The sequence below is a fragment of the Staurois parvus genome, unplaced genomic scaffold, assembly GCF_062004578.1.
Source record: "Staurois parvus isolate SC_StPar_1 unplaced genomic scaffold, SC_StPar_1.0 ptg000886l, whole genome shotgun sequence".
NCBI classification, from domain to species: domain Eukaryota; kingdom Metazoa; phylum Chordata; class Amphibia; order Anura; family Ranidae; genus Staurois; species Staurois parvus.
Genome location: NW_028318682.1, coordinates 2,790,262 through 3,078,619, shown reverse-complemented (window position 1 = coordinate 3,078,619; position 288,358 = coordinate 2,790,262). Strand labels below are relative to the sequence as shown.

General features: G+C 42.4%; 3 protein-coding genes and 1 long non-coding RNA gene across 4 annotated transcripts; 1 reads left to right on the top strand and 3 right to left on the bottom strand.

Annotated features, from left to right (window-relative positions):
* Positions 1–74,190: 74,190 nt before the first annotated feature.
* Positions 74,191–134,157, top strand: LOC149442432 (WD repeat and coiled-coil-containing protein-like). Its single transcript, XM_089656096.1, has 5 exons — positions 74,191–74,316; positions 80,763–80,823; positions 84,805–86,719; positions 114,684–114,798; positions 121,210–134,157. The coding sequence occupies exons 3-5, from the start codon at positions 84,824–84,826 to the stop codon at positions 121,368–121,370; spliced, it is 2,172 nt and encodes a 723-aa protein (XP_089512222.1). The 5' UTR covers positions 74,191–74,316; positions 80,763–80,823; positions 84,805–84,823; the 3' UTR covers positions 121,371–134,157.
* LOC149442433 (uncharacterized) lies at positions 87,603–91,227 on the bottom strand. Its single transcript, XR_016307193.1, has 2 exons — positions 91,081–91,227; positions 87,603–87,884 (listed from the first exon to the last, which is right to left on the bottom strand). It is a non-coding gene; the product is annotated as an uncharacterized LOC149442433 (long non-coding RNA).
* Positions 134,158–137,690: 3,533 nt separating the features above from the next.
* On the bottom strand, positions 137,691–211,681 carry MFSD2B (MFSD2 lysolipid transporter B, sphingolipid). The gene is made up of 14 exons (XM_089656095.1): positions 211,576–211,681; positions 201,654–201,776; positions 195,128–195,252; positions 187,829–187,952; positions 183,343–183,421; positions 182,143–182,330; positions 170,985–171,075; positions 170,756–170,877; positions 168,770–168,856; positions 163,434–163,514; positions 152,804–152,913; positions 148,312–148,455; positions 143,424–143,600; positions 137,691–140,229 (listed from the first exon to the last, which is right to left on the bottom strand). The coding sequence occupies exons 1-14, from the start codon at positions 211,657–211,659 to the stop codon at positions 140,193–140,195; spliced, it is 1,572 nt and encodes a 523-aa protein (XP_089512221.1). The 5' UTR covers positions 211,660–211,681; the 3' UTR covers positions 137,691–140,192.
* Positions 211,682–227,261: 15,580 nt separating this feature from the next.
* UBXN2A (UBX domain protein 2A) lies at positions 227,262–268,037 on the bottom strand. Its single transcript, XM_089656094.1, has 7 exons — positions 267,943–268,037; positions 249,438–249,498; positions 247,477–247,585; positions 242,977–243,086; positions 240,574–240,711; positions 235,318–235,476; positions 227,262–230,153 (listed from the first exon to the last, which is right to left on the bottom strand). The coding sequence occupies exons 2-7, from the start codon at positions 249,479–249,481 to the stop codon at positions 229,964–229,966; spliced, it is 750 nt and encodes a 249-aa protein (XP_089512220.1). The 5' UTR covers positions 249,482–249,498; positions 267,943–268,037; the 3' UTR covers positions 227,262–229,963.
* Positions 268,038–288,358: the final 20,321 nt, after the last annotated feature.

The following is a 288,358-nucleotide window of genomic DNA, read 5'->3' as shown; positions in this document are numbered from 1 at the left end:
GGGGTATGAATACTTTTTTCAAGGCACTGTATAGTGCTGTGAGGGGTTGGAATCATTTTTTGGGGGGGGGGAGTTCTGTCTGTGTCCTTGTTAGAGAGATTCATTCTCTCTAATTGTCCTGCTCACCAATGTCATTAGGAATAAAAGTAAGGGTAAATCCAAAATATTTGTCACCAGAACAGGAAGACAGGGGAAATCTTCCAATGAGGCCACTTGTTCCCATGACAATTATCTAAAGAAGGTCAAGCAGTTGAGTTTACTTCCTGTTGAGCCTACAGGGTAGGAGGTGAAGGGAAACCTCCCCAAGACAGATGTAAAAACAACAAACTGACAGTAGTTTTAACCCTCTGTGACAGACTGCCTGTCACATCAATTGGGTGATTCCATAAGGGAACTGCTTCCTCGCAGCTGGGACTCAGGACCAAAGTAATATAGCTGGGCATTGCACCCACGACTAGGCGACACTAGCTTACGTGCAAAACTGGAACTCTTTATTGAACAGAAATACAGGTTTTTATACACTTCAGGAATAGTTACATAGTTAGTCTGGCTGAAAAAAAGACAAAAGTCCATCCAGTTCAACCATAAAAATAGAAATAGGGTCAGTCCCCATATGAACAATAACAACAAATATTATACATTGGGATAAACATCCCACACTTTATTATGTAAGAGCTTGATCACATTATCCTAAACAATGCAAACGGTAAACAGTACAGTCAACAGCTAACAGTGATCTAATTTATAGTAAGCTAATCGACAGCCAGGCACCCAGACAAGCCAGGGAGTCCACCCCAAACAGCCCGCCACCTCCAATCCTGAATACTGAATACACCAAGTCCATTACACTTGCTGTCTTTCAGGTGTTTGCTTTCACTTGTATAATCTGTCCATCATAAACCAAAAATCATACAATATTCCAACAGTTTGAAAAAGTGAAATTAATTTCTTTTCATAGATTTCTTGAGGGAGATTGTTGATAAATACTTCTGCCCCAAGTGAGGGAGCTTCTCCAACAAAGTCTGCAGGAGGGCCCCACATTTCCTCTGACCATTAACCTGGTTAAGATTATTATTACACCTTCCCATCCCTCAAAAAGGGAAGCTGTATAGTCTTTACTCAGAGAATTAATCCAAGCCTCGCTCTCAGCGTTCATCACATTGTTGTCCATCATTAGAGAATGATCTGCTCTCTCCATGGGCCACAATCATTGGGTTGAAGACTAGCCCCTAGTCCCCTCCAAAGCCCGTTTTGGTTCGGTCTGCCACACCCTCCCCTACTTTATCCAAAATGAAAAAATAAATTTGGCCTTTAGATATACTTTAATATGTTAATGAAATTCTAAATGCCATTTAACATTTTGTATCTGCATTACTCATAAAAATGATGGCTGCCATGAAGATCTTTGATCAGTCATTTCCTGGTATGACAGCCCTCTGTACCTGGCTTCCAGTTGGGCTACTGTCAGAGCTTGGATTAACAAACACCTCTTGTTTCAGGGGCAGTACACGATAGATCTGGAGATATGTAGAGGCACCGCTGGGTGCCTGCGTTTCATTTGCAATACCAGTTTACGCAGCAGAGGATAATGTGTGTGTTTGGACTCATGCATACTAGGCAACAAAATTGCCTCTTTTAAGGACATTTGACATTTTTCTTTCTGTCTCTAAATGCCCCTCTATGTCTGTCTCTTTGTCTTTGCACACATAGGCGTTTACAGGCGTTGAGGCAAGACAAAAAACCCAGTTCCAGTTCTTTCAGGAGAGAAGCGTTTTGCCGCAAAAAAAAAATGCTCAATGTAATGCATGTAAAATTTCTAGGCGCATTTAGTGGTTGAGTGTTCATTCATTCCAACCACCAGAATAAATAAAAATTCTAGCCAGTGGAACAAATGAAGACCCAGATGCTTGACGTGCCTAAATGCATTTGTAAAATGTGGCTTTAGAATCGTTTTTAACTCCGCTTTTTTTCTCCCCCCGGATGCCTTTGCTCCAAAAACTTCCTGTGGACATGGTAGTTTCTTTTTTTTCCTCTAACTTCAGGATTTTATCTAGAACTTTGTTATAAGGCAATTCATTTCCGGTTTCACAGATGCACAGCTGTTAAAGTGTTATTTTTATTTTAGGGAACAGTTCTGTCTGAATTTATTAATTGCTAACAATCTTTGAAGCAGCTTTTAGAAAAGTAATAAACTGCAAAGTAATAATGCGCACTAAGCAAGTAGTTATTCTCTCCCTCCCTTTCCTCTCTATTTCCTATTAATATTTCTTAATTGCGCCAACATTTTCATTTGTTCATCCTCATCTCAGCTGCTTTCATAGGCACTCTGTGCACTTGCTCTGTCCTTGCACTCTGTGCACTCGCTCTGTCCTTGCACTCGGTGCACTCGCTCTGTCCTTGCACTCGGTGCACTCGCTCTGTCCTTGCACCCGGTGCACTCGCTCTGTCCTTGCACTCGGTGCACTCGCTCTGTCCTTGCACTCGGTGCACTCGCTCTGTCCTTGCACTCGGTGCACTCACTCTGTCCTTGCACTCTGTGCACTCGCTCTGTCCTTGCACTCTGTGCACTCGCTCTGTCCTTGCACTCTGTGCACTCGCTCTGTCCTTGCACTCGGTGCACTCGCTCTGTCCTTGCACTCTGTGCACTCGCTCTGTCCTTGCACTCTGTGCACTCGCTCTGTCCTTGCACCCTGTGCACTCGCTCTGTCCTTGAACCCTGTGCACTCGCTCTGTCCTTGCACCCTGTGCACTCGCTCTGTCCTTGCACCCTGTGCACTCGCTCTGTCCTTGCACTCTGTGCACTCGCTCTGTCCTTGCACCCTGTGCACTCGCTCTGTCCTTGCACCCTGTGCACTCGCTCTGTCCTTGCACTCTGTGCACTCGCTCTGTCCTTGCACCCTGTGCACTCGCTCTGTCCTTGCACCCTGTGCACTCGCTCTGTCCTTGCACCCTGTGCACTCGCTCTCCTTGCACTCTGTGCACTCGCTCTGTCCTTGCACTCTGTGCACTCGCTCTGTCCTTGCACCCTGTGCACTCGCTCTGTCCTTGCACCCTGTGCACTCGCTCTGTCCTTGCACTCTGTGCACTCGCTCTGTCCTTGCACCCTGTGCACTCGCTCTGTCCTTGCACCCTGTGCACTCGCTCTGTCCTTGCACCCTGTGCACTCGCTCTCCTTGCACTCTGTGCACTCGCTCTGTCCTTGCACTCTGTGCACTTTTCCACCTTTCATGTCTCAGGCTCAAGAGTTTAATATGTACAAAAAGAAGGCCCTATTCTGTCCCTTCTCATCCGGAACCTCCTTGCGAGGTCTGTGACACAGATCATCTATTTTTCAAGTCCCTTGTCAAGATGGCCACCTAAGATCTTGAAGGATTTCAGCGTCCAATCGGACAACTGTCGGTAGTCCATAAAATGACAATTCCCTTATCAAATGCCTTTCCAGCTATAGCAGTAGCACAGCACTGCCTACAGGTTGGAAGATTGCCTGCACCTGCCTACACATTTACTCGGTGCACTGTCACTCAGCCCTTGCATTTTGTACACTCTTACTTAGTCAATGCATTCTGTGCAGGTCTGTCTTTAATATTGATTGAACCCTAAATAAATATTTTCTTGCCCCCCTCCCCCCCTTTCCCTCAATGCAATTTCACTCTTCACCACACAGAAAGACTTATCTAAAAAAAATAATAATGTAAACATAAAGACCTGGTACACACTCACTGATAGGTTGCTAGATGTTACAGCACATCATTCCCACTCACTGATTGGTTAGTAGAGGGTACTGAACATCATTACTGCTAACTGATTGGTTGCTAGAGGTTACAACACATCATTTCCTCCCTGTCTGCACATCATACTACAGGAGAGGGTAAGAGACTGCAAACATACTACATGAGCTGGTCAGAGACTGCAGAAATACTACAGGAGATGGTCAGAAGCTGCAGACATACTACATGAGCTGGTCAGAGACTGCAGACATACTACAGGAGATGGTCAGAGACTGCAGACGTACTACAGGAGATGGTCAGAGACTGCAGACATACTACAGGAGATGGTCAGAGACTGCAGACATACTACAGGAGATGGTCGGAGACTGCAGACATACTACAGGAGAGGGTCAGAGACTGTAGACATACTACAGGAGATGGTCAGAGACTGTAGACATACTACAGGAGAGGGTCAGAGACTGCAAACATACTACATGAGCTGGTCAGAGACTGCAGACATACTACAGGAGATGGTCAGAGACTGCAGACGTACTACAGGAAATGGTAAGAGAATGCAGAAATACTACAGGAGCTGATCAGAGACTGCAAACATACTTCAGGAGATGGTCAGAGACTGCAGATGTACTACAGGAACTAGACAGAGACTGCAGAAATACTACAGGAGCTGATCAGAGACTGCAAACATTCTTCAGGAGATGGTCAGAGACTGCAGACGCAGTACAGGAGCTGGTCAGAGAGTGCAGACATGATACAGGGGAGGGTCAGAGATCACAAGCATACCACAAGAGAATGGACATGTCAGAGACTGCATCTCCCGTTGTTCTGCCCCATGTACTATCAGATCTCCTGTCCCTGTACTTTGTCTGCTGAACACTCCTAATGGTCCTTCCTGATCATCACAACAGGTGCTCTAAGTATCCCCACACCACACATATCATTTACTTACTACTCTGTGTGACAACGACAATGACGACAGGTCCCAGACTCCCAGCATGAACTGTACAGAGAAGGAGGGAGGGGTTGCCCCCTACCCTGCCCTCACAGCTCTGGTTCTAGCGGGATGCAGAGGTCACATTACAGCAGGTCAGGCAATAGTTGGTTGGGACTCAGGAGAGGGGACAGAGCACCAAGCTGGGAAATTAACGATGAGGTGAGAGAGAGCCAGACATGCATCCTAGACCTGCCCTGCCACCAAAGCCAATGGCAGACAACTTTTTACAGGCAGCGTGGCCTCAAGGGGCAGCTGCTTTGGGCCCCACAACAATGACTGGCCCTGGGCAGCTGCCCCTTTTGCCCCACATTAAAGATGGCCCTGATTCTGTGCATTTTCAGTCTTTGCACTGCTTGAACTCCCACTCAGTCTTTGCACTCTCATCCAGTCCTTGCATTCTGCACACTCTCAGTCCTTGCAGTGATTGCACTCTCATTCAGTTCTTGCATTCTGCACACTCTCAGTCCTTGCAGTGGTTGCACTCTCACTCAGTCCTTGCCTTCTGTGCACTCTAACTGCTTGCACTCTGCGCACTCTCACTCAGTGCTTGAATTTGGTCAGTCCATGCATTCTGTGCATCCTCACTCAGTCCTTGCACTTCTTGAACTCTGACTCAGTCATTGCACTCCATGCACTTTCACTCACTCCTTGCATTCTGTGCACTCTCAGTCCTTGCAATGCTTGCACTCTCACTCGGTCCTTGCACTCCATGTACTCTCACTTAGTCCTTGCTTTCTGTGCACTCTCAATCTTTGCATTCCATGCACTCTCATTCAGTCTTTGCATTCCATGTATTCTCTCTCAGTTTTTGCACTCTGTGCACTCTTACTCAGTCCTTGCAGTTCATGTAGTTTCATTTAGTCCTTGCACTCCATGCACTTTTACTCAATCCTTTCATTCTGTGCACTCTCACTGCTTGCAACGCTTACACTCTCACTCGGTCCTTGCACTCCACGTACTCTCACTTAGTCCTTGCATTCTCAGCACTTGCACTCCACGCACTCTCACTCACTCCTTGCACTCCACGTACTCTCACTTAGTCCTTGCATTCTGTGCATTCTCAGCACTTGCACTCCATGCACTCTCACTCAATCCTTGCACTCCATGCACTCTCACTCACTCCTTGTACTCCATGCACTCTTACTCAATCCTTGCATTCTGTGCACTCTTAGAGCTAGTTCACACTAGATGCAATTCAGTGCGCTTTTTTCTACATCAAAAATGCATGCCCAGTGTATTCCATGTATTCCAATTAGAGATGAGCGAATCGAACCAGGCGAAGTGGAATTCGATACGAATTTCAGGAAAAATTCGATTCGCGTCGAATCCGAATATTTGCCTACTTCGGGTGCGCGAATCGGATTTTTCCCGATCAGCCGGCAAAAGTGTCCCTGCAGAGAGCTCCGCTATTTCTGACAGTTCTCTGACAGTTCCTTCACATGTACAGCGGTTGAAACATTGTATCTATTTATTTCCATTTAGGATACAGATGTTTTTATTCGGAAACAGATGTTTCAACCGCTGTACATGTGAAGGAGCTGTCAGAGAACTGTCAGAAATAGAGGAACTCTGCAGATACACTTTTTGCCGGTTTGGAATTATTCTTATTTTCATCCTACTTCTTCTTCTTCTTCTTCTTCCTCTTCATCCTCATCCTCTTCTTCTTCTTCTGAGGATGAGGATGAAGAAGAAGAAGAAGAAGAAGTAGGATGAAAATAAGAATAATTCCAAGCCGGCAAAAAGTGTATCTGCAGAGCTCCTCTATTCTGCAGATACACTTAGAGGAGCTCTGCAGATACAATTTTTGCCGGCTTGGAATTAATCTTATTTTCATCCTACTTCTTCTTCTTCTTCTTCTTCTTCCTCATCCTCAGAAGAAGAAGAAGAGGATGAGGATGAGGATGAAGAAGAAGAAGAAGAAGTAGGATGAAAATAAGAATAATTCCAAGCCGGCAAAAAGTGTATCTGCAGAGCTCCTCTATTCTGCAGATACACTTAGAGGAGCTCTGCAGATACACTTTTTGCCGGCTTGGAATTATTCTTATTTTCATCCTACTTCTTCTTCTTCTTCTTCTTCTTCATCCTCATCCTCATCCTCAGAAGAAGAAGAAGAGGATGAGGATGAAGAAGAAGAAGAAGAAGAAGAAGTAGGATGAAAATAAGAATAATTCCAAGCCGGCAAAAAGTGTATCTGCAGAGCTCCTCTAAGTGTATCTGCAGAATAGAGGAGCTCTGCAGATACACTTTTTGCCGGCTTGGAATTCTTCTTATTTTCATCCTACTTCTTCTTCTTCTTCCTCTTCATCCTCATCCTCATCCTCTTCTTCTTCTTCTGAGGATGAGGATGAAGAAGAAGAAGAAGAAGTAGGATGAAAATAAGAATAATTCCAAGCCGGCAAAAAGTGTATCTGCAGAGCTCCTCTATTCTGCAGATACACTTAGAGGAGCTCTGCAGATACACTTTTTGCCGGCTTGGAATTATTCTTATTTTCATCCTACTTCTTCTTCTTCTTCTTCTTCATCCTCATCCTCAGAAGAAGAAGAAGAGGATGAGGATGAGGATGAAGAAGAAGAAGAAGAAGAAGAAGAAGAAGAAGTAGGATGAAAATAAGAATAATTCCAAGCCGGCAAAAAGTGTATCTGCAGAGCTCCTCTAAGTGTATCTGCAGAATAGAGGAGCTCTGCAGATACACTTTTTGCCGGCTTGGAATTCTTCTTATTTTCATCCTACTTCTTCTTCTTCTTCTTCTACCTCTTCATCCTCATCCTCTTCTTCTTCTTCTGAGGATGAGGATGAAGAAGAAGAAGAAGTAGGATGAAAATAAGAATAATTCCAAGCCGGCAAAAAGTGTATCTGCAGAGCTCCTCTATTCTGCAGATACACTTAGAGGAGCTCTGCAGATACACTTTTTGCCGGCTTGGAATTATTCTTATTTTCATCCTACTTCTTCTTCTTCTTCATCCTCATCCTCATCCTCAGAAGAAGAAGAAGAGGATGAGGATGAGTATGAAGAAGAATAATTCCAAGCCGGCAAAAAGTGTATCTGCAGAGCTCCGCTAAGTGTATCTGCAGAGCTCCGCTATTTCTGACAGTTCTGTGACATTCACTCCATACAGCGGTTGAAACATTGTATCTATTTGTTTCCATTTATGGAAACAAATAGATACAATGTTTCAACCGCTGTATGGAGTGAATGTTGTTGAAACCGCTGTATGGAGTGAATGTCACAGAACTGTCAGAAATAGGCTATTTCTGACAGTTCTGTGACATTCCCTCCATACAGCGGTTGAAACATTGTATCTATTTGTTTCCATAAATGGTTCCATTTATGGAAACAAATAGATACAATGTTTCAACCGCTGTATGGAGGGAATGTCACAGAACTGTCAGAAATAGCGGAGCTCTGCAGATACACTTAGCGGAGCTCTGCAGATACACTTTTTGCCGGCTTGGAATTATTCTTATTTTCATCCTACTTCTTCTTCTTCTTCTTCTTCATCCTCATCCTCAGAAGAGGAAGAAGAAGAAGAAGTAGGATGAAAATAAGAATAATTTCAAGCCGGCAAAAAGTGTATCTGCAGAGCTCCTCTATTCTGCAGATACACTTAGAGGAGCTCTGCAGATACACTTTTTGCCGGCTTGGAATTAATCTTATTTTCATCCTACTTCTTCTTCTTCTTCCTCTTCATCCTCATCCTCTTCTTCTTCTTCTGAGGATGAGGATGAAGAAGAAGAAGAAGTAGGATGAAAATAAGAATAATTCCAAGCCGGCAAAAAGTGTTTGGAACCATTTATGGAAACAAATAGATACAATGTTTCAACCGCTGTATGGAGGGAATGTCACAGAACTGTCAGAAATAGCGGAGCTCTGCAGATACACTTAGCGGAGCTCTGCAGATACACTTTTTGCCGGCTTGGAATTCTTCTTATTTTCATCCTACTTCTTCTTCTTCTTCTTCTTCTTCTTCATCCTCATCCTCATCCTCAGAAGAAGAAGAGGATGAGGATGATGAAGAGGAAGAAGAAGTAGGATGAAAATAAGAAGAATTCCAAGCCGGCAAAAAGTGTATCTGCAGAGCTCCGCTAAGTGTATCTGCAGAGCTCCGCTAAGAAATAGCGGAGCTCTGCAGATACACTTTTTGCCGGCTTGGAATTCTCCTTCTTCTCATCTTTCTTCTTCTTCTCATCCTTCTTCTTCTTCTCATCCTTCTTCTTCTTCTCATCCTTCTCCTTCTTCTCATCCTTCTCCTTCTTCTCATCCTTCTTCTTCTTCTCATCCTTCTCCTTCTTCTCATCCTTCTTCTTCTCATCCTTCTCCTTCTTCTCATCCTTCTTCTCATCCTTCTCCTTCTCATCCTTCTTCTCATCCTTCTCCTTCTTCTCATCCTTCTCCTTCTTCTCATCCTTCTCCTTCTCCTTCTTCTCATCCTTCTCCTTCTGCTTCTTCTCATCCTTCTCCTTCTCCTTCTTCTCATCCTTCTCCTTCTTCTCATCCTTCTCCTTCTTCTCATCCTTCTCCTTCTTCTCATCCTTCTTCTCATCCTTCTCCTTCTTCTCATCCTTCTTCTCATCCTTCTCCTTCTTCTCATCCTTCTTCTCATCCTTCTCCTTCTTCTCATCCTTCTTCTCATCCTTCTCCTTCTTCTCATCCTTCTTCTCATCCTTCTTCTCATCCTTCTCCTTCTTCTCATCCTTCTCCTTCTCCTTCTTCTCATCCTTCTCCTTCTTCTCATCCTTCTCCTTCTCCTTCTTCTCATCCTTCTCCTTCTTCTCATCCTTCTCCTTCTCCTTCTTCTCATCCTTCTCCTTCTTCTCATCCTTCTCCTTCTTCTCATCCTTCTTCTCATCCTTCTCCTTCTTCTCATCCTTCTTCTCATCCTTCTCCTTCTTCTCATCCTTCTTCTCATCCTTCTCCTTCTTCTCATCCTTCTCCTTCTTCTCATCCTTCTCCTTCTCCTTCTTCTCATCCTTCTCCTTCTTCTCATCCTTCTCCTTCTCCTTCTTCTCATCCTTCTCCTTCTCCTTCTTCTCATCCTTCTCCTTCTTCTCATCCTTCTCCATCTTCTCATCCTTCTCCTTCTCCTTCTCCTTCTTCTCATCCTTCTCCTTCTCCTTCTTCTCATCCTTCTCCTTCTCCTTCTTCTCATCCTTCTCCTTCTTCTCATCCTTCTCCTTCTTCTCATCCTTCTCCTTCTCCTTCTTCTCATCCTTCTCCTTCTCCTTCTCATCCTTCTCCTTCTCCTTCTCCTTCCTCATCTCCAAGGGCATTTAAATTAAAGGTACAGTGTTCTGCACTAATTTAAAGGCTCTCTGAAGCCTAGAAACCCTTTTTATAAGTTAACTTCGTAGCGAATAAATTCGCATCGAATCGAATTTCTTCCTGAAATTCGGCGAATCGGCCGAATCGAATTTTTGAATAATTCGCTCATCTCTAATTCCAATGGCCCTAGTTCAGGGGTGGGCAACTGTGGCCCTCCAGTTGTAGAACTACAAATCCCACGAGGCATTGCAAAACTGACGACAGTTACAAGCATGACTCCCAAATGCAGAGGCATGATGGGACTTGTAGTTCACCAACAGCTGGAGGGCCACAGTTGCCCACCCCTGCCCTAGTTCATTCCAGTGCAGTCAGTTCCAGTCAGTTTCTGGTGCAGAAAAAAAAAAAGTTGAACATGCTGCATAGTTTCTGCACAGAACTTTACTGGAACATGGCAAACTGCATCAAAACTGCACCGGAACTGCGTGTAGTGTGAACTGTAAGCAAAAACATATCCGGAATGCATCCAGAGTGCAATTTTGTAGTGTGAACTTAGCCTTTGCACTCCATGTACTCTCACTCAGTCCTTGCACTCTTAGTATTTGCATTCCATGCACTCTCACTCAGTCCTTGCACTCTTAGTATTTGCATTCCATGCACTCTCACTCAGTCCTTGCACTCTTAGTATTTGCATTCCATGCACACTCACTCCATCCTTGCATTCCATGTACTCTCACTCAGTCCTTGCATTCCATGCACTCTCACTCAGTCCTTGCATTCTGTGCACTCTTAGTCTTTGCACTCCATGCACTCTCACTCAGTCATTGCATTCCATGCACACTCACTCCATCCTTGCATTCCATGCACACTCACTCCATCCTTGCATTCCATGCACACTCAATCCATCCTTGCACTCCATGCACACTCACTCCATCCTTGCATTCCATGCACACTAACTCCATCCTTGCATTCCATGCACACTCACTCCATCCTTGCACTCCATGCACACTCACTCCATCCTTGCACTCCATGCACACTCACTCCATCCTTGCACTCCATGCACACTCACTCCATCCTTGCATTCCATGCCCACTCACTCCATCCTTGCATTCCATGCACACTCACTCCATCCTTGCACTCCATGCACACACACTCCATGCACACTCACTCCATCCTTGCACTCCATCCTTGCACTCCATGCACACTCACTCCATCCTTGCATTCCATGTACACTCACTCCATCCTTGCATTCCATGTACACTCACTCCATCCTTGCATTCCATGTACTGTCACTCCATCCTTGCATTCCATGTACTCTCACTCCATCCTTGCATTCCATGTACTGTCACTCCATCCTTGCATTCCATGTACTCTCACTCCATCCTTGCATTCCATGCCCACTCAGTCCATCCTTGCATTCCATGCCCACTCAGTCCATCCTTGCATTCCATGCACACTCACTCCATCCTTGCACTCCATGCACACACACTCCATGCACACTCACTCCATCCTTGCACTCCATGCACACTCACTCCATCCTTTCACTCCATGCACACTCACTCCATCCTTGCATTCCATGTACACTCACTCCATCCTTGCATTCCATGTACACTCACTCCATCCTTGCATTCCATGTACACTCACTCCATCCTTGCATTCCATGTACTGTCACTCCATCCTTGCATTCCATGTACTCTCACTCCATCCTTGCACTCTCACTCCATACTTGCATTCTGTGCACTCTCACTCAGTCCTTGCATCCTTTCCTTCCCCTCTGCTGTCTGCTACCTCTTCGGAACAGACCTGGATTGAACTGCATATAAAACCTACCAATTTTCTTCTCTTAGGTGTTCCTTTTTGGTCTGTTAAATATAAAACTGAATATATCTTGTTATATCTGTTAGATTAGATGATAAAATACCCATTAGTTCTGCCAGAGATCCAGTAAGCTTACATCTCAAGCAGTATCATCAGCCCTGCCAAGTATTCTGTATGGACTACAGAACAACTCCCACTTTTGGGGAAGAAGAGAAGGGAAGGTGTTCTGTCTTCTGTAAGGCCAGCAAAAATGTTCCAGCTGCAGCAGTCTAGCTGATTTCTGCGGCTGGATGTACAGGTGGATGCATACAGTTGCGATCACTGATCCTGTACAAAGCAATGACAGGCTGAAGATGCCCCCAACTGTCCACAGGCATTTGAATGTAGTCACACAGTCAGCGATTTCCTGAGGTTGGGTACAGATGATCACTTCTGGATGCACGCCGTATGATGCAGGAGTGTCAGCATGGTGATCAGAGTAAGGTGTGGTGGCCAAGAGCCGGAACAGAGGAGAGGGTAGTAGGACACTGTATGTATTTTGCGCATATAAAATGCTGAAAATATAACCAAGAAAATGCTAGAGGTTTTCAGTTGAATAACAATTTGCCCCTCTGCAGAAACGTATGCAGCACGACAAGGTTCTGTTTTTATGTTAGCCTAACAATGCTTTGACAACAGTTTGTCAGTATATGAACAAAGAGAAAAAAATGGTATTACTAGGACTAAATTGTTCCTGAGGGATTTACATCTCCTGAATTAAGGAAAATCGTCTCAAGCCTAAGAAAAATGTTTTTTTCATCTAGTTAATGGGCTCATATGCCTCTAATAAAGCCATGCAACTACCTGACTACTGTAAGAATATGCTGACCCCAGCCTATGAATTATAGATTATATGAAATCACTTTCCTCAATGATTCTACTGCAGACTGGAAATCTGCAACAAGCTAGAGCAGAAATAGTGAAGTACAGAATAAAATGATTTACTCCTTTGTGCTAAACTTTTAAAGCTCCATGCACACTAGTATTTTGTATTAGCTCAAAAAACACTAGAAAAAACACTGGATGAAAAATGCTGATAATAGCATTTTTGTGCTGCCTTGTAGTAGCGTTTTAGAAGCGTTTAGGAGCATTAGCATTTTATTAGCATTTTTACAGTACAAGAAGAAGCTCAAAAAAGCTGTTAGGAGCTTTTAGTAGTGTTTAGAAGCATTTAGGAGCATTCAGCATTTTTTTCTGGCGGAAAAACACTTCCAAAAACTCTACAAAAACACTGAAGCTTGAAAAATACTTCTCACATACAATAGTGTGCATAGACACATAGGATAACACTATTTGCTTCTAGGAGCAGAAAAAAATGCTTCTAGGAGCAGAAACAAATACTCATAACAGCTTCTAGGAGCTTAAAAAATGCTAATGAGTAAGGAGCCTAAAGGTACAATTCAGTGAAGCATGAAAACACTGCACTCAGACTGAGCCAGGGGACAGCCTACGTAACAAGAAGCCCTCTTAATCATTTGTCTTGGACAGTGGAGAAATTATAAATTGTTTATTTTTATTTACCTAACTGAGAGTCACAGGAGTAGCCAACACGTTTTGGGGACTCACCAGCCCTCCTTCATCAGGGCTTGTAATGATTAAGAAGAATCAAATAACAGGTGTAGAAAGAGCTGGTACGCTTGAAGGAGCCTTCCTATATTTTAGCCCATGAAATGTGATGGCTACTCCTGTGACTCTCACTTTGGCAAATAAAAATCGACTGGAGCTATTATACTTACCTGGTGCTCTCACCTCTTGATTTTCTTTTTCAGATAAAAATAGGGAAAGATTAGAACGCATTATTAATTTAATGAAAATATGTGTATTTAGAACACCATTAAATAAATAATTGAATACCTGTGCCAATCTTTAAAATATATTAATGTGCAATATGTGCTCAATTAAATGAATATAAATATATTCCAAATTTATAAGATATAATCATGTCTAAATAAACAATTAAAAATCAATGCAATAAATATTAAATTCACAATATAGTGTCCAAATCTATAAATCAAACAATTCCAAATGTAGTCCACTCCGTGATTGTAATCAGGATATATCTAGCTAATTTATGCGCTCACCTCAATTTTAGCCAAACCGTTAAGTAAGGCTAAAATAACTGTTATGTCCTTATGTGGACAAGATGGTAATTTTTCTGCTTGAATCCTATTCCAAGTTATTCCAAGGCAAACTGTAATATTGCACTTTTCCCACTGGGGGTCTCTTGGACTTGCTGATCCCTGGTGGTGTTATGGATGGATGGGGTTTTCTCCCTCTGTCCTCTAGGGGTCTGTGCACTTCCTCCACCTCTCCTCTTTATTCCTCCATATTTTGGGTTATCATGTAAGAGAATAAAAATATAGTGCCTTATTCTTTTTTCCAAAATAGCTTTATTACTAATCCAAATGTACACTCACATATTTACAATTCAATATTTGCTTTGTAAAATACATTTTGCCTCAGTGTGTGCTCTTGCACACTATCTGTACTCGCCGTGTGTGTAGTCTGAATGGCGTCGTGACGTCAGAGCCCCTCCCCTACGCGTTACACCACCGGGTCAAAATATATGTTAACATGACTTTTGTATATGTTAAAAAAAAATCTGAATATATTTATAAAAAAGTCATTTTAACATGTATTTTTACATGTATTTGTAAATACATTTAAAAAATGTAGATATGTATTTTTAAAGACACACAGTATATTTGAAATGTAATTCTAAAAATATTTTTCATATACTTTGTAATAAAGTATTGGTTAAAGTCAGATCCCTTTTTACAGCGCTCACCCCTGAAGGGGCTGCTGAGAATATACCCAGGTCTCCCAATGAAGTACTGAGGCTGCCAGTCACACAAGCATAGTCCAATGCACATCGACAGCTTGGTGTTCATGCCAATGCACTGTGAGCTGTAGATATGGTAGTTATTAGCAGGGGTTCTCTGAGACTGGAAAGTTATTTCTAGGGTTCCCCTGTGTTAAGTTGAGAAAGGCTGTTCCAGGCCTTCCACTCTCGACTGTATCTAAGACTACAAAAATCCTTACTACTGTACATATTCCAAATACTGTGAATTAGCACTTTATTGGTAGGGGAAAAAAAACATTTAGGGCCGGTTCACACCAGAATCACACAGGAACGCTGTCTGCATTCCTATGTGATTCCTGCGCATTCCTCTGTAGTGCACTACTTTTGAACACACGGTGCACCAAATCACATGGTACTGCAGTAGCCTGAAATCTGGTGCCCGCAAATGAGTTTTCAATCTGCGTTTGGGGTGCTGTTAACAATGTATTGGCACCTGCAGCAGATTTCAAAGGCAGTGCAGCACATAGAATGCACCTTTCCCACACCATGTTCTGGTGAGAACCAGCCCTTAAGGATTCTTTTTCCACCTGTAGTCCATGTTTACTTTGCTTATTTTTTAGGTTTTAGTTTGTGTCTCTTCAGTGGATTACATATACAAGTTAAACTCTAAGTCTCATCGCTGATGTTTTTTCTACATCTTTCAGATGCTGCATATGGACAGTTTATGGTGGGGAATCCACAGTCATGCTATAGATCTAGGTAGAGAAAAAATATGTATACGAGCGCGCCTAATTGCAGCAGCTATACATCAGGTTACCATACACCTTAAAAATACCATAAATCAAAAATGTAGCGCTACAGACCCAAGATATTCCAATGAAGACAGATAGGTGATTCATGCGAATAAATGTCTAAACAAACATAACAGTTCATAAAAAGGGTGACTTTTAGTGATTTCTTCTCTGTCCTGCACTTCTGGTGCTCAGGCGTTGTGCAAAATAGTGCTGATAGAATGCACACTCACCAGAACGCCCAGGAAAATGAGCGTTTAGTAATATATATTCCCCTCAGAGACATCAGCCGGTCAGGATAAGATAATATGCTAGCCTCCCTCAAGAGCTCCTGGAAGTTACTGTGTGATCCCTCGGTAGGTGGCCTGTGGACTTCTCCTTAAGGACCACATACGTTCCGTCCAGTGGTAAAGATGGCCGCCGGAGCTCCACGATGCTCCGGCGGCGTGACGTCACGGCGTTCCTGGCTCCTCCTACGCGTTTCGTGCACACGCACGTCGTCTGGGGGGATTTGTCCACAGGCCACCTACCGAGGGATCACACAGTAACTTCCAGGAGCTCTTGAGGGAGGCTAGCATATTATCTTATCCTGACCGGCTGATGTCTCTGAGGGGAATATATATTACTAAACGCTCATTTTCCTGGGCGTTCTGGTGAGTGTGCATTCTATCAGCACTATTTTGCACAACGCCTGAGCACCAGAAGTGCAGGACAGAGAAGAAATCACTAAAAGTCACCCTTTTTATGAACTGTTATGTTTGTTTAGACATTTATTCGCATGAATCACCTATCTGTCTTCATTGGAATATCTTGGGTCTGTAGCGCTACATTTTTGATTTATGCTATAGATCTAGCTTTACTGCAACAGTAATTTCACATTCAATGAATCGTATGCCAAGGAGTGTAATTTTCAAAGGACAAAATTGACATTTTGCAGGATTGCAGGAAAATAGATTCTAAAAGCTGCTCTGGGCTATTTGTCATCTATTTTCCTCATCTGATGAAGCCCTGATGAAGCCACGTGATCTATGGCGTAACGCATAGGGGTGGGGCTACGACATCACTCGGAAGGAGAGAGAGCAAAACGGCAGACGGCAAGTACATGCCTCGGCAGCTGGCACAGGCTTCCATGACACTGAGCGTTTTTTATACATTTTAAATGTGAGTGTGATATACTTGGATTGTGGGAATAAAATATATGTTTTAAGGATAAAGCACTATGTCTCCACTTTTTCTTTGTATGCTGAGGAACGAACAAAGAGGAGTAGCAGGTGATTTATAACAGCTGAAGGAGGGATCAATCCCTGCAGGGATAAGCAGCTCATAAAGGATAACTGCATTAATCCATAAGGAAGGACCCTACATCCATCCCATATAGAAATAATTCTGGCAGGTTCCAAGGTTGGTGAACCACAAGTGTGTATAGCCTAATTGTAGGCATTAAAGGAGGTGAGCATACATCTTTATCAGTTAGAGGATTCACGGAAAGTCACACATTGATGATTAATGACCACCTTATCACTAATATTGGACTATTTATTGATTGATGGGACTATTATTTCAAATTTCAAATTGTTTTTGTCACAATAATAATTTTGATTATATAACACTGTCACTTTTTATAATTGATTTTTTAGTTTAAATATATGGTGTGTGATATCACAGTAAGGATATTGTATATATATAAATTTGTTATTGTGGTAATAAGGAGCGCTACATTTATAGGTATATTAAAAGATTTCTACTCTATTATTGTTCTGTGTCAACCCAAAATTTTAGGATTTTCTTTTACTTTCATTTTCAATAATGGTAAACAGGACAAATAGTGAGCATTTCTGGCTGTGATCATCTTGAGTAAGGGCGGATGATTCATGTAGCATTTCTTCCTGAAATCCATCTGCCCTTAGCTTGGGCATGAAGGCAGGAGGACGTGCTTAGCTGAGAAAGCCCCTCCTCCCCTTCTGAAGACTCCTGGGATGTATGACATCTTTTGCCTAGGCCTGGAAACCAGGAAGTAACTGAAGAATAGTAAGAAAAAGCAGTTTAAAACAAGTAAATATGATATGCTTTTTTATTTATTTACTAATGCTAGCAGCATAAGGATTCAAAATAGTCAATGTTGATTGAGAGAGTGAAGGTCCACGTTTAAGGCTTTCACCTTGATCTTGCGGGGCACCAAAAATAAAATAGGAACAGTGCATATTGGTTTTAACAAGATAGTTAATTTGCCCATTAAATAAATATAACAGGTCTGCAGCTCAGTGTCAATTACTATAATGTTTTCTTGTTAAGTCACCTGAGGTACCCATTAACCCCCCACCCCCACCCCAACTCAATGTCCCCCACCATACTCTCACCTGACTTTCACAGCCATTTATTCTACTGCTGATATTTTGCGAGATAGAACACAAATTCAGAATCTGCATCACTCTGTTGTTTCCCCACCGTAAAGAGAAGCAGGAGATTGGCTGCAATAGCTATCACCCCACTTCTAGAGGACAATATGGGGGGAGGGTAAAAACAAACCCCCACTAATTTTTTTGCTGTCTGTATACCATTGAGGACACACCCCTTCACTTCTTAGACACAAGAAGATGTAAGAGGAAATATCCCAAAATGAAGAAATTCCCCTATTAAATGTCCCCATCAGTAGATTTAGTCTTATCTTGTGCTTGTGCTCTGGAGACAACTCTAAAAGTTTGGATTTCCCTTCACTTTCAATGGCAATCTACAAAAAGAGGGGTGAATCTACCAAATGGGGACTCAGCAATAAAAACTAACCTTCCCCCACTCTATCTAAAACTAAAAAGGAATATACTTTACTTAGACATACTTTGTAGTGCCTAAATATATGAGCTTTACACCCTTAATAAACCATATTGGTGATTTGGAAACATCAGGTACTTACAAGATAACTTACAAACAGAACAGAAGCAGTATTTCCAGCAGATTTTGCTGTCCATGGTCCTGAAGAACATCTTTTTTGTCTGTTCCCCTAAAAGAATTGTACTAAAAACATGAACATGTAAAGAACTTCAGCAATCAATGGAAACAGCAATGAGCTTGTAAATGTACTGGTCTGATGCTGTACATGTTGAAATCACTATCTTCATTTGTAGTGGACCTTACAGTATCAACAGGTTTCATGTATTTGTCAGTACAGTTGGTTGTCCAATGAAATAAGACTGAACTCCAGACAGATAAAACAAAAATATCTTTAAAGCATATCTCCTGCTTTGATTCTCACTCTCCCCCTCCCTAGTGTTCTGACTAGTCTAGTAACATCACAGGTTTGTCTTCTTTTCCTCCAGTAATGGTCCTTTCTTCTGCACTGAACAGCACTCATTTTATTTATTACAGGTACTTATAAAGTGCTGGCAATTTGTATATTGTGTGTTTTGTGAGCAAAAACTTTTGGTATTTTTCTATAAGGGTCAGAAATGGTCAGAAATGGTTGGAGGTTTTATGCAGTTGCGGTAAAGGTCCATACTGGGAAAATTCACTTTCTCTTCTTGTCCTAATTATCATTGTTTCCAGTACAGAAAGTGATGGGAAATGCAAAATCAAGCAGTTATTACTGAGATCTTCAATGGGGGATGCCTGTTCCAGTGACAGCTGTCTAGGAGGGGATGTCCACCCACTTTGTCTCTAGGACAGCAAATGAAGGAAATCTCCCTAACATGACACAGTAAGCAATAAAGAATGAGAAACAGAGGTTCTAACCTTTTACTACTTTATTTACTACTTTATTCTTTATAGTATTTTAATAGGCCAGACTAAATCAGAAAGGTGTGACTGTAACCTTAGAGGTATAGTGAGGTGCCTGATAAGATAAACAATGTGGTTTGTTTAGTCAACCTTTTTTTTACCATGAAGGAACTCTTGAAATAATTTGTGCCCTAGGTATATTCACAGATTATGGTATGATAGCATGTAGCTATATTCCATTAACCCCTTGGCGCCGGCACCTCCCGGCCCTTTAAGGGTTTCAGAAGCCGGGAGGTGGGGTTTTAGGGTTATGTGACCTCTGTGATTCACTCTCACAGTGGTCACATGTTAGGGAAAGGTCCCGATCGAAAGAGATCGGGACCTTTCCGTGAGTACCGGACATGGGTGCTGGGAGCGTGCAGGTCGCACGCTCTCAGCACGTTTTTTTTAATTGCACACAAATGTGCGGCCGCTCAGTGTCTAGGCCCAGACGCCAGGAGACCGCACATTTGTGTGCGGTCAGCATGAAGAGGTTAAAGAATAAGGAATGTGACATAATTTGACACCTAGAAGCCAATAATGTTTTTGACCCATTACATTGTGGAAAAGTGCCCCAATACATTTTTAGTCAGTGAAAATGTGCACTCCTATATTGGTGGTCAGTGAAGCAGGGTCCCCACACATTGGAGGTCAATGGGAAAAGGCTCTGTTACATTAGACATTGAGAGAAAGACATTCTTATATTGGTAGTCAGTGGAAGAAGGTGCCCTCATACATTCGTAGTCAAAGGCAGAAGGTGCCTTCATACATTGGTAGCCAGTGGGAAAAGAACCCCCATACATTGGTGGCCAGTGGGAGAATGGCCCCCATACATTGGCAGCCAGTGGGAAAAGGACCCCATGTATTGATAGCCAGTGGGAAAATGACCCCCATACATTGGTAGTCAGTGGGAGAAGGACCTACTCACATTGGTGGTCATTGGGATGAATGCCCCACTTACAGACATTAAAAAGATCAATAGTCAGTGGTGTCAGTATTTATTTACATGAGAGCAAAGACTTCGCTGGCTTCACTGGTTCTAACAAGTGATATCATTGTCAGAACTGCATAGGTACCATCAGGCACAAAAACAATCTACTACTGCTCACGGATCAAGGAGCCCCTAGAGGCACCCAAGGTTTTCACTGAACCCTGGTTGACAAAGGCTGATATAGATCAAGTAACCACACAGACAAATTAGACTTTTATTGCACCCTTCTAGTATAGGATGCAAGGCAAATTTAGTTTTTGGTTTGCTCTGTAATCAGAGGGGCAGTGTTCATTTGCCCTGGTCTGATCAGGGTTTCACAGGATAGGAGTTTGATTGTTTCCCCTTGCCTCTGAAAAAAGCTTCCAGAGCTTAAGGTGGAAAGTTCAAATGACTGACCTAAATATTTACTATGTATAATCCCTGCGGAAGTGTACCCAGAAGGTGGTCTGGGAGGTGGTAAATGGCCTGAACCCTTAAGGAGATTGTCTTTTCCCCCCATCAGGGATGGATCTGTGAGCTTCAGTGGGCTTCTTGCCCCTAAGGCACCTTTGGACTGGATGCTGGATTTCTATTTCATGGGATCTAGCCTGTGGATGTATCTACTTTAGGATTTGTGACTAGAGACTTTGACTGTCCTGTAAACTACATCTTGGTCCTCATCCATGAGCCAATAGATTGTCCTGCCAACTATCTCATGATCCTCAGCTGTGAGACTTTACTCTGCAAACTTCCTCATGGTCCCCAGATGTGAGCCAATAGACTGTCCTGTAAACTACCTCATGGTCCCCAGACATTAGCCAATAGACTGTCCTATAAAATCTCATGGTCCCCAGTTGTAAGACTTCAACTATTCTACAAACTACCTCATGGTTCCCAGTCCAGTCATGAGCCAATAGACTGTTCTGTATGGTCCCCAGCTGTGAAAGATAGACTGTGCTACTTTATCTGATAGAAGAGTGTTATCTTTTAACTGTGCTTAAATGTTTTGGAGTATCCCATACCCCACTATTTCTTTTAAAGTTCTTCAAGCAATAACCCTAAAAAGGACATCCCGTAGACTGTTCAATGAGCTTGTGTGAGCAGACTGTTACTGTGTGTCTGGCTGCTTGTGCTCTAATTTGTGAAAGAACCTGTTACTCTACAGTGACCCCTGCAAAGGCAGCACTACAGTAACATGAGTAACAAAAAGGTTGTAGGCTCAGCCTATTCCACCCAATATGATGGCAAACTGAAGGAGATACCCTTTCTCAGTGTGATTATTCCTATTATATAATAGTAACTAGTTATGTGTACAAAAACCTAGATTGATGGATTGCCTGTGGCATAATCCTGGTATGATGAATTACAACATAAATAAAAAGTAATATGCATGATTTTCTTACTTTTTTATTAGTCAGCTATCAATAACATGCCGCAAATTGATGTCAAAATGTCAGCATTGATAAAATGATGATTATCCTTCTTACATTTCTTCTCTATAAAGATAGATGAAAATGTGTCCATCATACATGGGCTGAAATACAGCATTAGTATTTATGAAGACATGAATGACCCGCCTGACATTCAACTCTTATGGGACAGAGACAAATGTCCGGGTGGTTTGTGCGTGACAAATCTAGAATGATTTGCATGTATGGCATCTATCATGTGTCAGGAAGAAGGATAGAAGGATAGTCACTGATAATCCTATCAGCCTGGTCCCCCTACTCACTGTATGTGGAGATATTTGGTAGCCAGACAGACCGATATGAATTTATGAAACAAATGAGACTGTACACACAGCTTACAACAATAAGGTTGATTTATTAAAACTGGAGAGCGCAGCTGCGCATGGTAGCCAATCAGCTTCTAACTTCAGCTTGCTCAATTACGCTTTGCCAATAAAACCTGGAAGCTGATTGGTTTCTGTGCACAGTTGCACCAGATTTTGCACTATACTTTTAATAAATCAACCCCACTGTGTCACCTGGAACTCCTATACCCATATCAAATGGTTATTAACCCCTTGGCACCGGCGTCTCCCGGCCCTTTAAGGATTTCAGAAGCTGGGAGGTGGGGCGGGGTTTAGGGTCATGTGACCACCGTGACACACCATAACGGCGGTCACATGATCAGGAAAGGTCCCAATCAAAAGAGATCGGGACCTTTTCGTGAGTACCGGACATGTGTGCTGGGAGCGCGCGGGGCGCGTGCTCTCTGCCCATATTTGGCGCGTGCTCTCAGCACTTTTTTTTTAATAGAACGCAAATGTGCGGCCACTCAGCGTCTAGGCCCAGATGCCGGGAGGCCACAGATTTGCGTTTGGCCGGCACCAAGAGGTTAATAAAAGTACCTGTGCTCAGATATTTGTAAACATGTGATACAGAGAATCCTGTGGCATCAGTGCCAGGACAAGGTCATCCGGTGCCAAGGGCAAAGATGGCAAACTTGTCCTTCCCCCACTTCCCTGAATGTTTTGTAAAGTGCGTTGAAATAGTAGCAATAGTTGTGGTTCAGCAAACTGGAGAGTTTAAAATCAGTGCACAAAATATGTGCTAACAGTGTCAAAGGAAAAAATATTCCTGCATCAGTGCTGTCACCAGTAGGAAAAATGTCCCTGTGTCACAGGAAGGAAGAGATGCTGTGAAAAATGCCTCTGCATCAGTGGTGTCACTGGAAGGAAAAATGTCCTTGTATCAGTGGTGTCATTGGAAGGAAAAAATGTCCTTGCACCACTGGTATCACTGGAAGGAAAAACATTTATTGTATCAGTGGTGTCATTGGAAGGAAAAAATGTCTCTGTTGTAGTGCTGTCACTGAGAGGAAAAAAAGTCCCTGCATCTATTGGGTCATTGAAAGGTAAAATGTCTCTGCATCAGTGGTGAAAAATGTTGCTGTGTTGGCGGTGTCACTGGAAGTAAAAAATGTTCCTGCATTCGTGGTGTCATTAGAATGAAAAAATGTCCTAACACCAGTGGTATCACTGGAAGGAGTAAATGTCCCTGTGTCTCACTAGAAGGAAAAGTGTCCTTGCATTGGTGGCTTCACTGAAAATGTACCAGTTTCGGTGGTGTTACTTTAAGGAGGACCACTTTGTTATATGTCAGTGGGATGAAGAAGGATCCTTTTCTCAGTAGATGCCCCGTGGCTAAGCACAGATGCGCTCCCTCAGTGCACATTCCAAGCAACAACCCCTTCCAAAGGAATGGATATGCTATGCTCTAGGACATAACGTCTTAGCACACACACGGCTGACTTCCTAGCACAGAAGAGGGGTGGTAGCACTCTTTAGGATCTCTCCCTGCCTGTACTCACACAATGCCTCTGGATAAATGGTGACCTCCTACCACAATCTTGCAGGCAGCTCCTTTCAGCAGTACCAGACTGGATGCTCAGATGACAGTCTCTCAGCCAGCCTTCAGCCGCAAACAGTGGCTCCAGGCCCTCCAGCCTCCCAGTCGGGGCCTCAACTCAACACACACACGACAGAGTGTCAAGGAGAGGCAAACAAGCCCCCTAGGTGATGATCTCTCCCCCTGGAAGAAGACAAGGCTGCTCTCTGCTCCAGGGTATTTATACATTCTTCCAGAATTGTCTGGGCCAGACCTCCCAGGGATTGGCTGGGGCCACATAAATATTAAGCTGTTGATTTATATACTCCTGCCTCTATTACCCAGAGCTCCTCCAAGTGCACATGGAAAAGCAAAAAATCATGCAGCCTCTGAGACACAGACCAGGCCAAAATAATCAAACCCAGAACCACTGGTTACAGTGGACTAAAACTAAATTCACGTACATTAAGGCTTAGCTATAAATCCCAAAGAGAATTCCAGCCTCACTAGGTATAGAGAACCAAACTAAATTTGCCAAACAGAATAAATTAACCCCATCAACTACAATGGTCCCAAACTAAAATACCCTCAGCATCTGACTACATCTCCAACACACATGTAACCAGGTGCTTGGCTGGAAATGGAGAGTGAGCTGCTCTCTGTAGCCACTGCCCTTTAGTTCTGAACTGCTTAACAGTCATATCAGCAAGTGGAGGGAGCTGCTGAGCAGGAGGAGTTTAATAGACTGAGTCAGGCAGCACTACACTGTGGGAACTGTAGTCCGGAGGAGAGAGACTCTGCTGTAATCAGGAGCTTTTGAACTGCATTTTCCAGAAGGGGATTGCCAGGAGGAAGGCAAAGAGCTGCATTTTCTTTGGCTGCAAAGGACACAGCTTTGTCTTGCCACGAGGGAGACCGGAGGGTGTACATTGCTGTCCAGGGTACACCATCACTGCTGCATATTGGCAGGCAGAGTGCTCAGTTCAGGAGTGCCAACAACCTGGGTGGGAGTCACCTGGGTGCAGAGCAGAGAGTGAACTACTTGTTGTGTGTGACCAAATAGTGGGCTGCAAAATTGCTGAGACTTGTGAGCTGCTGCTGTGGGGATTTACTATCTACTGCCTGATAGACTGTGCCCTTTAGGAACTGACCATACAGATATCTAGTAGTCTTATTGCTGCCTGCAGGCTTGGCTGGGAATATTCTCATGTGTCCCAATGGTACAACTGGGCCCCAACGCTAACCGCCTGAAGAGATAGGACTAAAGACTGTACTTTTTACAGCTGCTACACAGAGATTTTCACCTATTGCTTATGCTAAGAGGTACCTCTCATGGGATATTGCACCATATCCTAGCCATTCTTCTAGAGCACAGGTGTCAAACTGGCGGCCCTCCAGCTGTTGAGGAACTACAAGTCACATGAGGCATTGCAAGGCTGACTGTTATAAGAATGACTCCCACAGGCAGAAACATGATGGGACTTGTAGTTCTGCAACAGCTGGAGGGTCACCATTTTGATACCCCTGTTCTAGAGTGTACTCTAGACTAGTTCTAGTATTATTATTCACATTGCAGTTAACCTTCCTAGCGGTCTGATTATGTCCATATTTCTGGCTGAAAGTGGTACATTTGTTTGCATGGAAATATGGTTTTTTATTGTGGGCCTGTACTTTTTAGGAATAACTCACTCAAATCTGTTCGAACAAAAGTCTAGTAAACATCCCGGGTATGATAAAACATGAAACACAAAATCATAAATTATAATTTAATAAATAATCATAAAAAATAATAATATAATAATAATAAATTTAATTCAATAATATAATCAAACCAAAAACATTGAAATTTGAAATAGAGCGCCAAGCTCGCACATCGCTGAGCTCAGTCACAGAATCGTTTTCAGTGTCTGATGACGAATTTCCCCACGAATCATTATCACTCAATTCTGCAAGTGGTTCTGATTTACTATCGCTGTTCTCTAGCTGATCTAAAACCGATTTTGACCTAAAGGGACGCTTTTTGGACGCCATGGACATTTCTCAGTTTCCAGGCAGAAAGAACAGTAAAAATGCAGGCAGGGCACAGGACAAAGCAGTAGGGACAAAATGTATGTAAATGTTTTGATACAGTAATGTTTTACTATGTGATATTCGTTTATTAGAAAATGTCAGTTTTTAAAATGTTCAAATTTGCTGCCGGTTCCAGCCCTTGTAGTCCCGTACGTCCCGACGTCACAGGGACCAGAACACGGGAGCCGGATGCCGGCATCGGCCGGAGGAGATGGCCGGGGATGCTGCAGGGGACACATCGCGGGAGCGCAGGACAAGGTAAGTGCTGCAGGGAATCCCTGAGCAACGCAGCTAGGTAAGCCCGAGTGTAGCTCGGGGTTACTGCTTTTGGTACTGAAACTTTACCCCGAGCTACACTCGGGAATACCGCCAGGGGGGTTAATGTCCATATGCACTGTTTATTGCTGACTTTGCTGATCCATGAGTTAATCCCAGTCAACTGCTACAGAACTCTGTTCTAACTTACCTTGGCATAGTGGTTATACTGTCCGGCGAACCTATTTTCTATGTGTTCATTTATGAGCAAAACACCATTTATTCTAATCCATGCATTTCTACAATCAAATACATAGGGGTTGGTTTACTAAAACTGGAGAGTGCAAAATCTAGTGCAGCTCTGCACAGAAACCAAACAGCTTGCTGTTTTTTTTTCAAAGCTTAATTGTACAAGCTGAAGTAACACCCTGGTCACTTCAAGCCCGACTTTGAAATCGTGCGACTTACAGTGAAGTCGCACAATGTCAAAGTCAGGGGACATGCCGATTTCAGGTGCGATTTGTAAGACATCTGACACAGATGTCTATGCATATATATTGAATAACTCAAGCACTAACTATAGTGAAATAAAAACAAAAAATTACAATAAATTGCTGTAGCCGCTAGTGCACACAACCCATGTCTCAGTGGGGCAAATTATACAATCATAAAGTGAAGTGAAAAAATTCTGCGCTACATAAACCATTATATAAGCAAAAAACAAAGTGAAAAAAATAAATAATTATTATAAGAAAAAAATAGTAGTAGAAAAAATATTATTATTGAAATAAAAATATAGATATATGAAGATATATTGAAAATATACATATATAAAAAAACCACACCAAAAAATAAAATAAAAGATAAAAATTAAGAATATTTTAAATATGAATCAAATAAAAGTCAATCAAAAATCAAGTTCAATCAATAAAGTGTTCATTCAGTGAACCCTCCTTTGGATAACGAAAAATATCTGCATCTGTCATCAATTCCCGTGCAAAGACATCCTTCACATATATCTGCTCACCTCACACAGTGTGACCTCACATTATACAATGTTACGGTCTAACTGCACTTTTGGTCCCATATGGACTCAGAAGATCAGCTTGCTGAATGAAGACTCCAAGAGTAAGCTCCCTCCTGATGAGCGTCTTTGTATCAGCCGTATTCCTCAATAAAAAGAACTTGACATAGTGCTTTATCCTTTTAAACTTTTATTCATCAATTAAAACATATGAAATACACTCACGTTCCGGAGGTGTATTTTGCACCAGGTATGATGAAGATCCAGTGATGTATTCATTAAACACTAGATGGCAGTATCATCTAAGCAGCAGAGTCCTGTACAAGCCCCAAACAGACACCATACGTAATATATTGCAAGACAAAGCACGGGCCCACTCAATGAATGCTATTGCCTGTTGTAATGCTGTTTCAAGAGCCGTTTGTAGAGTACTACAGGCCGCTATCCCGATGGCAACGTTGTGACGTCATCCTCATACTCCTCCCCGATGCGTTTCGTCACTAGTCACGTGACTTTATCAAGGGGATGCCAAGTCGCACCCGATGTGACCGGGGTGTTAGAGGCTGATCAGCTACCATGCACAGCTGCACCAGATTCTGCACTCTCTAGTTTTAGTACATCAAACCCATTACATTCATTTACCAATAAATGCTCTGGTGTCTGATTCCTGGCACTAACTCACAGCCAAGTTAAAAGGTATCTGTGCTTGTGTTCCTATAAGTACTTGCAGTGACTTTCATTCAATCAGGTGTATCAGTGGGGCTGAGGTTGTTCTTGGAGTCGAATGAACAAAGTGCCCAAAAGTTTGCACCAAGCCTCCCAGCGCATCAATACCCTTCTGTTGAGATACATACATGCTGTCTATATGCTCTTGCACATTTAGGCTCCAATGCACGCTGGGCGTTTTGATAACGCTGGTAACGTTAGCTGTGTAAAGTCACGTTAAAAACGTGAGTTTTTCAGTGTTTTTTTGTGGGTTTTTTACCCCCCCCCCCCCAAAAAAAAATATTTTTTTGTCAAAAAAAAGTCCAAAAATGAAGGTTTATGGAGTTTTACCGCGTTTTGCCGTGTTTTTCCAGCTAAAAAACTCCTTTAGCAACCCAATAGTCCTCGGTTTGTTTTCCAGCCAAAAAACGCTGATTACAGTCTATGTGTGCATGGATTACAGTCTATGTGTGCATGGGGGTTTACTAACTGTAGAAAAAAACATCAAAAACCAAAAACAGCCGCTATAAAAACGTCCAGTGTGCATGAGGACTTATGCTGGCCATACATGGGTCAAAATTCGACCGATTTTTCATCCAAAAATGGGACCTAAGAATAATCGGCTGATTTTCGGTCTGTCAGTAGGTCAATGGCACCGGCTGATTTTTGTGGTTCCTCCCCTTTTCGATGATCGGGCATGTTGGAAAATTTGTGAAAAACGACTGATTTTCAACTCAATAATGGACAAATCATACAATCATTTTTCCGAAAAGAATATGCGCATGAGCAGTGACCTGGAAGGAACAGAAGTTTCACCTGTTATATGGGGTGAACTTTATGACTTGGTCGGCTGATTTGCAAAATCATTGATGGCACCATCGGATTACCGAGCGAATGACGTTTTAGATTTTCGGATGAAAAGTCGTTCGGAATTTGACCCATGTATGGCCTGTATTACTGTCCATGTCTCAGCTGCAGTCAATCTCATTGTGGTTCAGCTCTCTCTCTCTTCAGCTCAGTTGTACTGAAAGAAAAGAAAGGCATTTACAAAGACCATCACACTCAGTCCAATGTTCATTTTAAATCTGCGTTGTGGCTATAGTCAATACAGTTGGGTTTTTAAAAATCATCCCCAGGGTGGACAATCCGCGAATAGATTGTTTTGGCTATGAGTGATGGGAAGTCGTGTATTCTTCGAAAAACACCTGATGTTTCAGCAGCCCCGGCAGAGGAAACAAATGAGAATTACATGAATGGCTGATATGTTTTCTCATATCTAGAAATTACTTGCCATTTATTATTTCATTAAATCCACTCATAAGCAGCTTTGAGTCATCTTAATCTGTCATCTCCCACTTCTGCAGCCTGGGTTTCATAATTCAATCTTTGATTTGTGTCATTAACAAATTAGATCAGCTTTGCAGGCATTCCTTTTATTACAAGTGTTATTAGCGGTGGTAATATGTCTGCTTTCTGCAGCGCTAATGTTTAACCTCTGCTTGTTGAAGGGCACAGCTTTATTAATCACTGTTGCAAGGATTTCCAGGAAAATGCTGTAGGGACTGGCTATAGAAATTGTTGTTGTTATTGTTATTACGCATTTATATAGCACCAGCATATTTCCCAGGCCCTAAAGACCAATGCTGTGCAACAAAAGTATGCAGTATACAGATAATATTTTCTAGAAAATACTGTAACTGAGCTAAGGTCAGAAAGTCGGCTCAGTTTACATCTGGGAAACTTTTTATTAAATGAAGAACTACCCTCGTAGGAGCAGCCAGAAGGATGCCCATGGATCGTTTCCCAGTAGTTGCCCTGCAGCCAGGTATGCAGTCACAGTTACTCTTTGGCTCAATGAACAGTCCAGGGTTATTCTCTTTTTTATGATTTTATTTTTGGGTAATTTGGACAGGGTTAGGGAATTGAGTGGAGTACTCCAAAGCTATGTACAAATAGGACACTTTCTCTTCGGTAGAACTATGGGCCAAGTCCTTGCACAAGTAAAGGACTAAATGTTGTAGCATCAACTTGAGGAGATACATTTTCCTCTCTGGACGGTCCAAGCAAAGTCCTTTCACTAAGAATTAAATAGATGGAGCTCTTCAGAACTCTGGACATTTTGTCCCCTTTAGCCCCTTGCCTACCAAGCACTTATACCCCCTTCCTGCAGAAGCCAATTTTCAGCTTTCAGCGCTGTCGCACTTTGAATGACAATTGTGCGGTCATGCAACACTGTACCCATATGGAATTTTTATCATTTTATTCACACAAATAGAGCTTTCTTTTAGTGGTATTTAATCACTACTGGGTGTTTTATTTTTTTCGCTATAAACACAAAAAAAGCAGAAAATTAAAAAAAAAAAGTTTTTCTTTGTTTCTATTATAAAATTTTGTGAACAGGTAATTTTTCTCCTTCACTGATGTGCATTGATGAGGCTGCATGGATAGGCGGAACTGATGGGCACTGATAGGCAGCACTGATAGGCGGCACTGATGAGCTGGCACTGATGATGCTTCACTGATATGCAACAATGGTGGCACTGATGGGCACGGGTAGGCGGCACTGATGGGCAGCACTGATGAGTGGCACTGACTAGCGGCACTACTGGGCACTGACTGGCGGCACTGCTGGGCACTGATGGGTGGCACTGCTGGGCAGCACTGATGGGTGGCTCTGATTGGGGGAACTGCTGGGCACTGGGGGGTGGCACTGCTGGGCACAGGTGGGTGACACTGCTAGGCACTGATGGGCACAGATGGGTGGCACTGCTGGGCACAGGTGGGTGGCACTGCTAGGCACTGATGGGCACAGATGGGTGGCACTGCTGTGCACAGGTGGGTGGCACTGCTTGGCACTTGCAGGTGGCACTGCTGGGCACAGGGGAGTGGCATTAGTGGGTGGCACTGCTGGGCACTAATCATCAAGGCACTGATGATCACTGCCAATCTGTTTTCTGACAACTGCCGGTTCTTAGCAGTACTTTCCTCACGTTGCAATAGCGTGCGGAAAGTGCAGCCGACAACTGGCAACTGCATTTACCCTGTGATCTGCTGTGTCATTGGACAGATGATCACGTGGTAAAACGCCGCTGTGATTGGCCTTATACCACATCACGTGATCAGCTGTGTCCGTAGGACACAGCAATCATGCAGATTGCCGGGTGCACGCCACTGGGGGCCCGCGGGAGGGCGTGCTCTGGGAGGACATCATATGACGCCCTCTCAGAACTGGACAACCGCACTGTAGCCGTCATTCAGCTATAGCATGGTTGTCAAGTGGTTAAAGACAACTGACTGTAACACCAATGGGGTGGTAACATTATGCCGTCTCTATGATCTCTCACAACAGTCTGTACTCACAATATCTTTAGACGATTGGCTGCCTCCTTCCAATGCCTTCCAGACACTTTCTTCCTGTGATACCAGACTAGATCCACTGAAAGGCCCCTCAGTCAGCTTCAACAACTTCCAGCAAAACCCGGCCTTCCATCTCACCCAGCTGGGATCAGCAATCACATGGCAGGTGGACTAGGAGGCAATCAGCCCCCCTAGGCTGTGATCCCCTCTGCAGAGACAAGACAATTCTGTTGCAGGTCTCAAACAATTATACACTTCCCTAGCAAATATCTGTGCACTCTTCCCACAGGAGTTGGCTGAGACAGTATAAATATTCATACTGCTCATTTGCCTTACTCCATACATATGTTCCAGAACCACCCAGAGAGTTCTAGAATGCAGGAGTTGTAATCAAACCCGCAGCCTGTGAAACAGAGAACAGACCTAAACAATCACAGACAGCCACACTGTTCTGCCTCTCCAATCTAAGCATTGATAGTGTGATCTCTGTAACTTACAGTTGTGATGAGATAGCGATAACTTCATCCTCAGTTGGATACCACAGTCAGTGACTCAATCAATAAGACATCTTGTAGATCTTGTGAAGTTTATTCCATAAACTGAGAGAATCTTACAACAATGAACATTCGATAGGTCAAAAGATCATAATGTTTCCTGCTCCATGACATGAGGCTAGAGCTGCAATGCATTTCTTGGAAAGGGGGAGGGCAATCTATATAGCATTAACTAAACCAAAGGAAAGGGAGGAGCAGAAACAAAATATAGAAACACTTAAAGGCATATGACAGTCAATATGACAGTCATGTGAAACATGACACACACTGATCACAGTGAGCCACAACTAAATTTGCCTAACAACAAAATTCAGCTCCACTGGATATCTACCTACCTATGCTATCTAGGAGGGTGCTACATAACAAAAATACAAGAAAAGAAAACAACTCCCAATTGTCCCTCATTTGGAGAGACTGTCCCCCTTTTGGAACCAAATCGTTCTGTCCCTCTTTCTTCCTCATTTGTACCTCCTTTTTGGTGTTATCTATAAAATCAGTAACTATTTAATTCTGAAAACTGTTAAACTGCACTAAACTTTTTAATAGAACGTCTACATTATTTTATTTAGTTCTTGGAAAAACCACTATAAAGCAAAAAATAGTGTAGAAAAAAAAGAACTTGAGGGTTTACCAGTAATTTTATGCATATTAAAGTATGTATAGTGCAAACATTTTTTTTAGTTTTGCCATGAGCAGGGAAGGATTAGAACCCCTGTTAAGCTTTTATTGTTGCCTGTATCCGTATTGGGGATATTGACCTTCTCTATTAGTCCTGGTGACCATTGTCCTTTAGGCAGAAAGTGATGGAAATGTAGGGCTGTTACCAGAACAAGAGATGAAGACAAATCTTACAATGGGAACTATGTTATGATAATGGTAAGTCTTCTAGTGTCCAATCTTGCAGCAAAAGTAAAGGTGGCTGTAGATGGATCAAAATTCCTGGGGAGCCAGCTCAATGTCAATCTGGCCGTCCCTGCTTGACAGACGTTAATCGTTAAATCGATTTCTGTCGAACGGACAAGTTGGAAAATGTTTGTTGATCAGTGCAGAAAAAAAAGACCTTGAAACCTAGTGTGCACCGAAAGTGGTTGTAAAGGCTGAAGGGTTTTTACCTTCATGCATTCTATGCATGAAGGTATAAAAACCTTCTGTGTATTCCTCCCCCCAAATCTCCCTCTAATACTCACTCTTGATCCAGCAAATCTCTCCTCATTGGCTGAGACACAGCAGGGGGAGCCATTGGCTCCCACCGCTGTCAATCACAGCCAGTGAGCCAATGAAGAAAGAGTGGGGGCAAAGCCGAGCCACAGCTCTATGTGTCTTATGGGTGCATAGAGCAGGGCTCTAAGGTGCTCACACACTAGTGTCCCCATAGCAAGCGGCTTGCTCTTGGGGGCACTGGTCAAGGGGGAGGAGCCAGGAGCTCCAGTGGGGGATCCATGAAGAAGAGGATCAGGGCTGCTCTGTGCAAAACCTTTAATCTCACTTTTACTTTATCTTTGAGCTGACAATACAATACAATTTCAACCAGCGTTGACAGCTCTGCCTGCTGGATTACAGATCTCTACATCTCCCCCACCCCCTGTACCTCTCTATATGCATTCACTGATTTGCATCCAGTGCTACTGCCTTGGCTCCCATGGGCATGCCCACACCCTGGGTAGGGAACAGGCTCTTGGGAGATGTTGTTTTGGGGGTATGCCAACAGTAATAGCTCCCGGTCGTGGGGCGGTTGGTGATGGGAATGCAACTCCTAAACACAAAAAAGGCAATGCAGCTAGCCACTCACAGGGGCCAAAACAGCAGAGCAAGTAGCAGACTCCTGCCCCTGCCATTTGCATTGTGACTAATCACTAATGCGAATGTAGCCTTAGAACAGGGTTTGGATGCTACTACTTTAGAAAAGGTTTTGGAAACTAGTTATCATACCCTGTTATAAAGTGCAGTTCCCTTTGAAAACCTCTAAACTAGTGCCTCCAAAGCCAATTATAAAGCATTACTTGCAAAGCCAGGTATTAAGCAAACTTCCTTTATAACTGGCTCTGTGAGTAATGCTTAGTAACTGGCTCTGTGAGTAATGTTTAGTAACTGGCTTTGTGAGTAATGCTTAGTAACTGGCTCTGTGAGTAATGTTTAGTAACTGGCTTTGTGAGTAATGCTTAGTAACTGGTTCTGTGAGTAATGCTTAGTAACTGGTTCTGTGAGTAATGCTTAGTAATTGGCTCTGAGTAATGCTTAGTAACTGGCTCTGTGAGTAATGCTTAGTAACTGGCTCTGTGAATAATGCTTAGTAATTGGCTCTGTGAGTAATGCTTAGTAATTGGCTCTGTGAGTAATGCTTAGTAACTGGCTCTGTGAGTAATGCTTAGTAACTGGCTCTGTGAGTAATGCTTAGTAATTGGCTCTGAGTAATGCTTAGTAAAGTAATGCTTAGTAACTGGCTTTGTGAGTAATGCTTAGTAACAGGGGCGGACTGACCATTTGGAAACCTGGCCACTGCCCGAGGGCCCGAGGTCAGTAGGGGGCCCCATGAGATGCCCCTGGTACCTTTTTCATAGGCTTTTTTGAGTTTGGGCCAGGACACAGGGGCCCCATGATCCCCCTATTGCCTGGGGGCCCCATGAGTTGTCAGTCTGCCCCTGCTTAGTAACTAGCTCTGTGAGTAATGTTTAGCAACTGGCTCTGTGAGTAATGCTTAGTAACTGGCTCTGTGAGTAATGCTTAGTAACTGGCTCTGTGAGTAATGCTTAGTAACTGGCTCTGTGAGTAATGCTTAGTAATTGGCTCTGTGAGTAATGCTTAGTAACTGGCTTTGTGAGTAATGCTTAGTAACTGGCTCTGTGAGTAATGCTTAGTAATTGGATCTGTGAGTAATGCTTAGTAATTGGCTTTGTGAGTAATGCTTAGTAATTGGCTCTGTGAGTAATGCTTAGTAAATGGCTCTGTGAGTAATGCTTAGTAATTGGCTCTGTGAGTAATGCTAAATAACTGGCTCTGTGAGTAATGCTTAGTAACTGGCTCTGTGAGTAATGCTTAGTAATTGGCTCTGTGAGTAATGCTTAGTAATTGGATCTGTGAGTAATGCTTAGTAATTGGCTCTGTGAGTAATGCTTAGTAATTGGATCTGTGAGTAATGCTTAGTAATTGGATCTGTGAGTAATGCTTAGTAATTGGATCTGTTAGTAATGCTTAGTAACTGGCTCTGTGAGTAATGCTTAGTAATTGGCTCTGAGTAATGCTTAGTAAAGTAATGCTTAGTAACTGGCTTTGTGAGTAATGCTTAGTAACAGGGGCGGACTGACCATTTGGAAACTTGGGCACTGCCCGAGGGCCCGAGGTCAGTAGGGGGCCCCATGAGATGCCCCTGGTACCTTTTTCATAGGCTTTTTTGAGTTTGGGCAAGGACACAGGGGCCCCATGATCCCCTATTGCCCGGGGGCCCCATGAGTTGTCAGTCTGCCCCTGCTTAGTAACTAGCTCTGTGAGTAATGTTTAGTAACTGGCTTTGTGAGTAATGCTTAGTAACTGGCTCTGTGAGTAATGCTTAGTAATTGGCTCTGTGAGTAATGCTTAGTAATTGGCTCTGTGAGTAATGCTTAGTAATTGGATCTGTGAGTAATGCTTAGTAACTGGCTCTGTGAGTAATGCTTAGTAATTGGCTCTGTGAGTAATGCTTAGTTATTGGATCTGTGAGTAATGCTTAGTAATTGGATCTGTGAGTAATGCTTAGTAACTGGCTCTGTGAGTAATGCTTAGTAATTGGATCTGTGAGTAATGCTTAGTAACTGGCTCTGTGAGTAATGCTTAGTAATTGGCTCTGTGAGTAATGCTTAGTTATTGGATCTGTGAGTAATGCTTAGTAATTGGATCTGTGAGTAATGCTTAGTAATTGGCTCCTCGAGTAATGCTTAGTAATTGGATCTGTGAGTAATGCTTAGTAACTGGCTCTGTGAGTAATGCTTAGTAACTGGCTCTGTGAGTAATGCTTAGTAATTGGATCTGTGAGTAATGCTTAGTAATTGGATCTGTGAGTAATGCTTAGTAATTGGCTCTGTGAGTAATGCTTAGTAATTGGCTCTGTGAGTAATGCTTAGTAACTGGCTCTGTGAGTAATGCTTAGTAATTGGCTCTGTGAGTAATGCTTAGTAATTGGATCTGTGAGTAATGCTTAGTAATTGGATCTGTGAGTAATGCTTAGTAACTGGCTCTGTGAGTAATGCTTAGTAATTGGATCTGTGAGTAATGCTTAGTAACTGGATCTGTGAGTAATGCTTAGTAATTGGATCTGTGAGTAATGCTTAGTAATTGGATCTGTGAGTAATGCTTAGTAATTGGATCTGTGAGTAATGCTTAGTAACTGGCTCTGTGAGTAATGCTTAGTAACTGGCTCTGTGAGTAATGCTTAGTAATTGGCTCTGTGAGTAATGCTTAGTAACTGGCTTTGTGAGTAATGCTTAGTAACTGGCTCTGTGAGTAATGCTTAGTAATTGGATCTGTGAGTAATGCTTAGTAATTGGATCTGTGAGTAATGCTTAGTAATTGGCTCTGTGAGTAATGCTTAGTAATTGGCTCTGTGAGTAATGCTTAGTAATTGGCTCTGTGAGTAATGCTAAATAACTGGCTCTGTGAGTAATGCTTAGTAACTGGCTCTGTGAGTAATGCTTAGTAATTGGCTCTGTGAGTAATGCTTAGTAATTGGATCTGTGAGTAATGCTTAGTAATTGGCTCTGTGAGTAATGCTTAGTAATTGGCTCTGTGAGTAATGCTTAGTAACTGGATCTGTGAGTAATGCTTAGTAATTGGCTCTGTTAGTAATGCTTAGTAACTGGCTCTGTGAGTAATGCTTAGTAATTGGCTCTGAGTAATGCTTAGTAAAGTAATGCTTAGTAACTGGCTTTGTGAGTAATGCTTAGTAACAGGGGCGGACTGACCATTTGGAAACTTGGGCACTGCCCGAGGGCCCGAGGTCAGTAGGGGGCCCCATGAGATGCCCCTGGTACCTTTTTCATAGGCTTTTTTGAGTTTGGGCAAGGACACAGGGGCCCCATGATCCCCTATTGCCCGGGGGCCCCATGAGTTGTCAGTCTGCCCCTGCTTAGTAACTAGCTCTGTGAGTAATGTTTAGTAACTGGCTTTGTGAGTAATGCTTAGTAACTGGCTCTGTGAGTAATGCTTAGTAATTGGCTCTGTGAGTAATGCTTAGTAATTGGCTCTGTGAGTAATGCTTAGTAACTGGCTCTGTGAGTAATGCTTAGTAATTGGATCTGTGAGTAATGCTTAGTAACTGGCTCTGTGAGTAATGCTTAGTAATTGGCTCTGTGAGTAATGCTTAGTTATTGGATCTGTGAGTAATGCTTAGTAATTGGATCTGTGAGTAATGCTTAGTAATTGGCTCCTTGAGTAATGCTTAGTAATTGGATCTGTGAGTAATGCTTAGTAACTGGCTCTGTGAGTAATGCTTAGTAACTGGCTCTGTGAGTAATGCTTAGTAATTGGATCTGTGAGTAATGCTTAGTAATTGGATCTGTGAGTAATGCTTAGTAATTGGCTCTGTGAGTAATGCTTAGTAATTGGCTCTGTGAGTAATGCTTAGTAACTGGCTCTGTGAGTAATGCTTAGTAATTGGATCTGTGAGTAATGCTTAGTAACTGGCTCTGTGAGTAATGCTTAGTAACTGGATCTGTGAGTAATGCTTAGTAACTGGATCTGTGAGTAATGCTTAGTAATTGGATCTGTGAGTAATGCTTAGTAATTGGATCTGTGAATAATGCTTAGTAATTGGATCTGTGAGTAATGCTTAGTAATTGGCTCTGTGAGTAATGCTTAGTAATTGGATCTGTGAGTAATGCTTAGTAATTGGATCTGTGAGTAATGCTTAGTAACTGGATCTGTGAGTAATGCTTAGTAACAGGGGCGGACTGACCATTTGGAAACTTGGGCACTGCCCGAGGGCCCGAGGTCAGTAGGGGGCCCCATGAGATGCCCCTGGTACCTTTTTCATAGGCTTTTTTGAGTTTGGGCAAGGACACAGGGGCCCCATGATCCCCTATTGCCCGGGGGCCCCATGAGTTGTCAGTCTGCCCCTGCTTAGTAACTAGCTCTGTGAGTAATGTTTAGTAACTGGCTTTGTGAGTAATGCTTAGTAACTGGCTCTGTGAGTAATGCTTAGTAATTGGCTCTGTGAGTAATGCTTAGTAACTGGCTCTGTGAGTAATGCTTAGTAACTGGCTCTGTGAGTAATGCTTAGTAATTGGATCTGTGAGTAATGCTTAGTAACTGGCTCTGTGAGTAATTCTTAGTAATTGGCTCTGTGAGTAATGCTTAGTAATTGGCTCTGTGAGTAATGCTTAGTAATTGGCTCTGTGAGTAATGCTTAGTAATTGGATCTGTGAGTAATGCTTAGTAATTGGATCTGTGAGTAATGCTTAGCAACTGGCTCTGTGAGTAATGCTTAGTAATTGGCTCTGTGAGTAATGCTTAGTAACTGGCTCTGTGAGTAATGCTTAGTAACTGGCTCTGTGAGTAATGCTTAGTAATTGGATCTGTGAGTAATGCTTAGTAACTGGCTCTGTGAGTAATGCTTAGTAATTGGCTCTGTGAGTAATGCTTAGTAATTGGCTCTGTGAGTAATGCTAAATAACTGGCTCTGTGAGTAATGCTTAGTAACTGGCTCTGTGAGTAATGCTTAGTAATTGGCTCTGTGAGTAATGCTTAGTAATTGGATCTGTGAGTAATGCTTAGTAATTGGCTCTGTGAGTAATGCTTAGTAATTGGCTCTGTGAGTAATGCTTAGTAACTGGATCTGTGAGTAATGCTTAGTAATTGGCTCTGTTAGTAATGCTTAGTAACTGGCTCTGTGAGTAATGCTTAGTAATTAGCTCTGAGTAATGCTTAGTAAAGTAATGCTTAGTAACTGGCTTTGTGAGTAATGCTTAGTAACAGGGGCGGACTGACCATTTGGAAACTTGGGCACTGCCCGAGGGCCCGAGGTCAGTAGGGGACCCCATGAGATGCCCCTGGTACCTTTTTCATAGGCTTTTTTGAGTTTGGGCAAGGACACAGGGGCCCCATGATCCCCTATTGCCCGGGGGCCCCATGAGTTGTCAGTCTGCCCCTGCTTAGTAACTAGCTCTGTGAGTAATGTTTAGTAACTGGCTTTGTGAGTAATGCTTAGTAACTGGCTCTGTGAGTAATGCTTAGTAATTGGCTCTGTGAGTAATGCTTAGTAATTGGCTCTGTGAGTAATGCTTAGTAACTGGCTCTGTGAGTAATGCTTAGTAATTGGATCTGTGAGTAATGCTTAGTAACTGGCTCTGTGAGTAATGCTTAGTAATTGGCTCTGTGAGTAATGCTTAGTTATTGGATCTGTGAGTAATGCTTAGTAATTGGATCTGTGAGTAATGCTTAGTAATTGGCTCCTTGAGTAATGCTTAGTAATTGGATCTGTGAGTAATGCTTAGTAACTGGCTCTGTGAGTAATGCTTAGTAACTGGCTCTGTGAGTAATGCTTAGTAATTGGATCTGTGAGTAATGCTTAGTAATTGGATCTGTGAGTAATGCTTAGTAATTGGCTCTGTGAGTAATGCTTAGTAATTGGCTCTGTGAGTAATGCTTAGTAACTGGCTCTGTGAGTAATGCTTAGTAACTGGCTCTGTGAGTAATGCTTAGTAATTGGATCTGTGAGTAATGCTTAGTAACTGGCTCTGTGAGTAATGCTTAGTAACTGGATCTGTGAGTAATGCTTAGTAATTGGATCTGTGAGTAATGCTTAGTAATTGGATCTGTGAATAATGCTTAGTAATTGGATCTGTGAGTAATGCTTAGTAACTGGCTCTGTGAGTAATGCTTAGTAATTGGATCTGTGAGTAATGCTTAGTAATTGGATCTGTGAGTAATGCTTAGTAACTGGATCTGTGAGTAATGCTTAGTAACAGGGGCGGACTGACCATTTGGAAACTTGGGCACTGCCCGAGGGCCCGAGGTCAGTAGGGGGCCCCATGAGATGCCCCTGGTACCTTTTTCATAGGCTTTTTTGAGTTTGGGCAAGGACACAGGGGCCCCATGATCCCCTATTGCCCGGGGGCCCCATGAGTTGTCAGTCTGCCCCTGCTTAGTAACTAGCTCTGTGAGTAATGTTTAGTAACTGGCTTTGTGAGTAATGCTTAGTAACTGGCTCTGTGAGTAATGCTTAGTAATTGGCTCTGTGAGTAATGCTTAGTAACTGGCTCTGTGAGTAATGCTTAGTAACTGGCTCTGTGAGTAATGCTTAGCAACTGGCTCTGTGAGTAATGCTTAGTAATTGGCTCTGAGTAATGCTTAGTAAAGTAATGCTTAGTAACTGGCTTTGTGAGTAATGTTTAGTAACAGGGGCGGACTGACCATTTGGAAACTTGGGCACTGCCCGAGGGCCCGATGTCAGTATGGGGCCCCATGAGATGTCCCTGGTACCTTTTTCATAGGCTTTTTTGAGTTTGGGCCAGGACACAGGGGCCCCATGATCCCCCTATTGCTCGGGGGCCCCATGAGTTGTCAGTCTGCCCCTGCTTAGTAATTAGCTCTGTGAGTAATGTTTAGTAACTGGCTTTGTGAGTAATGCTTAGTAATTGGCTCTGTGAGTAATGCTTAGTAACTGGCTCTGTGAGTAATGCTTAGTAACTGGCTCTGTGAGTAATGCTTAGTAATTGGATCTGTGAGTAATGCTTAGTAACTGGCTCTGTGAGTAATGCTTAGTAATTGGCTCTGTGAGTAATGCTTAGTAATTGGCTCTGTGAGTAATGCTTAGTAATTGGATCTGTGAGTAATGCTTAGTAATTGGCTCTGTGAGTAATGCTTAGTAATTGGATCTGTGAGTAATGCTTAGTAATTGGATCTGTGAGTAATGCTTAGTAATTGGCTCCTTGAGTAATGCTTAGTAATTGGATCTGTGAGTAATGCTTAGTAACTGGCTCTGTGAGTAATGCTTAGTAACTGGCTCTGTGAGTAATGCTTAGTAATTGGCTCTGTGAATAATGCTTAGTAATTGGCTCTGTGAGTAATGCTTAGTAACTGGCTCTGTGAGTAATGCTTAGTAATTGGCTCTGTGAGTAATGCTTAGTAATTGGATCTGTGAGTAATGCTTAGTAACTGGCTCTGTGAGTAATGCTTAGTAACTGGATCTGTGAGTAATGCTTAGTAATTGGATCTGTGAGTAATGCTTAGTAATTGGATCTGTGAGTAATGCTTAGTAACTGGCTCTGTGAGTAATGCTTAGTAATTGGATCTGTGAGTAATGCTTAGTAATTGGATCTGTGAGTAATGCTTAGTAATTGGATCTGTGAGTAATGCTTAGTAATTGGATCTGTGAGTAATGCTTAGTAATTGGATCTGTGAGTAATGCTTAGTAACTGGATCTGTGAGTAATGCTTAGTAACTGGCTCTGTGAGTAATGCTTAGTAATTGGCTCTGTGAGTAATGCTTAGTAACTGGCTCTGTGACTAATGCTTAGTAACTGGCTCTGTGAGCAATGCTTAGTAACTGGCTCTGTGAGTAATGCTTAGTAACTGGCTCTGTGAGTAATGCTTAGTAATTGGATCTGTGAGTAATGCTTAGTAATTGGCTCTGTGAGTAATGCTTAGTAATTGGCTCTGTGAGTAATGCTTAGTAATTGGCTCTGTGAGTAATGCTAAATAACTGGCTTTGTGACTACTGAAAAGCCAGTTATTTAGCATTACTCACAAAGCCAGTTATTTATCAAAACTCCTTTATGTCTTGCTTTGTGCGTATTGCTTTATAACTGGCTTTGAAGTACCCACAAAGCCAGTTACTAAGCATTACTCTCGGAGCCGGTTATTAAGCAAAACTCCTTTATGACTGGCTCTGTGAGAAATGTTTTATAATTCTGTACTGCAAAGCCAGTTGTAAAGCATCACTTACAGAGAAGTATTGCTTTATAACTGGCCTTTTGAGTATTGCTTTTAGAAGTGCTTATAAAGCCTGTTAAATACTTATCTATAGTCAACTTTCCTGGGTAGAACAGTCCCCCCTTCAGCTTGAGCCAGGCACACAGCAGGAGCACGCTGAATAGAAAAGCCTGGCCATGCACCTGCTAATTAGAAGACCGCAGTTACAGGAGGAGGAAAAAAGTGCATAATTACCACTAAAAAAAGGAGTATGTGGCCCTGGAGAATCAGATCTGACTCTTTCACCGGTGGGAAAAGAAGTGGACAAGATGAGAGGTGGGAATACACCAGTCGTAATGCCTTCCCTATATGCGGCCACATCACCTTGCCGGTTTTCATGTGCAGGAAGGCCTCGGCCTCAGCTTCTCCATCAATCCTCCACTCCTAGTGTCCTGGTTGGCAGGCAACCAGTGGTGGTTGTGGGGCGCATGCGCAAACTAGGACTATCGATTGTCATGGAGCAGGTTGGTGTGCGGGGGAATGGAGAGACTCTTCCCGCTCCTGTTGGCAGCGCATGCCTGGATGGCACATCCACCCGCGGCTGGCCCTGCATGTCACAGCTAGCTCTTGTTAAGACATGCGGCCCAGCTACCCTGGCCAACCGGGCAAATGTCCGGTGTACCCTATGTGGCCGGTCCAGGCCTGTATATATATATATATATATATATATATATATATATATATACATACATATATACATACACACACTTATCCCAGCATTTAACAAATGCCTGGAAAGCTCCCACAGAAAGATTTGCCTCCTGTGCAATTTCACAACAGGTTATGCACTGATTATCCAGGATCAGACAAGCCATGTGCTGAATGTTCACAGGAATGACTGCTGTGGGCTGGAAACCACCATGACCAGGATCATCACTGACAGACGTACGGCCATCTTTGAAACGTTTACACCGAAGGGTCAGCAACCAGTAGATTGTTATCTACCAGTAGATCTTGTACAGGTGACTAATAGATCACGATCTGGGCTTGCTGACCCTCCATCCAACAGCATAAAACAGAGTGCAATGCAGAGAGACCACTTGTGAAGTTGGAGCTGTAGGAAGCGAGAGCCGCATATGTTAATGTCTCCTCTGTAGTGCTGCTCCTACTCCCTGTCATGGTTGGTGGGTGTAGCACCTTCCAAGCATGAGCCATTCAAGTGAATGGGGCAGCTCTGCAAGTGCTCTGCAACCTTGTGCAGTACAGCAAACAAGGGGTTAAACAGGCAATGGTGTGTTGTTTTCTCATCACCTGCCCCTCTCACCCCTTCAGTTTCAGGGACCCTGCAGAGTGTCCCCATTTACTTGAATGGGTCTTGATTGACAAGCGGTAGCACCCACTAAAAGTAACAGGGGGTGTAATTTCTGCTGCGGCATGTGTACACCTTTGGCTGCTGCCTCAGCAGCTAAGGGGGTAGGGACTGGGGGTGGTAAAACCATGACTCAACCACAAGGTTTTACTACTCCCACCCCCAAATTTACATGTGAATGAGCCCCAAGAGTGCCGCTGCTGGATGCAACCAAGGACTGATTCACAAGTGCAGCAGGCTCTGCTGCTCTTCTGCAAAGTGATCTGAGTGTTTGACAGGCGGTGAGGAGGCGATATGTGGGTGCTTCCTTTACTACCTAATTTAAACCCATGATTGCCATGCAATGCATGTGATTGTGACACGACAGTATAGCAATTAGAGGTTTAAATCAGGTGTCAGGAGGTGACCCTGGCCGACACTGTTCCTGGTGATCTTTGACCTCCTCCATGTTGTTCAGGTAGATCCCCACCTGTTTAAGGTTGCCTACCCCTGGTTTACACCATTCAAATGTCTTACGGAGGCTAAGAGTCTCATCACTGTACTGTGCTTGAAGTCTTCTTTAGACAACCGTGGGTTTTGCACCTTACTTCACAAGAAACTTCATCACCACATGCTGTTCCATGCAGGCGATAACCCTGTTGTCTGCCATCTACATTAAGCGACGTGTTTGGCACTTATCAGTAATAGGACACATTTGCCACTTACTACTGCGTGTAGTACCGCCACACTAACATCCTTTTTATATCTGTAAAATGAAAAGTCTCAGTTTGACTTGAACGCCCCTCGTATAAAAAAAATTGAGCGACCAAGACCACGCATGCTCAGAAATGAAAGAATGCATCACAGTACAATATATTACATCACTTCCGAAGTTGTATTCTGTCTTACAAGTATTTTGTGAACTTTAGTAAACGGCCTGGAGTTTGCATGTTCTCCCTGTGCCTGCGTGGGTTTCCTCTGGGTACTCCGGTTTCCTCCGACACTCCAAAGACATTCTGGTAGGTTAATTGGATCCTGTCTAAATTGGCCCTAGAATGTGTATGAATGTGTGAGCTCCTTGAGGGTTGGGGACTGATGTAAATGTGCAATATATGTAAAGCGCTGCATAAGTTGATGGCACTGTATGTGTACCTGTAATAAATAACCTTCATTTTCGATATGAGACTAGCATGCAAAAAAAAAAAAAAGACGATCATTCGTCCGATATTCTCATTGTGTGTACCAGGCTTTGAGCTCAGCTATGTTTAATAAGTAGGGGTACAGGGAAGCATCTGTATTCCCAAATTAACTCCCTATTATCCCTGCCATAAACTGACAATATATGCATGACCTTTTTTTCTGGGAATCAGTTTATAAATTGGTCCAGCCAGGTCCCCCTGCCAAACACCATCACCAGGTCTTAGACCTTACTTTTCTTTCTCTATTGAGTTTAGGCATCACATCCTGGTCCAAGACACCCATCAGCCTGCTGATTGGACATTGAAAGAGAAGCTGTACACTGGTAGTATCACCTCTATTCTATCCCAACCTGCATGCCCCAACAACACTGTGTAAAGTAAACCTTGAACTACGAATAGTTTTGAGGTTTCTTTTCCCTACCTCTCCCATTCTAAGCTGCTGTTCAAGTACTAAAAAATTATATTTAGTACATTAGGTATTAATAAAAAACATTTTTTAAATAGCATTTGTTTAGCTTTAAGTGCATCTGACATTTAGGTGTTATTTAAACACAGTTTCTTCCAATGTAGAATATACGATACATTTAGGGAAAAATATGAATACCTTCTACTGCAATGCCAAATTTCCAATGAGTCACCTCCTAAAATACTCAGAGGAACAGCTGTGAAGCTCACGATGTTTTGATGCTTCTCTTTTTTTCCCTCAAGTTCTGTATGACTTTCTATCGTTTTCATACGGATCAGGGGTGTATTTACCACAAGGCAAACAAGGCATTTGCCTAGGGCAGCATTTTCAGGAGGGGGGAGGGAAGCACTGCCCCTTGGAAGAAGGGACACACACGGCATGGGGACCTGGTGGGTTCCGAGAGATGCTGTCGGTTTCATGACGGTGTATGCACAGCTTGATTCTCATTCTAGGGGATGTTCAGAGCTGTGAAGGTGAGTGTCTTTCTCTCTCTCACTATGGGGGATGGTGGCTGGTGTATGGGGGGCAGTGGAAAGCTTGGGTGGGGCAGGGGTGTTCTTGGTCAATGTCAGGCTCTTTCTGTGGGAAGGGTGGGGGGTGCCAATTTTTGCGTTGCCTAGGGCAGCACAAAACCTAAATACACCACTGATATGGATCACTACATCCTAAGAGGACCACCTGTGCAGCAGGGAAAAGCGGACCAGCTAGAAGGCCTGGTAGAAGCCACCAACCCACCAGCCACACAGGAGAAGTGAGTAGGCCTGCACCCCCTGGGCCAGATAGGGGAAGGGGAACTCTGGTGGGAAATCATATTAGCCACCTTCCGGGACAGTCTTATTTCTTAAAGTGATAGGCACTGGATCCCCTGCTGAGGGATTCCTCCAGACAGCTGGGTAAAGAAGAGGATTTATCTGGGATCTGTGGTGGTACTACAAGAGATGCTGGCTTGCTCTCCAAAGAGAATGGTTTGCTGTAGAGACTTGTAAATACTTCCAGGATGTTGTCCTTGGTTTTTTGGTTCCATTGGGCATCCCATTTACCCCTTACCCCATCCAAGTTGAAATTCCCCTAATAAAAATAAAAAACCCAAGGACTGGTTACTGACTCCCGGATGCAAGTCTGTGAAAAATGTTTGTTGCCTGGCTGTGCAGGACTATAGGGGGGACCCAAATACTCAGCAACTCCTGAGGGGTAGTGCTACACATACAGTTACAGTGTTGCAACGACCCCAATGAGTAGCCACTGGGTAAGGATAGACACAGGGGCTACTTCCTTCTGCTAACAGCAGAACGATCACATCATTCTCCAAGCATGTTCCTCTTAAGCAAGCCTTGGAAGACTCTGCCCAGACATAGCCACTTGACTGGAACCCAAGGACATCTTCTTGCTTTATTGTTTTTTTTATCATGGGTTTGCTAATTGTGGTGACATATCAGCAACTGATTTGTGATTTTACTAGTAGGTTCACGTTAAAGTTCAGCCTTAGTACTGTTTATTTCACAGGAGCTCAGTTTAACTTTATATTGTTGCTTTGACAATGAAAGGAGCTCTATGGAAAAAAAAAAGTTGTCACTGCAGAATATGACATTTGATGAAGCACCATCTGTAAGTTGGTTTTAGCCAAGTACACCCACAAAAGATGTACCAGGACATGTAACACATGCGTGCCCAGATAGTATCATGTAAGGAGCCACATTTCATAAGCTGCAAAAAAACCTAAAAGCATTGTTGGCAAAAACGAAAAGACAATTTACCATCAAAGGGAAAAAGTAATTTTGCAGCCTGTGTCTGAACATTTTTATGTAGATACCTCAGTCGGTATAGTGGTGAAACAACTCTGCTCCTTCCCCTCCCTCCCCCCCAAAAAATCTTAGGCAATCTGCAAATATTTAACCACTTTGCGTCTGAGGCAATTTCTCTCACACTTTAAAATCAGCCTTTTTTTTCTAGAAATTGTTTTTCTACTTAGAAACCCCAAACATCATGTTAAAGCAAAGGCCCTGGACAATAAAATGGTGACAGTTGCAATTTTTATGGCACACAATATTAAAACAGCTAATTTTCAATCTCATACCCACATGGAAGAAAAATATTTTTTAAATATATTTTAACCACTTGAGCTCCAGAGGATTTACCCCCCTTAATGACAAGGGATCTTTTTGCTACTCGGCGCTGCACTAATTCAACTGATAATTGCGCGGTCATGCAATGCTGCACTCAAACGAAATTTACGTCCTTTTTTTTCCACACAAATAGAGCTTTCTTTTGGTGTAATTTGATCACCTGTGCGCTTTTTATTTTTCACGCTATAAACAAAAAAAGGCCCAAAATTTTGAAGAAAAACAATATTTTTTACTTTCAGCTATAAAAAATATATAGTAAACTCAAAGTTGGTTATACATTTAGGCCAAAATGTATTCTGCTCCATGTTTTTGGTAAAAAAAATCCCAATAAGTGTATATTGATTGCTTTGTGTGGAAGTTATAGCGTCTACAAACTATGGTATAGATACTGCAATTTACGCCATTTTTCTGCTATACAGCGCTGCGCTAGTTTAACGGACAATTGTGCGGTCATGCAATACGGTACATAAATGAAATTTACATCCTTTTTTTCCCCACAAATTGAGCTTTCTTTTGGTGGTATTTGATTGCCTGTGCGGTTTTTATTTTTTGCGCTATAAAAAAAAAGGCTGACAATTTTGAGGCAAAAAAAACAATATTTTGGACTTTTTGCTATAAAACATTTCCAGTAAAAAAAAATGCAAAAATCAAATTTAGTCATAAATTTCTGCCAAAATGCATTCTGCGACATGTCTTTGCTAACAAAAAAAACCCAATACGTGTAAATTAATTGGTTTACGTGAAAGTTATAGCGTTTACAAATGGCGGGAAAGATACTGGGATTTTTAGGGGTTTTTTTTATACTAATAATGGCGAATTATGGCGGCGATCAGGGACTTAGGGCAGCGACCAGCGACTTATGGCGGGACTGCGGCGGACATTCTAACATTGGGGGGTACTGACTTGGGGTCACTGACATCCCCAAAAACACTAATACAGTGATCAGTGAAAAAAAAAAAACACTGACACTGTACTAATGGCAATGGGGAGGAAGGGGTTAACTTTATTTTGCAGGGAAGGGTTATAGGAGTGAGGGGAGTGTTTTACTAGGGGGCAGGGGTGTGTACTGGGCGGGACAAGGCTGATCGAGAAAGAAAAACTGTTCTTTCTCGATCAGCTTATCCTCGAGCTGACAGGGAAGTGACAGACAGCACAGCTACTGCAGCTGTGCTCTCTGTCACTGTTTGCCGCCGATCGCCGGGAGATAGCCGCTAAGGACCGGCTGTGACCCGGCGACTCACATCTGCGGCGGTGATCTGCGGGACAGATAGGACGACGGCGCGCCACGTTTTAAAAGTGGTTTTGCCTGCCAGTGCCGCCCTGCCGCCGTATATCTACAGTGGCTGGGCGGCAAGTGGTTAAATATATTTTAAAATTATTCTTTCCAAATATATTGACATATACAGTATTTGAAATTCTACAATTTTGGCCGTATTCAATATATTTCAATATAAATATATATATATATATATATATATACATACATACATACATACATACACTCATACTGCATGTGGAAATGCATTTTTATATATTACAAAATATATGAAAAATATTTTTTAAAATATATATTTTTTAAATACATTCTTCAGATTTTTTTTAACATATAAACATTTTAGCATATATTTTTACATATATTTGTAAATGCATTCCAAAAATGTAGATTAAATGTGTTTTTAGAGACATACAGTATATTTGAAAAATTATTTTTCATATATTTTGTAATAAAAACGCATTTCAACACACAGTGTGTATATATATATATATATAAAAATATATATATTTTTTTAATTTATTGAAATATATTGAATACGGCCAAAATTGTAGTATTTCAAATATATATCAATATATTTGGGAAGAATATTTTTTAAATGTATTAAAAATATATTTTTCTTCCATGTGGGTAATTTCAGAAGAAATTATACTAAAATTAATTTAGTACACACAAACACAATATAATATCCAATTTTTAGGTAAAATATATAGGATGTGGTTGCGTCAATTAAACAGATACCAAACTGTCAAGACTCAAAATTGCATGCACCTGTAAAATGGTGAAAACTATTGTACAGTTGATGGAGAAATTGTATATTTTATATTTCCTTATTATTGTTGGCTCACAATATCTAATAAGGAGACAAGGATGGTCACTTTAGATGAGTGTTTCTCAACCTTTTTTCAGTGAAGGCACCCTTTAAAATTATGGACAGTTCCAGGGCACCCAGTAAACTTTTGGACAGTCCCGAGGCACGCTTTAAAATTTTGGACAGTCCCGAGACACCCCATTCTAAAATGTGAAAAACTATTCCAATAGTTTTATATAACGCAGTAACATCCACACGTGTAGAACACCCAGCATTGAAGGTGATTTATTCTTGGTACTGGTACTGACTAGTATTCCAGTGTTTCCCTTCTCCCTCAGTTTTTCTCAATCACTGAGCTAATGTGACCCCAGCACTGACGGAGAGGGGCAGGGGAGGGCCAAACTAGGTTGCTGTGCAGGCAGCTGACATCCTCCTTATCAACTGATGATGTCATTGGTTGTCAGGATGCCGGCGACTAGAAGGTCATAATGGTGCACAATGAAAACCTTTGGTTTTGTGTAACTAAAAGTCAGGCTTGTTCCACCTACTGGCTTGTATACACGTTTTGGGCCATTTTTAGACATTTTGCCAAGGCACCCCTGAAGAAACCTCAAGGCACCCCAGAGTCCCTGGGCACCCTGGTTGAGAAAGGCTGCTTTAGATGACTCACACCAAAGGAATGTTACTGCAAAGTGACCAAGTCCTTAAAAGGTCACATTACTTGCAGTGGGGGGGGGGGGGGGGGGGCTGGACATTCCCTACACACAAGTCCAGTATATAACACACAGCTAGACTGGAAATATTTGTCTCAACCCAGAGCTTGCGTTAAGCATGCGTCTGTTCTGATCATCGGTCACGCCATATAATGGAGGGGCTGTGGCTGAAACAGCATCTTTAGTTAAGTATTCGTGTTATATTTTCTTTTTCTTTATCTGTATCTGTCATTACTTGTAATAAATGTTATACTTTTAAGTATTTGTGTGATCTCTCTTTGCACATATCAAATACAACCACAAAACCCTAACAAAACAACAGTATCTAAAATCTTTTATAGGTGATGCTTTAAAAGCTTTTACAGGTTATCAGTTTAGAGTTAACTGTGAATTATGGCCCTGTAATTATTGCTCTCATTCACTTTTTTTGATTTAACTTCATTGCTATTATAAGGGGGCTAACAAGCCCCCTATGTGATTGCATGGGTAGGTGGCAGGCAGGGGCGGACTAACCATTTGGAAACTCGGGCACTGCCCGAGGGCCTGGGGTCAGTAGGGGGCCCCATGAGATGCCCCTGGTACCTTTTTCATAGGCTTTTTTGAGTTTGGGCAAGGACACAGGGACCCCATGATCCCCTATTGCCCAGGGGCCCCATGAGTTGTCAGTCCGCCCCTGGTGGCAGGTACTCTTTATGGAGACATCAAGGATCTATTAGACCCCCAATGTCTCCCCTGCCTTCCATGGCAGCTGATCAAGCACAGATTGTGCTTGATTAGCTGCTTCCCCTGCTAAAATAGCCATGGAATGACAGCTCTGAAACTGGAAGTGACAAAATGCTTGCCCCTTCTAGGCTCATTAGTCACAGAGGAGATTGGGAAACAGATGTTCCTCGATCTCCTCCTTCTCTTTCTGCCTAGCCAGTTTACCACTGTCCCAGGCTCCATAGATGAGCCATGAGCCTGTTTTAACCACTTCAGCTCATTGTTCACCTTTTTGTAAACGTTTTTTGAAATGTCACTAAATGAAATTTTTTTGCAACATTGCACATTGTGGTGCAATCAGTCCTACTTTTTTTCAGTGCATACCAAGGCAGCATCCCTTTACCAGGGGTTCTAACTATTCCCTATTCTGTCTAAAACCAAACATAACATTTGGGCATTATATTAGGTTACATGATTATGTTGTGAAGCTGTTAATTATTCGTGTTTTTTCCAGCTTATTTTATGCTATTTAGTATTCCCAGATGGGCACATCCGTACAGTGTAACATTTCAAGGTTCTACTTCTAGAAAGGCAACATTTTAATGCTCCAATTAACACATCAAAGAGCAAATTAAGCTCACCGGGGTGCCTTGTACAGAAGGCAGAACTGGAACGAATAATTTCGTAGAAAGGCACAGCTTGTAAGAACATGGAACTGCTGTCCCCTTTATTCTACGAGAAAAATTATCACCTTTTTGCAAATGTTGATAATTAAATGCAGTACAATACGAGCAGAGTTACCATGACAGTGTTCTATGAAAAATCAGCCTGGAAAAAAATACACTTTTATAAAAGCATTAAAATTAAATTACAGTGTTACAATTTCCATCTGCATAACCCTCTTTTCACTTTATTATTCTCTTGGTCACTATCATATCATATCATATTCTGCTTCCATGATCTGGAGCTTCTATTATAGCGGGAAATCATATTTCCCAGGGGCCCTTTTTTAAAGAATACCTGTCATTTTAACCACTTCAATACCGGGTACTTTTACCCCCTTCCTGCCCAGGCCAATTTTCATGTTTCAGCACTCTCACACTTTGAATGACAATTGTGCAGTCATACAACACTGTACCCAAATTAAAATTTATTGTTTTGTTCAGCAACTAGAGCTTTCTTTTGCTGGTATTTAATCACCACTGGGGTTTTTATTTTTTGCTAAATTAATAAAAAAAGACTGAAAATTTTGAAAAAAAAACCCACGTTTTTCTTTGTTTCTGTTATAAAAGTTTGCAAATAAATAATTGTTATTCATTAATTTAGGCCAAAACTTATTCTGCTACATTTCTTTGGTGAAAATAACCCAAATCAGTATTTATTATTTATTCTGTAGGAAAGTTATATAGTTCACAAACTATGGGATATATCTGAAAATTGATCAATCCTGAAGTACTGACAGCCAATCTAATTTCTTGAGGCCCAAAAATGTCAGAACAGTACAGATATCCTCCAAATGACCTGTTTTTGCGCATGGCGAGTTTTTTGAAGTTGTAATTTTTCAGAAATTCTGACACGTTTCATGCAAAGCACTTAGTTATAGGGTGCAGGTAAGTGCTAAGTGACTAAGTGCTTTGCACAAAACGCGTCAGAGTAAGGGGCCACAGCATCCTGACGTCCTGCCGCCGTTGGTGGCCATCTTTACACACATGGTCAGTTTTTGGTTTATTCTTTCCTTGTATGTTTTCAATATAAATATATATATATATATATATATATATATATATATATACATACATACATACATACATACATACACTCATACTGCATGTGGAAATGCATTTTTATATATTACAAAATATATGAAAAATATTTTTTAAAATATATATTTTTTAAATACATTCTTCAGATTTTTTTTAACATATAAACATTTTAGCATATATTTTTACATATATTTGTAAATGCATTCCAAAAATGTAGATTAAATGTGTTTTTAGAGACATACAGTATATTTGAAAATTTATTTTTCATATATTTTGTAATAAAAACGCATTTCAACACACAGTGTGTATATATATATATATATAAAAATATATATATTTTTTTAATTTATTGAAATATATTGAATACGGCCAAAATTGTAGTATTTCAAATATATATCAATATATTTGGGAAGAATATTTTTTAAATATATTAAAAATATATTTTTCTTCCATGTGGGTAATTTCAGAAGAAATTATACTAAAATTAATTTAGTACACACAAACACAATATAATATCCAATTTTTAGGTAAAATATATAGAATGTGGTTGCGTCAATTAAACAGATACCAAACTGTCAAGACTCAAAATTGCATGCACCTGTAAAATGGTGAAAACTATTGTACAGTTGATGGAGAAATTGTATATTTTATATTTCCTTATTATTGTTGGCTCACAATATCTAATAAGGAGACAAGGATGGTCACTTTAGATGAGTGTTTCTCAACCTTTTTTCAGTGAAGGCACCCTTTAAAATTATGGACAGTTCCAGGGCACCCAGTAAACTTTTGGACAGTCCCGAGGCACGCTTTAAAATTTTGGACAGTCCCGAGACACCCCATTCTAAAATGTGAAAAACTATTCCAATAGTTTTATATAACGCAGTAACATCCACACGTGTAGAACACCCAGCATTGAAGGTGATTTATTCTTGGTACTGGTACTGACTAGTATTCCAGTGTTTCCCTTCTCCCTCAGTTTTTCTCAATCACTGAGCTAATGTGACCCCAGCACTGACGGAGAGGGGCAGGGGAGGGCCAAACTAGGTTGCTGTGCAGGCAGCTGACATCCTCCTTATCAACTGATGATGTCATTGGTTGTCAGGATGCCGGCGACTAGAAGGTCATAATGGTGCACAATGAAAACCTTTGGTTTTGTGTAACTAAAAGTCAGGCTTGTTCCACCTACTGGCTTGTATACACGTTTTGGGCCATTTTTAGACATTTTGCCAAGGCACCCCTGAAGAAACCTCAAGGCACCCCAGAGTCCCTGGGCACCCTGGTTGAGAAAGGCTGCTTTAGATGACTCACACCAAAGGAATGTTACTGCAAAGTGACCAAGTCCTTAAAAGGTCACATTACTTGCAGTGGGGGGGGGGGGGGGCTGGACATTCCCTACACACAAGTCCAGTATATAACACACAGCTAGACTGGAAATATTTGTCTCAACCCAGAGCTTGCGTTAAGCATGCGTCTGTTCTGATCATCGGTCACGCCATATAATGGAGGGGCTGTGGCTGAAACAGCATCTTTAGTTAAGTATTCGTTTATATTTTCTTTTTCTTTATCTGTATCTGTCATTACTTGTAATAAATGTTATACTTTTAAGTATTTGTGTGATCTCTCTTTGCACATATCAAATACAACCACAAAACCCTAACAAAACAACAGTATCTAAAATCTTTTATAGGTGATGCTTTAAAAGCTTTTACAGGTTATCAGTTTAGAGTTAACTGTGAATTATGGCCCTGTAATTATTGCTCTCATTCACTTTTTTTGATTTAACTTCATTGCTATTATAAGGGGGCTAACAAGCCCCCTATGTGATTGCATGGGTAGGTGGCAGGCAGGGGCGGACTAACCATTTGGAAACTCGGGCACTGCCCGAGGGCCTGGGGTCAGTAGGGGGCCCCATGAGATGCCCCTGGTACCTTTTTCATAGGCTTTTTTGAGTTTGGGCAAGGACACAGGGACCCCATGATCCCCTATTGCCCAGGGGCCCCATGAGTTGTCAGTCCGCCCCTGGTGGCAGGTACTCTTTATGGAGACATCAAGGATCTATTAGACCCCCAATGTCTCCCCTGCCTTCCATGGCAGCTGATCAAGCACAGATTGTGCTTGATTAGCTGCTTCCCCTGCTAAAATAGCCATGGAATGACAGCTCTGAAACTGGAAGTGACAAAATGCTTGCCCCTTCTAGGCTCATTAGTCACAGAGGAGATTGGGAAACAGATGTTCCTCGATCTCCTCCTTCTCTTTCTGCCTAGCCAGTTTACCACTGTCCCAGGCTCCATAGATGAGCCATGAGCCTGTTTTAACCACTTCAGCTCATTGTTCACCTTTTTGTAAACGTTTTTTGAAATGTCACTAAATGAAATTTTTTTGCAACATTGCACATTGTGGTGCAATCAGTCCTACTTTTTTTCAGTGCATACCAAGGCAGCATCCCTTTACCAGGGGTTCTAACTATTCCCTATTCTGTCTAAAACCAAACATAACATTTGGGCATTATATTAGGTTACATGATTATGTTGTGAAGCTGTTAATTATTCGTGTTTTTTCCAGCTTATTTTATGCTATTTAGTATTCCCAGATGGGCACATCCGTACAGTGTAACATTTCAAGGTTCTACTTCTAGAAAGGCAACATTTTAATGCTCCAATTAACACATCAAAGAGCAAATTAAGCTCACCGGGGTGCCTTGTACAGAAGGCAGAACTGGAACGAATAATTTCGTAGAAAGGCACAGCTTGTAAGAACATGGAACTGCTGTCCCCTTTATTCTACGAGAAAAATTATCACCTTTTTGCAAATGTTGATAATTAAATGCAGTACAATACGAGCAGAGTTACCATGACAGTGTTCTATGAAAAATCAGCCTGGAAAAAAATACACTTTTATAAAAGCATTAAAATTAAATTACAGTGTTACAATTTCCATCTGCATAACCCTCTTTTCACTTTATTATTCTCTTGGTCACTATCATATCATATCATATTCTGCTTCCATGATCTGGAGCTTCTATTATAGCGGGAAATCATATTTCCCAGGGGCCCTTTTTTAAAGAATACCTGTCATTTTAACCACTTCAATACCGGGTACTTTTACCCCCTTCCTGCCCAGGCCAATTTTCATGTTTCAGCACTCTCACACTTTGAATGACAATTGTGCAGTCATACAACACTGTACCCAAATTAAAATTTATTGTTTTGTTCAGCAACTAGAGCTTTCTTTTGCTGGTATTTAATCACCACTGGGGTTTTTATTTTTTGCTAAATTAATAAAAAAAGACTGAAAATTTTGAAAAAAAACCCCACGTTTTTCTTTGTTTCTGTTATAAAAGTTTGCAAATAAATAATTGTTATTCATTAATTTAGGCCAAAACTTATTCTGCTACATTTCTTTGGTGAAAATAACCCAAATCAGTATTTATTATTTATTCTGTAGGAAAGTTATATAGTTCACAAACTATGGGATATATCTGAAAATTGATCAATCCTGAAGTACTGACAGCCAATCTAATTTCTTGAGGCCCAAAAATGTCAGAACAGTACAGATATCCTCCAAATGACCTGTTTTTGCGCATGGCGAGTTTTTTGAAGTTGTAATTTTTCAGAAATTCCTGACACGTTTCATGCAAAGCACTTAGTTATAGGGTGCAGGTAAGTGCTAAGTGACTAAGTGCTTTGCACAAAACGCGTCAGAGTAAGGGGCCACAGCATCCTGACGTCCTGCCGCCGTTGGTGGCCATCTTTACACACATGGTCAGTTTTTGGTTTATTCTTTCCTTGTATGTTTTGCACCTTTGTAGGAATAAATTACCCTTTTGAATGCAGTATCACGCTATGTGGCATTATTCTTTGGCTTTCTGCGAGTCTCACCATTCGCAGAAGCCAGTTTAGAAGTGTCCTGAGACCGTGATACCATTGGAGGGGCCCTTAAAGGCACAGGCGCGGGAACCTGACCATACCTGGAAGTGATTGTCCTAACTGACCTGATGAGACGATTATGATCTCAAATGCGTTTTGATAGCGCACTTCTGGTGAGTGCGCAATTCACTTATCTCTTGTTCTTTCATAACACCATTGATTATAAGGAACTGCATTCCTCGAATTAAGATCCATTAGGACTTGCTAGTCTACATTTTGAATTTATTCTTATTGACTTATCCTTTACCACTTACCTGTGGTAACATACTATTGTTTGCACCCAACTTTGTGCTTATATTATAATATTGTTTGACTCATCAGCTTATACACATTTATATTACAGCGCCGCACTGTTTTCTGTATATTATCTAGGGCAGTGGTTCTCAACCTGTGGGTCGTGACCCCTTTGGGGGTCGAACTACCCTTTCACAGGGGTCGCCTAGGACCATCAGGAAAACACATATTTCCGATGTGTAAAGAGCAGCTACTGTCTAGAAAGCAGCTACTGTGTTGAAAGCAGCTACTGTGTAGAAAGCAGCTACTGTGTTGAAAGCAGCAGTATTGGAGGTAAAAAGACACTTCATGAATATATAATTACTGGGTAAATAATTTTATGGTTGGGGGTCACCAGAACATGAGGAACTGTATTAAAGGGTCGCGGCATTAGGAAGGTTGAGAACCACTGATCTAGGGGTATATAAGATGCCAGAGGAACTGTAGAATTTGAGGACAACTCCTTAGCAACTAAGTATAAAGTTTTGGTTTAGCAACAGTCTGTTCTTTTAGAGCACCAAAAGCTCTTAGGTGTACCTCCTCAGACCCCGGATGATTCCTCCTCTTCATCCAGCTGTCTAAGGGTATCCTTGAGCAAGGGGGACCAAGAGCTGTTAATTTAGAACAGTCCCGGATGAGAAGCTAGTTGGGTCTTGCAGCTGACTGCCCTCTCTCCTTATCAGGCCCAGGGGGTGTAAGAGTACTCACACTGTCCTCTCCTGCTGGCTTGGTGGGTTAGTGGCTGCCTTCAGGCCTTACGCTGGGCTGGCTCCTTCCCTGCTACACAGGCTGTCCTCCTTGGGAGAGGCAGTGTAGATCCTCTTTTTCAGTGACCTGCCTGTAGGTAGGCTTCCCTCCCTAGGGCCCCCTCTCAGGCTTCACACTCCAGCCTTCCTCAATCCATCTTCCACCTGACACTGCACACCTCCCCCCAGGCTCTGTCACATTTGAGGGTTGCTCCGGTCACCGTGCCTAGCCTCCTGCCAGGGGGTTGGCCAGAGTCCCTCAAACATGCAGATCTGGGCCTCTTCCCCTCTTCCACCCGTCTTCCAGAAAGCTCTTAGATTTCTGGAAAGGTGGGAGGGCTCCAGAAGTCCTGACCTGTAAGAGCCTCATAGCCCATCCTGATATAACCTCACCACCTTACTCCCCAGGTTGACTCTTCCCCAGGCTGCTACTCAACCTCTAAGTAACAAAAAATTACCTAACTAACATGGAGGGCATTATAAAGATGCAGAGCACTGATTAAAGCTTGTAGGAGGAGTTTTCTTTCTGCTCCAGGAAGATGCAGAACCCCTGACCTCTGTCTGGACATTACTTATTTGCCCTGTGCTGATCACATGCACGCTCCCAAAAAAAAACAAAAAAACCTCTATAGCAATACACACCAAATTGAGCATTTGCATGTGACTATGGGTTCAGTCTGTATTATCAGGTGGACATCTGAAAAAGAGGAGAATCAGAGAAGTCAGGATCAAATGGCCTTTTTACACAATGCAGAGGATTAACCCCTTAGGTTCCACAGTGAGTATAACAAGCATGCTTTACTGTGTATACAGACTGATTTTACTGTTGTGGGTTTAGTAACACTAACATTCATAAAATTTACAACAGGGCATGGATTCGCATATATGAAAGCTCATAGCTCCAGTTTTTCCTTTAACCCAGATTTCATAAATCACAGTCTTCTGAGCACAATATACAACAACCAGAGAGAATGCCGTCTTCTCAATTAACAAGTTTGACATTGATATATTAACAGTAATGGCAGTAGCATTAATTCAAACTAATTACCATTAAATCCTATGGATGGCCTGTGTTTTCTAGGGAATGTTCAACGTGTTTAGAATTGTCTTTTAATTCAGCTTGATATAGCAATGATTCGGAAGGCTTATACTGCCCTCTATCATCACAGTCACTTTTATATTGTAGAAATTCCCTAAACCAGGGGTAGGCAACCTTAAAAAGGTGGAGATGTACCTGAACAATATGGGAGAGGTCAAAGATCACCGGGAACAGTGTCAGCCAGGGTCATCTCCTGACAACTGATTTAACCACTTGCCTACCAGGCACTTATACCCCCTTCCTTACCAGGCCAAATTTTCAGCTTTCAGCGCTGTCGCACTTTGAATAACAATTACGCGGTCATGCAACATTGTAACCATATTACATTTTTATAATTTTTTTCACACAAATAGAGCTTTCTTTTGGTGGTATTTACTCACCGCTGGTCATTTTATTTTTTGAGCTATAAACAAAAAAAAGCAAAACATTTGAAAAAAAAGTTTTTCTTTGTTTCTATTATAAAATTTTGCAAACAGGTAATTTTTCTCCTTCACTGATGTGTGTTGATGAGGCTGCACTGATAGGCAGCGATCACGAGTGCCCTGATGATAGGTGCCAATCCCTCCTCTGACAACTGCCGTTTCTCGGCTGTACTTTCCTCACGCTGTGACAGCGTGAGGAAAGTGCAGCCGAGAAACGGCAATTGCATTTGCCGGTGAGCAGTGTGTCATTGGACACGGCTGATCACGTCGTAAAAGGCAGCTGTGATTGGCCTTTTACCACATCATGTGATCAGCTGTGTCACATGCCTGATGAAGGGGTCCTGCGAGACTCCGAAACGTTGCCTTGCTGTAACTATGTGATGGTTTATTAAAACCTTTGAACCCATATTGGTGATCCTCGGTGTGCTGGTGACATTTTTTCCTTGCTGATTTTGTTCAGTTCCAGCCGACGGTCACTGCAGCACCCACTTATACACACAGCCATTTTTAACGCAGGAACGTGTGCGTTTGGATCATACACTTGCAGCTGTGTCCGTAGGACACAGCAATCATGGAGATGGCCGGGGGGCGTGCAGGAGAGCGCGTTCTGGGAGGATGTCATATGACGTCCACCCAGAACTGGCCGGCCGCAGTGAAGCTGTCACTCGGCTATCTGCGGTCAGCAAGTGGTTAAACCTTTAATTACCATACTATCGCGTCACAATCATGTGCATTGCACGGCAATCATGGATTTAAATCAGGTGGTGAGGAGGCACCCACATATTGCCTCTTCAGCACCTGTCAAACACACTTGTCAATCAGAACTTAGTTGCTTCCAGCAGCGGCACTCTTGGGGCTCGTTCACATGTAAATTTGGGAGGTGGGGGTCGTAAAACTTTGCAGTTGAGTCATGGTTTTACCGCTCCTACTCCCTACCCCCTTAGCTGCTGAGGAGACTTCAACTTATGCGGCTCTCCTTCCTACTACAGTTCCAACTTTACAAGTAGTCTCTCTGCATTGCACTCTGTTTTATGCTGATGGATGGCGGGTCAGCAAGCCCAGATTGTGATCTACCAGTCACCTGTCCGAGATCTACTGGTTGCTGACCCGCCGGTGTAAACGTTTCAGAGATGGCTGTACGTCTGTCAGCGATGATCCCGGCCGTTGAAGTTTCCAGCCCACAGCAGTCATTCCTGTGAACATTCAGTGCGTGGAGTGTCTGCTGATCCCCACCCTAACCCTAGGTTCGCACCTATGTGTTTTCTGCAGCATTTTACAGAAACAAAGTACAGTCCATTTAACATGATTTCCTATGGGACAGGTTCACATCTCTGCGTTTTCACCCGATGCGTTTTTTGGAAAGGGTCAGGGAATTTCTTTTAATGCAAAACATTGCATTGTTGGTTCTATAGACTTCAATGGAAACGTTGCAGAAAAGCATGTATTGCGTTTTTGCCACGTTTTGGATGAGTTTTGCATTTAAAATCTGTCTAGCAACAACAAATATATTAAAAAAATTAGCCCCCCCCCCCCACAAAACGCATCAAAAACGCAACACAAAACGCAATGCAGTAACACCTCAAACGCAACCTGCAAAGGCGTGAACCTAGCCTAAACTAAGGTTCAATAACACATATAGGCTTCATAGATTTGGCCATACAGAGTGCAGAGCCTGCTCCATGCAGGGGCGGACTGACAACTCATGGGGCCCCCGGGCAATAGGGGATCATGGGGCCCCTGTGTCCTTGCCCAAACTCAAAAAAGCCTATGAAAAAGGTACCAGAGGCATCTCATGGGGCCCCCTACTGACCCCGGGCCCTCGGGCAGGGCCCGAGTTTCCAAATGGTCAGTCCGCCCCTGGCTCCATGACATTGCCAGGACTTTCTGCAGCTGCATACAACTGTCCATGGACATACATTCTATGAATTGGCTGCACACTATCTACATTCAAAGCATATGTCAGTGTGCAAGTGGTTGCTTTACGCACCCCCAACATACTACCACGCACAGCCAGGTATGGCAACGGATGGCAATACGTAGCTGCAGCAGGTCCTAGGAATATCATTATGCAGGCTCTGCACACTGTGTGACCCCTGAACAGCCGTATGCATGAAACCATACAAGCATGTGTACTGTATACCTGTGACTGCATGTAAATGAAAATCTGTGATTGCCTGCTCATAACTGATATTTAAAGTGGTTATATAAACGCTTCCATATACCAAGTGAAGTGATTGGCTTTGAGTAATACACAGATATTAAACAAATCCTCCTACATACGTTGTACCTGTTAATCTGGAGCCCTCTCTTCTCTACAGCCATTCAAAGTGCAGAATTTATAAAGCTTGTCCGATCTTTCAGAAAGCAGGGGGTGGAGAGCTGAAGTTACACTCTGCAGAGCTCAGTGAGGAGAGTTCCAAGATCTGATTGGAGAAAAGGGGCACACAGCACACAGGAAGAGTTGAGGCTGTCAATCACAGGCTGTGTGCTGGAGGTCCCTTGCCTGTCACCTGTTTTCTCCTGGTGTCAGGAAAACCTGTCAGAAGTGACTCATGCAGATAGCAGAGGAATAAGGCAGCAGAGAGAAATTAATATTATACAAGATTTATATAGCGCCAACAGTTTGCTCAGCGCTTTACAATATGAGAAATAACACCTAGTGCTCTGGATTGAGACACATATATAGCGGGAAATACTTTGTTCATATTTCATGTTGGTGGTTTTCAACCACTTTAACCTCTTCCCATCTGCCCATAGTCTATATACGGCGGATGGGAAGCTTTGCTGATGCGGGCTAATGTACCTGTATGTCAGCCCGCTTCAGTGGCTCCTGTGCTGCTCACGGAGAGCGCACCTGGGAGCCCAGCAACCGGTATGTCGCCAACACACAGCGTATCACATTATAATGAAATAATAATAATATAGCCAGCACCTGTCACCTGTCCCAGTGCTCACAAAAACACTGACATACCCTATACCTGCATCCTGATCACCACCATACCCCATACTGACACCCTCATCACGGACATATGCCATACCAGCATCCTGATTACCTCCTACACCATACCAGTATCCTGATCATAGCCATGCCCCATACCAGCATCCTGATCACCCCATATGTGATACTAGCATCCTGATCACCCCATATGTGATACTAGCATCCTGATCCCCGCCATGCCCCATACCAGCATCCTGATCACCCCATACGCCATACCTGCATCCTGATCACTGCCATGCCCAATACCAGCATCCTGATCACCCCATACACCATACCAGCATTCTGAATACTGCCATACCAGCATTCTGATCACCGCTATACCCCATACCAGCATCCTGATCACACCCATGTCCCATACCAGCGTCCTGTACACCCCATATGCCATACCAGCATCCTGATCACCGCCATGCCCCATACCAGCATCCTGATCACTGCCATGCCCCATACCAGCATCCTGATCACTGCCATGCCCCATACCAGCATACTGATCACCCCATACGCCATTCCAGCGTTCTGATTACTGCCATGCCCCACACCAGCATCCTGATCACCGCCATACCCCATACCAGCATCCTGATTACTCCCATACCCCAAACCAGCATACTGATCAAACCCATACCAGCATCCTGATGACTGCCATACCCCATACCAGCATCCTCATCACCTCCATACCCCATACCAGCAGCCTGATCACCGCCATACCCCATACCAGCAGACTGATCACCGCCATACCCCATACCAGCAGACTGATCACCGCCATACCCCATACCAGCAGCCTGATCACCGCCATACCCCATACCAGCAGACTGATCACCGCCATACCCCATACCAGCATCCTGATCACCCCATATGCCATACCAGCATCCTGATCACCACCATGCCCCATACCAGCATCCTAATCACTGCCATACCCCATACTAGCATCCTGATCACTGCCATACCCCATACCAGCATCCTGATCACCGCCATGTCCCATACCAGTATCCTGATCACCGCCATGCCCCATACCAGCATCCTGATCACCCCATACGCCATAAAACCATCCTGATTACCCCATATGCCATACCAGCATCCTGATCACCCCATACGCCATAAAACCATCCTGATTACCCCATATGCCATACCAGCATCCTGATTACCGCCATGCCCCATACCAGCATCCTGATTACCGCCATGCCCCATACCAGCATCCTGATCACCCCATTCGTCATAAAACCATTCTGATTACCCCATATGCCATACCAGCATCCTGATCACCGCCATGCCCCATACCAGCATCCTGATCACCCCATACGCCATACAAGCATCCTGATCACCACATATGCCAAACCAGCATCCTGATCACTGCCATACCTCATACCAGCATCCTGATCACCGCCATGCCCCATACCAGCATCCCGATCACTGCCATACATCATGCCAGTGTCCGGCAATTTAAGGTCTCAACTGATCAATTTTCAGATATATATCCCATAGTTTGTAGACTCTTTAGCTTTTACACAGACCAAATAATATACACTGTTGTGGGTTATTTTTACCCCAAACAATTATCAGAATACGAAAAATTATTTATTTGCAAAATTTTATAACAGAAACTAAGTAAAAAATCACTTTTTTCCCCCAATTTTCTTTTCTTTTAGCAAAAATAAAAAAAAACAGTGGTGATCAAACACCACCAAAAGAAAGTTTTATCTGTCTCAAAACATTATACAAATTTCATATGGGTACAGTGTGGAGTAATTGTTGCTCAAAGTATAATAGTGCTGAAAGCTGAAAATTGGCCTGGACTGGAAGGAGGTGAAAGTGTTTGGACTTGAAGTGGTTGTAAACCTCAAACATGAAATCTGAACAAAGCACATATTTCTATAGTGTTTACTTGTCTCTCTCCAAAGCACTAACTGTTATTTCTTTCTGCTCTCTCGTTTCTCTGTTATCACCATGAGTTACTTCTGACAAGTTTTCCTGACACCAAGAGAAAAAAGGTGACAGGGAAGGTAATTGACAGCCTTAGCTGTGTGCTATGTAAAGGGGGGGGGGTCCCTTCCCTCCAATCAGCTCTCAGAGCTCTTTTACAGTGTGTAACTGCAGCTCCCCACCCCCTGCTTTGTGAGTCTGTGAAAAATCCCTTTCATCTCTGAGTTGTACAAGGATGTACAGGACAAATGGCTGCAAATAAACAGGTAGGTAGGCTAGTCACTTCACTGGGTATAGGTAAGGGTTTACAAATACTTTAATTGCTTAACCGTTTATGCACAGTGGCTGAGTGGGACAAACACCAGTCTAACTGGACGTACCCATACTTCCTGTCAGAACCTGGGGCCGCACAGCAGTTCGATACCATGATGACTGTGTCCTTTGGACACAGCACATTACAGATTGGGATATGGGCTCTCTGATTGGCCTTTCTGATCATGTGATGGCTGTGTCCAATCACAGCCATCACACAATGTAAACATGGGCCTTTTCCCGTGTGTGTCGGCCAGGGGCGGGCTGACCATTTGGAAACTCGGGCACTGCCTGAGGGCCCGGGGTCAGTAGGGGGCCCCATGAGATGCCCCTGGTACCTTTTTCATAGGCTTTTTTGAGTTTGGGCAAGGACACAGGGGCCACATGATCACCTATTGCCCGGGGGCCCCATGAGTTGTCATTCCGCCCCTGGTGTCGGCTCTCCTCCTGAGCTCAGTGAGGGAAGGTGTAAAGAGATACATCTTTAAACTGGCATCCATTTTGTATAATGCCTCCATTTCAGATATGTAACAGCTTACATGTAAGTAGTAAGTTTTGTTTCTCAAAAGTACTCTGTAAACGGATTCTCTGTAAACGGATGCACCTTATATGGTACCCCTCAGCCATTTGCGGTTTCTGTATCTATACTGATAAGACTGTAATGTTGCATTGGTTATCCTGATTAAGCAACACCTGTCGAGTTTCTGTATATCACCCATTGTTCAGTGTATTAAACTTCAGAAATACGGCTTTTACACTTCTGTGTGGAGAGCTTTATTTCCCCGGATCTGGTGGTGAGAGAAACGAGGACAGGCTGGCTACATAGACAGAAATTGATCCTATCAGAAGGGAGATTGCTGCAGCCTGTCAGCTATCTGTGTGTAGCTGATGATTTTGCTGTTCAGCTACACACAGATCACACAGTGCACAGAGTGCAACTATCCCACACCAGTGCACCAAGCTTCATCTGTCCCTTGTCCAAGTGCACATCAGCATCTGTACCCAATAACATCTATCACAATGTACCAGTGCTCCATCAACATCTGTCACAGTGTACCAGTGCACAAAAACATCTGTCACAGTGTACTATTGTCCCATCAACATCTTCAATAGTTTCCCATTGCAACATCAACATCTGTCAGTGTTCCATTGCAGCATCAACATCTGACGGTGTCCCTAGTGGATCGTCAACATCTGTCAATGTCTGCCAGTGGATGATCAACATCTGTCACAGTGTACAAGTGCATAAAAAAGCTGTTGGTATACTATTGTCCCATCAACATCTGTCAGTGTACCAGTGTCCCATCAACATCTCTCACAATGTACCAGTGCTCCATCAACATCTGTCACAGTGTATCAATGTCCCATCAACATCTGCAATAGTGTCCCATTGCAACATCAACATCTGTCAGTGTCTCATTGCAACATCAACATCTGTCGGTGTCCCTTTGCCTGCCGGAGCCTCTCCGGGATCTTCATCCCACCAGAGATCCCGGAACTGAAACCAGTGATTCCGCTGGTTTACCATTGAGGCCACAGAGGACCGGACGGTCTCTGATGACCTGTATGGTATATGAAACTGGAAGTGACGAGTTCTGTAGTCACTTCCGGTTTCCCCGGATGTAAATAGAGACATTTTTAAATAAGAAAAGCATCTGAACAACACACCGATCTTGGTGTGATCAGATGCTTTTAGGGCAGAAGAGACATCTGGGGTTAAATAGACCCCAGATCTCTGCATAAAGAGAAGAGAATACAACTTATACAAGCACATATTTGAAATGTTCCTAACTTGCACCTGCACTCTTTTATGAGAGCTTTCTGGGAGAGGACTGCATCTTACCGCTAGAGGATCTAGAGCAATGATGCCGCACCTTTTAGAGACCAGGTGCCCAACTTTTGTCTTAAAAGAAAAACACAATAACAGAGCTTCCACTGACCATCAGCACAAGGGGCAGGGGTGTATTTACCACAAGGCAAACAAGGCATTTGCCTAGGGCGGCATCTTTCAGGGGGGCAGCGGCATTTTTCAGGGGGCAGCGCTCCCCCGAAAGAAGAGATGGAAGAAGAGACACACACAGCATGGGGACCAGGTGGGATCTGAGAGAGGCTGGGGGCTGCTTGATGGTGTATTCTTCTCTCGCCGGGGTGGGGGGAGTTGCCAGTGCATGGGGGGCGGTGGTAGTGGAAGGCTCTCTCGGGTGGTGGGCTGGGGTGTTGTTGGTCAATATCAGGTACTGTTCATGGGGGAGGGGGGTGTTGGTTGGTGTCATGGTCTCTCCGTGTGTGTGTGTGTGGGGGGGGCGATCTTTGTTGCCAAGGGCAGCAGGAAACCTAAATACACCACTGACAAGGGGGCAAAGTTCCACTGACCTCCAGCGCAAAGGGGCAAACCTCCACTGACTACCAGCACAAGGGGGCAAACCTCCACTGACCACCAGCACAAGGGGGCAAAGCTCCAGTGACCACCAACACAAGCTTGTGTTAATAGAAACGAATGTATTAAAACTCACAGCCAGTCCAATATATATATCCGTATCCACTGACCGGCCATGCGAACGTTCAGATGAGTCATGGTTAATGTGGCTCGTGAAGTCATCACCTGGTGCTACTACTCCTTTCCGAGCATGTGCATGGGTCCCTCTATGAGCTGTTATCTGATGCTCAGCTGCTGGGGTGATGCTGGGACAACTTGGTTTGCATGCTGACAGAGAGGGCTCTGCATGCTCACTGTGGCACACGTGCCATAGGTTTTCCACAACTGATCTAGAGTCTAAATGGTTTCCAATGCCATAATTAACTAATCATAATCATAACAGGGAAAGATTAAGTATAGCAACAAACATTACTATTGCTTTATACTTTGTTTTTCTCTTAGATGTGGGAAGAAAAAATATTTGTATGACAGAAGTATAATTCATACATACAATAATAGGATAATCAATCAGTTATTAATTAGTGTTATGTGAATTAATGTGTTATCAACTGAGAAGCTTAATTGATTACATTGTAATTTGACCTAATTAGATTAATAGGTTAGTGTTTAATCTGAGACAGGGTAATCAGCATTTAGTTAACTAATTTGTTATAGTTAGAATTGATTAGCTTTTTAATTGTCTTTGGTTCATTGTGGTGATCTAAGTTAAATGCTTCGTCAAGTTCTGTGATCTAATATTAATTTGAATATTGACCTAATGTGTTGATTGGTAATTGATCACTGAATGGTCAATAATTATTGACTGATTTTTGTGTTGTCCATTTGAGCTTTAACAGTGATAATATGTTTGTCACAAACACAGTTTTCATTGGTTTTGCTTATATTGACACAGCAGTCTGGTTAATGCGTTAAATATCTGAAGGACATTGGCACACAATCGGTAGGTTTAACTACAGAAACTTTACAAATCTGGGAAATTTTAATATGTATAACATGCCCCATACGAACAAAACAGCACAAAGTCATACCTAGAGCATCAAAGACCAGATGTCAGGACCTGGACCTAGACCTGAACCTGCAACCACTGCTATGTGTGCTTCTTGCTGAGACAACTGAGATGCTGGACGGCTCCTTGGACAATTCCTTCGACAATCTTGCCTTGTACATTGTTTTTCGCAACCCTTGAATTATTTGCTATTCCATTGAACTTCCTATTTAAACCATACCTTTGCACTTCCTGTTTGCCATTTGTTAGGCTCTCTCCAGCCAATATCTCACTCTTGCTGCTGTCCATATATTTGCTACCACTCGTTATTGAACTTCTTTCTTGACTACTGATTACCGACCTTTGGCTTTTTTACTGACTATGCTTCTGTTTGATCCCTACCTACTATATCTGCTACTGGACCCTAGCTTGTTCACCTCCTGGTGGGGCAATCCTGAGAACTACAACCTGGTACTAACATGCAGCAAAACCCATTTCTAGCATCAGGAGCTTTGGTGAATACTGATTAGTGCTTAAACCCCACATCTTGAGTGAGCCTGCATCATCGCCAGGGTGACAAGCTTGTATACTTATCCTGCAGGTTGGTGGGAACCTTGCTACTGCCATAGCTACCGGTCTCCGAGTCTGACTCCTGATTGTGACACCAGATCTGGCAACAGGAGTGGTGTCTCCAAGGCATGAACACCTCTTCCCAGACTCTTCTTCTCAGAGCTGCTTAAAAGATGAAGATTCTAAAGCCGGGTCAAGATAACACTTGGACTTCAAAGAAGATTTTCCTATGCACTAGATCCATTTTGATTTGAAAAAAAAGCTATTAAACTTTCCACTTAATGGTATTACACCCCAACAAAATTGCATTATATGTTCCCAAATGTGCCTGACAAATGCTTTAGGGGTTGCTCATCATGCAGCTCCCTGAGTCATATATTTTGCAGCTGTGAAAAGCTGTATTTAATCTGGCGCAAGGTTGCCAACCTTTCCCCAAAAAATTGCTGGTCAGTCGGTACACCTATCCATGACTAATTTTCTCCTGTTTGCCCCAATTAATGGCTTTTCCTACCATATCGAAAAAACGAATTCACACTATCTGTGTAGCTACACATTTGGATAAAGCCTTGAATTGGAAATCCTTGATCCTTTCTTTTTCACAAATAGACAGATAGACTGGACTTCATAATGTTAATGGAACATCTTTTTCGTATCATCCATGGCTTTAAGCCCAACTTTAAAGCTAAATGGGATTCCTAATCTATACTGGACGAGGGTGCATTTCCCTATGCACCATCTGGCCAATTGATGAATCTAAAATATATAACCTTTATTCAAATATATAGAAAAAATGTATGCTCAGCTGTAATTAATGCCTATTGGAGTGGAATGTACTGCACACAACAATATAACTGGATACCATTGCAAGTATTTACCTTACATCCAAATGGTTAACAACACCAGACCAAATCAAATACCAACTGTTTTAGATGAAGTGACTGAATATAACCCTGTGAAAGGGTTATTATTATTATACAGGATTTATATAGCGCCAACAGTTTGCTCAGCGCTTTACAATATAACGGGAGACAATACAGCAACAATACAGTTCAATACAAGAGGGATTTGAGGGCCCTGCTCCTTGGAGCTTACAATCTAGGAGATATGTGCTGACAATTAGCAGTCTCATAGCCATGCCAGGCAAGACAGTCTCTTCAGACTCTATGAACAAGAAGATGTGGATGAGCATGACTGTATGTATCCTGCTGGTTTAAGCAGCCAGGGATAGAGATGATGACACCTAACAGGATGTCACATTCAATAAACACATTGTCAATACACTCCAAAGGAGGGGTTCCCACTTACGCTTTGAAAGGGTTATCTGCTTTGGCTATGAGAAGCAGTCTAGCCATCCCAGGCAAAACAGCCCTCTTCATTTTCCAAAGAGGACAATGTGGTTGGACATGACTGCATGAATACTGCTTTGTTCAAGCAACCAATGATAAAGATGATGACACCTAACAGATTGTCACATGAGGCTAATACATTCTAAAGGAATGTTTTCACTCACTCTGTGAAGGGGTTATCTGTTCTATCAATGAGCAGTCTAATAGCCTTCCAGGCAAACAATCCTCTTCAGACTCTCCCAAAAGAAGTTTCGGATGAGCATAACTGTATGAGCCCTGCTGGTTCAAGCAGCCAGGGATATAGAAGTTGACACCTAACAAGTTATCACATTCATTGACCATGTGGTCAATACTTTCTAAAGGAGTTGCTTCCAGTCACCTTGTGAAGGGGTCATATATTCTAACAATCAGCAGTCTCAAAACTTTCTCAGGCAAATCAACCCTTGCCAGATTCATCCAAAGAACATGTGGATGAATATGACTGTATTATTCCTGCTTTGTTCAAGTAGAGAGTGATTACGATGATGGTGACCAAGTTGTCACAATTAATTAGGCATGTGGTGTCACGACCGACTGGCAGAATCCTCTAGCGACCCACAGGCCGGAATTCCTCAGGGCGCGGAGTCTAAGCCTCAGTCTGCTGTTTCACCAGGGCCCCTGATGGTGGGGATGGACTTGAAGCAGCCTGAGACCAGGTTGCAACTCCCAAGTACAACCAGCTGTGGTAGAGGTGGTTTTACCAGTGGTAGGTAGCAGGTGAGAGCCAGATGTGAAGAGGTAGTGTGTAGCGTAGTCAGACAGGCCAGGTCGGTAACAGCGGAGGCAGACGGTACAGATCGTCAGGCAAAAGGATAAACGGGTCACAGGCCAGGTTCAGCAACGGAGGTCAGGTAAACAGGAGAAGGCAGAAGAATGGTCAGACAAGCCAGGGATCAGGGCAGGAGAGGGTCAAAGCAGCGTCATTCCACTGGGTGTTCCCGCTCCAGTGCCTGAATTTTGAGGCATAGTCCTCTGCTGCCCAGCAACCCTGCTGCAAAGAATGTAGAACTGCTGCAGCCGAAGCAGCTTGTTGCGGATCGTCGTATAGTTCCGCCATGGCTTTGAAAAATGAGGAAACTGAGTCCAGGTGCGAATGGCGACTCTCCAATAGACGGAGGGCCCAGCCTTGGGGTTCCCCCTGCACTAGGGATATGACGAACCCCACTTTCACAGATTCTGACGAAAAGGTCTGTGGCTGTAGGTTAAAGTATAATAAGCAGGAGTTCTGGAAGGCCCTAAACTTCCCTCGATCCCCATTGAACCACATTGGCACTCGAGGGTCTGGCGGAGGCATGGCGAACACTGCTCCAGTGGAAGATCCTGCGAGGCCCTGGGCAGGAGGCGGATCAGTTGGGGCTGATGGCGTGGTTGCTGGCGTGGTTAGGGTCTGAATACGTCCCTCCAGATGTGTATAGCCTTCCTGGAGAGTTTTGACAGCTTGAGTGAGTGCCGCCAGGTGTTGACATATCTCATCCAAGCGTGAGGGACCTCTTCCTAGCTCAGTCATGGCTGTATGGTTCTGTCACGACCGACTGGCAGTAGCCTCTAGCGACCCACAGGCCGGAATTCCTCAGGGCGCGCAGTCTAAGCCTCAGTCTGCTGTTTCAACAGGGCCCCTGATGGTGGGCATGGACTTGAAGCAGCCTGAGACCAGGTTGCGACTCCCGAGTACAACCAGCTGTGGTAGAGGTGGTTTTACCAGTGGTAGGTAGCAGGTGAGAGACAGATGTGAAGAGATAGTGTGTAGCGTAGTCAGACAGGCCAGGTTGGTAACAGCAGAGGGAGACGGTACAGATCGGCAGGCAAAAGGATAAACGGGTCACAGGCCAGGTTCAGCAACAGGAGGTCAGGTAAACAGGAGAAGGCAGAAGAATGGTCAGACAAGCCAGGGATCAGGGCAGGAGAGGGTCACGATAATCTGGGTCAGGAAGGTTCGGCAACAAGGCAATCTCAGGACTAGGAACAGGAACACAGGAATAAGACCATACGGCACTTGAGCATTGCAAGAGCCGGCTTTAAATAGAGCGTCCTGCGCTGTCATTGGTGGCAAGCGCGCGCCCATGTGCGCGAGTGCGCATGCACAGCTGAAACTGCCGCCGCGGGCGCCCAGGTCCTAGCGCCCGCGTGTTAGTGCATTTTTGCAATCTGCGCATGCGCAGACCTATGCGCCGCGGCAATCCAAGACAGGGGCCATCTATTCTGGCAATGTCCAGACTTCCTTTTAGGGCCATTATAACTGGTCTCAGAGCCTTCTCAAGCCAATCAATCCTCTGCAGTCCTTTCTGAGCAAAAAGATGAGGACGACCTTTGTCCATGTTTTTGATTCCTCCTTTAGTAAGGTTGATGAAATGCCTTTAAATAGAAGCAAAGCTGTGGAAGTATTTCAAGTACCTCCAGAGCACAGCTTGACAAATCCCTTATGGTGACAGAATTAAGTGCTTGTTCTACAAGATTGGAGCATGTTATCACAGCAGGATGTCAAAGGTTTTGAATCACTCCTTTGGTCGGTGTGTCTCTTATATGATTAGCCAGTTACATGACTTTACCATTAGAAGATGCTGTGGCCTTCAAGGACGTACTCAATCACTGCAATATTCTTGATCTTAGAAGGTGAAGCCTACATTAATAATGGTTAGTTTGATTTCCTGCCTCAAGATGATTATCTGTTGAGTTAAAGGAGACTGAAGTTCAAGAGTCAGTTTCCATGCTCACTCCAGAGAGGGTAAATTGGAGAGCCCTAATTCAGGAACAATGGGCTCAGGACCAATGGCCTTTTCAAGGGTCCAAGATCGTGTCCAACATCCTGGAGTTAAGAACGGAATTTCAGGTTCTACTAGCCTACAGTCACCTTATCCAGGGTGAATCTGTCCTGGTGAAGTTAGACAGCACAACGACTGTGGCCTACATCTAGAAACAAGGGGGCACTCAATGTCTCCCTCCTGAAGGAGGTTTCTCCAATTCTAGAGTTGGCCCAAGTCACTATCCTGCAACTATCTGCGGCCTATGTGCCCAGTCGAAATAATCTTTTGGCAATTTGTCCAGGGCAATTCTGGATGACAATGAATGGTCCAGACTGCCCCAAGTCTTTGGAGAACTAATGGGCTTGGTAATCTCTTCCAGAGGTAGACCTGTTCACATCCCCAGTCAACACCAAGTTGCTGAAGTTCTATTCCAGGGTCCCGCATCCACAAGCAATTGGGATGGAGGTGCTGATTGTAGAGTGGCTCTCCAGAACAGCTTATGCCTTTCTGCCTCTCCTTCTGATTCTCAGCTTCCTGCTGAAGCTGTGGTGGGGGAAGGTGATAGTTCTGGTAGTAATCCCAGGTTGGTCGAAGCTGCTTTGGTATCTTCTGTCCCTTCTAATGAGTGTCAAGGATCCACTCCCTCTGCCGGTAAGACCGGGTCTTCTCCAAAGTCCCATTTGTCCAACACCTGACAAGCTCAAGCTGATGGCTTGGATCTGAAGAGGCAGAGGCTAATAGATCTCAGGTGCTCTGTAAATGTTGGGAATACTCTTATGAAAGCAAAGAAGAACAGCACAAACAGTGCCTATAGTAGAATATGATATAAATTCAAAGGATTGCTGCTGTTCAAGGTTTTACACTGGGCTACTTCTGCCTGCTTCTGGAAGAAGCTTCCAGAATGTAAAGTAGGAGGATCAATTACTGAGTTCTGAATATTTATCAGACCTCAGCCAGAAGGTGGCTAAGCGAGGTGATAAAAGTTTGGGAGGTCTACTCAGAGTGTTCTCATGAGGTTGCTGCCCGTGGGGTGCAGCCCTTTTTACTGGAGACGCTGTCTGGGCCTCAGCAGGTGCTGGGCTGAGGGCCTGGAAAAGAAATGCTAAAATAATTTTTTTCTGGAGGGCATCCTCTTTGAGTCTGGTCTGGAGAAGAATCGTTGACTCCCTCACTAAAGAGTGTTCCAATGAAGCTGGGTGGCAGACAGCTGTCCAAGAACATTGTGAGTAATACCTGGATTTGGGCTGTCAGGTGTACATGTGCTAGAGGGAATTGGGGGCCAGAGGTTATTGTATGAACTGGATCTGCTTTCAAAGAGACCTACAATTACTGTTCATTCCGTTACCTCCAGTCAAGGCTGTTCTAAGAGGATTTTGTAACACATGTGTCCTCCTGTCGATTTTTGCTATTGTTTTGGAGTATCCTGAACCCATTAAATCCCCTCCTGTTTAAGTTCCCTCATGATTTTCAGGGTCTCCATCAGAGATCCCTATTACATCAGGGTCACCATCACAGTTCCCCTTTACATCAGGGTCCCTATTAGAGTCACACTTATAACAGGGTCCCCATCAGAGTCCCTCCTACATCAGGGTCCCCATCAAAGTCACTTTTTACATCAATATCCCCATCAGAGACCCTCTTACATCAATATGCCCATCAGGGTCCCCTTTCCATCAATATCCCCATCAGAGTCCCTCCTACATCAGGGTCCCCATCAGAGTCCCCTTTTACATCAATATCCCCATCAGAGACCCTCTTACATCAATATTCCCATCAGGGTCCCCTTTCCATCAATATCCCCATCAGAGTCCCTCCTACATCAGGGTCCCCATCAGAGTCCCCTTTTACATCAATATCCCCATCAGAGATCCTCTTACATCAATATCCCCATCAGAGTTGCTCTTACATCAGGGTGCTCATCATAGTTGCCTTTTTCATCAGAGTCCCTGCTTACATCAACATCTGAGCCTCCCTTTCATCAGGGTCCCCATTAGAGTCCTCCTTTACATCAGGGTCCCTATGAAAGCCCTCCTTACATTAGGGACCCCATCGGAGCCCCCCTCCCCTTACATCCGGTTCTCCATCAGAGTCTTCCTTTACTTCCGGTTCCCCATCAGTGCCTTCCTTTACATCAGGGTCCTCATCAGAGTCCCCCCCCCCGTATATTAGTCAAAGTGGGGACTATTAACACTCATCACTGACCTGACTCCTCAGACTGTAGACATTGATTACATGGCCCTCACCAATCTTGTATACGGGCAAATGGGCCGCAGTTTAGGGTCCCCTGACTTTGCCTTAACAATCATTTAAACCTTGTTGCTTCCAGAGTTGTGCTTTATAGCCACCTTCCCCAACCAGGATTCCAAGGAGTTATTTAAATTTCATTTTTTTTATACAAGGTACTAATTTCAATCCTCCATTGATACATAATAGGTAGCTCACTACTTCTGTACTATAATGACATTACTCCATATTGTAACATATAATAAAGGCAGCACTATGAATAAACAAATAATACAGCAGAAAACAACATTATAGACTATTATATAATGGTAACATTTATTGCAAAAATATCATCACACACTAATGCTGTGTTGTTCTCTTGTTCACGCTGCGCCGGTGTCAATTAAGCTGAGTGAAGATAGCCCCTGTTGCTAAGAGGCAGGCAGGAGGACGCTGCTGTACGGAAAATGTGTGGGCGAGGAAACAAGCAGCCAATTGGGAGGCAGTATGCTGCCGGTGACGTCGGCGCCCGGGAAGGAATTGTACGGACGGTGGAGGTGTACAGTGGTGGGTGAGATGGGGTTATGGCGGGGCCTGTGAGTGTGTGTGAGCCTGTGTGACCGTGTGCTGTTACCGGGAGGTGTAGACGTCTCCGAAGGACACGGCGGGTTCATTCTGTCTGTGTGTGCCCAATACTGAGGGGTAGAAGCCTGCCTATACATTCACAGTCCAGTCTGGGGATTGTCTAACAGTTGGGCGCCTAGAGATTGCATAGCACTGATATAGTAAATAGCTGTATATAGCCTAGTAGTAGTATTTATATTATATATAGGCTGGTATTATAATTTATATATACTGTATATGGTTAGTATAATATAGGGACTGGGGACGCGGTGCAGGAGACGGTCAGGGACGCGGTGCCAGAGGCAGTCAGGGACCTGGGAGGCAGTGCAGGAGACGGTCAGGGAGCGGGGAGTCCGTGCAGGAGACGGTCAGGGAGCGGGGAGGCCGTGCAGGAGACGGTCAGGGAGCGGGGAGGCCGTGCAGGAGACGGTCAGGGAGCGGGGAGGCCGTGCAGGAGACGGTCAGGGAGCGGGGAGGCCGTGCAGGAGACGGTCAGGGAGCGGGGAGGCCGTGCAGGAGACGGTCAGGGAGCGGGGAGGCCGTGCAGGAGACGGTCAGGGAGCGGGGAGGCCGTGCAGGAGACGGTCAGGGAGCGGGGAGGCCGTGCAGGAGGCGGTCAGGGAGCGGGGAGGCGGTCAGGGAGCGGGGACGCGGTGCAGGAGGCGGTCAGGGAGCGGGGACGCGGTGCCGGAGGCGGCCAGGGAGCGGGGACGCGGTGCCGGAGGCGGCCAGGGAGCGGGGACGCGGTGCCGGAGGCGGCCAGGGAGCGGGGACGCGGTGCCGGAGGCGGCCAGGGACGCGGTGCCGGAGGCGGCCAGGGACGCGGTGCCGGAGGCGGCCAGGGACCGAGTCGCCTAAGGCGGCCAGAGACTGTGAAAAGGCTATAGTTGTTAATGGGAATATTGAGACTAGAAATCACTCCCAACAGGGCAATAAGGAAACACAGATTAGTGTGTTTAGGGGCCCCAAGAGTCACATTATAAGTGCCAAAGTGCCGCAGATTTGGCACCAGTTGTGTATGGCCAGCTGTATTCTCTGCCTGGCTCCCGATGACATCAGTGCCAGATCTTGCACATTCACTGTATGAGATCTGGTGCTGTTTGTTATCATTTATATGTTGCCATGACTATGGTAACATGAGCAGCATTACACCACATGACAATCAGGATGCTGAAGTTCTGTCAACATATAAACAATAAGAATAAAAAAGCCCTTTCCCCAAGACCTTGCATTTTACACATGGGATCTCACTTGGAGGCACTGGTGATGTAGCCTTCACAGGGGACAGCTATGATCCCGAGGCTACGTCACCAGTGCCAGAAAAGATGAGGAAACAATTGTAATGTAATGATGTCATTTAAATGTTTGTATACAAATAAAGTAACAGAAGTGCAGAAATAATTACTGCTCCTGCATAAAGATGTTGCGCTCTCCAGTGCTGGTTAAAGTAGAACTACAGGCAATTCTCCCCCCCCCCCCCCCATTTTGGATAGAGCAAGGGGGGACTATAACCCCTGTCAGATTTTTTGTTTTCACCATCTGTCCCCCATTTCTGAGATTTCCCTTCACTCCCTGTCTCATTGCCAAACCGGAAGTGAAAGGAAATTCCTGCAAGTTAAGGGAATCCCTTGGAGCCTCCCAGGTCACCAGTGTCCCCATTGGAAGGTTACCTCTCTATTACTTTTCCTGGAGACAACTCAAAATTTAGCATTTTCTTTACTAGGGATGCACCGAAATTTCAGTGGCCGAAATGCTTTGGCCGAAAACACCCCTTTTTGGCCGTTATGGAAAAAAAACACAGATACAGGTGCCGAAAAACCACTGCCTCTTCCCGGCTGTCGCCGCTACCACCACCGGCCACCGCTCCGTAGTTCTCAGCCTTACCTGAGAAACCATCAAATGATCCTGGTGCTGTGCATAGAAATGAGTGAAGGAAAGATGGCCACCACTCATCTCTATGCCCTTGGAGGACCGGATCGATGTCTCTTCCAGTTCCAGTTTTTTTAATCTAATTCTTCACATTGCAGAGGAGAGATGTGGGGTCCCATAAAAAGGACCTGTCACTAATTATTTCTATTACAAGGGATGCATGCATTCTTTGTGATAGGAATAAAAGTGATTAACATTTTTTTTAAAAAAGGGACAGTGCAAAAAAACCCAAAAAACATTAAATACATTAAAAAAAAAAAAAAGTTTAAAGTGCCCCCGTCCCCCCGCACTTGCACGTAGTGGTGAATGCATACGTAGGCCATGCTCATATATGTAAATGGTGTTTAAACCACACACGTGAAGTATTGCCATGAACATCAGAGCAAGAGCAATAATTCTCACACTAGACCTCCTCTGTAACTTTACACTGCTAACCTGTAGACATTTTTAAAGCATCACCCTTGGAGATTTTTAAGTACTGCAGTTTTTCGCCATTCCATGAGCATATGCAATTTTAAAGCGTGACATGTTGGGTATCTATTTACTCACCGTAACATCCTCTTTCATATTTTAAAAAATTGAGGTATATATTGTTTTTTGTTTTTTTTTTAATCAAAGTGTAGTTTTTTCCAAAAAATGTATATTCATTTTAAAAAATTACGCATTTCGGTTTTCGGCCAAGTGCATTTTGAATTTTTGGTTTCGGCACCAGAATTTTCATTTCGGTGCACCACTAGTAAACAGGATAAATAGAGGGGGTGAATATTACTAATGGGGACACAGACAGCAATTAAAACTGACGGGTGTTCTAATCACTTTCCACTCAAAAAGGTTTTGCTTTTAGTTATTTTTTAAGGGTCCATTCACACCACTGTAATGTATTGGCAGGGGTGCGGTGCAGTACTAGCTAGACAGCTTCTGATTGTTCAGCACCATGGCAGTGCTGACCAATCAAAAGCTGTCTAGCCCAGGGGTGGGCAAACTTTTTGACTTGAGGGCCGCAATGGGTTCATATATTGGACCCGGGGGCCGGACCAAGAGTAGATGAATGATGTGTATGTGTCATCCATAGTAAGTATAGTAATATTCCCCCATAGTAAGCATAGTAATTAATCCCCCATAGTAATTCATCCCCCATAATAATTCATCCCCCATATAGTAATTCATCCCCCATATAGTAATTCATCCCCCATATAGTAATTCATCCCCCATATAGTAATTAATCCCCCATAGTAATTCATCCCCCATATAGTAATTCATCCCCCATATAGTAATTCATTCCCCATAGTAATTCATTCCCCATAGTAATTCATCCCCCATATAGTAATTCATCCCCCATATAGTAATTCATCCCCCATAGTAATTCATCCCCCATATAGTAATTCATCCCCCATATAGTAATTCATCCCCCATATAGTAATTCATCCCCCATATAGTAAATCATCCCCCCTATAGTAAATCATCCCCCCTATAGTAATTCATCCCCCCTATAGTAATTCATCCCCCCTATAGTAATTCATCTCCCATATAGTAATTCATCCCCCCTATAGTAATTCATTCCCCATATTAATTCATCCCCCATATTAAGTCCCCAAGTCCCCCCTGTGTCAATTCACTTACCTTTGCTCCACGCGTTCCTCTCGCCGTGTTCCCGCGCCGTTCCGGTGTAGCATAAAAATCTGTCTCCTATGAGGATCTGTCCCCCTCGACGTATCTGCGCATGTGCCAGTTTCAGGCATTAGCAGCCAATCGGCGATCTCCGGCACATGCGCAGATACGTCAAGGGGGACAGATCCCCATAGGAGACAGATTTTCATGCTACACCGGTCTTCAGGGCGGACTGTGAGAGGAGCCTAGCTCCCCTCGCGTTCGTCACGCTGCCCCGCCTACACACATCCTGACAGCCATCCTGACAGTATCACGCTCCGCGGGCCGTAGTTTGCCCATTGCTGGTCTAGCCCGTACTGTCATCTCTGCACTGTGAGGAGAGAAAGCCACGGGGATTTCAAATCCCCAGCTTTTTCCTTCTGCGACATCATGGGATCAGTGCAGGGAGGTTTCCCAAACTGCTCCTGTATGAACTATGACAAGCTTGGGTTCACACAGGAGCAGTGGGGAAACCGTATGCAATTTGGACAGGAATTGTATTAATGTTCAAATCGCATGCTATTTTTTGTGGTGCAATTTGTGTCTATACAATTTGTATTGGCGCAAATCGCACCTCAAAGTATCGGTACTCGGTATCTGTGAGTACTTGACCGAAAGTATCTGTACTTGTACTCGCCGATCAAAAAAGGGTATTGACGCATCCCTACTTTATACTGTAACGGAGATGGAATCGTCTTAAAAACAAAAGGTAGCCAGATTAGTGGTTCCCACTGCTGATTTTTGGAAAAGGGATAGGTAAGGCTAGGAGAGGGATAGGAAAGAAATAAAGGTTGCTGTACCAAATCCAGGTTCCTCAACCCCAGAGAAGGACGAAGAAAGGGGGGGGGGGGGAAGAAGGGTGTCTTGTTTAAAAGAGCTTGTAGGTATCTTTACGAAGACCTGCCTGTGACTGTAGAGATCAATTGGTAGACCCTGATCCAAAAAATGTTTTACTTTTGGCCAGTCCTACAAAGTGTGCCCAATGAGCCTTCTGTTTGGCAACCTCTGAGGCATAAGGGGGATTGAATTGGAATCACAAAGGAGCTTTGCATGAATACTAGGTAGAAGCAGAGAAGTAGATTTACCTCATCCACTTAAGCCTTGGCAAAATATTTGGTCCACATCCAATTCCAATTCTCCTGCCTCATGTTCCTATGCAAGTCTCTATGCTGTTGGAGAGCATAAAGATGGAAAGAGGTGGGAGGTGCTTGTAGTCTGTATGAGCAAGAGAAAATATACCTGTGTAACGAGGCTTGGGCCTTGTTTGTTCAGTAGGGCTTCCTCAAAGCCCGTATGGGAAGATAGGTCAGTATTGTTGTGCATTAGTGAAAGCAAGAAATTATATTTTGGAGATATTGAAAAATGTTCCTAGAGTTGAGTTTGTTTTTCCATGAGAGTCTTTGGTGGGGTAAAGCCCAAGTCTGTAAGGAAATGAGTGATAGTGGTTATGTACTATCTTTGATAAAGCCGGGTAATAAAGACTTGTGAATTGGTATAGGTTGAGAGAAACATAGGGTTACCTAGTATCAATAGTAGCCTTGGGAAGAATGTTTGATAATAGGGCATGTTCTCACACCCCCTAGTGCTTTCAGCACAGCCAAAGAAGTTTGCCATTCTAAATTGTTATGTTTTCATTGAGACCCACAAGCGGGGTCCCTTTAGTGCAGGGGTGGGCAACTGTGGCCCTCCAGCTGTTGGTGAACTACAAGTCCCATCACGCCTCTGCCTTTGGGAGTCATGCTTGTAACTGTCAGTTTTGCAATGCCTCATGGGACTTGTAGTTCTACAACAGCTGGAGGGCCACAGTTGCTCACCCCTGCTTTAGTGGATTGCCATTGCGCCAGTTGGATGAGATGGACTGCCTGGTAGTATTTGTGTAGAAGGGGGAAGTCTATCCTTCCAGACAAATTATAAGATTCAGCTCGGAATTGGTAGGATGGGATAGGTAAGACCCTGGCATGATAGAGAAATCTGGGTAAAAACGTCAATTTCACTGCCATGAATAGTTTGTGATCGCTCATCTGATAGAGAGTGTCATATAATCAAGTAAATTAATGCCGCTCAGTCGTCCCCCCCTCCCCCTTCCATTTGCCCTGACAAATAACATTTAACATATTAGCAACATACAAAGCTGCCAACAGTTCTGTCCTAGCTACTTCACCAGCCTTATCTAAAAATATCACCCAAACTGTCCTCTTCACTCCTCCCAAGACCTGCTGTCTAGCTACCTTGTCACCTCCTCCCATGCTCACCTCAAGAACTCTTCCAGAGCCTCTCCTTTCTTCTGCAACTCCCTACCCTAATCTCTTAGGATATTTCCTACTTTGTACACCTTTAGTCGATACCTGAAAAATCCTCTCTTCAGGTAAACCTAGCCCACCTGTACCAATAAACTGAATTCTACTTAAATTTAATCATCCCCTCACAGTTACTACCTTGTATACCACTTGCCCTCTCCTTTTAGATTGTAAGCTCTCACAAGCAGGACCTCCTAGCTCTCGCCTTGAATTGCATTGTAACTATACAGTCTCTCTGTATAGTGTAAAGGTCTGTGCAAACTGTTTTCACTATAAAAATACTCTCTAATAATAATTTGTTGCCACTTATTGTTGTAAGAGTATATCTGATTTGTTGTTTTACGTTTTTGGTTTTGTTTTGTTTTTTTTATACTGTGGTGTTCCCATCCCCTCCCTTTCATGATAGGAAAATCCCCAGATGGCTTAATAGGCTTAGTGCATCCTCCTTGTCAAGTGATGCTAATGCAGAAGGACTTATCTCCTGCCATGATAACCGGCCTGCATCTCTCTCCACAGGTGGCAACGTGCGCAGAGCAGGGTTTACCTGAAGGTATCATCAGTCTGCGCCCTGTAATAGGCAAGTGAATGAATTCTTTAATTTCCATTTCTCTCATTTTTCTTTGCTGAGCTAAACATCACCATTCACCAACATCTTTATAGTAAGTGGAGATGCTACATAGGGTACAAGGCTAGTCTTGATTTTAGTTAGCTACGTTACATCCTCTTATTATTGTGTGACATTGTGATGTGCTGCTTTGTAACTTTTGCTTTCAGTCCCCTCCACCTGCATTCTTCATTTTAGAAGCTGTTACAATTAAGAGGTTTAAAACTATTTAAAGTGATGCCCCAGTTTTGTTAGAGGAAGAAAAAAAAACAATTCAATTCCAGGAAACTATGTTTGTTGAAAGGATTTAAAACATTATTCTAGATAATTCACCTTTTCTGTACTGGGAACATTCATGGAAGGATTGCCTGCATTCCCGTCAGATTAAATTTTAGTATTTTGATTAATGGCTTAGTTCACCTTTTTTGAATAAAATTGACTATGCAGCCAAAGGGCCCAATAGGTTAAAAATACATTATACAACTTAGAAAAACTTTGTTTAGATTAAATCCATACCAGTAGGCCATAAAAAGTGACCCCGAAGCCTGGCCTAAAAACTCCCATTGCTGGCGATCAGCCCCATCCTGCTTAGAAGGTAGGGCACATTCTACTTTGAGGCTTATTCCCAACATAACAGCAGTGGGATCTCTTTCCTAAAACCATGCACAGTGCTGAGCTCAGTTGCTAAAGGGTGAGGGGAGCTCACTGCACATGTGTGGGTTTTTCAACTTTATTTGAAAGAATTGACATTTTATTGATTTTGTTTGCACATACTTACAAGCAGGGTGGATAAAAATCAATGATTTTTTAAAAAGAATTTTAAAAAAATCAGATTTTTTTTATTTAAATCTGATTTTTTTGATTTAAAATCGGATTTTTTTGAATAAAATGCTTTTTGAGGAAAATATATTACCATCCAAAGGTTGTTCCATCATGAAATAAAGATTAGTTTTTTTATTATGTAGAATAAGGCTGTATAGCTTTAATTTTTTTGGTAAATAAATGCCATTAATCCATTCACAATGTCATGCTCTTCCAGAGGTTTTTGTAAGATTATTGGGCAGTTTCTCTGCCTACAAGATATTATCACAGATGCTTGGTTTACTTTTGCAGATCTCAAAACTGAATTTGACTCACATGCCTCTTCTTCACAGCAAAAATGTTATAACATGAACAGAGTTAAGAAAAAGACCTTAATCCTAACTTCTACAAACCTATGAATACAGAATCAACCCCTTCAGTGCTAAGTTTCAAGAAGTTCAGTGAATAGAATAGAAACAATATTTTTCTGATTGTTTGGAGTGGAATAGATCTGCACAAGAAGAAAGTGAAACTAAGTGTGAGGAGGAAGGGGCTGACAGTCTAAGTTTCTTAAAATATATAGATTTTGTTTAGCCAAATTAGTTAACAAACATGGATGTTTAAGCAAATAACATATGCTGGAATGTTATTGTTTCAGTTGAATAAATCTATTTAAATTGTTATTAAGGTAATGATTATTTTTCTCCTTCCTAAGTACAAAAAGTTGCCCAAATATAAATGATTAACCTATTAAACTGGGGATAAAAAAACTAATATGAAAAGTTGTTGTTCTAAAAATCTTCATCTACTTGCATAATAAGGTTATACCAGCAAGAATTAGTCTATGTAGAAAACTAGGATTTAAATCAAGCCTTACTGACTAGTGATTTAAATCGTGATTTAAATCAAATCCACTCTGCTTACAAGTGATTGTTAAGCTTTGTGGTGGTGTTTTTTTTTTTCAAATTAAAATAACAGGCATGTCATACTTACATGCTCTGTTCAATGGATTTGCAAACATCCTCTTCTCAAATCCCCTGCCAGTGCTCCTGGCTCCTCCTCTTCATCCTGTGCCCCCATAGGTAGCTGCTTCCTATGGGTACACTCATGCCGACTCCCCCCTGAGCTCCGCTCCCTCGTCACAGAATTTGATTGACAGCAGCGGAAGCCAATGGCTCCCACTGTTGTCAGTCTGCCCTGTGAGGAGGTACAGAGCTGGGAGAGCTGCTGCTCCCGTGCACAGTACAAGACCACAATGGTGCTCAGGTAAGTATAAGGGGAGGCTGGGGGGGGGGGGGATCACAGGCACAGAAGGTTTTTCACCTTAATGCATAGGATGCATAGAATTACAACCACTTTAACTGCAGTCGGCCACATGTATACTCATCATTTCTCTTAGAGTTCACTAGAGAACATAAAGTAATTAAAGTAACTCTCCTTTAATTCCAGCATGTAAAAGGAGATCATATATCCTTACCTTTCTGGTAGCTTGTGTCTGGGGCTCTGTGTTCCCCTAGCTGTTGCAGGTATTGCACATTCTAGGTATGTGAATATTATTATAATACAGGATTTATATAGCTCCAACAGTTTGCGCAGCGCTTTACAATATAAGGGAGACTGCACAATTACAGTACATTTCAGTACAGAAGGAATGTGATTACCTGCCTCTTCCATCACTTGCTAAATTGCTTCTCACCGAATCATATTATAGGACATACAAGTTGGGGGGGTGGGGGTAGCAAGACACACCCAGAAGTGTTGAATACATGCAGCAGCAGGGAAACCACAAAGCACCAGTTTGAAGACATTGGTGCCAGAAGGGTAAGTAGGTAAAAATAGATGCTCTGCTACAGGCTGTCCCGTGCTTAGGTTATAAGTGACCCTGTGATGACAGGGTCACTGTGAAGTTATGCTGAGTGGACAACAGAAATCTCCGCACTAAAATACGGTAAAGTACAGCATTTCTTTCTTGAAATATGTTCCATCACAAATCCAATTTATTCTTCTTCTTGTATAAAAGACAGGGCTATATAAACTGTCCCTTCACTAGAGAAGGTAACACACGCATTAAGATGCACATGGGTATTGACATAGGTTTGATACAACATAGTCTTTCTGTATAGTTCAATAGAAGATTTGTGTTGATACCATCATATAAAGCTAAAATGTGTGGGGGGTTTTTTATTGATTCTATATACCTAAATTAAAGTACATGTAGTGATTATTGGTCACTACACCTGTGCAACAGCAGTCATGTCCGGCTGCCAGCTTCTAGTTTTGGCTACCTTCTAGTGCACCATGGCAGTCTTATAATTTGCTTTACAAAGGTTTTTATTGCTTTTGCACAGTAACCAAATACATTTCGGCTTTCATTGTTGTATGGAAGGTTTCTGATTTGCTACTATGAGCACCATGGAAATTGTTGCTTCAGATGCTTTGTTAAATCTGCAGTGGGAGAGATGGAAACAATGAGAACCAAGAGTGCTTTTTAAAAAAAGTGTGCTTATGCCAGAATCTGAATATTCATTTATAAATCATCATAAATGTGGAAGCCCACCATTTAAATCCCTACTGCAGGCTACCTTTAAATTTACCCAAGCAGGGGGTCCTCCTTCACACCTTGCACTGCCAGAATGTTGGCAGAACTTCGCCATCATCTCTTACACTGCAGGAATGCTGGGAAGGAATAAAGTAAATATTTCCACCTATTCCTTACCCCATAGCCAAATATGCATTTAACTCATGCAAGGTGGGGGGGGGGGGTGTTAACACTTGCACCCATTTCCATGTATCTCGGTTTAATTTGTTCAAGCATGAATTTCCATCCTAGGAGTTTGAGATTAGATGATATCTGGAGTATGTCATTTGCTGCTGTGCTGACTGCCTGAATATATGATGACAACGTACTGATTTCTGAGTTTGTGTGAAACATCATAACATAATAGAGCCTTTTCGTTAAGTGCAATGCCAACAAAAATGGGGGGAGGGAGGTGGTTGAGGGTGGGCATCTCACCTCTGACATTTAGTTCAAAGAATAATCATACTTTGCAAAGAGCTAGACTTGCTGACTAAACAGCTGTTTGTTTTAAAAGTGGAAAATTCTATAAGGTATATTCATTCATTGATATATTATTTTTTTTTTTTAATTTACAGATGCCCTGTGTAAAGAAGTATGGAGTTAGGAAAGGGTAAGCTTCTGAGAAGTGGCCTCAATGCATTGTACCAAGCCATCCACCCAGTACATGGATTAGCTTGGACTGATGGCAAGCAAGTCATCCTAACAGCCTTACACCTACAAAATGATGACCCAAAGTTCGGAAGTTCTGTTGTCATTGGCCAGTTTGAGCATGTGCATGGCCTGTACTGGGGCCCCGCTCACACAAAGGACACTCCAGCTCTGCTGGCTGTTCAGCATAAGAAACATGTCACTGTATGGCAGCTGTATTATAACAATGTGGAAAAGAACAAGTTGGTGGTTTCTCAGACCTGTGAAGTTGGGGATCCCCTTCCTGTGCTTCCACAAGGCTGCATATGGCATCCAAGTAAAGACATTTTGGTCATATTAACCAAGAGAGATGTCTCGGTCTTATATTCTGTGCGCACTGACAATACAAGTGTTAAAGCTGACATCAAGAGCACTGGAGTTGTGCACTGTGCATGCTGGACTAAAGATGGAAGTCGTTTAGTTGTCGCCATTAGTAGCGCCCTTCATTCCTACATTTGGGACAGCAAACACAAATTGCTTAACCCTTGTACTTTTTGTCCCATCTTTGATGTTGGTGGGTACATTTGTGCTATCGAATCAACTGTCGATTCCCAGGTTGCAGTAGCCACAGAGCTTCCTCTGGATAGGATATGTGCATTAAATGCTGGTATTGCATTTGATGTACCAGCTGCTGCTGAAATTTCCTTTTCTGCTCAGCCTGGCCTTCTGCTCATGGATGAAGAGTTTTCTTTAGACGTTGGACGGAAGTCAACAGACTCTGGGACCTCTCTGTCCCTAGATTCCCCAGTCACTTCTCCAGGAACTGTTGACCTAACACATATCTTGGTCAACCATTCGAAATCTGAACTGAGTCCACTTCTTAACCTCAAACACAAGGACTACATAACAGGAAGTGGACAGGACTCCTCTCACCTTATCCTTGTGAACTTTGAGAAGAAAGTGACTTCTACACGGAAAGTAAGCATCCCTGGAATTCTGGTTCCAGATATCCTGGCCTTTGACCCTGGAGCTCATATTGTAGCTGTTGCCTCCAACACATGTAGCCATGTCCTTGTGTATTCATTAACTTCAACAAACATGCCTAACATACAGCAGATCCAGTTGGAGAAGAACGAGCGACCCAAAGGCTTGTATTTCCTAACGGATAAAATGTTGCTGGTGTTAGTCGGGAGGCAGAAAACTTGCGACCCGGCTTTTCTGCCATCTTCAAGTTCCGACAAGTACATCATCCGCTTAATGGTGAAGGAGGTAATGTTTGATGAAGACTCCTCCACATCATCAGTAGCAGATATAGCAAGTGCACATTCAAGCTACAACTCTTCTGTACTTTTACATGGGAAGAAGAAGTATGTGGATAGCTTATATAAGGATGAGCAGCCCCTTCCTTGCCGAGAGCTGTTGATTCCAGGAGGTACTTCTGGGCGCCAGGGCTTTAGTAAGAAACAACTGATAGAGGAGATTCGCAGTTATAACTATGACCAAAGTCCAACATCAAGCGCTAGCGACTTTGAGGATAAAAAGAACACTGTGACTGTGCACAACTTGGACACAGAGCCGAAAAATCGGTCTGTGACCCTGGGTTTGGAAGCGCACCGGAAGCCTTCAAGCAGGCCAACTTCACCGAAAATGGAGCGCAGAATAAACCATCATCCACCTAACAGCACTCCATTGTCCGATCAAGACATTCTGTACATGTCACGTAATCTAGAGCGCTTGTGCAGCAACGTTACCAATCTACAACAGCGCCTCTCAGATCTTACTGAGTTTGCACAGAATGGAAAAAAATCCTATTTCTCGTATCCATCATCTAAAGACGCACCATTTGTCACCATAATATGCCAGGTAATGCCATAATGTAATCACTGTTTGGTATGTGAAACGGACTGCTTGAGTGTGTGATTGACTTTTACCTAATGAATGGATTACTTGATGGTGGAAAGTGAGGAAGTAGGCTTAAAAGGTCAAAGATTAACTACTATACTCCAGTAGTGAACCTCATAAATCCTAAACAGTGTGAGGTGTTTTACTGACTCTATCATTGAAAGACAACATAATATCAAAGTACAGTTCCGTCAGACATAAAATTTAGGAAACCTTTTATATACTTGTTCCAATTTCGGTTTCAGTAATTTGATCTTATTTTATTAAATATGAATTGCAGGTATGGTATATTTTTACAGCTTGGACCATTGTAACTAAGTATATACCATACCTGGCCAATGCTCCCGAAAGTTGTAAATCACTGAAGTAGCCACATCTACTCCAGTGATCTCTGCTTGCTTCCAGGTCCCGTGCCTGTTGCATTGTGAACACAGGAGGTCATCCATTTGGCATGGGTGCCATTCAGAGAATACATTGCGTTCTCTGATTGGATGAGGTAGATAACATGACATCGCCGCCCCACCTCTTCAGATCGTCCAATCAGAGAACACTTTGTGTTCATTCAGAAGGCACAAGGCATTCTTTGAATTGCTCTTGTGCTGAGCGACCGACCTCCCTGTTTAGAGTGTAGCAGGCTAGCCACTAAACCCACTACCCAGAAGCAAGTGGAGGTCACTGGAGTAGCAGTGTTCACTTCATTGATTTCCATTTTCCAGGGACATCAGCCAGGTATGGAATATACATAGTTACAGTGGTCCAAGCTGGAACAATATAACTTTGTATAAAATATCCATACCTGCAATTGCTCTTTAAAGCTGAACTCCAGGCAAATATAAAAGACACATTGCAGTGGTGGAATAATTTAATAAATCATTGAATGCATTTTTTTTAAATGAACAAGTGAATACAATCAAAATATGACCTGGTTTCAGCTACTTGCAGTCACTTGTAAAACAGCTCAGGGGCAATACTGGGAGTCAGTCAGATATGCTGCGCTCACATGGAACATTATGATTGGAGGAAAGAGCAGTGTATGCAGAGAGGAGACCACATTGTTGCGCTGCTGCTCCTGTAATGTTCAGTCAGTATGCTGGGGTTGAGGGGATGACACATCTGTATGCATTACCTGTAGCAAAGAAAGTGGTGTCATCCACCTGACTGAGCTGCGTGGTAGGCAGTACTTTATATATGAAGAGAAGATCAAGAACTGAGGGGCATGACTTCAAACTATCTGGAATAGAGTTCTAATTAAATCATAGAAAGTAATATTTACCAAAAGAGTAGTGCATGTTTGGAACAGACGTCCAGCAGAGGTAGCAAGTTACCAAACCGTAAGTGAATTTAAAGGAAAAGTTCACCTTTGGAACATGTTACATGTTCCACCCGTAGTTAGGGTGGAACATGTAACATGTTCCCGCTCCTGCACCCTCTTCCCGTGATCCATTCCTCCCTTTGACAGTAGATAGGGGATCTTCTCCCCGCACCCACAGTTTTTAAGAATTTGTTCCTTTTTTGTTGTAGCTAAGGAAGTGATCTTTTCCCATCTTGTACGCCAAAATACAGTCTCCCAAGCCAAGCAAAAACACAGTCTGAGTAATGCAATGATTACATTAGTGAAGATTTTTCTTATATCCCTTCAAATTCTGTACAACAAAGTAAAAACCTGGGACATTTTTAGGATGGCACCCAGGGATATAATTAAAGTCTAATTAAAACTCAATACAGTGGGTTTTTTTTTTTGTTTGTTTTTTTGACCAGCTACAGAAACCACCTATATATTTGCACTTTACCCAATCTGGTCACAGATGGATCGAATTCAACTGGTTCAGCAGGACCGGCTGAATTTTACTCCATATATGGCCGCACCCGCTCTAGCAATGAACTTCTGTTTAATGGGACAACAAAATGTTTTGGGTCAGCAGCTGATCCATGCATTCTGACAAGGGAGAGTCTCTGCTGTCAGAATACAATGGGGTTGATTTACTAAAATTGAAAAGTGCAAAATCTGGTGCAGCTGTTCACGGTAGCCAATTAGCTGCTAACGTCAGCTTGTTCAATTAAGCTTTGACAATAAAACGTGGAAGCTGATTGGTTTCTATGCAGAGCTGCACCAAATTTTGCATTCTTTAGTTTTAGAAAATAAACCCCACTGCCTCTGTGGGGAGGATTCCTCTATCCCCCTCAATTTTGTGGATGGAAGAATCTGTCCCCTTTTTTTTATTTTTTCAGATGGCTACACTTCATCAGGAACAACAGTGAAAGGGTTAGAAGACATCCATGCAATTCCATTGATCTCAATATAGTGCTCACAGTTGGTCTATAGTAAAATAAATACAAAAAATGAAAAAAACATTTGAATACCCCCTCCACATATCAGATGACAACAGGTCAGCGGTATCCCCTAATTACAAACACTTCACAAGTACTTATGGCATCATATGGTTTCATCAATCTAAAGCTACCCTCCTCTCCACAGGGGACTAGCTAGTGGGCCCTGATGAAGTGACGCTATCTGCGAAATGCCTAGACTGCTACCTGTGAAATGGGACACTCACTATAGTGCAATTAATCAAAAATAAGAAACACTAAATTGAGCATTGTGTGATTATTTATTTTAACTTTTGTATGAATTGATTAACATCTGCAGGGATGTACAAATCATATCACGCGGCACCAAGAACATGCAGTTCCAGGCGTCTGGCAGATTTTTTTTCTTTACATTTAGCCCTGCTAAAGCAGCAGGGTTTGCTTTTCAAGTGGTTATACCAGGATGATGCCCACAGCTGCATGATACTGCTTTTTAGAGCTGACAGTCAGCTCCCTTGTAAAAGGCAATTTTAGTGGCTAACTAGCTGCTGGATTGCGTTTAAACGCCCCCGCCCCCCAACACCTTCTGTGGCTTTAACAGGCTATCCCGTCCCACCGGGGAACCCCATCAACCAGCTGGTGCTTCCACTTGTTGATCATAGAGGTGGACAAACTCTGTGCGCCTCTTATATAGGGAACCGAAAACAATTACCTTACATCACTTCACTTCTGGTTTACCCAAATGTAAACTGCGCCATTTTTAAAAATGGAAAGCATTTGATCACACTGATGTTGGTGTGATCAAATGCTTTTAAGGGCAGAAGAGGGATTATTATTATACAGGATTTATATAGTGCCAACAGTTTGCGCAGCGCTTTACAAGTCTTATAGACCCCAGGTCTCTCCATAACGAATACCTGTCACATGCCGATTGCTGTCACAAGGGATGGTATGTTTACATTCCTTGTGACAGCAATAAAAGTTATCAAAAGAAAAAAAATTTTTTAAAGTGACAGTATAAAAATAATAATAATAAAAAAAGTAAAGTGCACTTTACTTTTGCTGCAGCCCGCAAAATGGCACTATTGTGAACCGAGCCTTCAAAATATTAAGGGGTCATTCACACCGTACGTGCCTAGAAAATGATGGAAACTGACACGCAGATTTCACTTGCAGAGACATCAGTTTACAGCAGTACTCATGAATGCTTCAATGAGTAATACAAGTTGCAGATTCCTGCACAGAATAAATCGTCATGTGACACTAGTGTTGTGGTGTGAACAGGGCACATAGGGAACAATTGATTTTGTTGTGCCCTTGGTGCAGAAAAACTGACGTCTCTGCACCATGGTGTGAACGACCCCTAAATGTTTGCCATAAAGCCCCTATTGTTTTTTGAAAGCTCCAGACTTTCCTAACAGTACCTCTACCTAAATAAAAAAAAATCAACCCTTCCTGCTATCAATAAAGACCTTATTTAAATACGGTTTTGCTTAATTTTATTGTTTATAAGGACAAGTAGATTGGGGCCAAGATTTAGTCCCTTGGACAAGTAGTTTAAAAAAAAAAAGCCTACCATACCCCTGATTTGGAAATTTTATGTACCTTATTATTTGATTCTATATTTCTGGATGCCATTCTAGAAGGTCTCTTTATTTTGTTGGTTTGGGATGATGGCACTCTAGGTACTTTGCCTCCCTCCTCTCTCTCTTTTCAATCTCTTCATATTCTCAGCAGATTTAGGGCCAGCCATTTGATGTCATAGGACAGTGTTCAAAGATCACAGTCTAACAATCCATGTTCTCTTTGGGACAGATACATGTCATCCATGTATACGTGTATCTGATCCCATCAGGACCCGACTTCTTTGGATAACTGTAACCATTAGAATAGAAACTTATATGGCCACCTTTGGCTTTTAGATTATGAAGAAACCCATACAGATCACTATTGTGGCTAAGCAAATAAAATCGGCGGTACTAGGTGGTGTGTTGTCTCTGAGTAACGTGTGTTACCTGATCTGGGAGGTGCAGACATGGTTCAGAAGAGGTTACAGCTGATTCAGAAGGAGAGGCTCCAAGATTAACACCTAACAAGATTAGCTGAGGCTGCTGTGTTACTACCATCACATGTTCGCTGGAAAACACAAAGACGTTCTCTTGATCACATGTTCAAGATTGCTTTAGTAAAAGACTTGCGATGAGTTCTGTTTACACGATTACCTGAAGTACAAAACATATTTCATGCCTGGGATGTATTAAAATGACCTTGGAGAAGAAAGCGGTGACGGTTACCAAGCAACCAGCAGGGTTAGATAACTGACAACTTAAGCTGTCCGCACGTGCCATTTACCTTCATATGTCCCTTCAGCTTTGCCTGAGGCACCCTAGAAGTTAATATGCAAAGAGCGAAATGCGCCGTGATAGTCCATGTGACAATGCCCAGGCCTGCCGGGTAGAATATATTGCACAGTGGGTTGGAAACGGGGGCAGTCTTGTCTTTCACTACAAAAAATGTGAGAAAACAGTGGACAGTCTTTCAAGTGGCAGAGGGGAGACAAATGTGAAAGTGCTATGTCCTGACGCAATGGATAGACAAATCCCAGCATCCATGGTTACCATGGTAAATGTTAACTGTGCCCTGTTGTCTGGGACATTCTACTACTAAGGTCCTCAATTCAGACCAGCCTGTCAAATGGAAACCCATCATCCCCTATGCTCTGCATCATGTGACTTGTTGCCAATTTCCTGTAACATGATGCAGAATGCAAGAGAAGATTCCAAGCGTTACAGACTATTGCTATGACTGCTGTCAGGGAAGGGGTGATGAGAACTGTATGTGGCTGCTGTGAGGATGGGCAGAGGGGGGTTAGAATTCGATGTATGCTGTTAAGGAGGGCTGTTAGAACTCTATACATGGCTATATGTGGTGAGAACTTTGTATATGTCAGATTAACCACTTCCCGTCCGGCCCATGTATATAAACGGCTGGACGGGAGCAGTGCAGGGGCGGGTGGCCATTTATAAATGGCCTCCCGACCTCCTTCTTGTGCTCGCTCCCTGGGTCCTCCGGACACAGTGGAACACCAATCGTTGTATGGGACCTCTGTGTGAGGTCCCAATCGTGATCACTGTTTGGCCAATCAGTGATCGCATGCAGAGTAGTAAGCAAGATGTCACTTCTGACATCATTGCTTACTACGTGTGAAATCTGTGAATGATCACATGGTACAAGGCTATTCACATCAGCCTTGTACCATGTGACAAGCTGTGACCAATCACAGCTCACACAGTATTTCTCAATGGCTGCAAGAATGCAGCCAGAGAGAAGGAGAAAAGTGTTTTTCTTATAAAATTTTGCAAAGTTTATAACCAAAAATTTTTATTTTTTACATTTTTATATTATTTATGATTTAGTTTTTTTTTTTTTTACATACTGTCACCCTAGCAGTACAGTGTTACCATAGTGACACTGTACTACTTGTGGGGGGTCATGAAGATTTTTTTTTTTTTTTTTACACCGATTGCTTTTACACCCATAAAGGCTGTAAAAGCAATCATTTTTTTTCAAACTTTTTGGACTTTTTCATTCATATAGCAAAAAAAAAAAATCCCAGTGGTGAATAAATACCACCAAAATAAAGCTTTATCTGTCTCAAAAAAATGCTAACAAATTCATATGGGTACAGTGTTGCATGACCGCACAATTGTCATTCAAAGTGTGATAGCGCTGATTGGCCTGGACAGGAAGGGGGTTAAAGTGTCCAGACTTGAAGTGGTTAAAGCCTGGTGTGTCTCACTTCAATATTAGAATATCTGACCAGGAACGAGCATAATAATATTATTATTATTATGTAGCAAGTAGTTGTGACAGGAGTCACTTTGGGTGGGGGGCCCATGGAACCCATCTCACTTTGGAGAGGTGGGGAGACCCCGTCTCAGCTCCCCATATCCCTCTTCTGTGTAAATCACCCTGTGCCTATTAGGGGTACAGGTTGATCTGTCCTAATATTGTGTGGGCTTTGTATCAGACTGTGTAGACATTGTTTAGGAGATAGTTGGGGTGGGGGTTGTTAATTAATGTCATGTGGTTGCATCCCATTTTTCTGTTGTTTGTGGGATATATGTGTTTATGTGTATTAGTGTAGTGGGGGTGCCTCCAGCAGCCCTCTCTCCTGATGGGACTGTCTGCTGGTGTGAAGTTTGAATACCCGCGTGTCTGGTGTTACTAAATGTAGATTGCCCCGCCCTGTGTCATTATGCAGGGAGGGGGGATGGTCCCCTGAGTGTATATATCTTGTATCTGTGTGCAAATAAACTAGACTACCTCCTGGTTTACTTAAGACTGGTGTCGTCTAGTCTTGTATGGTCAGCTGTGGTGTCTGGTGTCGGTGTTCGGACGGGGAAGCGCTATTCTAACGGAAGTACTCAAGCGCAGTCTGGGTCGGTTATGTTACAATAGTCATTTCTTCTCATTATATTCAGAGCCTTGGAATCTATTGAATCCATAGCATCAGAGTGGCAGTCAGGCAACTAGCATTTTTTAGAAAATGTTGGCAAGGACAGCCCATATACTTCTATGAAAGATAAGTTCATATTTTAACAAACCATAACAATTGCACATTTTTGTGCAGATAATAAAAAATATGCATTTACTATTTGTTGTTGCAGGAGCCTGGAAAACATTGCATCAGCGATCGACAGATTATTGGTGCCATGCAGGTCTCCTGCAGACCGGTCAGATTATCTGTGTGCTTGTACCTCGTACAGACAGATACACACTGACAGGAAGAATCAATTCTATACCACAGTGTTCAACAACACTGTGGTAGTTCATTGAGAACTACAAGCCGACAGCCGGAAAGGCTGTCGGAACTTGTAGTTTTCCCAATCGCAGAATATTGTGAATGAGTGACAGGGCCAGGTGGACGGAGCCCCACACTGCCACTTTTTAAAAATCGTGACAGCTAGTGGGGGGAGAAGAACCCCCCCCCCCCCCGCGTGCTGTCACAACAGGGGGGAAGGGAGCCTGAATATGGGTGTAACATGTTACGAAAGGTGAACTTATCCTTTAATGTCCAGCTTACCCTAACGTGACACTAAACTCTGGTTTAAAAAAGAAAACTTTCTATGCAAGTACAGTATGTCTTCCTAACTTAAAGTATAACTACTGGCAAAAGTTTACATTTTTTTGGATAGAGCAGAGAGGGATTAGAACACCTGTCAGATTTTTATTGCTGATGATGTCATTTTTGATGAAACATTTTGGGTGAAGCTTGAGGCTGTGACATTACTACACATGCGTGCGCATTACCAAGGATATGTTCTTTTATATGCCACTTTTTCAAGCCATTCGTTTGTGTTTTTGACCATTTTTAAAAAAATGAATTTAATTTAGATTTGGGACACTATGGGAGGTGTAATTTGCATTTCATTACATATATGATGCTGATGTATTGCCAAATAATGAGGGAGTGATTTGGAGGCCAGTGATTGCTCCATTTACTAATAGTGTGGAGGAACAGCCTGCTTTAATACAAACTCTGTTTATGACTTCTTATGTGGGGGTCACATATGCTCTGAGCACAGAGTGAGAGATCGGGAGGCAAGCAATTACCCTATGTACCACTGTGCAGATTGATTACCTTGCTTAATACAAAAGCTGTTTGTGGCTTCTCATGTGGAGATCGCATATGCTCTGAAAAGCCTCAGAGAATTTTGTGTTTGTGGAGGATACACGTTGAGAATGGAATTATCAAGATATCCTGCTTATACAGTTTCAAACTCTTCAGAGAACTATTATTTTGCATGGGTTTCACTTTTCAGAGGACCTTTTGTGTCATTTAACCCCTAGACCCCGAGCGCACGCAAATATGCGGCCTCTCGGCGGCTGGGCCTTGAAGCTGAGCGACCGCATATTTGCGTGCCATTAGAAAATACATATGTGCTGAGAGCGTGTGCCCTGCGCGCTCCCAGCACATATCTCCGTGACTAACGAAAAGGTCCCGATCTCCCCTTGCGATCGGGACCTTTTCCAATCATGTGACAGCGAATCACGGTGGTCACATGACCCTAAAACCCCGCCCACCTCCCAGCTTCTGAAACTCCTAAAGGGCCGGGAGGAGCCAGCGCAAAGGGGTTAATACTGATCTTATATTTATAGTGGTCGCTGAGCTGGCTCTTCTGATTGTTGGTTTCACCTTTCAGAGGGATATTAGTCATTTCTTCACTACTGAGCTCACTTTTCAAAGTGTTATTTCACTTTTCAGAGATTTTTTTAGTTTTTCATATTTCCATTGAATGTTGTATTTGTATTCACAATGGTTATTGAGCTAACCCTTTAGATTGTTGGTTCACCCTTCTGAGAAATATGAGTCTTTATTATTGAGCTCACTCTTCAGAGTGTTATTTCACTTTTCAGTGAAGCCCAGCCCCCAGGGCTTAGCCATAAATGTCCTGTATGACTAAGTCTGGGTTGGCAGGGCAAAGTGCGACAAAGGGGACGTAGTATGTAGAATGGAGCTGGCTGAGGCTATCCTACACTTGTAGTCATACTTTGGGAGGTGTGTGTGTGCGCTGTTCTCTATGGATACAGATTTTGTCACTCTTCAATAAATGAGCTTTCATGCCGGCACCCCTATCTATCTTTATATCTGAAAACATTTTTTTTTTTCTTTTTAAGATTTGGATAGAGGTTTAGGGTGAGGGGTTGGAACCATTGCCAGGTTTTTATTGCTGTTTGCATCCCCATTATCTCTCTTCTCTAATGGGATCTCCTTATCATTCATCCATATTTAGAGGTAAATCCAAAGTTTTAAAACCAGAACATGGAGAGGAATTCTATCAATGAGGACACTCTTTTCAATGACAGTTGTCTTATTGGAGGGTTCTTCATGTTGAATGCACAGGACAGCAAATTAAGGAGAATCTTTCTAATGGAACACAGAGGAAAACGCAGTGGTTTTAACATTTTCCCTTCAACAACTAAAAAAAATATGACTTTAGATGTACTAAAAGGTCTGCCTTAACTATTTCAGCCTCAGCATCTTACCCATACGTCACCAGGATGAAGGGGTTACATCAGGATGATAACTGCAACTACAGGCATCACCCTGGAATTTTTTGTTTGTTTCTGATGGAGACGGGTTTTGATGTAAAAGCGATCCTAGCAGCTAATTTAGGCACTGGATTGCTTTTACAGGGGGGGTGGAAGGTTTCTGCCAGGGGTCTCCTGTCCCATCAGGGAGCCCAGAACTGAAGTCAGTAGCTCCACCGGTTGACCATAGAGATGAGCTAGAATCAGAATGTATCTATATGGTCCAGTTTCGCCATTACTGGCTTGTGAAAGCATCTGATCACACCAATCTGGGTTTGATCTGATGCTTTGAAGGGCAGATAAGAGATCTGGGGTCTCCATAAAGAGCACCTGTCACTGCTCCTGCTATCACAAGGGATGTTGTTCATCCCTTGTGATGGCCATAAAGATAGTCACAAAAAATTTAAGTACGCAAGTCGCTCGTGCATGTAAACAGTGTTCACACCACACATGTGAAGTATCTCTGCGAATATTATAGCAAGAGAGAATTCTAGCAGCAGACCTTCTGTGTAACTCTAAACTGGTAAACTATAAAGGCTTTTAAAGGGTTTTGAAACCCTTCGTCTTGAAAACGCCCTGTGGGTGGGGTGAAACGCGTTGACGCACTTCCGGGCTGCCGTCTTCTTGGCCTACGTCACTTCTGGTATTTGGAACGCATGCCGACTTTTGCGGTTCAAGCAGCCAAAGTGGAAGGTGGAAAGCTGGTCATTCTCTACAGTGATCCTTAAAGCGTGAGATCCCTATATTTACAATTTGGAAACTTGTTCCTTTGAAGCCTTTGAGGCTATTAAACAAGGCCTGTTATTTTATTGAAACATGTGAGTGTCCTTATTCTATCGATTTATATGGTATTGAGTGGCAGTATTACACTATGTAGCCTTTCTTTCCTTGCACACTATTGAGGATTCCATGGAGAAGTAGAGTGGATTCGATTGCTGTATCTAAGCAGGGTGAAGGCGATTTGAGTTCCTCCTGAGGGGCTATAGGATCCCTTATATCCTATGAGGCTTATTACTCGCCTCCATCTGGTGAGTGCGGTCAATATTATTTTTCACGTGGTGATTAGGTGGAAGCACATTTTGGAACATTGTTTTGAAAATCCTTTTGGGAAAATAAGGACTTATGTTTGAAATATTATATATATATTTTTGCACGGACATTTATTTATTTGTGATTATTTTTATTTATTTAATTTTTGCGCTGTTTTTTGTGTTATTTAGCTTTTAAAGGGTTGCCTATGGATAAATTAAAGTACTGTAGCTTGTCATGCAATTGTAAAATGTGAAATATTGGGTATCTATTTACTTGGCGTAACATCATCCTTTTTATTTTTTTTTATCAAACCATTGGATATTATGTTGTGTTTTTTGTGTGTTTTTTAAAATTTATTAAAGTGTATTATATCCTAAAAATTTAGTTTGAAAAAGCACTGTGCAGAGACCATGTGACATAAAAAGATTGCAACACCCACCATTTTATTCACTAGGGTCTCTGCTTAAAAAGTATATCCTGGGTCTGCTCATGACAGCATAACTGGGGTCAGCTCTGCCCCCTTTGACCTCCAGAAGGACAACCTTAGTAGCATTTGTCCCTTACCCAGCGTTCTTTTTTTCCATCCTCGATCCAGTACCACCTTTATGTTTTTTTTCCTTTTGGGACCTGCTAGTCTTTTTCCCACTCTGGTTCAGCCTCTCCAGAGTGGCAGACATACTTGTATCCTGGTAAACCCGGCATATTGGATATGCCTGTAGGTGCTGGATTTTTCTGCATTTAGTTTGGGGTATAAATTTCCCTTTGGGCGGAAGAGCTCGCAGTAAGTATTCCCCACTTCCTCCTGAACATAGCATGCCTGTTTTCTTGTTTCCTTCCTTCTAGGGTTCCTTTAGGGCATGCGAATGCTTCTGCTCCCTGTCTTATAGTTCCCTTTCACATGGTGCAGGTGCATGCGCAGTACGGACGGCGGCTCAGTTCTTGGTTCGGATACTTCCAGGAGTGGGTTTGAATTGTGACGTCACACGTTGCCCGAGAAGATTTAAAAAAGGCCCTGAGCCATTGGGCAGATGGAAGGGAAAAAGGAAGAGAAAAGGGAGTTTGTACTGTTTACAAAGTCTTTTGTTTTCTTACAACATGAGCTCTGCTGTCCCTTCTTTGAAAGCACCCAAAGTGCGACAGAGATATTAGAAAATACATTTTTTTTTCTATCTTTATTTTCTATTTTTATTGTTTCTTATTCGGTTTTTTTTTTATTTATTTATTTTTTTTTTTTTTTTTTAAAGAAAGAAAAAAAAAGTGTGTCACAAGCTTTCTCCTTTTTGTTAGGAATAAAAGTCCTGAACGAAAGCACAAAAAGAAATCCCATGATTCTGCTTCTGGGAAAAGAGGGAGTCGACATCATAGCTCTAGTTCCTGTTCACGTAGCCATTCTGGCTCACCAAGTTGTCATCACCATTGTGCTACTTGCACAGATTCACCATGCTGGCCTCCTATATCTGCCTTTGCTCAAGATGACCCTGTTACTATTTGCTCTTCTGTTGGCACTTGATGGATTTGTGGGGCCATAGCGCTCACGGGAAAATTGCTATGTGCAGCCTGTCTAAAAGACGACAACAGAAAAGGAGGCCAAATATATGGAGGTCAAGGCCTGCATTGATTAAGTCATTGCAGATAGCATGCAAACAATTCTGCAAACCTTGCTAGCAGGGAAGAGAAGTAAACTCAGACAAGTTTCAGATGAGAATCCTGGGCCTTCCACAGAGGCAGATCATGAAGAATATTCTTCCCAGGAGGATTTGGAGGAAATTGTCCTTCACTCCTTTTTTTATTTTGCTTTGGTCTCTCCATTTGTAGAAGCAGTCCAAGAGGAAATTAAATTGGAAGAGGAAGATCCGGTTCCTCCCAAGAAATTGAATAACCTTCCCTAACCAGTTCTATCTTTTTCCTTTAGTGGAGGAAATTAAGGATCTGATTAAGGAAGAATGTGAAAGACCTGATAAAAGATCCTCGGTTCAGAATAGCTTTGATAAGATCTATCCTTTTCGACCTTCAGATGCTCAGCTATGGGAGACTTTGCCCAGGGTAGACACTGCTCTTCAGAGGCTAACAAAACATGTCTTCCTGCCCATGGAAAATTTAGTTGCTTTTATAGGCCCTATGGACATGCGGATTGATAGAAACCTCAAAAAACATATATCACTGCGGGATTACTCTTGTCGCCCTGCGGTAGCTCGAACTTCCATCTCAAGAGCCTCGAAGTCTTAGACAGAAAACTTGGAGCAGGCCGTTCAATCACAATAGACATGAAAACGATCATCATAGCATTGGACTGTCAAACGCTGTGGCTTAGGAATGAAGCCGCACACTCTACCTCTAAACAAGCCCTTTATTCGGTGCAATTTAATGGCAAAAGTCTGTTTGAGAAACCTCTCGAGGAGGCCATAAGTAGGGTCACTGGAGGGAATCGGGCCTCATTCTGCAAGATAAACGTAGACATCAGCAGCAGTTCTTTCATCCTTACAGAGAATTTAGGGAAGGATTTTGTGGGTCCAGAGCCTTTAGAGGACAAGATTTTTCATCACTATTTGAATACGTAATACAATACGTTTCTGGTACTCTGTTAAAGGCCTGCCGCCACCGCAGGAGATTAGAGCTCACTCAGCACGGGGGATATCGGTATCTTGGAAGTCCCACGCGAAGGTCTCCATAGAAATTATATGCAAGGCAGCCAGCTGGAGCTCACCAAATACGTTTATTAAGCATTATAAACGTAATGTTCTGCTTCCCAAAAGTAAACGATTGTTATGCAGCATTTCTTGTTTTACGATTGTCTTATTTACCCTCCCCTTTTTTTTTTTTTCTTTGTATGTATTGCTAGATACGTTGTGAGGTATGCTGTCATGAGGAGACCCAGGAGTACGAAAATTTGTTATATACTTATCATAATTTTCCTTTCCTTGAGTCTCCTCATGAACGCATATTTCCTACCCAGTGCCCTGCCGCGAGGCTAAAAGATAGATCACTGAGTAAGGGACAATTTTTTTTTTTTTTTTTAATTTTAATATGCTACTAAGGTGGTCCTTCTGGGGTCAAAGGGGATGGAGCTGACCCGAGGTATGCTGTCATGAGGAGACTCCAGGAAAGGAAAAGTACGGTAAGTATCTGATAATTTTCCATAATAATGTTTGGTGGTTCTCAGTAATTTTCTATAAAAATAAAATGCAGATTTTTACATGTAGGAGAGAAATGTCAGAATTGACCGGGGGCTGAAGTGATTAATAATATGCAAATGTGCTGTGATGTTTTGCTGACTGTAGTGCCTTGTGGCAAGCAATCATGTTAATCAGAATAAACGGGATGTGTTTGGTGGAAAAATCATCTAATACAAGTCCAGCCACTTCTGGGCTTGTAATGATGAATGAGATTAAAATTGCTTGAAGTGTGGTCCTCCACATACTACTTTACTACTTGCAGAATTTAAGGCCTGGTTCACATCTATGAGTATTCAGGGGTGTGTAAATTTTTTAAAAAAACTACTTGTCCAGGGACTAAATCGGTGTACCCAATCTACTTGTCCCTCGTGACAATCTACTTGTCCTGATAAAAACAAAAGGGGCTCTATGGCATCTGAAATGTTTAATTTTTTAACATTGCACTGTTTATCTCCTCCTCTCCTCCCTGCCTGTCTCCAGCACCACACCCAGGGACTAGCAGGGAGGGGAGAGATCTTGCAGTGTAATGAGCACTGATTGGCTGCTTGTCAGGAAACAGGAGCATTGGGCTTATCCTCTAACCCATTTTTCTGCCAGAGCCATTTTTGCACGTTTTAAAAAATAATTTAAAGCCTGAAGATTACACAAAACCCCAAAACATGATATATTTTCTGAAATCAGAGAATCTAGAGAATAAATTAGCAGTAGTTCCAATTTTTTATGTTGCATGATATTACCTCAAAGGTAATTCAGTAATTCAAAATTTCAGTAAAAAATACTCAAAATTAATTTTGGGACACAAAAAAGCAATAAATTACCCTATTTTTGGTAAAATATAAAAGATGAGGTTCCACCGAGTAAATAGATATGCAACATGTCAAACCTTAAATTTGCGTGCGCTCTCAAAATGGCGACAAACTTCAGTACCCTATATTTTTTTTATAGCCGACCCCTATAGGTCATCAGTTTAGCGTTACAGAGGACGTCTCATGCTAGAATTATTGCTCTCCGTCTGGCGTGCGTGGCGATATGTGACATGTGTATTGCAATCATCGTTTTCATGCATAGGCTCCCCGGCGTGTGCTTTTAATTTTGTATGTGCTTATATGTGGGGGTCTCACTTTTTTTTTCTTGAGGAGTTGTTTTGTGACTGGGTGCAACTTTGATTTTTTTGCTATTAAAAAAAAAATGTCTACTCAACTTTTTTTTTTTTTGCATCAAAAAGTCCCCTATGTGATGATTTTTTGGTGAAAGGTTCTCTTTAATGAGACATCCAGGCTCTAAAAGACCCTGCATGTCTCCCCTGTGCTTCCCTGAATGTAATGCAGTGCACATCACACTGCATTACATTCTTTTCCCAGCCTCAATGGCTGGGAATCTGTGAATGGGGATCTGGAAGTGATGTCAAACGTCACTTCCTTGTCAGGATAAGAAGGGGAGCAGACATGTTTGCTCTCCTCCTTCCCCCCTAGATGCCGGGGCACATGGTTAGCCAGTCCCGGGCTGGCAGATGGGCAAGCAGAGCCCGGGAGACTTGGCAAGTGGGGGGGGGGTTCACAAAGGGGCCGGAGGCTGACACCGTGGGCTGGGTGGAAGCAATCAGGAGCCAGCACTGCTGTCCAAATGCTGCTATTTGCCCGCCGCAGGGCTAATAGTTGAAAAAAGCTACCTGCCTGACGCCTGCAACTACATGTCCCGGGCGATACAAATTCAACATCCCTGGTGTTTCAATCTGCTGCAAGGAAAAAAAAGTCCCTGACCTTATCCATAAATGCAGCATCTAAAAATGCATAGATGTGAACATGTCCCATACGAAACCATGTTAAATGGACTGTAGTGCATTTCTTCAAGCACTAAAAACACATAAGTGTGAACCAGGCCTAAAAGGATCTTCTCCGTGCAAAAAAAAATGCATGGAGGCACCTGTAACTCATCTGGGCTTGGTAAACTAGAGGTACTTTTCTGTACTTTACAGGTAATAAGAACAGAACCCGGGATGCAATCGCATCCACCCATCCATCTATAATGAGTAAGAAGGATGCAGAAATCCGTTCACTGATGTGGTTCAGATTGTACACCGATCTGTAGTCATAGCAACTGAAATTAACCTAAAGCCTAATATTATAGGGACTGATGTATGGAAATTTGATGCAAGATTCCAACTGTTATTCTCCAGTCTGCTTTTGGAACAGTTACATCTGTAATTTGTTTAGTTACAGCATTTATAAATCAAACATTGTAACTGCCTATAAAGCCTTCCTTTGTATTGAACAGTTCTTTTCTTTGGCGTGAACTCGCGTAAGCAGAACATATCCAATTATCACCTTAGCCCAGGAATTGTCTCCGGCAATTTTCACACAAGACCCTAACTAGATATAACAGCCCATGTGACCATGTCACCATTAACTCCAGGAAATGTAATTGTTGATCACCTATCCCTGACTGTACTGATCACCTATCCCTGACTGTACAGATTTAATTCACTCATATCAATTATACTTGCAGAACAGGAATTCTTAATCGGAGGTATTTAGGGGTGGCTCTTTGAATTATTTTTAAAAAAAAAACAATAAAAAAGTTAGACTAAGCAGTGTTAGTGTGGTCACACCACAGCTTACCCTAGTTTGGAAATGATGGCAATCAATACTTTTGTTCCCTTGTTACCTACGTATCCATGTTACATAGTCTGGCTGAAAAAAGACAAAAGTCCATCCAGTTCAACCATAAAAAAAAGTTATAATCCTGCACCCACAGTTGATCCAGAGGAAGGTAAAAAAAAACCCAGCAAAGCATGATCCAATTTGCTCCTGCAGGGAAAAAAATTCCTTCCTTATCCCCCGAGAGGCAATTGGATATTCCCTGGATCAACTTTACCTATAAATGTTAGTATCCAGTTATATTCTGTGTATCTAAGAAAGAACTCAGGTGTTTTTTAAAGCAATTCACTGAGCTGGCCAGAACCAACTCTTGAGGGAGTCTATTCCACATTTTCACAGCTCTCACTGTGAAGAAATCCCTCCATGTTTGGAGATTAAATTTCTTTCCTCCAGATGTAAGGAGTGCCCCCCTTGTCCTCCTGTGATGACCTCAGGGTGAATAGCTCTACCCCATGTTCACTATATGAACCACTGATGTATTTATACATGTTGATCATATCCCCCCTTAATCTCCTCTTCTCAAGAGAGAATAAATTCAGTTCCTCTAATCTTCCCTCATAGCTGAGCTCCTCCATGCCTCTTATCAGTTTGGTTGCCCTTCTCTCTACTTTCTCCAGTTCCCCAATGTTCTTTTTGTGAATTGGTGCCCAAAACTGAACTGTATATTCCAGATGAGGTGTTACTAATGATTTGTACAGGGTAATATGATATCTCCCTCTGGAGTCTATACCTCTTTTAATACAAGAGAGGATTTTGCTCACTTTAGAAACCGCAGCTTGGCATTGCATGCCATTATTAAACTTGTGATCTACCAGAACCCCCAGATCCTTCTCCACCATTGATTCCCCCAGTTGTATTCCCCCTAGTATGTATGATGCATGCATATTCTTAGCCCCCAAGGTCATAACCTTACATTTTCAACATTAAACCTCATTTGGCACATAGTTGCCCAATTAAACAGAGCATTGAGGTCGGCTTGTAAATTGGAGACATCCTGTAAGAACGTTATTCCACTGCACAGCTTGGTGTCATCTGCAAAGACTGAAATGGGATTTTTAATCCCAGACCCATGTGAAACTGCATTCTCTGTATTATCAATCTTGAAATCGGAGTGGAAAATTACTTGATGTGTCTGCTATCCAAGTAGCATTGTTGTTAGCTATACATTTATGCCATGTTTTGATTGCAAAAAAAAAAAAAAAATCTAATTAGTAGCTAGTTTATTAAGGATTAGCAGTTTGTCAATTTTATGGCATGTGCCTTGATATAAATCTCACTTCCTTCTTACCTCCCTCACCCACCTGCTTCTTCTAACTACTGAGAATATGTCCTCTAATCCTCCACCATCTAACTTTCACCACCACACCCGGCACCCTCTTGCCTCTGCCAACAGCTGCAATCCACACTCTAAGGCCTGGTTCACATATCTGCAGCTCTCTGTGCCACGCTAATGCGGTCTTGGCAGTCCATTCACTTGAATGGGCTGCTGTGCCTACATTCCCTGCAGGGAAAAGGTTCCTACACCTTTTTTAAAATGTGGCTGAGCAGAAACCGCATGGTGCATTTGCATAATTTGATTTTCCTGTGGGAAACCGTACTGTGTTTTTTAGTGCCCTGGGGTGCCATGTAATAATTAATGGCACCCCTGCTAGTTTTCTGTGCAGCACTTTGTTTTGTGTGCAACTCCATGCGTGTGCAGTTATGTGTGTGATTTTACATGCCCTCCTACACCCACATACATGTGAACTTAGCCTAAGCACTTGTTAACATGTCTGTTTACAACAGGCATAGTGCAAGCAGACCCTCATTTCTATTCCCCTTCTTCCAAGGACTTGTCTACCCTTCTCATGTGCCCTCTGGAATTCCCAAACTGTCTGCAACAAGCTGACCTCTGTGCCCTTTTTATCTTACAATCCTTTAACCTACTTGCTGCTACTGAACCTAGCTTCAGGAATATGACTCTGTCTCTCCAGCTGCTCTCTCTCCTGGTAGGCTCCACCAGACTCACTCAGACCCAGTTAGTGAAAGGAAGGTGGAATACTTCGACCCAAACAGCACTTTTCATATTCTTCCTTCACCCACCTCTCCTCCTCCCTCACCCATCTATCCCTCTCCTCTTTTTAATCTCACTGTATTTTTCTTTTCTCCAGTCTCAGAGGATTGCTGTGATTTTTTTTTTTTTCGGCCTTCTGGACTGGTATCCAGCTTTCTTTATGACTTCTCTCATTTTGTAACATCACTGTTAATGTTAACACTCCTCCAGCTATCTTGCACTCTTGATAGACTGTGGCATAAAATTAAATCCTTAAAAGACATCATCCTGTGTAAATCTGCCCATCTCAAATACAATTCCTGCCTTGCACTGCCAAACAGAACTGTGTCATCACTCTCACTAGCATTCAGTTAATTCTCATTCAGTCTGCATCAACTCTTTCCTACGTTTAAGGCCATGTTCACACCTGTGAATTTTAGATGCAATGTGTTTACAAAGCCAAAACATACTTGCTGTAATGAAAATAAAGGTGCAGCACTTGTAAAATCGACAATATGTATCATGCGGTAAATATGCATGTAAATTAGTATGTGGTGCACAATCAAAAGTCCATGTGATGGTCAAGATATGAAATATGGTATTGAGGATTTCTTCCCAACCACTTCTGGTGATAAATAAATTGCGCACTCATCAGATGCACAAAGTTATTGCGCATGTGAGAAAACAATATCTCACTGGGTCCGCTGGAGCGCCTTGAAGAGGGCTTCTCCCATCTGATACGGATTCCTCCCTGGGTACCTCCTGGATGATAGCAGCTTCCCTCTCCTCTGCATAGAACTCTGCGGATGGTTGGACTCATAAAGAGTCCAAAAAAGGAAGAGGCCACATAGCGTGATACTGCTTCAAAATTTTATTTTCCAGTCAAGGTATATAGTAGGTAACAGAAAAAAAACACACTGACCATGTGTAGGCAAGATGGCTGCCGGACGACCACAGGGTCTCTGCAGCGTGATGTCACAGCATTGGGCAGGTGGGAAAGTGAACATCAGAAAGGACCTCACCAGTGTGAAAAACCTAACACCCATATCTTTGAACTTGTTTACCTTTTGAACTTCTAGAATGTCTGAACTACAATCGTCTGAGCTACCACCTCACTGATTACAATTTTCTAGACTCCTTTTAGTCAGGCGTTCATCCCCAAGACTCCACAGAAACTGCCCTGTTAAAAATTACTAACTGACAACTTCTATCCCCTTCTCCATACTCCACTTCTCCATACTGCATACATATAGTCTTAGACCTTTCTGCTACCTTTGATACAGTTGACTACCTGCTGCTCTCCAAAAAACCCCACACTCTTGGCCTTCACACTCTCCACTATCTCACCACACCTTCAGTGTCTCCTACAACTGTACCTCCTCCTCTTCTATTCACTATGTATATCTATTTGCTGGGTCAGTTGATAGTCTCCAATGGCTCTCAATACCATCTCTCTGCTGTCGACACCCATAGCTTCCTCTGGATCAACTGTGGGTATAGAATTACATTTTTTTTTTCTTTTTAATGGTTGAACTGGATGGACTTTTGTATTTTTTTCAGCCAGACAAACTATGTAAAGGTTATCCCTGTACTCTTCTGCTCTCCCTGTCCATCTCCTTGTGCATCAGTAATTTACTAATGGACATATCCATATGGATGCCACCCCACTTCCTCAAATCGTTACCGGGGTGCTTGGCGTAATCCTGGAGTCTGACCTCTCATTTCAACCCCACATCCATTTGCTGTCCAAATCTTACCACCTTAAATTATTAAACTTATTTTTTAGGCACTTTCAACAGCTGATAAATCTCTTACTAAGTATGCGGCTTCTTAAGATGGTGCCATGACCACTGTTCCAGAATTCCTGTTTCAGGGTGGCACTTTTCTCTTGCAGTAACCCGTGAAACCACCCTTGCATGAAGTGACTAGACTTGTGTCTCCCTATACTTTGTGAATCAGTAGAAACATGCAGCCCCATTGCCTAGGAAGGTTAGGCACTCCCCTAATCTTTCCTCCCCCTGCCCACTTCATTCTCCAAGCTACTAGACTGGCAGAAGAATGCACTGTCCACTGTTAATGATTTCCTGTAAAGACCAGAGGTTCAGGGAAGCAGCGCTAAAAGAGCAGTATCCAGCAGCATTGAAAGTTGTAAAGTGCTGAGGAGAAACTATTAAAGTTGGAGTAAACTCCTTTTGTTGTTTTGTTCCTACGGGTAAGCCTATGATAAGGCTTACCTGTAGGTACAGTAAAAATCTCCTAAACGTGAACCATTTAGGACAGGGGCTGACTGGAAACTTTTGGCCCAGGTGGCAAGTACAACAAAGAGGCTCATGGTGCAGAAACTCGGGCCCCTCTCCCTCTTCCCTGTCTCCTCCCAATCCCCATTCCAGGCTGAAGCTCCGCTCCAGGTACTCTCTCTACTCGCCGGGTCGGGCTGGACAGCGCCTGCTGCACCCACTCCGGGTTCCCAAACTGGCCAGCAGGGGGGTGGCCCTGGGGGCTTTTCACTCCTCTTCACCAGGAAGCCTTTAGGCATAGGTGTGTGCACCCTATTACATAAGGATTCAGACCCTTTGCAACAACATTTGAAATTTAGCTCAGGTACCTGCCATTTCTCTTGATCGTTGCTGAAATGTTTCTAAACCTTGGTTGGAGTCCACCTGTGGTAAATTAAATTGATTGGACATGCATTGGAAAGGTACACACCCCTCTATAAAAGGCCTCACAGCTGACAATACGTACTGTATCAGAATAAAAGCCATGAGATCAAAGGAACTGCCTGCAGAGCTCACAGACAGGATTATTGCAAGGCACACAGGAAGACTACAACAAATTTCTGCTGCACTGAAGGTTTCCAAGAGCACAGTGGCCTCCATAATTCCCAAAAGGAAGAAGTTTGACACAACCAGGACTCTTCCAAGAGCTGGTCGACTGGTCAAACTGAGCAATCGAGGGAGAAGGGCTTTAGTAAGAGAGGTGACCAAAAACCCGATGGTCACTGACTGACCTCCAAAAATCCTGTGTAGAGATGGAACTGAGTTCCAGAAGGACAACCATCACTGCAGCCCTGCACTGATCTGGGCTTTATGGCAGAGTGGTTAGGTGCAAGCCTTTCCTCAGTACAAAAAACATGGTGTTTCTGGAACTTTGTCCAATCACCACAGGTAGAAGGAAAGAAATCACTTGATTTCCCCATCATTACAGTTAGTGTTGATGGGGGAATCCCTCCTGCTGGGCTATTTTATTCTGACAACGGGAGGTTTCCCTCCCATCAGAATACAATGATCACTGCTTGCAGCTATAGTTGTAGACAGTGATCGCACTGAAAAAAACCTGACAGACTGGTTCTACTGAAGTTGATGCATCTATCAACTGCAGTGCAACCAGCTTGCCCATAGACGGATTGAAATGTCGATTGAAATGTTGTCGAATTTTGACAAATTTAGATCCATCTGTAGCAGGCCTTATAAATAAATGTACATAAACTTATTAAAATTAGAGTGTGGGAGGAAGGAAGTTAGTTATTTCACTCACAGTGGATGGATTGATCGGTATGCTGCACCTTTCCTCTTGTGGCTGCTGGGCTTCAAACTTCCCACCCACACATCTCCTTCTCTAAGGCACAACACTGCTGGGGAGTGGCAGTCACAGGAGAAGAGGGTGAGAGGAGGAGCAGAACCAGCTCTCTCCTTTCTTTCCGATCCGTGTGGAGGGAGGAGGGAACCGTCAGCACTGGCTCTGGGCTGTGAGAGAGAGAGACTCTAAGCTCAGAGCCCTGCAGCTGCTGAGGCGCCACAGTCTAGCCTCTTGGGGCCCCCACACAGTGGCATCAGAGCGGCCTGGGGGCAATTACCACACTGCCCCCTGGCCCAGTCCGCCCGTGGCTTAGGAGATATTTACATTTGAAGCAGCCATTGATCTTACCGATGCATGCGCACTGCGCAATGCCGTCCATTGAGAGAGCTGCACTGTGGGAGTGATGACATGGCAGCTTGGCCATTCAAATGACCAGGTGAAGGTGGATTCCCTGTCAGCGGTGACAGGGCGCCACTGGAGAGGGATTAGTTTCACAGGTAAGTCTGTCAAAATGTGCTAGTATGTAATGCATACCAGCTTACTATAACATTACCCTGTGGGGAGGGGGTTTGGGAGACCATTTTGTGTGTTGTGTTGTGTTTTTTTTTTTTAACTTGGTTTACTAACGCTTTAACAAAAAAAAAAAAAGGTATTAAGCCGAAAGATGCTGAAGGGTTGATACTACTTTTAACCTCCATAACATCTCCAAAATGCACACCTTCTTAACCAATGACACCACAAAGTTGCTAATTTACGTTTTCTCTCACCTTGATTGTTGCAACTCCCTCCTCGTTGACCTACCTTTACAGTAGCTATCCTCTCTTCAGCATGTCATGAATTCTGCTGCCAGACTTGTCTACCTTGCCAACTATTCAGTGTCCATCATCCTTCTCTGTCAGTCAATCCACTGGCTTCAGCTTGCCCAGCAAATTAAATGTAAAACACAACAACATACAAAGCCATCCACAACGCTGCCTACAGCTACAGGCCAACCTTGTCTCAAAATGTCTTCCAGACCACCTTTTTTGCTCCTTCCAAGACCTCCTCCTGGATTTCTCCAGAGCCCCTCTTCCTCTGGAACTCTGTACCCAAAGCTCTTCGGCTATCTCCTTCTCTGTTGTTTAGCTGATTCCTTGAAAATTCATCTCTTTGGGAAAACATATCCAGCCTCACCAAAAAAAACTTTACTTTTGCTTTCCCCATCGGCTCATCCCATGTAGTTATTACCTTTTTGTATCACTTTCCCCTCCCTTTATCGGTAGCAAAGCCCTGTAAACCCTCTTGTATTGAATTGTAGTTTCAACGTACTGTCTGCCTTATTTTGTAAAGCTCTGTGCAAGCAGTTGGTGCTATATAAATCCTGAATCATAATAATATTGACAGTCTGGCGAAGAAAGTATGAGGACATATTTTGCAGTTCTCTGGGGGTCTGTAATCATTAAGTCCTCATGCACACTGGACGTTTTTACAGCGGCCGTTTTTGGCTTTTGACGGTTTTTTTCTACAGCTAGTAAACTCCCCAGCATGTTATCCTATGTATCCATGCACACATAGACTGTAATCAACGTTTAGATTTAAAAGCCCAGCTCATCTCCTTTTCAAAAATAATGTGGTTTAATTAAATAAAGAAGCCTAGCTCATAGACTTTTGAGGCTGATCGGAATGTTTTTTGTGTGAATTAAGCGAATCGGTTCTTAGAATTCAGAGGGTGAAGTATGGCTACTGGTTTTTGAGAAGTAAATAATAATGATAATAATTGGCACATTTTATAAAAATGCAGAAATTGCTAATTATTTAGTGTGTTTTAGAAACTGGATTCATTGCTGTGGTGGCTACATCTGCATTTACAGTGTGAAAAGGTTGATATTTTTTTTTTTCTTAAGGCCCTGTAAAGGGCAAAACTGTAATAATCTACAAACTGCCAGGCAGTCATTTGTTAAGAGTAGAGTTGAGTACGGTGTTTTTTTTTTTTTTTTTTTCAATTGATTTATGTTTTTCAGATGTTATTGCTCTTCATGCTGTTATAAAGCAAGCCAGAAAGAGTGGAATTTTTTTTAGCGCCCATTCACACTTTTCTGCTATGTTGCTGTGCATTAATGAACATTTAATTTGTGCTGTGTGTTAAGGCAGACCATTTAAAACAAATGACAACGCATCACAAAGCATCCATTGTTCGTTAATGGCACCTCGATATATGCAGTGCTATAACACATAGTAAACCTTGCCTTTTCTGTGCAGTACAGCAATGTACATATCTGGATGGGCTTAGAGTTCCACTTTAACCCCTCAATGCCAGCCAAACACATATATACTGTATGGCTTCCAGCATCTCTTGTGATTATTCAGAGCCCCAAGCACAGTTACCGTGCTATCACCGACAGCCTCACCTCACCATCTCCTGATCCCCTGATCACTGTGACAGTCAAATCACACCTCCTGATTTTATGAACTTATTAAGGTTGACTCCTGTCAGCTGTGAAAGTATAGTGCACACTGTTGCACTGAATTCATTGCTTGCTAGTAACTGGCACTGACCACACCTGAATAGAAGATATGCAGAGATAATGCTTGCTCACCTTAAAGTAGAGTGAGGGAAGAATATAACCCCTGTCAGATTTTTCCATTTGTGTCCCATTGGGGAAATTTACTGTAGCTTCCTGTCTCATAATCAAAACAGTAAGTGAGAGGAAATCCCTGTAAATTGAGAGAATTCCTTGGGGCCCCCAGATCAGCAGTGCTAGTGTCCCCATTGGAAGATTTTCCCTCTATTACGTTTCTGGGGACAACCCAAAATGTGGGATTTTCTTTCACTTTCTATGATGGTAAACGGCACAAAAAGAGAGGATAAATCTCCCTAATGAGGGCACAGACAGCAATAAAACTCAACAGATCCATCTGCATTTTAATCCATCTCCACTCTGTCCAAAGCTACAAAAAAAATGCCTGCAGTTATATACTAAAGTGGCACTTCACTGAAAACATTTTTTCTTATTTGTAGAGTGTGGAACAGGTAAAACCTCTGTCAGGTTTTTATAGTTGCCTATGACCCTCTAGGGCCAGGAGCAGAGGAGACCTGTTACTGTGACAGCTGTCAAAGGTGGGCTTTCGCCTGACTTTGGTAAGATTTCCTCTTACAGTTAGGTCCATGTATATTTGGACACCGGCACAATTTTAGTTTTTTCAGGTATTTACCAAAACATATTCAAGCTATAGTTATATAATGGACATGGGCTGGAAGTGCACACTCTCAGGTTTAATTTGAGGGTATGTACATCCAAATTGGAGGAAGGGTTTATGAATTACAGCTCTTAATAGTAGCCATCCCCTCTTTTCAAGGAACCAAAAGTAATTGGACAATTGAATATAACCATAAATAAAATATTCATTTTTAATATTTTATTGAGAATCCTTTACTGGAAATGACTGCCTGAAGTCTGGAACCCATGGACATTACCAAAGACTGGGTTTCCTCCTTTCTGATGCTTTGCCAGGCTCTAACTGAAGCTGTCTTCAGTTGTTCTTTGTGGGTCTTTCTGCCTCTAAGTTTGCCTTCAGCAAGTGAATTGCATGCTCAATTGGGTTGAGATCAGGTGATTGACTCGGCCATTGCAGAATATTCCACTTTTTTTCCTTCAAAAGCTCCTGGGTTGCTTTTGCAATTTGTTTTGGATCATTGTCCATCTGTACTGTGAAGCACCGTCCAATCAACTTTGCTGCATTTGGCTGAATCTTGGCTGACGGTATATCTGTAAACACTGCAGAATTCATCCAGCTGCTTCTGTATTCAGTCACATCATCAATAAACACCAATGACCCAGTGCCACTGGAAGCCATGCTTGCCCATGCCATCACACTGCCTCCACCATGTTTTACAGATGACGTAGTATGCTTTGGATCATGAGCTGTTCCAAGCCTTCTCCAAACTTTTTTTCTTCCCGTCATTCTGGCACAGATTAATGTTAGCTTCATTCGTCCAAAGAATGCTTTTCCAGAACTGGTCTGGCTTTTTAAGATGTTTCTTGGTAAAGTCTAATCTGGCTTTTCTGTTCTTCAGGGTTATGAATGGTTTGCACCTTGTGGTGAACCCTCTGTATTTGCTCTTGTGAAGTCTTCTCTTGATTATAGACTTTGACAGAGATACTCCCAGCTTGTCTGGATATTGTGAATCGTTTTTTCTTTACCATAGAGATGATCATCCACCACTGTTGTCTTCCATGGTCGTCCATGTCTTTTTATGTTGCTGAGCTCACCAGTGTGTTCTTTCCTCAGAATATACCAAACTGTTGATTTGGCCACTCCTAATGTTGCTGCTATCTCTCTAATGGATTTGTTTCATTTTTGAAGCCTTACAATGGGCTGTTTCACTTGCATGGACAGCTCCTTTGAACGCATGATGTAGGTTCACAGCAATAGATTCCTAATGCAAATACCAGGGTGGATTTGATTTAAATCAAACTGATTTAAATCACGATTTAAATCACTAGTCAGTAAGGCTTGATTTAAATCCTAGTTTTCTACATAGACTAATTCTTGCCGGTATAACTTTAATATGCAAGTAGATGAAGATTTTTAGAATAACAACTTTTCATATTAGTTTTTTTATCCCCAGTTTAATAGGTTAATCATTCATATTTGGACAACTTTTCTGTTGTACTTAGGATGGAGAAAAATAATCATTACCTTAATAATAACAATTTAAATAGATTTATTCATCTGAAACAATAACATTCCAGCATATGTGATTTGCTTAAACATCCATGTTTGTTAACTAATTTGGCTAAACAAAATCTATATATTTTAATAAACTTAGACTGTCAGCCCCTTCCTCCTCACACTTAGTTTCACTTTCTTCTTGTGCAGATCTATTCCACTCCAAACAATCAGAAAAATATTGTTTCTATTCTATTCACTGAACTTCTTGAAACTTAGCACTGAAGGGGTTGATTCTGTATTCATAGGTTTGTAGAAGTTAGGATTAAGGTCTTTTTCTTAACTCTGTTCATGTTATAACATTTTTGCTGTGAAGAAGAGGCATGTGATCTCCGCTGAGTCAAATTCAGTTTTGAGAACTGAAAAGTAAACCAAGCATCTGTGATAATATCTTGTAGGCAGAGAAACTGCCCAATAATCTTACAAAAACCTCTGGAAGAGCATGACATTGTGAATGGATTCATGGAATTTATTTACCAAAAAAATTAAACATATACAGCCTTATTCTACATAATTAAAAAACTAATCTTTATTTCATAATGGAATAACCTTTGGATGGTAATATATTTTCCTCAAAAAGCATTTTATTCAAAAAAATCCAATTTAAATAAAAAAAATCTGATTTTTTTTTTTTTTTTTTTTTTTTTTTTAAAAATCATTGATTTTTATCCACCCTGGCAAGTACCACACTTAGAATTAACTCCAGACCTTTTACCTGCTTAATTGATGAAGAAATAACGAAGGAGTAGCCCAGAGCTGGCCAGGAAACAGCTTTTGATTCAATTGTCCAATTACTTTTGGTCCCTTGAATAAGAGGGGATGGCTACTCTTAAGAGCTATAATTCCTAAACCCTTCCTCCAGTTTGGATGTACATACCCTCAAATTAAACCTGAGAGTGTGTACTTTCAGCCCATATCCATTATATAACTATAGCTTGAATATGTTTTGGTAAATACATTAAAAAAAGTAAACTTGTGCTGGTGTCCAAATATATATGGACCTAACTGTATGTTGTGTGTTGGGGGACAGAAAAGGAGGGGAAGCCTCCTGAGTGGGGCCCCAGACAGGGATGAAAACTTCAGGTCCTCACCCTTCTCCACTCCATGAAAATCTAGAGAAAGTTTTGGTTGGCATTCCCTCTTTTTTTCTACAGGTTCTTTTTAAGCACAATTGGAATTCTTCTTTTCTTTTTTTAATCTAACACCCAACTGGTTGTTTTAGGTGTCTTCCATATTTTTCTAAACAGAGGCAGAATGACTTTGAAAATGCATTATTGCCAGTTCACTAGTAGTGACATCATTAAAATATACATTTGTTTGTTTCACTTATGTCATGGCTGCAGAGGTACCACATGGACAGCTCACCGGTGAAGAAATGTGTTCTGTTGTGTGACAACAAACTGCGTCTGCACATCATCCAGGAGCTCTTCTGTATCCCGCTTATAGAAATGCAGATGGGTAAGTTGTGCAATGCTTCCTCACAAGTGTTTGTTTCTCCTTTACATACACACTCCTGTCTTTAAATATTACAAGGCTATTACATTTCCATAGATAAAGTTAAACCCTCCTATCCCCTTATAAAGAGATCAGTGACACCCTGCTAAAATTTACTGTACTAAGGTCTCACTTTCTGGCAGAGCCATCATGGCTACTTCAGGAAGACACAACATATGACAGCTAACCATAGACCCCAGAGCACTGTAGAAAGGTGTATTGTGTCATATCTGTTTCCACCTTAAAGGCCAAGTCCTCCTTTTATACCATGTTACATGTTGTATTGTATACAATCTTAACGTCTTACTGACCTTGTAATGCAGTCTGTATATGCGGTAGCAAGGCAGGTGGGCATTAAAACGCACCTGCCACACACGTGTCCATGTAGGATGAGGTTTTTGTACTGAAAGCACTCTCACTGTGCACTCCCAGCACAGTGACCAAGCTGTCAAAGAGTGCTCCTGCTCTCTAGTTATGAGAGGGAGCTGGTGGAATGGGCTCCTAATCATGTGATCATTTTGACAATCACTGGTACATGATTGTAAAGTCTCACCCCCTCCCCTCACCTTACCCATTCCAAGCCCTAGTTAAAGGGCTGCAACAGGAAAGGGTTAAAGCAAGCCTTTCCATCCTGCAATGTGTGTAAATGTAGTGTTACTTTCCAAATCTGCATCATCCGCTGTTTCAAACACAATCCTCCTTTCTTCAATTTATGTACACCAATAACACTAAAGGGTGCTGTTACTGTTATGCAAATGTGAACTTATCAAAAAATGCTCCTGTCAGAGCCTCCAGTAAGAACAGTGAGCAGCACAGTCATGACCTCACCAAATATCATTCCAAACCTTCAGGCACTAGCATTCAGAAGAAGCCAGCCTTAGACCTCACACTGCAGATATACAGCTGTAGGTACAGGAGTGCCTAGGTACGCTCTCATACCAGGAAGCCCACTGCTGTTTTTCAATTTCAAATAAGAGGTGTACTTTCCAAGATACTACTTGAACACAAACAACATTTCTGAATGTTTCCTGTAAAAGTAATTGCTTTTGCGTTCAGGTTCACTTTGAAAGTGTAGTCCTCTAGCTGGTTTACTAAGAATGAGATTGTTGCCAATCAGGTGACTATCAACAACAACATGGAGCTCGGTGTCAGGTCTCTTTTTAGAACATGTATGTTCCAAGTTTGCAGCTTTGAACGTGTCTTCTGTGGTTTCCAAAGTGTCCATAAATATTGGCACTGCCTTCTGACATAGAAATCCTATTGCTTTCATAGTGGACACGTGCGCACTGTTGTAGTCCGCACTAAAGCTTGCTATACATACACCAAATTCCTCCTGGATCGTCCAAAATCCTTCTGTGGGTGGCCCTGTTGGCAAAACTCAGATTGATAAAAGTTGATTTTGTAAATTGACATTTCTCGTAGGAACCATGTAGAAAATGTTGGCTGAACAGCGCCTGTAATGAATCAGGTGCAAGCACTGTTTGAGTATTTTTACAACAATAGCGGATGAATTGGTAATCCATGCTGTTTAGTGTGGATAGAGGAATCTATTAGATTTCCTTCATTCAGCCCACAGGTTGATACAAAAAAACACATATGTATGTATGGCCAGCTTGTATGTGAATGTTTTTGAGTGGCACTAGGCTGTATCAGAATCACAGAAGCAAGAGTCCTAACGATGTTCATAGACACTTGACTATGATTGAGGGATCCACCTGATTTAGATTCAATGACTGTATAACAATAGGAATATCCATGAATACATTGACATTAGCAGGCACTTCCAGGCAGAAGATCTTGGGTAAGAGAAGACTTTTGAATATGTTGAGGTATTTTTGTTCATTAAACTATAAGATCATGACATCAAGAGCTGATATTCCAGCTGTTGCTAGATGCTGGAATGTTAAACCATGTAGCATTTTTTTTATACCTCTTTGGGTCTCTGTGTCATCGCAAATTAGTCCTTTTCTGTCTGTTGGGTTTTTAATATATGGACAAAGCAACTAGAGGAATGAGAAGACCAAAGATCCCGTTTCACGTTGTGTAAAACCCAGTAACTGTTAGCAAAAAGATCTTACTGCTTAAGTCCCCAAGTGATATAAGAAGTCAGGTGACCTGTAACCAAAGTACCACTTTTTGGTGGCCTGCCCTTTGGCTGTGCACAAAGACGCATCCAGATTTTAAGAAGCAAGTGTGTGTGTGTTAGTCTGTTGTACAAAATGTTGGTTGGTGTATACACATTTAATTGCTGTCTACAGAAATATTTTAACACAAATTCACATTGTATCTGAATATAATTGTGGGATTAAGAATGGCACCTAATCCTTCACTAATCAGACATCTAATAAAATACTGTATCTGTGATCGCTAATCAATAAGCCACAAAAGGAAACCTATACTGAGATAAATATGTAAACTGTCATGGCCAGAAATACAGGTTTCCTGACTGTTGTGTTGATCCAGTGATTTCAGTATTTTTACTCCCTGCCTCCCTACAAGTTTCAGATCAGAAATTATATTGTTTTTCAGATGTACTGTAGGTGAGAAATAGTCCTAAACCTTCAAATCTTTTTTACAGGTTAATTTTAGGCTGATCACTTAAAAATGGTTAGAGTTAGTGGTGAGCTTGTTATTGAACAGCCTTCCAACTGTTTACTACATTCATTTTTATTCTGAACAAATTGGGCACCACACATGCGAGCAGCTATGAAGCCGTCCATGTACAAACTGTCACTGGGACACCTGCTGTGGCGTTCTGTGGCTGCCAGCCACTTCGTCTCACAGCAGATGTCTCTGGTAGGCAGGTTACAAAGCATCACAGTGTAATTTTTAAATGATTTGGCCTATTTGCATGTTTTCTGAGCATTTGTCAAAAATTTAGAACATTTCTCAGATACTTTTTGAAATCTTTATTACCTGCTTACCAAATGTGCATTTGAATTCTTAATCTATAAATACTCAGCCTAAAAGTGCAATTTAATCCAAAGTGCCATGTTCAATCTGTAAGGCTTGGCAAATTTAATGGCTTACTGATGACTTTTCTTAGTCGGACATTACAAGACCAAGGATAGTATTCTGGAATATTGGGTACACTGCCACCTGTAGAAGGTTGGGAACAGCCAAAGCAAAGCTACAAGGACAGCCCTATGTATACCCTCCCACTCCCAGTTTGCCTCAGTTTTTTTTTTCTACAATCCTTCGGGTACCTTTTTGCCCCCGGACAAGACAAAAAAAATTAATTTGGGGAAACCCTGTAATCCTGGGGCTATAAAGTATTTTTGGTTTTTTGGGGTGGGTTTTCAGGCCTCCTAGTCCAAGGCAAAATCCTGGAACTCAGTTTTGCCTTTAGACTGGAATCCATAAGTCTGGAATCTAGTTCCTGATTGAGGTGGTAACCCCAATTGTTAGAGAAGGGGAGGGGGGTGTTGTCTGCCTACATGGCCATCTGATTCCAGGACATTTCCAGGACTGTTTCAAAGGGTTACAAACTAAAATTTTGGTCTCTTCCTCAATCTTACTTTTTGTTGTAAAACTTGCCAAGATCTCTGTTAGGTTGGCAGACGTTCACATTGCTCTAGAGCAGCTCCTCTTTTAAGGGGTCATAGCCACTGTCTCTGAAGAGGAGAAATATCAAATTTTATATTCCAACCTGTTTGTTGTCCCCAATATAAAGGGGAGTATCTGCCCCATACTGGTTCTAAAGATTCTCAACACCTTTCTCTGGGCGAAAAAAAAAAATCGTCATGTAGTCTACCTCGTTTGGCATTGCTTCCATCCATCTGGGATAGCTTATGGCCTCTGTGGACATGAAGAATGCACATCCATGCTATCTACATTTCCCTATTGGCATACATCCTTATCAATTGGTGCCCTTTCATTTGGCCTGTCCACTGCACCTTGGTCTTACAAAGGTGCTAGCCTAATGATGCCTCCTTCAAGGCAGTCCCATATGCCCACTTTCACTCCAGACAATAGCAATTCAGTTTTCTGCCCATGTGGGACAAGCAGGCTCAGTGTCTGATTCATTGACCAGGAATGGTAGGTTGCAACTTTAGCACTGGAATAAGGAAAAATGCTTCCTTCCAATGGTCTGGAAGGTTCTCGCTGCAGATACCCATCTTACCAAGCTGGGGAAGATTTCTGGATACCCTTTCAGTTCAAGGGACTTGATCGTTGTAAGAAGATCATCTTCCAATCCATATTCGGGAATTTGGGAAGATTCTGTTATCCTTTCAACACTGGACCTCCTGTCTTTCAACAAGGATTCAGATGGACAATGCCATGATAGTGGCTTGCATCATCAAAGAGGAACTAGAAGTCCCGTGGTTCAATCAGCCGCAGAACTGACTTTGGCTTAGGGCTGAAATTTGAAGTACAGCCTATCTGTCATACACACCACAGGCATGAAAAATGTGTGAGTGGATTTCTCAGTCATCAATATCTGGACTCAGGAGAATGGCCTTTTTACTTTGAGGTGTTTTGTGCCCTCTGTCACATGTGGGGGATACCAAATTTGGACTTTCTGGCTTTCAGGCACAGCAAACTGGGCAGAATTGTGTCCATATGGCAATTCTCATTGCTCTGAACTGGACCAGGAGGATGTGGTACTCTGAACTTGTCAGGCTCTTGGCAGATTCTGCACCAAGCCAGATTGTCCAGATCTTCTGTCCCATGGGCTGGGTTGCTACACCTGCTTTTCAGTCACTGGCCTCAGGGCTTGGCAGTCCAGGTCCTGATTCATTCATCCTCAAGCACCTAAAAGCTAGGAAATGGGCTTCTTGCAAAATCTACTGTACCATTGCACTTGAAAAGTGTATTTCTCTCATCCTAGGAGGTTTGTTATTCAATAAATCCAGTCTTTTGCCCAGTCTGGTTTGGATCAGCATTTGGCCTTGAGTAAAAAGTGTAAAATATCGGCCTTAGTGAATTTTTTCACTGACCACTTGCCTTTCACACTCTAGTAAAGGCCTTCATACAGGGTGTTGTTCACATTGTTCCTATACGTTTCCCGGTGAATCATTGGGATCTCAACCTGGTTTTGCTGGTTCTGCAAACATAGCCCTTTAAACCTCTTAGATCTGTCTATCCTTACTTTCAAGGCTGCCTTTCTCATCGCATATGCAAGGCGAGTTTTTTCAGTTGGCAACCTTGTCCTGTAAAAAAACAATTCCTGTGCTACATAAGGACAAGAGTGTTTTGAGCCCAGGGCCACCTTTCTTCCCAAGATGGTTTCTTCCTTGCACCTTATCTAAGACATGTTACTTTCTACTTTTTCTACATCATGCTTCTATACATCCTAAGATCTTTTCCCTAAGGAGTTTGTCTCCCATCTACAGCTCCCCCTCTTTAATCTGACTTTTTATTTATTTTTCCTGAAAGACCCTATAGGGGAAAGCCTACTTCTTGTTCTACTATCGTTAGGTAGATTCACCATCTCCTCTTTCAAACTTGTGACCTCAAGCACTAGGTTTCCCTCCCTTTCCCAGTCAAATCGCACCTCACTAATTTGGTTGGTGCTTCCTGGGCTTTTCATGTTCAGCTGTCTGTTTTGCAAGCCTGCTAACTGTTGTTCTGTTCTTCTTAGCTGATGCCAGCTTTGGTCATAAGGTTGTTCAAGGGGTGCAGTAGACTCTGTTGAATGACCTCTGTTAACCTGTTGGTTTTTGTAGGCCTTTTGGCCTTTGTTTGCGGTGTTGCCCACCCCACAGGTGGACTAATTTGGACATCCCAGTTTTCCTACTAGACTACTCTCCTGTGTCCTCTAATGTATGAATAAGCAAATAGGATTCTTGTCTTGCATTACAGGTCCCACCGCTATGTTCTTATGATCCATTCCTATCATTACTTGCCACGAAACTGAGGGATGTTGGGAGTGGGAGGGGCATATTGGGTTGTCCTTACAGATTTGCTTTGCCATTATCCAATTTCCCGTAGGTGGCAATAAAATCCAATGTACCTGAAAACTATCCTGTGTTCTGTAATGTACTCCAGGAAAAGAACTTTAGGCTTTGATCCCTCTAATGCAATTTCCAGTGCAACTTTGTAGTGCCAATTCGATGCAACTTTACACTTTCTGGCACTCAAGACGCATCAAAGTAGTGCAGTAACCTTTTCAAAGTCGCTACAAATTTAGGTTGCGTAGATTAGAATGGTTGCCATTGAAATCAATGGGCTGTGACTTGTCATGTGACAAAAAATCCTAATCTGTCTCAGGGATCCCAGCAGAGAGCACATATTGCATAATATAACTTGGGCGGGGGGCTATCAGACAACACTACTATTTTTCCCTGCATGGGTAAAGTGACAATCTCTTTGAATGTCTCACACTGTAACAGATGGTTTTATTTTACCAAATCTTTTATTCTGTGTTCTCAGGTTCCTCTTTTTGGATCACTCTGACAGCTGACAGTGAAGGTTTCATCCCACTAACATTTTCAGCCAATCAGGAGCTGTACATCAGAGATGCTCGGAGCTACCCACTTTCTTTAGGTGGAGATGGTGGCAAACATGCAGAGCCCCCAAGCAGTATCACTTAACCCATGGTGTCTCCTTCCAGACTGCCTGCTCAGGACTGTAGGCACCCAGCTCTACAGGAATATATCCATGTCTACTAAACAGACTGCTCTGCTACAGAGCTCACTCCATACAAGGACTCCTTTGTTACCTCCGGTGCTGCTGGCATGTTTCTTCCAGGGTTTAGTGCAATACACATTCTGAATCAAATGGGCTTTAAGCCTGAAAACCACTCCAGTGATAAACATTTCAGTATGTGGAGATTTCCACTGAGCAAAGAACAGTTCTGTTTGAATTTGCTCTTTTTCATAGTAATCTCTGAGTGTTTGTGAAGTGGTGATTCATTGTACAGTATTTAGATATTGAACTTCTGGTTAACATGCATGAAGAATGTATTGCATGTTAATTGCACTGATTGTATTTTTCATGTTCCCGCTAAGTAACTGCCACGTGAAAGCTGGGTCTTTATCCATGTCCCTGTTGTATTCAGGCTAAGGAAGTAGTCGTCCTGATGGCTTAAGGTGCATCTGTCATTTATTAGTAAACATAATGCTTTAAAGGAGCAGGGCAGTGCATGCACTTTCAGTGTATTTTTGAAGGAATGGAGTGTAAAGCTGGCTTTCAATGCAGTTATCCTATTAACAAAACATAACCATGCCCCCCCCCCCTTCCCTAAGCCAAAAAGTTGTTTGCAGCATAGAAGTAAATGCACTATTGCACTGTTACACTATGGTCAGTGTATGTGCCCGGTAGCCTTCATGGTTTCTCTCTGCAGATTTCCTTTGATCTGTGTGCAAAGCTCTTTCTTCTTCAGCATAAACTAATCTCTGTAACTCCTGCCCTTGCTGTTAGTGACATCCCTGCTGTCTGTTCATTAGAGAAATTTAATGTGGCCAAAAATAAATGGACATTCCTCCAAATCAGTGAACTTGGGTATGTCCAGTGCAAGGTATTGTTAATGCTAGCTTATAAAGACATGTTGGACATACTGTGTGTGCGCTTCCAACCTTGTGGCAGCAGTTTGTGGAAAGCGGTTTTCTGTTCCTGCATGGCTGTGCACATAGCAAGGTCCATAATAACATGAATTAATGGGTTTGGTTTGGAGGAATGAGTATGACCTCAACCCTATTGGACACTTTTGGAATAAAATGAAACACCAATTGTTAGGTCATCAAATTCAATTTCGGTACCTGTTCTCACAAGGCTGATTGAGCATAAATTCCCACACATACACTCCAAAGTTTTGTGGAAAGCCTTCCCATAAGAGTGGCACCGAAGCCACAAAGGAGAGGCCAACTCCATTTTAATGCACATGGTTTCAGAATGGGATGTCCCAACAAGCTCATATAGGTGTGATGGTCAGATGTCCACAATTGGCCTTATAGTGTATGACTGGATATGTAGTCAGTTGCACTCAGCTGTTAGTATTTCCAGTGTTGATATTTGTGCATCTGGGAAATCTTGTCTACATATATTCAGGTCTGTCAGATTATAAGTTAAAGAAGTGTTATAACAATCTCAGTTTTAGGAGGAGACAAGTGTAACTTTGTGAACTTTAGTCTGCTCTCCAAGGGCAGAGAAATTCCTGGGCAATCTTTGCACCACGAGCAGCCAGAATTGATCATTGGCCCCATAGACGTTGGTAGTCGGTCATCAGCAAATTGCCTAAGTATAGTGGATGCAGATGTTAACATGTAAAGTTCTCTGTCATGGGGGACTGGAGGCAAGTGTTAAATCCAAAATTACACTAACCTCAACCCAAGTTAGAGATCTTTACAACTTGACGTTGTGTTACCAGTGCTTCATGCACACTCTAAATTTGTAATGCCTTTATAAGTGGCCTATTTTAAAGTTTAACTCCACTTCTGTGAGAAAAAAAATAGAAAATAAATAATATAGTGTATACAATTGCTACACAAGTCATATTGTAATTGAATGGTATCAAAAATTTCCCCAGAAACATTTCCTGTGATTGGCTCACGGATTTTGCCAGAAGTCTGCACTAAGTTACAAGTCAAATTTCTAGCATCCCCTGCAACCAAAAATGTAATTTTTGGTGAGATACTCCCAATAGGAAATCACGTCTAAAGGGATGCAGACCCTGACATTTTCCTCATTCAAGACTTGCAAGTGCAGCCGATTGATAATTATGAATCAACTCACATTAGATTGACTTTCCACATGGACACAGACAAACCGCTCTTTCTTCAGAATAACAAAGGTGAGAATCTGCAGCAAAGTTTTTTAAAGCCCCTGCAATGTACATTAATCACCCAGAGGGGAAGGTTTTTTTTTTTTCTCAACAAAAGTGAAGTTACTCTTTAAGGCCAGATTCACATTTGTGAGCTGCGGTGATGCTCATTACTGTAAAGCACAATGGACATTGTGTTGTGGTGCTTTTAAGGCCCCGTGCCCACTGGGCCCAGCTCCTCTAAATGCCGTTTCTCCTGGCAGGAGAAAAGCTGCTTAAAAACATTTTTTGCAAATGCATTTGGCCATTCATTCGTTTGGTCTAAATATTAATTTATTCTGGTCATTCAAACAAATGAACGCTCAAGTGCTAAATGCACCTAGCATTTACGTGTTTTTTCTGCCCAAATGCTCTTCTCCTGAACGCACTGTTGTTTTTTTTTGCCTGCAAACACTCCTCTTTTAATACGTCTGTAAACACCTGCGTGTGCATAGTCACATAGGCTAACATAGGAGTGCGTTCAGAGCAGTGTTTCTCAACCTTTTTTCAGTCAAGGCACCCTTTAAAATTCTGGATAATCTCAAGTCACCCTTTAAAATTCTGCACAATCTCAAGGCACCCCAATCTAAAATGTAAAAAACTATTCTACACACATCCAGTACACCCAACATTAGAGGCGATTTATTCTTCCAAAGCAAATACACCTTTACACACTGGTACTGACTATTATTCCAATGCCTCTCTCTCATTTTCTCTCCCTCATTCTGCTAATGTGACCCCAGTGCTGACAGAGATGGGCAGGGAAGGGCCAAACAAGGATGATGTGCATGCACCCGACAGAGTCCTTATCAACTGATGATGTCATTGGTTGTTAGGATGCTGGCAGCTAAAAGGTCATAAAATTGCACAGTGAAAACCTGTAGCTTTGTGTACTAGAAGGCAGGATTGATCCACCTTCTGGCTTGTATACAATTTTGGGGCATTTTGCCAAGGCACCCCTGAAGATGCCTGAAGGCAACCCAGGATGCCTGGACACCCTGGTTGAGAAAGGCTGCTTTAGAGGCTGAAAAAAAGTAAACCGCCTGTAAAAGCAGTGTTTTTGTAAGCCCAATGTGCATGAGGCCTAATTTTGAATGGCACTCCAGTGCACAGATGTGAGTCAACTGTCCAATTTGGTACAGGGTAGATTCACCTTTACCTTTTATCTCACAACCATGCAGTATTTGAGTGTAAATCTCACTAATAATGTCACAGATGGCCACAAAAACGTTTCCCACTCTAGAAAATATGATTAGGTGGTTGTTTGTATCAGTAACCTGTTCCTCCCAGAAGCTAGTGCTGGGTGTTATTTATTGATTTATTTTAAGTGAACAGTTAATTTTCCAAATCTCTTTTTAAAGCCATTTGTGTTGACCGATGTGGGGGGGTATGCTGCCAGTAAAGTGGACCTTCTGTTCGCCATGGAAAGTCTCCTTTAAGAACCAGTGTCAATGTGATTTGGTCTTGTGTTCATGGCATCAGTGTGAGATGCTTCTAGGATAATCAGAATTTATTGACAGGTGCCTTTGGCCTGCAGGTGACCTGCTTTAAGTGGGGTTTGCAGTCTCATAGACTTGAATAGAAATGCAAAACTAATCTGATGCAAGCAAAAGCTCATCAGCACAGGGCCTAAGGCTCCATGTACTACTGACAGCAGAAAAATGCTAAACTCGTGTAAACATGGTTCCACGTTTACCTGCGTTTAGTGATTGGATGTTCATTTCATTGGCCAGAGCACTAGCCATGGAAATGAATAAGAGCCCAAGTGCTAAACATGCTTAGGTTTTAGGCACGTTTACACAAGTTTTTGCTGTGATTTAGGTGTCCGATTATGACACAGAGAATAGCTGCGGATCTCAGCTAACGGATCTCAGCTATTCTCTGGTCATTCACAGTTTATGACACTCAGGAGATCATGTCAGCCCTTCACTGGAGATCTGTGTTCTCCCTCCAGATTCTCCAGCCCAGAGCTGGAGAATCAAAGGGACCGCAAACTAAGCAGAGATAATTTACCTCTGCTTAGTAAACTGATCTTTTACTGTAATCTCCCGAGGTTATAGTAAAATCAGCCGTTTTCCAGAGTTTGTAGACCGTTCTCCAGCGTTTGGAGACCGTTCTCCCTTCGTTTTGGAGAACTGCTTCATAAACTGCATTCACAGGAGAACTGTGTTCTCCGAGAATGCCGGAGAACTGAGCAGCGATCTATTACCGCTGGTTCATAAACGGACACCATAGCGTGTTTTGGCCAAAACGCTCTTCTCCTGCACGTTATTCTTCTGTGTTCTGGAGAGGAACATTTAAATGCCCCTAAACTCTGCTGCTGCTAAACTCTGATAAAAGCCTGTGTGCATGGAGGCATAGGCTTTATTGAATTGAGTTCAGGGGCTTTGGCAAAATAACACCAAAAGCTCCTAAACTCTCTGCACCTAACAAACACTGGTAGTCGGCTGAGCATATGATGAAAACAAATTACATAAGCAGAGATCACCAGCAGTGGAAACTGAATGTGAAAATGATCAGTAGGTGCCGAGTAATGGACTACTGAAATCATATGTACATCTTGAATGTACCCAACCATCCTACTAATGAGTAGGCCTAATTACATTAATAGAACAGACTCAGGAGGGTGGGAGTGGAAATGAGCTTAACTGTACAGATAAAGCTTTTATTTTCATATAACTTCAAACAGAACTCCAGGAAAATATAACGATACCACTTAATGCAGCTCTATATTCATTAAGACATCATTAGCGATATATATTTCTTTAAATACAAGCAGTGTTAGTATCTAAATTTTATATTGGCCACTTCCCCTGTACAGCAGAGCTCAGAATGGTAGAAGGAAAAGCAACATAAGAAGCCAATCCGTTGTACTGCAGTGCTCATGTGGTAACAAGGAACATGCTGATAGGAGGAGAGAGTAGAGTGAGCTCATCAGCCTGCTGCTTCTCCTTTAACTGCCACTCACAGGACAGGGACAAGACCTGTAAGTGTTGCTTAAAGTGTTACTAAACCCTGGACCCTGCATTCACTATATCTGGTCTCCCACAGTACACAGAACATGGAAATGCAATTATTTATTAGCTATAAACCGCTAAATACCTTTTCTCCTCAGCAGTCTTGTGATTTCTATTAGTGTCCATCCGAGCACTGGTTAAAGCTTGTAGGAGGAGTTTTCTTTCTGCTATAGGAGGATGCAGAACCCCTGACCTCTGTCTTGACAGTGCTGAGTGGCCCTGTGCTGATCACATGCACTCTTCCAAGACAAAAAAACCTCTCCAGCAATAAACACCAAACTGAGCATGTGCAGAGTGTATCCACACAATATGTCTTTATCAGCAGAGAAGAGGGGGACACTGAAAGAAGGGGAGGATCAGAGAAGACAGGATCAAACAGCCTTTTTACACAGCGCAGAGGATTAACCCCTTAGGTTCCACAGTGAGAATAACAAGCATGCTTTACTGCATATACAGACTGATTTTACTGTTGTGGCTTTAGTAACACTTTAACTGCAGCAGCAGATGCTATGCTGTGTGGCATGACTGTGTCATCTCAGAACTAGATGGATAAAAATGGTTCCCAAATATGTATTTCACCTGTGTGGTGGATGTTTGCCTGGAGTCCAATCTGCCATGTGGCTTTCTGTTTCTCTTACTCCTGTATTTTATCTTATGGTACTTTTGAAATTGCAGGTTTGTGACAGGTTTATGTTAAAATTGTCAATACTGGAATCACTCCTAATAGGGTAATGAGCAATGTTTGTTTTCACCAACTAGCTGTTTTAATGTTTTTTTTTTCATTTTCAAGTAATGGGTTTTATTGTTGGTGCCCTTATTTTACCTGCCAATGTTGCTGTTAAGTTGCAGAGCCATTGTTCACAAATGTGTTCTGACCTAGAACTAGCACAGCTTCCAGCAGGTATGCCAACGACATCCTCCAACCCTGCCTTGGCTGGTACACATGACAATTCCTGCAGTAGTTTACTATGACATTCTGGTTGGATGTGCTTAGAGGCTCGATTAATGAAAGTTGTGTGTTTTCAAAATACGCTAAGGTCTGGTTCACACTATATGCATTTCAGCTGTGTTTTTTCTGCATCCAAAACGCACAGAAAGTAGGTTATATGGTTGTCGATGTCATAGTTCACATCAGTGCTTGCAGTTCCAGTATGTTCCAGGTGCAGAAAAAAAAGTAGAACAGGCTGCATTTTTTTATGTACAGAACTGTACTGGAATGCGGTAAAACGCACTGGAATGCACATGTCCCTATTTAAATTGAAGAAAAAGAGAGGAAAAAATGCACTGGAATGCATAACAAATGTGCATACAAAAACGCATCTGGACTGCATTTCTAAAGTGTGAACTGGCCCTTAAACCTTTGCCATAGAAAGTAAATCAAGAGCAGTGTTCATCCTTCCTGTACCCAGCCTTTCCAGTATATCAACTGCTACACAGCAGGTGACCATTACCAAGACTTTTGGTAGTATAACCTAACTGCAGCCTTTCAGCTGATGAGGAACTAGATAGCTGTTTCATGTTCCCCAGTTATACAGCAGCCCTGTGTGTTGCAAATATATGGGATGTTTATAAATCAATGATGGTCTTTTATCTTGGACCTTTAAGGCTGGTAGATAACTGATTGGTAACTTGCTACCCTGGTTGCTCAATAACCATACAAGGGTGGTATTGGTGGATGTGTGTGATATTCGTACAATGCTCATAATATGGCACAGGTGTGGAATGATGATATAGCCAAAAGGCGTGGGTGTGGAATGATATATCCAAAAGGCGTGGATGTGGAATGATATATCCAAAAGGCGTGGAATGATATATCCAAAAGGCGTGGATGTGGAATGATGATCTATCCAAAAGGTGTGGGTGTGGAATGATGATATATCAAGAAGGATGGTTGTGAAATGGTGATATATCCAAAATTTGCGGGTTAGAAATGGTAATATATCCAAAATTCATGGGTTAGAAATGGTGATCTATCCAAAATTCATGGGTTAGAAATGGTGATCTATCCAAAATTCATGGGTTAGAAATGGTGATCTATCCAAAATTCATGGGTTAGAAATGGTGATCTATCCAAAATTCATGGGTTAGAAATTGTGGTAATCCAAAAGACATGGGCGTGAAATGGTGATATATCCAAAAGACATGGGTGTGAAATGGTGATATATTCAAAAAGACATGGGTGTGAAATGGTGATATATCCAAAAGACATGGGCGTGAAATGGTGATATATCCAAAAAGACATGGGCGTGAAATGGTGATCTATCCAAAAAGACATGGGCGTGAAATGGTGATCTATCCAAAAAGACATGGGCGTGAAATGGTGATCTATCCAAAATTCATGGGTTAGAAATTGTGGTAATCCAAAAGACATGGGCGTGAAATGGTGATATATCCAAAAGACATGGGTGTGAAATGGTGATATATTCAAAAAGACATGGGTGTGAAATGGTGATATATCCAAAAGACATGGGCGTGAAATGGTGATATATCCAAAAAGACATGGGCGTGAAATGGTGATCTATCCAAAAAGACATGGGCGTGAAATGGTGATCTATCCAAAAAGACATGGGCGTGAAATGGTGATCTATCCAAAAAGACATGGGCGTGAAATGGTGATATATCCAAAAGACATGGGTGTGAAATGGTGATATATCCAAAAGACATGGGTGTGAAATGGTGATATATCCAAAAAGACATGGGTGTGAAATGGTGATATATCCAAAAGACATGGGCGTGAAATGGTGATATATCCAAAAAGACATGGCCCTGAAATGGTGATCTATCCAAAAAGACATGGGCGTGAAATGGTGATCTATCCAAAAAGACATGGGCGTGAAATGGTGATCTATCCAAAAAGACATGGGCGTGAAATGGTGATCTATCCAAAAAGACATGGGCGTGAAATGGTGATCTATCCAAAAAGACATGGGCGTGAAATGGTGATATATCCAAAAGACATGGGTGTGAAATGGTGATATATCCAAAAAGACATGGGTGTGAAATGGTGATATATCCAAAAGACATGGGCGTGAAATGGTGATCTATCCAAAAAGACATGGCCCTGAAATGGTGATCTATCCAAAAAGACATGGCCCTGAAATGGTGATCTATCCAAAAAGACATGGGCGTGAAATGGTGATCTATCCAAAAAGACATGGGCGTGAAATGGTGATCTATCCAAAAAGACATGGGCGTGAAATGGTGATCTATCCAAAAAGATATGGGCGTGAAATGGTGGTCTATCCAAAAGACATGGGCGTGAAATGGTGGTATATCCAAAAAGACATGGGCGTGAAATGGTGGTATATCCAAAAAGACATGGGTGTGAAATGGTGATATATCCAAAAGACATGGGTGTGAAATGGTGATATATCCAAAAGACATGGCCCTGAAATGGTGGTATATCCAAAAGACATGGGTGTGAAATGGTGATATATCCAAAAGACATGGCCCTGAAATGGTGATCTATCCAAAAAGACATGGGCGTGAAATGGTGATCTATCCAAAAAGACATGGGCGTGAAATGGTGATCTATCCAAAAAGACATGGGCGTGAAATGGTGATATATCCAAAAAAGTGGCTTTTTAATGCCAATATATCCATATGGCATGTGTAGAGTATGACTGCATTGGTCAGGTTGAAGACCAAATCTGTTGCTGATTGGGCCACTTCCGGCCAGTTGTGATAAATGTCTTCTGTGTTAATTTTGCCTCTGTATGACTAGCTATCAGATGCACGGTCATGGACATGACACAGAAAATGTTGGCTGCTGCTGTGTGCAGGACAGGTACTCTTCAAAAGTAATTGTACTTCTGTGTTGATAGGAGAGTAATGATAAGGTTCCCAAAATGAAACTATTTGAAGGAGAGTGACCCCATCACCCCAAGCTAAACAGCAGTAATCCTACTGCACCCTCAGAACTCTGTCCTCCCATGTTGTCTACAGCCTGTCAGATGAATAATCTCTTTGTCTAGGTTCACACCTATGCAGTTTGCGATTTGATCCGTTTCTGCAGTGCTTTTTTTGGTGCGTTTTGTGTTTTTGCACGGTTCTGATGCATTTTGCGGGGGGGGGGGGGTTCCAACTTGTTGCTAGGCAGATTAAAACGCATCAAAAACACACTACATGCATTTCTGCAGCATCTCCATTGAAGTTTATTGAATCAAAGCTGCAACATTTTGCGTTCAAAAAAAGTTCTTGACACTTTCCAAAAAACGCATCAAGTGAAAACGTGGACATGTGAACGTGTCCCATAGGAAATCATGTTAAATGGACTGTAGTATGTTTCTGCAAAACGCAATGTAAAACGCATAGGTGTGAACCTAGACTTAAGTGGGAAAATTCAATCAGGCCATACACTATACGATCTGATTGTACAATCTCTGTACATTGCCCTTTAGATTTACCAAAATTATGTAATATGAGGACCTACCTAAACAGTCCAATGCATTTGTGTGCATTAATGCAGGCCCTTGCGCTACATAGGTGATGGTAGATCCAAAGGAATTTGTAAATACAAATGATATCATGCATGCCTAAGGACTCACAGACGTATTGCTGGGAGTGACATATCTAAAGCTGGACATAAATTTTAAAATATGTACGGTATAATCTGTAGATTTAGTAAAAGTGTGTAATGTGAAGAGCAGAAAAAAGCAGTATTATTATTATACAGGATTTATATATTATTATTATTATTATACAGGATTTATATAGCGCCACCAGTTTGCTCAGCACTTTACAATATAACGGGAGACAATACAGCAACAATACAGTTCAATACAAGAGGGATAGGAGGGCCCTGCTCCTTGGAGCTCACAATCTAGGAGATCAAATCAGGCTGGCCCCTTGCAATGCATAATTGTTGGTATGTCCTAGGCTAGGTTCACACCTATGCAGTTTGTGTTTGATCTGTTTTCTGCAGTGCTTTTTGTGGTGTGTTTTGCATTTTTTTTTTTTTTTTTTGTGCCAACTTGTTGCTGGGCAGATTTTAAACACAAAACCATCAAAAATGCATAAAAAATGCACTACATGCATTTCTGCAGCGTCTCCATTGAAGTCTATTGAAACAAAATGCAACTATGCATTTAAAAAAAAGTCCCTGACCCTTTCCAAAAAACGCACCAGGTGAAAACGCGGAGATGTGAATGTGTCCCATAGGGAATCATGTTAAATGGACTGTAGTGCGTTTCTGAAAAATGCAAAATGCACCACAAAATGCTTAGTTGTGAACCTAGACTAAGGGCTGGTTTGCACCAGATGCAGTCCAGTGCTTTTTTTTTAAACTGCATCAAAAATGCATGCACAATGTTTCCATGTATTCCAATGGCCCTAGTTCACGCCAGAGCAGTCACCAAAAGTAGAACATGCTGTATTTTTTCTGTATGGAACGCGGCAAAATGCACAAGAACGCATCAACAAAGCACTGGGATGCACATGTCCTGAATTAAGATGAAGGAAAATGCACTAGAATGCATTAAAAACGCACATGCAGAAACTCCCCTGGATGGCATAGAACAGTGGTTCTCAACCTGTGGGTCGCGACCTCTTTGGGGGTCGAACGACCCTTTCACGGGTCGCCTAAGACCGTCGGAAAACACACATTTCTGATGTGTAAAGAGCAGCTACTGTGTAGAAAGCAGCCACTGTGTTGAAAGCAGCTGCTGTGTTGAAAGCAGCTACTCTGTTAAAAGCAGCTACTGTGCTGAAAGCAGCAGTATTGGAGGTAAAACGACACTCATGAATTATAATTACTGGGTAAATAATAATATGGTTGGGGGTCACCACAACATGAGGAACTGTATTATAGGGTCACGGCATTAGGAAGCTTGAGAACCACTGGCATAGAATGTGGTGTGAATCAGCCCTAAAGGTGATTGTACAATCAGAGTGTAGAGTGTATGGTCGGCTTTATTGTTGTGGCTCATTAACACTGGGTGTGAGATAGAACAAGTGCTGGCAGGTATATTCCGATGTATTTTTGAATGTCTCTGTACATTTGTCTTGGATGGAAATCTGCTGTAAGTTTTTAGAAACCACGGAAAGGATTCTTAAATTGCCATGCAGCTTGCCTGCATTACGTGGAATTGTGAGCTCCTAGAACTGTCACATTCGTGATCCTGTCACTGGGGGTGACTCACCATCAGTGAGATGGCTAAGGACCTGTGCCTATGGGCTTTGAGCGTATGTTGGTGAAATCAGTTTGCAATGCTTCTGAGATCTTTCAGAATTTTTTTGACAGGTGCATTTGGCCTGCTTCTGGCTTGCATCAAGCAGACATGGGGATGTGAAACATAGCAAAGTGTTGGCAGAAAAAGACCGCGTGGTCCAATGAGTCTGCCTTTTTATTTATTTATTTATTTTGACACATTGGCACAGTCCTTGCAGAGACCATTTCCTTGTTTCTATAGTGCCACTTAATCTGAGAAACGCTGCAAAATCTTTCTTCAAAGAGGGAGCAGTGACAGAGCGACACCTCACTGGTTAGGCCAGTGAAGCAGCGACACCCTAGCAGCAGGAGTACTTTTAGCCCTAGTTCATGCTGACGTACAGCGTTTTCAGTGAAAATTCCGCACCGCATCAGAATCGCACCCTGTTCATGCGAAACATACACACCTGCAGTGGTAACACCCTGAAAGCGGTACGCAAAATGCGGTGCGATGTGCAGAATCAGATCGCATAGGTGTGAATACCCATGCAATCCGATTCTAGTGCGGACCAAAAAAAGGGTCCTGCATGTTTTTGGTGCAGTGTGAATAGAGCCATACAAAATGTATGGCTCCAGTCACACCACACATAAATCACGTGATTTACACAGGAATGAGGTGCGTTTCCTGTACGAATCACATGCCATATACCGCACCGCACATATGTGAACTCAGGCTGAGTGATCCTGCTGCTGGTGAGTGGTAACTAGTGACAGGATGGCTTGCAAGGTATGGTTCCACCATGATGCCAGAGGAACTGGTGATCACCGCAGGCTTCTGATTGTGGTTAGCTGTTACTACTGCTTTGTTGACAGGCTGCAGCCTGTCTTACCTTAGCAGACTTTGACCAATGGGAATTGCTGCTGGTTTCTTTGTTTCGGAGGGAAGAAAAGGCAAAGTATACTGAGCCTCATATATGAAAAGTGTTTGTCTTCATGTTTGTAGCCAATCAGAACCTTCCTTTTTAGATTTTTTTTTTCTTTATTGCACTGGATAAATGACAGCTTGTGACTTGACTGCTGCCAGCAACACAAACACTCTACTCAGAAATGTTGGATGTCTGAGGACCAGTGTGTGACACTTGATTGTTACTGCTGCTATGTGTAAATGTATTGACAGTGGGAAATGCAGCTGAATGTACTAGTCATGTGACTGTTTACATTTCTTGTTTTGGGGTCAGTTCTCACTCCAGACACCTGACCTCGATTATCCCAGAATGTATTGATTGTAGCTACTGACTATAAGATTGTTAAATAAAGATGACCCAGATATAATAGAAATAAAAACTGCCTGTAAATGTCTGATTTCTTTTATTGTTGGAGGTTATTATTAAAGCCTAACTCATGCTCTCAACCTGCATGTTTTGTTTGTTTGTTTTTTTTTCTGTGGTTGCCTTGTTCAGATATCTTCAGACCAGAGACGTGGTGCTCTTCAGATATTCTTCTAACGGTAGGTGTTCCTCAGTGTATTAGACAGCAGTGCCACTCTGCAACATTGAATGTGAGTACAGGGAGCTGTATTGAGGAGGTGGGTTCATGACTCCCTGCACTCACTGGATGTCCTCTGTCTTCCAGGCTTAATGATGCTGGGCATCAATCAATGTGGAAGGCTGAGGACATCTAGTGGTGAAACATGCTTACTGCAGGTGAGTGTCAGAGAAGAAATAAGGATTTCATTGCCGAGAGTTATTTTTTATTAAATACTACCAAATATTTATTTATTTCAGGTACTTATATAGTGCCGTCAATTTACGCAGCACTTTACATGTATATTGTACATTCACATCAGTCCCTAACCCTCAAGGAGCGTACAATCTAAAGTCCCTAACTTACATTCATACATATACATACTAGGGCCAATTTAGACAGGAGCCAAATCACCTACCAGCATGTCTTTGGAGTGTGGGAGGAAACCGGAGTACCTGGAAGAAACCTACGCAGGCACAGGGAGAACATGCAAACTCCAGGCAGGTGGTGCCAAGGTTGGGATTCGAGCCAGCAACCCTAGTACTGCCAGGTGGAAGTGCTAACCATTTACCTACTGTGCTGCCCTGTAGCTTTGTTTCCAGAGGATCTCAAGAGTGCCTCTGAGCTACCAGCTGCATTTCAGAAACTCACTATGCAGTGAATTCACAGTAAGAAAGACTGCTTCTAAATCTGCAACTTCAAACCTAGATCATCAATGGTTGCTCCCATGTTTTTTCCTCTTGTGTTCTTTTAAAGGAAAAGCAAAACAATCTGCATGGAAGCCATCATTCTCTGACTCCCAAGCTGAGCAGTCTACAGTCTACTTCAGTAGTGATAATTAAGACAGCTCTCATTGACTAACATGGGATTTCATATGTCATGCGACTTGGGGCCTCACAAGTCGGATCCCAAGTCGCACAAAGTGACCGAATCTTAGGCCTCATCTTAGGCTTTAACACGGTAAAGCAATTTCAAAAGCTATTTTTAATATTTCTAAATCTTTTATTAAAATAGTACCTGCCATAAGGTTTGTATTCACACTTGAGCTGAGCATCTGGTTGTGTTTTTACAGACTTCCTGCTGGAGTGTATGTATGGGGTTTTTAAACTTTTTAGCAGGTGTCTTTGCTTGAGCTTTTTTTTTTTTGTTTTTTTAAGCTAATAGGTCATTGCTAGGGAGAAAAATTAAATTTTCCAGGCGTTCCCATTAAAGTCTATTGGGACCAAAAATGCTTGACGCTTATAGTTTAAAAGAAGCTCATGTACCTTTGAGCTGCAAGCTCGCACTACACTTTTGTACAACTGGAAACTAAGGCATTATGGATATTAAGTGTTTTGAAGCTTCAAGCTGGGGTCTAACATGGTTTTTTTCCAGGTTCTTCCTGCTAAAAAGGTAATGCAGGCCCTACATGGGTCAAATTCCGAGTGAATTTTCATTAGAAAATAGGAAATTTTGTATGTTTGGTAAATCAATGATGCCACCATTGATTTTGAAATTTGGCCAACCAAGCTATCGATTTCACATGTTGCTACAGCAAAGAATTTTCATGGCCAAGAAATGTTTTTTTTTTTTCCAGGTCACAGCTCATGCTTCTTTCTTTTTTGATTATATTTATTGCACAATTCTCCCATCATTGATTAGAAATACGTTCGTTTTTCAAAAAATTTCCAACATGCCTGATCACTCAAATTCGAAAATTGGCTGTTTCTGTGGCCCACTAATGGTGCGAAATTCAAAGGAAAATTCTTGGAAAAAATTTTCGAAAGAAAAATTCTTTCGGAATTCAAACCCGTGTATGGCTGGCTTTAGAGTGCTCTGTCACTGCCTGCCAGTTGTGTGTCTGCATCATTACCTGCACTGCTGGCAAACCATAAATTGCTGTTTCAACACCTGCATGACCCACCGTCTTCACTGTTGAGAGACCCTCCCCAGGAAATACTAGGCAACTGTTGCTGGAGGGCATGTAGAATATAAATGAGTGCAGGAGATTAGCAACACTGAAATGTAACCAAGAACAAAAACAAGGTGAAAACAAGCATTTTATTTTATAAAAGGTAATTGCTTATGACACTGTGTGCTGTAGGAAATTAAATGTCATTTAGTCAGGATTTACATCTATTTTAAGGTTTATTTGCACAGATACAATTACCTCCCTCAGGCGTTTTGGGGCGTAAGATTTCACCAACACTTAAGAGGTCTTCATTGAATGAATGTGACAAGCATTTGTCCAGCCACCATGAACTTTGTCCATATTTTATGTCCTACAGTGATTTCCTGTGATCGTTGGCTCCATCTAGTGGTCATAATGTAATATTGCTTTTTTGTTTTGTTTTTTTCTGATGGAGGTATTTCTGGAAAAATACCTCATTATGTTCACTAGATGGAGCTGACAATCATAGGAAATCACTGTGTTCATTCAGTTATAGCCAGAATTTATCATGGCTGGGCAGCACAATGGCCGTATGGTTAGCACTTCTGCCTGGCAGTACTAGGGTTGTTGGTTCGAATCCCAACCACGGCACCACCTGCCTGGAGTTTGCATGTTCTCCCTGTGCCTGCGTTGGTTTCCCTCAGGTACTCTGGTCTCTTCCCACGCTCCAAAGACATGCTGGGAGGTAAATTGGCCCTAGTATGTATAAATGTGAGTTAGGGGCCGTAGATTGTATGCTTCTTGGGGGTGGGGACTGATGTGAATGTACTATATCTATGTAAAGCGCTGCGTAAATTGACGGCGCTATATAAGTATCTGAAATAAATAATATTTATTGCATGTTCTCCCTGTGCTTGCGTGGGTTTCCTCCGGGTGCTCCGGTTTCCTCCCACACTCCAAAGACATGCTGGTAGGTTAATTGGATCCTGTCTAAATTGGCCCTTGTATGTGTATGTATGAATGTGAGTTAGGGACCTTAGATTGTACGCCCCTTGAGGGTTAGGGACTGATGTGAATGTTCAAAATATATATATATATATATATATGTAAAGCACTGCATAAATTGACAGCACTATATAAGTACCTGAAATAAAATAAATATAAAACATCCTAGTGTACCTAGGGCATCACTGACCTGAAACAAGCATTCAAGTTTTTTTGACTTAATGGACTGTATGCTTCTAGCATGTCTGTGATGAACTGTCCTGCTACCCAGCCAATCATATTGCTTCTCTCTAGAACAGCCTAGCTCAACTTTTTTTTTTTACACTAGAAGAACCCCTAAAACTTACTAAAACCATTTCACTGGGAAACATGGCCCTTACATTGGTAGTCAGTAGGAAGAATGTGACATTGGCCCTGCAATTATCCATGCATCATCAAACTGGAGGTCAACCAGCCACAGCTGAAGGAACCCCTAGTAATGTCTGGAGGAACCTTGGTTGAGAATGTCTGCTCTATAAATATTCAATAATAGGAAGCAACACATCCAAATATCTTCATGATACTTTATTTGCAGTAAAAAGATTTAAATGGTACATGTACTCAAATAAGCATTAATGTATAGGTTGTGATGGGCTGAATGCAAAATTATCTGACAGTATCCGTATAATCCCAGAAAGTATGTAGGATTTTAGGCATTAATAGAACAGTTTTCTTCTGCTTGTAAAAAGACAGAATGTAAATCAACCAACTGCACTGTTTTTCCAAGAGAAAGCAACACAGAATGGACATGCTGCATGCTCACACACTGTTGGTATCCATGTGTGTGACTCTCCTCTCCCTGTATAGTGCAGTGTCTACGTGAAACCTCCCACTTCTCCACCTATGAACCGATTACTGCTGACACCAAGGATGCCAATATGTGAACCTTTTGATCAATGGGAGAGATTTTTGAAAAGTCTAAAAACAGAGTACCAAAAAATAAAAAAAATACAAATCTGCCAATAATGATTCGGAATATGCCGAGAGTGTTCTCATGTTGCTTACAAAACCCCATAAATGATTTTTGCCCACATTCACACAACGAATGTTCACAATTCACAGGATGAATAGCTCTGTAAACTTTTTAATTCTTGAATCATAAATATAGGATTTAGCACAAGTATACATTTATATGACCTATCCAGCCATTATGCCAATATTTATTGTTTTGTAATAAAATCATTTTATACATCACTTACAAATCCATATTTTTTACAAATATAAAAAAATTGGTGTCTTTGGCAGTTTAAAGCCCAACTCCAGGCATTTTTTTAAATCTTTAACACTCACATTAAAACTGTAATGTGTTCATTATTTTGGGAGCTCTCTGTAAACTCAGCTGGGAGTTCTTGATATGTACAACAGGGGGGCACACTTTCTGCTCCCCATTGTATTGGAATGATGTCTATGATCGACCCCAGTTCTAGTGGTGTCCCAGCTGGACAGTCCTCATTGTACTGCGCTTTGTGAATAGTAGAGCCGAGGTAGAAGGGTGGAGGCACAGCACCAGAACTGAAGTTGATTGAACACCTTGTCCTAAAGCAGTGGGGAGCTGGAAGTTTGGCACCTCACTGTACATATCAGCAGCTCTCATTGAAGCTTAGAGAACCCTGAAATTTATTTTTTCAAATGATAGTTTTTATGTATTAAAGCAAAGCTAAAGGCAAAAATACTTACCTCTGTTCCAACAGTTCAGCACCCGTGAGGTCCATTGCTGGTTCCAGCATCCTCTCTCCAGCTTCCTCTGGGTGCCGGTCTTAGGCCAACCTTGATTGGTTAGCACAGAATGACATCAGATTGGTTAGCACAGGATAACATCACTCCCGCGCATGTGCAGGAGTGCAGATATCCTGACACATAAGCGCTGTGCTGGAATGTATACTGACCTGTGCAGCACAGCGTACGTTCAACAGAGGATGGTGAAGGCACGTAGGTGTCTTTCATTTTTTTTAGTTTTAGATAGAATAGAGAAGGGCTAGAACCCCTGGCACGTTTTTATTAAGCCATGCATTAAATTAAAGGTCTGTGGGATAAAACACATCAGGAGAGCCTGCAGGAACTTGATATGTACAGTCTGGAGGATGGGGGGGAAATGATTGATACCTCGGAACAGGGGTGGACTGACCATTTGGAAACTCGGGCACTGCCCGAGGGCCCGGGGTTAGTAGGAGGCCCCATGAGATGCCCCTGGTACCTTTTTCATAGGCTTTTTTGAGTTTGGGCAAGGACACAGGGGCCCCATGATCCCCTATTGCCCGGGGGCCCATGAGTTGTCAGTCCGCCCCTGCCTCGGAATACATGAAGGGTGTGAACGATATTCAGGAGGGTAGTATTTTACCATGAAGACAAGGCAACGAACACGGGGACATGACCTCAAACCAACAGGAGGAAAGTTCAAAACTAATCTTACTTTACCAAAGGAGAAGTTAATGCCTGGAGTAGACTTCCAGCAGACAGATAAAAAAAAAATGATGGGGGTTCTGGCTTTCCTCTACTGTACTTGAAGACAAGAAAAGCTGTAATTGCTGTCTGTGTCCCCCCTCCTTGGAGATTTCCCCTTCCTTTCCTGTCTTGGTGACACATCACTGGAGCAGAAAGTGAAGGAACATTTTCACAAGGGAGCCACAAAAGGGAGTAAAAACTGACCAGGGTTCAAACCCTTCACCACTCTAACCTAAAACTAAAAACAAAAACGTTTTGGCTGGAGATGCAATTTAATGAAGAATATTGTAATCATGAAAGGAGTGATTGGGTGGCAGCACAGAGTTCTTCTGTAGACAATTTAATTCTTAGCACAGTGATTAGAAGGAAATATTTCGGGCATTGGCTGGTGGACACTTCTTGGGTGGATATGACGGTTCCACAGCTCCTCAGTCTGACTGTGTTTCCAAACTGCTGGCTAACCAGGATCTCAGTGATTGGTCGGTTCCTTGTGTTTTGGCAGATGTGGCACAAGTACTACAGATGTGTCATTTCTTCTTTTAGATGTTTATGTAGAACAGAGCAGCCAGCTCAGATGACTATAAGAGTGGATCTCCGGGTCCGTAACCTGAAGGAAAAAACATTTGACTATATTTTGATTTGAATTTTGCTTGGTAAAGACTACAGCATCTTTTTCTTATGGGGGGGAGGTCAGCCTGAATCTGTCTGGAGTGATAGATCGGCCAAAGAGTGATTGAAGTTTGTTTTATTGGCCTACAGAAGGTATAGTGTTTCAGGGATCCCATTTCTGGGCTACCATATGTTATTAAAGATATACGTTTTCAGGACCCATTATAAGCAATGAAATACGACCACTGAGAAAATACAAATATTCATACTGATGCACAGAGTAGTATTGGCTATTGTAAAGGGTCAGGCTATATACAGTAGACAGTAATCAAGGCTTAGAAGTGTTATTGATGGTTATATTTCATTGCTCCTTCTTGTACTCTGTATACATAGGTGGCTTTTAGAACCATTCTCAGAATTTAATGAAGCCTGAAGAAGGAACCTAACTGCTCTGGAATGCTTGCATCTTTATTAATCAAAATCTGAACTCCAGCCTTCCCTTCAGTCTTGCACAGTTGTACGGGCTCCTCTCCTCTACTGAAACTGCTTACTCTCATTTCACTGCACACTGTGAGATTTCTCATTATGCATTAGAAGATTCAGCAAATCAGATAGAGCCCACCTCATTTCCTGGCCATGGCCATCTTAATAGCATTAGGGCCCCTAGGCAAAGTAATGTTCTGGGGCTCCTACCAGCCTGCCTCAATTTACGCACCTACCCTCAAGAATTATTCAAGTATAAATAGTTGAAAGAATTAAAATTATATTTTTTAGTACTTTCAATAGAATTGATTTTAAACAATAAGAAAACATGCCATAAATCAAAGACTAATCAACACAAAGGGCACAGTGAGGGGGAGGGGGGGTACAGAAAGGCATAGTACAGGGGAAGTCAGGAATGCTCAATACTGGGATCAGCAGTGGACAATACAGGTTCTGTGACACTTCCGGGACCATCCTGGGACAGCTTAGTAAAAAGTGTGACTGTCCCAGCAAATCTGGGACAGTTGTCAAGTATGATGTAATGCAAGATTATCGTGGGGCTCCCATGCACCCGGGGTCCCTGGGCTATGCTCAGGGGTGCCCATGCATTAAGATAGCCCTCTTCCAGGCTGGAGCATGTCCATTCCCCACTGACCCAAACCCCCCCCCCCCCCCCAATCCTGACTGTCTTGCAAGCCCCTTTCATTTTATTGGATTTCAGTTCTTTCAAGCATGGAGGCTCAGCATCACCTGTGAGCTTTACAAAGGGTGGCCTGCATGCTAATGCAGTCTGCCTAGGAACGTCCTTTATTCCAGACTGACATCCACCCATCAAAACAGATTGATAATTGAATAATTCCTCCCAAGAGCCATTCCACTGCTTGAATTATGGCTGAGGACTATTGAAAGCAGTACTGAGGTAGGGTGTTGTGATCTTTTCTGGAAGTACAGCATCCTGACGGTCCCTAACACTGTTTATGATCTGCCTGCATTGCATAGAGAAAATCAGGGACCCATTGATATCACTTGGTCCAAAATACAGGGGTTGGACAAAAAAATGGAAACTACGTAATTTGCAGGTGTGAAAGTGACAACATGTTTCGCGTTGAAAGCAGAAGTGTTGTAACATTCTTTTGCTTCTGCTGTGTGATGAGACACCTAGCTAACTGGTGCAAAGCCTTACTTTCATCATTCACTGCGTGTGCTGCTAGTAATGCGAAGTCATGTCAGAGCTTACTGAGCTTCAAAGAGGGCAGACTGTTGGTGCCCACTCAGCGGGTGCCTCTGTGAATGAAGCTGCCAATTTCTTTGCCATGTCACAAGGTGCAAAGGCTATGCCGGCATATACAGTTTCCAGGAAAATTTTGTCTGATAAGCATAAGCGCGGTCAACATGGTCAACTGACTGAAAGAGACAAAAGGACATTGCGCAGGAACAACTGTTGCCAAAGTGATTGCAGAGCTCAACCTCAGTCTTCCACAGCTCGTGTTCACACAAATGGTGTGGAGGGACATCCATAAGGAAAACATTCACTAGGAGCTGCATTTGCCAAACCACTAGTGACTGATATTAATACTCAGAAGAGGAGAGAGTGGTGCAATACCCATGAATCATGGACTATCAATCCATGGAAGACTGTAATATGGTCCAATAAACCGAGCTTCACACTGTTCACAACCACCGGATGTGTTTACATGCGGTGAACACCGTCCCAAGCTTACAACCAGGACTGTCTTGTGCCAATGGTAAAGCATGGTGGTGGTGCAATCATGGTTTGGGCAGCTATATCTGGGTATTCTGCAGGCCCCATCATCACCTTGAAAGTTAGAGTCACTGCCAGTGGCTATATTAAAATTTTGTCTGACCATGTGCACCCCATGGGACCGACATTGTTTCCTGAAGACACCGCTATTTACCAAGGCGATAATGCTCCAATTTACACAACTGGTGTTGTCAAATCATGGTATGATCGGCATGCAGATGAGGTCTTGCACCTTCCTTGGGTGCTGCAGTTTCTAGACCTTAATATCATAGATCCACTATGGTCAATTTTGGAGAAGAAAGTTCCAGCTCATTTTCCGCCTTTGGCATCTCTACCAAAAGATTTTTGTACGAAGAGTGGTATTAATTTCATTATCCACCACCCAAGACTTTTATTTGTCAATTCCCCGAGAAATTCAGGTCGCCTTGTATGCCACAGGCGGTCCAACATCATATTAGGTATCAACGTCATTCTTTTACCTGGTGTTTCCATAATTTTGTCCAGCCCCTGTAAATTATGTAATGAAAACTGAAAGGCTGTATTTAGAAAATGTGATTAGCATGTTGATGAGGAGAGGAAAGGAGGAAGCAGGGAAGACAAAATATAAACAGATACGATCTCATCTTAAGTTAGCCAATATACGATATCAAACTGCAGCATTTTCCACATTGCACTGTATCTTATTTAGATACCACCCACACATGTCAAATTGGGAGCGGTGTTTGTGACTATGCAGCCGCTGCATCCCGACTGACTTGAAATTGATAAAATTCATTGATTAGATTTAAATGAAAAAAAAAAGTCATTACCAGATTCACCTAATTTAAGAATAAACTATTTTTTTATCTATTTACTAAGCCACCTTATCTCCTTCTCTAAGACATAACATAGAGAATATATTCAAGGTTAGATGTATTCCACCTTTGTGATTTCTACTCCCCAATTACCTCATTACATCAAGAGCAAGCTCTGTCTCCTTTCTTGTGTCTTCTGTGATTGGGTAGAAGATCAGGATGAATAAACCAAGAACGATGAGCACAGCTGGGACTGCACCAATCAGAATCTGGAGTGTCAGGACCACGAGGTAGGGCTGCTTGCATGCCGCACTGCTGTAACCAGCAAATCTGTCATATGAAAAACAAGAAAAGCTAAAATTAATATGTGTGAGAGCTTCATTAAAATGAAGCATGACATTAAGCCAGGCACAGGAAACCTACGGCACTGTAACTGCCAATGGGAACCACAAGTACCAGAATTCCAACTGGCTGGGGATGCCAAGACCTACTGTTATTACAGGAGTTCAACCATACTGCTGTAGTCACAAAGCATGTTGCATTTTCTTAGAAGCCCAACACAATCTACTTGCCTGAAAGAAGTGTATTCTATTGATGTTAATATATCAAATGGCATGTCTGTGAAGGTTCTCCTTTATCCAGGTAATGATATGGTTGGTCACATACATCTGGACTTATTCTATTATAGTGAGGATGTTTCATAGCTTCTCCAAATCACTTCCTGAGGTCTTAGGCTTGAGTAAAAGGCTGAGATAAGCTTTGAAGTGTCTGAACATTACAGAACAATTCCAATTGAATGTGATTATTATAAAGATAAGTAAGGAGACATGCACTTGATCCAGCCGCTCTGACAATGGAGGGCAACCATATACTGAAGAAGCAATAAAGAAGAGAAAAAGCACCCCTTCCAGAATTCCAGAAAAGGGATATTCTTGAAATATTTGCCTTGCTCTCTGGACCTTCACCTTTTAGCCCTGGTTCACGTATATGCGTTTTTTGGATGCAGTATGAACTGTCCAAATTCGGATGATAGTTACATAGTCTGGCTGAAAAAGGACAAAAGTCCATCCAGTTCAACCACAAAAAAACAAAAAAAAAGTTATAATACTACACCCACAGTTGATCCAGAGGAAGGCAAAAAAAACCCAGCAAAGCATGATCCAATTTGCTCCTTCAGGGGGAAAAAAAGCCTTCTTGATCCCCTGGGAGGCAATCGGATATTCCCTGGATCAACCTTACCTATAAATGTTAGTATCCAGTTATTTTCTGTGTATCTAAGAAACAATCCAGGTCTTTTTTTAAAGTAATCTACTGATCTGGGCAGAACCAACTCTTGAGGGAGTCTATTCCACATTTTCACAGCTCTCACTGTGAAGAAACCTTTCTGTATTTGAAGATTAAATTTCTTTTCCTCCAGACGTAAAGAGTGCCCCCTTGTCCTCTGTGATGACTTCAGGGTGAATAACTCTACACCGAGTTCACTATATGAACCACTGATGTATTTATACATTTTGATCATATCCCCCCTTATGTATTATACATGTTGATCATATCCCCCCTTAATCTCCTCTTCTCAAGAGAGAATAAATTCAGTTCCCCAATGTTCTTTTTGTGAATTGGTGCCCAAAACTGAACTGCATATTCCAGATGAGGTATTTTATTTTATTTATTTTTATTTTATTTATTTCAGGTACTTATATAGCACTGTCAGTTTACGCAGCGCTTTACACATACAGTTGTGTTCACAATAATAGCAGTGTGTTGAAAAAAGTGAATAAAGCTCAAAATCCTTCTAATAGCTTTTATTTCCATACACACAAATGCATTGGGAACACTACATATTCTATTCCAAATCAAAACGTGAAGAAAAATATATCAAATTTGTGTTGTTCCTCTAAAAAAATTGAAGAAAAGTGAATATTAGACTGTTCAAAAAAATTGCAGTGTTTGTATTCTTCTTTACAAACAAACATTCACTATATAAACTGAAAAATGTTTGAAGATTTTGCTTTCCTTTGAATGACTTAATGAATATTTGGTTGTATAAGCACTGTTTCTGAGAACTGCTGTAATCTGTGTTGTATGGAGTCAACCAACTTCTGGCACCTGTGAACAGGTATTCCAGCCCAGGATGATTGGACTACATTCCACAGTTCTTCTCTATTTATTGGTTTTGCCTCAGAAACTGCATTTTTGATGTCACCCACAAGTTTTCTATTGGATTAAGATCCGGGGATTGGGCTGGCCACTCCATAACGTCAATCTTGTTGGTCTGGAACCAAGATGTTGCACGTTTACTGGTGTGTTTGGGGTTGTTGTCTTGTTGGAACACCCATTTCAAGGGCATTTCCTCTTCAGCATAAGGCAGCATGACCTCTTCAAGTATTCTGATGTTTTCAAGCTGATCCATCCCTGGTATGTGATAAATAGGCCCAACACCGTAGTATGAGAAACATCCCCATATCATGATGCTTGCACCACCATGCTTCACTGTCTTCACAGTGTACTGTGGCTTGAATTCAGTGTTTGGGGGTCGTCTGACAAACTGTCTCCGGCCACTAGACCCAAAAAGAACAATCTTACTTTCATCAGTCCACAAAATGTTGCGCCATTTCTCTTTAGGCCAGTCAATGTGCTCTTTGGCAAATTGTAACCTCTTCAGCACGTCTTTTTTTCAACAGTGGGACTTTGCGGGGGCTTCTTGCAGATAGCTTGGCTTCACATAGGCGTCTTCTAATTGTAACAGTCCTCACAGGGAACGTCACACCTTCTTTGATCTTCCTGGAGCTGATTGTTGGCTGAGTCCTTGCCATTTTGTCTATTCTTCTATCCATTCGAATGGTAGTTTTTCGCTTTCTTCCACATCTTTCAGGTTTTGGTTGCCATTTTAAAGCATTTGCGATCATTTTAGCTGAGCAGCCTATCATTTTCTGCTCTTCTTTATATGTTTTCCCCTCTCCAATCAACTTTTTAATCAAGGTACGCTGTTCTTATGAACAATGTCTGGAACGACCCATTTTCCACAGAATTTCAGAGAGAAATGCACTGTAACCAGCATGTACAACATTTGCTGCCTTCCTTCCTTAAATAAGGGCAATAATTGCCACCTGTTTTTCAAAGAATGAATGACCTCACTAATAGAACTCCACACTGCTATTATTTTGAACATGCCCCTTTCAATTAATGATCAATTACACAGAATCAGCAGCATACATGTCATGACTGTTGGGTCTGTTGGATTTCTATTACTCTACTACACCTGCTAGTAAATTATTTGCCATGCAGGAAATATCATTTCTACCAAAAACAGTGATTGATCAGGTTAGTGATGTCTGACTGCTAATATTTTGAACACAACTGTATATATTGAACATTCACATCAGTCCCTAACCCTCAAGTGGTGTACAATCTAAGGTATATTCCAGATGAGGTGTTACTAATGATTTGTACCGGGGTAATATGATATCTCTCTCTCTGGAGTCTATACCTCTTTTAATACAAGAGAGGATTTTGCTCGCTTTAGAAACCGCAGCTTGGCATTGCTTGCCATTGCTTGCCATTATTTAGCTTGTGATCTACCGGTACCCAGTTGTACCCCCCTAGTATGTATGATGCATGTATATTCTTAGCCCTCAAGTAAATAACCTTACATTTATCACTATTAAACTTCATTTGCCACATAATTGCCCAATTAAACAGAGCATTGAGGTCGGCTTGTAAGATGGAGGACGTTACTCCACTGCAAAGACTGAAATGGGATTTTTAATCTCAGACCCTATATCGTTTATAAATATATTAAAAAGTAAGGGTCCCAACACTGAACCTTGGGGTACACCACTGATGACCCTAGACCATTCAGAGTATGAATCATTAGCCACTACTCTCTGAATACGATCTTTTAGCCAGTTTTCTATCCATTTACAGTACATACAGATTTTTCCAAGCCTGTAGACTTTATCTTACACATTAGCCATGTGTGGGGAACTGTGTCAAACGCTTCAACAATGTGTTCCTATGGGGTGGCATTCAGATAGATGCAGTTGAGCTGCGTTTTGCAAAAACGGTCGTGTGTGACTTTTGGGTAGTGCTATCCAATTCTGCAGTTCAATTAACTGTCATCCGAATTTGGACAGTTCAAACTGCATAAAAAAAACACATATATGCAAACCAGGGGTGAATCACACTCCAAAACTGATCAAATTGGCACCACATATATGTAAACCCAGGCTTACACAGTTTGCACCCCCTTTCCTTATTGGTGCACCCAGAGGAGGATTCTTCTGCTTTTTTCCAGATCCAAAGAGTGGGTCCAATTCTACAGAAGTGACAGCTATCTTCACAGCTTCTTCAGCCACTGGCCATGGTCCGTAGGCTGCCTCTGGTCTGATCACCAGTTGCCTGATGTAAGTGGTCTCAAGTGATGAAAGTGTGAGCTGCCATCTTGTTTTTTGTGTAATAAATCTCAGAGTTTTTTATTGTACAAGATCTGTGCATTCTTTATATTTTTTTACGCTACTTCAAATGAACTTGACTAACTACTACTAGATATGTCGGTCAATACTATTAAGGTGTTTGTCAATGGGTTTGGGTTTATGGTATCAGTTTAAGAGGCCTCAGAGATTATTCAGAATGTATTTGATGTGCAGTTGACCCCGTTTTGACTTGAATTTGACTTCCCCCAAGGCTTTTTTCATTAACATTGACCTGTATGGAAATGCAATACCTACTGGAAACTAGTAAAACCCACCAACACTTGTCCTTACTCTTTGAGTATCTATGATATAATCTAGGCCACTATAAAAAGTTTCAGCTGTAGGTAGAATGATTTGATCTCAATATACTACTTTTCTGACATAACAACAGTATAGGAAAGATGAGAGCAGAAAGGCATTATGGTCTGTGAATGGGGTCAGCCAAGCTTATAAATCCATAAAATGTCTTTAATAACACAGCGGTGATATCTTGGGTGTCTCAGCCCACCTGTATCATATATCACGTCAGAGTTAAATGACCGCAATACCATATAACAATCAGCACTTACTGCAGACTCAGTGTAGAGATTCCTAAAGCGATCCCTGCGGACAGCTTGGTGAAGAAGACGAATGAAGAGTAGAATATGGCCTCCAGTCCCTTGGCCTGAGGATTCATTAGACGGAAATTATCCACCACATCGGGAAGCATGGACCTCGGGAGATTTAATACAAAGGATAAAGCTTTATCAGAGAGGAGGAGAAGAAATCATGTTTGCAGCAAGACAGGAATGTATTGGGTTTTACGGTCTATGTGTTCATTGCTCTGGCTTCAATGGAAAATGCAGATATGTATGGCGTGTATTTTTATGCATGTACAGTCACTGGCCACTTTATTAGGTACACCTTGCTAGTACCAGGTTGGACCCCCTTTAGCCTTCAGAACTGCATTAATTCATTGTGGAATAGATTCAACGAGGTGTTGGAAGCATTTCTAAGAGATTTTGGTCCATCAACCAGTCTGCCCATTCTCCTTTGACATCAACAAGGCATTTTTGTCCACTGCCACTCACTGGATATTTTCTCTTTTTCGGATTATTCTCTGTAAACCCCAGATATGGTTGTGAGTGAAAATCTCAGCAGATCAGCTGTTTTTGAAATACTCAGACCAGCCCGTCTGGCACCAACAACTATCCCATGTTCAAAGTCACTTAAATTCCCTTTCTTCCCCATTCTGATGCTCGGTTTGAACTTCAGCATGTCAACTTCACCACATCTAGATGCCTAAATGCATTGGGTTGCTGCCATGTGTTTGGCTGATCAGCAATGTCTTACCAAGCAATTGAACAGGTGTACCTATGAAAGTGGCCGGTGAGCAGGGGCAGACTGACCATTTGGAAGCGCGGGCACTGCCCGAGGGCCTGGGGTCAGTAGGGGGCCCCATGAGATGCCCCTGGTACCTTTTTCATAGGCTTTTTTGAGTTTGGGCAAGGACACAGGGGCCCCATGATCCCCTATTGCCCGGGGGCCCCATGAGTTGTCAAGTCCGCCCCTGCCGGTGAGTGTAATTGTGAGTTTAAACTCCATACCCTTCCAGATAAGCTCTGCCATTTACTGCAATGTCGCAGCTCCACATTGAAACATTTCTGTGTTTAAAGAGTCAGTCCACCTAAAAGGGATATCTCAGTTATAGATGGCACCTGGTAACCATCTAGATTCTTGTATCGCTTGGTGAAGTCAGTTATAAGTCAGTTCCTAACCCCAGAAGTCAGTTCCTAACCCCAGAAACCACTAAACAGCTCATCCACTCCCTCATCATATCACGACTCAACTACTGCAACTCCCTCCTCACTGGCCTGCCTCGCCGCTGGCTATCCCCGCTTCAGTCGATCCTGAATATGGCTGCCAGACTCATTCACCTTTCCAACCGCTCCGTTTCCACCACCCCCCTCTGCCAATCCCTCCACTGGCTTCCGATTGCGCAACGGATCAAATTCAAGATCCTAACACTGACGTACAAAGCCGTCCACCACACTGCCCCGAACTACATCACCGACCTAATATCCAAGTACTGCCCAGCACGCACACTCCGCTCCTCACAAGACCTCCTTCTCTCTAGTTCCCTGGTCTCCTCCTCCCATGCCCGCCTCCAGGACTTCTCCAGGGTGTCACCCATCCTCTGGAACTCCCTGCCCCAACCCATCAGATTATCACCTACTCTCCTCTCCTTTAGGTGTACCCTGAAAACCCATCTCTTCAGGGAAGCCTACCCCACCCCCTGCTAACTTGCCAACCTCCTCCACTCTTCCTACCACTCCATCCCCCACAGCTATCTCCTCCTGTGCCACCATCCCCTCCCTCCTAGATTGTAAGCTCGAAAGAGCAGGGCCCTCAATCCCTTCATGTTTTGCATTGTATTGTTATTGTACTGTAGCATGTTCTGTCCCCCTTTCTAATGTACAGCGCTGAGCGAACTATTGGCGCTTTATAAATACTGTATAATAATAATAAGATATTCCTGCCATAATACCTAAATCAGTTCCCTTGCACCACTCTTGTGGTGTTTCTACTCATTCCGTTGAATTTCTAATAGTTATAGATGAGCAAATCTGCCAGATTTCGATTTGCAGAGGGTTCAGTGAATCCACTTTAAAATTCTGAAAACTTTAACTTAGTGGAAAAATCTCATTGAAGATCCTGTCTGAGATTGTATGTAAGTGCAAATAAAATAAGTATCATGGACAGTACTCAATTGTTTCTGTCGCAAGTGCACTACTACGGCTACAAATCAAGATCCTGTCTGAAAATTCACTGAATTTTTTAGGGCTAATTGAAAAGCTTTTAAAAAAAAAAAGAAATGGAAAACCGGGCACTGCCATGGGGGACATGAATCGCTGCCAAGAAAAAATATTTAAAAATCACAGTAGGGAGAGGGTCCTTTTAACGGGGCTTCAAGGGTAACATGAAAAATACACACAGCTGTTTAAATTACAGGTTTGCAGCTGCATCTGAAGGTGTCTTCTAAAAAAATTCAGGTTAAGGTCGGTATAAATTGGCCAGTTGCACCACAGTTTGATGGTATAGTTTGTGTTCTCATTTCTTATTTTTGCATTAATGTACTGCATTTCTAAGCCTGCTGAGCTCAAAGGCCAGGCAGTGTATTTAATATCACTCAGAATTGCTGAAAGTACTTTTTATTCAGCTTTTGTATTAGCAATTTTATGGTATTTTCATCTCTAGTCTCTATTGGGCTAGGTCTGTGGGCAGGCAGAAGCTGTGGTTGGTTGTGACCTCGTTGCTCACTCATAGACTAAGATTTCCAGGCTTGCCACTCACTTTTTCTCTCCCATTCCATATACATGCTGCCCACCCAAATGCTGTCAGTAAAGCACTGCTGGGTATGTACTGTAGGACAGTATCGACAACCACTGGAACTTTTAAGGTACAGTATGCTTTGGCATGGCTAGAGCAGACCTTCCAGTGGTATATTACAAATCCTATGTGGAGTAATCATCACTAAATTAGTGAATGCAAATAATATTTATTAGATCACATAGATCATGAAAAGGTTGACATTTTATCATGGTGAACATTGTGCAATCATAAAAATAAAATAAAAACAAAAAACAAGAAAAACGCTCTGCGTTTTCCACTTAGCTGCATGTGTGTTTAATGAGCCAGATAAGAAAAGCTAAGACTGCTTCTGTATTCATCAATGGAAAGTCCAAATAGAAAATCCAGGTGTGAGTATAACTTCTATGTATAGGTATCTGTATCCTTTTCAGTTCCTCAAATAAGATTTTCAAGGCTTGTATAGTAAAACTCCTTAGTAGATGTTCAACATCATATGGTAGTATAACTGTAGATTCACAAAGTGTGGTCATGGCCAGCCGGCCGATTTTCAAAAAATGATTATAGTGGTTAGGCTTCATATTTGAAACTAAGATGTTTCCACTGATTTATTTATTTGCTTGAATATGCATTCTGAGGTTGAAAAGAGATATAGTCTCCTTAGATCTCTATGTGTCTATATGTTATTTGGTTTAAAATCCATACCTCAAACTTTAGGTGAGATGGGGATGACTTATGATAGGGTGATTACACCCCATTATGATGGCATCTTTTTTCTTATATTATGCTTTGGCCTGGCTGCCTGTAGTTCCAGTGCAGGAACTAGGGGTGACAGCACTCTTCTTTCTCCCCAGGGAGCATTTGACAGGTGGTGTATCACCTCCTCACCACCTGCTTTAACCCTTTGAACCCACTGTGCACAGTTGCGGGGCGCTTGCATAGCAGCTCTATTCACTTTAAGTGATAGGAGGTATAATTCCTGGTGCAAAGCATTGCAGCCAATGCATGTGTACACCCCCGCCATCTGCCTCTGCAGCTAAATGGGGAGCAGTTGGGGGACAGTAAAAACACAGCTTGACCACTAGTGTGAAAAAGCCCCTAATTTCCCATATGGAAAAATATATTTTAAAAATATTCTTCCCAAATATATTGACATATATCTGTAATACTACAATTTTGGCAGTATTCAATATATTTAAAAAAAAATATATATGCAGTATACTGTATGTTGAAATGTGTTTTTATATACTACAAAATATATGAAAATTTTTTTTAAAAATACATTTTCAAGTATACTATATGTCTTTTAAAAATACATTTAATCTACATTTTTAGGATGCATTTACAAACATATGTAAAAATGACTTTTTTATATGTTAAAAAAAATCTGAAGAATATATTTAAAAAAATATATATTTTTAAAAATAATTTTCATATACTTTGTAATATATAAAAAACACATTTCAACATACAGTGTATATATATATATATATATATATATATATATATATATATATATATATAATTTTTTTTTTTTTAATGTATTGAATATGGCCAAAATTTTAGTATTTCAAATATATGTCAATATATTTGGGAAGAATATTTTTAAAATATATTTTTCTTCCATGTGGGGTATCCCTTCCATAGCTCCTGTCCTTGGTGTACAAGGACTTTCTATACATAGGAAAATGGAAAACTACATGTGACACTCACCATGGCAGGAGTAAAGAGGCAGCAATGCTAAATCCATATGTCACAGCAACCACATAAGCCACAATGAGATTCGGTATGGTGACCAGCATGATGGCAAATGGAATCATCCACTGCAAAAGAAGAAGTATTCTATAAGCAAGTGATACTCTCCCCATCAATGTACCTTATTATAATATTACCATTATACAGTTCATCTTCTGGTATATCAAAGTAGAATGACAGCTTTCCATTAAAAAAAATGATGTGCTGAGTTAAATTATAACTGTATCTGTATTCATAGTTTTCCTTTTCATAGTTCTCCTCCAAACTTCCAAATATACCTGTTAGTCCTACTAATGCCGCTTCCTGTGATGGGGTGGCAATGACACTGCACTGCTCCTGAATTCAGAGCAGAGTTGTCACTCTCAGTAGGTTGTGCTGGCTTGCACTACAGGGGGGGTGATAAGCTGTTGCAGCACAGTGGCTAAATGGTTAGCACTTCTGCCTCTCAGTACTAGGGTTGTTGGTTCAAATGCCAACCACAGCACCTCCTGCCTGGAGTTTGCATGTTCTCCCTGTGCCTGCATAGGTTTCCTCCAGGTACTCCGGTTTCCTTCCACACCCCAAAGACATGCTGGTAGGTTACTTGGCTTCTGTCTAAGTTGGCCCTAGTATGTGTATGTATGAATGTGAGTTAGGGACCTTAGATTGTATGCCCCTTGAGGGTTAGGGACTGATGTGAATGTACAATATACATGTAAAGCACTGCATAATTTGACAGCGCTATATAAGTACCTGTAATATTATTATTATTATTATTACATTGAGTTTATATAGCGCCAAAGGGTTTGCTCAGCGCTGTACAATAGAGGGGGGACAATACATGAAACAGTACAGCAACAACAAACAGCACACGAGGGGTTAGAGGGCCCTACTCTTTCGAGCTTACAATCTAGGAGGGAAGGGGTAGTGGTACAGGAGGAAGTGGCTGTGGGGGATGGGGTGCTAGGAGGAATGAAGGAGAGCGGCTGTTAGGTGAGGGTGGGGTAGGCTTCCCTGAAGAGGTGGGTTTTCAGGGAGCGCCTGAAGGTGAGGAGGGAAGGTGACAGTCTGATGGATTGGGGTAGTGAGTTCCGGAGGATGGGGGAGGACCTGGAGAAGTCTTGCAATCATGCGTGGGAGGAGGAGACCAGGGAGCAAGATAGAAGGAGGTCCTGTGAAGAGCGAAGGGTACGGGTAGGGTGGTACCTGGGAATCAGGTTGGTGAGGTAGTTAGGGGCAGTGTTGTGAATGGCTTTGTAGGTCAGAGTGAGTAGTTTGAATTTGATGCGTTGGGCAATAGGGAGCCAGTGGAGGGATAGGCAGACGGGGGTGGCAGAGGTGGAGCGGCTGGTGAGGTGCATGAGTCTGGCCGCTGAGTTCAGGATGGTCTGAAGCGGGGAGAGCCTGCACTGGGGTAGGCCGATGAGGAGGGAGTTGCAGTAGTCGAGGCGCGAGATAATCAGGGAGTGTACGAGTAGTTCAGTGGTGTCTGGGGTAGGAAGGTGCGTATTTTGGCAATGTTGCGAAGGTGGAGCCTGCATGTGTTTGTAAGTGATTTGATATGAGGTTGGAAGGAAAGGTTTGAGTCCAGAATGATGCCAAGGACTTTGGCTTGCGGGGCGGGATTGATGGTGGTGTTGTTGGTAGTGATGGATAGGATGGGGGGGGGGGCGCGGGGAGGGGGAAAGACGAGAAGCTCGGTTTTGGAGAGGTTAAGCTTGAGGAAATGGAGCGACATCCAGTCAGAGATGTCGTTTAGGAGGTGAGTGATGCGGGCGGAGAATGTGGGGGTGAGGGGTGGAGAGGTAAATTTGAGTGTCATCAGCGTAGAGGTGGTAGTGGAAGCCGTGGGAGTGTATCAGTTTGCCAAGGGAGGAGGTGTAGATGGAGAAGAGAAGGGGTCCAAGGACAGAGCCCTGGGGGAGCCCAACAGAGAGGGGGAGGGAAGGGGAGGTGGCACCGTTGTAGGAAACGCTGAAGGAGCGTCCGCATAGGTAAGAGGAGAACCAGGAGAGAGCGGTGTCTCTGATGCCAAGGGAGAGTAGTTTATTAAGGAGGAGGGGGTGGTCAACTGTGTCAAAGGCTGCGGAGAGGTCCAGGAGGAGGAGGACAGAGTAGTCGCCTTTGGCTTTGGTGGTTAGTAGGTCGTTGGTGATTTTGAGGAGGGCGGTTTCAGTGGAGTGTAGGGGACGGATAAATAAATAAAATGTTGCAGGGTGTAGTTATCAGTGCTGTCACTGCTGATTCACAAGCCTGTACAATGTGTTCCAATGAACACATTGCGTGCTCTGGATCAGTGCTTCTCCCCCGGGTCCATACAGTCTCTTCGGGGCTTCAGGATATTTGAAGGAAGTGACAGGCACAAAATCATGTAGCGGGCAGCATGACACATTGCTAGGGGGCCACAGGAAAGCAAAGTTCATTATATTATCTTCTTGGTCTATTTGCAGTGAACGCTGGCTGACATTACACTGCAAGAACTGCTCATCAAACTGCAGAGACACACAGAAGCCAAGGCAAGTTTTAAGCAATGTTCATATATTTGCCAAAAAGTTTCCAAAATTTGGGAAGAATATTTTCAATGGCATTTCCAATATCATAAGTAGTAGAATCGGCTTTCTGTCAGGAGGAGAGTTAAAGCAAACCCTCAGCCGAAAAGTTAAAACAAAACAAAACCAGCTTTTGGTACTACAATGAAAGAAATAAGTATTTGATCCCCTGCTGATTTTGAATGTTTGCCCACTCACAAAGAAATGATCAGTCTAAAAATCGAATGGTAGGTGTATTGTAACACTGAGAGACAGAATAGCAACAAAAAATTCAAAAGAAATGCATGTCTAACAAATGATGCACTGATTTGCATGTTCATGAGAGAAATAAGTATTTGATCCCCTTCACAAAACATGACTTAGTACTTGGTGGCAAATCCCTTGTTGGCAATCACAGAGGTCAGACGTTTCTTGTAGTTGGCCACCAGGTTTGCACACATCTCAGGAGGGATTTTGGCCCACACCTCTTGGCAGATCCTCTCCAAGTCATTAAGGTTTGGTGGCTGACATTTGGCAACTCAAACTTTCAGCTCCCTCCACAGATTTGCAATCGGATTAAGGTCACTCCAGGACCTTAATGTGCTTCTTCTTGAGCCACTCCTTTGTTGCCTTGGCCGTGTGTTTTGGGTCATTGTCATGCTGGAACACCCATCCACGACCCATTTTCAATTCCCTGGCTGAGGGAAGAAGGCTCTCACCCAAGATTTGACGGTACATTGCCCCATCCATCATCCCTTTGATGCGGTGAAGTTGTCCTGTCCCCTTAGCAGAAAAACACCCCCAACGCAGAATGTTTCCACCACCATGTTTGACAGTTGGGATGGTGTTATTGTGGTCATAGGCAGCATTCCTCCTCCTTCAAACACGGTGAGTTGAGTTGATGCCAAAGAGCTTGATTTTGGTCTCATCTGACCACAACACTTTCAACCAGTCCTCCTCTGCATCATTCAGATGTTCAGTGGCAAACTTCAGACGGGCCTGGACATGTGCTTTCTGGAGCAGAGGGACCTTGCGGGCACTGCAAGATTTCAATCCTTGTCGGCGTAGTGTGTTACCAATTGTTTTCTTGGTGACTGTGGTCCCAGCTGCCTGGAGATCATTGACAAGTTCCTCACGTGTAGTTCTGGGATGATTCCTTACTGTTCTTATGATCATTGACACTCCACGAGGTAAGATCTTGCATGGTGCACCAGACCAAGGGAGAATGACAGTTGTTTTCTGTTTCTTCCATATGCAAATGATTGCACCAACTTTTGTCACCTTCTCATCAAGCTGCTTGGAGATAGTTTTGTAGCCCAGTCCAGCCTTGTGTAGGTCTACAATCTTTTCCCTGACATCCTTGGAGAGCTCTTTGGTCTTTGCCATGGTGGAGAGTTTGGAATCTGATTGTTTGATTTCTCCTGTGAACAGGTGTCTTTTATACAGGTAACAAAATGAGATTAGCAGCACTCCCTTTAAGAGACTGCTTCTAATCTCAGCTTGTTACCTGTATGAAAGACACCTGGTAGCCAGAAATCTTGCTGAATGATAGGGGATCAAATATTTATTTCCCTCATGAACATGCAAATCAGTGCATAATTTGTTAGACATGCATTTCTTTTGAATTTTTTTGTTGCTATTCTGTCTCTCAGTGTTACAATACACCGAACATTTGATTTTTAGACCGATCATTTCTTTGTGAGTGGGTAAACATTCAAAATCACAGGGGATTAAATACTAATTTCCTTCATTGTATATACAGTATTTCAATCCAAAGAGTCCTTTCAGCAATACTTGAAGCTAGATGTCCTAAATGATTGCCTGCACCCCTGTGTTCACCCTGTGATTAGGCAGCGAAGGAAGAAGCAGCACAGTGATGAGTTCATCTCTCTGTCACTCTGATCTCTCCTCCTATCAGCATGCTTCTTGATAGCACAACAACTGATTGGCTCCTTGTGCTGCTTCTCCCTCTCACAATCTAGCTGTGCTGTACAAGGACTGCTAATGCCAGCTCAAATTCAGGTACATACACTGCTTGCATTTACAAAAAAAAAATTAAAATATTTCACACATGAAATATGAACATAGCATATCCCTTTCTAGTGTGTGCTTGTCTCAATCCAGAGCACTATGGCACTATGGAATGGGGCAGCGGACAGTGTAATTTCTGTCCGCTGCCCCATTCCTCTGCTATCTTCATGAGCCTCTTCTGATGAGTTTTTGTGACACCAAGAGAAAAATGGTGACAGGGAAGGGCACAGCCTGTGATTGAGAGCCTCAGCTTCGCTTCCTGTGAGCTGTGTGATGAGGGGTGTGTCCCTTCCCTCCAATCAGCTTTTAGAGCTCTCCCCACTGATGTAACTTCGGCTCCCCACCCCCTGCTTCTCAGCTGAGAGATCCTGTTTAAATTCTGCACTTTGAATGGATGTAGGGGAATGGTGGCTGTAATAAACAGGTACAACTTATCTAGGAGGATTTATTTATTCTCTGTGTACCAGTCACTTCACTGGGTATATGTAAGGGCTTATAATGATGTATTAGGCCTGGTTCCCACTTGTGTGGGCCGTTCGGCCCGCATTTGCATGAGCACAGCAGCCCATTCATCGGAATGGGTTGCTGTGCCCGCGTCTCAAGCAAGAAAGAGATTCATGCACCTTTTCAGCAATGCATCATCTCCAAGATACGCACGTTCCTCACCCCAGACACTACTAAACAACTCGTACACTCCCTCATTATCTGACGCCTGGACTACTGCAACTCCCTTCTGACTGGCCTACCCAAACAAATGCTATCCCCACTCCAGTCTATCCTGGACACCCATAATATTTTATGCCACCCCCCTCTGCCAATCCCTTCACTGGCTCCTGATTGCCCAACGCATTAAATTCAAATTACTAACTCTGACATACAAAGCCATTCACAACACTGCCCCAAACTACCTAACTGACCTGATACCCAAATACTACCCTACCCGTGCCCTTCTCTCCTCACAGGGCCTCCTACTCTCCAGCTCTCTGGTCTCCTCCTCCCACGCCCGACTGCAGGACTTCTCCAGGACTTCCCCCATCCTCTGGAACTCCCTACCCCAATCCATCAGACTGTCACCTACCCTACTCACCTTCAGGCACACCCTGAAAATCCATCTCTTCAGGGAAGCCTACCCCACCCTCACCTAAAAACCAATCTTCTCCACTCCTCTTACCACTCCATCCCCCACAGCCACTTCCTCCTGTACCACTTTCCTCTCCCTCCTAGATTGTAAGCTCGAAAGAGCAGGGCCCTCGAACCCCTCGTGTATTGTATTGTTACTTTATTGTCTCATGTACTGTCCCCCCACTCTAATGTACAGCGCTGAGCTATATAAACACTGTGTAATAATAATAATAATAATGCATCTGCAGGGAAACCACGTAGTCTCTTTGACCATGTGGTTTCCCGTGATTGCAATGCAAGCTGAGATGCGTGGGGGTGCCATTCAGAATGTCATTTCTGAATGGCAGTGATTCAGAATGAATGGCAGCCCCGCGCGTCTCCTAATAGCAGTGTGATTGAGCTGCGGGTGGTTGTGGGAACTGATGTGATTCCGGCACCCAGAACACACAATGTGGGGTAGTGTGAACCTAGCCTTAATGATTACAGAGCTGCATTCATTTGTGTCTTTTATAGCTGGCTGGAGTTCAGCGTAAACAACACATGTGCAGCCCTATGGACAAGGAGAGGTGATCTTTACTTATTTAGTATCTGTCCACCAAGTCCAGGAGTCACATTCATTGACTAATACATCATGTTAACACTACAATGTTGTATGGAATCCTGTATGCACACTGCATTACTATCAATTATTACACATATAAACACAAATTATTTTTACAAAGCAGGTGGCAATCTTTTTTTTTTTTTCTTTTCAACTGGTAATGGGATCAAGGGGGTCACAGCAGAAAAACAACAAAAAACCTGAGAAATACAGCTCCATATGGCATTCAGGCTTGTTGTGTCTTATGTCAATTGCAAGTTCTCTCTTCACATTGCTTTGCTGCCATCTAGTGATCATTAATGATTATGGCAGGCTTTAGTCCCTCCTAGGTAATTTCAGTATGTTAAAGGTCAAGTCCACCTTTGGAGCGTTTTACACATTGCACCCAACCCATGTTCCAACCAGGGGCGGACTGACCATTTGGAAACTCGGGCACTGCCCGAGGGCCCGGGGTCAGTAGGGGGCCCCATGAGATGCCCCTGGTACCTTTTTCATAGGCTTTTTTGAGTTTGGGCAAGGACACGGGCCCCATGATCCCCTATTGCCCGGGGGCCCCATGAGTTGTCAGTCCACCCCTGTTTCCAACTCATGCCCTGCTCTCCCCCCTCATCACTTCCACTGTGAAAGCAGTTGGGGGATCCTCTCCCTACACTCACTGTCACATTTTAAAAATGACACCTGCGCAGGACTCTGCCTGCACAGGGATTCATGAATGAATAACTTACAAGTCCCTCCTGCCACTGTGGCAGATGACTTGTAATTTCAACTAGGAGGGCACTGATGAGCACCGTTGGAGTTCATTGACACTTCCTAAAGCTTTCTAACAGAAAGCCTAAGGAGATATCGGCAAAAATCTGTAGGCAGTGTGTACAGGAGCCTGACATTGCAACTGTGATCCATTGATTGCAGGTGCAATGCTTTGCAGTCTCCTGTAGGAAAAAAATAAAAATGCACATTTTTTTCTGAAAAAATATGTGCATTTATTATTTTTTTCCTAAAAGGTGAACCTATTCTTTAAAGTGACACTAAACTCTGGTTTAAAAAAAATCTTTTCACTTCAGGCTGGAGGTAGATAGGTAATATACTATATTGCCAAAAGTATTGGTCGGCCTGCCGTTACACGCACATGAACTTTAATGGCATCCCAGTCTTAGTTCGTAGGGTTCAATATTGGGCCCGCCATTTGCAGCTATAACAGCTTCAACTCTGCTGGGAAGGCCGTCCACAAGGTTTAGGAGGGTGTCTATGGGAAGGTTTGACCATTCTTCCAGAAGCACATTTGTGAGGTCAGGCATTGATGTCGGATGAGAAGGCCTGGCTCGCAGTCTCCATTCTAATTCATCCCAAAGGTGTTCTATCGGGTTGAGGTCAGGACTCTGTGCAGGCCAGTCAAGTTCCTCCACCCCAAACTCGCTCATCCATGTCTTTATGGCACCTTGCACTGGTGTGCAGTCATGTTGGAACAGGAAGGGGCCATCCCCAAACTGTTCCCACAAAGTTGGGAGCATGAAATTGTCTAAAATGTCTTGGTATGCTGATGCCTTAAGAGTTCCCTTCAATGGAACTAAGGGGCCAAGCCCAACCCCTGAAAAACAACCCCACACCATAATCCCCCCTCCACCAAACTTTACACTTGGCACAAAGCAGTCAGGCAAGTACTGTTCTCCTGGCAACCGCCAGACACAGACATGTCCATTGGATTGCCAGACAGAGAAGCGTGATTGGTCACTCCAGAGAACACATCTCCACTGCTCTAGAGTCCAGTGGCGGCGTGCTTTACACCACTGCATCCAATGCTTTCCATTGCACTTGGTGATGTAAGCCTTGGATGCAGCTGCTCGGCCATGGAAACCCATTCCATGAAGCTCTCTATGCACTGTTGTTGTGCTAATCTGAAGGCCACATGAAGTTTGGAGGTCTTTAGCTGTTGACTCTGCAGACAGTTGGCGACTTCTGCATACTGTGCGCTTCAGCATGTACTGACCCCACTCTGTTATTTTATTTGGCCTACCACTTGGTGGCTGAGTTGCTGTTGTTCCCAGTTGCTTCCACTTTGTTATAATATCACTAAAAGACCGTGGAATATTTAGTAGCAAGGAAATTTCACGGATGGACTTATTGCACAGGTGGAAACCTATCACAGTACCACGCCTGAATTCACTGAGCTCCTCAGAGCGACCCTTTCTTTCACAAATGTTTGTAGAAGCAGTCTGAATCCAATAATTTGGAGGGGTGTCCCAATACTTTTGGCAATACCGTATAGTGTATATGAAGCTGCACTGCCATGTCTGGGATCGTTAGGAATTATATGAACCTGGGAACTTGCTGCACATAGCACACCATGCCAAGGGACTGGTGTGACCAAAATATTGGTGTGTAGTTTACCAGTGACAATCTGACAAGCATATGGATCTGTATGACAGCCTTGAAACTGCCATCAGGCACACTTTTATGTTCGTGGGACAACAAGTGCTGTGAATATTCACATGTAATATTAGTGACCAGGGCCATCTTAGGAATAATATGTCACAAAGGTCAAAGCAGTACTTAGATCTCTATTGCTGGGGGCCAACAGAATCCTCTGACTATGGTGATGATGGTTAGCACTGACTAGTCATCTGATCACAGATAACACTGCTTCATTTTCCACAAGATACAGTCCTCACTACGGAACATGTCACCCGGCCCATCTTACTAACTGTTCTGTGGGCAAAAAGTGCAAGATTTGCCTTTGAGCTATAAAAACGACCCAAATGTCTACTTTGATGTTACTTTTCGCTATATTGCCTTTATATTTTGATGTTTCTGAGTGAACTTTGGCTTTTTTATTTTCTGCCTCAACACCCCTCTCTGTTAGTCTATGTGGGTTATTTACTAAAACTGGAGAGTGCAAACTGTGGTTCAACTCTGCATAGCAACCAATCAGCTTCCAGATTTTATTGCCAAAGCTTAACTGAACAAGCTGAAGTTTGAAGCTGATTGGCTACCATGCACAGCTGCACCAGATTCTGAGTGCATCAATTTGAGTAAATCTACCTCTATATGTCAAAACACACATAGGTATTTAGAGGTGGAGTTTAGAGGCAGAAAATGAACCCAGTGCCAGTGCATTCAGGAGAGGAGCGTTCAGGGGAAAAAAGCCTGACGCGCCTTAACCTCCTTAGTGGTTTTCCCAAGTGTAACTCGGGGTAAAATTTCTATACCAAAAGCGGTAACCCCGAGCTACACTTGGGCTTACCATGCGGCGTTCTCTGGGGGTCCCTGCAGCACTTACCTTGTCCTTCGCTCCCGCGATGTGTCCCCTGCAGCGTCCCCGGCCATCTCCTCTGGCCGATGCCGTCATCCGGCTTCTGTGTTCCGGTCCCTGTGACGTCGGGACGTACGGGCGCCGGAACCGGCAGGAAATTTGAATTTTTTAAAAAATGTCATTTTTGCTGTCATTGCTATTTCAATGCATTTCACATACATTTTGTCCCTACTGCTTTGTCCTGTGCCCTGCCTGCATTTTGAATGTTCTTTCTGCCTGGAAACTTAGAAAAGTCCATGGCGTCCAAAAAGCGTCCCTTTACGTCAAAAGCGGTTTTAGAACAGCGATAGTAAATCAGAACCACTTGCAGAATTGAGTGATAATGATTCGTGGGGAAATTCGTCATCAGACACTGAAAACGATTTTGCGACTTTGCTCAGCGATGTGCGAATTTGCCTCTGTATTTCAAATTTCAGTGTTTTTGGTTTGATTATATTATTGAATTAAATTTATTATTATTATATTATTATTTTTTATGATTATTTATTAAATTATAATTTATGATTTCGTGTTTCAAATTTTATCATATCCGGAATGTTTACTAGACTCTTGTTCGGACAGATTTCAGTGAGTTATTCCTAAAAATTACAGCCTACAATAAAAAACTACATATTTCCATGCAAAAAAATGGTACCGCTTTCAGCACAAAAAATCGGAAAGAATCATACGGCCGAGGAGGTTAATGCAAGTAAACACATGTAAACACATTTAAGCGCTAGGCGCATTTAGCACGTGAGTGTTCATTCATTCCAATGGCCAGAATAAATTAATATTTTGGCCATTGGAATGAATGATTGCCCAGATGCTTGATACGCCTTAACACATCTAAACGCTTTGCAAAATGCAGCTTTAGGTGTATTTTAATGCTGCTTTTCCCTCTCCTGGAGCAACGGTGTCCAGGGGAAGAAAAAAAATATCTGTGAGCATGAGACCTTTCATGTAAACTTTAACTCGATCCCTAAATATATCAAATGTGCACAGCATACACAAGCATGAAATTAATATTTGTTCAGAACTTACTGAAATTCCAAAAGCTGCCTTTTTCTTGCCAAATCGTTGAAGAAACCATTGCCAGAAGGGGATGCTCATGACAGCGGAGATCTGAAGACAATGAAAAGTCATCATATATTAAACATGAAGATAACAAGAGCCAATGTGCAGGAACTATCACTACAGATTGTCCCCACATTATGTAAACCTTAGGTATATCCCACAGACTTGAGCATAAGCTGAAACAGTTTTGATCTTGCTGGGCTTATACAGACAGTGAGATCTATATATTTAACAAATGGCCATACAGTGACAGACCAGTCTTCTCAGGTCTTTGTGTGGCTTAGAGGACCACTGAAGCCCTGGAGATGAGGAAATGCGAGTATTTTACCAGGGTGGTAGGAATGAGGGGATCCAATAATGTTTCTTTTCCCAGGTATTTTATATATATATATACAGTATATACAGTTGTGTTCAAAACAATAGCAGTCAGACATCACTAACCTGATCAATCACTGTTTTTGGAAGAAATAATATTTCTACATGGCAAATAATTTACTAGCAGGTGTAGTAGAGTAATAGAAAACCAACAGACCCAACAGTCATGACATGCATGCTGCTGATTCTGTGTAATTGAATCACTAATTGAAAGGGGCATGTTCAAAATAATAGCAGTGTGGAGTTCTATTAGTGAGGTTATTCATTCTTTGAAAAACAGGTGGCAATTATTGCCCTTATTTAAGGAAGGAAGGCAGCAAATGTTGTACATGCCGGTTACAGTGGATTTCTCTCTGAAATTCTGAGGAAAATGGGTCATTCCAGACATTGTTCAGAAGAACAGCATACCTTGATTAAAAAATTGATTAAAGAGGGGAAAACATATAAAGAAGTGCAGAAAATGATAGGCTGCTCAGCTAAAATGATCGCAAATGCTTTAAAATGGCAACCAAAACCTGAAAGATGTGGAAGAAAGCGAAAAACTACATTCGAATGGATAGAAGAATAGACAAAATGGCAAGGACTCAGCCAACAATCAGCTCCAGGAAGATCAAAGAAGGTGTAAAGTTACCTGTGAGTACTGTTACAATTAGAAGACGCCTATGTGAAGCCAAGCTATCTGCAAGAAGCCCCCGCAAAGTCCCACTGTTGAAAAAAAGACGTGCTGAAGAGGTTACAATTTGCCAAAGAGCACATTGACTGGCCTAAAGAGAAATGGTGAAACATTTTGTGGACTGATGAAAGTAAGATTGTTCTTTTTGGGTCTAGTGGCCGGAGACAGTTTGTCAGACGACCCCCAAACACTGAATTCAAGCCACAGTACACTGTGAAGACAGTGAAGCATGGTGGTGCAAGCATCATGATATGGGGATGTTTCTCATACTACGGTGTTGGGCCTATTTATCGCATACCAGGGATCATGGATCAGTTTGAAAACATCAGAATACTTGAAGAGGTCATGCTGCCTTATGCTGAAGAGGAAATGCCCTTGAAATGGGTGTTCCAACAAGACAACGACCCCAAACACACCAGTAAACGTGCAACATCTTGGTTCCAGACAACAAGATTGACGTTATGGAGTGGCCAGCCCAATCCCCGGATCTTAATCCAATAGAAAACTTGTGGGGTGACATCAAAAATGCAGTTTCTGAGGCAAAACCAAGAAATAGAGAACTGTGGAATGTAGTCCAATCATCCTGGGCTGGAATACCTGTTCACAGGTGCCAGAAGTTGGGTGACTCCATGTAACACAGATGTACAGCAGTTCTCAGAAACAGTGCGACTACAACCAAATATTCATTAAGTGATTCAAAGGAAAGCAAAATCTTCAAACATTTTTCAGTTTATATAGTGAAAGTTTGAGTTTGTAAAGAAGAATACAAACACTGCTATTTTTTTGAACAGTCTAATATTCACTTTTCTTCAATTTTTTTAGAGGAACAACACAAATTTTATATATTTTTCTTCATGTTTTGATTTGGAATAGAAAGTGTAGTGTTCCCAATGCATTTGTGTGTATGGAAATAAAAGCTATTAGAAGGATTTATTCACATATATATATATATATATATATATATATATATATGTACATATACAGTATATCTGTTCGATTGTAACCAGCACTCTACAATACTGTGAGTCAGCTTTCTGGGCACCATGTCTGATATGCTTAACAGCCTTTTTCCATATAATTTTTACAAAGTAGGTCACCGGATCTTTCCTGAACCCTCTTCAATTGCTCAACTTGGGACTGGCATGCAAAATGTGATAGCCAATTCGAACAAACATGCTGGGGACAATTTAGATAAGAGTCAATTAACCTACCAGCACATCTTTGGAGTGTGGGAGGACATCCATGAAAATATACATACTCCATGCAGACAGGGTCCTGGCCAAAATTTGAACTGATGATTCCAGTTCTGCAAACTAAAAGGATTAACTACTGGGCCACTGTGCAGCCCCAGTCAGGTACTACATAGGTACAAGATACAATTAGGGCCGGTGCTAGACTATTTTGCTCCCTAGGTAAGACAAGCTACTTGCACCCCCACCCCCCCAAAAAAAATAATAAATAAAACATGTTAAAAACAGAAAATATTAAATTAAAAAAACATGAAGCTGCTAAATTTCTTTTAATTTGCAAAAATAAGTGCCATAAGATGCCACCAGCACCAATAGTAAAGACGGACTGTCCCTGTGGCTGGCAGTGGCAGGGTGACAGTTGCAGTGAGTGGAGGATGATGGATCCGTACTCTGACAGATCTCAGGCTGGAATTCCTTAGGCAATGGGGGGAGATAAAACACTGTGACAGCAGACAACACACACACACACACACACACAGAGAACACCTGAACTGAGCGATCCCACACAGTGACAGATCCAACACAGCATACCATCACCAACACTGACACAGATCAGCAGGTCCAGCAGGCTCTAGAAGAGCAGGCTGGGGGATCATGATGATGTCATCACTCACTGACACATTGCACATGTGATGGGTGGCCAGCTGGCCGGGTCACACTCACACAGACACAAGACATCAGAGTCAGATATTACCTTCCTCCGCAGGCGCAGCTCTGCCTTCGCTGATGAATGGAAAGAGAAAGACTGGAACACCACAGTGAATAGCAGCCATCAGCCAGCTTGCAGTACGGGACTGAGTCTGAGAGGAACACTGGAAGGAGCAGCAGCTCAGCTGCTACACTGGCCCCAAACACAGGGCATCTTCCTCTGTCCTTTCTTCTTCCCCTCTACCGCCCCTCCCCTCAGCTGGAGGATCATTCATGACGTGGCCCAGGCGCACCTAGTTTATTTAGTGGAAGTACCTGCTCTGGATACAATACAAGATTTGCAAAGAAAACCTAAAGTTGTATTTTATATGTTGTTACCCAATGAAAGGTTTAAATCTACTCACTGGAGACTATGTAACAAGGAGCCTAAAAACAAAGGTATGGATTGTAAAACAAGTCATACAAATGGCAACGGCACTTTCAGCTTAACAAATAGTAAGGATTCTGGTTTAAGCAGACTAAACATACACTATATTTCTGAAACATCTGTCAATTTACTGTAAAAGCTTTTATCCTGCTGGTAGGTTAATTGGCTCCTGTCTAAATTGTCCCTAGTATGTGTATGTATGAATGTGAGTTAGGGACTTTAGATTGTACAACCCTTGAGGGTTAGGGAGTGATGTGAATGTACAATATATATGGAAAGCACTGCGTAAATTGACAGAGCTATATAAGTACCTGTATTAAATTATTAAATTAAATTATTATCCTGCTATGGCTAGAGTTTGCCCACATAACGCACAAGGTGAGAATAATGCAGCAGGTGGTATCCTCTGGGATCAGAGTGAAATGAGATTCTCATCTCTTCTCTTGCCACCTGTCTCTGTATCAGCACATGATTTCCCCACAGTGTACACAGACAGGTGTGTCAGGGCAGGGACTACTGGTAGGGGTAAGGAACTGGCACCTTGCATTGTGTATATGACACATACTGTACATACAACATTCACTTCTGAGAAGGAGAAAACAAACTGTCCATGATCTTGTAGAAGGAACAACCAAGAAGGGATCCAACCTTCAACTCTCCATACATAACTCACATACTTTGCTTTAAAGGGTCCCTTTCTAGGATACATTTGATTCAAAATCAATTATAAGTTATATTTTCCAAATCATAGATAGATAGATAGATAATAGATAGATAGATAGATAGATAGATAGATAGATAGATAGATAATGGAGAGATAGATAGATAGATAGATAGATAGATAGATAGATAGATAGATAATGGAGAGATAGATCGATCGATAGATAGATAGATAATGTAGAGATAGATAGATAGATAGATAGATAGATAGATAGATAGATAGATAGATAGATAGATAGCAGTGGCATACCTAGCATATCTTGCACCAGGGGTAGATCTTTTTTTTTCTACACCCCCCCATCCCAATCCAGTCAATAAAATTATTTTATTTGATCAAAATTACTTAACTATGCAGAGACACTGAACTTAGCATATCAATCTGCTTGATTTTCAATAATTTGGAGATGCTATCTCCTGCACTGTTACCAACACAGATATGAAAATGCTTAGGGGGGGACACACTAAAGGTATGAAGAAGAAAAATACATTGTGCATAGCCTGCAAAACACCTGGAGGCATGGCCAAGAAGATGGGTGTTGCGGCATGTGGCTTGTAGTGTGGGAGTAAAATCAGCCCCAGCATCGGGGTCACTGCCAACCATAATAAACCCCAGAATCAGTGCATGTGACCACAATAATCACGCTTGATTGGTGGTCAGTGGTGAAAATATTAACCCCCAATATTGGTACTCAGTGCCAGGCTCATCCACCCCCTGTCAGCATTAGTGGCCAGTGACTGGGGCAGAAATAGCAAGTCAACTGAATTTAAGTCATGAATCTAAATGGTACTGTATAAAGAAATCATGCTCAATTCAGACTCCTCCATAATGGTGGTATGTCATTTGTGGAGGCGATACTCAAGACTTTGGTCATGTGGGTACCCCCGAATGCTGTTACCCAGGAGGTATGCCACAAATAGATAGAGAGAACGATTGATAAAGAGAAAGAGAGAGATTGATTGAGCGATTGAGCGATAGAGAGAGAGAGATCGACAGAGATAGATAGATAGATAGTTAGATGGATAGATCGATCGATAGATAGATGGATAGATCGACAGATAGATGGATAGATCGATAGATAGATAGATGGATAGATCGATCGACAGATGGATGGATGAATGGATAGATAGATAGATAGATAGATAGATAGATAGATAGATAGATAGATAGATAGATAGATAGATAGATGTGAAATGGTGTCTCCTTACTCACCAGGATGGTCAGTACCAGATTCTGGAAGTGTTTTCGCAGGTTGTCTGCAGCATGTGTGCAAAAAAGGACAAAATTGCTCTGCTGAAGCTGATAAATTTAAAAACAGAATACACATTGAGAAATCCCTGTAACTGGACATTCTTTCTCCACCACGGGGGAAAGGTAGTGGCCTAATCATTAAAAATCAAAGATTTCCATAGACATGGGAAGACATTGTGAATATATTAGTGAGAACATTGAATAAACATGCACACAGGTATGGCAGACAATGCGTGGCCTTGCAGTGTGGACACCCCCTGGGCTGTAGAGCAGTGGTGATTTGCTTCAGAAACAACTGGGTACTGTCCGTGATACTTTTTTTGTTTGTGCTAGCATACAGTTTTTGAGGACAAGCATTTAGGGTGTACCCTCTTGTTTAAAGTGGGACTGCACTACATCTGAGCTCCACAAACCAAAAATGCTAATTCACTGTTAATATTCAAAGCAAACTCCCCAATCCATTCATGTCTCCATGCTTCATTTTGATGAGAAATCATTTTGAAAAACACCCCCAGGCATTTCCGGCAGTGGCCATCTTGAGTAAGGGCAAATGATTGGTGTAGCATTTACTTCATGGAATCCATTTGCCCTTAGCTCAGGCATTGGCTGAGCTGAGAGCCCTCTGTTCTGCCAGTCTCCTAGACAATCTTTGGGTGCCTGTGCTCATCCATTGGCTGGTACCCACTGGCTTCTCCTGCGCCCAGGAAGCGCTGAATCACATTTATATACATGACTCTGCACAGAGTGGCTGCCCTGTGACAGTATATCTGCTATGGGGTGGTCGGCAAATGGTTAAACTAGAACTCCTCCATATCTGACATTAATTGCAAATTGTCCAATTTGGTGGTTGGGCAGATTATGAGGCCTTTGGAGATGACTGTTATTTCAGGCTCTAAAACTTTATGATTTGATAAACCGACATCCTGCCAGGAGATGTACCATAGTCCTGATGAAGGGGGGGGGGGTGTCTGCACTCCTGAAATGCGTTTGATTTCTTTTTATTGATTTTTCTATAAATTACTGCTTTGGATTCTTGGTGTGGCACTCCTCCTTTGTGTATATGATGACCATAATGACAGCCTAGAAATTTCCACTTTTATAAACCCACAAGTAAAATCCTCTAAAGTGTTACTAAACCCAGGACCCTGTATTCACTATATCTGATTTCCCACAGTACACAGAACATGGAAATGCAATTATTTTAGTAAATATAAACTTTTAATACCTTTTCTCATCAGCCGTATATAACAGTCTTGTGACTTCTACGAGTGTCCAGCTGAGCACTGGTTAATCTTGTAGGAGGAGTTTTCATTCTCCTCTGACTGTCCTTTGAGGCTGCATGACCCCTCACCCTCTGTCTGGACAATGCTGATTGGCAATGTGCCGATCACATGTATCCTCTCCCAAAAAACCTCTCTAGCAATACACACCAAATTGAGCATATGCAGAGTGTCTCCTAGGAGCTCTGTACTATCAGCAGATGGATTGGGGACTGTGGAAGAAAGGGAGGATCAGAGAAGACAGGATCAAACAGCCTTTTTACACAATGCAGATGATTAACCCCTTAGGTCCCACTAGTGTGTATAACAAGCATGCTTTACTGCATATACAGACTGATTTTACTGTTGTGGGTTTAGTAACACTTCAAGTCGCTACATATATCCATTTTGCGCCTGGCTTAGTAAATCCTCTCTGCACGGTATATTTATTAGTATATTATTACTGTACAGTGCAGGGAAGATTTACTAAACCAGGTTTATTATACAGTGGCTATAAACAGCCATAGGAAGCAAGGTAGGTCACAGAAGAGATATGACGGAACTTTTTATTAGGGCTGCGGATGTAAATAGAAATTTACAGTGCTGGTGCCCCATCACACCTCGTCCACTACTCCACCCTTTCTCAGCCTGTTATCTCTGCACCCGGATGCCACAAAACAGCCATTACCTGAACAGCAGCTGAAATAAGCAGGAAGGAGGATATCAGGTAAAGGTACGGCCCGTGCTGCATCGACTGTCTGAAACCGCTACAAAAAGGCATAACCATGCCAGGCTGGAATGCAAAGGGATCTGTAAAATACAAATCTCCTGATTATCACCTGGACTTGGTGCTGGTCATTTTAAAAGCTGGGATAGAATTATTTGGAATATTAAAAAAAAAAAAAATAGTTACTCACCATCTTTTTCTTTGACCCCCAGAAAGAGTACTGCAGTGCAGAACAAATAGACACAGCCAATGACTCCCGCTGCAATCATGTAGACGTTCCTCTAGACAAAAATATCACAAAGAGTCAAGATGGAAATCACAAGATGAATATGAGAGGGGATGGTGTTGTATGTATTCCCCCTTCTGTGCCCTATCCTTGTCTTTTCTTCTCTCTCTCTCTCTCTCTCTCTCTCTCTCTCTCTCTCTCTCTCCCTCTCTCTCTCTCTCTCTCTCTATATATATATATATTTATTTATTTTTCTTTCCTTTTGTGGATTTTCTGATCTTATACTTTTGCCCCTTTTGGGGCCTCTCTTCTGTCTAAAATGGAAAATGTGTGATGCAGCTGGAGGCACAGGTACCCTTCTGATCTAGAGTTAACTGTCCTTAAAATATTTTGATCATCTTTTATGTGCTGTGTTTCAGGGGCATCCCTAGGGTTGGTGTCACCCGATGCAGGAACACTTGGTGACACCCCCTCCAACGATCCCCGCAGGATGGATCGGATCTGCGGATTGAGCATAATGCACCAGAGTCCGATCCATTATCCTCCCCAAACCGCAGATCCGATCCATCCTGCAGGGATCATCGGCTTGCAATTTGTACGGAGTTAACTGATCGCTCCACGAAAAGGTAAGTTTTAAAGCAAGCCACGATCCCCACAGGATGGATCAGATCTGCAGATTAAACATAATCTGATCCATTATCCTCCCCAATCCGCAGATCCGATCCATCTTGCGGGGATCGTCGGCTTGCTTTAAAACGTACCTTTTCGTGGAGCTTTTGGAGAGATCAGTTAACCCCGTATAGGTTGCAAGCCGATGATTCCCACAGGATGGATCAGATCTACATATTGGGGAGCATAATGGATCAGACTCTTAGTTACATAGTTACATAGTTAGTCCGGCCGAAGAAAGACAAAAGTCCATCCATTTCAACCATAGAAAAAAAAAAAAGTTATAATCCTACACCCACAGTTAATCCACAGGAAGGCAAAAAAAAACCCCAGCAAAGCATGATGCAACTTGCACCTGCTGGGAAAAAAATTCCTTCCTGATCCCCCGAGATGCAACAGTCCACAGTGTAGTCCTGATCTTACATAGTTAGTCTGGCTGAATAAAGACAAAAGTCCATCCAGTTCAACCATAAAAAAAAAGTTCTAATCCTACACCCACAGTTGATCCAGAGGAAGGCAAGAAACCCAGCAAAGCATGATCCAATTTGCTCCTGCTGGGGAAAAAATTCCTTCCTGATCCCCCGAGAGGCAATCAGATATTCCCTGGATCACCTTTACCTATAAATGTTAGTATCCAGTTATATTCTGTGTATCTAAGAAAGAATCCAGGCCTTTTTTAAAGCAATCCACTGAGCTGGCCAGAACCAACTCTTGAGGGAGTCTATTCCACCTTTTCACAGCTCTCACTGTGAAGAAACCTTTCTGTGTTTTGGAGATTAAATTTCTTTTCCTCCAGACGTAAAGAGTGCCCCCTTGTCCTCTGTGATGACCTCAGGGTGAATAGTTCTACACCAAGTTCACTATATGAACCACTGATGTATTTATACATGTTGATCATATCCCCCCTTATGTATTATACATGGAGATCATATCCCCTCTTAATCTCCTCTTCTCAAGAGAGAATAAATTCAGTTCCTCTAATCTTTCCTCATAGCTGATCTCCTCCATGCCTCTTATCAGTTTGGTTGCCCTTCTCTGTACTTTCTCCAGTTCCCCAATGTTCTTTTTGTGAATTGGTGCCCAAAACTGAACTGCATATTCCAGATGAGGTCTTACTAATTATTTGTACGGGGTAATATGATATCTCTCTCTCTGGAGTCTATACCTCTTTTAATACAAGAGAGGATTTTGCTCTCTTTAGAAGCCGCAGCTTGGCATTGCATGCCATTATTAAACTTGTGATCTACTAGAACCCCAGATCCTTCTCCACCATTGATTCCCCCAGTTGTACCCCCCTAGTATGTATGATGCATGCATATTCTTAGCCCCCAAGTGCACAACCTTACATTTATCAACATTAAACCTCATTTGCCGCATAGTTGCCCAACTAAACAGTGCATTGAGATCGGCATGTAAATTGGAGACATCCTGTAAGGACGTTATTTCACTGGACAGCTTGGTGTCATCTGCAAAGACTGAAATGGGATTTTTAATCTCAGACCCTATATGGTTTAGAAATCTATTAAAAAGTAAGGGCCCCAACACTGAACCCTGGGGTACACCAACTCTGATCCATTATGTTCAATCCGCAGATCCAATCCATTCTGTGGGGATCGTCGACTTGCTTTTAAACTTACCTTTTCGTGGACCGGGTCCGGTGTCACCCCGTGCGATAGGTGTCACCCAGTGTGGTGCACACCCCCCGCACCTGCCTAGGGACACCCGTGCTATGTTTTGCCTTGAGTGATTACGCTCCAGAGTACAATGATCTTTTAGAATCTGGTCTACATCCTATTTGTCTTTGATCTAAGATGACTTACTGTTGATATTTGTTGTAATATGTTTCTGTTTGTGGTATATCTCTTTGGATACTGTTATGCTTGTACTGATGTCAAAAGCTGCAACTAAATAAAGAATTAATTAAAAAAAAGAAGATGAATATGATGTCTTTGCCGGGCCACTTTGTATGAGCTGTAACAATGCTGGATCCTCTGGATCAACTGTGGGTATAGGATTATAACTTCTTTTGTTTTTTAACCTCCCTAGCGGTCTGATTATGTCAATATTTCTGTGCACAAAGCGGTACATTTTTTTGCATGGAAATATGTATTTTTTTATTGTATGCCTGTCATTTTTAAGAATAACTCACTGAAATTTGTCTGAACAAGAGTCTAGTATACATCCCGGGTATGTTAAACTTTGAAACACAAAATCATAAATTATAATTTAATAAATAATCATAAAAAATAATAATATAATAATAAATTTAATTCAATAATGTAATCAAACCAAAAACACTGACATTTGAAATATAGCGCCAAGTTCACACATCACTGAGCAAAGTCGCAAAATCGTTTTCAGTGCCTGATGACGAATTTCCCCGCGAATCATTATCACTCAATTCTGCAAGTGATTCTAATTTACTATCGCTGTTCTCTAGCTGGTCTAAAACCGATTTTGATCTAAAGGGACGCTTTTTGGACACCATGGACGTTTCTCAGTTTCCAGGCAGAAAGAACAGTAAAAATGCAGGCAGGGCACAGGGCAAAGCACTAGGGACAAAATGTATGTGAAATGGTTTGATACAGTAATGTTTTACTATGTGATTTTAGTGTATTTAGTGAATGTCACTATTTGTCATTTTCAAATTTCCTGCCGTTCCGTCCCCCCATACGTCCCGACGTCGCAGGGAACGGAACCCAGAAGACAGATGCCGGCATCTGCCGGAGGACATTACAGGGAACACTGCAGGAGGGACATCGCGGGAGCGCAGGACATGGTAAGTGAAGAAGAGATCCCGGAGCAGCGCCGCATGGTAAGCCCAAGTGTAGTTCGGGGTCACCGCTTGTGGTGCTGAAACTTTACCCCGAGCTACACTCGGGAATACCGCCAGGGAGGTTAATGGTTGAACTGGATGGACTTTTGTCTTTTTTCAGCCAGACTAACTATGTAACTATGTAATGCTGCATATGGCAGGTTATAATCTGCGTTACAAGAATTCACCCCTGGGTGCATACTGCCCTAAACCTTAGTATGCTGGTTGTACTGTCCATCCCCATCCAGCTGCTTCAGCTGTCAGTCTCTCATAGATTTTTACAGGCTACTTGCAAGGGATTGACCAGGGCACCTGTTCCCTCCGCAGGCAGGTAAACACCAGAATCTCATGCACCGGGGATAACAGCCTTAGCCTCAGAAATCAGATCTCTGCAGATGAGGGTAGACCTGTATTTTTATGGGGAAGGCCTTCTACTGCAAGCAAATACATTGTGTATAGTGGCCAGTTTGTTGACCAGTCCAGCAATGACCCTCCCTCTGGCGTCCTGTGCATGTGAAATCAGAACGAGAGAGGAACAGGTATAACCAGCAGGGCCATGGATAAGGCGGTACCACCAGTCCTCATGTACGGGGCCCAAGCCAGTAGGGGGGCCCAGGCAGCTGGGTGAATTGGATGTAGGCAGGTGATTGGCACGGCAGGGGACAATTACTGGAACAGATCCCCTGTATGGCTCTCTCTGCAGCAGCTGAAAGCTGGCTTCTTCTCCTCTCCTTCCTGCCTGCTTTCTGCTGCTGCTGAGAGGCATACAGGGGATCAGTCAAGTAATAGCCCCCTGGCGTTCCGATCACCCTCCCTCTGCACCATACATCCCTGTGTGTGTCACCCCCCTAACCCTGCAGTGCTTCCGGCTTCTCTCCTCTCTGTCCCACCATCAGCTGTAGGCACACAATAGGATCCTTTTTATTGGATGAACTTGTGTCTTTTTTCAACCAGACTACCTATGTAACTATGGATCCTTCAAGATGGAGAGTGGAGAAAAGATCTGGTAAATACAGTGGGGATCGAAAGTTTGGGCACCCCAGCTAAAAATTTGTATTAATGTGCATAAAGAAGCCAAGGAAAGATGGAAAAATCTCCAAAAGGCATCAAATTACAGATTAGACATTCTTATAATATGTCAACAAAAGTTAGATTTTATTTCCATCATTTACACTTTCAAAATAACAGAAAACAAAAAAATGGCGTCTGCAAAAGTTTGGGCACCCAGAGTTAATATCTTGTACTGCCCCCTTTGGCAAGTATCACAGCTTGTAAATGCTTTTTGTAGCCAGCCAAGAGTCTTTCAATTCTTGTTTGAGGTATCTTTGCCCATTCTTCCTTACAAAAGTCTTCCAGTTCTTTGATATTTCTGGGCTGTCTGTCACGCACTGCTCTATTAAGGTCTATCCATAGATTTTCAATTATGTTGAGGTCAGGAGATTGTGAAGGCCATGGCAAAACCTTCAGTTTACGCCTCTTGATGTAATCCCCCGTGGATTTCGAGGTGTGTTTAGGATCATTATCCATTTGTAGAAGCCATCCTCTCTTTAACTTCAGCTTTTTCACAGATGGCATCAAGTTACCATCCAAAATTTGCTGAAATTTTATTGAATCCATTTTTCCTTCTACTCGTGAGATGTTCCCTGTGCCACTGGCTGCAACACAACCCCAAAGTATGATTGATCCAACCCCATCCAACAGTTGGACAGAGGTTCTTTTCATTAAATTTTGTGCCCCTTCTTCTCCAAACGTACCTTTGCTCATTCTGGCCAAAAAGTTAAATTTTAACCTCATCGGTCCACAGAACTTGTTTCCAAAATGCATCAGGCTTGTCTATATGTTCATTTGCAAAGTTCAAACGATGATTTTTGTGGTGAGGACGTAGAAGAGGTTTTCTTCTGATGACTCTTCCATGAAGACCATATTTGTACAAGTATCTCTTTATAGTGGAATAGTGTACCACAACTCCAGTGTCTGCCAGATCTTTCTGGAGGGATTGTGCAGTCAAAGGTGGGTTTTGAATTGTTTTTCTCACAATCCTGCAAGCTGTTCTGTCTGATATTTTTCTTGGACTTCCAGATCTTGCTTTAACTTCCACTGTTCCTGATGACTGCCATTTCTTAATTACATTTCGAACAGAGCATATTGACATCTGAAAACGCTTTGCTATCTTCTTATAGCCTTCTCCAGCTTTGTGAGCGTCAACTATTTTCAGTTTCAGTTTTCTAGACAACTGCTTAGAAGAACCCATGGTGCTGATTGTTGGGGCAAGGTCAGATGAGTCTGGGCATTTAAAACCTTTGAGATTGACATCACCTGGTCTTCCCAGACGATGATTGGGAACAATCCATGACACTGGCAGGTCTCAGCTTGGCAAAGGGGGCAGTGCATGCTATAAATTCTGCAGGGTGCCCAAACTTTTGCAGATGCCATTTTTTTGTTTTCTGTTATTTTGAAAGTGTAAATGATGGAAATAAAATCTAACTTTTGTTGACATATTATAAGAATGTCTAATCTGTAATTTGATGCCTTTTGGAGATTTTTCCATCTTTCCTTGGCTTCTTTATGCACATTAATACAAATTTTTAGCTGGGGTGCCCAAACTTTCGATCCCCACTGTATGTCTTATTTACCAGTCCTTTCATTTCTTGAATGGATACAATGAGTGATTGGCAATGATCACTCGCTGTATTCATTCATAACTGAACCATTGGAAAATGTGTTTATTTGGGGAAAAGGGGGGCCCTGTCAGGTTGGCTGTATGGTGCCCATTGGTTTCTAACAGTAGCCCTGGTCATCCCCCCTAACCCTGCAGTGCTTCTGGCTTCTCTTCTCTCTTTCCCACTGTCAGCTGTAGGCACACAATAGGATCCTTTTTATTGGATGAACTTGTGTCTTTTTTCAACCAGACTACCTATGTAACTATGGATCCTTCAGGATGGAGAGTGGAGGAAGGGTCTGGTAAATATGTCATATTTACCAGTCCCTCCATTTCTTGAATGGACACAATGAGTGATTGGTACGACCACTCACTGTATTCTTTCATAACACAACCATAGGAAAATGTGTTTATTTGGGGGAAAGGGGGGCCCCATGGTTTCTAAATGCAGTCCTGATAACCAGGACAGAATGACAGCAACAAAAACAAAATTGTATTTCCTCACCACTAACATATTGTCTACTTGAAGGCCAGCCTCAGTTTTAGATGAGCACTTGTAAGCAGGTGCTTGTGAGGTGTCATTGTATGTATTTCTGCCATTGTATCCATAGCAACGTGTAGTTATATAGACAGTTACAGGCTACCTGGGATGGGAAGGGGTTAACCGTGTCTAAATTCTTTCCCGGGCTTTCTGAGCCCTGCCCCCTGTTATAGCCACATAAATACAAGGGGAGGGCTCAGAGCTTTGTAAGCCTTGCTGGAGCATATGGTTCCCCATCTGGGTCACCCTGCTGGGATTCTCCATGGACTAGGAACCTACCATCACTGGACTTTTGCTGAATGGACTTTGCTTCCCTGGAAGGTATGAACCTGGCAGCCTGCATTAGTTAGATCACACTGCTTTGTGCAAATTCAAAGCTGATTATTCAGTGCGACTTCATTGTGGCTTGCTCTGTGCGACTTCATGTAACAGATGTCAATGTAAGTTGCAATGAAGTCGCTGTGCCTTGAGTTGCACTGATTTGAACAGTTCCATTGCTGCTGATGGGGTGTGATTTATCATGCGACTTTGAACTCTCAAGTGGCATGACATGTCACACTGGTGTGAACCAGGGCTAGAGGAACTCGACAAGGCAGGAAAATGAGAGCTGCGCCTGCTGATTTCTTTGCTTCACTAACTCCAAAAAACCGCATGTGCAGAATGTGAGAATGACACACAGAGCTAGATTGGCTGCCCCACAGTTTACACATGGAGTGTAGCTTCCCCACTGTGGGGGGTGGACTCCCAATTTGATTGCCAAATCTTCCAACTGTCAAAGGTTGACAACTTTATTCATAAATGAGTGCTTGTAGTGCAAGGGCAAAGACAGTTTCCCCCACACGGCTAGGATACCTGCTGGGTGACTTGCAGGATCTGTCCGCTTGTGGCAGGGCCTGGTAGCACAAATCACATATACCCAGTGAAGAGACTATCATCAGGTGATACACAGAGATGAAACAAATCCTCCTACATAAGTTGTACCTGTTTATCTGCAATGTTTTCTTCTCTACATCCATTCAAAGTGCTGAATTTATAAGCTTATCTGAGAGTTCAGAAAAAAATGGGATGGAAAGCTCTGAGAGCTAATTGGAAGAAAAACACACACCCCCTCCACACAGTTCACAGGAATAAAGTTGAGGCTGTCAATCTGCTGGAGGTCCCTCCCCTGTCACCAGTTTTCTCTTGGTGTCAGGAAAACTTGTCAGAAGTGTTTCGTGCTGATAGCAGAGGAACGAAGCAGCAGACAAGAATGACACTTAGTACTCTGAATTGAGACAGGTACACATTGTAGCAGGATATGCTTTGTTCATATTTCATGTCTGAGGTTTACAACCACTTTAACTCACTACTTCACTTGTAGTGTTCATATATAACAGTCGTATACTCAAGTAGCAGTTCTGAGGGATAGTGCTACCTTCCCTCAGAGCAACCTGCCACAGTCCTCAAGGTGTTTGGTGCTGTCCCCCTATATGCTAACAGAGCCAAAGTGGTGCCCATGGTCTCCAAAGTAAAATCCTTTTTATAGACCAGGCCAAGAGTGAAATATGCAACCTTTTTCACAGGGGGTCAAATGACTGACTCCACTGGGTTCCCTCAGTGCCCAGAGTGCAGCAACAGTCATGTGACCACTCTGTATTCCATGCACCGACCATCAAGACACAGTCCCTCCTGGCATCACCCAGCAGTGCACATCAGGGGGAGCAGACTAAGCTGACCTGCCAGCACCCAACCACCCCTGTGTAGCACCTTGAAACATGCTTTTGTGTACAACAAAGTATTGTCGTTTCATCTGCACATAAGTTGTGTGGTTGCAGGAAACCTGTATTTGTAAAAAAAAAAGTATATTAAAACTTGTCTCCTATCTAATTCCTTTTTAAAACTTAATGTACCATAATTAGTAATCAATTGCATTATTCCTCCCACTGACGCCATCAATAGCACTATTCCTCCCACTGACGCCATCAATGGCACTATTCCTCCCACTGACGCCATCAATAGCACTATTCCTCCCACTGACGCCATCAATAGCACTATTCCTCCCACTGACGCCATCAATGGCACTATTCCTCCCACTGACGCCATCAATAGCACTATTCCTCCCACTGACGCCATCAATAGCACTATTCTTCCCACTGACGCCATCAATGGCACTATTCCTCCCACTGACGCCATCAATAGCACTATTCCTCCCACTGACGCCATCAATGGCACTATTCTTCCCACTGACGCCATCAATGGCACTATTCCTCCCACTGACGCCATCAATAGCACTATTCCTCCCACTGACGCCTTCAATGGCACTATTCCTCCCACTGACGCCATCAATGGCACTATTCTTCCCACTGACGCCATCAATGGCACTATTCCTCCCACTGACGCCATCAATGGCACTATTCTTCCCACTGACGCCATCAATGGCACTATTCCTCCCACTGACGCCATCAATGGCACTATTCTTCCCACTGACGCCATCAATGGCACTATTCCTCCCACTGACGCCATCAATAGCACTATTCTTCCCACTGATGCCATCAATAGCACTATTCCTCCCACTGACGCCATCAATAGCACTATTCCTCCCACTGACGCCATCAATAGCAGTATTCCTCCCACTGACGCCATCAATGGCACTATTCTTCCCACTGATGCCATTAATGGTGCTATTCCTCCCACTGACACCATCAATAGCACTATTCTTCCCACTAGCTACATCAATAGCACTATTCCTCCCACTGACGCCATCAACAGCACTATTCTTCCCACTAACTCCATCAATGGCACTATTCCTCCCACTAACTCCATCAACGGCACTATTCTTCCCACTAACACCATCAATGGCACTATTCTTCCCACTGACGCAATCAACGGCACTATTCCTCCCACTAACTCCATCAACGGCACTATTCTTCCCACTGACGCCATCAATGGCACTATTCCTCCCACTGATGCCATCAAAGGCACTATTCTTCCCACTGACGCCATCAATGGCACTATTCTTCCCACTGACGCCATCAATGGCACTATTCTTCCCACTAACTCCATCAACGGCACTATTCTTCCCACTGACGCCATCAATGGCACTATTCCTCCCACTGATGCCATCAAAGGCACTATTCCTCCCACTGACGCCATCAATTGTACTATTCCTCCCACTAACACCATCAATAGCACTATTCCTCCCACTGATGCCATCAATGGAACTATTCCTGCCACTGACGCCATCAATGGCACTATTCCTCCCACTGACGCCATCAATGGCACTATTCTTCCCACTGACGCAATCAACAGCACTATTCCTCCCACTGACTCCATCAATGGCACTATTCCTCCCACTGACACCATCGATAGCACTATTCCTCCCACTAACTCCATAAATGGCACTATTCCTCCCACTAACTCCATCAATGGCACTATTCCTCCACTAACTCCATCAACGGCACTATTCTTCCCACTGACGCCATCAATGGCACTATTCCTCCCACTGATGCCATCAACGGCACTATTCTTCCCACTGACGCCATCAATGGCACTATTCCTCCCACTGATGCCATCAATGGCACTATTTCTCCCACTGATGCCATCAATGGCACTATTCCTCCCACTGACGCCATCAATTGTACTATTCCTCCCACTAACACCATCAATAGCACTATTCCTCCCACTGACGCCATCAATGGCACTGTTCCTGCCACTGACGCCATCAGTGGCACTGTTCCTCCCACTGATGCCATCAGTGGCACTTTTCCTCCCATTGATACCAACAGGGGGGCCTCCAATTGTAATTAATGATGGGACATCGTTTATGCCCACTGATGCTGACATTTTCTGCTTCCACTGGCCACAGTCTGGCTCTCCTAAAGCCTGAAAGACAGTAAGCTGGCCCTTTGCTTTCAAAGTTTGGAGACCCTGTTCTAAACTCTCAATAGTCTGAGGGTCACTCAGGTCTCTCCATCAATGGCACTATTCCTCCCACTGATGCCATCAATGGCACTATTCCTCCCACTGATGCCATCAATGGCACTATTCCTCCCACTGATGCCATCAATGGCACTATTCCTCCCACTGACACCATCAATTGTACTATTCCTCCCACTAACACCATCAATAGCACTATTCCTCCCACTGACGCCATCAATGGCACTGTTCCTGCCACTGACGCCATCAATGGCCTCCAATTGTAATTAATGATGGGACAACATTTATGCCCACTGATGCTGACATTTTCTGCTCCCACTGGCCACAGTCTGGCTCTCCTAAAGCCTGAAAGACAGTAAGCTGGCCCTTTGCTTTCAAAGTTTGGAGACCCTGTTCTAAACTATCAATAGTCTGAGGGTCACTCAGGTCTCTCCAGTCTGCTCTGACCGTCGTTTGGTGGGACATGGCTGACAGATGACACAACCAAAGAAAACAAATGAATCAAATTGTTCCTTTTACTTACAGCATGAACCTGGTAGTCTGCTGACCCCGGGATCAAAAATGTGATGTTCTCCATTGAGTCTGTGGTATTCACGGTGAAGTTCATGGTCCCATTAATTACATGACAGTGATGGGCAGTGTGAGCGCTGGCAACGATCTGTCCCTGCAGAGCCGCTCCAATGAGAGTTCCAAGTACCTCCACCGTCATCCCTACAAGGCAGAACATTATCTGACCACATCATGCATGGTTTTCAGGGAAATAAATGATTTGCCATATGAACAAAATAGTGAATATTGTCATGAAGTACAAATTTATTTTTTTCTAGCAGATGTAAATAGCTTTAATACATAACCTTTCACAAACTATATAACTGAGCATTTCATTGTTCAAGAACATCCAGCCTGGGGATTCCCATGAGCTAGGGGATGAAATGCTCCAACACTCCTTTCTCTAGTCTACATTTTAAATTGTGACACAAAGAATGGCCCCTAGACATGTGCAGTTCATTTCGACAAATTTTCCATTATTCAGAGATCCGGATGTATTTGAATTCCGAATTACAATAGTAACAAATTTAAATGAATCTGAAATAACGTTATGAAATTCGGCCAAAATTCAAATTGATTCAAAATTCGAAAACACATTAAAAAACAAATTCAAATTCAAAAACAAATTTGACTTTGATATCTCATATGGACCCCACTGATCAGATTCCCCTACAACAAACCATACTTCTGCTCCCTTGCACAAGATCATAAAGGGGGAGCAGTCATTTAGGGCACCCCTCTTTTATTCTACATTGTATTGAATCCATTGCTGGAGAACATTTTTGTATGGCTTTACAGTATAAAGACTATGACAGTTTAGTGGAGCTGGGAACTCTAATCACAATATTTCACCATGGGGGTCCCCAAGAAGAAGCCAGCAGCCTGCAGTTATTCCTATGCTTCTATAGATTCCCCAGAAGTGTCTCCTCCGGAAAATGACTTAGAACTTACTGCATGCACTTGTTTTAAAGCAGGCCTATCATTAAATTTCACACTTGAACATAAATCAGCTTTCAACAGGGCACATATCAGTATGACCATCTGACTATGTATTTCATTTTATGTTTAAATGGCCATTAAAGGGAAAAATGATTGGCTACTGTGGTTAACACAGACAGTCCATGTTTTAGAAAATGTTATACTGTACTTGAGGCCCAGTACAACCTGTACTTACTGTATGCAGTGGCTGAGTCTCTTTCTGTTTGCTTTGCGCTAAGAAACATAGTCAGGGTGGTATAGGGTACATGATAAATCTATAGGAAACAAATGGAATATGATTAGATAGGAAGTATATGGTATTATGATACAACATTCATTCAAACCCAACTTCCACAAATAAAATTCAGTCAAATTTTTTGAATTATGATCGGATTTGTGGTCTTGACATTTTAGCACCAACCAATAATGCCCTTTGACCCTGGCACCAGTACATTTTGCTTACAGATAGCAGCATCACCTCAAACTACAATTAATTGATTGATTTAATTAAAATCTTGTAGTTTAGTAGTGACACAGTACTAGTCCTGCTTTGATCGCCATAGTAGAAGCTCTCAAATACTTTTTTTTTTTTAATCTCAAAGGCAGTACCAACAGGCCTAAATGCAAAATCAGAAGCTACAGGCAGTTATATAGGCAAGCTGCCTACTATTAGTTTAGTGTAGATGAAGCCCCAGCTGGGAGGGATGGAGTTAACACTGTGCTATCATTTCCCGGGTCTTTCTTGACAGGCTTTTTGGGTCTGACTGACTGATCTTGTGGATATATAAAAGGACAGGGGGTCTGGATCCTGGGCCATCTCTCAGAACAAGTCTTGTCACATCTTCCTTATCATGCCAAGCTCGGAGTTCCTTCTGATTATCGCCTATCTTCAGGAGCCTTCCACAGCGTAGCGGGATTGCTGGGACCCTCAGTTAACCCTGATGATACCAGCCCTGGACACCACTACCATGGCCATGAATTAACTTTCAACCTGTGCAGGTATGCTGGGGCAGCCACAAGCCTAAGTTAGGGACTGGGGACATTAGGAAAACACTGAGGTTTGTTCTGTAAAGCTTAGCGTAGCCCAGAAGAACCGCAGGGAATAGCCCTCCACGTATCAGCCTAACAAAATGGTGTCCAGTTCCAGCTATGCAAAGGCCTGTTCACCAAGAACACGCCCCTCCCTTACAATAAGTGTCTCCCAAATTTAAAAAAAAAAAGTGGAGCTACAGCCTTCGGGCATGGAGGGTAAAATATGGCCAATAGCAACACAGTTTGATGGGAGTACCAACAAGACAAAGTGCAAAAACCAAAAGTAGCATAGGAAGCTGTCTTCCCTAAAAAATAAAGCTACAGATTAAAGGGCTCATTTACCAATGAATTGTTATCTGAAGAGCAATCTGCTGGGGATAGCTTTTCAGAGGGCGACTGACAGGCATTGAGGAGGCAACATTCTTGCTGTGCTGCGAAGGAAATCATTGTGGCCTCAGCAAATACTGTATATTACCCCATCCAGCTGCCTTTGCAGACAAGCGGGGGGGGGGGGGGCACCCTTAAAGCTGTATGAAGAGGCCATCCAGCCCCTGTCCTGCTTTAATTATTACATTTTTTTTTTCAATTATGTATTTTGCCCCATTAACCCATCTCTGTACAGTACAGGAGCCAAACCTGGAGTGTCCAACGATTTACCCCATCATTTTGTAAACCTATCTGGCCATCCCCTATGCCAATATATCATATATTCTTTTTGTAAAATTAAATTTATTGTTTTTACTCGTAAATAAAGAATAGGTCAAGGAGAGCCGTGGAGATCCATTTCTGTGATATTAAACTTTCACACTATAAACAGCAAGAGAAGGACTGCCATATAGAGCTGAGGGATATAAAACTTCCCATCCAGCCACCCCAATACACTTATCTTGGGCTCCATTGGAACATCGGTTCTGAACACCTTGGTAATGGTATCCACGACAAGGGTCCAGTACCTGGCCAGTTTAGGACATCTCCACATCAAATGCACTAGTGTACAATATCCCTTTCATATTGAGGGCATAAAAGAGTATCCCTCTTATGCCATTTGAACATTTTCTGAGGGGTATTATATGCACAATGTATAACAAAAATTTGGGTAAGTCTCTGAGATGTAGAAAGAGATACCTGTCCTATATTGTTAAAGTGGAGCTCCACCCAAAAGGGGTAGTTTCGCTTTAAAGACTGGTCCTCCGCTCCCCATTAAGGATTGGCACCTTAATGGGGAGTGTGGGGGTAAGCGGGTACCCGAAATTGACAGGTACCTGTTCCCACTTACGACTAGGAGATCGGAAGCAGAAGCTGTCCTCCCCCCTCCCTCCCCGTAGTCTTCTAGGTTACGTGACAGGTCCCAGAAGACTACGGGATCATTTAGAAATTGCCCAACGCATAAAATTAAAACTGCTAACACTGATGTACAAAGCTGTTCATAAAACTGCCCCAAACTACCTCACCGACCTGATATCCATCTACCACCCAAAACGCTCTCTCCGCTCCTCACAAGACCTCCTACTCTCCAGCTCCCTGGTCTCCTCCTCCCATGCCCGTCTCCAGGACTTTTCCAGGGCTTCCCCCGTCCTCTGGAACTCACTACCCCAATCCATCAGACTGTCACCTACCCTCCTCACCTTTAGGCGCACCCTGAAAACCCATCTCCGCCCTCACCTAACTGCTGATCTCCTCCGCTCTCCCCACCACTCCATCCCCCACAGCTATTTCCTCCTGTACCACTCTCCCTTCCACCTAGATTGTAAGCTCCAAGGAGCAGGGCCCTCGAACCCCTTGTGTATTTTATTGTATTGTTACTGTACTGTCTCGTGTATTGTCCCCCATTGTAATGTACAGCGCTGAGCGAACTGTTGGCGCTATATAAATACTGTGTAATAATAATTAGAATAATTTAGAAAGCACATCACTACTCACCCATGCGCAGTTGGCACTCAGCTGTAAAGCCGCAAGCTGTCACAGCCCAGTGTCCACACTGAAGATGCTGGCACTGGGAACACCAGACAGCCGGTGAAACGGGTTGCGGGGAGGACGCCACGGGATCAAGGGACAGGTAAGTGGCTGTTTTTTAAAAGTCAGAAGCTACAGTTTTTGTAGCTGCTGACTTTTATTTTTTCACAGTGTGACTGGAACTCCGCTTTAAGAACATTGGACCACCCATCATCATTAAGGGGGCTGTGCAGCACAAGTAGAGGGGGTCTGGGCAGGGGAATTTGGCATTACCAGTAGGGGGCATGTCATCACTTGGATTGGGGGGGTATGTGTCTTGGCCCTAGCATAGATATGTATGAATGTGAGTTAGGGACCTTAGATTGTACACCCCTTGAGGGTTAGGGACTGATGTGAATGTACAATATATATATAAAGCACTGCGTAAATTGATGGCGCTATATACAGTAAGTACCTGAAATAAATAAATAAAATGTGTCATTACCAGGCAGGGTGGCATGTCATGTGTAATTACCAGGAGGAAGGCAAATATCATTACCTGGAGGTCGGGGACATCTGTCATTACTTGGAAGGGGAAGGGCTTGTGTCTTACCAGGAGGGGAGGGGGCAAACCTCTGTTATTACCTTGGTGGGGGGGGAACCGAACATGTGTCATTACCAGGAGGTGGGTACAGGGTTGCCAACCACCTGTAAATTTACAGACAGTTTGTAAAAATCGTCCGATTTTTACCCTGCCCGTAAATATCTGGGAATGACAACCGTTGCTCATATAAAAAAATATGGCCACGGGCCAGCTTCTGAACTGCGCTTGTGTAGTTCCAAAGACTGCCGAATGGTGCTTGGCTTCAGGGAGGTGGGTCGGGGTGTGTGCAGTCACATTATGGTGCTTGGTGCCTTTCCAAAATGCAAGTCTGAATGCAAGGAGTGGAGCAGGAGTGAATACACAAAGATAAGAGGGGAGCACTGATATAAAGCTTCCCCTTATATCAGTAACTCCCTAACTTTAGTGTATTCACTCTGGGGATGGTGATTTGTGGTCACCAGAGTCCCCCGCACATCAGAGTGCCCGGCGTTCCGCCTTAAAGCACTTTCTTCAGTGTTCCCCTTTACATCACATACTGCAGCATTCCCCTTTACATCAGAGTCTGCAGGATGCCCCTTTAGAGTGTAAGGGAGAACTCTGTGGATCCTAAGGTAAAGGGGAGCACTGCAGACTATGATGTAGAGGAGAGCACTGCATCACATCAGAGTCCACAGAGTTCTCTTTTACATCAGGGTCTGCAGAGTTCTCCCAGCACTGTAAAGGGGAACTCTACAGACTCTGATGTAAGGGAGAACCCTAATGTAAGGGACAACTCTGTGGACTGTAAAGGCAAATTCTGTAGACTCTGATGTAAGGTTGAACCCTGTAGACTCTGATATAATGGGGAACTCTGTAGACTCATTAGCCACTTGGAGCATCCTGGCACATGGTGGGAGTGTCTTGACACACGGTGGAAGTGGCAGGTGGTAGTGGAAGGGCCCAAGGTCAACTTTTGCATTGGGGGTCCACAAGCGTCAAGCTACACCTCTGGCTAAACTTAAAGAGAAGTTACATACTCCATAAACGCCAATGACCAGTCTTGTTAATGTGGAGAATGCTGAATGGGCTGATCTGAGTATATGACTGGATAAGCCGTTACTGTGATGCTACTCACCGTACTGAGGGCTTGAAATGAACAGAAGAAGATTAAATACCACAGGACTCTTCCAGTCAAAAATGGTGGGACAAACCACAAGAAGAAATAGGACACTACCAGGAACGGCATACTCCCCAGCATCCTGAAACACAGAGATCCTAGAATATTAAAATGAAAATTCAGAAATAATCTCTTTCCAGTAAACTATGTAGGCTGCAAGGATTTTAAAGCTGAACTTTAGGCAGATACAAAAGACACACATTAATGAAGCTCTATATCATTGATACATTATTACATTTAATTTTTAACTGCAAACAGTGTAAGTACCAAAATTTGACCTGGTATCGGCCTCTGCATAGCAGCGCTGGAGTATAAGAGGAAGAAGCAGCAGGAGGAGCCCTTCAGTTCATTTGCTGAAAAAAAAGCTGATAGGAGGAGAGAGCAGAGAGACAAGGAGATGAGTGCATCACTGTACTGCTTCTCATTCACTGCCCAGTCACAGACTGGGGTGGGTCCAGAATGACCTGGGCTCATAGGAAGTAGGTTAAATGATGGTGGTCATCAAATTGAGGACATCTAGAGACAGAAAGAAGTACTGCAGGGGAAATGACTTTTTTATATGTTAAATAAAAATCGGAAGAATATATTTTAAAAAAATATTTTTTTTTTTAAATATATTCTTCAGATTTTTTTTGAACATATAAAAAAGTCATTTTAACATATATTTTTACACATATTTGTAAATGCATTCCATAAATGTAGATTTGTATTTTTAAAGACATACAGTATATTTGAAATGTATTTTTAGAAATATTTTTCATATTTTTTTTAATAAAAACACATTTCAACATGCAGTATATATATATATATATATATATATATATATATATATATATATATATATTTAAATATATTTTGAAATATATTGAATATGGCCAAACTTGTAGCATTTCAAATATATGTCAATATATTTGGGAAGAATATTTTTTACATATATTTCAAATATATTTTTCTTCCATATGGGTTGTAAAGCACATAAACACTGCAGCATGACCGATTGTCTTCATGTACTGCTTCTCCCTCACCCAATCTGATCTCTGCTCTACAGTGTATTACAAGATGCTGATGTAGCCCATAGGAGCCGCTGGTTATGTCGGGTCCCCTGTTCTTACCTTGACCTTTGCCAGTGCCTCAGCACCACTGACACCTTGGGTATACTCATTAGTTGAGATAAATTAGTACTTTTTGTTAATACTTCAAGGTCACCCTGAAATGTAATTCAAGACCTTGACGTAAATAACAAAGTATAGTATGCTGTCAAATAGTGCCCACATAATCAGAGCCAAGCATAGCAGCTAGAATTCTTGCAGCATATACGATAACAAGGCATCACTTGATTTAGTTAGAGTGCTACCATAAACGCAGACAAGACCAGTATAAACTGTAGCTCTATTCACAAAATGAGTAGTACGAGGCAACAATAAACTGGTACCAAACAGATCATTAGTAATACCTCATCTGGAATATGCAGTTCAGTTTTGGGCACCAATTCACAAAAAGAACATTGGGGAACTGGAGAAAGTACAGAGAAGGGCAACCAAACTGATAAGAGGCATGGAGGAGATCAGCTATGAGGAAAGATTAGAGGAACTGAATTTATTCTCTCTTGAGAAGAGGAGATTAAGGGGGGATATGATCAACATGTATAAATACATCAGTGGTTCATATAATGAACTCGGTGTGGAGCTATTCACCGTGAGGTCATCACAGAGGACAAGGGGGCACTCTACGTCTGGAGGAGAAGAAATTTAATCTCCAAACACAGAAAGGTTTCTTCACAGTGAGAGCGGTGAAAATGTGGAATAGACTCCCTCAAGAGTTGGTTCTGGCCAGCTCAGTGGATTGCTTCAAAAAAGTCCTGGATTGTTTCTTAGATACACAGAATATAACTGGATGCTAACATTTATAGGTACAGTTGATCCAGGGAATATCCGATTGCCTCTCGGGGGATCAGGAAGGAATTTTTTCCCCTGCAGGAGCAAATTGGATCATGCTTTGCTGGGTTTTTGCCTTCCTCTGGATCAACTGTGGGTATAGGATTATAACTTTTTTTTTATGGTTGAACTGGATGGACTTTTGTCTATTTTCAGGCAGACTAACTATGTAAGATCAGGACTACGCTGTGGACTCTTGAAATGAGTGAGCTAAGCCTAGGCCTGTGTAAGGAGAACTGGTAGTGTGCTGAACACTGCACTCAAGGGCAGTTAAACTATGAGCAGTCTCTAGGTTTGGTCTTCTGCCAGCTACACTGGGGTCCTGGAAGATGTTGTCGCACTTATGGAAAATGGGTGTCCCTGCACTCAGTGAGCAAGTTCAAGGGAACAATGAGCTCTTCAGAACATTGATGTGGGAATGGCCAAAAGTTTAAAGTTCTGCGGTATACTCTGGCTAACAAGATGCTCAGTAGCCAACCGATGAGAAGTAACAGTAGAAGCAAAGGGGTAGTAAATCCTTCTAATGGATATACACAAAGTCAACAAAGAGGTCACTGATGGGTCAATGACCAGCTAGGGGAAGGGGAATGTTTGATATACTAGCAGGTTTAGATGGACTTGACTAACAAATTAAAGTCAAACTCCAGGTAGCACTTTAAGAGCAGTTGTAGCAAACCTTTGTATCCTTTTGGGATAAAGGTCTTACATCAATAAATAAAAGCACCCTGTCCATGGTTTGCCTCAACACCCTAAGTGACACTTCTGCTGAACAGATTGGATGTTTAAGGACGTTGAAAAATATCAGACTTACTGAGCAGATCACCAGGTGAAAATAAAGAAAACTAATGCAGACATCATATCTAAGAAATGGTAAGCTGCACTATATTACATTTTTTGTTTTGAGTTTAATCCCAATTTATTGGATACTGAGCAGCATTAATTTGTGTCTTTTATACCTGCATGGAGTTTAGCTTTAAGTTCCTGACCCAGGGTAGGGCAGTCAAGTGAGTCTACTCCTTCCTCACGCCACCAGCTTTTAAGAACAGATGAGCGACAATATTACAAATTCCAAAAAATCCTGATTATTTTGCAAAGGATGAACTGCAAAAAGAATCCCCTCCAAAGGACAAAGGGACAATGCAGGTCAACAGTTCGGTGGAACAATGAGGAACCTTTGAGTGAGGTTCCGTGATGCTCTGTGGCATAATGGGCTGTGCGGGAGGAGGGTGTTTACATGGCCTGAATGTGCAGTGATAATGAAAACAGCCTGTTCTAGCAGTGTCTGCCTAAGCTCAATGCTCTGACCTCTCTAGCTGTCACCAAGGATGTTGCAGAAGACATATCCGCTAAGGGTGACAAAGTAGAGTAATGTACTAAACCTAGTATCCCATAGACCAATTAATCAACCAACCAATCAGAAATCATTCCTCAATAGTTTGCCTTAAGTAATCTGATAAACCACAACCTTCTGTATGCTGTTGTTTTATTTGGGACTGGCTAATTCAAAATCCACTACAGTCAGAAATGAAAATGTTATTTTAAATGTGGCTGAACACATCCTTATCTATTGAAAGGCCCTGAATTCTGATCAAGTCAAGTGGACCTTAGTACCATCTTGTGTTGTTCCCACAAAGGGCACTATTACAAAATATCATTGTGTAACAAGAGGCTACAGTACCTCCCAGAAGTCACATGAAAGGATGCTGACTAATTTGCTTGCATTCAATTAAAGTAGATCTTCACTCCCCACACCTAAGTTCCTCCTCTTCTTTCACAAAAGTGCAAAAAAAATTTTCCGCATGCGGCCCCCCCACTTCCAGCTTACTGCCTAGGCAAGAGTGATGTAGCCCCCCAAGCTCCTATGGTCTCCTGGGATATCTATGGCATGTATCTCAGGAGGCTTTGGGAGAGCAATCAAATGGCCATGCACCAGGCCTGTTACCTCTTCCTGGATCTTGTGGACTACTGATGACATACCTTAGCACTTGTACATCATCAACGGGCAGGCTGCAAGACCCAGGAAAAGACAGACGGTTCTCACCGGTGAAGAACTGGGTGAGCACAGGGGACCAGCGGACCATTACAAGATGCTTCTGGATTCTCTGGGAGTTTGAGTATCCTTGTTGAGCATAATTATTATTATTATTATACAGGATTTAGATAATGCCAACAGTTTGCGCAACGCTTTACAATATAAGGGAGACAGTACAGTTACAATACATTTCAGTACAGAAGGAATAGGAGGGCCCTGCTCGTGGAGCTTACAATCTAAAGGAAGGGGGAGATGATACAAAAGGTGATAGCTGCAACGGATGATCTGGCGGAGGTGATTCAAGTACAGTTTTTAGGTGGAGGTGGGGTAGGCTTCCCTGAAGAAGTGAGTTTTCAAAGATCGCCTATAGGCAGACAGAGCGGGGGGCTGACCGGACATGCTGTGGTAGGGAGTTCCAAAGGATGGGAGAGGCTCTGGAGAAGTCCTGGAGGCGAGCGTGGGAGGAGGTGATGAGGGAGCTAGAGAGGAGGATATCATGGGAGGAGCAGAGTGGGCGATTTGGGCGGTATCTGTGGATGAGGTTGGTGATGTAGCTAGGGGCAGTGTTGTGGATGGCTTTGTAAGCTGTGGTTAGTATTTTGAACTTTATACATTGGGTTAGTGGAAGCCAGTGGAGGGATTGGCAGAGTGGGGCAGCAGTCGCTGATCGGTTGGTAAGGTGTATGAGTCTAGCAGCAGCATTCATAATAGACTGAAGGGGGGATAGCCTGAGTAACGGTAGACCAGTGAGGAGGGAGTTGCAGTAATAGAGGAAGGATATAACCAAGGCATGGATAAGTTGTTTTGTGGTGTCATTGGTCAGGAAGGGGCGGAATTTGGAAATGTTCCGGAGGTTGAGGCGGCAGGATTTAGCCATCGCTTGGATGTGGGGCCCAAAGGAGAGGTCAGAATCTAGGATTACGCCTAGCACCCTGGCATGAGGGGAATGACCAATGGTTGTGCTGTTGATCTTAATGGTAAAGTCGTGAGTGGGGGATCGGGGAGGAGGAAATATTACAAGCTCAGTTTTTGAAAGATTGAGTTTAAGGTAGTGATGTGACATCCATGCTGATATGTCGCTTAGTAGATCTGTGATACGTGAGGAGATTGAGAGGGTGAGCTGGGGAGTGGAGAGATAGATCTGGGTGTCATCAGCATAGAGATGGTATTGAAAGCCATGGGAGGTTATCAGTTGGCCCAGGGAGGAGGTATAGAGAGAGAAAAGGAGGGGCCCAAGAACAGAACCTTGGGGTACTCCAACAGAAAGAGGAAGCGGAGCGAAGCGGAGGAGGAGGAGTTGTATGTGACACTGAAAGTGCGCTGAGAAAGCTAAGAGGAGAACCAGGAGAGAGCAGAGTCACGGAGGCCGATGGAGTGGAGTTTACTGAGGAGGAGCGGATGGTCGACTGTGTCAAAAGCAGTGGAAAGGTCAAGGAGTATGAGTATGGAGTAATGGCTGTTGGTTTTAGCAGTTAGTAGGTCATTAATGAGTTTTAGTAGGGCAGTTTCTGTGGAATGTTGTGGGCGGAAGCCAGACTGTCAGGGATCAAGAAGGTTGTTGTCGGTAAGGTAGCAGTTCATACGGTTGTGAACAAGGCGCTCAAGAAGCTTGGAGGCAAAGGGAAGCAAGGAGATGGGTCTTAAGTTATTCAAACAGGTGGGGCCAAGCGAGGGTTTTTTGAGGATGGGGGTAACCAGTGCATGTTTCAGTGGGGAGGGAAAGGTGCCCATGGAGAGTGAGAGGTTGAAGATGTAGGTTAGAGAGTTTAGGATAGAGCAGGAAGGAGCCTGCAACAGTTGTGAGGGGACAGGATCCAGGGGACAGGTGGTGAAGTGGGCCTAGGAAAGGAGTTCTGTAACTTCCTTGGTGGTAACAGGGTCCAAGGAGGAGAGTGTAGAGTTTGGTGTTGGGCCTGGTATAATCCTGCAAACCACATAATAAGGGATTGGAAAATTAACAAAACAGAATGTAAATCTTATTTTTAATTACATAGGACTCAGATTAAATGGAAAATAAAGTGTATATTCACTGAGCATATTTGAAGCAGTGCTGGGACCAGATCTTCTGGCAACCATGCTGAAGATGTTGTAGTGCACCAATCCAGGCCTCAAATGAATGGAGCATTACACACAGGGGTTTATTTACTAAAGCTGGAGAGTCCAAAATCAGACTCCCTTCTGCATAGAAACCAATCAGCTTCTAACCTCAGCTTGTTCAATGAAGCTTTGGCAATGAAACCTGGAAGCTGATTGGTTTCTATGCAGAAGGGAGTCTGATTTTGGACTCTCCAGCTTTAGTAAATAAACCCCACAGTGTCTAGGCTGGAACAAGGTTTAGAATGATCAGCTTTAGGACTACCACCATTTGGTTTCTGAAGAACTGAACAGATTAACAGACCAGGAGAGAATATTGTGACCCTGTCACGATACACGTTGTTAAGCAAACATATATCTGTAAAAGAAGATTGAAAATACTCAGTTTTCCCTTTGTCTGCAGGGCCACCATCACTCCAAAGCTGTGAAACTGCACTCTGAACTCTGCTGGGAAACTGACACTCCAATTACGTAAAAAATTGGTTTCTCAGTAGACTTGGAAGGTGGTTTTACAACATTGTGATTGACAGAGATCTGCACCGCCAGACAGTGTCACTAGTTGTATGGATGTGAGTGGCTCCCAGATCCCTTACAACCAGTCTGAGCAGGAAGTTGTCACATTTTGCAGTGGTAGTAATACCACTGCTAAATGTTTCATTACCCTCTACAGCTGGAGGTTCGGCTTGGCCAAACACCCATTTAGTTTGGCCATTCACCAAACCTCCAAACAAGAAAATTTTGTTTGATACAATGGCATGGATCAAATTGAGCGCTACTCCCTAATCATGACTAAATCACTCAGTAACTCTGTCATTTTAAAATGTTAACCAGCAAAAGTGTACCTGTAATTGAAGACAAATGTTAACCAGCAAAAGTGTACCTGTAATTGAAGTTAGAAAATACTTTTCTTTTCCACTTCCCATACCACCAAATCCATGACAGTTGAATGGGCCTGGTGGGGACGAGTCATGGTTGGTAGAACACTGGCAGTCGCCAGCTCCCCAACCACCAGGATGCCTAAGCTGCCTTATCACTGCCAAATGTATCACCTCCTGCTGCAGCCAGAGGTTTGGCTTAGCCAAACACCCATTTAGTACCTACCGATCGACTAGTGAGCTTATCCCTAGTTTACATATAAGTAATAAAATCGTGTATATATAGCCCAAGCAATGTTTGAAGGCAAGGTTCATCTCTTACCATGGCATCAATCGACCAATTCTGGTCCATTTACTTTTGTTAATGAAAAATCCAGCAATGGGGTCTGTTATTCCACCCCAGGTTTTCCCAATGCACAGAACCAAGGAAGCTTCAAAAGGCGAGATCTGGAAAACACACAGGAATTCACTGGTTAATGAAAAGAAAAGCAACCTATTGGAATGTGGCTGCAGTGTGCTGACAGCTGACTCACCTACTCTGTTGTCCTGCCACCATGCTAGACCCAGGAGGACACCAACATGGCCATGACCACAAATGTAAGACTTGTCTTGTAGAGCATTTCCATGGACTGTTCACCAATACAAAGGGGTTTTTATTATGGGGGTCTTTCCACTGACCACCAGACTTTTATAAGGGGGCATTATCACTGTCCGTTATTGTGAAAGGGTAAAATTAGAGGTGCCACCAGCTCCAACCAGTAAGGATAATAGACACAAGCATTATATTGGCTGTTATCACCATTGGTAAAGGGGCCAGTCACTGGGGGGGCAACATGCCAGTGTTGCAGAGGATGCTAACAACTGATACAGGACACTGAATGGAAGGGCTTTATTTAACAAATGGATGGGCAACCTTATAATGGAAGAATATTAGACAAACTTATTAGTAGGTACGGCACGTAGATAATTTTGGAAAGCTCTGCAGCCTAATGCATCCCCCTTCTTATGTGAGCTCAGCTATGAATGCTGACCAGCTGGACCACATAAATATTTGACTTGTAAAAACATTACATGTAAACCTGAAGATATGGTGTCTGTGGCAGGTTCTGTACACCTGTATTCTGCTCCCTTCTACAAATCCTATTTCAAGGAAGTTTTAGTGACAACTTTGAAGATGGGTATGACCTCCCAAGGTGTTTACAATGCTTACTATAAAAACTAATGAGCTACAGGAGGCACAATGGTTCCCACCTGTAGTAAACCAAGTGAATGACTGTAAGAGTTCTGTAAACAACCAGATTTCTTGTCATTTCAAAAGACTTATCAATATAATCTATTATCAGCCTGCTGCCTACTTTTCGTTTGTGTACATGACTTGAATGGACACCATAAAATAAAGAAAACCCACACAAGTTCTTTCAAGCTTCCAAAAGCTATGTGGTACAGACTCAATCAGGTGAACAAACAAACCAGCACTGCAAACACTTGTATAAATCTGCACTCCACGCAGAATTTGAATTTGTCCTGAATTGATGATAACCCGACGGACACAGCATAGTTCACATTCATTTTCTGCAGCTGGCTGCCCAACTAACCACATTCCTGGGGAATTCGATTTCACCTTCTAAAGGTTCCTACATCTAAACCTGAAAGGAATACAAGGTATTTATTTCCAGTTTCCCAGTTTGTGCACCAGTGTGCAATAAGATTGTAATCTGTGCGGTTAACAAGAATACAGGCAGAGTTGGCAGCTACAACTCAACACCAGCAGATACAAAAACCACAATGTAATACTACTATGTATTCATAATCATTAATATGGTTACATTTAGTTAAATATAGCTAGTATAAGTAAACAAATCATGTCCTTATATTAGCTTAAAATATCTAAACCCAAAATTGAATATATTGCAGTTCACCAATCCATGAAATGTGGTGTTTGCGTTAGCTTTTTTTTCTTTATTTCCTTTATTTTCACTTGGTGATCCTTCCAGTAAGCCTTTTATTTTTCAACTTCCTTTAATAGACCATGCTGTCCAGCAAAAGTGGCGGAATGCCCCCTTAAATCAGAACCTGGCAGAGTGCCCCCTTACATGTGAGCCTGGCAGAGTGCCCCTTACATCAGAGCCTGGCAGAGTGCCCCCTTACATATGGGCCTGGCAGAGTGCCCCCTTACATAAGAGCCTGGCAGAGTGCCCCGTTACACATGAGCCTGGCAGAGTGCCCCTTACATCAGAGCCTGGTGGTGTGCCCTCTTACATCAGAGCCTGGCAGAGTGCCCTTTACATCAGAGCCTGGCAGAGTGCCCCCTTACATATGAGCCTGGCAGAGTGCCCCCTTACATATGAGCCTGACAGTGTGCCCCGTTACATATGAGCCTGGCAGAGTGCCCGTTACATCAGAGCCTGGCAGAGTGCCCCCTTACATAGGAGCCTGGCAGAGTGCCCCCTTACATATGAGCCTGGCAGAGTGCCCGTTACATCAGAGCCTGGCAGAGTGCCCCCTTACATATGAGCCTGGCAGAGTGCCCGTTACATCAGAGCCTGGCAGAGTGCCCCCTTACATATGAGCCTGGCAGAGTGCCCCCTTACATATGAGCCTGGCAGAGTGCCCCCTTACATAGGAGCCTGGCAGAGTGGCCCTTACATCAGAGCCTGGCGGTGTGCCCTCTTACATCAGAACCTGGTGGAGATTTGATCAGCACTGGCCAGAGATGGGCAGACACAGAGGAGAGGGACGGGAGGGGTTGGATCAAATCAATATCTCTCTCCTTTCCTATACCGTCTGTGCAGGGAGGGGGGAGAAGGGGGACAGTGTTCTGGCTGGGCTCCAGGAGAGACACTCAGCCTTCACAGGTGCTGAAAACCAGCCCTGGCAGCTTCTTCTGATTGACGGTTAGCAACCGTGCCCAGGTCCAAAATCCATGGGGGTTGGTGTTGCCTGGGGAGGGGGGGTTTGAAACTCAAATCTGGGGGACGCAATCTACCCCAGCACTCTCCTAGATCCGGCCATGGTGGCATCCAGTGTGAATTGGCTTTTGTTTGCTTCAAAACTTTTTTCTCCCTATACAAGCCTTTAGGAAAGCAAAAGGACAATTGCAGGTCGAATGTGCCTGTAAGTGAGTTTAGAAGTGTCTCAAGCTATCCATCTACGCCTGTCAGCAGATGCCCTTAGTCAGTCAGGACTTTATTGCTTTGCACAGTGCTGTCAGTCTACTCCAGCAATGGTCCCGGAACCCAGGAGCACAGGGGTGACATCATCAATGTGCAGCTGCTCTTCCATTGTCCAATCAATAGGTTGAGGGGCAGATTTATGACAAAGATGTAATGCTTAACTAGGAGCTGTCAGTTCTGTCAGACACACATACACTATATTGCCAAAAGTATTGGGACACCCCTCCTAATCATTGGATTTACAGTTGCAAGAAAAAGTATGTGAACCCCTTGGGATTACGTGGAGTTTTGCATGAATTGGGCATAAAATGTGTTCTGAACGTCATCTAAGTCACTACAATAGAAGAACACAGTCTGCTGAACATAATACTACACAAACATTAGATGTTGCCATGGTTTAATTGCACATAACATGTAAACATTCACAGTGTAGGGAGGAAAAAGTATGTGAGGCCCTAGCTTAATGACTTCTCCAAGAGCTAATTGGAGCCAGGAGTGAGCCACCTTGACTCCAATCAGTGTGATGATATTGGATGTGTTGCTGACAGCTGTCCTGCCCTTAAAAAACACACACCTGTTTTGGGTTTACTGGTTTCAAGAAGTACTGTCTGATGTGAACCATGCCTCGCAGAAAAGAGCTCTCAGAAGACCTACGATCAAGAATTGTTGACTTCCATGAAGCTGGAAAGGGTTACAAAAGTATCTCCAAAAGCCTTGATGTTCATGTGTCCACGGTAAGACAGACTGTCTACAAATGGAGAAAGTTTAGCACTGTTGCTACTCTCCCTAGGCGTGGTCATCCTGTAAAAGTGACTGCAAGAGCACAGCGCAGAATGCTGCATGAGGTAAAGAAGAATCCCAGAGTGTCAGCTAAAGACCTACAGAAATCTCTGGCACATGCTAACATTTTTGTTGACACATCTACAATAAGGAAAACATTAAACAAGAATGGAGTACATGGGAGGACACCACGGAGGAAGCCATTGCTGTCCAAAAAGAATATTGTAGCACGTTTGAAGTTTGCAAAAGAGCACCTGGATGTTCCACAGCACTACTGGCAAAATATACTGTGGACAGATGAAACCAAGATTGAGTTGTTTGGGAAGAACACACAACACTATGTGTGGAGAAAAAAAGGCACAGCACACCAACATCAAAACCTCATCCCCACTGTAAAACATGGCGGAGGGAGCATCATGGTTTGGGCTGCTTTGCTGCCTCAGGACCTGGACGGATTGTTGTCATTGATGGGAAAATGAATTCCAGAGTTTATCAAGATATTTTGCAGGAAAACGTACGACCATCTGTCCGCCAACTGAAGCTCCGCAGAGGATGGGTGATGCAACAGGACAATGACCCAAAGCATACAAGTATTTCAACAAAACAATGGCTGCAACAGCACAGAATACGCCTTCTGGAGTGGTCCAGTCAGAGTCCTGACCTCAACCCGATTGAAATGCTGTGGCATGACCTTAAGAGAGCGATTCACACCAGACATCCCAAGAATATTGCTACACTGAAACAGTTTTGTGAAGAGGAGTGGTCCAAAATTACTCCAGATCGTTGTGCAGGTCTGATCTGCAACTACAGGAAACGTTTGGTTGAGGTTATTGCTGCCAAAGGAGGGTCAACCAGTTATTAAGTCCAAAGGTTCACATACTTTTTCCTCCCTGCACTGTGAATGTTTACATGTTATGTGCAATTAAACCATGGCAACATCTAATGTTTGTGTAGTATTATGTTCAGCAGACTGTGTTCTTCTATTGTTGTGACTTAGATGACGTTCAGAGCACATTTTATGCCCAATTCATGCAAAACTCCACGTAATCCCAAGGGGTTCACATACTTTTTCTTGCAACTGTAGGTGTTCCAATCACCTCCATGGCAGCAGGTGTATAAAATCCAGCACCTAGGCATGCAGACTGCTTCTACAAACATTTGTGAAAGAATGGGTCGCTCTCAGGAGCTCAGTGAATTCAAGCGTGGTACCATGATAGGTTGCCACCTGTGCAATAAGTCCAACTGTGAAATTTCCTTGCTACTATATATTGCACGGTCAACTGTTAGTGGTATTGTAACAAAGTGGAAGCAACTGGGAACAACAGTAACGAAGTGGTAGGCCACGTAAAATGACAGAGTGGGGTCAGCACATGCTGAAGCGCACAGTGCGCAGAAGTCACCAACTGTCTGCAGAGTCAATAGCTAAAGACCTCAAAACTTCATGTGGCCTTCAGATTAGCACAACAACAGTGCGTAGAGAGCTTCATGGAATGGGTTTCCATGGCTGAGCAACTGCATCCAAGCCTTACATCATCAAGTGCAATGCAAAGCGTCCGATGTAGTGATGTAAAGCACGCCGTCACTGGACTCTAGAGCAATGGAGACGTGTTCTCTGGAGTGACCAATCACGCTTCCCTGTCTGACAATTCAAGGGATGTGTCTGGGTTTGGCGGTTGCCAGGAGAACGATACTTGCCAGACTGCATTTTGCCCAGTGTAAAGTTTGGTGGAGGGGGGATTAGGGTGTGGGGTTGTTTTTCAGGGTTTGGGTTTGGCCCCTTAGTTCCAGTGAAGGGAACTCTTAAGGCGTCAGCATACCAAGACATTTTGGACAATTTCATGCTCCCAGCTTTGTGTGAACAGTTTGGGGATGGCCCCTTCCTGTTCCAACATGACTGCACACCAGTGCATAAAGACATGGATGAGTGAGTTTGGGGTGGAGGAATTTGACTGCACAGTGTCCTGACCTCAACCTGAGAGAACACCTTTGGGATGAATTAGAGACTGCGAGCCAGGCCTTCTCATCTGACATCATTGCCTGACCTCACAAATACACTTCTGGAAGAATGGTCAAACCTTCCCATAGACACACTCCTAAACCCTGTGAACAGCCTTCCCAGAAGAGTTGAAGCTCTTATAGCTGCAAAGAGTGGGCCAACTCTATATTGAACCCTATGGACTAAGATTGGGATGCCATTACAGTTCATGTGCGTATAAAGGCAGGCCGACCAATACTTTTGGCAATATAGTGTATATGGATCCCACAACATGCTAAACAGAATCATAAATCTTTTTCCAGGGAAAGCTGCTTATATACTATATACTGTCTGTATGTAATTGTGTGATTAGCTGTTTCAGTGTAGTAATTTTTTTTGTTATGAAAAAATATATTGAAGCAACACAAATACTTTATACAAATATACAAATACTTTATGCAAATCTAATTACCTTTAGGATTTAAGGTGTTATATTTTTTTATGTGCCAAAATTATCATTCCCAAAACAACAGAGCCACGAAATCCAAATCCATAGTACCATCCATAGCAACCTATTAGATTCCGGTTGTCATTTTTCCTCATAGGTTAACATCTGATAATACAACAACCAATAAGGGCCTGTCTACAGCATTTATGGAAATGACAGACAACTTTGGATGCTTAAAGTATAACTATACATTGTTATTATTATTATTATACAGGATTTATATAGCGCCAACAGTTTGCTCAGCACTTTACAATATAACAGGAGACAATACAGCAACAATACAGTTCAATACAAAAGGGATAGGAGGGCCCTGCTTCTTGGAGCTTACAATCTAAGAGGGAGGGGTTGGTGGTACAAAAGGACATTTGAAAATGCAACATAAAACTTAAATGATGCCACAGATGCCACTTACTTGTGCTACATCCAAGAGGTAGATCTGCAGGAAGAAAGCAGACGCACTCCCCGCTACCTGATTAGGAGCTCCTCCTATAGCATAGCAGCACTTGCTGAACACAGACAGTTTCTGTTGATTTAACTGCAAGAAAAAATAAACAAATTATGTCCTGTGTAGACATTGACCTTAAGGCTAGGTTCACACCTATGCAGGTTGTGTTTGAGCCATTTCTGCATTGCATTTTGCGTTGCGTTTTGCGTTTTTGTACTTGCGTTTTTGACGCATTTTTTTTCCCTTATTACTAGGCAAAAACGCAATACATGCTTTTCTTCAGCATTTCCATTGAAGTCTATAAAACCAAAAACTCAACTTCTTGCGTTCAGAAAAGTCCCTGACCCTTTCCAAAAATGCACAGGGTGAAAATACACAGGTGTGAACATATATAAAATCATCAAAGGACCAAGGTCCTCCTGCACTATAAATGGAAGTGTGCCTAACCTGAAGCTGCCAACACTCAAAAAAACTGATACCTAAACAGTGTCAAACATTAAACAAATAGTGCTGCGCTCATAAAAAAATCTGTATAATAAATAATAAATAATATTAGGTGTAATTCATAACTTAAAAAGTGCTAAGCAAATAAAGTGTCAGAACCAAAATCAATAACAGTATCTATAAATCATTAGAATGTGCCTCTCACTCAAAAACCGTGCACACACACTAAATAAGATACAGAAAACCCTCTCAAATCAAAAGGGGTTAAACAAAAAGTGCTAGAGTGCAATAAAGTGTCCACACTTCAAAAATGCTCAAATGATCAGAAAATCGTCCATAAACAATCTATAAGTGATAAATAAATTCATGCAATGTGCAATAGTGTTTAGCAATTCCGCTAGATTGCCTCCTCACCTCCTCCAGGTGACCCCAAGGGGCCAAACCGCTTGCAGGATCACCCTGGATCTTTAATCATAAAGGCCGGCAACCTTCCTCCTCCAGTGGATCTCCTTATGTGGCTCCTGTTGCCCCTGATCAGACCAGGAGTCTCTAAAGGAAAATAGCTCACCAGCTTAGTGAGCCAAGAAAAGACCCTCTAAGTGCAGTATTATTAGAAACCAAGACTCCTTTATTCAGAAAAAAAAGAATGCCACTCACATGTCCTGCAGTTCTTCCTCCTCACCGATGTGTGGATATACTGCATGTGTGTGGGACTTCCTGAGTATACCAAGATGGCGTAGAACGCCAGAAGTGCGTCACTGCGCACTGGAAGCTGCGTATTAGCGTACCTACGAGTTACGTCACAGACTACTCGTGGATACCCCGAGGAAGTCACGAGTAGTCTGTAACGTAACGCGTAGGTACACTACTATGCCAGCATCGCCCAAATGAACTATTTCCTTCTCTAAGCGAGGGGACTGCTGTGAGTGCTGTTTATATTCAAAATTTATGTTGCATTAGCTATATACAATATGCAGCACTGTGTTCTGGCAGCACCTTATTTTTATCAGTGAATACAAGGCTTCCACTGATTGGCCAAGGTATAGATCAGGGGTCTCCAAACTTTCGAAACAAAGGGCCAGTTTACTGTTCTTCAGACCATAGGGGGGCCAGACTGTGGCAAGTGTAAGCAGAAAATGTTTCAGGTTTGGTGGTCAGTAGGAGTATAAAAAGTTATATAGTGAAGGAGGAATCATTGGTATTAGTGGAAGGAATAATGCCCCATCAGATATGTCAGTGGGAGGAATAGGGCCCTATCATTGGTATTAGTGGAAGGAATAGTGCCCCATGGGTGGTGTCAGTGGGATGAGCAGGGCCCCATTGTTGGTGTCAGTGGGAGGAGCAGTGGCCTATCTTTGATGTCAGTGGAGGAGCAGTGCCCCATCGGTGATGTCAGTGGGATGAGCAGTGCCCCACTGTCAGTGTCAGTGGGAGGAATAGTGCCCCATTGCTGGTGTCAGTGGAAGGAAGAATGCCTCGTATCAGTTCGAGGAATAGAGCCTCATATCAGTGAGTAGAGCAGTGCCCCAAGGGTCAGATAGGAGCAATCAAAGGTCTGCATTCTGCCGACAGACCAGTTTGGAAACCACTGGTATAGATGATGACATCATTTGCCCACCTCTCCACCTTAGCCAATCAGAGAAAGCCTTGTATTCATAATACAAAATACTCACTTAATTTTTTTCCAGCAACAGATAGGAGGTCTATGTTACATAAATTATGATGCAGTGCTCATTGCAGCCACATCACTTAATAAATGAAATAGTTTATTTGGGCCATGTTGACAGGAACCTGAGACTTCTTTTTTTCTGAAAATTGCTCCAAAATGAGAGGAATTTTACTCTTAGATGGCTTGTTAGAGTCCCCCCCCCCCGACTGTTGGGGCCTACAACTGCAGCTTTCTATGGTCCAACTTCGCTCCACAACGTTCCACAATACACTCAGGTTCCATTTCACCCATAGTTCCAGGTTCAGGCCCTGGGAAGGTAACATCCTACACCTGAGGCCCGTGTGACATGGAAGTCCAGGTGGAGTGGAATGGTGCAACTACATCAGAGAGTTCTCCGGGTATTGGCTGTGCACCATGTCTCACAGAGACCAATGGTTAGTTTTGCATATTGCGCGCTGACATCACAGATGGTCACGTTCTGATGCGTTTGTCCCTCCTTTAGTCTGTCTCCCATAGCAACATGGTCCCCATTCCATGCAGAGGTATGGAAGATCAAGAGTTAAGTGCACTCATTACAGAGTGAGTACACTCATTAGAGCCTACACTAGGTGCACAGCGGGCTTTCATTCCGCCACTGGGAGTGAGGTAGTGGAAGTACAGGTGGACAGGTGGAGTGGGCATAGGCTCAGGGTGTCCCTCCTAATTGCAACAGTACAGTGAAGGTGTATACAATCTACAAGAGAGTCAACTAAAGTTTAATAGTCTGTTCCAGCAAAGGTACCCCATGTGTAAGAGAGTGACCTGTAACAGGTGCCCAGCGTACCCCAGAAGAACCAACCCCATGATAGACCTTTAATGTGACCCACACTTGGCACCCAACCAGGAGAAGAACATGGAGAGAGTACCATCAGCCTGCCCTACAGGGCACTACTTGTTCAGGAAGTTTGGGAAAAGCAATAACCACCTCTTACAGGCTGTCGTAGAACAAACTGTCCTCAATGGAAGATTTCCCCTCACTTTCTGCACCTGTGAAGGCTGTAAAAATGTTTTGATTTCCAGTCACTTTCTTTACCAGAAACAATGTCACCAAGACAAATAGAGAGGATGCACCTTCCCAGTGATGACACAGACAGCAATGAAAAAATACACTTTAAGAGCCACCAAGTAAAGAATATATCTCTAGCCAAAACTTTTTTGTTTAGTTTTGGATAGAATAAGGAATGATTAAATCTCTTACCAATTTTTTTCTTCCATTTTTATAATTCCATTGAGGAGTTTCTCTCTCACCTCTATCCTGAAGACACAACAGGAAGTGAAGGAAATCTTCTCTTAGACAGTTGTCACCAGAACAGTTGTCACCAGAACAGGTATCACCATTGAAAGATTTAAAGTATAACTGAAGGCAAAACTATTTTTTTTCTAGTTTTAGATAGAGTAGGGAATGAAACTCTTCCCAATTTTTTTCTTAAATTTGTTCGTTGCATTGAGGAGTTTCTCCTTCACCTCTGTCCTGAAGACACAACAAGAAGTGAAGGAAGTCTTCTCTTAGTTGTCACCAGAACAGGTATCATTGAAAGATTTAAAGTATAACTGAAGGCAAAACTTTATTTTTAGTTTTGGATGGAGTGAAGAGGGATTAGAATACCTGTCAGGTTTTTATTGCTGTCTATGCCCCCATTAGGGAGATTAGCCCTCTCTAGTTTAGTCCTGTTTACCATTCAAAGTGAAAGTAAAAGAACATCCCCCATTTTGGGTTGCCCCTGAAAAGTAATAGAGGGGAAACCTTCCAATGGGGAACACTAGTTCCGATGGCTCTGGGGTCCCCAAGAAATTCCCTTCATTTGCAGGGATTTCCTCTCACTTCCTGTTTAGCTATTGGACAGGATATGAAGGGAGTCTCCTCAATGGGAAACACATGGCAGAAAAAAAAAAATCTGACAGGGGTTATAACCCTTCCTTGCTCTATCCAAAATGAAAATAAAAATGTGCCTATACAGTAGATCTACTTTAATCTCACCCCTTGTTCTGGTGACAACGTTCACATTTCCCAGGACCATCACTTTCCTATTCTGATAAAAGTGAACAAAGAGACATATAGAATGAACCTCCCTAGTGGGGATACAGACAGCAGTAAAAATGGAACTGGACTTCTGTCTCCTTCATTCAAACCCAAAGAAAAAACGTTTTGGCTGGAGCAGGGGCGGACTGACAACTCATGGGGCCCCCGGGCAATAGGGGATCATGGGGCCCCTGTGTCCTTGCCCAAATTCAAAAAAGCCTATGAAAAAGGTACCAGGGGCATCTCATGGGGCCCCCTACTGACCTCGGGTCCTCGGGCAGTGCCCATGTTTCTAAATGGTCAGTCCGCATCTGGGCTGGAGGTACTTTCATTTTCTTCAGCACTGACACATGTAACCCCATTCTTCACATGATTAAACTGTTGGTGCAGCTGAGAATGGTCCTGTGTAGTACTCCTACAGTTTATCGGTCATCCCCATGAAGATCGGAGTGGTTAAATGACAGAAATAGACAAGCAGGATCCTTCAGTGTGTCAGGCTGCAGCTGTCAGATAAGGGAAGAGCTCCAGTTATCTACAGCAGTGCATTTCCCAGAATCCTCAAACTGTGGTTCTTACTAAGCAAACTCACATCCGTCCTGCAGACTTTCCATACACCGCTCTGAAATGTTACACTGTCAACAAAACTGGGAAAGTTGTCATTTTCACTGAAATGCTGAGCAAGAGGCATTACAAGGACTGTATAAAGGGTAAAAACCTGGAAAGTGACAGGGCCACAGTCATGCAGCAAAATGGTAATTAGACACGTGCGATTCATTTCACTATAAATTGAAATTCTGATGAAATTTTCATTATTTGGAGATTCAAATGTATCCGGATCACATAAATAAAAAACAAATAACTGCGCTAGAATGTAATAAGACAAAAAAATAAATAAATAAAAGCAGCTGACAAATAAAGGCAATATTGAAAATTTTAAACAAAGAAATACAGCGCTAATTGACTAAATAATAATGTCCAAATTAAAGTCCATATACGTAAATACTCAAAAGAAAATAGAACAAAATAAAGGAGAAAAATCTTGATCCCATATACCGTCACCATACACCCGGAAAAAAAATGACTCTTTGACCGTATACAGCGGTCAATATGCGCAGTATACTGAGGAATCAGTATGACAAATAATTTCCAATGGATATCCTCTCCCAAATACAGGATGATGACTCCGCTCTGGAAGATCCCCAAACCTGACTAAACCGCAGATCAGTAAGCACGATGTAATAGGGACTGGTAGGTAATCACAAATAAATCCTATCAAATCATAAGATAACCAGCATTGAATGAACAAACGTTTCAAACCAAGAAAATGGCTGCCGTCCCTCCAGAACGTGGTGACGTCACATGCCGAAGCTCCATCGAATCACAATAGTACCGAATCTCGACAAATCCAAAATAAATGATAACGAAACAACAAATTCATTCGTATTCATTCGGATGACATGATGCGGTAGTTTGGACCTTTTGTGAATGTTTCCGAAATAACAAATGATTCGAATTGATTCAGATCCATTTTGTTTTTATTTGGCATTAACATTTTTCATTATTATATAAAATGCACGACATATGAAATGGAAACATATGGAATAAATACAGTAAGGCATAAAAATGAAATAAGATGATGATTCCTACTTCTTGTGTTTGGGTTGGATGGAGGTGGATCTATCAGAACCTCTGAATCATAACATAATGAATGAATCTGAAATCACTTATTCGCTTTTTAGATGGTATTGAGCAGTTGGGATTCAGTCAAACAGTGACTGCATCTGATAGGATGATATATCTCACAGGGATGCAGTCCAATAATATTCTACGCAGCTCAGTCAATTTTTAAACCATCTTTTGTCGAGCCCGGAGGTACTTGAATTAGAAGAAATTCCAGTCATCTATGGCCTGCTTTAGCCAGACATCCAAAATGAGTTTTTAGTCTGAGGCTAGCTGTACTCCAGGCAAACCAGTAATAAAACAGATGTAATAAATATAAGGATGCGTAGCTTTATATGTACCGGCCAAAAAATGTGTATTTCTGTCCATCCAGTTTAGTTATTTACACAGCTCTGGCACACAGTGCAGCCCTATCAGGCAGGACTAGAAATCTTACTCTTCCTAACATTACTAACACTAATTATATTACTTACTAACATTCATGTTCCTCCCCAGCCTGGCTATCTAAGGCACTGTTTTGGATCATTAGTGCAGATAAAGACTGACAGACAAAAGTTTTTGTTCAAATGTTCATTTTCATTCTGAAAAATCTTTTGTCCGAGTATTCGACGAGTCAACATTAATTGAAGAATATATACTAGAATCTAATTATGAATCCAAATTTGCATACAATAAACAGAAACCTTTGTTTGTATTTTTACATCATACTTTCCCACACTAGACCTATTCATTTAAAAGAACGAATGGTATAGCCAGGTGACCAGCATTTTCAGCAGATCAGCAATGGTTGCCTCCGCTCTCTTAGGAAAGGATTTCTATAGGTTAGTATTAGTCATGTGCATGTCGGAAATTTTCGTTGTTTGTTTCGGATGCATTCATTCATTGAAGAATTTCATTTAGTCATATTTGTTATGTTGAACCCATTCCAATTCGTTTTCGGGATTTGTTACGTTATATTTCATATATTAGTTGGTTCAGGTGGATTCCAAAAAATTTGCAGTTTTTTTCCAAAGATTTTTATATATTAGTTTTCAGTTTCAAAATTTCGAGGGGGATTTGTTTTTCCATATATCAAAATCATTGCATAGTTAGTACAGCAAGCTCCTTGTAAACGTCTCAGTTTTTTTTTGTACAGCTCGCTGGATTGAACTAAAAAAAAACTACCAGGCTTGACTGAGGGCAGTCTGTCTGTGTAACAACACCCTGTCGGGGGGGATTCTCTTATATACAACCCTGTTAGTCCAACCCACCAAGAGAAATGACATGAGCTGATTGGACACTATTCACTGACATCATGTGCATCTGAAATTAACAAATGGAATGAAACTTGGATCCATTCTTTATCTGAATCTGAATTATCAAAATGAATTAGCAAATTAAATTCATTTCCCCATGGGCCCGAACTATTTTCAGATCATCTGACATCATCCGACTGAGACAAATTCATTTTCTTATTTTGTTATAACTTTCACTTTTTTCATTAATATGTCCATTCAAAAATTCCTTTACATCTGAATATCCGAAAATCTAATTTTTGCTCGAAAATCGATTTGTAATGAAAAACACATGTCTTGTTAGTATGGATTATTCACCTAGACATGGCACTACAATGTATTTACAGTTCTCACATGGCAATGCACAAGCATTAGCTTTTCTAACTGGGCACTGGGGAAACCTCAAGACCCTGTACATGCAGAAAAGAGAAATACAGTTCATAAATGCTATTTACAATGTTGGTTATTTTTGTCTGGCATGGCTTGTAATAATCAAAAGTGTATAAAACAGGAATTACCCTTTACAACAAAGCACAGAAGATCATGTATAGGTATATAGACAGTGATAAAATATAGATGTATCAATATATAGACAGTGATAAATAAATGTATTGATATATAGACATTAATAAAATATAGGTGTATTGATATATAGATATAGTTAAACTACATATGTATCAATTTATAGGCAGTGATAACATATAGATGTATCTGTATATAAACAGTGATAAAATATAGATATATCAATACATAGTGATAAAATATAGATGTATGAATATATAAACAGGGCTAAACTATAAATGTATCAATACATAGTGATAACATGTAGATGTTAACTGAGAATGAATAATGAATAAAGCGAGCGCTCAGAAAAACCAGCTGCTGGAACACTTCAAGGAATCACTAAACCTCATAATAGAGACAATATATACATATAGTGCAGCGCTGAAAAAGTATAAAAATGAAATGTGTAAAATATATATATATATATATAAAAGTCTTTCTTATGACAATATAGTCAAATATGAATATATTAACACTACTAAAATATAAATGTAGCAATACATAGTGATAAAATATAGATGTATCTGTATATAAACAGTGATAAAATATAAATATATCAATACATAATGATAAAGTATAGATGTATGAATATATAAACAGTGATAAAAATATAAGTATATCAATACATAGTGCTAAAATATAAATATATGAGTATATAAACCTTATAAAATGTATCAATACATAAGCAGTGATAACATTTAGATGTATTGATATATAGACTGATAACATATAGACTTATCAATATATAGGCAGCGATAAAATGTACTGTGTTGATATATAGACAATGATAAAATATAGATGTATTAATGTATAGACAGTGAAAATATACTATATAAATGTATCAATATATAGACAGTGATAAAATATAGATGTATTAATGTATAGACAGTGAAAATATACTATATAAATGTATCAATATATAGACAGTGATAAAATATAGATGTATCAATATATAGGCAGTGATACAATATAGATATATTAATTATATAGACAGTGATAAAATAAAGATTAATAATATAAAGACAGAGATAAAATATACACAGATGTATTAATATATAGAAATGATTAAAATATAGATGCATTAATATATAGACAGGGATAAAATATAGATTTATTAACATATAGACCGGGATAAAATCTAGATGCATTGATATACAGCCAGTGATAAAAGATAGATGTATCAATATATAAGCAGTGATACAATATAGATGTACTAATTATATAGACAGAGATAAAATATTTGTAGATGTATTAATATATAGAAAGGAATAAAACATAGCTGCTTTAATATATATTGAAAGGGATAATATATAGATTTATTCATATATAGAGAGAGAGAGAGAGAGAAAGAAAATATACAATTATTTGAATATAGGCAGGGATAAAATATAGATGTGTTAATATATAGATAGGGATAAAATATAGATGTACTGTATTAATATATAGATAGGGATAAAATATAGATTTATTAATATATAGAAATAGATAAATCTAGATGTATTAATGTACAGACAGGGATATAATATAGATTTATTAATATATAGACAGGGATGAAATACACAAATATGAATATATAGGCAGGGATAAAATATAGATGTATTAATATATAGAAAGGGTTAAATCTAGATGTATTAATATATAAACAGGGATGAAATTGAAATACACAATTATTAATATATAGGCAGGGATAAAATATAGATGTATTAAAATACAGAAAGGGATAAATCTAGATGTATTAATATACAGAAAGGGATAAATCTAGATGTATTAATATACAGAAAGGGATAAATCTAGATGTATTAATATACAGAAAGGGATAAATCTAGATGTATTAATATACAGAAAGGGATAAATCTAGATGTATTAATATACAGAAAGGGATAAATCTAGATGTATTACTATATATAGCCAATGATACAATATAGATGTTCCTTGAATCCTCAAACAGTTTATATCTCCAGCAACCCAGTCTGAGTTTCCTTCTAGCAGTAGATGTGTGTGCAGCTGACTGTCCATACACAGTGCTGAGTGCATTGCTGGACATGACATCTATACAATGTGTGTACTGGAAGAGGATCTTAGGGGGATCCTGTGATGTATGACTTGGGATGCTGAGTGTATATCCTAATGCCATGTAATGTAATAATAGGATTCCCCTTTAGACACAATGGTGTGGCCCCTGGTACACCTGGTACTCACCTGGCGCTGTGATAATTGGTTGCTTTCCCTCTTGCTGTTGGCTGTCAGTGAGCTGAGCCGGGACTCCAGTTCTCCCTCTTCCATGTCAGTGCCACTGTCTGCTGTGTGCGGCCGGCGCTGTGTGCTGCCAGTAGGGGGCGGGCAGTAGCTGTCAGCGCAGTTTCCCATAGCCCTGTATGCAGAGTGTGGATAACCATGGCCTCTTGTTGAGGATGACTGCTGATTAATTATATACAGAACTATGGGGTCACTTATTATAGGGATATGAGCTACAGCCATCTAACATCACTATCAAACCTATCATTTTTCTCTAGGAATTCTGGAAAAAGATGTGTATAGCAACTATTGACAATTTAGTACTCTTAGATTGTAAGCTCCAAGGAGCAGGACCCTCCTAACCAGGGGCAGACTGACAACTCATGGGGCCCCCGGGCAATAGGGGATCATGGGGACCCTGTGTCCTTGCCCAAACTCAAAAAAGCCTATGAAAAAGGTACCAGGGGCATCTCATGGGGCCCCCTACTGACCCCAGGCCCTTGGGCAGTGCCCGAGTTTCCAAATGGTCAGTCCGCCCCTGCTCCTAACCCTCTTGTATTGAACTGTATTGTTGCTGTATTGTCTCCCGTTATATTGTAAAGCGCTGAGCAAACTGCTGGCGCTATATAAATCCTGTATAATAATAATAGTAGTCAGGTTCAGAGGCGTCCCTAGGCAGGTGCGGGGAGTAAGCGGCACACCGGGTGACACCTACCGCACAGGGTGACACCGGACCCGCTCCACGAGAAGATAAGATGTAAAGCAAGCCGACGATCCCCGCAGGATGGATCAGATCTGCGGATTGAGCATAATGGATCGGAGTCTGATCCATTATGCTCAATCCGCAGATTCGATCCATTCTGCGGGGATCGTCGGAGGGGGTGTCACCAAGTGTTATCACAGCGGGTGACACCAACCTTAGGAACCCCCTGGTCAGGTTAACCATTGGGGGGCCACCCAGTACTAAGTGATATCCCTTTCCAGCTTCATAATAACAATAAAAAGACGAGGGCTTGACAGAGGCGTCCCTAGGGTTGGTGTCACCCGGTGCGATAACACTTGGTGACACCCCCTCCGACGATCCCCGCAGAATGGATCGGATCTGCGGATCGAGCATCATGGATCGGACTCCGATCCATGATGCTCAATCAGCAGATCCGATCCATCCTGCGGGGATCATCGGCTTCCTTTACGACATACCTTTTCTTGGAGCGGGTCCGGTGTCACCCTGTATAGGTTGCATGCTGACAATCCCTGCAGGCTCGCTTTACAACTTACCTTTTTGTGGATCGGGTCCGGTGTCACCCTGTGCATTCGGTGTCACCCAGTGCGGACCGCACCCCCTGCACCTGCCTCGGGATGCCACTGGGGCTTGATGGGATCTGTAGGAGCTACTACAATAAATTATCCGACTGTCTCCTTATCCATATTGTCAATATAGTCCACTTTTATCAATAATAATCCATATTTGGTATGTTTGTATTCTCCCTCTGCCTCCCTACCTCCTCTCCTTTTAGGTCTCATGCACACAAATGTATAGAGGCTGAAAAGTCTTCAATGCGTAAAAACCAGGGGGCCACGTACAGCCTCCCATACAAGTAAATGGATGTATATGGCCATTTTTGTGTAAAAGATGATGGCACCAATTTCATATTTGGGGAAAAACACTGTAAACACCAATACAAGCCACCAGCGTTGACAAAAGTATAGCCGCATAGAGCCACTTAAGGCCAGCTACACATGGACATAAGATTTTACTGATGTTTATACTCAGGATCTTGTTGAGAAAAAGATCCTGCGTAAAATGTTCACTACCTTGTGTGTATACGCATAAAGGAGCATAAAGGCGCATAAGCGAATACAAGTTTCGAATTCTTCTTCATTGCCAGTATAGCAATACATGCATATTTTTATTATTTCAGGTACTTATATAGCACTGTCAATTTCCGCAGCACTTTACATATATATTGTACATTCACATCAGTCCCTAACCCTCAAGGGGCGTACAATCAAATCTAATATATTTGCACTTATCATGCATATAGGCGCTAAAACACGCATATGCATGTAAATTACTGCACCCAAGCGTGACATTTTCTATTTTTACTTTACAGCTCTGTATTCATCGATCTATGACTTATCTTTATGCTTCTGTGTGTATGGTTCCATAGACAGCAATGCATCTAGATCCAGATCAGTAAAAAACGTGTTTTTATTTTACTCCCATGTGCAAGAGGCCTATACAGTATATGTGAATGGACGTACGAAGAAGGAAAGTGCCGGGGATTTTATGCTAGAGGACTTTGCAGCCTCTAGACGTCCATGTGCATGAGTTCTTACTAGACACGTTTGCTTCAGATGCATTAGTTCATTGAAGAATTTTGTTTTGCCATATTTGTTATGTTGATTTGTTTTCAGAATTTGTTTCATATCTCTGCCCTCACAACCGCACTGCCCCCCTCCTCTCCCAATGCCCCGCCCACCATAACCCCCCCCCCCCCGCACTGCACTCCCTCAGCCCTGTCACTACTGAGGAAGTCGCCAAAGTCCTCTCAAAAGCCCGCCTCACTACCTGCCCCCTGGACCCTATCCCCTCTCAACTCCTCCGGTCACCCCCCTCTTCCCTCATCCGCTCCCTCACCCACATCTTCAATCTCTCCCTCTCTACTGGCGTATTCCCCTCCCCTCTAAAGCACGCGCATATCACCCCCATCCTCAAAAAGCCCTCCCTGGATCCCACGGACCCCAACAACCTCAGACCCATCTCCCTGCTGCCACTCACCTCCAAGCTCCTTGAACGCATAGTCTACGATCGCCTAAGCGCCCACCTAACTGACAATAACCTCCTTGACCCTCTACAGTCCGGCTTCCGTCCCCTACACTCCACTGAAACTGCCCTCCTCAAAATCACTAACGACCTACTCAACGCCAAAGCCAAGGGCGACTACTCTGTCCTCCTTCTCCTGGACCTCTCTGCGGCCTTCGACACAGTTGACCACCCCCTCCTCCTTAATAAACTACTCTCCCTTGGCATCGGAGATACTGCTCTCTCTTGGTTCTCATCCTACCTATCCCGACGCTCCTTCAGTGTCACCTACAATGGTGCCACCTCCCCCTCCCTCCCCCTCTCTGTTGGGGTCCCCCAAGGCTCTGTCCTTGGACCCCTTCTCTTCTCCATCTACACCTCCTCCCTGGGCAAACTCATACAATCTCACGGCTTCAACTATCACCTCTATGCTGACGACACCCAAATCTACCTCTCCACCCCTCACCTCACCCCCACTATCTCCGCCCGCATCACTCACCTCCTAAATGACATCTCAGACTGGATGTCGCTACATTTCCTCAAGCTCAACCTCTCCAAAACCGAGCTCCTCATCTTTCCCCCTGCCAACACCCCCCCCCCCCATCCTATCCATCATCGCCAACAACTCTACTATCACTCCCGCCCCGCAAGCCAAAGTCCTTGGCGTCATTCTTGACGCGAACCTCTCCCTCCAACCGCATGTCAAATCACTCACAAACACATGCAGGCTCCATCTTCGCAACATTGCCAAGATACGCTCCTTCCTCACCCCAGACACCACCAAACTTCTAGTACACTCCCTCATCATCTCACGCCTTGACTACTGCAACTCCCTCCTCACTGGCCTACCCAAGTGCAGGCTCTCCCCGCTCCAGACCATCCTGAACTCAGCTGCCAGACTCATCCACCTCACCACCCGCTCCACCTCTGCCACCCCCCTCTGCCTCTCCCTCCACTGGCTCCCGATTGCCCAACGCATCAAATTTAAACTCCTAACCCTGACCTACAAAGCCGTTCACAACACTGCCCCTGACTACCTCACCAACCTGATAACCAAGTACCACCCTACCCGTACCCTTCGCTCCTCACAGGACCTCCTTCTATCCTGCTCCCTGGTCTCCTCCTCCCATGCACGACTGCAGGACTTCTCCAGGTCCTCCCCCATCCTCTGGAACTCACTGCCCCAATCCATCAGACTGTCGCCTTCCCTATTCACATTCAGGCACTCCCTCAAAACCCATCTCTTCAGGGAAGCCTACCCCACCCTCACCTAACGGCCATCCTCCCTCATTCCTCCCACCACTTCATCCCCCTCAGCCACTTCCTACTGTACCTTTACCCCCTCCCTCCTAGATTGTAAGCTCGTAAGAGTAGGGCCCTCTTACCCCTCGTACGTTGTTTGTTGTTGTTGTACTGTGCCATGTATTGTCCCCCCTATTGTACAGCGCTGAGCAAACCCTTTGGCGCTATATAAACTCGTAGTAATAATAATAATAATAATAATAATAAATGTTAGTATCCAGTTATATTCTGTGTATCTAAGAAAGATTCCAGGCCTTTTTTAAAGCAATACACTGAGCTGACCAGAACCAAGCTCATTTTCACAGCTCTTACTGTGAAGAAACCTTTCTGTATTTGAAGATGAAATTTCCAGATGTAAAGAGAGCCCCCTTGTCCTCTGTGATGACCTCAGGGTGAAAAGCTCTACACCGAGTTCACTATATGACCCAGTGATGTATTTATGTTGATCATATCCCCCCTTAATCTCGTCTTCTCAAGAGAGAATAAATTCAGTTCCTCTAATCTTTCCTCATCACTCAAACATCAGAATGGGGAAGAAAAGGGATTTAAATTACTTTGAACGTGGAATGGTTGTTGGTGCAAGATGGGTTGGTCTGAGTATTTCCAAAACTACTGATCTACTGGAATTTGCACGCACAACCATCTCTAAGGTTTACAGAGAATTGTCTGAAAAAGATAAAATATCCAGTGAGTGGCAGTTGTGTGGAGGAAAATGCCTTGTTGATGTCAGAGGTCAGAGGAGAATAGGCAGACTGGTTGCTGTGACATTCAGATGGTAGGGTCAGATTTTGCATAGACAACATAAAGCATGGATCCATCCTGCCTTGTATCAATGGTTGAGGCTGGTGGTGGTGGTGTAATGGTGTGGGGGATATTTTTTTGGCACTAGCTAGGTGTACCTGATAAAGTGACAGGTGAATGGCCCCCGATGCAGAGCCTGTGCAATGCATCAGGAGCCAGGTTGAGGAAGAGATGAGGGAAGAGGGTGGAGAAAGAAAAAGGGTCTGTAAAAGATGGGGTGTAGGGATGATAGAGACAGGGCAAACAAAGAGATGGCGGCGGGTATGAAAAACAGAAGGTTGGGAATGAGACGAGAGGAGGGGTAAGAGAAAAGTAAAAGGGGAGAAAAAGAGATGTGGGGGGGGGTAGGAAAGGGATTGATGATGAGTAAAGGAGGAAGAGAAAGAACTAGACGTGTGTTTCATAATGAATAATTTTTTTGGACGAAAATGTGATTTTCTGAGATTCGTATGTATACGAATTTCCAAATGGACATAGTAAGGAATATCAACAAAACAAAAAAAAAAGTTATAATGAAATTAACGAATGCATTTGTTTCATTTGTTTCATTTGGATGACTTTACATGATGTGATAGTAGTTCAGGTCCATTCGAGAAATTAGTTCAGTTTCGAATTTGTTCAATAATCCGAATTCAAGTAAAGCTGTGATTTACATTGCATTTGTAAATCTGGAATATGCAGTCCAGTTTTGGGCACCAATTCACAAAAAGAACATTGGGAAACTGGAGAAAGTACAGAGAAGGGCAACCAAACTGATAGGAGGGCATGGAGGAGCTCAGCTATGAGGAAAGATTAGAGGAACTGAATTGATTCTCTCTTGAGAAGAGGAGATTAAGGGGGGATATGATCGACATGTATAAATACATCAGTGGTTCATCTAGTGAACTCGGTGTAGAGCTATTCAATCTCCAGATTCGGAAAGGTTTCTTCACAGTAAGAGCTGTGAAAATGTGGAATAGACTCCCTCAAGAGTTGGTTCTGGCCAGCTCAGTGGATTGCTTTAAAAAAGGCCTGGATTATTTCTTAGATACACAGAATATAACTGGATGCTAACATTTATAGGTAAAGTTGATCTAGGGAATATCCGATTGCCTCTCGGGATCAGGAAGGAATTTTTTCCCCTGCAGGAGCAAATTGGATCATGCTTTGCTGGGGTATTTGCCTTCCTCTGGATCAACTGTGGGTATAGGATTATAACTTTTTTTTTATGGTTGAACTGGATGGACTTTTGTCTTTTTTCAGCCAGACTATGTAACTATGTAACAATGAGATTACCCCCAAAACAGGAATGGTTTTACAGGTGGAGGCCACTGGCATTTTTTTCCCTACTCATCTTTTCTGACTGTTTTTCACTAGTTTGGCATTTGGCTAGGGTCCGTGTCACTACAGGTAGCATGAGGTGATACCTGGACCCTACAGAGGTTGCTCAAGAAGTCCAACTCCTCCAGGATGGCACATCAATACATGCCATTGCCAGAAGGTTTGCTGTGTCTCCCAGCACAGTCTCAAGAGCATGGAGGAGATTCCAGGAGACAGGCAGTTACTCTAGGAGAGCTGGACAGGGCCGTAGAAGGTCCTTAACCCATCAGCAGGACTGGTATCTGCTCCTTTGTGCAAGGAAGAACAGGATGAGCACTGCCAGAGCCCTACAAAATGACCTCCAGCAGGCCAACATTAGATGGAGCTGTTGATCATAGGTAATATTTATCTACTTTGATCAATAGCTTCATCTAGTGGCCATAATGTGGTATTTTCCTGATTCACACTATTCTTGAATGAATGAAGAACATCTGACCTGGAGAGAAAATAGCCTAATAAAATATGATTTTGCCAGCTTTTGTACTGAATAAATGTACAAGCAGTTTTGCATGACAAATTTTAAATCCCTCACCCTATTCCTATCATCATGGTATGGATATGAAGGAAGGGCAGAAATATGTTTAGAAGATTATGTAGGCGACATTACATACTAAGTGGCAATAGCAGACAGGTAAAACCAGAGGGATCTCAGCCCTAAAACCTCAGTGCAAAGCTGCCAGCACAAGAGTTACGATTACCAAATGCTAGTCATGGGGCAGGGCAATATAAAGAACAAGGAGAGGTATTGAATGTTAGGATTAGGTTTTGAGGAGGATGCTAATTAAAAAAACTAGGTCAAACTATCCAAGGCAAAAACTTTTTTTCCATTTTGGATAGAGGAGGGATTTATGTAAAATTTTGCCAGTTTTTTTTTAATATATACTATACTATTTAAAGATGAGCAAGGGAGTCTCCACCACATACAATCTCCCATATGCAATAGAGCGTAGCCTCCCTAGCTGTCTGATTATGTCCATATTTCCGTGCTCAAAGCGGTACATTTGTTTGCATGGAAATATGTATTTTTTTTTGTAGGCCTGTAATTTTTAGGAATAACTCACTGAAATCTGTCTGAACAAGAGTCTAGTAAACATCCCGGGTATGTTAAAATTTGAAACACGAAATCATAAATTATAATTTAATAAATAATAATATAATAATAAATTTAATTCAATAATATAATCAATCCAAAAACACTAAAATTTGAAATATAGCGCCAAGTTCGCACATAACTGAGCAAAGTCGCAAAATCGTTTTCAGTGTCTGATGATGAATTTCCCCACAAATTATTATCACTCAATTCTGCAAGTGGTTCTAATTTACTATCGCTGTTCTCTAGCTGGTCTAAAACAGCTTTTGACATAAAGGGACGCTTTTTGGATGCCATGGACATCTCAGTTTCCATGCAGAAAGAACAGTAAAAATGCAGGCAGGGCACAGGACAAAGCACTCGTGACAAAATGTATATGAAATGGTTTCATACAGTAATGTTTTGCTATGTGATTTTAGTGAATTTAGTGAATGTCACTTTTAAAATTTTTAAACTTCCCGCCAGTTCCGTCCCCGTACGTCCTGACATCGCAGGGAACGGAACCCAGAAGACAGATGCCAGCATCAACTGGAGGACATTGCAGGGGACACTGCAGGAGGGACATCGCGGGAGCGCAGGACAATGTAAGTGAAGAAGAGATCCCAGAGCAGCACTGCAAGGTATTCCCGAGTGTAGCTCGGGGTTACCGCTTGTGGTGCTGAAACTTTACCCCGAGCTACACTCGGGAATACCTCCAGGGAGGTTAATTATTGGCCATTTTTAAGCTCATTTATTTGGGCTGGATATATACCTGCTTAGAATCATTCTCTATATGTGTGTAGGTTTTCATTTATGGGGTCTTGCCTGTTGCTATGCTTGGTTGACATGGACATCTTTAACCCTTTGCTCGTGGTCTCCTTATATCTCAGGTCATGACCTGATACCAATCTTTTGGGTATTTAGAATTCCCTCCTGGCTGAGATATTGTTATCTTGTTTTTAAGGTTAGTATATAGTTGAGGTTTTCTTTTGTTCTTTCTAACATGGTTATTTTGAGGTTTTCTAGTTGCACGGGTGTTATACCTATCGCTGTGCCTATTATTTTGCCCCCCGTTTGGTGGTGCCCCAGTTTGGCCCCTTCTATTTGGCATGAGTTCACATTGGTAAGCAGCTTATCTGTGGATTTTGAGATATTATTGTGAAATATGTGTTCTATGCATTTCTATGAGATATTGTACTTTGATATGATTCTATTTCAGAGTATTCTTTGACTTTTTCTCCTGAAGAAGCGGATTAACTCTGTGAAACATGTAGAGGAGTCAACATTATCCCCCATTGGGAGTGGAGTTGTAATAATTATGACCTTTGTGAATTATATCATGCTGTTAAATCTATGTGATTTTAGAACAAATTCATGTACATGTTCAGTTAAAACATTTTTCTGTGTATTAATAAAACATACAGTTTTTATGATTATGTTGTGTCTTGAGTGCAGAGATAGTCCATTCATCTTCTAGGGGTTTTCCCTTTAATTTTTCCATAGTCATTTGGGATGATGGCACCCCCAACTTGTATTGGTGTTTAATATTATGAGGCTTGTCATATAATTGGATAGAGGAGAGATTTTTGTAAAACCTTATTTTTTTTTTTTTATCTGTGTCCTATTGAAAAGATTTCCCTTCTCCATCTGTCCTGTAGAAAGAGCAGGAAGTAAGAGAAAATATGTGATAGGAAGAGAGGGGCATGAAGGGAAATTTCTAGGACTGTCATTGCAATAAATGTCCCCAGTGCACTGGTGTGTCCATTATGTGCGCAGTGCATGGGGGCCCAGTGTGCACTCACTGCACACACAGGGGATTCAATGTAAGAAGCTTTCATACAGTTGTGATCAAAATAATAGCAGTCCAACATCACATTACTAGTAGGTGTAGCAGAGTAATAGTAAACCAACAGACCCAACTGTCGCAAACGTGCGCAACACACAGTGAAGGACGCAAACTCCATTTTGTTAAGAGTATCCATTTCTCCCTTATTCTCCTTCCCCCTCCCTTCCTGAGAGGCCCAGCAACATGTGGCCAGTATGTGTGTGAGTTAGGAATGTCACAGGAGGGTCATAGGAGCTGTAAAAAACCCCAAGAGAGTTGGAGTCTCTCTGTCCACAGAACCTGCCAATTGTGACACCTCCTAAGAGATAAGGCAAGCTTTCCCAGGAGTTGAAAGAGATTCCAACCTCATAAACCTAGCTCAGCATAGGTGATAGAATCAGATAACCTCTGTTAAAACCATGTTTTTCCCTATGTCTCATATCTTGGAATATGAGAGACTTACATAAAAACCAGACATATCGTCAGATGGACAATGAGCAGGCGAACAGTTTGATGGGTCACTCGCCTTGTCTCGAACACACAGGAAAGCAGAAAATTAGATCTCACGAACTGTACAGTGTACACGTTCATAATTCATATCTAAATAATCCTTACACTTGACTGCATAATAATCTACCCGTGGGTGGAATGTCCCTTGTGCAGATGGACAGTTATGGGCCAAAATATGAGTTATTGACAATTTTTGTTGTAGTTGAGGCATCCGCCCATAACTACACGCCCTAAACGGGTTATTGGGCCTTGACTTAAGAGACACCCCCTGCTGGGGACTACAAAAAGGGCTCAGAGACCTAAGAGTAAAAAGTTGAAGACGTCTCCCATTTTTAACATCAATACCACCTGGGGAGACACGTGCCCTCTTACTCTGAAACTTGGATCTGCTAACCCAGGACTTTGGCAAGTACCTTAACCCTTTCACCTATCTCTGATATCTCATTGCTGTGCTATGGTTTTTTGTATATGTATATATATATATATATATATCTTAGTTACATCTTGTTTCTGTAAATATTTTTATTGCACCCGTTTGACCTTTTAGTAATAAATCTTTCTTTCTGAAAGTGTTGAACTGTTTCTATAGCTCTGTATTGCAATTTACGAATCCCTGCCTCTAAAGAGAATGCTACGGTTTGTTTAACCCTCTGTATAACAGGTCTGTGTTATGACCGTTTTATACAGACGATTATCTCAATCATTATAGTGTTATAGCTGATAACGCCGAGTTTCCTCTTTCTCTGTACAAAAAGGAGGTGGTGGCAGTGTGAAGGGTTAATTGCGTAATTAACCTGACCCATTAACAATCACCCAGGTTGCCGATACATCGATTGTGGTCTGTTAGCTGGAAAACCGTTGTGCAGGGTGCAGCTGGGTGTGGCATTGTTACGCACGTCACATCACGGTTTTAGATTGTCTAGTCCTTCGGTCACGAGTTTGGTGAGAAGGTCTGGGGTCTGACGCCGCGATCGTGACATATTGGTGGCAGCGATCATGGGATCGTGACACCAACAGTCATGACATGCATGCTGCGAATGCTGTGTAATTGAATCATTAATTGAAAGGAGAGCGTTCAAAGTAATAGCAGTGTGGAGTTCGATTAGTGAGGTCATTCAGTCTGTGAATAAAAAAGTGTCTAACAAGTGGCCCTTATTTAAGGACGAAGGCAGCAAATGTTGTACATGCTGGGTATAGTGCATTTCTCTCTGAAAAGCTGAGTAAAATGGGTCGTTCCAGACACTGTTCAGAAGAACTGCGTACTTTGCTTAAAAGTTGATTTAAGGGGGAAACATATAGAGAAGTACAGAAACTGATGACCTGCTCAGCTAAAATGATCTCAAATGCTTTAAAATGACAACCAAAACCAAAAAGATGTGTAAGAAAACAGAAAACTACCTTTCAAATGGATCGAAGAGTAGCCAAAATGGCAACGACTCAGCCAATGATCAGTTTCAGAGTGGTCAAAGAAAATCTAGTTACCTGTGAGTGCTGGAACAATTAGAAGACGCCTATGTGAAGCCAAGCTATTGGCAAGAAGCCCCTGTGTAAAAGTCCCATTGTTGAAAAAACAATGTGCTGAAGAGTTTACAATTTGACAAAGAGCACATTGACTGGCCTAAAGAGAAATGGCGCAACATTTTGTGGACTGATGAAAGTAAGATTGTTCTTTTTGGGTCTAGGGGGCCGCACGCAGTTTGGCAGACAACCCCCAAACACTGAATTCAAGCCACAGTACACTGTGAAGACAGTGAAGCATGGTTGTGCAAGCATCATGATATGGGGATGTTTCTCATACTACGGTGTTGGGCCTATTTATCGCATACCAGGGATCATGGATCAGTTTGAATACATCAGAATACTTGAAGAGGTCATGCTGCCTTATGCTGAAGAGGAAATGCCCTTGAAATGGGTGTTCCAACAAGACAACGACCCCAAACACACCAGTAAACGTGCAACATCTTGGTTCCAGACCAACAAGATTGACGTTATGGAGTGGCCAACCCAATCCCCGAACCTTAATCCAATAGAATACTTGTGGGGTGACATCAAAAATGCTGTTTCTGAGGTAAAACCAAGAAATAGAGAAGAACTGTGGAATGTAGTCCAATCATCCTGGGCTGGAAGTTGGTCGACTCCATGCAATACAGATATGTAGCAGTAATCAAAAACAGTGGTCATACAACGAAACATTAGTTCAATGATACAGAGAAAAGCTAAGTCTTCAAGCATTTTTCAGTTTGTACAGTAAATGTTTGTTTGTAAAGAAAAATGCAGACACTGTGATTTTTTTGAACAGCCTAATATTCCATATTCTTCACTTTCTGTAAAGAAATAACAAATTTGAAACATTTTTCTTCAGGTTTTGATTTGGAATAGACTGCAGTGTTCCCAATGCAAGCATGTATGGAAATAAAAGCTATTAGAAGGAGTTTGAGCTTTACTCACTTTTTTAAACACACTGCTATTATTTTTAACACAACTGCAGATGTAAGGCTGTCCTTTGAGCTACAGCTGCCCCTGTCCTGGTAAAGTGTATACCATTAATTATCACATTACAATGGCACCTGAAGGTGGGTAGGATATACTAGGCAGGAGGAAGAGAACACACAGTGTATCACACTTTGTCGCATAAGGGGCAGTGACAAGGACACCCATGCTGACCCATGTCCACAGGCAAAAGAATCTATAATGGGCATGTGAGCATGAGAACTGAACCACGGACCAATGGAAGAAGGTGACCTGGTCTGATGATTTCCTTTTTCTTTTACATCATGTGTATGGCCTGGTGAGTGTGCATCACTTACGTGGGGAAGAGATGGCACCAGGATGCAGTATGGGAAGAACTCAAGCCGGCAGAGGCAGTGTGATGCTTTGAGCTATTTTTTCTGGGAAACCTTGGTCCTGCCGTTCACGTGGATGTTACTTGACAAGTACCACCTTCCTAAACATTATTGCTGACCAAGTACATCCCTTAATGGAAATAATATACCCTGATGGCAGTGGCCTCTTTCAGCAGGAAACGTACCCTACCACACTGCAAAAATGGTTCAAGAATGGTTTGAAGAACACAACCATAAGTTTGAGGTGTTGATTAGTCTCCAAATCTCAAGCATCTGTGGGATGTGATGAAAAAACAAGTCTGGAGCTCCAGCGTTTTTTTTTTTTTTTTTTTTAACATCCCCTGGGATAGTGACAGCTTATGCCATGAAATTTGGCATAAATTGTACCTGTAATCGTTTGTGTTCCTTTTAAAAAAAAAAAACTGGACCCTCTGATTCTGCAAGGTTCCATCTTGAGTGAGGGCATCTGAAGCCCGCTTGGACATTCAAGAGAATGGTACTGCTGGCTACCCAGTATGCACCTCCCGATCTTGCGCCTGCATTGTGAAGAAGACGCGGCAGCGCATTCCTTGTATTGACGGTTACCATAGCAATGGCGGCACCGGTGGAAGTTCCTGCCCCATTGCTATGACAACCATCAATCATTGCAGCAACCCAAAAGCAAGCCAGCCTGTTTCACACTTTTCTTTAGGTGCAGTACTATCGATGTGTATTAATCAATAGACTTACATTTATATCCACTGGGCACAACCCTACATTTATCTCCTGCTATTTCTACAACTATATATATGTAAAGATTTCCCTATTTAAAAATGGTGCTGGTCTCCTCCTGGCGTCACGTCATTTGAAAATATTGCAATGCTAGAGGAGGGGATGCCCATTGATTTCAGAGATTGACGGCACATATATCCCAGGAACCAATGGGCGGGAGGATATGACGTACCTCGCTGCGGCAAGGTACATAGGAAGCAAAGCACTTCAGGAGAAATTAAGGTATGAAGATGTTAAGGAAAAAAAAGGTGCCAAACATTAATGGCGCAGCAGGAACAAAGACATGGGGACAAACTTTAAATATTGGGCGGAACTCCGCTTTAAAGAACTGCTACTGATGGCTTGGTACCAGATACCACAGCATACCTTTAGAGGTCTAGTGGAGTCCATGCCTCAATGGTCAGGGCTGTTTTGGTGGCAATAAATCTCAATATTAGGTGGGTGGTCATTATATTATGGCTAATTTGTGTATGCCTGGGATCCAGACTAGTGCCAGTGGATGCACAGGCAAGGATACCCTCACTAATGCCCAAAAATGATTCCAAATAATAAAAGGTACTTAGTCAAACCAAGTAACATCATGCAGTCTAAAGGTCTTAGAAATGAGCGTCACAAATGTTTACTAGGCACAAATCAATGGCTGGCGTCGATCACATTTAACCTGCTCTTGATTAAAATCTGTGACTGGGCCTAGGAAATAGATTGCTTCCGGGGTGGCCAGCTCTATCTGCACAGACACTAAATGCTGCTAAGCACCAATTGTGTGCCTATCAAAAGCATAGAAAAGAGTCCTGAGGAAGGGAGCCCAACATATGATTTTGCACACAAGCCTATACATTCAGAAATCTTTCCTGCACCAGTAGAAGATTTTCCCTCACTAACTGTCCTGATGACAACTGTTACATTTTGGATTTCTTATTACTTTCTGTCCTCATGACAACTGCCACCAAGATTGACAGAATGCATGTCAAGTTTTTTTTTTTTTCAATCCACTGTTTGGGAAGCTGTTCATTTTTCATTTGATCTCAACCCATGGAGCCGTGAGACAAAAAATATTAGCATCAAGCAAATGTATTGTATCTGTATTTTTGGGCCATTAATAATCTTTACGATTAGCTGAACAGCAACTTTAAAAAGTGGTTGCCCATATGTTGGCAACGGTTCTCTCTCAAAACCCAACACATCTGCCTTCTCTGCCCACAAGAACTAGGCACTGATACACCAATTAAAGAAACAGGCATGTGCATTGTTTGCTCAATTGACAAGATCTGCAATTATGCGATCCTTGCTCTACAAACTGTTAATTACACCCTCTGACAGGGAAGAAAATATTCAAGTTTCACTTTACATGCATCATTTTCATGTTTGACCATCACATTCCTGTAAAGCGATAAAATAAACCGCAGCAAAAAAAAATAAATAAATAAATAAAAATTGGGCCCCAGGCAGTTTAAGTCATAATGTACTAGTATACACTGCATACTAGCACATTATGACAAACTTAGCTGTAAACGAAGCCCACCAGCTAGCTGTCACCGATGTAGGCGCTTCCATCTACACCCAGTCTTCCTTCCGAGTTCCCTCCTTCAGGGCATGCGCCGGTGATGTCACTTGCTGCTTTTTTTTTTTTTTTTTTTTTTAGTAAATAGCTCCTAAACGGCACACAGTTACTGTACCAATAGGTGAGCCTTATTATAGGCTTACCTATAGGTAAAAATCCACCAAGGTAGTTTACTTCTACTTTAGAGTGGAATTTAAATATGTCCTCTCCCTCCTCCTGCTACCCACCCCTTCTACCCCAAGTAAAAAAGAGGTGTGTTCTAACCTTTTTTTTTAGGCCACTACGGTCCAGTCACATGATATCACAGCTTCACTCCCCTACGTCACTGATTGGCTGGCTGCAGGGGAGAGGAGGGAGCACTGACAATGGCTGGGCTATGGGATCCTATGGATGAAGTCACCTCTCCTGGAATTCCCAGCCATTGTTGAGCACCATCTCAACTCCCGTGCAGTCAGCCACTCACTGACACAGGATCACATGACCAGACTGGAGCAGGATGAAAAAGGCAAGTATACACATCTGATTTTTACAATAGATAAGATAGGTAGCAGGAGGATGAGGGGACATTTATAAGAATAGTTATGGTCAGGGGTGGACTGATAACTCATGGGGCCCCCGGGCAATAGGGGATCATGGGGCCCGTGTCCTCACCCACACTCAAACCACACCCAAAAAAGCCTATAAAAAAGCCTATGAAAGGCACCAGGGGCATCTCATGGGGCCCCCTACTGACCCCTGGTTATGGTTAGGCAGATATTCCCCTTCATACAAACAGTGAAATAAATGCAATACAAAGCCACAAGTAGCTTAAAACACTTAATTTATAAAATCAAAATCTAATTTACATTGCTAATACACAGCAATCTTTTCAAGACAGCATGCTGATTATATGTAGATTCATATGACCCCATCTATGATGGGTTGTCAGCAGGGGAAGAGCACGACAATACATTAATAGTGCTGCTGGCCCCTTTGTCCTAAGAGCTGCAGGCCAAAACCTGCAAGAAGATTTCCCTTCTGCACAATACGAAATTCCCTGAAGGAAATACAAAGCTTTGGGTTGTCAATACTTGATTTGATAATGATATGACAGGATAATACCGGCTATAGGTATATAACATCATATTGCGGCAGATCTAGGTTTCAACATAGATTAAAACAGTTTGATAAAATGTTCTTAAATGAACATTTTGTTACTATGTCTTATGTAAATAACACTAGGGACTCCTCTGAGGCACTTGCCCTGCACTGAGGTCACTATATCCAATTATATTTATACCCTGCGTTTTCAGGGACGTTCCTGCAGTGAAGTGATCTGATGCAGCTAGCAATAAGACAAATATTTTTTCTTTGCTACATTTGGCCTTAATTTATAGGGAGATTAAAAGCTCTAGTACTCTCAGAACACACTGATGGCCAGAGGCAATAGAGATGTGACTCAATTTGTTTACTGCTTGAGGGTTCAAATCACACTGTTGCAGTGTGTTAATGCACATGCATGGCATTAGGGCAGCCTATTCAATTTAAACAGGCTGTCTATGGCACCAGAGTTAATCAAAAACAGTGTATGTGCTACATTACTGTAAACCCTAATTTTTTAATGAGTGTGATAGAGGATTGTTCCTCCCTACAAATTGTTGCAAGCTGCTCCTCTAACCAGCAGGTCCCACACTTAGGCCCTGTTCACACCAGAATGCGGTGCAGGAAACGCACACTCCATGCGAGTTTCCTGCAAATCGTTCAAAGCGCACTGCAATTGTGATCTGCAGCGGATGTCAATGTTAATGACACCCCAACCGCAAGTCACAAATGGAGAGCATTTGCCTGCACCAGTTTGCATGGTAAACGAGTACCAGGTTGTCCAGTTGCAGTGTGTTTTCAAAAGTAGTGCATGCACTACTTTTGGTGTGGTGCAATACAAAACCGCACAACAATGAACCAAGTGTTCCTGTGCGATTCCCAGTGTGAACCGGCCCTTAAGGTGCTACAAAATGCACCTAAATATTAGTAGTTCTGGCCCTGTTCATTAAGCACTATACCAGAAGTAATGACTTGTATTTAACAAGACTGTCAGACACAAAGCCTAAGGGCCTCTGTCAACAAGCTTCTTTTTGCCTCATAGCTGCTTCTCTCCCTATATAGGTCAATGGGAATGCAAAAGTAGCAGAAAGCAGCTTGGAGGAGGTCAAATGCACCTGTCAATGAACTGTGAATGATCTCAGAAACATCTCAAATTCATGGCCAAATACATCTTAAAGCAAGCCTACATTTATCCATGTTCACAAGGCCAAAGCTCAATAAAAGGCTCTTAAGCTGTTGGTTGGCTCCTAGTGTGAAAATCAGGCTCCTGATCACTGCATTTCTCCGTCCCAGCTCTGTATTCATTGTCCTTTTATGAAACTGTTTTATTAATTTGCTGAAACCAACAATCTTTCGCTGTGCATAAATTCCAGATGTGGTTGACGATTCCAAAACAAGAGCTGCTATCATTCACCTTTTAGTTTTTCAACAAGAGTTAAAATGCTTTCCACTTACACAAAGACACAACTGATCAGGGCCATTGCACACAGCTGTATATTAGGTGTATGGCCGTACAGAGTAACATGTGCTTTTGTTGTGGCTCTATGGCAGCGTATTTTTCTCTATACACATGCATTACATATCCAACGTTTGAGCCTATGTGCATGTGAATTCCAGCAATTACATTTACACGTGTGCATAATTTTCAAAACATAACTGAGTGTCTACATTTACACATGCATAGCCACGTACTGCGGTTTTTGTAATGCATGTCTATGGAGAAAAACAGACTACAGCTCCCAGGAACCACAACAACAAGTGCATTTTACTGTGTACAGCTGTGTGCAAGAGCCATTACACCCCCATCACATTACCTGAGTAAAGGGCAGTTTAAAATCTCACCCCTGAAATCACTTGAGCTGAAACTAATGGTTTACTATAGGAGATACTGCCATAGATACTCATTCAGTTTAATGAGTAACATTTAATGGACTGAGGGTTGTTGTGAATGGATGAACAGTCTCCCTTCAAGGGAAAAATGGAAAGTGTGTTCTCTTCTGCAGAACAGATCAGAAACTCAGCTTCAAACCACAAATGTAAAAAAAGAGCCAGCAGACCATTTGTTAAATGCACATGCACAGGCCTGGCATATGTTAGGAAGAACCTGAGGAGCTGTGGGAAAATGAGGAAGATGCATTCTGTGTGATAATGGAGATGTGTTCGAGCACCCCCTGTACCCAGAAGGTACGGAACCTCACAGTGTAAAGCAGTATAAAAAGTGTGACAGTCTTGCAAGCATCCATCTTTACACACATGCACCCAAAAAAATATGTAAAAAGGCATCCAAAACAAGCCGCCAAACAGGTGGATAAGTACAGTCAGTTCACAGTGCTTCTCAGATCTTTGATAAAAAGGGGGAAGAGAAACTAAGTGCTAAATCTTCAATCCGAGTGGTTTATAGCACCGACAGCTGATGGATTCTGGACTAAGAGTCCCTGAAAGGTTCTGTAGTTTTCTGCAGTCTCTGGACCAAAACAGCATTGTTGAGGTGGGCTTCATGGATGGTGATGGTCTCATCCAAGATGTCACACAGAGGGAAAGAGGTGGCCAATTTGAAGGGCAGCTTCTCAGACTTACAAGGCATTCTCTCTAGGAATTGCCGCACATCACTGATCCTGTTGGAGACAAATTAAAAAACTTTACCAAAACAGGCCTTAAATTTGCATAACAAATCCAAACTTAGTTTTTTTACATTACATCTTTAAAGTGAGATTAAAAAGTTTTTTTTTTGTTTTTTTCTTTTACAAAGGATTTTTATTATAGAATAAGCAGAGATAAACAAACATTCGAGAAGCATATACATTGACCAAAACTTATGCGACATACAGGCCATTTGAGAAATATTTCAGAGTATGTACTGGTAGGAGCATAAGCGTAAACTAAATATTTTAGTGCCTTGAAAAAGAAGACAGGGAAGGGGGGGGGGAGAGAGAAAGAAAAAAAAAAAAGAAGGAGAGTGAGGGGGAAATAATGAGCAAATAATTGAAGGTCAATGACAATGCAAACTCTAAGAAGTTTTTGCTATATCAGCGCATAGAAAACAGGAGAGGCATGAAGGGAAGCCTTTCCAGAGGTTAATATATATTCCAATATATTCCAGACATTGGGCTCTCAATGGAGTCAGGGTTGCCTAGGTAGTATTGCAGATGTAGCACTCAAAGCAATGAACACAATCATTACAATTGGCATAAGGACAGAGTGGACAGAAGAATAGAGAGAGGCAATCAATGAGGAGACGAGGACAAACACTAGAAAAAAAAAAAAAAAGAGAAAAAAAGACAGGGACAATCACAAAAGGGCTCCAGGGCAGCCGCAGCAGAATTGATCCTCATATCGACAGAAGGGACTGGTCAAATTTCAAAGGCTGGGCTGTATCCAGCCAGGGACGCCATACCCGCAGGAATTTTGTATGGGTATCCAACAGTATAGCCGTCAATTTTTCATTGACCATTATGAAATTCATCAGGTTTTTGACAGCCTCGAAGCTGAGGAGAGGAGTCTTCCAGGCCTTTGCAATTGTCAATTTAGCAGCCATAAATAAATGTGATGCCAGCTGCCATTCAGGGCAGAGAAGGCCCTCCAATGGTTTAAATAGGAGCGCTTCGTACGGGTTACGCTTAATGTCTGCGTAAAACATAGTGCGGAGAAGGGCATAAACCCTAATCCACAATCTGCTAACCTTAGGGCAAGTCCACCAGATGTGAACCATAGTACCCACTTGTTGTTTTTGTTTTTTTTTAATAACAAACATGTCATACTTACCTGCTCTGTGGAATGGTTTTGCAGAGCAGGCCTTATCCTCTTCTTCTCTGGTCCTCTGCTGTTGCTCCTGGCTTCTCCTCCTTGACTAGTGCCCCAAATAGCAAGCGCGTGCTCGCTCCTGAGCCCTGCTCTATGCGTCCATAAGATACATAGAGCCGTGGCTCATCATTGGCTCACTGGCTGTAATTGATAGCCAATGGCTCCCACTGCTGTTCTCAGCCAATGAGAGGGTCTGTTATCCTGCTGTATACCTGGCTGTGGGGTCTCTATAAAGAAATCGTTTTATATAAAAGAAAGATCGTTTTTATGAAAGAAAGATCATTTTGCTTCAATAAAATGCGGGTTAATATCTGCTAAAATGTGAGTGGTCTGGAAAAAATTCTTTTAAGATTGGAAATCATTACGGTATCACACTATGGTTACTCCTCTCACCGAATCCCCCAGAGAAAATCAGGAAGAAGAAAAAACCAGAGGAGGTGTCCATATCCTAGAGGAGGCAATATTTGGAGGTCATATACAAATTAAAGGGGGTCCAGGAGCCCTTAATATCCCTGAAAGGTGTTTTACTCACCAATATCTGGTGAGTGCGGTTAATGTTGGTTTTGCACTGGTGGATGGTGGAGGTATCACTGGCACGGAAGAATCCAATGAAAATATAAAAAAAAAAAATTTTTCACAGGACTGTTTTTTTGGATTTTGTCACTGGACTTCTTATTTTCTAAATTCTATATATTTTTTATTTCATTAATATTTTAATTAATATTTTTGTGTCACAATGTATTTTAAGTTTGTGATATTTAGTAATTATTATTTATGGGTTGAGTGATGTATTTTATTGTTTTTGTGGGTTTTGCGCTGGTATAAGTTGAAATAAGTTTTTTTGGTTTTGCACTTGTGTACAGCAGCATCTCACGGGGAATAGTGTGTGGAATAAGAGAATCCTGGGCGCTGAGGTTTTTCCTTTCTTTACTAAAATGAGGAGAGAGAGACCCAAGACAGCAGAGACTCCCATGCACGTTGCTGGATCAGGTAAGTATTGGGGGGCCTAGAGGGGGGAGCAGCACACAAAAGGTTTTTTACCTTCATACACAGAATGTATGAAGGTAAAAAACCTTCAGCTTTTACAACCATTTTAAGCCGGCCCTACATGGATCCAAATTTGGCCAGTTCAGCAGGGACTGGATGAATTTCCATCACTGTATGAAGACAGTGGATCTACTGAATGACTTCTGTATAACCAATATGTTGGATAAATGTCATTCGATCAGTGCTGTCAGCTACACCAGGTAGCGCTGAGCAGTGAGTTCTGACTGTGTCAAAATACAATAGTGTGCCCCACTGTCAGAATACAATTGCTCAACTGAGGATTTCCCCATCCACCTCAAAATGTGTGGATGGGGCAATCGGGTCAGATTTCTTTTTGTTCAACTCGCTGGTTGAATGAAAAAAACTGAATCATCTATGGGCTGCTTTAGAGCTGTGTCCATTGCACAGATTTCCCTTTACTTTCTGTGCTGTCATCAAACAGAAAAGCAACTACAGTGGGGAAGGCTATAATCTCTGACACGCTTTTTTACAGCTGCTGCTGCACCCATTGTTAAGTTTCCTTTATTTCCTTAGTGGTCACTGGCGCAGGAAGTTAGGGGAAGTCTCCAACATATGCACCCAGGCATAAAAACCTAACAGAGGTCCCAATACTCAAAAGTTCCTTTTTTAAATAATATACAGTGGTAACAACTAATTTTTCCCTTTGTTCTCATCATGCAGGGCTCCCTCATGGTATCCTCAGAACATTATTTAAACCAGCCTTGCTTTATTGATATTTGCAAATCAATTTCTGGCACTTGATCCATTTAGCGACTGTAATGAAATTTACAATTAAAAAAAAACAAAATTGATGACTACATCCTACACAAACTAGTATCAAACAGTCATCAAACAACAATTCAATTTTAAGATGCCTGCAGAACAAGTTAGTCATATGTACTGGCTACATACAAACAGTCTGGGTTGACATGTTGGGTTGACAAAAAGATTCACTCACTGCAAAGTTAAAGTCTTCTGTTGTCCTTTGCCATAGCAGAGATAAGTGCAGATCTGTGGGCCATTTGCTGGCAGATGGCAAATCCAACATGACAGTAATGGCTGATTAAAAGAAAATTCTGAGCTGCTGAGATTTACCGTGCACTCAACTTGCTGCAAACAGAAGAAATTGTAGCAACAGTTTCATTTGGATCACTTAAAGCTGCTGTAAAGCCTTTTTTTTTCTAAAATAACAAACGTGTTACAGATACCTGCTCTGTGCAATGGTTTTGCACAGAGGCCTCAAACCTCCTCTTCTTAGGTCCCCCACCGGCATTCTTGGCTCCTTCCCTTTGTGTGCACCCCCGTAACTCCCATTTCCATTAGTACACTGTAACTACTACTGTACAAGCATGGTAGATTCAAGGGTGGGGGGTGTGATGTTGCTACTACTGGGCTTCAGTGGGCAACTTTTAAAGACTAAGTGCACTTAACCACTTCAAGACCAGCATGTTTCTAAGATTCCACACAATTTAAAAAGGAGGCAAAAATATGACTACCTGAATTATTTTTACATTTCTTATAAAGGATGTACAAGTCTTTTATTTGGTAACTGGTTTAATTAACACCTTGCCGCCTGGCCTACAGCAGATTGACGGCCGGGTGGGACACTCGCCGTTGGGACTGGGCATCACATGACGTCCTGTCAAAACGAGCAGGAGGTGCGGCGGCATGATTTGTCATCGGCTGTGTCCACGGGACACAGCCTATGACATATCACTACACCGGCCCGTTGCCAGTGTCATGTGACCAATCACAGCAGATCACATGTCAATTGTATACAATGGATGGCTTCCTGTCATGCCATCCATTGTAAACAATGTTAGCTGTGACTGGTCAAGGCAGTCACATGATACAGACAGGGCCAATCACAGCCCATCTGTATCATGTGATCAGCTTTGCCCAATCACAGCTAATCACAACAAAAGGCTGAATGAATCAGTTTCATTCAGTAATAATGACTGCAAATATCAATGAGATACATTGGTATTAGCAAACGTGTTAAAAAAAAAAATTCCTGATCACTTGCCCAGAGTAGTTCAATGTTACTATGGTAACATTGTATTGCTTTGGTCACAGTGTAATGTAAAATAAAATAGTAAAAAAAAAAATGTAATAAAAAATAAAAATAATAGAAATATTTGAAAATAAAATACAAATTCAATTATTATTTTCACCAAAGAAATGTAGAAGGATACATTTTGACCTAAATTTATGAAGAAATGTTATTTGCGAAATTTAATAACAGAAACAAAGAAAAGTGTGGTTTTTTTTCAAGTTTCAGGTGTTATTTGTTTTATTTAGCAAAAATGTAAAAACTCTGTGGTGATTAAATACCACCAAAAGAAAGCTCTATTTATGTGAAAAAAATTCTAAAAATTGCATATGGGTACAGTGTTGCATGACCGCGCAATAGTCATTCAAAGTGTGACAGCACTGAAAGCTGAAAATTGGCCTGGGCAGGAAGGGGGTATAAGTGCCCAGTACTGAAGTGGTTAAAGCACTACCATGTTTTTTATATCTCCAGCCTCTAGATAATCATTATGTCATAGGTGACAAATTGATCACTTGATCATCATGAACCACTTTGATTTTTTCCCTAATCCTTTGTGTGAATTAGAACTGTCAGTGACAGACCAGTCTGACAGCTAGCAGTTGGGCACAATGTCAGCTGCAAGCTGTCAAAGGAAGGAAGCAGATAATACCATGCAGGGGAGAGACGATCTACAAACTTCTAACCAGATTTGGCTGAAGCCTGAAAAAGTTGGATAAGTTTAATTGTGAGATTCTATAATTTACATACAATTTTTGGCTGTATAGGTAATGTGTCCCTAAACTGCCAGGGTAATTCTTACAACAGAAAAAAAAAAGAAAAGTTATTTCACCCATATGCAAAACAGCCTTTGCTTTGTACTCTTGAGCAGCAAGGTTTACCTGTGTGAGGTGTTAAACTTTTGCACAATTCTCTTTCCATCTACCAGCCAGATCTTGATGTTTGTAGAAGGCTCCAGATCATTCATCTCCACAGAAGGAAAGCTCTGCACTGCATCCTCTACACCATTCACTGCTTTGTTAATAACTGTTGGTGTGGCACTGATAAGAGAGAAAAAATATACTTTTTCCAACTGACCTCTAAATATATTTTTAAAAAAGAAAAAACATTAAAACAAAAATTCTAGTCAGGATAAAAATAATCCAAAACATTTATATTATTAGGTTATGTGACTATATTTGTATACTGTGAGTTGTAGCAGTACTTCCCTGTATGTTATATGTAAATCTGTTCCTTGTAGCTGAGGGTTAATTTACCTGTTATTAGCGGAGCAGCCCCTACTTCAATCTGTACACTGACAAGTGTGATATTGATAGTTTAATCTTTTTTAAAGAGCGCCTACAACCTGTAAAGTGCTAGCCCATAATTCTGTGTGGACTAAACCTGTCAAGAGATCAGAGACTACTGATATTTATTTAGACACATCAATATCTATTTACATAATATATAAAAAAAGAATATTTACAAATCACTAGAATCCAGCAAGGCCCTCCTCACTTCCACAGTTTGTCAACATTATTAAGATTCTGCAGTAGAGAGCCGAAAGTAATTTCTTGGTTTTCACAGCCAGTCCCTTGGTGATGCGCTGCTGAATCTTGAGAAAGATCTAGCTACCCAAAATATTGTATACTAGCTGCCATTGTATCATCTATGCAGATGAAAAATCTTATATTTCAGCACTTGCAGCCATCTGGGATGTGTGAAGTTTATTCCAGGGGGCTGCAAGTGCATGCTACGTGTCTCTCTCCCCTAGGCAAAAAACAGACTTAATAAAGATACTACTTAAACATTTAGCAAAAGTTTCACTTTAACCACTTCACACACTGAAGACATACCTGTACATCCCTCAGGTTGAAGTGGCTATAGTGGGATTATGGAAGCGATTCAAGCGGTTCTACAGTCACCCAATCACTTCTACAGGGTGTGGAAGGGGGCCCTCCTCTGCCATCATCTGCCAGCTTTCCTGGGCTCTCCAGTGTGATTGGGGATTCCAGGTCCACTGCTGTGTTGTGTCCCAATGAACTCAGGGGAAGGAGGAAGGTGCATCTGTACTTACTCAGCTTAACATCATCTTTTACTATGGAACTGGTTATTTTTTTACTACAAAACTGGCTATTATATTTGTGTGCATTAAAATGCATTAAAGTGTATTTGTTCTTGAAAATCTGCATACATAGACACAGACAGAATATTGCAAAAAGTAAGCATCCCAATCTTAGTCTGTAGGGTTCAATATTGAGTTGACCCTGCCCTTTGCAGCTATAACAGCTTCAACTCTTCTGGGAAGGCTGTCCACAAGGTTTAGGAGGGTGTCTATGGGAAGGTTTGACCATTCTTCCAGAAGCACATTTGTGAGGTCAGGCACTGATGTTGGATGAGAAGGCCTGGCTCACAGTCTCCGCTCTAATTCATCCCAAAGGTGTTCTATCGGGTTGAGGTCAGGACTCTGTGCAGGGCAGTCAAGTTCCTCCACCCCAAACTCGCTCATCCATGTCCTTATGGACCTTCCTTTGTGCACTGGTGTACAGTCATGTTGGAACAGGAAGGGGCCATCCCCAAACTGTTTCCACAAAGTTGGGAGCATGAAATTATCCAAATTGTCTTGGTATGCTGACGCCTTAAGAGTTCCCTTCACTGGAACTAAGGGGCCAAGCCCAACCCCTGAAAAACAACCCCACACCATAATCCTCCCTCCACCAAACTTTACACTTGGAACAATGCAGTCAGGCAAGTACCCATCTCCTGGCAACTACCAAACCCAGAATCTTGAATCAGAATGCCAGACAAAGAAACGTGATTTGTCACTCCAGAGAACACGTCTCCACTGCTCTAGAATCCAGTGGCAGCGTGCTTTACACCATTGCATCCGACGCTTTGCATTGCACTTGGTGATGTAAGGCTTGGATGCAACCGGTCGGCCATGGAAACTCATTCCATGAAGCTCTCTACATGCTGTTGTTGTGCTAATCTGAAGGCCACATGAAGTTTGGAGGTCTTTAGCGATTGACTCTGCAGACAGTTGGCGACTTCTGCGAACTGTGTGCTTCAGCATGCGCTGACCCCGCCCTGTCATTTTATGTGGCCTACCACTTGGTGGTTGTGTTACTGTTGTTCCCAGTTGCTTCCACTTTGTTATAATACCACTAACAGTTGACTGTGGAATATTTAGTACCAAGGAGATTTCACGGTGGCAACCTATCACAGTACCACGCTTGAATTCACTGAGCTCCTGAGAGTGACCCATTCTTTCACAAATGTTTGTAGAAGCAGTCTGCATGCCTAGGTGCTTTATTTTATACACCTGTGGCCATGGAGGGGATTGGAACACCTAAATCCAATGATTTGGAAGGGTGTCCCAATACTTTTGGCAATATAGTGTATAATAGATAGTAAATGCAAATTTTTTTACCTGCAAAAATGAGAATTAATTTTTGTAAAAGTGAACTTATCCTTTAACATATATGTAAGAAATGTCAGAATTGGCTTGGGCTTGAAGTGGTTAAATAAACCCTCTCATTACAAAAAAATATTTAATTTAGCACAACTAAATGATAGCAAGCAATCTAAAAGTAGTGCCTTAGCTTTCTGAGGACCTTCCCAGATGTTCCAAATACTGAAAAACAAGCTAATGGACCTCCATTCCAAGCACTGCAAAACTGAATCCAGGTGCCTCTAAAGTTGAGAAATTCCCCATGCCAAATTTACAGTGCCTTGATAAAGTATTCAAACCCCTTGCAATTTTCCACATTTCGTCATGTTATAACCAAAAACGTAAATGTATTTTATGTGATAGACCAACACAAAGTGGTACATAGTTGTGAAGTGGAAGGAAAATGATAAATGGTTTTACAAATAAATATCTGAAAAGTGTGGCGTGCATTTATATTCAGCCCCTTTTACTCTGATACCCCTAACTAAAATATAGTGGAACCAATTGCCTTCAGAAGTCACCTAATTAGTAAATAGAGTCCACCTGTGTGTAATTTAATCTCAGTATACATACGGCTGTTCTGTGAAGCCCTCAGAGGTTTGCTGGAAAACATTAGTGAACAAACAGCATCAGGAAGGCCAAGGAACACACCAGACAGACAGGTCAGGGTTAAAATTGTGGAGAAGATTAAAGCAGGGTTAGATTAGAAAAAATATCCCAAGCTTGAATATCTCATGGAGCACTATTAAATCCATCATCCGAAAATGGAAAGAGTATGGCACAACTGCAAACCTACCAAGACATGGCTGTCCACCTAAACTGACAGGCCAGGAAAGAAGAGCATTAATCAGAGAAGCAACCAAGAAACCCATAGTAACTCTGGAGGAGCTGCAGAGATCCACAGTTCAAGTGAAAGAATCTGTCCACAGGACAACTATTAGTCACGCACTTCACAAATCTGGCCTTTATGGAAGAGTGGCAAGAAGAAAGCCATTGATGAAAGAAAGCCATAAGAAGTTCCATTTGCAGTTTGCGAGAAGCCATGTGGGGGACACAGAAAATGTGGAAGAAAGTGCTCTGGTCAGATGAGACTAAAATTGAACTTTTTAGCCTAAAAGCAAAACATTGTCTAGTGGAAAACTAACACTGCACATTACCTTGAACACACCATCTGCACTGTGAAACATGGTGATGGCAGCATCATGTTGTGGGGATGCTTTTCTTCAGCAGGGACAGGGAAGCTGGTCAGAGCTGATGGAACGATAGATGGAGCCAAATACAGGGCAATCTTAGAAGAGAACCTATTAGAGTCTGCAAAAGACTTGAGACGGGCGGAGGTTCACCTTCCAGCAGGACAATGACCTTAAACATCCAGCCAGAGCTACAATGGAATGGTTTAGATCAAAGAATATTCATGTGTTAGAATGGCCCAGTCAAAACCCAGACCTAAATCCAATTGAGAATCTGTGGCAAGACTTGAAAATTTCTGTTCACAGACACCCTCCATCCAATCTGACAGAGCTTGAGCTATTTTGCAAGGAAGAATGGGCAAAGCTTTCACTCTCTAGATGTGCAAAGCTGGTAGAGACATCCCCAAAAACACTTGCAGCTCTAATTGCAGTGAAAGGTGGCTCTACTCAGGGGGGCTGAATAAAAATTCACGCCACACTTTCCACATATTTATTTGTAAAAAATTTTGAAAACCATTTATCACTTTCCTTCCACTTCACAATTATGTGCCACTTTGTGTTGGTCTATCACATAAAATCACAATAAATAAAATACATTTACGTTTTTGGTTGTAACATGACAAAATGTGGAAAATTTCTAGGTGTACGAGTACTTTTTCAAAGCACTGTAAAGGGAATGTTTTTTGTTTGATTTTCTTTTTTTTTAAACAGTTTATAAACTGCTGTTTTTATTTTTGTATACAATCTTTATTTTGCAAATAAATATTTACTACACAATGTAAGCAAGACACTTTTTTTTCTTACAAAGCATGCTGGGTTTCTAACCCAGCAACTACCTTCATTTTTCTATCAGACTTGATTAAAGTAGATCTCCAGGCAAAGGTGTGGAAAATGTTTCTAACATTTGACAGTTGCCACCAGAACAAAAGCAAAGTAGAAACAATCCAACTGGGGTCAAAGGTGGAATTTCCCTCACTATAGGAAGAGTTCCCATTTACATCTTGTCATGTTTTAGGAAATGAAGCAACATCTCCTGTGAAAACTACAGTATCTGTCTCAATGTGGTAATGTATTTCTTTTGCTACTCTCCTTTATCCCACTAAATGTTTTTAGAGGTTTTCTCCTTTCAGTCTTGAGACAATGGTCACCAGGGCACAGAGAAAAGATGAATCTCCCCAGTAGGAACACAGACAGGGGTTCTGACCCTCATTCTATCCAAAACCTAAAAATACATCCCATCCAAACAAATCTTGTATTCTCAGAGTAATTTAAACCTACATGACTGTACAGCTATATGGTCTAAGAAATATCTGTCAATAAGGAAAAACTATAAAAGCACCACACCACCAAAGCCAGTCCCAGCATTGATCACTGTGCATATATGTTGAGCAGACAAGCTGCTTCAATCTGAACATACTCTCTGACTCCATAACCAGCCAATGAGAAACAAAAAGTAAGAACACAAAAGAAGATCCTCTTAAGATCACTGTCTGCAATAGTCTCTACAAGAATCTTACCTTCCCAGTCTATAACCCTTTCCAGAGAATGGATCCACGTGCTTCTTCATTAATGAATGTTCTTCACTCTTCCTGTCTTCCACATTAACAGCCACCTCTTCTTTCTCAAATGTCCTTTGTAGCTCTGGCGGGAGCTCCCTAAATGATGAAATGATTAAGGCTTCACAATACTAAATACATATCACTTTTTTATTATTACTTATGGACTGCTATAGGTCATGTATAAGGCAAGCTAGATAATACGCAAGCCATTCTCACCCAGAGTTTTTTCAGAGGTTGCTAGGGGTTCCTTGAACAAATGAGCAGTTTCTGACTCTCAGATGAGTAACCACTGACACCAATGGTCTTTTAGCCCTCTGTAGAGAGGGACATTTTCCATCTAAACAAACAATGATAGGGAATTCTTCCCCACTAACCACTCGTGTAATGGGGCCCTTCTTGCTACTGACCACCAATATAATCAGCATTTTTCCCAATGACCATCACTGTAGGAGGGCCTTGCTCCCAAGTGACCACCCTGGACTGTGGAGGGTGGCCAACAATGAAAAACAAAGGTCGTCATACTGTCCATTCTTCCACTATAGAGGGGCATTTTTCCACTGAGTACCAATGTGAGGGAACACTACAGTTTTCACTGTTTGCATTTCTTCTCTAGCCATTATTTTTTCAATTCCATTTTTATTACTGAAAATAATTTATTCGTACAGAGCAGGCCTGGATGTCAAATAAATTCAAAGTATGCCATATTCCTGATTCTTTTACTTATACTTATATCCCAACTTGCTGTTTACACTAATGTACCCTAAGCTGTATGTAAAGTAATTATTAGCAGGAGTCCCATAGACCTAATAGTTATTTCAATGGTTACTCTGTATTAATAGGGTTGAGAAAGGCTGCAATAGGCTATACAGTTTTCACAAGCTACTAGGGTGATTTGAAAAACAAATTGATGGATACACAAAGGCATAATGACTTCACAGAGAGATTTACCCATTCCCTTTTTGTCTTTGTCTTTTGGTGCAAGACAAGAATATAATTTTATACAGGACTATAGGGTGTTGTATTTCTTTAGCATACTTGTAAATGAGCAGATCATAGATTACACTTCAGCTAAATGATTTTCTAATTATCAAATAACTGTCACAGATGCCTGAGCTAAATTGCTGAATGTCAAAAGAGGAATATCCATACTATACCTTCCTATCTAGTAATTTACGAAGCAGAAATTACCACTGCAAATCTGATCTCAAACTTTCAGCTGTAGTGTGGCAATCCACTAAGGTTCCGTTCACACTGGCATTAAAAGCAGAAGTTTGAAGCATGTTTTTAACGCTCTGCAAACTTCTAGTAAAGGAGTCTGCAATTGAGAATATCGAGAGCACACAGTGCTGTTCAAATTATCAAAACATGCAGCATTTGCATTTTGTTACTGCACTTCAAAAGGAGTTTGGAAGTTGAAGCATCTCAACTCCTTCTCTTCAAGTCTATGGTAATGCGTCAGCACGTTTGCAGCACATTAGGCCTCGTTCACAACAGCTAAAAAAATAAAATAAAAATAATAATAGGCACCTGGGGTGCATATTTCCCTCTCTAAATTTTTTATTTAATGTAATACAAATATTGTGGGAGCTCAAAAGGTAGAGTTTTCAAAGCACGCAGCCAGTCGCTTCTTTATTTTTCAGGGCCCTTTTGCCCAATTTTATTTAAAAGAAAAGTTCCACAAAAGTTCTTCCCACGCAGGGGTATCCACCATCACACACATGAAACCATATTCAGCCTCCTGGCTTGTACACATACTTATGCCACTCTGGCCTTCCACATCAGGCTCACAGCCATCTCCTTCCTAAATTTGGCTTTCAGCACACAGCTACTCTGGCTTCCACCTCTCCTTGGTGAAACCCTCCTGACTCCAAGGCAGAGACCTCCTGTTTGCCAGGGTGGAGCCCTCCTGACTCCTGTCTGCCAGGGTGGAGCCCTTCCAAATCTCTTGGAAATCTCCAGGCTACAGGTCCCAAAACAGGCTTTACAAACCAAAGAGGAAACTGATAAACCAGTTTCCTCTGCATTATGAGAACTGCCTGGAGCCCCTCAATCTGCATGGTTGAGAATCCTGGGTCACCACCGTGATTTCCACCGTGGCAGGATACCGTACTGCCACAATATTTATATAGCGCCAACAATTTACACAGCGCTTTATATATTGTACATTCACATCAGTCCCTTCCCTCAAGGAGCTTACAATCATAATTGGACTAAGGTGCTTTTATCAGTTTACTGGAGTTCTATAAGGAAAAAATAAATCAGCATGTGGTCTGTCCAGTCAAGTAGCCAATGTCCACTAAGGAGCCAAGTAAGAATGAAAATAACAGAAAACCTACAAACAAGACATCAGACACCTCTTACCCTTTCCTGACAGAGTCCATGAACTGACGATTTGCAGCATCTGTATAGTCCCTGAGTTCACCGTCATTGATTGTAAACCCATTTTTCCACATCCGGATAACAACTTCTGCCTGCAAGGAAAAGCAAAACCAACATGTTACATTACAAGAAACCATTGCTGTGGTGTTTATAAAACATTCGAATATCTACAGAAAGTATGACAATGCATACCAAAAAACAACTAACAGTATACTAAAAATACAACCATATGTTCCATCTCCCCTAAAGCAAACCTATAGGCAAAAACCAGAATACATAGCTAAAATTCATATACTATATTGCAAAAAGTATTGGGACACCCCCCCAAATCATTAGATTCAGGTGTTCCAATCACCTCCATTGCCAGTGGTGTATTTAGGTTTTGTGCTGCCCTAGACAACACAAAAATCGAATACCCCTCCTCCCTGGCGTAGAGAGCCTGACACCAACCAACACCAGAGCCTGACAGTGACCCAACAACACCTCTGCCCCATCACCCCCCCACTGGAGAAAGCCATTCACTAACACCCAACTCCTCCCCGCCAGTGACAGAGAGAAAGACACTCACCTTTACAGCTCTGGACATCCCCGGGAATGACAGTCGGGCTCTGCAAACATCATCAAGCAACCCGCAGCCTCTCTCAGATCCCACCTGGTCCTCATATTGCATATGTCCCTTCTTCCAAGGGGCAGTGCTGCCCCCTAAAAAATGTCGCCCTAGGCAAATGTCTTGTTTGCCTTGTGGTAAATACGCCCTGTCCATGGCCACAGGTGTATAAACTCAAGCACCTAGGCATGCAGGCTGCTTCTACAATCATTTGTGAAAGAATGGGTCAATCTCAGGAGCTCAGTGAATTCAAGCGTGGTACCATGATAGGTTGCCACCTGTGCAATAAGTCCATCCGTGAAATTTCCTTGCTATTAAATATTCCACGGTCAACTGTTAGTGGTATAACAAAGTGGAAGCAACTGGGAACAGCAACTCAGCCACCAAGTGGTAGGCCACGTAAAATGACAGCGAGGTCAGCACATGCTGAAGTGCACAGAAGTAGCCAACTGTCTGCAGACTCAATAGCTAAAGACCTCCAAACTTCATGTGGCCTTCAGATTAGCACAACAGCACATAGAGAGCTTCATGGAATGGGTTTCTATGGCCGACCAGCTGCATCCAAGCTTTACATCACTAGTGCAATGCAAAGCATGCCACCACTGGACTCTAAAGCATTGGAGACGTGTTCTCTGAAGTGATGAATTACATTTCTCTGTCTGGCAATCTGATGGACGTGTCTGGGTTTGGCAGTTTCCAGGAGAACAGTACTTGCCTGACTGCATTGTGCCAAGTGTAAAGATTGGTGGAGGGGGGATTATGGTGTCGGCTTGTTTTTCAGGGGTTGTGCTTGGCCACTTAGTACCAGTGAAGGGAACTCTTAAGGTGTCAACATACCAAGACATTTTGGACAATTTCATGCTCCCAACTTTGTGGGAACAGTTTGGGGATGGCCCCTTCCTGTTCCAACATGACTGCACACCAGTGCACAAAGCAAAGTCCATAAAGACATGGAAGAGCGAGTTTGGGGTGGAGGAACTTGACTAGCCTGCACCTCAACCCGATAGAACACCTTTGGGATGAATTAAAGCGGAGACTGCGAGCCAGGCCTTCTCGTCCGACCTCAGTGCCTGACCTCACAAATGCTGTTGTTGTGGACAGCCTTCCCAGAAGAGTTGAAGCTGTTATTGCTGCAAAGGGCGGGTCAACTCAATAATGAACCCTACGGACTAAAACAGGAATGCCATTAAAGTTCATGTGCGTGGAAAGGCAGGCGTCCCAATACTTTTGGCAATATAGTGTTTGTGGTAGCTGTTGTACTTGTCAAAAGGATGTGTATTTTTCTGTCATTCTGAGAAATTAAAGAATGCCTCTACTTAGAAAAATTTGCAGGTTACTGTTGCTCACTTCAAGAAGTTGCAGGAAGAGAAAGCAGTACTCAACCCAAAAGTAAACATTTATTATATTGCAGCTTATCAATTCTTAGATATGATGGCTGCATTAGTTTCCTTTTTTAGGCTTTCTTTCTTCTATTTTCATCTGATGATTTAGTCAGCAAGTCTGTTGCATTTCAGAAGCTCAAACTCCAGCAGAGTTTATCGGTTTACATGGATGAGACCATCCTTTTACCACTGGCAGAGGTAATTAAAATGATCATCTTTTATTTTTTTCTTCAAATTCTTTATTTAACAAGGACGCAGCTTCTATTACATCCAAACAGTAAAGAATGAATGAGTGCAGTTGTTGGTACGAAATACAACCATAGACTTCCGATGGACATGACTTCAAACCAGAAAAGTACACTATAGACCAGATGAAGAAACAAAGTCACAATCATAGCCAGGAATAATTCTATTCCATGAAAAAGCATGATCAAGGTTTAATACAGCATAAAGGTCTAGAAGCCAAAGATAAACCTCATACAGTAAAAATGATAGGATGGTTACAATGTGGGCAAATAAACTGCCTGTCCATGGTAGAGGAGGAACCACTGTCAGTTTTCATACGATGGGTAAATGGGAAATGAAAGAAAAGGCAGAGAAGATACGGGAGGGGGAATGGGGTTGGGGGAGAATGGCATGTCAGAGGGGAAAGCACCACCTGCACCATCAGCCTGCGGAACTCAGGTCAAAGAGGGCTTTACCCTCTTCTGAGTAGACAAATATGTTCCACAAAGTTCAGGTTTTTGAGTATGTTTCTCGTCTATGTTGTACAGAAAACACCAGATCTTCCATCTGGTTTAGCTCTTCAACTTTATTGAGGAAAAGTCTAATTGACAGTCACCGTGAATTTTTCCAGGTAAGAGGGATGCATGATTTGGCGATGTTGGGGAGGTGGCATAATATAGATTTTTTTTGTAGGTTTTGGCAGGTATGGTAGAAACATGAAGGAGGAAAATTACGTAATCAGTACATTTTTAGGAGATCCTTCAGACCTCTGCCCAATAGTTGAGTTTGGGGCAGGACCAGAAAATATGCAGTAGTATCCCCTGCTCCCCCTGGCACCTCCAACATCGATCTGTGCTATTTGGGAAATATTTGCATAAGAGAGATGGAGTACGATACCAAAGAATGAGAATTCTGAAATTGGTTTCCTGAACTCTTGTGCAGAACGAGCATTTTAAGGCAAACTGAATAATGTTATGCTGTTGATCCACCATAAATGTCCTATCTAGGTCTAAATCCCACTTTTCTAGGAAGGGCAATTGGTAGGTAGTCATCTAGGGATGCAACCAGAAAGGCATACATCTTTGAGAGTGTATGAGGTAAAACTTCTTGGTCAGAGCAATATACCTCCAAAGGAGTCATGCTGTGGCAAAAGTTGGAGGGTAACTCGGAAAATGGTGTAGCTGCAAGGCGCTCCACAAATCTAGGTGGAAAGAGCCCTCAGGGTCTGCCAGGACCTGCTGAGTGGGCCAAGCGTCCTCCACTAGAAAGTAAGGCAACTGATAATTGAGGAGGGTCTGGAGATAATGTGGTTGTAGAGAAAAGCCATGAACATGTGCGACTGTGTGAGATCAGCTTTTTAAATTCATGGTAATCATGTCATGTTTATCTCAAAAGGAAAAAAATGTTTGCTGTAACCGATTATAAAGTGTGAGCTGGAGTTTGGCATCAATTTGTTATTGTATTCAAATCTGCTAATAACACCCCCCAGACTAACGATGCTACTGTATGCTGTGTCCTGTGCTCATTCCTCCAGAGTGGTGTCTCACTAATACAGAAGGTGTGTTACTGGCCAGGTCAGCAGGTGAAAACAGAGTGGAAAAAGGCCAAAGAAAACAAAATAGATGCAGCCAGCAAATCTGATTGGAAGGCTGCAATAAAATACACAGCATCACCTATATTAGCTCTAGGCAGCCAAATAACATCCTTTCGCTTTACAGGTTCAAGCTCATTAAGCTTTATCTCATATCCTATACTCTATCCCAGGGGGACACGGAAACTCAACTGGCATCCAAGAATCATGCAGGCTGCAAAGCCCAAATAAAGGAGAATTTCTATTCTGCCATTCTGACTCATGAGGCTCCCTTAATGACTTTCATCTTCCACTAAAAATGCATTTCTATGAAATATTGTATAAAAAGGACTTTGCACTACAGGGATTGTTCAAGCTGCAAGCACACTCTGTGCATACAGTATGGTGATCAAAAATGTGTACAATAGTGCTGCCCTGTAAATTTAAATCAAACAACAATATACAGTTTAATCAGACTCAAAAACAAATGTATATGGTTTGATTTAAATTTATAGCGCAGCAGTTTTGTACACAGCATTTCTATGCAAACCCCAGCGCAGTTATGAGGACCACCAGATGCATGCATCCAAAGGCCTGGAAATAATTCAGGAAAACCACACTAATAACTGAAAATACAACACAAACTTGATGCCCCGCATCTGACACAGAGGAGCACTTTTCATTCTTACACAAATTACCTCATCTTCTGGAGAAGCATTAAGGACGCCAGCGTCTTTCACTTCTTCAAATAAGCTGTTCACAAACGAGTCACACCTTTTCCGCTCACCTCCCCTGCTCCTGGAAGCTCTGAAATAAAAATACCATTCTAAATGTCATCTACTTCAGCTCTCGTACCTGTATAACCATACTTATGATGCTAAAGCAGGGGTAGGCTACATTAAAGACATGGAGATCTACCTAAACATGGGAGAAGTCTAAGATCAACGGGCAGTGTTGCCTCCTCACACCTGGTTTAAATCTCTATTTCTCGTGCTACCACGTCGAAATTGCGTCCATTGCAAGGCAATCACTGGTTTAAATCAGGTGGTGAGAAGGAAACATATGGTCTGATGAATGGACTTTCACACAGTTTCCAAACAAAAGATGTGTTTACATGTGGCAAACACCTTCCCAAACTTAGGACTAGGACTGTCTTGTGCCAACAGTAAAACATGGTGGCGGCACAGTCATGGTCTGGGCAGCCATATCTTGGTATTCTGCAGGTCCCTTCATCACCTTGAAAGGTGAGTCACTGCCAGCAACAATGTACAAATTTTGGCCAACCATGTGCACACCATGGTACACACTTTGTTTCCTGAATACCAAGGTGATAATGCTCCGATTCACACAGCTAGTGTTGTCAAATTCATGGTTTGACAAGCATGCAGATGAAGTCTTGCACCTTCCCTGGGTGCCGCATTCCTTGGACCTCAATATCATAGAGCCACTATGGTCTCTTTTGGAGACCAAGGGTCAAGCTCATTTTCCGCTTCGGGCATCTCTGCGAGAACTGGAACTATTTTTGCATGAAGAGTGGTATCAGATTCCATCATCCACCATCCCAGACTTATATTTGTCAATTCCTAGGAGAGTTCAGGCCGTCTTAGATGCCTAAGGCAATCCAACACCATATTAGGTTAAGAATTTCATTCTTTTACCTGATGTTTTTACAACTTTGTCCAACCCCTTTACCTCACATCCTATACTGGAGACAAGTGTTCACCAGGATATAAATAACTCTGATGAAGATACGGTCCACACATAAGAAAAAAAAAAAACAGAGAAAACGTATGTGTGGTTGGGGGGGGGGGGGGGGTAGACTAAAGTCCCAGGCAGCTGCACCTTTCCCATCAGGCGGTGAGACCATTTTCAAATTTTTTGCTGAGTTTCCAACATTTTCAGATAGTATATTCCCTGCTGGGCACTGATTCCTCCAGCTGGCAGCTGCATTATCACAGGATCCAGCAGCAGACAAGCTATGGATACATTCGGAGTGGTGACTAGCAGGAGTGCTGCTATCACTGCAAAAGAGCAAAGAATGGACTGACCGCCCAACTAAGGGGTAAGTATTCATCCTCTTCTATTACAAGGTACATCTGCCTGAAGATTTTAGTGAATTAAAAAGGATCAATTAAAAAAGCAACAATTAAAATATAACTAAATGCAAAACTTTTTTTTTTTTTTAGTTCTGGATAGTGGAGAGGGAATAGAACCCCTGTCGGATTTGATTTCTGTCTGTGCTCCTATTAGGGAGATTCACCCCTCTATTTGTCCTGTTTGCCATTGTCATTGAAAGTGAAACTAAAAGAAAATCCCAGACTTTGGATTGTTTCCAGAAAAGTAATAGAAGGGACATTTTCCAATGGGGACACTATCTCTGGTGACCTGGAGGAATTCCCTTCATTTGCAGGGATTTCCTCTCACTTCTGTTTGGCTATGGGACCGGAAGTGAAGGGAAATCTCTGCAATGGGACACAGATGGGAAAATTAAAAATCTGACAGGGGTTATAACCCTCCCTTACTCTATACAAAATGTAAAAAAAAGTTATGCCTATAGTTCTACTTCATGTTCTGACAAGGAAACTTTAATATACCAGAAATGTAAAACTTACTGAATAGGTTAAAGACATACAAAATATAAACACAACATTTACAGTACCTGTCTTGAGGTTTCATTTTGTCAGTGTTGTTGGCTTCCCTCATCTTTGTACCACTTTATCCTGATTTATGGAAGACAAAAATAAATATGTACCTTAGTATATTTGCAGTCAAAGGAATTTACACCTGGCATCCAAATACACAAAGGGTCTGAAACAAAACATTAAAATGATTATAAAAGCGAAAGTTTTTCATGTTTTTTTTTTACCTTTATGCATTCTATGAAGGTGTTTGCTGGAGGTATTTTAGAAATGTACAAAACAACAAATAGAAGAACTTTACACTTGTCAGGAAGTGAAAATTATACAATGTATCAGTATGACAATGTTCTCTTCTGAGCTCAGGAATTAAAATAAATTGATACAATGTATCAGTGTGAAAATGTTGTTTTCTGAGCTCAGGAATGAAAATAAATTGATACAATGTATCAGTGTGAAAATGTTGTCTTCTGAGCTCAGGAATGAAAATAAATTGATACAATGTATCAGTGTGAAAATGCTGTCTTCTGAGCTCAGGAATGAAAATGATACAATGTATCAGTGTGAAAATGTTCTCTTCTGAGCTCAGGAATGAAAATAAATTGTTACATTTCAAGTGAGGGAGATCATTTAGTGAATGAAAGTGCAGAATGTTTTCATAGTTTCACTATATTGCGGTGTGCCTTCGGGTGCAGCTTTATCCTTTCAGAAAAGCACCAAAAATAACGCAAAATTTAAGCACTAAATATGGAACGCATTCATTTTTTTTGTAGATTGACGACTTTTGAGATAAATATCGAATTAGTTATTTTAAGTCAAATAATTAATGCGGTATTTATCTCTTAGCAAATTGATCCCAGTGTATCTCTTCACTCAAAAGAGAAAAGCATGTGGGCTGGCTACACATTGATCACTGCGATAGCCAATTAGATAGCCAATCAGAGACTAAAACATCAATCAGGTGATCAGGAACCAGGAGTCCTAGGTCCTGATTGTTAGTACGAGACCAAGAGCCTGGTTTCTGTGCTGGAAGCATTCTATGTGGCAAGCTCTCAGCACAAAAAGAGGCCCCTTGGATAAAGACCCACTTCCATGAGGCCGCATATCTGTGTACTGTCGGTGGGAAGGGGTTAAAAAAAAAATGCCTGCTCCACAAAGAGAAAAAACACAGAAGCCTTTTTAGGCAGCTGACAATTTATCATCAGTGTGAAAATATGCCATTTGTCCCCATTAATAGCAGCCAGATTAACCACTTGCCTACCGGGCACTTTTACCCCCTTGGTGTCAGGCCAATTTTCAGCTTTCAGTGCTGTTGCATTTTGAATGACAATTGCACGGTTCTGCAAAATTGTACCCATATGAATTTTTTTTTTCACACAAATAGAGCTTTCTTTTGGTGGTATTTAATCGCCGCTGGGTGTTTTATTTTTTGCACGTTAAACAGAAAAAGAGCAAAAAATTTGGGTTTTCTTTGTTTCTATTATAAAATTTTGCAAACAGGTAATTTTTCTCCTTCACTGATGTGTGTTGATGAGGCTGCACTGATAGGCAGCACTGATGAGGTGGCACGGATAGGCACTGATAGGCTGCACTGATGAGGCGTCATCGATGAGGTGGCACCGGTGGGCATTGGTGAAGAGGCACTGTTGATGCTGCACTGATATGCAGCAATGATGGGCACTGATAGGTGGCACTGCTGGGAATTGGTGGTTGGCACTGCTGGGCGGCACTGCTCATCAGTGCCCATGTCCTCTGTGTCATTTGCCGGTTATCGGTAGTACTTTCCTTACGCTGTGACAGTGTGACAACTGTATTTACATTGTGATCTGTTGTGTCAATGGACACAGCCGATAACATGGTAAAAGGCCACTGTGATTGGCCTTTTACCTCATCATGTGATTAGCTGTGTCCGTAGGACACCGATCACGGAGCGCTGGGTGTGCGGGACGGCACGTTCTGGGAGATCATATGACACCCTTCCAGAACTGGACAACTGTGCTGTAGCCGTCATTCAACTATAGCACAGTTGGCAAGTGGTTAAAGGGCACGTGTTAAGACAATACCACTTGCCCTCCGGAAGATTTACCCCCCCGACCAGGCCATTTTTTGTGATACGCTGCTGCATTACTTTAATTGACAATTGCGCAGTCATACAACACTGTACCAAAATGAAATTTATGTCCATTTCTCCCACAAACAGAGCTTTCTTTTGGTGGTATGTGATCACCTCTGTGGCTTTTAATTTTTAAACAAAACAAGACTGAAAATTTTTAACAAAAACCCAAAGTTTTTTATTTTCTACTATAAACCATATCCAATAAAAAAAATTTAACAATCAAATATCTTCATAAATTTAGGCCAAAATATATTCTGCTACATATTTTTGTTAAACAAAATCCCATATTGATTAGTTTGCGCAAAAGTTATAGCGTCTACAAACTATAGGACAAATACTGGATTTAAAATTTTTTTTCTATACTAGTAATGGCGGCGATTGTTGACTTATAGCAGGACTGCAATATTGCGGCGGAAATTTTTACACTGACACTTTATGGGAACCAGTGACACTAATACCGTGATCAGTGCTAAAAATATACACTGATCACTGCATTAATGACACTGGGTTGGAAGGGGTTAACATCTAGGGTAATCAAAGGGTTAACTGTGTGCCTAGCTATGTGCTTGGTGTACATTAGATGGCACTGGTACAAGAGAAAGCGATGGATCATGTTCCCAGCTCTGCAAGGACACACAATGGATCACTTTCTCCTGTCACAGCACAGCTGTACTTATGTAAATATAGGCACAGCTGTGTTCTTCCTCCCTACCTGACGATCTGCGGGTACCAGCGAAGATCCATTCACCTGAACTCGAAGATCAGCTTCTGCTGTGACATTTCACTGGAGCAATCTGCCTGTGGCACGTACTCGCCCCTGTGAGGTGGGAGGAGAGCCACCCTGTAGCAGTAAAACTGCTATAGGGCGGAGGGAAATTGGTTAAGGTTCAGACTTTGGGGTCATCATCCTCATCCTTATTTCAATAAGCGGCGAGTAAGAAACACATTTGCAGAACAGAAGTCCCAGTGACAAAGGCTGCACGCTTATTCTAGATTTGTTATTTTGTAGACAGAGCAGAAAGAATAAAGATGACCTTTCTGAAACACTATTTTTTTAAGAGCCACCTCACATCCGCATGTATTTCTGTATGAGTGTTTTTGATGTGTTTTGGTGCATTTTTGATGCATTTATTTCCCCTTTTATTCATTATCTCACTTCAGGACATGTGTGTTTCGGAGTGTTTTTGATGCATTGCAGTTTATTTTTATGTGTTTTGCCATACTCCATACAGAAACAAATGTAGCATGTTCTACTTTAATTGCACTGGTGTGAACTAGGGCCATTGGAACACATGGAAAACACTGTTCATACATTTTTGATGCAGATTAAAAAAAATGGACTTCATCTAGTGTGAACCAGCCCTCAGAAATGTCTCCAGCCAGAAAAAAATAAAGAATAAAAAAGCAGCTCTGGCTGCAATACTTTCCTTCAATGGTGACCATCACAGTACCTCTTCTTTGCCACAAGATGTTCTCAGTGCTCCAGGCTGAATGGCACCTACCTTCATTCAAACTGGAAGACTGAAAACTAGGGATGAGCTCAGGTGTGTTTGCAGCCTAGTCTGAACCTACTGGAGCTATCACATCAGGAAGCTGTCACTTCACACTATCAATCATAATGTTTGAGGCATGTCCTTCTTGCAGCTGCATGTATACATGCCCCTTGTATATGTGCAACTGTGGGGCAGGGATGCCTCAGCAACATGCACAGCGACAGCTTCCTGACAGGATAGCTCAGGTGTCTTTGGACTAGGATCTGAACAAGCCCAAGTTCATCCTTACTAATAACATAGCCTGATTGGCTTAAACACACCTCCTTTGATAGAGTATGTTACAGCCGAACTAAACCCTCCTACCTATCAGCCAATGAAGTTGCCATCTTGGCCTCTGTTTGATTTGCAACTGTGATGATGCTGCATGTGTGATCAGTTGACACCAGCCATTAGACGGCTTGACAGTTCGGTTTATAGCAATGGGACAGTTAGCAATCCCGGCATGCTGTGAATGTAATTGTTTTTCTAAAGTATGGGTAAGTTCCACTTTAAGACAGTTCTTTATAATCTTCTCTAATATACATACATGTGTTAATTACATATCCTATAAGATGTTTTTTTTTTTGTTTTTTTTTTAGAAAGCCTATTTCAATTTGCCAGTAACACTGCACAAAACACATTAGCCTTTAATGTAATATCTAACTGAATTTTCAGCTTAAATCAGCTGAATACATTCTAGGTGCATTTATACAAAAGGCATCCAATATCCTGCAGTTCATTTTCTTTCTAAAGCAGCTTCAGTCTGAGAAGAAAAGCCTGTCCCTTGCCAGCAACCTGGAAACCTTGCTCTAGTGTTCTTTGAGCACCATGCAGTAGGAGCTTGACAAAGTCAGAAACATGGGACCATAGAAGCTTCTCCTCTTGTTTATTATGTAGGTAACCACCAACACCAATGATTCAGATGGCACTTCCCACTTACCTCCAATGGGACGGAGCATTCTTCCCACTGACCCCCAATGGGACGGAGCATTCTTCCCACTGACCCCCAATGGGACGGAGCATTCTTCCCACTGACCCCCAATGGGATGGAGCATTCTTCCCACTGACCCCCCAATGGGACGGAGCATTCTTCCCACTGACCCCCCAATGGGACGGAGCATTCTTTCCACTGACCGCCCATGTAAGAAACATTCTTCCCACTGACCGCCCATGTAAGGAAAATTCTTCCCATTGACCTCCCATGTAAGGAACATTATTTCCACTGACCACCCATGTAAGAAGCTTTCTTTCCACTGACCACCCATGTAAGGAACATTCTTCCCATTGAGCACCCATGTAAGGAGCATTCTTCCCATTGAGCACCCATGTAAGGAGCATTATTCCCATTGAGCACTCATGTAAGGAGCATTCTTTCCACTGACCACCAGTGTAAGGAACATTCTTCCCATTGATAATGTAAAAACTGAAAAATTATTCAAATTCCATGTGCATGATATTGAAATTAATCAAATCAAATATATAGAAAACCTCCATACTTAGTAATATATATGTGAAAAGCGTATATGTGCAAACTTACAAAATGCTTAATAATATATATGTGCAAGACGTATATGTGCCAAATTGCAAAATACAAAAAACAACTCTATAAAAAATAAAAAAATAATAAATAAATAAATAATAAATGATAAACAAATTAATATAAAGGATTTTTTAAAAAATAAGAGATAATAAATATCAATAAAAAAGAAACCTCTATTTAATCTTACTATGCAGATGATATGATATGCTCACCTCACTTATACAACCTAAGATGGTGATTAAAACTATATACTAATTGTCCTTAGCTTAGATGAAATATAAACGTCCCAATTTGTATATAGAGATATATGGAAAATATATTGCTGTTGAAGTAAACTGTAGTGTTACTTTCCTTCCACTAGATGGCCTTCCAATTTCTTCTGGGTTATGAGGGCTGGATAGATGGATATGGATATCTCCCCTCGTCCTGTGGGGTTCTATCTCCTATCTCCTCTTCTTCCCTTTTGCTCCTCCAATTTTAGGCCATGAAAAAGAAAGATTCCCACATAGTGTTTTATCCTTTTCATAAGGTTTTAATTTGTCTCCGGTCAAATGCGAACTCACATTTCACAAAACAATACAGAGCGTTTTTCCAATGTGTGCCTTTGCACAATGACAGTACTCGCCGTTCTGCTGAAAGTGGCGTCGTGACGTCAGAGCCCCTCCCCTACGCTCCCCTCCCCTACGCGTTACGCCACAGGGTCACGTGGCTTCCTCAGGGGGATTCAATCAGGGAAGGATTCATGTAAGGAGCATTCTTCCCATTGACCACCCATGTAAGGAGCATTCTTCCCATTGACCACCCATGTAAGGAGCATTTTTTCCTCTGATCATCCAAGTAAGGAGCCTTCTTCTCACTGACCACTAATGTAACAGGACCTTCTTTTTACTGACCAGCAAGGCAAGGGGGCTCTACTCCCACTGATGACCAGTGTCAGGTAGCTAAAATTCCATGAGCTGTAGATCAGTGGTTCTTAACCTGGGTTCGATCGAACCCCAGGGGTTCGGTGAGTCAGTCTCGCGGGTTCGGCGGAGGTGAAGACCCACACCCGACTCATATGATTCGTGATGACATGCCCCGCTTGTCCATCATTGGCTGCAGGTGGTCACGCAACATCGCTTAGCCCAGTGGTCGGCAAGCCGCGGCTCGCGAGCCACATGCGGCTCTTTACACGCTTTAATGCGGCTCTTGTGTGCTGGGCGCCCGCTCCCCTCCCTCCTCTCGGGTGGCAGGGACTCTGCAGCGTGATCCAAAAAAAAAAAAAACAGCCAGGGCAGCGCGCTCAAATGCAATGATTGGCCAGTCTCGCTGCCACTCACATCCTGATAGCCAGTGATTGGCTGTCAGGATGTGTGTAGGCGGGGCAGCGTGACGAACGTGAGAGGAGCTAGGCTCCTCTCACAGTCCGCCCTGAAGACCGGAATGGCGCGGGAATATGGCGAGAGGAACGCGCGGAGCAAATGTAAGTGAACTGACACAGGGGGGACTTGGCTTACTACTTGCTACTTACTTACTACTACTATATGAGGGATGAATTAATATGGGGGATGAATTACTATATGGGGGATGAATTACTATGGGGGATGAATTACTATATGGGGGATGAATTACTATATGGGGGATGAATTACTATGAGGGATGAATTACTATAGGGGATGAATTACTATATGGGGGATGAATTACTATATGGGGGATGAATTTTCATACCGTTTGTTACAACATATCTTTGTGAGCAATCCTTTTCGAGGATGCTGGACATAAAGACGAAGAAAAGGAACAGACTTTGTTGCGAAAATGACATGAGAGTGGCACTTGCCAAGGTAATGCCGCGCATTTCTGAACTGGCCTCTGAAAGACAACAGCAGAAGTCACACTGATTTGCGGTAAATATTCATTATTTTGTTTTTGTGTGAAAATCATGTTTTAATGGTTTTGTTCTTTGTTCTTAATGGTTTTGTTCATTTTGTGCACCTATGTATAAATATATACCTATGTTTTGAATTTTAAAAATCATATTTTATTTTTCCAATTAAGAAGGGTTCGGTGAATGTGCATATGAAACTGGTGGGGTTCAGTACCTCCAAAAAGGTTAAGAACCACTGCTGTATTTGTTTTAGCAGGGGATCCCTGAGACCTGAAAATTATTCCAAGGTTTCCTCCACAGTGAAATGGTTGAGAAAGGTTCGTTGAAAGCCACTAAATATAATTATCCTGAAAGAGTTACAAAGCTTCCAGATGGCAAAGTTAATCATATGACAATTCAGTGTAGGTGACAGACTGGAATAAAATGCTGAGCGAGGACATGAGTCACCCAGATTACACCAGGATCCAGTGACAGCACATCTATATATACACATACAGTGGAACACACATAGGCTGTATCCTGCTACAAGACTCCGCAACAATTATTGTGTACCAGCTAATCACTGTGTTCACAAAATGATCTCACTTCTAACGTCCCATAACATCAATGTATGTGCATTTTCAACATAGTGGAGGAATACTGATCATCCCCTACCAGCAGTCGCTGTGTCTGAGGAAAGGCTGCCTGTCAGTTTCATGCTGCAATCTAGCAGTGTGGAAGAAAACATGTTCCTAAAATTCCTGAAATGTATAACTGCTACCAAATAAGGATAGATGTTCCCTTTACCATGGACCGATTCCAATGTACATTCCAATAACAACAACAAAATAGAGAAAACCCATTTAACAGCAGATGGAAAAACAAAAAACCAGTGCACAGACAATTAAAGTTGAACTCCAACTTTCCTGCAGTCTTGCACAGTTGTACAGGTTCCTCTCCTCTACTGAAATCCCTTACTCTGTGTATTAGAAGTTGCAGCTGGAGCCTGCCTCTTTATCTGGCAGGAGGACATCCAGTGACATCTAGCTCTTTCCTCCCCAGTTTTACTGTCCCCGCCCCACATACAGTGGATGTAAAAAGTCTACACACCCCTTTTTAAATGTCAGGTTTCTGTGATATAAAAAAATGAGACAGATAAATAATTTTCGGACTTTTTCCACATTTAATGTAACCTATAAACTGTACAACTCAGTTGAACAACAAACTGAAATCTCTTAGGTGGAAGTCACGGAGATCGCTGGGTGTGCGCCCCCGGGGGCACACGGGAGGGCGCGTTCTGGGAGGATGTCATATGACGCCCTCCCAGGACTGGACAAACGCACTGTAGCCGTCATTCAACTATAGCACGGTTGGCAAGTGGTTGAAGAATATGTAAACCCAACATTTCACATTCCTGATATGTGCCTGCTATACCATGTACTTGTATGAAAAAGTATCCTGTTCTCTCTGTATTATTATTATACAGGATTTATATAGCGCCAACAGTTTGCTCAGCGCTTTACAATATAACGGGAGACAATACAGTTCAATACAAGAGGGTTAGGAGGGCCCTGCTCCTTGGAGCTTACAATCTAATGCTTCCTTTGTGTGAAATCCCTGATATTCCTGCCAGTCCCCCTGCTTTTCTTTTAAAAACTAGGCATGGGAGCACAGCATGGTCAGCTCTCTAGCTGTGCTGTGAGCTAATCCAATGATCAGGCTTGAGCTGACATGCCCCAATGGGTTGTTTTACAAGGTGAGGGTTTACATATACTTTGATAATTGTCAATGTAGGCCAGGCCCACAATCTGGGAAAACAGGAGATCAACCAACATTGCATTGTGAGGAATGCCATGCTACTGGCTCTGAGCACCATCCTGCTATGTCCACCTTTGACACCATGTCCCAAGCCTACAGCCTAGAATTCAAAGGATTGAGCATATGCAAGAGCTATGGGAATCCCAGGGAAGTCCACCTGTATTGGGTGCAGGACGGGGGAAGCAGTACACCAGTAGAGGGTCATACCCAAGCAAGACCTGACACCTCTGTCTTTCTGTGGGTCAGCGGATCTGGTGAGTGATTATCTTCACATCTAAAAAGGGTGGAGTGCAGTCTGGCTTTTTTTGCTGGCTGATAGCTAAAAAGAGTGGGAAATTTGAGTGGAGAGTGAAAAAGTTTTACTTTTGACTGCTGGTGCTTGTAGTTGTTTTATTTTCTTCTTTGGGTCTTGCTAAAAGCTTTTACATTTTTAAATCACTTTTTCTGCCACTTTTTAAATAGCATTTTTTTTTCTTCCTCTCCTGTCCTTCCTTTAGTCTGCTAATTAAGGGGAGGGATTAATTGGTCACAGGTCCTATATAAAACTTGCTGCAGAGCTCACTCTGAGCTTGCCTGTATTTTACTTGCTGGACCTGTGATAAGTGGAATTTAAGAAACTGGTGTGGAAAACAGGAGATAACAGGAGTCTACTAACCTGTAAGTGACAACTGATATTTCCTGTTAATATTGTAACTGGGATCATGTGTGCTAGCAGGGTGGAAGGCTTTGTGCAGTGCACAGTGTGCCGCATGTATGCAACAATGGAGCAACAGCTCCAGGATGGATGCTGCTGCAACAGAGCGGGTTGCCCTTCTGGAAGCTCGTGTTAGAGATCTGGAGGAGCAAGTTGCAACCCTGGGCAGAACTGACAACCTTGAAAGGGGTCTTCTGCTCTCTGAGAGGGTAGCTAATGGGATTGACGTGGAGGGGTTACCCAGGATTATCAGGCAGGAAGATGGGTTACTGTAACGAGAGGGACTCACAGAAAAGGAAGGCCAGCTGTGGGTTTGTACACTCAAACCGATTTGCCAAGTTGGGGAAGATGTGGGGGTGGCATGCTCAGGGGTGGCAGCCCTGGATGTCACAGCTATCCCTAACAGCCGGGAGGGCGGACCATATGGGAGGGGTAGTGCATGAAAGCCTAGACAGTTGGTGGTAGTAGGAGATTCTATAATCAGAAGAACTGATAGAATAATTTGTTGCCGGGATTGCCTCAACCGAATGGCTCCCTGATGCCAGGGTTCTACATGTGGTATATCCAGAGAGTAGTGGTTAATGATTCATACTCTGAATGGTCTGGGGTTGTCAGTGGTGTACCCCAAGGTTCAGTGTTGGGACCCTTACTTTTTAATATATTTATAAATTATATAGGGTCTGGGATTAAAAATCCCATTTCAGTCTTTGCAGATGACACCAAGCTGTGCAGTGGAATAACGTCCTTACAGGATGTCTACAACTTACATGCCGACCTCAATGCACTGTTTAATTGGGCAACTGTGTGGAAATTAGGTTTAATGTTGATAAATGTAAGGTTCTGCACTTGGGGTCTAAGAATATGCATGCATCATACATACTAGGGGGGTACAACTGGGGGAATCAATGGTGAAGGATCTGGGGGTTCTGGTAGATCACAAGCTTAATAATAGCATGTAATGCCAAGCTGCGGTTTCTAAAGCGAGCAAAATCCTCTCTTGTATTAACCACTTGCCTACCAGGCACTTATACCCCCTTCCTTACCAGGCCAATTTTCAGCTTTCAGCGCTGCCGCACTTTGATTGACAATTGCGCGGTCATGCAACATTGTACCCATATGAAATTTTGATCATTTTTTTCTCACAAATAGAGCTTTCTTTTGGTGGTATTTAATCGCCACTGGGCGCTTTACTTTTTGCGCTATAAATTAAAAAATGTGCAAAAAATTTGGAAAAAAAAAAAAAGTTTATTTGTTTCTTTTATAAAATTTTTCAAACAGGTATTTTTTCTCCTTCACTGATTTGTGTTGATGAGGCGGCACTGATGGGCACTGATAGGCGGCACTGATGGGCACTGATAGGCAGCACTAAAGGGCACTGATAGGCAGTACTAATGAGGTGGCACGGATAGGCGGCACTGATAGACAGCACTAATTAGGGGTCACGGATAGGCGGCACTGATATGCAGCACTGATAGGCGGCACTGATAGGTGACACTGATGATGGGTACTGATAGACGGCACTGACTGGCATCACTTCTGGGCACTGACTGGCACAACCCCTGGGCACTGACTGGCAGCACTGCTGGGCTGCACTGGTGGGTGGCACTGGTGGGCAGCACTGGTGGGTGGGCACAGGTGGGTGGCACTGGTGGGCACAGGTGGGTGGCACTGGTGGGTGGGCACAGGTGGGTGGCACTGCTGGGCACATGTAGGTGGCACTTCTGGGCACAGGTAGGTGGCACTGCAGAGTGGCACAGGTGGGGGCACTGCAGAGTGGCACAGGTGGGGGCACTGCTGGGCACAGGTGGGGGCACTGCTGGGAACGGGTGGGCGGGGCTAGTGGGCGCACTGCTGGGCGGAACTTGCGGGTGTCACTGCTGGGCACCGATCATCAGGGCACTGATCATCAGTGCCCTGATGATCGGTGCCGATCCCCGCTCTGACAACTGCCGGTTCTCGGCAGTACTTTCCTCACGATCTGACAGCGTGAGGAAAGTGCAGCCGAGAACCGGCACTTGCATTTCCCTGTGATCAGCGTGTCATTGGACACCGCTGATCACGTGGTAAAAGGCGGGTGGGATCGGCCTTTCACCACATCACGTGATCAGCTGTGTCCGTAGGACACAGATCACGGAGATCGCCGGGTGCGCGCCCCCTGGGGCGCGCAGGAGAGCGCGTTCTGGGAGGACGTCATATGACGTCCACTCAGAACTGGCCGGCCGCGGTGAAGCCGTCATTCGGCTATGCGCGGTCGGCAAGAAGTTAAAAGAGGTATAGACTCCAGAGAGAGAGATATCATATTACCCCGGTACAAATCATTAGTAATACCTCATATAGAATATGCAATTCAGTTTTGGGCACCAATTCACAAAAAGAACATTGGGGAACTGGAGAAAGTACAGAGAAGGGCAACCAAACTGATAAGAGGCATGGAGGAGATCAGCTATGAGGAAAGATTAGAGGAACTGAATTTATTCTCTCTTGAGAAGAGGAGATTAAGGGGGGATATGATCAACATGTATAAATACATCAGTGGTTCATATAGTGAACTCGGTGTAGAGCTATTCACCGTGATGTCATCACAGAGGCCAAGGGGGCACTCTTTACATATGAAAATGTGGAATAGACTCCCTCAAGAGTTAGTTCTGGCCAGCTCAGTGGATTAGTTTAAAAAAAGTCCTGGATTCTTTCTTAGATACAGGGAATATAACTGGATATTAACATTTATAGGTAAAGTTGATCCAGGGAATATCCGATTGCCTCTCGGGGGATCAGGAAGGAATTTATTTCCCTGCAGGAGCAAATTGGATCATGCTTTGCTGGGTTTCTTGCCTTCCTCTTGATCAACTGTGGGTATAGGATTATAACTTTTTTTTTTTTGTAATGGTTGAACTGGATGGACTTTTGTCTTTTTCAGCCAGACTAACTATGTAACATACAACACGCTTTCATTGATGATCAATTAAACATTTGGATATGTAACACAGCAATGCATACCTTGCTTGATATTAAAATGATTGGACTATCTATTGTTTCTTTGTGCTGGCTGCTGTCATTTTAGTGAAAAGGGCAGGTGTTAAATAGATAAAATAAGATAATATGGCGTGTTGAAGCACTTGAAACTGCACAGGTGTGAAGAAGAGGTTAGTGAAGATGGCGGCTCAGGACAGAAGAGGCTCTCAGAAAGTTAGGGCTCATGTACACTGCAGCTGCTAAACTCACGTTCTGGAGCTGTTCAGAGTTTTTTACAACAGCAGCCCCTGAACTCACCTTAATGTTTTCCTATGTGTCCATGTGCACATCTTTGTTTACACGCATTTAAGTTTACAGTTGTTTTTTTGAACGCAGAAAACTTGCGTTCAGCAGTCGATTTTATCAGCATTTCAAACACAAAACTCTTGTAAATGCTGCAAATCGCGTTTGCAAATTTTTTTTTAACTCTTCCAGTTCCCAATGCTGGCCAGAGCCTTTTTTCATCATGAATAATGCATGCAAAGCGTTTTCAAGGTACTCAAATGGACGAAACACTGAATGCAGGATGTTCCTACCAAGCTTGTCACACATTGGAATGACTAGTTCACACCTCAGACCTCTCCCACACTTGGAAACAAAAGATATGTTAGTGACCATTTACACCCCAAATTCCTCATGAAAACCCCCTTCCAGGTGGCCTTAATGACTCCCTCCACATTTCCCTTGGAAACAAAAGAAATGTTAATGAGCAACTCACCTTAGCTAATCTCAACACATACTGCTCTCTCTGCTTCTACTCTCTGTATCTCCCTGAAACAGTCTAAAATAGTTAATAATTTACCACTTTTCAGTGCATTCTGGGCATTTGGGAGGTTCTCCTGTGCTTATCTTAAAAAAAAACGCTTCTAAACACAAATGCGCATAAACGCGTTATGCAAACGCAGCTAAGCAGACTTTTTTAACTTGCGTTTTCCAGCAGTTTGCATCGTTCAGAAGTGTCCTGTGTACATGGGGAACTTAGCCAGAATGCAAGGAAACGTTTACCCGTGTAAACTGTGTGTTTTACAACTATTAACATTTTTAATTTATAGGATTGGGGTTAAGTGTCTCTTTAACAAGAGAGCTCTCAGACAAAGACCTTTTAGCTGTGTTAGGCAACCTGTTAGAACTGTAGAGCACATCCCACAACTATGTCATACTTCCTAGCACTGATTCATCAATTTACCATAAGGAAAGTCATGCCTTGTCATCGCAGACCTATTGAAGGATTCCTGTAATTCATCACACCAATCAAACCATTTAATGACATGTCTGCAAAGTAAGCAATGCCATAGAAACAAAACAAAAACCAAATAACATTTAAAGCTAAAGCATAATGCATTCATATAATAACTTTCTTTGGTCACCATCCTTCTGGTAAACATGCAATACAAGATGCATAATCTATTTTTAAAATTTAGCTTGGTTACATGTATTATGGATATGTCACAGCTGGAGTGATGCTGAAGTTTCTCAAATTCAGAACTTTGCCACATACAGTAAGTGCTGCCCTATTCTGGGTGCTTCTGGTATACTGAAGACAAAGAGAGATGCTCACTCAACACATCCACCATTCAGAAAATGTCTTGTATTGTCTTCACTAAAAACCAGGCATTCTCTGATTGGATAAGGGCAGAGCAGTCTCTACGTCAAGCCAATCAGAGAATGCCTTGTATTTTTAGTAAAAAAAAAAAAAATCCAGCCAGTAAGGCTGTTATTGTTCATCTTCCTTTAACACATCAAGCTGTCCAGCAAAAGTGAGCTGAGACAAACCAGTTAAAGTGACATAAAACATTGTGAACAGGCAGGGTGTTTATTGCTCAGGCTGGGTTCACACTGCTGTAGGGTGGGTAAAAATTTAATAAAAAAAAAAAAAGAGAATTTTGATTTTTATCAAATTTATTTTAATAAAATGCTTTTGGAGTAAAAATCTATCTAAAGATGGTTTTCTATTTAAGATCCATTAATCATTTAGTTTATTCAGTATGAAATGGAGCTTAGTTATGTAGCATGAGGCTGTATATTCTGTAATATTGAAATTTTTGGTAAACTCATTCAATGAATTCAAGCTGAGATCACATGCACTGCATTGATGCATTCACACTATTTCATAGTAGCCATGAATGACTCTTTAATGAATCATTATCCCCCTGATGAAGTCACGTGACCCTGTGACGCAACGCGTAGGGGAGGGGCTCTGACGTCACGACGTGGTAGCGGTGAGGCTCGGCAATTCCGACTGCAGACAGAGGCAGGCAGGGAGGGAGAGCAGAGATAGAGGATTGCTCACCCAATATTTGTATACGATATATATGCCGCCCTGTACCACCAAGGAAATGTATATAGCTGTGTAATACCGCTACAGGCAGAAATAAACTTCCATCATTTAAAAGGATAAGGCACCATCGTTTGTTTTATTTTCTCTACATCTGACCCCCAAATTCCATATGGGTGAGAGGAGGAAATGAGAAGGAGATGACCCCTGGTGGGGAATAAGGAGATAAAGCTGGTCTCATAATCGGTGTATGAGCAGTGGAAAAAGGAGAAAGAGGAGAGTACAGGAGTACCTACATCCACACCTTGGCACATCTACAACACAGGGCTTTAATCCATCGATCCTGGAAGGATCAAAAAGCGTATTTGCCTGAATTCATTCAGGCAAACATAAAGGTGAGCGCATAGGGAGACCATAAGGCACCTGGCGAGAGGAAACAAGGAATCACCCTCACTTTGGCACTTTTTTACAAAGACTTTTATTTATTTATTTATTACACCTATGCATGTGCACATGGGAGTGTATAGTTGCACAATTATTGTTGGATTGATTGTATATAATTAGAATGGCACTAATTATATGTATATTTATATTTTAAATATTCACTCATTATTCACATTATATTAAGGTTTTATATTTTTCATCACACACATTTAGGTTGTGTATGTGTGTATTGGTAATTCACTGGTAATAATTTTATCGTATTGATTAATTTATGGATTATCACTTATTATTATCATTATGATTTACACTTGATTCATATATCTATTGATTGAGTCTAATGAGTACAGATTGGATATAGAGATATTATGCACAATAATAGGAGCGCGGCACTTTAAATACCATTTATATTGATCTGACACTACCTAGTGAGTTTGTGTAAGTGCCAGCGCACCATACACTAAAGATTAGTAAATTATTATTTAAAACACCTACTGAATGCTATATTCATAATAGCTCACAAGGATTCACACTATATATAAAAAGCCCAATTTGTCTTTAGAAAAAAAAAAAAAAGGTAGAATTCACCTGGATGTACAAAGTAGTTGTGGTGATATGTACAGTTTTACTAACACATGTCAAAGTTGCTAAATTTTACTTAGGAATTAAGATTTGTTTTATCCTAAGGCGTGAAGGGGTTAATACCGCTTTAACCAGTTTCCGCCGCCCATATGCATAAATGTGGCTGCAGGGTTTGGATGTTGAGTGTACGCATATGTGTCCCTAGGGAACACTTTCTGTGCTAAAAGTGCACTCCCAGCACAGCAAGTAAAGTGTCACAGAAAGCTTCTGATGCACACTTGTGATTGGAAGCGTCCAATCATGTGACCGCTGTGATATCCCATTGTAACTGAAATTCCTGCCTCCAGGCATTTAGATTCTCTTAAAGTGGTCGTAAACTCAACTATAGAAAAAAAATAAATTCCCCCTGTAAGTTAGAAGCATAACGTGGTAGTATGCATTGTATACTCACATTATGAGAAACTTGCCTGAAAATGAAGCCCTGCAACAGCCAGCTGTCACCGCTGACAAGGACTCTCTGAGCGCGCGCAGGACAGACGAGAGTGATCACCTTTGCATGCGAGCACATTGGGACCGAGGCAATTTATTTTCATTTTTTTAATTCATTTATATATATTTTTAATTTTTACACTGTTGCTTTAAATATATATATATTTTTTTTACTACTTTTATTGCTGTCATAAAGAATGTAAACATCTCCTGTGACAGCAATAGGAATGTGATGGGTATCTGGGGTCTATACGGCCACAAATCCCTCTTCTGCCCTTTAAAAGCATTCAAAAACACCAAGATCAGTGTTTTTGGATTTTCTGAAAATGGGCTGATGATATCCGGGTGGGCTGATGATATCCGGGTACGCCGGAAGTGATGTCAGGTCGGGATCGGCTCTCCACTATGGTAACCTGGAAGCTGACATCACATCCGGGTTACCATAGTGGAGAACCTATCAAAGCCGATCCTGACTTTATTCGGGTATCTGCCCAGTCAGCAGACATGCTGGCTGGTTGCTCAGGTCTCCCAGTGGGCGGGAGAGCCTGAGCGAGCAGCAGGTAGCGTAGGAAGTCCCCTCCCGCTGCTTATACAAGCAGCTAAATAGCCACTCTGATTGCTTGTACAATAATGAGCTGACCGCTGGCTCTAAAATAAAATGGTACCACCGAAGTCAAGTGACGTACGGGTATGTTGTATGGTGGCAAGTGGATATATACAGATTTGAGTTTTTTCACCAATGAAATGTATTTTGGCGTAAATTTATGAAGAAAGATATTTTTGTTTTGGAAAATGTTATAACCAAAATGAAAAACGTGTTTTTTTTTTATGTTTTTTTTTAATTTTCTGTTATTTGTTTATTTAGCACAAAATGATAAACCCAGAGGTGATTAAATACCCCCAAAAAATGCTCTACTTCTGTGAACACAATGTTAAAAAAAAATGTTAAGGGGCACAGTGTTGTATGACTGTGTAACTGAGCAGCACAGTGGCTAAATGGTTAGCACTTCTGCCTGGCAGTACTAGGGTTGTTGGTTTGAATCCCAACCATGGCACCACCTGCCTGGAGTTTGCATGTTCTCCCTGTGCGGGTTTCCTCCGGGTACTCCGGTTTCCTCCCACACTCCAAAGACATGCTGGTAGGTGAATTGGCTCCTGTCTAAATTGGCCCTAATATGTGTATGTATGAATGTAAGTTAGGGACCTTAGATTGTACACTCCTTGAGGGTTAGGGACTGATGTGAATGTACAATATATATGTAAAGCGCTGTGTAAATTGATGGCACTTTATAAGCACCTGAAATAAATAATTGTCAGCATTGTCACACACTGAATGGCAATTGGCCTGGGCAGGAAGGGGGTGAAAATATCCAGTACTGAAGTGGTTAAAGGGACACTAAACCACATCACCAATCTTGTCTTCAAACCTCACCCAATCCATCCTCTCACGATCTCCTGTTCCCTTGTCACCAGGACTTCACCAGAGCCTCTCCCATCCTCTGGAACGCTCTACCCCAATCTGTTTGGCTATTTCCTATTCTGGCTGCCTTTAGGTCATCCCTGAAAACTCATCTCTGCAGGGAAGCCTATCACACCTCCGAATAGACATCACTTCCATCAGCTCATCCCCCACAGGTATACCCCTTTTGTACCACTTACCCCACCCCATTTGGGACCTTTTGTACTATTTGCATTTGTGCAGAATGAGCAGTGCATGTCAGCTGATGTACACAGCTCTATACACACAATCACAGTCCATCTCAGGAGTGAGCAGGAGAGGGTGACTATGTACCAACGTACAGGGGCCCATGGAGAACGAACGTAGCCACCCAGACAGGAAGCCAGATCACAGGAGCACAGAAAAGGAATTTGTTGATCTGGGGGAAGGTGAGAGCCATAGAAGGAACTGTGAATGATGAATACTGCAATAGATCACAAACTGCCTGTGTTTTCTAAGATCACACCGCCTTCCTTCCATAGACACCAATACACACAGCAGCCACTGAGGAAGAAGAACGTACACAACACACAGGCCAATGACAGACAGGGCCAGGCCAGGCTAGAAGAAACAAGATCAGGGCACGTATGACGTCACTCTGCTGCCATATGACTCCTCCCTACAACTCCGGGAACCCCTCCGGTGCCGCTCAGTCCCGTACACAGGACGATATAAAGCCGCCACTCACCATCGTCACCGCCACCGCTGCTCCCGACACAACCCCATTCTTAGGTCGTCACACTCCCCCTATTGCCGGAAGTGACTGCAAAAACACTGCCGACGTAACTTCGGGTATGTGACCCGGAGTTCACGCCTGTGTTCTCGAGAGCTTTTGTGGTAGACGCTTGGGTCACCATCTTTGTTGAGGGAAACTGTTTCACTAACTGCAGTAAGTTTAGCATTGGAAAACTAGAAGGAAATGAGGTTTGGCTCATCTGTGGTTGATTTGATGGGTTATTAAAGAGTCGTTTTAATGATACATGGACCATAGGTGGCCACTGATTCCTCCCACTGACTACCATGCTAGGGCATTCTTTTTTCCACTGACAACCAACATCACGGCGTTCTTCCTCCCCCTGACCACCAACGTCGGGGCGTTCTTCCTCCCCCTGACCACCAACGTCGGGGCGTTCTTCCTCCCCCTGACCACCAACGTCGGCGGCGTTCTACCTCCCCCTGACCACCAATGTCGGGTGTTCTTCCTCCCTCTGACCACCGACATCAGGGCGTTCTTCCTCCCCCTGACCACCAACGTCGGGGTGGTCTTCCTCCCTCTGACCACCGTCGGGGCATTCTTCCTCCCTCTGACCACCAACGTCAGGGCGTTCTTCCTCCCTCTGACCACCAACGTCAGGGCGTTCTTCCTCCCACTTACACCAAGTATTTTTCCTCCCTCTTACCACAATCCCAGGGCATTCTTCCTTCCCACTGAGCACTGATGCCGGGATAGTCTTCCCACTGATCACTGATGCTGGGATATTCTTCCCCCCCACTGACACCAGGTATTCTTCCTTCCACTGATCACTATCCCAGCATATTCTTCCTCCCACTGACCACTGGTGCCAGGATATTCTTCCTCTCATTGATGACTGATGCCAGGGTATTCTTCCTCCCACTGATCATTGATGCTGGGATATTCTTCCATCCATTGTCCACTGATGCTGAGGTATTCTTCCAACCACTGATGCTGGGGTATTCTTCCAATTGCTGATTCCGGGGTATTCTTCCTCCCACTGATCACTGATGCCAGGATATTCTTCCTCCTACTGATGCCAGGATTTTCTTTCAACCATTGACCACTGTTGCAGGAGTATTCTTCCTTCCACTGATCACTGATGCTGGGGTGTTCTTCCCACTAACGATTGATACCAGTTATTCTTCCTCCTTTTGATCACTGGGTACTCTTGTTCTCACTGGGTACTCTTGTTCCCACTGACCACAATCCCAGGGTATTCTTCCTCCCACTGACCACAATCCCAGGGTATTCTTCCTCCCACTGACCACCATGCTGGGGTATTCTCCCCCCCCCCACTGATGCTGAGGTATTCTCCCCCCCCCCCACTGACCACAATTCTAGGGCATTTTTCTTCCTACTGACTACAGATGCTGGGGTCTTTTTCCTTCTACTTACCACCAATTCCAGGATATTTTTTTGACCACAGATGCCAGGGTACTTTTCCCTTCCACTGACTACTGATGCTGGGGTGTTTTTTATTTTTTTTCCTTCACTTATTACTGATATTGGGGTTTTCCAACCACAGACTAACAACGCTAAGGTGTTTTTATTCCCCCCTCCCCCCAGGTGGCTACTAGTTCGGGAGTGTTTTTTTCTTCCAGTGCTGAAGTTTTTTTTCCTCCTACTGTCCACTGATGCAGGGGTGGTTTTCCTCCTAATGACTATTGATGCTTGACTGTGTGTTTTTTGTTTTTTTTACCACTTATTACCAACGTATTCCCCCCCCCCCCCAAGGGATTACAGGTACTGGAGTGTTTTTCTTTCATCTAACCACCAATGTTGTGGCATTCTTCCTCCTTGTTTCCACCAATACTGGCTGGGGTGTTTTTCCTCCCAATGACTGTTGATGCCGGGATATTTTTCCTCCCACAGACTACCAAAGCTAGGACAATTTTTTTACCACTGACTGTATTACTAACCAACAACAGTACTTTTTCTTTCCTTTCACTACTGCCAGATCTTTTTTACTTCCGTCCATTTTGAGGTATTTTTTTTTTCCTCCAACTGACTACCAACACCAAGGTTTTCACCTCCATCAGCATTTGGGAATTTCTCTTTTTTTCTTCCCATTGACCACTGACGTTGTGGTATAATGGTACATATCCCTGACTACTGTACTGTATACTCTCCATTGTATGTTACATACTCCTGACTCCTGCACTGCATATACTATGTTGTACCTTAACCTCCCTGGCGGTACGATTATTTCAGATTTTTGGTGCTGAAAGCGGTACCATTTTTTTGCATGGAAATATGTATTTTTTTTATTGTAGGCTGTAATTTTTAGGAAAAACTCACTGAAATCTGTCCGAACAAGAGTCTAGTAAACATCCCGGGTATGATAAAATTTGAAACACAAAATCATAAATTATAATTTAATAAATAATCATAAAAATAATATAAAAATAATAAAAAATTTAATTCAATAATATAATCAAACCAAAAACACTGAAATGTGAAATAGAGCGCCAAGTTCGCACATTGCTGAGCTCAGTCGCAAAATCGTTTTCAGTTTCTGATGACGAATTTCCCCCACGAATCATTATCACTCAATTCTGTAAGTGGTTCTGATTTACTATCGCTGTTCTCTAGCTGATCTAAACCGCTTTTGACCTAAAGGGACACTTTTTGGACGCCATGGACATTTCTCAGTTTCCAGGCAGAAAGAACAGACAAAATGCAGGCAGGGCGCAGGACAAAGCACTAGGGACAATATGTATGTGAAATAGGTTGAAACAGCAATGTTTTACTGTGTAAAATGAAAAAAAAAAAAATGACATTTTTTAAAATTTTTAAATTTCCCGCCGCCGGCGGCGGCGGCGCCCGTACGTCCCGACGTCACAGGGACAGGACACAGAAGCCGGATGCCGGCATCGGCCGGAGGAGATGGCCGGGGACGCTGCAGGGGACACATCGTGGGAGCGCAGGGTAAGGTAAGTGAAGAACACATGCCGGAGCAGCGCCGCATGGTATTCCCGAGTGTAGCTCGGGGTTACCGCTTTTGGTACTGAAATGTTACCCCGAGCTACACTCGGGAATACCGCCAAGGAGGTTAAAGGATAAGTTCGCTTTTTTAAAAAAAATAAATAAATACACATTTTTGCAGAAAACAATGTGCATTTATTATTTTTTCCTGCAGGAGCCTGGAAAGCATTGCACCCGTAATCAGTGGATCAAGGGTACAATGTGAGGCTTCTGCAGATAAGCTCTGCAGCCCTCTCTCACACAGAGAGGAGGATCAGGGGACAGGTGTCAGGAGCTGGAACATGTTACATGTTCCACATTAAATACGGGTTTCAAAAGGTGATCTTAGTAATGACACCCCCCCCCCTTCCCTACTACATAAACCATTTCATATACTTGACCCATTTTCCTCATGCATCATGTATTAAATTACATTGTATTGACCTAATTACACTGAAAGATTTACTGTGCATTACATACTACTGACAAAGTTGTTTATCGGCTCTCCACAGTTGCTGATTAGTAAGCAGTTTATACCTTTTTTTAAATGAAGTTTCTCTTAAGCAGAACCAAACTTTTATACAGTCTCTATAAAATAGCAAGAGAAAATTGTGGATGCATTCAGACCTGTAAAACTTTCTTCTTTTTGGTCCCCATCTTGCAGAATTCTGATCAGAGAGAAGGAATGTCATTTTCCCTATACAAGAAATAATATGCAGAAATTACTCTAATTTTTGGTGTAATAGGGCGGTTCTACCAGCACACTATTGCTGCTTCTTTCTTTTGAAGCTGTATTCACATGTGGTTAGATAGTTGGTGGTTTCTGAATGTCATGTTTGATGCTCCCACCTTAGTGTCCCAAGTGGCAAGAATCAATCACAGCACTTCATGGAGGAGGAACTTTACTTGGAGCTCATTGTAATGTGGAAACTTAAATAATTCGGAGTGCTTCTTGCCTGCCAAATGGTCCAATCTGTAGTTGCCACTTTTGGGGCCAATTAGATAGTTGGTGGTTTCCGAATGTCATGTTTGATGCTCCCACCTTAGTGTCCCAAGTGGCAAGAATCAATCACAGCACTTCATGGAGGAGGAATTTTACTTGGAGCTCATTGTAATGTAGAAACTTAAATAATTCGGAGTGCTTCTTGCCTCCCAAATGATCCAATCTGTAGTTACCACTTGTGGGGCCAATCACGTATCAAACATGAGTCAGAAACTGTCATTTATCATCTATCTAACCCAGCATAACCGCATTGTTTTCTAAAACCTGTGAACAGCTATCAAGCCAGTGCTTCAGAAGTATCTTTATTTAGCACAGCCTCATCCATAGCTCCCAACTGTCCCTGATTTCAAGAAACTGTCCCTCATTTAGAACAAAGTCCCTCTGTCCCTCCTTCTTCCTCATTTGTCCCTCTATTTGGCCTGATCTATATACAGTATGTTGTATATAAAATGCACTCTATCTATCAAAAAGTGTTTTACAGTGTTAAACCTTCCATCCAATTTCTAAATTGCCACATTTTTAAATTTCAAAAGTCATTATAAAGGAATAGTAGTGGTAAAAGAAGCACTAGTGGGTTAAGCAATCATAATTCTCCTTTAATGGAGGCGTGGCCGGGGTTGTGTCCTATACCTACATACTTTTGCTAATAGGTGTCCCTCGTTCTCATCGAGTTGGTAGGTATGGCCTCATCACAGAGGTGCTATGGAGGGGGGGCACTCAGGTACACAAGGGATTGCTCATCAGCTGCATCTGCTATGTGGGGTATGGTCAAACACACCTCAGGTTGTGCTTCAAGATTGCAGCCACACTACAGGACATGGGCAGACACTGTGGACACTATATAAACCATGGCCAAAGAGTGCCGGTGCATTTGGAAAGTGCAGCCACACTGTGCCCTGTGTGCAGGGACTTTGCTCAGAAACCACACACACACTGCAGGGTGTGCTCAGAGACTGCAAACACATTCAAGAGTATGCCCAGAGGTTGCATACTCACTACAGGCTGTGTTCAGAAACTGCAAACCCATTGATGAGGGTGTTCAGAGACTGCAACCATACTATAGGGCAGAGTTGGATAAAAAACAAGCGGCGCAAGGCACTGTCCAAGGGTGCAGACTTACTGCAGGGTGATTTCAGAGACTGCAAACACAATGCAAAGAAAAGTCATAGATTGCAGACACAAAAAAATATCTATCAGTCAATTTATTTTTACAGTAAAACAATGACTAATAATTGACTAAAAATTCCAAATGGCCACATGTTAAATTCAAAGGCAATACTTTGGTGCAGAGGTTGGACTGAAAACATTGGGATAATTATCCTTTTCAAGCGCCCAATTAAAATCGTGTTTTATTCAGGTTAGGTGTTACCCAAACCAAAATGTATTTTTTTTTTATAGAGTAGGGAAGGGTGACCCCACAAGAATTGCATTGCTGTCTTTATCTCCACTGTGGGGATTCACCCTCCCTATACGTTCTAATAACCACTGTTACTAGAATTGAAAGTTTAAGAAAAATGTAAATTGTTGACACCGGGAATAAAGAGGACATTTTCCAATGTGGGCACTCGATGCTTAACATCATTACAGTGAGAACAAAAATATTCTTTTTTTTTTCTTGTCATTTGAGAGCCACAGGATTTTTGAACTTGGATATCTACAAGCCGTCCATCTGAGAGGTGGGCAGCACAGCAACACAGGCTAACGGAGCCAACGAGAAAAAGGGAATGCATACAGCAAAGGCTAGAACCCTATCCTTAACCATTTGCCCTCCTGAGGATTTACCCCCTCCCCTTCCTGACCAGGCCATTTTTTGCGTTATAGCGCTGTGTTACTTTAACTGACAATTGCGCTGTCATGCAACGCTGCACCCAAATGACATGTCCTTTTTTTCCCCCACAAATTAAGCTTTCTTTCGGTGGTATTTGATCGCCTGTGCGTTTTTGTTTTTTTTGTTTTGTTTTTTTTTTGCACTATAGAAAAAAAAATAAAATGACAATTTTGAGAAAAAAAACAATATTTTTGACTTTGCTATTAAACGTGTCAAGTAAAAAAATTTAAATCAAATGTTGTCATAAATTTAGGCCAAAATGTATTCTGCAACATGTCTTTGCTAAAAAAAAAAAATCCCAATAGGTGTAAATTAATTGGTTTACATGAAAGTTATAGCATTTACAAATGTCGGTATAGTTACTGATTTTTTTTTACTTTTACTAATATTGGGGGCGATCAGTGACTTATAACAGGACTGCGGGACTGGCAGACATTTTGACACTGGGGGGAACTGACTTGGTGTCACTGACATCCCCAGTGACACCAATACAGTGATCAGTGCTATCAAAAATGCACTGACACCGTACAAATGGCACTGGGCAGGAAGGGGTTAACGTGAGTGGCGATCAAGGGGTTAACTGTGTGCAGGGAGTGTTTTACTGGTGCCCCATTCTGGCACTTGGCACAAGGATGGTAGGACAATGGTTCTAAAGACAAAGTTGTCCAGTTTGTTGTTGAACCTGAATGCTAGGAGACTCAAATTCAGGATCCCTATCTGAGACACGGCTCCTGGAAAACCTCTAGGTTTGGAGACCACTCTCCCAAGTCTGGGCACTGCCAGCTGAGAAAGTCTGCTTTCTAATTTTCCATGTCAAAGATGTACATAGCAGAGAGAGCTGGAGCATGTTGTTCCATCAAAAAAAAAAAGATGAGCTCAACTTCCCTTGCTGCACCAGGACAACCTGTTCTTTATGGAAAGATGACATAAGCCAGGCTGTGGAGTTGTCCAACTTGATCTGGATTGAGTGACCTTCCAACAGATTGGTCCAGTGCTGCGGGGACAAACTGGAACTTCAAGATGTTGATTGGGAGAATATGAAAACCTATTTGAATTGATTGCATGCTATACCTTGTACTGAAAATACACTGGGCTTGTTCAGTGTGAGTGATCATTCATTGTCTTTGTATTCGATTTCTTGGAGACATCTTGGTCTTTTTAGTGCAATCTTATGCTCCAATTCAGGTAGTGATCTCCTCAAAACAATGTACTGTATATCGATGTCATTCATTGCTATGGTATCACTACACCACCTCAGAGGTATGAAACTCTGCATTAACCTCTGTGGCAGTTGAGCTGCCAGTAATGTCAGAAGGTATAAATGTAGAGTAGATGCAATATCTACTTGTCCTCTTTTGGCATGGCCATGCTCCTTTACATTCTCCATATTAATTTCCAATGTAGGCATGGCATTCTCTTTTATGAAATGTTTGCGACTCACATAACAGTAGCAGTGTAAAATGTCTTGCAGATGCACTGTATAAGCCTATCTTATTAATCATTATCTGTTTACAGATCTTGTCATTTTTCTCACAGTCTTGCGTTATTACCAAAAGCTAGTCCTGTATGCCCTCTAAAGATTTTGGAAATACGTGTAAAGTGACCTTTAATTTTGTCCTTTCCCCATCTGTTCTTGCTCCCAGGAACAAAGCACCCAGGCATGTCTCTAAAACAAAAATGAAAAGGTCATGAAGATATTATTCCAGTTCTAAAATATCTAAGTGACAGTTGGGAAAAATAATCTGAAACCAATTTTGAATTTGACATGACAGTTCTTCAGTCACCTGCAAAGATGTGAATAGAACAAAGAGCAATCATTGATATTACAACTACATGATCGAGGCAAACATCACTCTCTAATTAATAAAAGTCATGCTCTTCCAGTTATGTAATGAATATTATTATAAAGTTTTTATATATCGCCAACAGTTTACATAGCACTTTACAACATAAGGGCAGACAATACAGTTAATCTACAGTTCAATATAGTAGGAATCAGAGGGCCTTGCTTGTTAGAGTTTACAATCTAAGAGGGAGGGTCAAGTGACACGAAAGGTAATAATCTTTTAAACATAATCTATGCACATAAAGGTGTACACTTTCTATCTTGTATTGTAAACTTCTATAAAATATTTTGAACAATAAAAAAAGTTATTAATGTTTTCTGCTAAATTTTAACAATGTTTTTTAAAATGACTGAAGGAGCCAGGGGTACTGGCTGACAATGAAAGAAATGAAAACCGGTTAGGATGTAAATGCAAGTACATTTTTCAGAGGCATCAGGGGTCTCTTGGATCCTTAATGCCTACTCTGCATTTTCCCTGCCCAGGCTGAGTACAGACTGTACTCAATCTGCTGTCTTTCGGATCTGGATCTGAGAGCCCTGAACCCCAAAGTACTCAGAGCTAAGCGCTTCCAGATTCATTACTCCTAGCAGAGAATAGGAAACAGATGTTTCTCATTTCTGCTGTGCTCTTTATTCTGGCACACACACACGAGGCAGCCAAGTCTCTGCACTTATAGAGGTGATCAGGGGACTTTACAGCCCAAATCACTTCTATTATGGCCCAAAATCAACTCTGCAAAATTTAAACCAGTGCAGTTGCATCTTTTTTACATCCCGATACTGGTGCTGCACTTTAATACTTCCAATGACAAATCCTTTCTTGTATTAAAGCGGACCTCCACCCAAAAGGGGAAGTTCCGCTTTAAGGCTTTGTCCCCCGCTCCCCGTTAAGGATTGGCAGCTTTGGGGAGCGGGGGTACACGAATTTGACAAGTACCCGCTCCCACTTCTGCTGCGATCGTCTGGGCGATCGGAAGCAGAAGTTGTCCTCCCTCGCCGTAGTCTACTGGGACATGTGACAGGTCCCAGAAGAATACAGAAGCATTCACAAAGCGCACATGCGCAGTGGGCACCTAACTGTGAAGCCGCAAGCTGTCACAGCTGGGTGCCCACACTGAAGATGTCAGCGCTGAGCAGACAGGATGGTTGGTCCACCCGGCCGGTGTGAAGACGCCACGGGATCGGGGGACAGGTGAGTGTCCCTTTTTTTTAAAAGTCAGCAGCTACAATTTTTGTAGCTCCTTACTTTTTTTTTTCTTTTAGTTCCGACTGGACCTCCGCTTTAAGCCCCCGGTCACATCAAAGCCAATTTTAAAATCAAGCGACTTACAGTAAAGTCACACAATTTCATAATCAGGTGACCTGTCAATTTCAGTTGTGATTTGCAAGACATCTGACACAGATGTCTATGCAAATCGCAACAAAAGTAGTGCATGTACTACTTCAGAAATCAATGCAGCTTTGACCAAGTCGGAACAGCACCAATATGACCGTTCTAATAGCGGACAATAGGGTGTGACTTGGCATACAATTTGCAAGTTGCAGGGCATTCAAATCGCATGCCAAGTCGCACCCGATGTGACCGGGGTATAAGAGAGATGTAGACGAGAGAGAGGGATCATTTTGTCCCAGTAGAAATAATTAGTAAGAACTTATATGGAATATGCACTTCAGTTTTTAGGGCACTAAATCTTAAAAAAAGATATCGGGGAACTGTAGACAGTGCAGAGAAGGGCAACCAAACTGATATGGGGCATGGAGGAGCTCAGCTAAGAGGAAAAATTAGAGGAACTGAATTTATTCTCTCTTGAGAAGAGGAGATAAAAGTGTTACTAAACCCACAACAGTAAAATCAGTCTGTATATGCAGTAAAGCATGCTTGTTATACGCACTGTGGAACCTAAGGGGTTAATCCTCTAAATTGTGTAAACAGGATTTTTGATCCTGTCTTCTCTGATCCTCCCCTTCTTGCACAGTCCCCAATACCTCTGCTGAAAGTACAGAGTTCTAGGAGTCACTCTGCACATGATCAGTTTGGTGTGTATTGCTAGAGGTTGTTTTTTCTTTCTTTGGGAGCGTGCATGTGATCAGCACAGGGCCAATCAACACTGTCCAGACAGAGGGTCAGGGGTTATGCAGCCTCATAGGACAATAAGAGGAGAATGAAAACTCCTCATACAAGCTTTACCAGTGCTCAGCTGGACACTGATAAAAATCACAAGACTACTATATATTGCTGATGAGAAAAGGTATTTAGCAGTTTATATTTACTAAAATAATTGCATTTCCATACTCTGTGGAAGACCAGATATAGTGAATGCAGGGTCCTGGGTTTAGTAACACTTTAAGGGGGGATATGATCAACATGCATAAATACATAGGTGGCCCATATAGTGAACTCGGTGTAGAGCATTCATTGTAAGGTCATCACAGAGGACAAGGGGGCACTCTTTACATCTGGATGAAAATAAATTTAACCTCCAAATGCCGAAAGACTTCTTCACAGTAAGGGCTGTAAACATTTGGAATAGACTCCCTCAAGAGTTGGTTCTGGCCAGCTCAGTGGATTGCTTTAAAAAAGGCCTGGATTCTTTCTTAGATACACAGAATACAACTGGATACTAACATTTATAGGTAAAGTTGGTCCAGGGAATATCCGACTGCCTCTCGGGGGATCAGGAAGGAATTTTTTCCCCTACTGGAACAAATTGGATCATTCTTTGCTGGGTTTTTTTGTCTTCCTCTGGAACAACTGTGGGTATAAGATTATCACTTTTTTATTGTTATGGTTGAACTGGATGGACTTTTGTCTTTTTTTCAGCCAGACTAACTATGTAACTGTCTATGTAACTGTGGGTATAGGATTGTGTGTATGGGATTATATATATATTTTTCCTTTTTTATTGGTAGAATGGTCCTTTTTATTTATTTATTTTTTTAACCAGACTAACAATGTAACATAAACTCTCACATACATACATATATAACCTTTTGAAAAAACACAGCTCTTGTACCTGGCTGACCAGCGTTTGGCACCTGCACCACCGAGTAAGTTGTCTGTGTACACAGTACTGCATGGAAGAGAGGTGGGGCAGGTCAGGACTCGGGAAACCGCTTTCCCTGTGCACAGCTCTGCCTATTACTGCCTGCTCCAGCTGTGCAGTTTAGTGTTTAAAGTGGAGGTCCAGTGGGAATTAAAAAAAAATTTAAAGTCAGCAGCTGCAAAAACTATAGTTGCTGACTTTTAAAAAGTAGACACTCTCTTGTCCCTCGATCCCGCAGTGTACTCACACGGGCCGGGTTGATAGACTGTCCTGTCTCCTTGGCGCCGGCATCTTCAATGTGGGCACCTGGCTGTGACAGCTTGTGGCTTCACAGCCGGGTGCCCACTGTGCATGCGCGAGTAGCGCTGCACTTTGTGAATGGTCCCGTGCTCTTCTGGGACCTTTCACATGTCCCAGAAGTCTACAGGGAGGGAGAAGGGCAGGACAACTTCTGCTTCTGATCGCCTAGGCCAGGGTTGTCAAACTGGTGGCCCTCCAGCTGTTGCAAAACTACAAGTCCCATCATGCCTCAGCCTTTGGGAGTCATGCTTTTAACTGTCAATCTTGCAGTGCCTCATGGGACTTGTAGTTTGGCAACAGCTGGAGGGCCGCCAGTTTGTCACCTATGGCCTAGGTGATTGCAGTGGAAGTGGGTACCTGTCAAGTTCAGGTACCCACTCCCCAAAGGTGCCGATCCTTAACGGGAATTGTGGGACAAAGCCTTAAAGTGGAACTTCCCCTTTTGCGCCGCTTTAAAGACAGTTAGCTGTTGAGGTTGTACTAGAATACTAGAAAATATAGCATCTGACTGCTACTGTGCTTTCCTCCTCCCTGCTGACAGGAGTAGTGAGTGGTGCTGCATTACCTGCACATTACCATACCAGTGCTGTTCCTTCAGAGCTGTTTGCCGTGGCCGAAGCTCCTACGCGCATGCATGGGAGTGACGTCATTGTGGGCTTGGCCATTCAAACAGGTGCAGCCCGTGACCCGGAAAGGAAGACCAAGCGAAGATGGAAGCCTTTTGCAGCGGTGACAGCTTGCTGCTGGAGGGCTTCATTCTAAGGTAAGTCCTTCATAATGTGCTAGTATGCAATGCCTGCTAGCACATTATGCTATTACAGCAGGAACCCTTTTTTTTTTTTTAAAGAGTTTACTACCACTTTAATGAAAATTATTAAACAGGAAAAAATTGCCAACACCTAAAGAATTAAATTGTCTAAGTCTGGTTTATATCTAGACAGCAAAGGTTTCTCTAGCACATCGCCTACATCATACATATTTATATTGCTAACTGTCGATTTGAAGGAAACCTGTCATATGGGAAAATGCAGATTACTATTGCTGAGCTTCTTTTGAAAAAGCTAGATGTCTAGCAGTCATGCTGATGTTTAGGTTTCTATGCTTTCTGAGTCACAGAACTGGAACATGTAAATTAAATAGGTTTCTGACCTTTCACTGGCACAAAGTTGCTTGCTCAGGTTAACCTAAATGTACTGTTTGTTTTGGTACAGAACCTGTAATCTGTAGGGCAGGGCTATCAGCTGCTCCTGGTATGCAGAGTACCATTCTATCCTGCCTCGTTGCTAGGACGTTGCTATGGCATTCCCAGCAGATACTATTAACCTCTACCATCACAGGAGTGAGCTCTTTCTCTGATTCAAGCTCCCTCACATGCACTCTCCCCTGATGCAGTTGCTCTGAATGCAACGTTTAAGAGCTCACTCCTGTGATGGTGGATGTTGTGATGATCGCAGTGTCAGACCCCAGCCCTTCTCACCAAACTTGTGACCGAAGGACTAGCCAATCTAATATCGCGCTGTCACGTGCATAACAATGCCACGCCCAGCTGCACCCTGCACAATGATTTTCCAGCTAATGGACCATAATCGAGGAAAATCAACTGCTTGACAGATCACCCAGGTGGGCGGAGCCTGACGATGGCGGCGGCGGAGAGCTCGTGCTAGGAGCTCTAGCAACGAGCCTTCCCTGACCGACCCCCCCTATTTTCGGCCTCAATTCCCCCCAGCGGTGTGAAGCCCTAGATGGCGGAAACATACCTCGGCCGGGTGGGCTTACTTTGATGGGCAGCGGTGCGCGGTTGGAGGAGTCGGAGAGCAGTGGAGAGAGACTGGGACGCTGAGCCTGGTTGCCGGGAGACGAGGAGGCGCGGCCGGGACACGTGACCAGCCGCGGTGCATCCCTGGGAAGCAGGGACGCCAGCCGGCCGAAGGCTGACAGGAGGAAGGAGAGTCGGATGAAAGTGGAAGCCGGCTGCCTCCTCGATGCGACTGGGAGACGCTCACTGCTGCCTATACCCCCCCTGGCTGGCTGTCCGTGCCTGGGCCTGGTGGACCCAGGAATCCCAGGAAACCCACCCTGCCGCCCTGGGACGGATCCTAAGGAGGAAAGGAGTGAGAGAGGAAAGGGGAGAAAGGAGAGAAAGAAAGAAGAAAGAAAAGGGAAAGAAAAATAATACAGCATCGGAAACCCTGAGGAATCCCCCCCCCCCCCAGGACTGAGCAGCAGTGATGGCCCTCCGCATAAGCATGGAACCACCGTCCTGAGAAGGGCAGGGTGAGTGAGAGCTACTGGGGGCTTATTGTGTTGGGGACCCCTGAGTGACATAGGAGACCAGGTGGTGAAAGAGGGGAGAAGAGGATTCCCAGGGGTTGGAAGAGAAGAAGAGAGGAGGCCCAGGTGTCCTAGGAAAATAAAACATAAAGAATCGCAAGTGTGCCTAGTCCAGCAATTATAAAGGAGAAGTATAATCCCATCTTGAGGATACAGAAAGAAAAAATTAATAAAAGAAATTTACAGAGGATATGAAGAATAAAGGTCCCAAGGCAGCAGGGCCCAAAGGGTCTCAAACAGGAACAATAAAGAAATTCACATCATATGGAAATAGTACGTCAGAAAGGGCCCAGGGCGCAAGCACAAAAGGGGAAATGGACACTAGTTCAGGTAATAGTCCGAGATTATCATTGGGCATGAATAGCAGCTGCAGCCAACAAATAGAGGATGGCCCGGGAAAAAGAGAATCAGATGGGGATCTACAAGCACCAAATAAGAAGGAGATGATAGAAATGTTTCAGAATTTGGAAAAAATTATAAAACATGAAATGACAGCTATTCGAAATGACCTAGGGCACCTGCTATTAAGAATAGAAGAAACAGAGGAGAAAGTTAAAATCCAGGCCCAAAACATGGACAATTTAAGGAAAAAAATAAATCAATTGGAAAACACCCAGAAAAAATTGACCTATAGGATGGAAGTCCAAGAAAATAAAGAAAAAAGGTGTAACCTTAGGGTACGAGGAATTCCAGAGTCTGCAAAAGGCGAAACACTATATGAACTAGTGAAAAAAATCTTGAACTCCATAAGAGATAGACCTGAAACAGACTGGATCAAATTAGATGGAGTGTTTAGAATAGGAATGCTTAAACAGGCTACTGAGAAGGAAAGACCGAGGGATATAATTGTCCAGTTCCAAAAATTCGGGGTCAAAGATGAGATTTGGAAGAAGACCAAGGGAAGAGCATTAATTAAGTATGGAGATTTGACTATTCAAATTTATACAGACTTAACAGTAAAGACCCTATGGAGAAGGAGATCCCTGAGACCCCTGTTGGAGCAAATAAGGAAACAGAATGTGCAGTATAAATGGGGTATCTCAGCATCTCTAGTTGGCTGGAAAAATGGGGTCACAGCCTATTTGAGATTTCCGGAGGAACTAAGAGACTTTTGTGAGAGACTGGATTTGCAAAGAATGGAGATAGCGGGGTGGGAAGAAGAAGAAGAAGATAAAGGAGATATAGATGTTTCAAGAAAAGAGGACTGGCAGCGGGTCAGGGGGAAGGGGAGGAAGACTTTGGGGTTGGGGAGGGAAAGGAGGGAGAATTAAGTAGAAATTGTGTTTTTTTTTTTTTCTCCCACTTCCATCTCTCGCCCCTGGTCTCTCCCCTCCGGATGTCGAGGTCCTTTAGAACGCTCTGGTGAAGGGAGGGAAGTAGAGATTCTTCTTGAGCTTGGAGGATAGAGAGAGGAGATTTTGGGGGGGTCGGAGGAGAGGCAAGCCGTCCATGGGCGGAGCTTACGCCCTAAGTTTTAAATCAAAGGTGGAAACAGATCCACAAATGATTTGTAGGCAGTTTATAGGCCTAAAAACGGGTAGGGGAAAAAAAAGAGAGGGGGGGAGGGATGGGGGGTGGGAGATGGGTGTCGGGTGGGAGGATGAGGGGGGAGGGGAGGTGGGGCTAAAATACTGCACGATAGAAGGGCCTAATAGGAAGAGGTACATTAGAAGAGAGATAGACAGATTAAAGAAGGATGGAAGAAATACAGGTTATAACATATAATGTGAACGGGTTGAACTGTCCTGGGAAAAGATTTAAGTTGTTTAAAGAGTTACACCATAGGGCAACGTCAGTGGTATTTTTACAGGAAACACATTTTGAGATAAAGTCAAATGTGAAATTAAAATCTAAATATTATCCAACATGGTACTACGCTGACTCCCCAATTAAAAGAGCAAAAGGAGTGGCAATAGGGTTGGCAAAGAACATGAGATTTGAACTGGAGGATAGAAGAACTGATCCGGAGGGGAGATTCCTGTTTTTGAAAGGTAAATTACAGGGAATCGAGTGTACATTAGCCAATATATATTGCCCCAACAAAAAGCCGGAGAACTATTTGAAGGGCCTGTTGAAAAAACTGATGGACTTTAAAAAAGGGCGTTTGATAGTAGCAGGAGACTTAAATCTCTGTATGGATCCCCAAAAGGATGCAACCTCCCCTGTGCGGAGAGAGGGGGGTGGGTCTCTGAGAGCTTTGAAGAAAGCGATTCACGAGTACCAACTGGTGGACACTTGGAGAATAATGCATATGAGAGACAGAGACTACACCTTCTTCTCTAAGGCACATGAGATATATTCGAGGTTGGATTATATTTTAATAGATCATCAACTCATAGAGTTATTGGTTAAAATAGAAATAGAGATGAGTACATTCTCGGACCATGCCCCTGTCACAATGAAAATGGGATGGGGAAGACGGTGGACGGGAGGTTTAGGATGGAGGTTAAATTGAGGCCCTTCTTATGGATGAGGACATAGCGCAGAAGATTGGGGAAGAGATCAAGTTATATTTTAAGGAGAATGAGACAGAGGAAGTATCGACAGCTACAGTATGGGAAAGCCACAAGGCATATATAAGAGGTATCCTGATTGCGATGGGAGCAAGGAAGAAAAGAGAAAGAAGAGAGAGGGTTAGCGGGCTCCTAAAAGACATCCTGGATCTAGAGCAGATACAAAAGAAGAAAATAACAAGAGAAATAGGACAGAAATTAATGGATAAAAAAGATGAATTAGAGAGATTGATGGACGAAGAGAGGAGAAGGGTATATAATAAAGTACTAAATGAAAGATATAGATGGGGCGACAGACCAGGAAAATACTTAATGAGAGCTCTGAATAAAAAGAAAAATAGAAATTATATAGAAAGGATAAAAAACCCTAAAGGAGAGTTGGTTTATTCAACCAAAGAGATTATTAAAGTGTTCACGGAATACTATAGAAAACTGTATAATATCAGTCCCCATGGCTCTTCAAAGGAAAATGTAAAGGATATTAACGAAAAAAGGATGATATATTTAAAAAATGCAGGATTACCAAAGTTAAGTGAAATACAATTGAACGCCTTGGACGCGGAAATTTCCCAGGATGAAATAAAAGTAGCATTAAAAAGTACAGGGGGTGGAAAAAGTCCAGGACCGGATGGGTATACAGTTAAGTACTATAAAAAATATAGTGAAATATTGTTACCTAAGCTGAAGAAGTATATGAACGACCTGGGAGGCGGGATGGAGGGGAGAGGAGAATCTCTTCAGGCCCATGTTGTACTCATTCAGAAGGAGGGAAAAGACCCTTCCCAGTGTTCTAGCTATAGACCAATTTCATTATTGAACCCGATACTAAGTTTTACGCAAAGGTTCTAGCAAACAGGCTGAAAGATCTAATGCCTGAATGGATTCACGGAGATCAGGTGGGCTTTGTCCCAGGGAGAGAGGGTAGAGACAACGGGTTGAGAACACTGATGCTCACTCAGAAAAGTAGAAAAGGGAAGGCCCCGACGGTACTATTGTCGATTGATGCCGAAAAGGCGTTCGATAGAGTGGACTGGGGCTTCATGATGGACAACTTAGAAGTGTTGGGGATTGGAGAGAGAATGCGTGAGTGGATAGGTAAATTATATAGGGAGCCCACCGCAATTATCACGGTAAATGGGGAGAGGTCGGAATCCATTGGAATGTCCAATGGAACAAGACAGGGCTGCCCACTGTCCCCCTTGCTGTTTGTTCTGTCATTGGAACCCCTGTTGTCTACCATAAGGAATAGTGGAGCGGTAAAGGGAATCCAGATAGAAAATACAGAGCATAAAGTAGCGGCCTTTGCGGACGACTTATTGTTTTATGTAGACAACCCTCGAATAACATTACCGAATATAATTAAGATCTTGAAGGAATATGGCGATCTATCAAATTTAAAAATTAATCCAACAAAAACAGAGATCTTGAACATCAACGTACCAAACAGTGAAAAGGAAAAGCTACAAAAAGAGTTCCCCTTTACATGGAGAGAAAAAGATTTAAAATATCTAGGAATAAAACTTGCTATCTCATATAAACAACTGCATAGATTAAACTATATTTCTTTGATAAATGAGATTAAGGAAGAATTAAAAATATTAGAAGGTGGAAACCCATCATGGATAGGATGTATAAACCTAGTTAAAATGGTAATCATACCTAAAATACTGTATAGATTCCAAATGGTCCCAATTAAACTGCCAGAGGTGTTTTTTAAGATAATGAAAAAAATGTTAATAAGATATATCTGGAGGAATAAAAAATCAAGAATATCATATGAAATATTGAGTAGAACTAAAGAGAAAGGGGGAATGGGACTACCTGATGTCAAGAGATACTATAAAGCAGTAATTTTAGCAAGAATTTATGATTGGACATTCAACCACAAGGGGAAGAGTTGGGTAAAAATTGAAAACGAATTGAGTGGGATTAGTTTGAGTAAGATGATATGGGTTCCAGCACATCTTAGAAGAGTTAAAGAAAGCACAAGTATTTACACTTTAAATGTTTTAAGGGTATGGGATAATTTACACAAAAGTAGGAAATGGGAATTCAATTCTATATTAATGCCTCTTGTAAATTCTGATTATTTCCCCCCAGGAAAGGATGAGATATCTGGTAGATGGTTTAAAAGGGAAGATATCCAACTGAGAGATGTACTGGATGAGGGGGAATTGAGACCATTTAAAGAATTAAAAGAGAACGGAGAAAGTTTTATTGGAATAGACGAGTGGAAATATCATCAGTTAAAATGCTTTATTGGAAAACTACCAAAACCCCTGAGATTAAAAAAGGATTGGAATATGTTTGAAAGGTTGTTGGAAACACGTAGAGATGGGAAACACGGAATTGCCAAAGTTTATAGAATACTCACAGAATTAGACACAGACACAAAGTTAATTTTTATAACGAAATGGGAAAGAGATATGGAGGTGGTGTTAGACGAGGACCAACAGAACAAGATATATAGATTGATACACGAGAATGTTAGTATGAGAGATGTGGAGATTAACTATAAATGTTTGACACGATGGCATATCACACCGAGTATCGAGCACAAGATGAGGGGGGAGAATTCTAAAATGTGTTGGAGAGGTTGTGGGGAGGAGGGCACGGTGTTTCACATTTGGTGGCAATGTCCGAAAATTCAGGCTTTCTGGAAGATAATAGTTAACTCAATAGAAATAATAACTGGAAATGACATAGGGTTAGACCCAACGATATGTCTCCTACATAGTGTTGGGATCACAGTAAATAAATATAAAGAATCAGGCGTTTGGTACTATTTAAATGCTGCAAAGGGGTTGATACCCAAGTTCTGGCAAAAATCAGAGGTGCCGAAGGAGGAAGACTGGATCAACAGAGTAAATCAGATAAGTAGAATGGAAAAATCTTACTATATGCAGGAAGATAGGATGGAAATATACTATACAAGATGGGAAAAATGGGAAAAATCAGGACTGAAAGAGAAGTATAGAAAACTATAAATTAAGAAACTATTGGGCCTCGAGAGAGTATAGAACGTGCAAAGGGGAGGGAAGGGGAAGGGGGGTGGGAAAGGGTTGGGAGGGGAGGGAAAGAAAAGATTTATTAGAAGGGGCAAGGTAGAAATGTATGGAATATTTATATGTATTGTTATCTCTTCTTATGGAATTTTTTTGTAAAAAATGAAAAACTAATAAATAATTAAATTAAAAAAAAAAATAAAAAAATAATGGACCATAATCGATGTACCTGCAGCCTGAGCGCGATTGTTACTGGGTCAGGTTAATTATGCAATTAACCCTTCACACTGCCACCACCTCCTTTTTGTACAGAGAAAGAGGAAACTCGGCAATATCAGCAATAACACTATGATGTTTGAATAATCGTCGGTATACCACTGTCACCGTAGGCAGCGATATACCGAAGTTTAAAACACACACACAGTAGCGCTCTTCAGAGGCAGGGTTTTTTTTAGTTTGCATTAAAAAGCTTTAGAAACAGTTCAACACTTTCAGAAAGTAAGATTTATTACTAAAAGGTCAAAAGGGTGCAATAAAAATATTTACAGAAAAAGATGTAGCCAATATATATAAATATACAGAAAACAATAGCACAGCAAAGACATAACAGGAGTTTAGAGGGTTAAAGTACTTCCCAAATGTCCTGGTTTAAGCAGATCAGGTTTCATGAGCCAAAAGGATGCCTTATCTCCCAACCTTAGTTCCGATGTTAAAAAGGGAGAAACTTCAACTTCTACACAACTCAGCTTAGCTTAGCTTTTTCTACCAACTCCAAAGGGTGTCTCCCTGGAGCAGTAAACCAATCGCCTCATTTGGGGAGGGAGTTGTAGGTGGAGACCCAAGCTATGACCAAAAACTCTCATAGCTTATATTATGGTTCATAACTTATTCTCGGTGCATTTAGCAGCCTTGCCACTAGTAGATTAATATGCAGACGCATCTACTGAACGGTTAGATATGAAATATCCGCTTGAATGGTTCAGTAGGTATCATTATCTGCTCTCCTGTATATGTCAGATAGGGGGTGTAATATACCAGGAGACTGGTCTTAAAGTGAGTCGTCTGAATATGGACTCCATGTTTATGTAATTTTGTCCTATTTGAAGATATAAAATTATATGGAAAAGTTAGTTTTTAAATGTAAGTCTGTTTTTACGACCCCCTGGAATGTCTTTTGAAGCTCGGTGAGGGCTCGGTTTATGGCTTGATCAGCCCTTCGCTAGCAAGAGTTTCCTAGACAGAGGGGCACCAGCTAGTGAGGTTTATAGCCATGACGCCCTCCCAATGAGTTTGCTGCCTGTGATCTCTGTCATCGAACAGACCACATGTCACTCAACAGAGAGGGATGAGGAAAACTGATTTCGGAGTGAGAGATACAATATGGAGGGGTTTGGAGCCAAATGGATGATCGCGTCCATCTCTGTGTGCATGATTGCTATAGATGTAAGCACTACTAGCTGGGTGTGTCTTAGCAACATCCTAGCAACAAGGCAGGATGGGGAAATGCGATCTCTGGGAGTTTTTCAGTCAGGCA

What these genes read in the sequence shown, in the direction of transcription:
- MFSD2B (XM_089656095.1), bottom strand. Translation starts at nt 211,659, where the DNA reads ATGGAAGAGGGAGAACTGGAGTCCCGGCTCAGCTCACTGACAGCCAAC. An exon ending in ATCTGGTACTGACCATCCTG is followed by an intron (nt 163,515 to 168,769) that starts GTGAGTAAGGAG and finishes CATTGTCTTCAG; the next exon opens with ATCTCCGCTGTCATGAGCAT. An exon ending in GCCTCTTTACTCCTGCCATG is followed by an intron (nt 148,456 to 152,803) that starts GTGAGTGTCACA and finishes AAATCTCCCGAG; the next exon opens with GTCCATGCTTCCCGATGTGG.
- LOC149442432 (XM_089656096.1), top strand. Translation starts at nt 84,824, where the DNA reads ATGGAGTTAGGAAAGGGTAAGCTTCTGAGAAGTGGCCTCAATGCATTG. An exon ending in TTGTCACCATAATATGCCAG is followed by an intron (nt 86,720 to 114,683) that starts GTAATGCCATAA and finishes TCATGGCTGCAG; the next exon opens with AGGTACCACATGGACAGCTC. An exon ending in GCTTATAGAAATGCAGATGG is followed by an intron (nt 114,799 to 121,209) that starts GTAAGTTGTGCA and finishes CTGTGTTCTCAG; the next exon opens with GTTCCTCTTTTTGGATCACT.
- UBXN2A (XM_089656094.1), bottom strand. Translation starts at nt 249,481, where the DNA reads ATGAGGGAAGCCAACAACACTGACAAAATGAAACCTCAAGACAG. An exon ending in ATGCTTCTCCAGAAGATGAG is followed by an intron (nt 243,087 to 247,476) that starts GTAATTTGTGTA and finishes TTTTCCTTGCAG; the next exon opens with GCAGAAGTTGTTATCCGGAT. An exon ending in ATGGACTCTGTCAGGAAAGG is followed by an intron (nt 240,712 to 242,976) that starts GTAAGAGGTGTC and finishes TTCATCATTTAG; the next exon opens with GGAGCTCCCGCCAGAGCTAC.